Source organism: Bombus pyrosoma, linkage group LG16 (genome assembly GCF_014825855.1).
Source record: "Bombus pyrosoma isolate SC7728 linkage group LG16, ASM1482585v1, whole genome shotgun sequence".
In the NCBI taxonomy this organism is placed as follows: Eukaryota; Metazoa; Arthropoda; class Insecta; order Hymenoptera; family Apidae; genus Bombus; species Bombus pyrosoma.
Window position 1 is genome coordinate 6,306,270 of NC_057785.1, and position 269,407 is coordinate 6,575,676.

The window sequence follows — 269,407 nt, forward strand, 5'->3', positions numbered from 1 at the left end:
TGGAGCTGAGTGACTTCAGCATTGCTTAACTAGTCGACCTTTAGGTTAGGCTGCAATTAGAATTACGCAATGATGATCCAGGAAATTATACAAAATTACGAGCGAGTTATTGCAAAATCGTTCGGATACTCAGATGAAAGCAACTAAATTTTAAAAAATGGTTCGCAATTATCCTCGTTTGATAGATGAGATCGAAATTCAAATAATATTTTCACAAACATCGAAGTGATTCCTTTGCGAATCAACGAAAACGTAACAAAGTTTGAAATGGACTAAAGAAGGTATGAAAAACTCTTTTCCATTAGCAAGAAAAAGGAAAAGGGCGTTTTTGGCGGTGAGTTGAGCGAACAGTGGTGCCTGAAACAACAGCCAGAAGATTCATTAGTCCAAGCTGAACAAAGAATGTCGAGTGACTCAAACGGTAAACATTCGTATGAAGTTTCTCGGAGTTTGTTGTGGCCGTGATCGCGCCACGATTTCGCGTCCGGTGGATTATTGCGATCCTTCCTTTTGTTGGCTCGTTATCAGGAAGTTTTGCCAAAGACCAACCCGTGATATCTCCGTCGGAGCTATCTCTCGATAGGAACAATCGAAATGAGTCAGATAGCCTCTGTCTACGTCGGAGTGTTACAAGTTCAAGTTGAAATTAGGATATCTAACCTCAAAAGTGAGCTAACCTATCAAGGTCATTGATCTTGGAACGAACTTATGTACTGGCACACAGTGGTGGAAACATTCACGTTTCGTAATATTTTCCTTAGTTATTTTTTAAATAAACAACAACATTCGCGAATAATGCAGGAAATTAAACGGGGAAGCCCTGTAGGTTAAATTTACGCCCGCCTAACCTAAAATATCGATCTCTATAGAAAAATCTAATTTCTATCTGTATAATGTCATATTAAATCAAATTGCAGTAGAATGGTATTTTTGTCCAATCCATTAATATTTTTCTCCGTTAAATTAATTCTCTACAAGTTCCTCGAGTTTATTTCTAATTTATTTACTCGTTGGTCGATGAACTTCTTATCAGCAAAAATAGTGCGGTTTTATAATATCTTAATTGTGACAGCTGCTTTTACAGTATCTTTACTTGGAACCACTGTATTTTGGTAATTCGGTTTATTTTCATGCTGGATCAGATGAAAATGTAACTATGCAAGTTGATGATAGGACGCGAACATAGGAGGTACAACGTCTATTTCAACAATTCAAATTTCCCTTATACATAAAGGGTAACGTCTGCGTCAAACGTGATCTACGATAGGTCGAATCATTAAATATCGCGTCTATGTTGACGTAAATTGCATCGTAACGGCCGAGTTAGCCGAGAATCTTTTTATAGTTCCACGAAGAGACGATTCTGTCGATGGTTACGTATAAACGATCTTTTTATAGAATATGATATTTCGTCAAAAAATATGCATATGCAGAAAGACCTGGATCGTTAGTTCTCACTGACAGAAATTTTAAACAAGACGAGAGAAAGGATAACAAATTTATTTCCTATAGTTTCCTCGTTTATCGACTGCAAAACTATACGTTGACGTTTATGTGGTTAAATGTTAATCTTGTCAAATTGAGAATCGAAGGCTGCACAGAATTCCTTCCTTTCTATCGACAATCATTTTATAACTAAAGCTACTAGTTGAAATCAGAGCGATGCTCCAATGTTGTCGTTACGTTGTGCTAAAACAAAAATGACCTTACAACAGAGACATTGGAAGCGCGAACAATTTTATTTAAACAAAGGTGAAGACCATCGCGAACAATAGCGTACATCGGGAAGTGCAACTCAAAGTCCACAAATTCGCCTTTTTCTCGGGTGAAGTGAAAATCGATCGATTCACCAAACGACCAAAACCTGTTACAGCGTTTTTCCAATAAATGACAAATAACTGCCATACCAACAGAGCTGCACCATAAACGCGTATCTCGCCGATCGAGGAGCGATCTGTTGGCGATTTAGAGTCACACGATGCGTCAGATCGTGGTTCAGCCATGTATACATGATAGTTAACGAGGACGATAACAGGGTCGCCTGCTCGTGTATACGTGCTCGTGAATCTGCATAGTAGCGCGGTTAAAGAACCAGGTTATTACCAGCGATTCAACCCTGACATTTCGTACGATGACGCTAATGCCTTACACGTATATACAGAGAATACACCGGTCGGGGTTAGGTTCACGCTCATCGTCAGGCTATCAACAGAGAGAAAGAGAACTTGGTTCCGATGGCTGCTTCAAGCAAGAAAGAGGTCAAGGGACCAAAATAAACGGAAAAACCGAAGAAGCTTGCGGGTTGCTCGTCGACGATTGACCAATTACACGCGAAACTGTTGGTTTTCGAACTGTTCGTCAATCGATAATGGTGACGCGTGACGGTGTAAGCGTCGGTGAAGCGAAAGTATCGTAATAATCCGACGGAAGAAAAAGTCCGCGGATTTTCATGCATTTTTATATGTTTATATCTATTATATATTATTATATATATTTATTATACATTTTTTATGCTTATACACGTAAGTAAAATGGCTCGTAAATTGAGATTTGTTTTATTTGTTAAACATTGTAATAAATACTGCATTTTGAATATCTTATAAGTATTGGTATATCATACGCATTGCGTGCATTTTTGCATCTTCAAATGTCCTACACACGCTCAAGAATCCGCAGTCTAGTAATAATTGAGAGTTTACTTGTCCGAGTATTCCGTTCCGAATTTTCCATTTGAAACCGATTTAAAAGGAGAAGCAAAAAATATTCGCTGTGCCGAGCAAACCAACGATACGTCAGGTTCCGCGCAAAGAGATTACAAAGAGGTTCGACGCAACAGATTACATATTCGATGATCCCGAAACGCGAGTCAGAGAGTGCGAAACACTGTTGGTTCAGGTGATTAAACCGAACGCGTATGGCCAATGGAATTTTTCACTCTCCGTCTGCTTCTTTTTTCTCTCCTTGCTTGTCACGTTTTCCCGTGTTTCTCGGAACCAATTGCGCAAACTGTTTTCCACACGAAATTTTGTACACCAGATAAAAAGGACCTGCATAGTATTCCCTATTTCCCTAGATTATTCGTCTTGAGAATAGAATAATTTTTGACGGATTTGAAACGAGGTTAAATTGCGTCTCAGCGCTGTTATACTTATCTTTATTTACTTTAATAATTAGTCAGAATAATTCAATTCGATTAAATAATGGTTAAATGGTTAAAATAATCGATAACGATCGACGACAGCTGTCAATAATTACCAACAGTTGGCAGTGACAATTGGCGAAAGTTCATAGTAATCAATAGCAATAGTTGGTAACGATCTATCGTGCAGTTAGATACGAAAAAATATTGCAAGTACGCGGTGATGTTTGACGATAGTTGACGGAAATAATTGATAACAGAGAATAGTAGTTAAAAATGGTGATCGACGATAACACGTAAATGTGCTCGACAACAGCTAATAATAATCTATCACGAAGTGAAATGTAAAAATATCTCTCGCGAAAACTATATTATTTTAGGTTAGGTGAAATGAAATTCCAGCAACGGTGAAAGCGTTCAACATGGAATATAAAATTCGGCTCGTAAAATCAGCTGGCTATAAAGAATTATGAATTGGAAGTAAAATAAGCGGTTTTTTGAAATACTAAAAGTCAGTCGAATGGTTAAGATTTACGAGAAGAATGGAATTCGTAATTGGCGACGAGGCGTGGCGATGGGCAGATTTTACGGGGACGATCCTTTAACGATACCGACAACGACGAGGGAAATGTAAGTCGACTGGCAAAGGCTAAAGCCAGTGTAAAGGGGTGGTTATCGAGCGGTGTCTCCTCACAAAGCTCTCCTCGTACGCATACAGATCGGTCTAAATCAATACGTACGACTGTCGACGTGCCTGCAAGGTACACGTCTGTATATTTAGATACGCTGCGCGCCGCTCGAAAATCCATCGGAATATTCGATTTCGTCGACTGATATTAACCAACAGAGTTATTGCGATTCTGCGTTTTCCAACTTTTGTTTATCTATTTATTTAATTTTAGTAACGAGCGTGTTTGCAGCGCGAAGTATTTTAGAGTATTTTAGAGTATTCGATGTTTTGCATACAAATTATTATTATTATTATTATTATTATTATTTATTTTAGTCCGTGCCTTTCGGCTTTCGACGAACTTTCGATTTACAACATACGAATTATTATTTATCGATGTCGAAAGCGGACGAACGATGGGCGATCGTAGGGGAACAAAGAGATGTGCGTAGAAAGCTAGTTGGAAGAAAGTGCTCAGGAAAATTGTCGCGGCAAGCAATCACGAAGAAAAATAGTCGCAAGGAAATAAAAATTGGGAAATTCGTGGAAAAATTCGCAGCAGGTAATCGGAATCAGAAAACGTTTAGGAAAATTGTCAGAAAACATTTAAGGTAGCAAGGTATTCAGAATTGGAGAAGCTCGAGGAAAATACTCGGAAAATATTCAGAATAAAGTACACAAAGAAGTCGACAGAAAACACTTAGAGGAAGAGGCCTCTCAGAAGGTGTTCAGAGTGAGAAAATATTTAGAGAAATTCTCGGGAAATGTTCGGAAGGAGATATTTAGAGTAAAAAAATTTCCGCGGTTATCAAATTTCCAGAAAATATTCAGATTGAAAAATCACTTAGGAAAATATGAATAAATGTATCTATTACCGTAAAATAACGTATTCTAAAACCATGCAGATTTTTCGACGAAGATTGTTTGACGTTTCAACTTTGCTCAACATTTTCCTAAAATACAAATTTCGTAATCTGCGCTACATTCTCTTTAAGTTCATCGTTTTTCTTCTTCCTTTCACGAAAAAAGATTCCAGTTATAGAGCTTAAAATAAAGGCCGCGCAGTGCGTAGGAATCGTAAAGTAGAAGCGGCCTATAAGAGTCAGACACCGCCGAGTCTGCCATTGTCGATTATTTTCTACTTCACAATAGACTTCTGCTCTACAGTAGTAACGCACGTATAGTCAGACATTAGCGTCCTATACTACTGGAAAACTCCTCCATTGAAACGTTTTCTCTATTTTGCAACCGTTGTATCCTCTGAACGAACACGTGCCATTATTACTGCTCCGAGTAAAACCGTGTCATTTTTTCGCAATTCTTTCTGACTCACGGTTTTCGGTACCAATCACGTTCTTTGATAAAAATCGAGCATGTTGCCCAGGCATTTCACTCGGATTTTATTTGTTTACAGAGAAGCACTCGACCGCTAGCAAAACAACAATCGAAGAACGATGCATTTGTCGTTCGATAAAATACATTTTCCAAATTGCAGTAATTCTATGAAAATACGTTGCCTTGAAATTTCTCGTTTATCGATCTTCGTCAAACATTCTCAACAAAACTCGCACACAGACTCGATCAATTTTCCTATTCCTTCCTACCGTGTAAACGATAATTGAACAGAAGTTCGCGGATATCAAAATACAGCAACTTTGACAATGCTCGAAAATCTGTCTAAATTCGAATTTATCGATCTTCCTCGAACAACGTGATTCTCTAACGAAGTTCATTTTTCTACGAAAGATTAGCAAACCTGGTGACGAATTCACAAATATCACAGCTCGATAAATTCAACGATTCTTCTGCGCCAGCAATTCTGTCCGTTCTTTTGTTTATAAAAAAAACCTTGTCCAGGGAAGAATCGTGTTTTCGATCGTGGATCCCGATAATTGGCGCTGGGTGGTTCGAAAATAGGTCTCCCGACGGGGAGTAAACAGAGCGTAGATATATAGAGACGAGGATGTCGGCAGCGCGGCATAGAGACGGTTCGAACTTGTAAGGAACGAACGAGGTAAGCCCGGCCAGCTGTGGCCCAGCTTGGTTGCATCGGGTCGATCAATAAACGCGGCTGACGGTAGTGCAGTTGGCCGCGCGTTAGGCGTCGCGACGCCCCACGGGCCAGGTCTAAATTTCGGCCGCTGCACCGGTGCCACTGTGTCGCCAGCCTTCCCGTTTTTCCCTCACTGCTCCTCTTTCCCTTTCTGCCGCCAACCCGGACGCGCTTTCGTTCCTGGACGCGTCGCGACGCCACGCTCGACCGACTTTGCTTCGCATAGTCGATAACTATCGCTATATCAAATCCACAGAAAGCTGCATTTTTATTCACAGCAAGTGGCTTACTATCGTTTCGTTAGTCGAACCAAATTGATTCGAATCGGTTTTTAACTCTTCGTGAATTTATTCATTTCGTTACGTACACTGACTCGTGATAGAAATATTTTATGTACAGTGGCAAAGGAAAATGGATGGTTTATAGTAAAGAAGGAATATTTATAGTTGTATTATGATAGCTACGCTACAGAGTATTACACGTATGTACCATGTACCATGTACCATGTACCGTGTAGCATGTACCATGTACCATGTACCATGTAGCATGTACCATGTACCGTGTAGCATGTACCATGTACCATGTACCATGTACCGTGTAGCATGTACCATGTACCATGTACCATGTAGCATGTACCATGTACCGTGTAGCATGTACCATGTACCATGTACCATGTAGCATGTACCATGTACCATGTACCATGTACCGTACGCCGTGTAGCATGTACCATGTACCGTGTATCATGTACCATGTACCATGTACCATGTACCGTGTACCATGTACCATGTAACATGTACCATGACTATACTATATCGTACTATACATGTTTATTAATAAGCTAGAATAGGGCAGTGATATGCATGAAACGAAACGCAAGAAACGTATGTACGTATATCTATATATGTATATGGATATATAAGTTGGAAATTACGTGGCATTACAGAGGGTTATTTTCGTAGCGCGATGTAGAAAGAAACTTTCTCTGTCTTCGTATAAGCCGTCTGATGTTGGAAGATCGATTTCTCGTATTGTATCGTAGCTTTTTATCTTCCCTACCTTTTTAATCTTTATTTAATAAATAAAGTAGAAGCTTCCCCTGTTCTTTAGTGAATGCAGCCTTCCGTTACGTAAAGCTCTTGTTATTAGTATAAAATGCTCGTATCGTTTGAGCTCTACCTTCCATTTGCATTCAAATTCTAAGAAAAAAAAAAAAAAAAAGGAATAGCACTTCATACTTAAATAATACATACATACATACAATATAATAATACATACAAATTCGCACTAACATCTTGATGAGGGTAAAGAACTGTCCCGTCAGGTAAACAAAGTTTACCCTGCGTGTCCCTTATTTTTCCTTCGAGGTGGATGAAAACAGAGGAGTTTGAGGATAAGATATCGAATTGGAGAAATGCAAACGCGTGTTGCGGTTGCGACATCCCCGACCTAGGCCATAATTTCGCGAGGACAGGTCTGGATTGGTCGAAAATACTCTTCTAAGACCGAGTTCGCACAGGGCGGGGGACTTGTGGGCGTGTATCCAAAATTGCTTCCGATTTATAGACGTGGAACTTCTCCATAGTAGTTTATTAAATAATGTATTTTAGTGAGCATTCAAGTACTTTCACGAGCCACTGACGATACGAGAAGATGGCTAGCGAGATGACACAGGCGGGACAAGGCGAGCATGCAAGAGCAGTACCCACTCCCTCGCTCACTTGCTATGTGATTTCCTCTCAGTTACCGTGTGATTGTTGTTTGAACATCCGACGCTTCCGACCAATGTGCTGTGCGAAATAAGGAATCAGATCCGTATTCTATCGTCTAGGCATCTTCCGGTAAACGTTATTAAAAATAACAATTTTTTGTATGACATTTTCCTGGTAATATCTACAAAACTGTGAAAATTATTAGTGGGAAGAAAAACGTTAAAGATCGCCATAGGAAACAAGAATTATGATATTTAGACACATACATAATACCTACTTAAAAAAGAAAAAGCAATCTGGAGATAAAGAGATTGTCATACAATAGTCGAATAAGCTTTGTTGATTACAAACGACAATTTTAGTATTACACGTATGCCACATATAGCGCAGTACTGTTCGTATTGACTTTCGACGATCTGTTTACTCGGGTTGTGACATACAATGATACGATCACGACGAAGAAAATCGTGTTATTTTGATTTGACCGTAGTTTTGTAATTGAAATATATCTAATAAAAAATTAGCAAGTGTTCGGATACATTCGAGCCGTGTACTTTTCCGTATTTCATCGACTAAAATCGGCCAACGTAGTGAATATTTTAAATCGAGCGTCGACGCCACTGCGAGCGCGTTGCGTGTAACGCGCCATCGTTGGCCTGGCGCAGGCCGATTGGCGTAGAGGGAGAATGTGCCGGTGGTGGGGGTAGAAGCGCAAGCGGCGCGGCACAAGGGAAAGAGAACGTTCTACGGAAGAGAGGCGGGAACGGGGAAGCTCTATCGATCGTTAAGTCTGTAGGCCGTCTGCCTCTGGACAAGATCATAATATACCCCGGTCGAGGAAGACGGAGGGAGAAAGGGGAACGTGGTGACCACGAACTGGCATAGAAAGAAGGGGTGAACCGTGAACCCGTTCATTCTCGCTGTAGAGAGTTGAAGGACGATCGTGGCGCCTGTTTAGCGACTCGTTGCCCTCCTCTCTTGCTCCTCTTCGATCGCGTGCTTTCGATTAATAGGAAGAACATTCCCCAACTTTTCGTCCTAATGCAATTCTTCATGGAAAGGTCAGCAGTTCTCGAGCTTCGATTTCTGTAATTCATTATTCCTGCTTATGAAAATTACGGGGTTGTTATATTTTGTATATTGGTATACAGTCGTTCAATTTTAAATTCGAGCGTTATTAGACTAAAGTTATTAGACTAAGATTCTTGGTTCAATTTTTGCTCGGTGTTTCGGGTAATTAGATCGAACGATACGTCATAAACACGATATTATATGCTAGGGAATTTTCTATTTTATTTTTGAGTTTGTAATACTCGTGACTGTTGAGGTAAATTTTGTACAATGATCACGGTGTTTCGCAGGCGAAAGATAAATTCATTTTCTTCGGTATTTTCTTGAAAACGTGAAAATTCTTACGGAATGTTGAAGGAAAATTCCGGTGAATTTTTGTCCTTTCGTATTTCCATACCTGGCGCTGACAACGACCAAACGAAAGATGAGATATTAGGGAAAGGTCACGAACCGCGATCGATCGTGTATTTTTAAATGCTTTCGTATCTTTCGAAAAGCCGATGTAAATACACTTACGTCAGGCGGCCGATGCACGAACCGTTCTGAATTGTTCAATAAGCTGTGAACCGTATATACCCCTTTATTTCTGGCTTGTTTAGGAATAATCACTTAACATAGCGGCGAGAAATGACGTCAGCTCTCAAGATCAAGCGTCTCGTTCTGCACTTCGAAAGTGACTTACTTCTGCATTTATTCTACTAGCGAAAAATACCTTAGTATAATATAGCATTCATTAGAAAAATGTAATTTTTCATAACTCACGAGAAAATTCTGTTTATTTTAAATCGCTCGTTGAAAGAAGCTTTAAATTATTTATTTAAAAAAAAACTGGCCATCTTTGGGATTTTTACTTCATTATTCATATCATTATCACTTTATTCATTAGAAAAATACAATTTTTCGTAACTCGCGAGAAAATTCTGTTTATTTTAAATCGCTCGTTGAAAGAAGCTTTAAATTATTTATTTTAAAAAAACCTGGCCATCTTTGGGATTTTTACTTCATTATTCATATCATTATCACTTTATTAATTAGAAAAATACAATTTTTGGTAACTCACGAGAAAATTCTGTTTATTTTAAATCGCTCGTTGAAAGAAGCTTTAAATTATTTATTTTAAAAAAACCTGGCCATCTTTGGGATTTTTATTTCATTATTTATATCATTATCATTTTATTCATTAGAAAAATACAATTTTTCGTAACTCGCGAGAAAATTCTGTTTATTTTAAATAGCTCGTTGAAAGAAGCTTTAAATTATTTATTTAAAAAAAACCTGGCCATCTTTGGGATTTTTTCCTCAAGAAAGTAGGAATCATCTCATATCGACATTTTTATGGCATATCAAGAGAAAATTTACGAACTATTTTACTGAGAAATAATTCCTATTAAATTTTCTATAAAATTTCCTATCCAACATAGCGTATAATATGTTTCAAGATATACAGCCCTGTGCGCGACGTACAAGAAAAATCAATTTTCCCAATCGAAATACTCTAAGGAAATCACCTTTTGACTCTCAGGTCGGATACAATTTACGAAGGAAAAGTATATTTCACGATTGTTTGCATTTCCATTCAGCTTTCCATTCCATCAAGATTTTATTAGAAATTGAATTACGGTCGTTTAACGGGACGACAGTCGGTTGGATATTCGAGATTTTACGAGAACGTTCGCTCTTTACGCGTGTTATCGACCAGCCCAGATAAGAGCAACCGCTCTTTGATAAGGTGTCAATGTCACGGCTCTGCGAATTTATCGGAGCGTTCACTCTACGAATCCGCTCACGTTGCTTCGTGATCGGAAACACGCGTTGAAATTTGTTTAATTAACGAACCGACACCCACGTGTTACCGCCAATATCTTTTTAATTTTCGCATGTTTTCCATGCAAACGATATAATTCCTTTTATCTTACATTTAACTTGCCATTATTAATTTTGTCCTGTACCATTTAAACATAAAGTATATTTAGTTAAGCATAAGTGAATTAATGAATTATTGTTTCCTATCGTAGGAGTATCATAGTCGTTCGTCGTTCTATCAAATTGTACCACTCGACAACGAGAAAGGTCGATTCATAAAATTCAGTTTACTCCCCTTTTTTATTATATACGTATTTTGTCAAGTGGCTTGAGTCACTTCAAAAGAACCGTATGGGAACAACAACAGGAAACACTCGATGTATATCACATATTGATAAGATTTATTGTCGAATCACAACAATATGAAGATAAGATCGAGACAGAGCGTAACAAGTTTCTTTTGTAAGAAAAGCGGCAGGTCGATGGCTCCATACACGTGGAATCTTAGTCCTGTTTACTTCTTTATCGAGCTTCTCAACAGTCAGTTTCTAATGTTTGCCTGACGATTTCCAGGAAACGCGATGCTTCAAATAAAGAAATTATACGCGGAAAAATGTATACGAACGTTTCTGTCGTTGGACAGAAGGTCGTTGTTCTTCGAATGATCGGGAGATTGTCTTTAAAGCTGAGCAATAAGATTCTAAAAATAATATTCGGCTATACCGTGCAAGCTTTCGCTGGTAAAACTTTCTAAACAAGTTTGAAAGGGTGGCTTAAAGTGATTCTGGTAGCCAAGTACGGGTGTCAGAGTCCTCGAAGGGGCTTCGTACGTCCAAACCTAATTATTCCTTGCTTCTTCACTCTTGCGTAACTGCTCGGCAGTGTGCGCCATCCAACCACCAGACTACTGGATCGTTGTTCCTATATTCTTCGTTCAAAATTCTGCGAAACACTCGTTACCGTGTCCAAAACCTTCGCTTCGCGAATTTTACATATCTTTCCTCGGGGGAAGATTCTTTTTGCAGCCACAAAGTATCCTACTATATTCACGCACTTTATCCCCGGCGGTGTTATCCAAGTGATCCGCGTCGTCGAATATTTCCCAACTCAGGAAATTTATTTTATTCTAATCGCTGTGAAAAATGTGGTAAAACGTGGGCCACCGATGGCCACCGTGATAGTCAATCGTGTTAAACGATCTTTTCCACCTGACAGCAAACAAGCCACGAAAAGTTGTCCAGGTCATCGCGATGATGGGGCTCATTGACCGACGTGTTTCATGTGGTGGGAAGGGTGCCCGGGGCTTGGCCGAAACCCGGCGACCCAGCACACGGTAGCTTCGTGGTAGCCGTGACATTGACCCTGGCATTGATCTCGCGACACCATACACAGGCTCGTGCTAACAGAGAAAGAGACACAAAGGCAGAGACAGAGAGAGAAAGAGAGAGAAAGAGAGAGAGAGAAAGAGAGGGAGAGAGAAAGAGAGAAAGCGAGGCGGTGCCGCGTGCGGTGCGTACGCAGTTGCGGTCCCGTTTCAAGCGAAGGCCCGCCGATCGGGTGACGAGGGAAGAGAGCATAGCCTCGTCTCGGCAGCCAGAGAGGGGAGTCACGGGGTAGGAGGCACTCTGGCGACCTTGGAGCGACCCCAACCAAGGTCGCAGACGCAGACGCCCCTTCCTTCTCGCGTTCCACGATTTCCCTCCGCTGCCCTCCGTGCAAGACCGCGCCCTCCTGCCTCCCGACGCGCCCTCTGCACTCCGTACGCCGATCCTCCAGGTCCCTGGCATCAGTTTGGCTCTTCCGTATCGCCCACTACACTCCCCCACCATCGGCTAGTCCGAGTTTTCCTCGACACTTTTCTCTAGTTCAGATGAGACGAGGCAGGGACGAGCAGGTTGGTACGACGAGGTGCGATAGGGTTTTGAGAGAGGAAGAGAGAGAGAGAGAGAGAGATAGAGTGGTTGGATTAGGTGATAGATAGCGTGCAGTATGTATACAGTGATTTATGAAGGTTCTTGGGTATTTATGGGAAATTTTAGCATTGTAACGAGCCGATTAGTCCGATTGTTAGGACGACGTTGGGCAAATTTGAAAGTGAACAGGAATGCGTATAGATATTTATTAATATCGACGAAACAGGTGGAGATCGATACAAGTTTTATTATGGAATTTCAATAAGAAATTTGGTTTGAATCGCCGAGTATGGTGTCGTCATTACCTTAGACAAATTTTTCTGTCGCAAATTAGCAAGACCATTACGAAGATAAACGCACCTGGCAAATTACCAAATTTTTGTTATTCGACAAACGACGAAAGACTGAGTTCGAGAATGATGTTAGTGGTAGGTTAGGTGAGAAGTTGACCTCATTTCGTAATTTTGGTAGCACAAGCCTCGACCTATCTCGTACAACCAATTACCCGTAACTTTTCTAAGATCCCTAGATCAGATACCAACCTGTGATGCCATGAACGCAGTATATCTCTTTAAAACTCAATAAAACCAAAGTGCCATAATAAGCTTTCCAAAGTACACACATACAGAGCCTCAAGTTGACGAGATCCGGATCATCAATCGAACGATTGTTCATAGCCTCGACGAGGCTCGTATCGAGGTTATACACGAGAGGCAGCAGGATACATATTCGCGAAAATAACGCATCGTCGAGCGGTGACGCGTATTTTTAGGGCGGGCCGTGAAAGCGCCGTGTCTTTCATGCGAATGATTCGTGTTATTTGTGTACCGGTTGCACGAAACGTCTTCGAGCACTGTTTGCGAAAACGTTTCAGCGCGATAGCGTGGTTCTAGCCGCTTCTTTATCGTCCAGTCGCTTCGTTTCTCATCCTCTTTTCAGTCTCACCGTCACGCCCCGCGTCCTTTCCCCGATGGCTTTTTGCGTCGTGGCACAGCTCGTCCGCCGTCGTTGCATAGCTCAGACACTGCGCCTTACAAGCGATATTTTATGCGATCGTGTCCCTCCCCCCTTGCTTTTATGCACTGCTTTGCTTACTTATTAGCGTGTTTCATATTCAAGGAAGAGCTGTTTCTATCCACGTATCCGAGTTGAGGATATTTTCATGTTTATTGTCTCTTACAATTAGCCTGATCGGTTTGAACCATTAGGAAACTAGAGGAATCTCGCAATTTACAAGACAGATCTCCACTGTCAGGATAGGAATTTGGAAAAAGCTTCGCTTCCAGAGGCAATGCCAGTGCCAATAGCAGAGCTAACTTAAAAATTCTTTTTTAAAATCCGCAGGATAGGCATTTTGAAGAGGCCTCGCTTTCAGATGCGAGACTTGGTTGCGAAGTATCATCCAAACCTGCAGAAGCACAGTGTAATTAAGCCTGATATCCTAAATAGACAGAAATCCTAAATAGACTTCGACCAAACCACTATCCCGATCCTTTGAAATCTTTCTGACGTACCTTTAAACCGGATGCAGTGCATGAAACCCCTGTCTTCTCGGTTTACAGGCACCGTTGCTCCGTTAGTCTCGTTGAACTCGGTTCAGAACCGTGGGCCAGCCTTGTATACGTCCTTCTTCGCTTTGTCGGCACGCTTTTATTCTCGCGGTTGGGTTTATTCGAGACGGGGTCGTTGGATCGGCCGAAGGACGAAGCGAGAGCCGCGTCTGTCGAGGATCCAGACCGTTTCTGATGATTTATGTAAACAAGGTTGAGAACCTCGCGGGAGGTCCGACGCGTGGGTCGCCACGACGACGTGGTACGAATCGTCGTCACCGGCTAACAACCCCGGTTTCGGGACCTCCAACACCATCGATACTCTCCCCTCGTCGCTACGCCTACACCTGCCAGTCTCGTTCTTACGGTAGTTGGCCTGAAATTTTATTGCTTTTTCGTTGATCCTGTCTGTTGGAACGATTTTGTTCGAGCTTGCCAAGTAAAGACTCGATCTCACTTCTTTTTCGGCGGATTTACAATTCGCTGATACTTTAAAGTAGTTTATGTTAGGGATTCGAGGGATTTCAAGGTGAATTGTATTTGCGGATGGTTTTAGGCAGCAGCAGGGGTGTAATAATTCTCTGTGCATTGTAAATCGATAGCGAAAGAATTTCTGAACGAACACGAACTGTACATGTTTCGACTATTAGATCTTCCGTCCTTTCCGGATGCTTAGCGATGTTTAGACCCAAACTTTGATGTAGTGCAATGCGTTTGATTACGTTTGATTCCATCTATGTGTATGACATATTAAGAAAATACAAAGAGGAAAATGTAAAAAGTAAATAGAGAAATTTAATAAGCTCGAGGTCTAATATTCCCAATAGAAATTCCTAATAGACCCTGGAAAATCTATCAAGCTATGAAAGATGCAGACGAGTTGGTCTCGAATTCACCAAACACCAAACTACTCGTTCAAGCACATGCACAATCGAGAGGATTCTCATCGATCAACCAGTAAATCCTGGTAGCAATGATTCGATCGTGAAACTTGGCAACAGCAGAGAGGATTATTTGCATCGGCACTTAACCCGGGCTGCAAACAGCGAAACGACGCGATAGGATTGTTCCAGAAACTCGGGGAAGCTCGTAACGAGAAGCTGATGGAACGTGTAGGAAGAGCAGCGAAACCATTTAACAGCAGGGTGGATGGAAAAATTGCGTCGTTCTCTGAAATGGATGAGACGATGCACGCAGACCAGCCTGTTGGATATATGTCGGCTAATTACCACGGATCACATGCACACACGGTTCGAAGAAACGCGAACGGAACACGGACCTATCGAGTTTCACACTGTGTCACGCCGCGCCCATTGCCACACGGAGGATAAACACATAGGCGAGCGCATGACAGAGCGGCTGGATCTTTAAATTGGCCCCATCAAAAACGTTAATTGGGTGAAGTGCACTCGGCTGGTTGCCTGTACAGAGTGTTTTTAATGTTTGGAAATTGAATTGGGTGAAAAGTAGTTGGGACGAAAGCCAGCCGAGCGTTACTCGTACGATTGTTGGAATGGGAAGCGGATATTTAGGTTAGGTTCGCAGTTTGATCGAGTTTGAGCTGCCTTAAATTTACCTTAGGCTTAACATAATTTTCTATCGCTAATTATTTTGCATAGATATTGAACGACACATCATCTGTAATTATACCAAACATCGATCTGCCTTATCTTCTTCCATTTCGTTAAATGTTCCAATCTGATCTGACGAAACCACCAACCATCATAAACCGGCCGAAAATCAACCATCTGAAAGCAACCGAATGGAACACGATGCATAGGTCGCGCGTGTGATAGTCGAGTACAATGCTCTGTGGCATAACCGGTACGTTTTTCAAAATCCTAGCCACGTCAATATATCAGCAGCATCTAGCAGGTTCCCATGGTTCCCCGGTTGGTGTACATACATCAAACGACGAAGAACGATGGAAGGCTGGAGGTCTGCGCTCTCCATGTGTACGCACGAGGATTTCCCCTTTCGGTACAGGGCCACGTGGCGTCGAGGCTGGTATTTGGGGATGGTTCGAGTCGCTCGACAGGGTAGGCACACCCGTTTCTATGACAACAGACGCGCAAAAACCCCATTGATACCAGAGATGTACTGTACGGGCAGGAACGAACCGACGTTTCCTTCTACCGTTTACGCACATACGACCCGCAGAAAAATGCTCTCGAACGGAACGATCAACATCCTCTGAACACGCCATTCGACGCACAGACAGAGTATCTAGTGTCTGGGACTTGTATCATTTAGCAAAAGAATCATGGTGCTTGAAAGGTGACGTCAAGACTAGGCGCGATGAGAAATAACCCGATGTACAGTAATTTATTTAAAAATAAAAATCGATCTTTTTAATTGAATCAAAAAATAAGTATTTCATATACGCACAGAATCTTTAGGTTAACTTCATTTTCATCCTAATGCCTCTCTAGCTTTTATACGCGCCATAGTTCGATATAAATGAACCAAAAATGATTAGTAGTATAACATACTCGTAACATAATGTACGTGCTCGTTTAAGAGTAAATAATTCACATTAATCTTCAAAATTACATCAAAAATGCTTCATACACATTTTTAGGTTAGGTCTCGCCCGAGCCGCGATACCTTTCTGCCATACATATTTGTCACAGTATGTAGCGATAGACCGAAACCGATCTTACACAGGAATCTGCATGAAAATAAAAATTGAGAGAAAAATAATTTTCTCTTAACTTTTCAGTTGCCCTGCAATATTTCTCTGTCATTTGCACGCATCACGGTACGCGATAAAAACCTCCTTGTTACTATTCAAAACGAACCATCCACAGGTGATCGTCTTCTAACGAGACGTCAATCTAGATTACGTTTAAATCGTTGAAAATCCTACCGTCGCTTCAGAATAACTTAAATTGATCGATATCTCACCATCTCTCACTTCAACGTGCCATCGTTCAGTGCAGCGATCATTTTCGACGCCCGATAGCTTAATGGTGTTAGCGTGTCTGGCTTATGGACGCGCGAGCGCAATCGAGTGTAGCGATGACTGGATGGTGGTGTGGCATCGATAGCATAGTCGGCGTCCTTGCTCTCCTAGATTGACTCGAAGCGGATCGTTTGCAACGCTCGTAAAGGAACGCGGTCTATTTCCCGAGGTGGTTGCGACGCTTCTCCTCAGCGAGCTCTGTTCCTCCTCCTAATTCCAGTTGACGACGCAGAAGAAGCGAATCGTGCTTCGACCGTAATGGATTCAACCTTCTGGAAAAGGACTCGTACTGATGTACTGGCTGTTGGATGGATATTTTCGGATTCATTATAGACGTTTATAGACGTTTTCAAGAAGAACTAGAGAACTTTTAGGTTATGTATTTGTCGTAAATTTGGCATTAAAGACGCGTGTTCCGATCGACCATAAGTATTTTAGTGGAAGTCTGAGTAAAATTTAAATTAGTCTTCTTATATAAATTTGGCATTGAAATTGTCGATCAGTTTAGGGATAGCCTAGAGAGAATTTAGGTTCGTTTTCTGTCATAAATTTGGCATTGGTATTATTAATAATTTTCAAAGAATTCCGGGACGAATTCGGGAATTAGGGACATTTAAAAATCAAAATATTCATTTATAAATTGGCACGTAGAAATAGAGGAACGTTGAATGAGAATATGCGAACGGTGGAAGGAGAAGGATAACGACCGTTACAGGTGGCCGAATTAACGAGGCTCCAATACACTTTTAACAGATTTCGCTTTGTTGCATATTTATGATGGGTATTTATGATGGTAACGGCATTAGCATATTTATGAGGACGGTAGAAAACACGCTCATCTCCCAAGAATGAATTTGTCAACTCACGCAAAGTAACATTGGGCCCTGAAATTCATTTCCTCTTACAATTAGTACAACTCTGCAGATTTTGAAATTTAGCGAATTGTTACGAAATGTCGATACCGATGATTCTGATTATTTACTGTGACACTGGATGAAAGCGAAGCCACAGGACTGCCAATGTTCCAGAAGATAAGAATACCAAGTTCTGGTGACAATTTCTATCGACTATCAGTCGCTTCCAGATCAGTTCCACGGAGTTTAACCCTCAGCCCGTAAACTCGGTCGTTGAAACGAACCTGACCTCCTGTTCCTCGTCCCTTCCACTCTTCCCCTCCCTTTCATTCATCCTCTGCCCTTGCTCCCTGAAAGAAAGAAATATCATCTTTGATATTTCTCGCTGCTGCTCTTCCCGTTAATGGCTGTTTTTTTGCATTCTGCCCGCTCCTTTACCTCAGTTGCACTTTTTCCTGAAATTCTAGCATCGCGTTTCATCCGCCTCTGGAAACCTTCTTCCTCGATCGTTCCTTTTTTCCCCCTGGTGTTTGCTGTTCTCCAGTTCGATCCACCTTTTTACCTCGGTGTTTTATAGTCGGGTCGTTATTGCTGCCGAGCAATTTCCTGCGGCCTTCCCCGAGATCCTCGTCCTCTTCCACGGCAATGTAGAACGACAAAGACGACTGCGTGTTGCCTTGCTTGCTGACTTTCCCTTTTATTTCTTCTCTTCGTCGACTTGTTCCCTTCGTTTCCACGTTATACGTGTTCCCAGTAATTAGGTCTCATCTAACTGAGACTTTGCCTCTTTCTTGCCTCGCGTTTCGACTGATTGTCGTGTTCGTCCATTCGTTCAGCGTGTGTTTGAGGTTAAGCCTTTCGTTTCCCAGGATTTGCTCAGCTATTGGAATTTCTCGAACGCTGTTATTTCCGGGAACGTGCAACTATACGTTCAAAGATTTATAAAAGATACAAAAGCTTTTAGAATCTGCATTGCTAGAATCTTTATGATCGGCAGAGTCGTCTAAGGTACACGAGGTTGCCTACAACGCACAGTGCTGCATGCAGCGGGCAAAGATCGAAATAATTGTTGTCCGATTTTGATCTTATTATTCGATGATATCGTCAACCTGTAAGTAACTGATACGGATGTAAACGATGAGTCCTCGCCAAAAACCGATTAGTAATTAGCGAAATAGTGTTTGTTACGTAGGGACCAAGAGACGTGTAATTTTAAATTTCAAGTAATTTTGCTTGTTTCTCACGCGAAGAAAGTATCGCGTTACATTGTTGTATAATTTCCTTTTCACATGGAAAGTCTGTCCATTTTTGCGAAAATGAAAACGAGGATAAAGGATTTCTGCTCGACACTTACGAGGAATGAGAAGATCGGTCTCGACGTCGCAACTATTTACTTAAACGTTGCCGTGTGGCGTTAGTCAAAGAAATAAACACTCAAGATATTTCAAGCGAGCCAAAGTGTAAAGAAAATACTAGCGAAGATTTGATAAACAGACTTTTGCTCGCGTCGAATCCTCTGATATCAAGTTTCAGGAAAGCTGCACATTATACGTGTTGTTTTTCATCTTTGTCCCGAATTCTCGTCCAAATGCCGCACCGTGGAACGCGCGAACGCGTAGCCTGCGATCCCGATCTGCGAACTTGGCCAGCAAATTATCATTTTCGTCGCGAACCCTCGCTTAAACGCTACACTGTGTACGATGGGTCAAGTGGTTTCTTTAGATCGATAGAATTTTTCAGAATTTCACGAAAAGTTCCTTGAAACCATAGAGTGGCTTATGATTCGCAGCAAAGATTTCCTAGAACACCTAGCGTTTCCTAGAATCAATCAAAGTCGTTAATATCGGCAAAACAGTAGAAAAGTTGTAAACACGGGGGCGATCGTTCGAACAGCTGCGTATACTTGACTTTCGTTTCGCTGGTATTTTTAGTACGACCGATTTCCGCGAATGGCGTGCATCACCTGGCGCGTATTTTCGCGCGCGGTGACATTGCGTCGTTTTTAGCACGAGGACGTTATACCCTGACGGAAAGCACGGCGACCACGGCAACGACTGTTTCCAATGTTGTCGATTACAGCGAAACGTTCAAAGGTCACATTCGATCTACCGTCAAATTGCCTCTAAGTGAAATTAACTTTTCTCCGCTGACTCTTACGAGTAATTTCATGCTTACAGAACTTTCTCATTAAACAGTGACCCAGTTTGCCCATTAATTTCCCTATTACGGTATGCCGAATTGAAATTCATTTAAAGGCGCACGATGAACCGAACCTAACCTATAAGGTTCGCGACAGGCAATTTCTGAATCGTCGAACCGATTCTTAACAAGTTGCTGGTAACCGTAAAGGGTCAATGGTGGCTAGCCTGGCGAAACATCGTCACGTAAAAATCACTAGCCAGCCGGGCAAGTACCCGCATCGTCGGTTGCCCAAGTTAACCTCTAATCAAGCGTTTCACGTTGGCATAACCTCTCGATCATCGAGCGAAATTGTTACGTTGTCGCGAGAGAAAAACCGTTCCGCGTGTATACACGAGCTTTCGGCTGGAAATTATCGGACAGACTGCACACTGCGCGTCAGCGGATGGCCGATCTATTCAGGATGTTTTCCTCTTCTTTTTTTTTTTTTGCTCGTCAGAGCCAGGCCCCGATTACATCGGACGTTCGGGTCTTTGTTTTGTTCACCGTTGGCCAGTCTGTTATTACAAAATAGCTGGATTTTCTAGGGGATTGAATTCCTATTGTTAATCTTCGCGAAAGCACGGTGCTTGATCGTGGCGTAAACTACGTATAATGTTCGGGTTATCCTGGGTAATGGAATAATTGGATGCGTACGTTTTTTTCGTTTTTTCCAAGGCATTGCAAAACGATAGAGGAATTGGAAGTTTCACGGAGGCGTGGTGCGATTTTCAAACATCCTGCGCGAGATCGCTGACACGTGTGAAAGAGTACCGAGAATTCGTGCCGCGGTTGCCAGCTTTGGAAAAGAAAAATCCTTCGTACAAGCATTGTAAGTTTTCGGAACTTTCTATCGGTATACGTCCGAAAGAAAAATTGGTAGCATGTGGTCGAAGCGAACGCTGTTTGCTCTGGTTTGTCGCAATCGGGTCACGTTGCGTTGATTTAACGAGAAGCCAGGCTGCCTTTAAGGCGTGCCAATAGAGCGAATTTATAAAACACGCCCACGACTGCGCTCGCGGCCTCTGTTTACGCCGGTGCAATGTCTCAGCAAGGTCACGCATCATGGTACGCTCGTAAATGCTTTTAGCGTGCCCACCTACGGCCGTTTGTCGTGGCACAGATAAATATCGTTGCACGAACGAGCTGCCTGTTCAGTCCACACCGGCCCAGACTACGTGTCAGTCGATACTTTTAACCCTTTCATTGTTACAATGTTACAAGGGACCCATAGTCATCCAACCGCCCCTTGTATAGGAGAAGCTGACTATAGTCGCTTCGATTTTCTTAAATCTGGCTATATTTTAACCTCCCTACATCAAATCCATTATTTTCATGAATTTTATTCTATGTGTATATTCTTATTCTGTATCAGATGATTTTCAAACTTTGCCTACTTGGACGTATATTTGTTCCTATCTCATTCGTTGTACCTTAACTTAATTGCAGCAAAGTACAGACTTCGCTGTAGCAAAACAGTCAGTCGCACTGTTACTCGTAAATGTCTGGTTCGTTCCAATCAATTTTTCCCATGTCCCATATATTTTACACAGAACAATGAGACTCGCCTTCCTATTTCTAGAACGAAATTCCCTAGAAAGGCAATGTCTCTAATTCCATGGCACCAAAGTGTAAGTCGTCCCAATAACTTCACCCTGTGCAAGACAAAGTGGCACGTTGTCACGAACGCGTCCAGAACCCTTCCTCCGTTCGGTTTAAACGACGCGACGTATAAATGTCGGGTCTATGGTACACGCTGTACACAACGAGGCACATAGCGTACAGGTAATGGCCGAGCCTCGGTGCTTTGCCTCGCATCGTAAAGTGGGAGCAAGAGCAGCAGGGTTCAAGAACACCCGCTACCACTCCTTGATCAATACCAGCGGGATATTCTACGTCCTACCGCGAGTTCGGAACGCAGTGCGGCGTTACACGCACGCAGACCGACGCTCGGCGTCGCTGCGAACGCGCGCCGCCTAGGCCACCGCATTCTGTCCTGTCCTGTCCTGTACTGGCCACGGCCATGAAATACGACCATGCAACAAGCCACCTTACTCGCCAATTAATTCGTAAGAGCCGGCGGCCAAATGCCGCGCGCACGCTTTCTTTTAATATCCCCCGGAGGCTTGTTACGGTCCTGGCCGATCTCTCGGGGAGGTCGGTAGATCGCAATCGAACTTTTTCTCGGTTTTTGTTTGGGTTCGTTGATTGGTCGAGTTCGGACAAGGAATTTCAGACGTGCATTTCGAACGAATGTATGTCGTGGCCATAGCGGTATTTGTATGTCTGCTGAGATATTGGTAAGGAAATTAGGGAATTTTTACGTTGCGATGCCGATAGCACTAGTTAGTACTAGATAGTATTAGTGGGGAATTTGGAAAAGTTGGGCATAAACAATCATGGTTATACGTTGGTAGCGCGTTTGCAGGTATTCTGTACAATTAGCAAGAAATTTGGAAGCACTTTACGATGTTAGTAGGAAATTTGCATTTATTTCGTAAGAGAGTTTCCAAGAAGGACAGACGCGTCTACGTGTGTCTATAGCACAAGGAAATAACGAAGCAAATTAAAGAAAGAAATATATGGACAATTAGATTAGTAGATGTAGTAGCTTTTTGAAAAAAAAAAAGAATTCAACGGCCATAACCTAAAAAATGATCGTGATCGGAGGTTCGTTTTTCCAAGTGTAAAAGGTAGAGAAGAGAATGACTAGGCCGTCAGACTACGACGGAACTCTTTGCAATGCAAATGATACATTTAAATCCTTTTTAATCCGTGAAATAAAAAGAGCGGTCCGCTCAGATCGTAGCTCGTTGATTGCGCCATGTTCCCGCCAATGGGGAGGCTCGCCGAGACTCCGCCAGTTCGCGTGCAGTTTGGCAAAAGAGAAACCGGAATAACGTATCGCCGTGGCGTAGAATTCTAAGCAGCCTGCCGCTGTTCCACGCATATACACACACGTACACATGCACACAGCGAAACAGGTTTTCGCGAATTTCGACCGCTCGCTCTGCCTGTAGGTCTTGCGTCCCCGGATAATACGTCGTCTTTCGATTTCGTAGATTTTTCACACTCCTCTGACTTCTACAGATTTTCTACATTTTCTACTCTTTTTCTTACGATAGTTTCATTACTCGTACGGAATCTTATTTAACTGTCAAATTGTATTGTTTAATTTCTAATTGGAATGAGATCTGTGAATCTAACTTTATAATTTTCTTGTTATTTTGTAGATGTCTCTTGGCGCTCTTCTAATGATTGGGTCTCTTTGGTAAGTCCTCTATTTTAGACATTTTTAAAACAGAAGAAAAATTATATCTCTTTTCAAAGTTTTGTCTACCGTCCGGTAGAAATGGTCTCCGGTTATTCTCGCGCAGAAGTTTTTATCTCTGGAGAAATAACGCTTGTTTGCCGGTAGATAAAAATTTTTTGAACAACCCGTCGGATTCTCGAACTTTAGCGCCCGAAGGGTTAATCTTATCTTCGTCCTTATCTAATTTACTTTTCAAACTACTGTGTTATCCCTCTAACTATGTGTATATACATTTATTGGGAAATACGGAAATGAAAGGAACGATGGTCGAATCGATCCACTATATCGAGTTCCGTTTTCATTATTCTTTTTTGCACGCCAACTTGGTTGTTCAAATTAATTTCGCAGCTCCAAACGGGGAATTAAAAAGCTCCGACGGCGATTGGAAATATTTGGTCTGCCTTTTACCAGCCGCCATACTTGCTTTTTATTAAATAAATAAAATCAAGTACTTGTCCATTGAAAAATCAGCACAGAAGTTTGACAATATGAATTTATCATTGTAGCGACAAGGTTAAGTCATTTCAAATCCTGAATTTTTCATCCGATGCAAATAAAAAAAGAGAAAAAAGCCGATAGGAAACAACCGATCTAAACCTAACCTAAATATCAGGCAGACTATCCTTCAAAATACTTAACAGACCAAACCAAACCAAACTTAACCTAAACCAAAGATCAAGAGAGGTACGAGAATACCTAACCTAAATCCAAATACATGACGCGTGCGTGCAATTCTTAACCTAAATCTAAATCAAACACCAACAACATGGACACTAGAAACCTCCCTCAAACACCAAGAAATTTTTCAAGGATGCGAAGCTGTAAGCCAATAGTCGCCATTATAGAAATCTAAGTTAAACATCGATACGTACGGTAAGCCAAACACAAAGGAGAGAGCCTTAACGATACTTGAGCCAAATCGAATACAACCGAGATACCAAGACAAACACCTTCAAACCCTCGATCTCTTTCAAACACATAGAGTTAAAACTCAGTACGAGCCACAGTCACAGCTGATCGTTCGCTAAATGCAATACGACCAGCAAACGATCATCGGTCCACCTAACTTGAACCGTGCGTTTTTGCGAACAACTCGCGTTCCTAAACTCATACCGCTGACGCCGGGTGGGTAAACGGGGACGAAGAAAGAGGAGAGACGGAGAAACGGGAGAAGAAGGTGTGTGCACACACGAACGTGTATGTCAGAGCACCAAAGGTGGATGCACATTCCCCGAGTGTATTATAATTGCACTCGAGGCTGCGACTCGAATGCCATTAAACCAGTCACGATCGCTTGGCCTTGGACTGCAGTTGCACATATTGTCCCCTTCCCCTTCGCTCTTCTTTCACTCTCCCACCTTGCTTTCCTCTCTCCCCTTCTCTATCTGCACATACACCGTAGCTGAAAAATATGCGAACAGTGCCAATATTTTCGTCGTAATAGCGGGCTGCCAGTTATCATGGTCCGATCGGCAACCTGGTGATTTCGCGTGGAAAATAAATCGAAAAAAATGATAGGAACGATATGGAAGAAAAATTAAAACGCTCGAATCTGTCGTCTCCTCGGGATCGATCCTCGTCTTCGGTTTCTTCTACTTTCTCGTGCTTTATTTGTACCATGTAATACTTTTTGTTATTAATTCGTTATTTATGTACAATTCAATTTGTTAGCAATTTTTATCAGCGATATCCATCATCCGTGTGTTCGAGATAGGATCGACGGTAAAAATTTGCTATTGTTGGAATAATTTGCAAATGCCCAAATACTTGTGGACTGTAGGCTATTTATGGGAAGCGGTATACAGTGTTTTTCGTTTGTTTTGTCACGTTCTCACTTTCTGTGTCCGTTCCTGTCATCCTATATCCTTCAACGTTTCTCTGCCGACGTTTCAGCCGCGATTATAAATAAATCGTGTTCCGTGGTGCACACGTCCATCGAAAATCAAGGAAAGAACGAAAACCCGGCTCGACCGGTCCCTCGCGAAAAATGCGACGCTGCGGTTGACCGTGTTGCGTAAAATGGTTCACCTTGCTCTCACATTCTTACTCAACGCGAACACCGAGTCCTAAGATCGACCTTTCGTATCGTTGACACGCTCAATTCTCGCTAGTTTAAAGACAGTTCGCTTGATTCGCACACGGGTCCATTCTTTTTTTTCCCTTTTTGTAGACGAGTCGCGGAGATTTTAGCTCTTCCAGGTGATTCTATGTTTAAAAACGAGTCGAGAGGCTGGTACGATGCTTCTTCTTTCGTAGAAAGTCTCGTTGCCGAGGAACTGAGATTGAACAATTCGTGAAACTTCCGTTTAATTAAACTTCAATTTCGTAAAAATGAAAGAAACGACCCGTTTGCCTATAGCAGAAGCGAGCACGAGCGAGGACAATTATGGGAGACACGATAAAAATCCGTGAATTGGGGAACGCGTGGCACGTGAAAGCAGGTTTAATGCGTTGACGAGAGTCGCCTAAAAAATTTCACTTTCTTTTATCAACAGTGTAATTTCTCTCCTGGCATTACCGTTGCTCTCCTCGAAGAATGGGAAAATTATGTAAATGCGCGAGTCCTCGCCAAGCAGTCTGCCGGTTTATTCGCCTATTTGTATCTCGAGTGTGCCCTGGCACGTGGCGTGCACCCGCCTTTTTCTTTGAAAATTAAAAAGATGATCGCCCTCTGTTACCTAAGTCCGTAACTAATTCGTAGCTTTTTCTTCGTCTCGTAATAATACGAGAGAAATGCCACGCGACAGAAATACACATTAAATACACTGAATCGATGAAATTATCTTTCTCCTTGTCTGTTAATTTTGTTATTCGTCGGAGGAGGAGGAAATTTAATGTTTCATGGAAAGTGTTCGAAAAGCATGGCTCGCCACGTGCCGTTGGTTTTTCTCGTTTCCACGCTGGATTCTTCGTAATCGAGGCAGTTAACCTTTTAAGTAGAACGTTCAGAGTTCTGATTCGCTGCGCTGGATGTGTGGTCTAACGACTCGTCACAGAAACGCGTGCTCTTCTGTCCGTAAACGCCAGAAAAATTATCCTCGCGTCAGAAGGAAGCTATTCTCAACTAAATCTTTCAATCTCGCGAAAGCACACCCGCACCAAAAACGATCCTAAAAATATAGCAAAACCTGAATCGTAAACATTTTTCTTCCCATCCCACCAATTTCGAAATTTAATTCTTCGCTTCTTTTCCTCACCTCCACGTTGGACATTAGCCGACCAGGGCCTGAAACTGAGAATTCCGGCCCCATTTCCTGCAACTGGGCTACCCGCAATATGGTTCAGTCGTTTCCACTTTAACGCGAGAGGAAATTCGCTCGAACGTTGGAATCAAAATTCGCGGATTCTTCTCACGCAGATACGCCACGTGGGCTAGAAATGGGGAGATTGAAAAGGGGGAGCAAGGTGTGCCGGATATGTTGTGGAGAGAGGTGGCCAGGGGCCCCACAGATGCCTCGAAAATATTGTGGTTCTAGCCTGATCTTGGTGTTTCGAGTCGCCCTATTACGTGACCTTGGACACACGCCGCCCTGCCATGCACCTGTTTCGCGAAAAAACGAAAGCTGACCTTGGCAGAGTTAATCCTGACCGCGGTTGTTCCTCCTCCAATTACCCTTAATGAATTCTGCGCCTCTTCCAGGAAGCGGTTACGAGGGCCTTGTTGCATAAGACGGACACGATCCTCCGGCTGACTTTTTAATAATCGAACGAATCGTTCGTTCGTCTTCTAATCCTTCGTCTAATGGTCTGCTTACTGCGTAATAATAGTTACCGTGCTACCTTCAAGTCGCTTTACGTACCGTGATACGCGCGATTATCAGAAAATCGGATACCTAGGTTTCAATGAAATTCGAATACAAATTTTGTTGAATACCGATCCATCCATCTAAAAGAGTATCGAAATTTGAAGGAAGAAAATCTTCTTGAATCGTACGAAATCGTAGGATCTGAGACGATCAGTGTTTTGGATTAGTTTCATATTTGTACACATATTTGTTGTACGCGTTTTGTCCATCTTCGGAGATTTCCCTCGTTGAATTTCCAATAATCGCGTGAACATGCTTATTCTACCGATAGGTCGAAGAATATAACGTTGGTCCATATTTGTCTGAATATTTCGCTTGCAGGCGACCATTGGCCACGCGACACGGTTGATCTTATCGAATGTAACTGTACAGAGCCGCGGAGAGCTAGTGAAAGAAACAGGAAATTAATTCACAATGGGTGAAGCCCTTCAGCGCAGGCCGGTGTGCAGTGTGATGAACGACGCTCGAGATTCTGAAGTAGTTTCTTTCATACTAAAGACTTCCGTTGTATGCGCGGAATGCGAGTATAGTAACCCAGTGACATGTAAGGAATCCTAACGAACTGATGCCCTTACTTCCTACACGAGGATGACTCAGTCACCCCGCGCGAAAACGCTCTGCATTCCGAGAAACGAAGGCGAAAATTCTAATTGAAAACGATGTATCATATTTCTTCCATCGAACAGAAGCGTCTTGCATTTGCTTCGCGTTCTTATCGCATTATTCGCGAACAGATAATCACCTCATTGATACATCAACACCAATAGCATAAGAAGCTCGTTAATTCAGTAACTTTCGACTTATTTATATCGGTCCAGAGCAATTTATATTTCGCATTGTAATATAACGCACCCCTTAAATAAAAAGACAGCGAATACCAGGTACTTTGGTATCGTTGATTTTCTATTGATTAATATATTTCGTTAATGTTCGTGTATCATTAAAACATACGGAGGAAGTTAATTTGCTTGTTGGTTCACAACGCCTACGAAAGTCAGTGTGTCTTTCATTTGAACAACATTTCTGAGATATCGCGGTAAACGGATCCAACAACCGCATCGATAATTATTATTTAGAATGTTGGAGGCAAGTTAGACAATTAACAGGGCGAGCGAGTAAACAGCAAAAATGTGTTAAGTCGGTTTCGATCGGTTTACGTAGGTCCAGCAGCCGCTCGACTTTCTCGAGTCTCGAGCTAGGTAGTCAGAATTGCAGTTTCCGGTGCAGGAGGCGACGTTGTATTCGCATTGAGCGTCGCTGCGTCTCAAGGCCGGACCGTCCGAGAACTAAGGACGACGTTAAGTCCCCCCTCCGCCCCCGAACATCCTCTCTGCCCCCCCCCCCAAAACTCTCGTCCTCGCTCGTATGCATCTCCGTGCTCGCCTCTGTGATCCCTCCTCCCTCTCCTCTTCTTCTCTGTCTCCCTCTCCTTCTCCTTATCTAACCTTCCCTTTCTAACCTCTTTGCTTATGTTCATCGCTCTTTTCTTCTTACGCGAGTCTTCTCCACGTTTCAGTTTCTCTCTTATCCTTGTTTTCGTTCTCGTTCTCGTTCGCTTTTGCGAGGCTGGTACAGCCGCGGTTTCAAACGAAACTGCTCTACTGCGCTCGCAAACTCTCTCGCCTTTCCTCTCGGACGCATTATAAAACTGGACGGTGCGTTCACTGCCGCGGGAAACGATTTACCTGCTTCTATTTAGCCGTTGGACGTGGTGAATGGGAGAGGAGAGGCGAAAGGATCGTGGAAACTGTTTTTCTATTGTCACGAGGATTTTGGTTATTCCGATGCTGACGAGAGTGGGCGACGAGCGACTTGCGCACGATGGAAAGAAACGTACAATTATTCCAAATTATTTCGATGTATTGGCATTTTCATATCATATCGAGGCCCGCTTCGTATCGACCGGTTACTTATTACATAATTACATTGCTATTCGATCCTCCTCGGGGGAATCACGATACAAAGACTTCGCACCCTGCGGTGGTTCCAGTCCTCGATCACGCGAGTCACGCGATTTTCCCGTAATTAACTCACACCTGTGCCAAACTCCTACCGTAAACATACCGCGCTAACCACCAGGACCAAAAACACGCTGCCAATCCCTTGGAAGAGTTAGGATAATTGAAGACTTGCTTTCTAACCTTCTCTCATCGGATAACAGAAGCTGGTCGATATTTGTTCGAACGTCTAATGGATGGGATAAATCTTAGCGTGCGTTTCATTTCTTTAATTGCGTCAATAAAATCATGAAATTTCATAAAAATTCTCGGCCTACTCGTCAGGAATTCGATATACATCTCTCACTGAAACCACTAAAATCTTGCGATAATCCAGCTGCATCGAAACCGAATTGTCACTGTGCATGGACGATCCAGTTACACGAACTGTCCCCCTCGAACGGGTCTGGATAAATGTAGTTGCAGCGTAGCGTAGAAAGAACAGGCTAAGAAAACTGTGTCGACCTGCGTGACGGGAAACATGGACCCGCGTCGTGACACTGTGCTCGCGCGAGCACACGTCACGCTCTAAGGTTATTGTTCACGCGGAGAAAAAGAGAGTATGCGTTGCATAAAACCACTCTCCGTCTTCTTCTCGCTTCAACCAACACATAGACACACGCACGCGGACATAACCGAGACACACACACACACACACACACATACTTGATTTCACCTATCTTCTCGCCTTATGTTACCCCTATTCTCGTCTACGCTCTCAACCAAGGTTACCCACCGCCTCTTCCTCCGCCTCCTCGTACTGTTCTGACTCTTACACGGGACGAGAGTGTACAGTCCGCTCGAGAAACGGGCCGTGGAATGCACGATGGGCAACGAAACGTGGCTGAGAGACTGGAAATCGGTGCACTTGCCTCGCCTTCGCGAAATCGTCACGTCGAACAAGCGAATTTACGAGCGAGGGGGAATCAACCGGGATCACAGACATGTTCCAGGCTACATACACAGGCTACTGGGGAATAATTCAACAGGCAGTGGCGCCACTGACCGATCACCACGCGGTTCAGTGGTTACAGTTAGGATTTTCCGATATAGGGAATTTAGCAGAATCCACAACGCGAATTTCTGTACGTTTCGGCTGTTAATTGCGAGGAGAATATTCTGTATAGGCTGTTGCGACGTGTATGTAGAACAGATATTGGTCTAATTAGTTGGAGACGATCGACATTGTGTAATAATCACGTACCAATAGACGAATGTATATTTTAGAAGAAATATATCTCAAGTATGGTTAAACCGTATTTGAGTAGACGAAAGTATATATTTAGGATTTCACAATAAGTAGAATTGACCTACCACTGTCCGATGTCTGGTCTGCTTCTACTGTAGAATTACGTAACCGTAGTCGGACTAATTGACGAACAGATAAGAGTACATACAACTAAAAGGGTTAATAGAAGACTAGATAAAAGTTGATTAAGCGACTTTTGGACTGTGCTGTTCGATATCCTCGGGAACAGTTTTCCAAGATTATCTAGCGGCAATGCAAAAATTCAATCAAACCAATGTATCTTCCAAGTGTAGGAAAACGACGTTATTTCGAAGAAGATATTTTCCCATTGTTTAACAAAAATGGGAATATCAGAAGACTTGGACCGTCGAATAACCTAATATATTTATTTATTTCGTCCCGAAAATGAAGCCTAAAACGTGTACGTTTGGTAGGACGATGTTTTTTCTGAACAGAACAGTCCCGTGCCACTTGGTCCCCGAACGGACGACACGAAACAATCTTAAATCGTTTTATCGGTGCGAATAATTGGCACCGGACAGACGTAGATAACGAATCTTGGTCGTTGGGCTCGTTTGAAGGGCAAGGAGGTAAAAAAAAATTTGTCAGAAGTGGGATTCGAACCCACGCCCACAGAAGTGTGGACTGCGACCTGAACGCAGCGCCTTAGACCGCTCGGCCATCCTGACGTGTCCCTTCTGCTGAAGCATAAAGAGGAGAAATCGACCATACCCTGAGTACTATGCCTGAGAAACTGGTCTGCCCGTACTAAATTTACCCGGCAGCTAGGCGAAAATAGCTCCGTAAGAAGCGGCCGTGGAAGCTTTCAAGCAATGCACCGGCGAACGAGTTCCTTTTTTCTTTCGTCCTTTTTGCTTGGCCATTATTCCGTCTCCGAGCGAACGCGCTCGTGTTGGGTACCGTGTTCTGCGACGAAGATGCGTTCGTTGTCGTCCGACAGCAAAATCTCTATCATCTTCGTTCGATGTTCAGTAAATCGAAGAGCTTAAATGGTAAACAATGTAAGGACTACGAAGATGGTACGCCATAGGGGGATGGTAAATTACCGTAGTGCGTCATAAAAGTAAGTGCTCAAGTCGGTGTAGAGCCTATTAGAATAAACACGCCTAAACCTAACCTAACCACACAGTGAACCATTCTAACCTGCGAACCAGTGACGCATAGCCACGTAATTAATTACCCAATTACAGAATCGAGTTTTCTCGATAAATCTGTTCTGGAAAATTCTCATTTCCCCCAGTTCTTCGCACGAGGAAAATGAAGTCACGTATAACCGTCCGAGCAACGATTTTGAAATCTGTCCGCTTGAAATTTCCCAGTACGACGATTCTCATCGAAATCATCATCGCGCAAAATCCCGAAATAAATAACGGGGCACGAAGTTTCGGCCAAGTGCGCTGGCACACATACACCATAAGCGGCTGATTCGCTGGCTTCTCCCCTATGCGAGTGCGTAACCTTGAGAGTCGTTCAGTCGACGGCCATCTTGCTGCGATGCACTTTTGTTTTTTGCCTGTCCAAGACTCACCAGTCTCTCTCCCTCCCCTCGTCCCTTCGTCTCTTCCTTCTTCGCCTAGCAAACCGTGTATTCTCTCTCTTCATCTGCCTGTACAGCCGCTGGCTCGCCATTCTTTCTGCATCACGCTTCTCTCCCTCCCTCCCCCCTCTCTTCTCCCTTCGCCTCCCCTTTTCCAGCAGCGTGCTCGAACATCGGCGCTGGTGTTCTCCATCCGTTCGTCCTATATGCCTCCTACCACAGATTGCCTACCAGAGAGAATGCAGGCAACCTTCCACGCAGCTTCTCTCCTCTTCCACTCGTTCGTGTCTCCTGCTCGTCAGAGGAGCTCGTCAGAGGAGCTCGTCAGACACGAAACTGGCCAAGAAATTTCACTTCGACAACGAAATCCCCTATATCTGCATACTTGACGCCACACGTGGTTCGTTTTTATGGAGGCTGTTATTTAGGTAGACGAGGCAGTCGGAGAATGGTTTTTATTATGTCAGAGAGGCCAAGTGCTCCACTGGCCCAATTTCTGATGCTCGCGTGAACGATGCTGGATAGTGGGAATGAACCAACGGGTGCCACCTGGAGTGGCCACTTGAATATTGGACCTGGATGGAGATTTCCGAACAGGGGCGGGGTTATTTTGGGGAACCAGCTTGTTTGGAGCTGGGGCTCCGTGTGGGTTCGGGGACCGATGAGATAATACGCGTGGCGAAGTTTCTCTCAGGCTTTGAACTCTTGAATATTGGCAATTTTCTTTTTCCATTTGGCATACGCAAGTTCTTTTCATTTCAAAATATACTCGTCGATGATCGTCGTATACGAGGAAATTTTCCTGACATTATCTTCAGGTTAAAGAATAAAGAAAGACTTGCAACACACCCAAATCGGCTGGTTGCTGAAACGAATAAAACAATAATAGAAAGAAGACCGAAGAAGAAGCATCCTGCAGACCTCGTAAAAGAACAATAAACAACCTGGAAGATGGAGTCCCGCTGGGGGTAACCATGCACATGCTATATTTTATCAAATATTAAACTATAATATTTTACCAAATGTCCTAATGGACAAATTGTAAAATGTATACAAACAATAAATAAAAAAAAAAGATTATCTTCAGGTAGAAATCATTAGAAAAATTAGTGTAAAATTTATTTGACACAATTAACTCTCTTTCGTTACAATTATACATCGTTGGTTGCTCTGTCAGAAAAATTAGAAACGTTGCTATATATATCTACCTCTATATTTCTCCTTTAATGTCTGATAATTAAAATGCCAAAATACGAATCAAAGGATACGTTTAATTAGCGATCTGGAATCAATTTCTGAATTAGCGAGATAACTCTGTTCTCTGGGTTTGTTTGCAAACTTTGCAGAGTAAATGGGAATTAACGGAATGGCAGGTGTGAAAAAAGGATCCGTTTAGCTGCGGAGAACGCGCACGGTGATATCCAGTAGCTTCGCTCGAGCCATTGAGTCACTCGCTATAAATTAATAAAGGCTCCGGTTGTTTTGACGGTGAAACGGAATGGCTATTGACCAGCAAAGCAATGAACTCGGCTGCCGGCGGTGTGTCGCACAATTTCTGAAACCTTATCGCCGTTTCTCCTTCGCGCGTGTTTCTTTTTTTTTTTTCATCGTCTCTATAGGCATCGTCGACACTTTTCTAGCTAACTAAGCATCGAACTCGATGCAAAATACGAGACACGCGAATGATGGACTCTTTGTGCTCTCCGCGTGAATAGTTGACGGCACATTGTTTCGCTGAAACTTTGTTGAATGCCATCATAAGTTGTAGTTTTGTTACGCACAAAGTTTTACTCCTCTTACGAGCACGACAATACGACTCGTTGTCAGGTCATTTTCTGATATTCGCTTATCGTTTTTCAATTTTTCAGCCGCGCTTTCTATCTATATTTTAGGCCGACGTTTCGTGCACATGGCAGTCTATTTCTTCATTGTTTATCCGGAAAGCCAATATCGAAATATCCGAGTGAAAGTTCGAAATCAAAGATGTTTAGATTACCCCTTTATTAGGAAGGCAATCGTCGTGGAAGTCATTATATTTTGATATAGTAACGGTTAATCTAGGAATTCTTTTAAAAATCGATAATAAACGTCTACCAATCAATTGCCCAATCTCGTCTCTATATCTACCGATACATCGCAGAATTAAAAAAGAAACATTCATTCAGCTATCGTAAACAATTCTACGAAACGTGCATTCCTGCATATATTTAATTCCTCAGAATCGTAAACGTTTAAAGCAACATGAAATAAGCTCCTAATTAATGAGTCACAAACTGATCGCACGTCTATTGACCCACCTTGCAGCGAGCAACTTCGAAGACCTCATTCCCCTTTCACTTAACCCATCTCGCTATTTCCAGTCTCACATAGTCGTTCGTTCATATACCATATCCATAGTCGTATACGCCGTTCTTATTTCAATATCCGACAATGTCTGACGAAGGGTCGCGAAAAGCGTCGCGTCGCGCGGAAACGCGTAAAAGAAAGATCGGTGGCCTGCGAGCGGCGCGGCGCGGCGACGCGTTGCGTGCCTCGAGGCACCAAAATTCGGTGCGCGACCAGTGATAGGGCAGTGGCTCGCCGGTGGCGCCACTGTCGAGGACGGCGGCCGAGTCAGGAAGCAGTCGGCCGGCGCATAAGCGGCGTCGGGCGCCGCAGTCGCGCGCTTGCACTCTCAGAGGTGAGCGGAGTTTGTAACGTGCGTAATAGCTCGAAAACGTCTTCTGGTCTGTTTTGTTTGGCCGTGTTCGCGTATACGGCCACCCGGTGTATATAATATTCCCCGTAACCCGTGTTCTGTGTCTCTGAACCTGCGAGCAAAAAAGAAAAGAAGAAGTAATAATATAATTCAGCTAGAGAAGTGGATAGACAGAAACACGCGTATAGAGAGAAAAAGAGCCGTGCACACGCGAGACACGAACCAACGTCGCTCCCCTTTCACCGATACATAGAAAACCACGACCACACGGTGAATGTCGTCGACGGAGAGTGAAACGACGGCGAGAATAACATAGCGAAAAAAAGAAATAAAGAAAATATCGACGAGCTGGTGCGTCAAAGGGGAACACTCCCTTAATAGGCAGACGAAAACGACGCGCGGACGTGTGGTGGTTTTCGTGGAGACGAGGCGAGGCCCACGATCCCGGTGCTCCTACATCCTCATCGTCTTCTAGGATTTCGTGCATCGTTTTCTCTTGCGTGGTGTATTTGACAGACTGATCCGGAAAATCAGTGACGTGTGACACACGTGTATTTGTAATAACGCAGTGCAAGTGTTTCTCGATTTGGCGCCTGTGCTCGAGGGGACCGTGTCGCTCGCTGGCCACCGTCGGTTCATCGTGTACACCTCGTTATGTGAGTAGTTATCATCCACGAAGCTATATATCTTTTTGAGGATTATTTTATCAGTGAATTATTTTATTACCGAATTACGAACAATAGATAGGATTTGATTCGTCAATGGTCACTAAGTCGATCGTGTATATTTCGTTACGCCAGTAATTATCGTACGTATACGCGTTTACATACGATTTTATTTACCTTCTTTTTTTCGACGTGTTTGACGCCTCACTGCTTCGATATTTTAAACTAACTGCCTATACATTGTCCTGTATGAGTAATCGACGTACGTGAAACACGATTTTATTTCAATATTTCCTTCTTCCTTTCTTCCGTTTTACCGACAAACTTCCATGTAAATTGTTTCCATGCGCCATCCACCGATCCCTCTTCGTCGTGAATTAGAATTATTCGAAGAGACAAAGACACCTATTTTGCCGATGAAATTCGATGCTTCAGTAGATTAGTACACTTATCGCGTACACATCATTCCGATTAATCGTATCGTACATTGCCTCTTTATAGAGTAACTTTTGGTTAGCAGTTACCATAGGCGGAACAACATTTTATTTATATTTCTCTTTCTCCGTTATTTCCTCCATGAAATATAATAGGCTACTATCTGCGCAGATAATCGTCATTATGCAAAAACACGATTCTCCTCGTTTTGTCGTTATTTTCTCCGTTATTTAATTGTTTCCGAAGTAAGACGCCTGAGATGGTTCAATAATGATGTCGTGTATAGATGGCTGTTTATGGGACGCTGCACGGTTTTGTTTACGTCTGTCGCGGGGCAAAGTGAGGTAGGTTCGTGAACGAATGTGCGCGCGAGGTCAGATCGGGGACCGGGAGTGGGTCGGCAGTGTGTTGGTGCGCGCTCGCGCGCACCCTAACCGCGCTCTCTCCCTCGTCACGTTCAATTTATGCGCCGGGATAAACTTTGCTTTACTCCTTCCCAACCGGGATACCGTTCTTTCATTAATTCCATTTGATATTTATCTTTTGCATCTGAGGCACGGATGAATCGAAGATTAATCCATCATTTTACTTTCTATTAGATCCTTGATCAATTTTTCATTCACTACGAGTACACTCGTGTTTGCATACTTATTTATGCAATTTTTAAGATACGCAATTGGATACGTTGTTATTCGTATTTGTTTACTCGGTTGAACAGTTTCTACGTTATGTTCATATCTATTTTCTTGGACGTTTGGTATGTTAGTTGCTAAGAGGTTATTCATCGTAATAGATCGAAACAAAATTTTCCCTTTATTTTTCCATAGCTTCGGCATACTAACGTGGCTATTATCGTAGATTGTCTTTTGATTTTTTTTTTTTGGTACTTACATTCGACGTATTCCATAGAATTTAATCGCCTGAGATTTGTTTCTCTTTATAAATGGCACGACCATTGCGCAGCTTAAAATTAAGCGCCAATTAATCGCGAAACACGATACACGTATGCAATGTCGAGCAACAAAGTAGCAAACGCGTTACTCGCGATTAAAATCTCTAAATCGAAATTGTATAGAGATCGCCGCGAAAGAAATAAAACTGTACGCTTCAAAAATAAAGGTCAGCCGACTCGGTAGCTCGATGTAGCTGTTCGCAAACGTTTCAAGATCTAACGACTTTCCACGAACTTACTATATATACGCGTATTATATAAAAATTGTTATTGCACGTTCGTCATCTGTGGCAATGAATGAAACGAAAGTGGCTGGTTCGCGAGAGTAGAGTCGGATTCCGATTCACTTTCGATTCCTCCCGTAAATAGCGAGAGACGCGTGTACTCGCGACAAATATCGGCCGAGCGTATCGCAAGCCCACCTCTCTCGGAAATAGAATACGTTCTAAAAATATACGGCCCTATCTGCGACGAATAGTGCACAGGCGTCACTATGCCGATGTAAACTATGACTGCGTCTATGTGCATAAAGCGAATTCTTTCGCGCGCGCACTGTGTCACCGCGAGACGGTGACACGCCGTATTACGCTGGTGTCATCCTGGCGCGCAATTTTGCCGTGGTCAGTGGCCAGTTGACTCGAGTAAACAAGCGTGTTAAGTGTGCAGAAAATTCTCTGCTTTCGATTGTACACTGTGCGCGCGATGTATTAATTTGTTATTAACGGAAATTTCAACAGATGCATTGAAAACGAACGCTTCAGGTTTGGTGGAAATTTGGTTTTTGCGGTTTCCAACAATTTCGTTCGAAATTGCAAATTTGTATTTGAAAGCGATTTCGTGGGTGGAAAAGTTTCGAGCTTTCCGGACTACGAAATGTTCGCTCGTCGAGTTTCCAAAATTCCAGATTTTTCAGTCTTCTATAGGCGCGAGGTTTCGAATTTTAGAAACGCGGAATTTGAAAGTTCCGGGTTTCCAAAGCGTCAAATTCTCGAGTTTCGAAAATTTCAAATTTCCGAATTTGCACGCGAGGGCAGTTTCGAGTTTCCGAATTTGCAAACATTCGAACGTTCAAATCATCGTAATCTCAGATTTTTGAGTATCTGAAATTCGCCAATTTTCTACAGACATGAGCTCGACTTCCACTCCTACAATTTCACAATGATTTATCAAAGGGGAATAATCAAAGAACTGGTAATTTGTAATTGCAAATTCTTTCGCTGAAGAAACGTGTTTCTCGTACGACTTATACAACAGGCTGCTTTAAGACCGACAACTTGTAACTGGTGACTTGCAAAATTTCGCCAATAATATTATTTCCATCGACTCGTTCAATACTCCAACTAATCAACGTTCTGTACGTCTTTCGATTTTTCTAGAACAACATAACGTTGATATTTAATTGGACGAAGGGTTTAATTTACAGAATTCAACTTCCATACAATTTAATTATGCAACAGCTTTCGTCCATCTTCAAACGTAGATCTCCTCTTTCCCTTGTAATTCCATTTCCTCGTGTTTTTACTATTTCACACAGTTTCTTATAAATTGTTCATTTAATCGAGAGAGTAACGATTTGGTTGGAAACGAGGAAGACGGATAACCGTGATTGGTCGTAGAGAGAACACGACACGGGCTTTCTGCGTGGAAGTGTCCCTCGCAACGTTCTTATTACAAATTCAAATTTAACGACTGGTCGCCGTCGCTTGGAAATTTAAATCTAAAGATATCGTTACTGATTGAAACGAATCCGAGAGCAAGCTCTCTGGATTGAGAACGGTGGTTGACGCTTGTCGAACGGATGTTAGAATAGAGATTCGTCGATAGATGTTTTTAAGATCGAACCATCGATTTTTTAGACGATCGATATTTTTTTTAGCAAAATGTCCTCCTTAAAAAAATATAATTTCTGTAACGTATCGTTTGGAAATATAATTTTTATATATATAAAATATAAATAAAATATGAATTTTATATTAAAGAAAAATATAACTTTGAATTTATTTTTTTTTCTTTTTTAAATACAATTTAGGAAAATTTTTCTTCTAGAGGATATAATTTTGAAATGAAAAATTAATCGCGCGAATTATATATTAGTCGAGGCAAGTTAATCGATCTTTCGTAAAGTAAAGGAAGTTGGTATAGAGAGAAGTAAGATATAATTTTGAATTTATTTTTTTTTTAATACAATTTAGGAAAATTTTTCTTCTAGAGAATATAATTTGGAAGGAGAAATTAATCGTGCGAATTATATATTAATCGAAGCAAGTTAATCGATCTTTCGTAAAGAAAAGGAAGTTTGTATAGAGAGAAGTAAGATATAATTTTGAATTTATTTTTTTTTTAATACAATTTAGGAAAATTTTTCTTCTAGAGGATATAATTTGGAAGGAGAAACTAATCGCCCGAATTATATATTAATCGAGGCAAGTTAATCGATTTTTCGTAAAGTAAAGGAAGTTGGTATAGAGAGAAGTAAGATATAATTTTGAATTTATTTTTTTTTAATACAATTTAGGAAAATTTTTCTTCTAGAGAATATAATTTGGAAGGAGAAATTAATCGTGCGAATTATATATTAATCGAAGCAAGTTAATCGATCTTTCGTAAAGAAAAGGAAGTTTGTATAGAGAGAAGTAAGATATAATTTTGAATTTATTTTTTTTTTTAATACAATTTAGGAAAATTTTTCTTCTAGAGGATATAATTTGGAAGGAGAAATTAATCGCGCGAATTATATATTAATCGAAGCAAGTTAATCGATTTTTCGTAAAGTAAAGGAAGTTTGTATAGAGAGAAGTAAGGTATAATTTTGAATTTATTTTTTTTTTAATACAATTTAGGAAAATTTTTCTTCTAGAGGATATAATTTTGAAATGAAAAATTAATCGCGCGAATTATATATTAGTCGAGGCAAGTTAATCGATCTTTCGTAAAGTAAAGGAAGTTGGTATAGAGAGAAGTAAGATATAATTTTGAATTTATTTTTTTTTTAATACAATTTAGGAAAATTTTTCTTCTAGAGGATATAATTTGGAAGGAGAAATTAATCGCGCGAATTATATATTAATCGAAGCAAGTTAATCGATCTTTCGTAAAGTAAAGGAAGTTTGTATAGAGAGAAGTAAGGTATAATTTTGAATTTATTTTTTTTTTAATACAATTTAGGAAAATTTTTCNTTCTAGAGGATATAATTTGGAAGGAGAAATTAATCGCGCGAATTATATATTAATCGAGGCAAGTTAATCGATCTTTCGTAAAGTAAAGGAAGTTTGTATAGAGAGAAGTAAGATATAATTTTGAATTTATTTTTTTTTTAATACAATTTAGGAAAATTTTTCTTCTAGAGGATATAATTTGGAAGGAGAAATTAATCGCCCGAATTATATATTAATCGAGGCAAGTTAATCGATCTTTCGTAAAGAAAAGGAAGTTTGTATAGAGAGAAGTAAGATATAATTTTGAATTTATTTTTTTTTTAATACAATTTAGGAAAATTTTTCTTCTAGAGGATATAATTTTGAAATGAAAAATTAATCGCGCGAATTACATATTAGTCGAGGCAAGTTAATCGATCTTTCGTAAAGAAAAGGAAGTTTGTATAGAGAGAAGTAAGATATAATTTTGAATTTATTTTTTTTTTAATACAATTTAGAAAAATTTTTCTTCTAGAGGATATAATTTTGAAATGAAAAATTAATCGCGCGAATTACATATTAGTCGAAGCAAGTTAATCGATCTTTCGTAAAGTAAAGGAAGTTTGTATAGAGAGAAGTAAGATATAATTTTGAATTTATTTTTTTTTTAATACAATTTAGGAAAATTTTTCTTCTAGAGAATATAATTTGGAAGGAGAAATTAATCGCGCGAATTATATATTAATCGAGGCAAGTTAATCGATCTTTCGTAAAGCAAAGGAAGTTCTGTTCAAATCTATCGAATATTTAAGTTTTTGTTGAAATATATGTTAGACGTAATATGTTAGATGGAATATATGTAAATATAGTAGATTTGTATAGTAAATTTCGATCGCGGATCACTTTACAAAATGGAACTTTTGCGAGTCAGTTTTTCAGCGTTAACGAAATTCGTTTTCACATGAAAATGGCATGAAAACTTTCTGTGAAAATAAATTTTCGCAATATAGTAAATTTCGATCGAATATCTGGCAACCGCCGACAGGCTACGGTCGAGCGAAATTGCTTTGAGGTTCCGTCGCAATATTCGGCAAAACATCGAATCTAACCTAAAAAAAAAAAAAATCCAACCTTTCGCAATGAAATTAGTGGAGCCATAGTTTCGCAAGCTTCCAATAACCATTCTCCTCGCTCAAATGATTGTCAAAATCCAGCGCGGAATTTGCAATCTTTTCGAGCCTGATCTTTATCGATAAAGCGGTACACAGTACAATAATACAGTTTCTGAACTGATACGTCCATTTTTAAAAAGCAATCGAAATCGTCGATATAAATGTTAATCCTATACGTAGGTGAATTTCGTCATGTTGCGTAGTATAGCTGAAGAATTATTCAGGTTTTGCGAAAGGAGATTCGTGGACGTGTTGCAATCGAAAATGGAACGGAGGATTGCGATCTTTCGCAGAAAATTTACCATTTGTTCGAGAATCGTATGAACGTTCTTTTCTCAGACAGTTACCAATGCCGAAGGGACGTGGATGTTTTTAGAAAAAGTAGCACGTTGTAGAATAACGAGAACGTGTTTTAGAAAACCGTTCCAGTTGTCTTAAATCGCTTATCGTCGAATACGAAATTATCTCCTGTTCGTTACCTAATATTCCGAAGCGCAGTGAACGGAGAACGTTAAAATTTAAATTGCAATTTATAAATTATACGATACAGGAAATTTCCAATTTACAACCTCGAGCTTTGTAAACTTAAGAAGAAAAAAAAAAGTCTCGAGTCTTAAAAATTTAGGAATAAGAATAGGAAAAAGCCCAAATACCGAGAACGTAGTATTTAAAAGCATCGGATTCTCCAAATTGGCTGATTAGAAATTTCCAATTCCTTTCTTCTCGCCAATTTCAGAAACCAAGTGCTGCGCAAACCTTCGTCATAATACTGGTTTAGTGTTTCAAACGATGTCGTTTCAAACGTTCTCGCGTATCGTCGAAATTCGTCCAACTTTTTCGAACGTGGCCCGGAGACCCGCTTAATCAGCCAACACAACGTCCTACGCGAAAGAGAGAAATAGAGGGAAGAACGGTTGCTTGCACTGCACTCGCTGAGTCGTCCGAGGCGTCTCTTTTAATCTCGAATTTTTTCCAACGATATATTTCTTTCGAACAGCTCAAAGCGTTCTTCGAGTCGTGGTTTTATCCGATGTTACATCGATAGCGGGTGCGATAAGGCGGCGTAGCCACAGGCAGCTCACGGTTCTCCTCCGGTGCGCACGGTGCACATCCAGTGTCGTCACACCAACAAGAATAACGCTTCCTCCACGCGGAGATACGTGTACTTTCATTACTCACAAGTATTACGGTACTTGTTTATTTTTCCACTAGAATTCCAATCGACGATTCATTTCAGTTTAACGCAACTCAACTTGCGCGCTGTGTGACACAAGCGACGAAGCCTATCGACGAACAAGTCCGATCGAAAAGTTCGAATTGCACGACACTGAGCGTGTGTTCTATGATAAGACATTTGGTAATTTCCCAATGATATTTCAAATTGATTTGCTTCTCCGTGAGTGTCCCGATGTTTAAAACAAAACTTATCGTTGTACGGTAGCGTTACGATCCTAGGCTCCCTTTCTTTCTGTTAAAAAAGAGATAGACATTTTATAAATTGAAAATTTAATCGATAAAACGAGCTAATTTTCTTTCTTTGCTTACTAAATCTTGTTGAATGGCCGGCCAAAGAATTTCGAATAGAAAACGGACATTAGGGAATAACCAATAAGGATAAAGAAATTGGTGGAAAGAGTAATAAAAGTGTAGGTTCCTGTGGAACAGATTTAGGGAATAAAAGACGGCGATAAACACGGGTCGCCGTGTTCTGCCTTCTGTAGTTCTCTGACGAGTTTTCTGTTTCTTTAGGTGTACACTGTACACGAATGAGCTTGTGCACACACGCGCACCACGCGGCGCGCCGCGCAGTTACGTAAGGACGGACGCCGACTTGAAAAACAGCCTTTAGCGTTCCGATTTCTACACCGTGACCGCGTTGCAGTTCTGATACTTTTCTCGCGATTCCTTTTCTTTTCTCCCCGCTTTGAAATTTAAAATGGTCCCTTTGTCACGGCCAGACGATGTCGTCGATCGCCTCGTTCACGCGTTCTCTCGTACCTTTGCATCCAAGGAGTTTCTTCACCAGTTGCACATCCAATTTGAGAACTTTGCAAAGTGTTTGTTCTTCTTATTTTATTTCATTTTATATCGATACTTTTGTTTACTTCATTTTTCGTCTCGCTGTTTTTGGAGGAAAATTCCTGAAAGCTTTTTCGATCTTTTTGACGAAAGTTACAGCCCTCGGTTATTCTGGATCTTTAGGAAGCCGAATTAGATTTTCATACTTTGGTGTATTTCGTACCTTTATACTTTTACTCAAGTGGAACGCTCGTTTTAGGTTCTCCGCTTTTTCAATCTTCTGATTTTTGTCACATTCTTTTTATCCTCTCTCGAATAATTCGAATAATTCTACTGTGAAATTTCATGCTCCTTTTTATCGACACAGGTTCAGCGTGAATGAGAGAATTCTAATGGATATTCACATTTAAGTACTTTATGACCGTGTTTCCAGCCGCTCGTACATGCTACAATGTTTATGCCGTTCGTAATCGAGGCTCGTCCGAGGTCAAAATGTTTGATCAACTAAAAAATTTTGTTTTCCTTTCGGCGACTACCTCGCAGGCCTTTGTCCGTTCTCCGAGTGAAATTTGCATCACACGCTACACGCTCCTGTTATTACATTTAATCGGCCAATAATAAAATCTATTCGCACCTGATTTTAACCTTTGATCTTTTTATCCTAGACGACTATATGCAATTAGCAGACATTGATAAAAGCAATATTTGAAATTAATCAGTATAGATAAAAGAGCAATATGATTGAAAACGAGAATTGAGAATCGAATCGACTATACGGTCTGTGCATGAACGTCCCATTCTACTTCGGACAACTCTATTTCGATAACTTTTGCACGACACTGTCTTTCCGCAATAAATAGCTGGAAAGTCGACAGATATAAGCGTATAAATTAATAATTAATTAATAAACGAACAATTAATAGATATTGATAAAGACGTAGTTAATATTAACAGTAACGTTAATGACATTTAATACTAATCGGCATAAATAAATAATTAACGATAGGCGAAAATTGATGATGAAAAGATATACGAGTTAGGTGACGTTAAGTGTGACTAATCAATGTTGCGGTTTCAAAACGATCGAGATATATTGTGCGTGTTTCTCGCCGCATTGCAAAAGTTTCTATAAATTTGATGAAATGTCAGCTATTCGTTACAGATAAACATGGAACTTGAGCGATGCAGGTATAGTTTCTCAGTTTCAGTTTATGCAGAGCTATTCCTAGTATCGGTTTAAATTTAGCAGAGCATTTGATCCCAGTTGTGGCAAGTGGTAAAGAATTAACAGTAGAGAAACGTTCCACGACCGAGACTGCAAAAATATAACAAAAATATCAACCGAACTGCACCAGGTGTCCAAATACTTATGGACGATAGCGTACGTAACAACTGACAGAGATTTATGGCAGCGAATAAAGGAATTTTTCTTTTTTTTTTTTTTTTTTTGGTTGTTTTCGCGAAAAATTGCAGGCTGGATGTACTATGTAGAAAAGGCGGTAATTTAAAGTTCAGGGAACGATGTTTGTCCAACTCGTAACTAGGCCAAGTCTAAATCGACGTAGTCTCACGAAACGCGAAATTTCAAATGCAAATGAGATCGGAATAATCACTCGCGACGTGACTCCTTTTCACAGACTAGATAATACCAGGTCAGTTTATGTATCTGAAACGGCAAAAGTTAAATTCTTTAATCGTTTGCTTGATCTCTTAAAAATACGCGATTTTTTCTAATTTTTTTCTGAATTTGTAAAATTTTATGATTATAGATAGATAAAAGTGACGTGTATATAAATAACAATAAGTATTTAATGTAAATCCAACTGGACAATGTAGGATAAATTTGGAATAAATTTAAGATAAAAAATTTTCATCGTTTCCCCCCGCCCTCTGCTGCGATTGAACCAATTTAGGTCAACTTAACAAACGCAGTGCAATTCGCACAAAATCTTCGATACATTTAGAATCGATCATTTCCCAAGAATCTGAAATATCTCCGACTCTTTGTTTTTCAAAGCTTAGTTCCCTGATAAATCAACTCGAAACATAATAATCTTCAACAATTCGAAAACAACCGCTCTTATTCATCCACTTTCGCTCGAATTATCAGGCTTATTCTCGGACGTGTGAGTGCGCAAAGAAAATATTTAATCGCCAATGTTTGCTTTCAATATAAAAGACCGAAAGGGAAAAGAACGTACAATCGGGAATCAGATATTTGACGAAAAGAATCGTAGCGCGCGAAGGGCGCATGCGCCTCGCATATCTGTCACAGTCACAGAGTGCATCGCTAGTGATGGGATCAAGTTTAAAACGTACCTATAAATTCGAATCATATTCAACGCTCAAAGTTCATTTCATAGAGTTCGAATGCTACATCAGTCTACATACCGATCATGTACCATTCTTCATAGACAATTCTACTACAGCGCTAATTCTGTGAAACTTTGTATCAACGGAGTTTAAGATTTTTCTTCGTTAACCACAATGGAAGCTTAATACTATGGCGACCGATGATGCTACACTAGCGCCATGTGGGCATTAACTAGTGACCGGACCAAATTCCATATAGTAGCCGTGAAAAAGGGTTTTGAGCGAATAGAAAATCCTTAGTAAGGTGTCCGTAATGTGTCAAAACAACTCGACCGATATCTCTTCTTCTTGGGGCTACTTCTTTATTTGCCAAAGTACTCGTAGAGGATTCGTGTTTGCTAGTCAGATTCGAGCCTAGTTAAAAGTGTGCCGCTCTTCCTCTTTTGAAATGGTTAGAGAAGGTTCGAATTGAGTGAGCGAATGCGACGTACTTGAGGCCATCACTATACGTCAGCAATCTCTAGTTAAATAATAGAGGCGACGACCCATCTCCAGAAATATGCGAGCGTAACAATGATATACGCGAGTTTATTCCAGGGAAACCAGGGATATGTTGTCGGAAGACAAAGATGACCTGGTGACCCTGTGTTATCTAACCGGACAGAGCAAGCAGGACTTCTTTATTCTCTTTTTCAAGCTACCTCGCTAGCTTAAGAATCGATACCGCTTCGATTTCGAGCTCGTTCATGCGATTCATTCTGCCTGACCGACCGAAGTCGCCCGATTCCCTATGTTACCGACCCCTTTTCGGCTTATTGGCTGAATCCATGCATAGGTTATCCCCCTTCCGGGACGGGGAAACCCTTCTCGGGCGAAATGCATTTTTAACCAGGCCACCGAGGCATTTGCGAGCCAGATCTTCGCCGTAGGGATTACGTCTCGCTCGGCGACGATCCTTTTAAAACGCGACGCACGTCTTACTGGAGCATGAAACGCGCTTGAAACTTCCTCCGCCTTTTGTGGTTCTAGGGAATTTTTCTGTGAAGAGATATTTTTCCCCTTTCTGGTAAATGGCAGAATTTGTATCTTTGACGAAGGATGTAAAATAGAGGTAGTTTAATATAAAAGTTCCGTGACAAATTGCATGATAGACATACATCTGTGAAGGGATATCATAAATTCTCTGTTGTTGCCACATATCATACCAAACTTTAGAAGTCTGAACTTGTCATTCTGAGCCAAACCTATCTGCAATTTGACCAGACTATAGTTCAAAGCATGAAAAATCCTGGATTTAATTTCTAACCAAGAATTAAATCCAGATCCTCCATTTATTCCCAATTAAACTTCTCAACTTCAATATCGAAAGCTATCGCGAAAATTCTAACCGGCATCATCTCGAAACAAGGTGCTATCAACGAGAGCAACATTTTCGTTTGTCAACGAAGCAAATGGCCGATAAAATCGGCGGCGGATCAAAGAGGTCTGGCAACCTGACGTCGAGTGTCGCGTCTGTTAATCAGGGGACGGACGTTTACCGAGAAACGTCCGGTCAAAACACTCGCGAAATTGGGACGCGTGCCTATTTTTCGAGCGTGACGCAATCAGTATGCGCCGCGGTGCATCTCGAGCTGAGTCTAATGTTTTCAACTCGAGTAATAATCACATGAAGTCGAGCCGGGTCAAGCCACCGAACATTTAATTTTATCGTGTCGCCACACGGTTCTTCTTCTCCGATAAAACGACGCGTCTCGAAAACAATCCGAGACGGTGGCCACACGAATGGAAAACGATGAACCCGCGACATTTAAACGTGTTTCGCTGTGAAATATCGTTGACCTGGCCGTGAAAGATACGGTCATGCGCGAAAGTTTCCGGATATATTTTTCACTTTATATCCCTAAAGCTACATTTTCAAGAGTTTTAACTAATATTATAAGTAGATTGCGAATTAATTTAATTTTTAAGAATTTTTGGAGATTTGATCTTTGGTATGTTTACCAAAATTGCGTTAGAATACACATATAACGGATTTTTTTTATAATAAATAAATAATATTTATAGAAAACAAGACCTATCGTATATAGAAAATGAAATCTATCGTATAATAAATAAATTAGATTCGTAGAAAGTGAAACCCACGATTCTCAGTGATTTGGTAATGTTTAGGTTAGGTTCTACTTGCAATTTTACATCTAATTGATTTTTGACATTTTATGCATTTATGGAAAGATGAAAGCTATAATAATGTATAAAATACATATGATATCTAAAAATATCTACAGCATCATATAAAAGTGTCAAATAAATAAGGAGGAAGAGTAAAAGGTGTTTCTGGTGGCATGGAATAGGAATGACGTATTAGTATAAAGTTTCTATGGTTTGGTTCTGGGTTTTGAGGTTAGAAGTTTCGAACAAAAGTGAATGGAGGATATTGTGAGTTTTGAAATGTAAATATGTAATGTGTAAAGTGATCGATCGGGAACTTTCTCGATGATCTTGAACATTAAGGTTAGGAAATTTCATCAATCATAAATAGGAGGTTTTAATAAGTAATATAAAATTGGAAGGTTATATATTTTTATATAGTAACATTGCGTAAAGATATTATATTTACATTTACTTTAGTCTAGTAAAATTACATATCATAACAACAATCATTTCTTTAGTTTCCTTTCGAAACAGTCGTATTCATCACGTAATGATTTGAAATAAAATTTCATTCTAGCCACTAACTTTAGAGGTTATTATTCTCAGTTATTCTGGAATGTTAATCCCCAGTAGTAATGCAAATCGTATTTATGACTTTAATTTGTGAGTAAATATAATAATCGTGGTTTCTCGTAAACTTCTTGGCGATACACTTCTCGCAAGGTCTTCGAACATCGTAATGCAATTACCAGATAATATTCGCGATAAGTTGCAATTCGTACGTTCTGCTGGAAAACGCATTTCGTTGACCTCGCCGATGTCGTAACAGGCTGTCTGATAAAATTATACGATCGTGTTTGCCTTGCCTTCAGATAAAGTCTTTCTCCGTTCGACGACAAAAATAACTCGAAATTGCAACTTCATCCATTTCAATGTCCATATACGAACAAAAATAATACAAAATTCGCAACAAAATTAAGCCAATCCAATTTCATTTTATTACCTGTTAATTAAATCCAGAAATCCAATTTAGAATAAAACATTAATATAGTCAATTTTTCACTTGATTATAAATTCCTTTTAAATTCAGTTATATCGGGATTTATTAAAAATTGAAATTTTGTTAAATTGCTTAAATCCTGCCATTCGAAATAATTTCTCGGAATATATTATTAAGGGGAATTTTTTTCATGATTAATTGATCTGACGACTTAATCCGAGCTAAACCGAAGAAACGCTGAGTAAATTCGAGATATCAGCTTTATACAGCGCTTTAGACGACGCAATAAAAGAAAGTTGGCTGGCTTACGGTTGGGCGTACGGAATAATTAGGTTTACATATTGTCGATGGATCTCGGGAGGATCATTGTTGTTATCCAACATTCGCTTTCGTGGCTTTCCACGCGCGGAAACCAGCTCGAGGTAAATGCAGTGTGACGATCAAATTGCTCCTTATCGGCTCGATTCCACGGTATTGTGGAAAATTACACGTAGATGGCAATTCTTCTGATGAGATTTAATTCAGAATATCCCTACCAATTTGTAATGATTTTCTTCCTTAAGCTTGAAAACGCGAAATTTTGTTCTATTCGTCCGATTTTCAAAATTTTATTTTAGTATCTTATTTTTCAGCTTGAAGAATTTTTATTTCTTTTTGTTTTTACAGAGCTTTTTCAAATCCTGATTTCAGAATTTTTCTTCTTTCCTTTATAACCTCTCAGAATTAGTTTGGTTATGTTCAGTTAGGTTAGAATTTTAGGTTAGATCGAAATTTCTGGTTAGTTCTATTACATGATAACTTATTTTATTAGAACTTGATTACCTGCGTCGATTGTAGAGGTTTGAGGATATTATCTGAACCCGTAATCTTATCTTTAAAGAACAGATCACGAGAGATTCAGATCTGCGAACGGATATGTCGAAGTTTGTTAAGAATTTTGATAAGGATTGGGCTTGAGGAAGATTAACATAGAGGATTAAGTTTCTATGAATTTTAATTGGTTTTGTAATAGGAAATTGATTTAACTAATACTATTGTTAATAGTTTTGTACGAAATTTGTAAATATTCGTAGTTCTTAGCGCCAACGACAAAATAGAAGTTGGTTAAATTCGCGACGGTGCGTTTCAAAAACGCAATCGACTGTCTCGGCTGTTCAATTTCTTCGTTTCGCGACGCCTGTTGGATTTAAACGAGCTCAGTGTCTCTCAGCTGACTTTACTTTCAATAAAATGGCAACATGTTCTCCTTAAGGAGTATAGAAATAGAAATAGAGGGCCTGATCCAAGTGAAATGTTGTGTTTCTAATAACTTAACCTGAGAGCCATTGTTACATTGACTCTGGCGGCAATAAAGGTCAATAACTATTTGCCTGGCAAGATACTTACGCAATTGATAGCTAGGTGCAAGGTATTTCTGGCTGACATGTTCATTGGTGGTCGCTAGATCGAACCAAGTGAATTCTTTCTTCTTTCCCGGCGAAACTTCTTCTGTGTCCTATTCATCAATTTGTAGATCGAAAAGGAGGAAACATTGTAATAGGAATTTGTCGGATATTTTAGGTTAGGAAATGTTAAACGTAGATTTAAGATTATTTATTATTAAATTTACTTGTTTATTGCAAATTTAATTATAAATTAAATTGAACCAGAGGAGCTCATTGATTGTGTTGGCTTCGAATAGGTTAGAATTCATTGTTTATAGGTTATGCGTTGAATTATTATTATAAATCTATAAAAATTCTATGAAAAATTAAAAACATTAAAACATTTTTCTATTACTATTTCCACGTTGATTTTAAACCAATCCAATTTCTACCTAGTTTATAATTTCCTCTGTAAACAGATCGCTTTGTAGACAACTGGCAAATGGTATTCACGCGTATTCAGCAGATATTTAGTTGTTCGCAGCTTGTTTTGCGTCAGCGATCTGCATACAGAGTTAGACACAGTCTATTCTATTTTTTATTTTCGTTTATAAATATCTTTCGCATATAAACGTTTTTCTTTGCTGATTTTAACGTTATGACATCATTTCAATAATCTGATTTCCTCTTCTCCTTCGCGGACCACATACGATGATCCATCGAGCCACGTTGATTCTCGATCGAACCTAGCGTCAACAGACGATACGTAAATCGTTTTTTGCTTTCCTGCCGTAATGAATACACGAGAATTACCATGAGGATACTTTGTAGCGTGCTCGATCGCGCATTATTATCGAACGAGTCTTAAAAATGATCCGAGATGTGTTATGCAGCTGGCTGAAAGGGGTACATTATTCATTTGATCTCTCCAGCAGCCTTGACGCGGCTCGTAGTCAGCTGATGTGGCGATCAACTGATATTCACTGGTGGCACTAGAGCAGAATTTATATTCTTCCACCGAGATTCACCGATACGAATTAAATGAGAAAAAGCCACTAGGCGTACTACAATCTTGATCAACGTTAGGAAACTAACCTCTATTAGTGGAAATTGGAACTCGTTCTACTATAGTTTGCGCCTGTTATTGCAATAAGATTTCTTCCCGTACCGTAAGAGAGAAACTTTTGAATATTCTACGTTTTATAGTTTAGTAACTAACCTCAACAAATGGTTGTTAAAAAAGCTTTACAAGTACAGTTTTTACAAAAGAAATTGGACACAATTGATTGGAGGAAATAAAAATAATAAAAAGAAATTCCGAAAGAAAATTTCAAAAATTAGATGGAAAAGTAAAAGTAAAGTAAAATTGAGAAATTGAATATTATGTGATGTAATTGTGCGCATATAAAATTATGTCAAATGTTGGTTCGATGGCAGTCCAACAACATGATGAAGCCATTCACTGTGACTGAACCGTGAAGCATCGATTCCCCTAAATATCTTCGATCCTTTCGATGTAAAAAGTAATGGACTTTCGTAAATTGCCAAGGCTTGTAAAAGTTGTTCGAGAATGGATAAAAAGGAGGTCAATAGTCCCATCGATAAATCTCATTAACTCTTGAGAGTCATCAAATCGTTCGTTTATCTCTTTTTTCGGTTCAACAATGATGGCAGTCATTGATCTCTGTCGTGGTGACAAGATTCAGCGAATATTCAGGATTAAATTTATTACGAGCGATTCTTCATTGAGAATGACAACGTAGCGTTCAAAACTAACATGAAATATTGGAACATGGATTCAGAGATCTATGGTCTCTAAATCTGAGATTTCACAAATTTTGATGTCAAGGATTCCTAGAGAATTCAAATTCTGAGAAATTAAAGATTTTTCATTTATCTGAAACAATTCCCAAATCATAACCCCAATAATTTAAAACTCAATGAACAACCACTTATTTATCATATTTATAATTACAATTTATGATAAACGTCTCCAAAATTTATCCTAATCTTTTCAAATCCAACTAAATCATCGCAATCCATAATGCCAATTCAAAACTAATAAATAATTCCAACTAAATAATTACTCAGACACCAAAATGTACAGTGAATCTATTAAAAATGTGACCTAACCTCTTTCCAGCCATTTCTCCAGCCATTACAGATCATAATCCTAATATAAGACCCAACAATCCTAACCGAAACCTATCAAAGACATGTGGTCAGACATGTAACCACGATAAGCAAGCGTTAAGGTGCAAAGGCGAAAAAATATTGGTTCATAAATCGATGCTAAAGAATTCGACCTTGCTCGATGTCCAGCCAAATTCTCGTCGCCGAAGAACCTATATACCCGGATCGATTCAACCGAACAAAGCTCTGGCCTCTCTCTGAACCCGTCCCTGGTGATCGATCCTCGGGAGCATAGCCAGAGAACCGGATCCGATGGCGCGCCACTCGCATAAAGAAGCGCGAAAACGACGATAGTACGCGCGGCGACTTTGACGCCGGCCAGAGCCACATCGTTGCCGGGCGTAACAACTGCGAAGCTGCAGCCAGTGCAATCGTCGGCAGACGGACTAACTTCGCATGACGTCACCTCAACCAGCGTATCATTTTTAGCCCACATATACAGCCGCGCTGCTCGAGGTCCTCTCCTCGCCCTCGCCGCCGTCGTCGTTCCACCGCGTTCAGGTTGGTTGTGTGGGGATATGCGTGTACGGATGGCCTGGTGAATGCACACACGGCCGACGGACTCTGTGGACAGTGCGAGTGACCGAGTGCGCGGTATAGGCCAAACTCATGCAGCGATGGGTTCGAGTTGAATAGGATTACAGTTAACAATTTGGAATTTTTTCGAAACATTTTGTATAGGATGAATGATTAATATTAGAATTATTAGAGCGAGAAGGAAGACCAATTTGAAACTTTTTAGAGAAATTTTGGGTGGGCCAAACTCAACTGGCGATGGGTCCCGGTTAGCATCGCAGTTGTTAAAACAATCGGAGTTATGTTAAACAATTTGGAATTAGATTATTGTGAGATAGAATATTAGTTTCTGTCGAGGGAATTGAATAATTTAAAAGTTCCTAGAAAAATTTTCTATAGGGTATATTTAGTATATATTTTATAGGTTAGAATTAGTTCCCCACACATGTTGCAAATTTTACACAACATCTTTCTAACTTTTTAGCCATAATAATGAACACATCGTAAACCAGTTTGGGTAAAATGTAATTACTCGGTAATTAGTAATTTTATAATCTGAAAGATTACGTATTGAGTTAAACTTGTTTAGATTTGAAATATTCGCGAGTTGTTCGAGTATCTCGGTAGATGCAAGTGTAGGCACGAGCTCATGTTTTTGTGGGAGATGGTAGGTTCCTCGATTGCATTGTGGGCGCTTTCCCTTGGCACTAGTGACCGAGCTGAAAACATTGCCCGCTCATACCGAGAGTTCTTGAGGACGATAGACTCGTGTGGTCTTTGCGTCAGTGGTTCTCATCTCGACTTCTTTAACTTTCCACAATTTTTCTTCAAAGTCCTGACAACTTACTTTTTAACTATTTTATATGCCTCTCACCTGTAATAAAATAAATATTGAATGAGTCTACTATTTCATACATAAAAAAATATTTAAATTGAGTAATAAAAAATTGAAATGTAGACGAGTTATGAAAGAAAGTGTCATAACCTCGACGTCGTTCATAAGACGAAAGGGAACGATGCGTAGAGGCACGTACGATGAAAGAACTCCTCGAAAGAACTCGTAAATGATGAGCAAGGTGGGCAATGAATGGGGGAATGAGCACGCTTTCAGCAACTGGGGTTGGAGTGCTTTTCGTGAGGACAATTTCAAGGAAAGTCATGGAAGTTTCCATAATTTTAGAAAATACCACCCTTTAATATTTCACTTTTTTCTTTTGCTAAATGTTAACGAACATTTAACACATTCTCATCTTTAGATATTTTTCTATAATACCCCAATATTTAACAATATTGTTTAGCGATTATTTGACAATATATAATTTATTTGTAAAATTTTGTGATCTTTTACAGATTGTAGAAATCTAGTTTTAGAATTTTGTATCTTTATTTTGAAACTTTGCTCGCTCGAGTTTACTTCTTTTATCAAACCCTCTACTATCAAACTTGTTACCCTTGTACAAGGAAATTTATTAACAATTTAATAGGTCATAAACTGTGATGTTAATGTCAACTTGTAAAACTTCCTGTATAATATTAATTCAATTGATCAAGATGGCGCTGTCGTCTTCGTGCATCATGTTGTCAGTTAAACGTGAAAGCTTGAGGGATATTTATGGGATATTTATTGGTTAAGTGGAGCGACTTGATGATAGGGAATTTTTGATCACGCCGAAAGTAACATGACGGGAGATTGGCCGTTTCTGGCAACGGTGGCCGGAATGTGCATCGCTAGCATGTAGTAAGGACGAACCGAGGACAATAGCTGAGGATGCATTTTTGTACCCTGGACGCTTGATGAATCCCTAATAGCTATGGGAGTGGTTTCGTTCACCGAGATATCGTTATAAACGCGCGCCATATTACCGTTTCCTTTAAACTAGTTTTGAAAACACCTGTAACGTCTGACAACCATTGTTTAACGCGATTTATTAATATTTTGTTTAAAAGAAATTCTTAAAGAATCCTCTATCTTTAATACGATTTCTAATATAGCACTTAATTAATAATAATATATATGTAATGCAATTAAAAAAAGGAACGTAAACTAAGTCTACTCTCACGCTAACGTCCCGGTTCCGGAATGGCTTTCCCTACTTGAGACGGAACACGTTAAACTCAGTCGACTATACCGTCTGTATATAGACGTCCTATTCTACTTCAAGCGACTGTCCCAACGACTCTCGTACGATATTATCTTTACATGACAAGCAGCTAAGAAATGAATAAACGTAAGCGTCTAAATAATCATATACAGCTAGTAGGTACAGATAAAACGTATAGTTAATATTAATTAGTATAAATGAAAAAGCAATAATTGAAAGTGAATTACGCTAAGTATCCAATTACTTATGGTGTACATTGTCGATCATAGAAATTCCCTCGAACGCAGTGGCTAGGATAAATCAATATTGGAAACAGTACGGACTAGATGTTCGTCGGCACAAGCAGCCGAGTCACGAGTGTAAAGGTTAGGTTTGCTTATCTCACGCGAAAGTTGCATTAATAATCCACCACGCTGGTTTTACATTGCTTAAATGGAACAGTAGACTTCGCTTTTAAGCTCTCGTATGAGGAATCTAGCGATTTAACGATCAGCCCTAACGATAGACCATCAGAACTCCAGTTTCTGCCTGATATTTTTCGTCTCGGGTTTCCAAACGTGCTCTTTCTCCTCTCGTTTCGAACGCTCACAGTTCAACGGCTAATGACTGCACCTTTTTGTTGAAAACTGATCACGCGATTCGTTCTGTTTGCAAGTTGTTCAAACGTCATTCGCTAGAGACTATTGTTAAGTGTTCTAGGGATATTTCTGACTAGGTTAGGTTTTAATCACTAAGCGTTTCGCAGGCTTTGGGATTAGGTTAGATTAGATTTTGGATCGCTTCTTCATTGCTCTTTTCCAGATGCATTTAACCATCTATCAATTCGAACAGAGTTTATCGTTTATTATCTAAACGAAAATTAGAACGCAAAAATTCCCCAAATATATCGGTCTAGTAACGAACTTTCATAAACTTTTCATCAAAGAGTCGATGAACTTAAACAGTGTACCTGAATCAGCCTGGAAAGTACTTGGTTACAAACAACTCTTGGCTCGGTTCCGTTTATTGGACCGTATCGCGATTACTGATCACGAAACCGGGGAGCGTAGTTTCGCCTGGCGGTTCACGTTCGTTGAACGATCGTTGACGGGACACGCGCCACGAAATTCGAGCGGGTCGCTCGTAAATTGCGCCAGCAGTTTCGTCTCAACACCGGTTGCGCGTACTCTCCTCAGTGTACACGCGTGTGCACTTGTTCACGCAACGCAACGTGGCCTCCGGTTATCCCTCGCTTCTTTTCTCTCCCATCCACGCTAATGGGCGTTTCAGTCTGCCTGCAATTGCATTATACGCGCGCGTTATGCAACCACCGAGGGCTCTGGATCACACGCCCTCCCTCATCCCCATGTTGCTCGCCTTTTCAAGGGTGAGTTCCTGGGGCATGCACGTTCAAGCTGATAGAGTCTCGTTCGTCCGCCTCTATATCCGGAACGAACACGAACGGCTTTTTGTAATTTCGACCGGTTTACGTTAACCACTAAAAATTCCAGAAACCGTACAAACTCGTCCTTTTTTTACCCTTTTGTTATGTGACGCAAGTTTGTCGAATATAAGCTGTGTCTTAGACCTGTGAAACCATTTAGGAAGTTACTACAATTTTTAAAAGAATGTGTCCAGTGCATTGGTGTTAACTGTTTGTCAGATTCACGAAGTTGCTGAAAAATATCTGAAAAGTTTCCTTGCAATACGTGACTGTGAAGCCTATGAAATATTCTAACCAATTCTGCTGATCACCGATTAGAATTCCCTGGACAAACAATTCCACAAATTTTAGGGAATTTTCTCGTATTTCCCTAGGTCTCTAACTTCCTAGGAAGACAAAGTTTATCTTCCTGTCAGTACCAACGAAACTCTTAAAAATTCTTCTTATTTAAATCAAAATATTAAATTTTCCGGTCCACGTGACTATTCCAATTTTTCCCCAGGTCTCGTGAAAATCAGAAAATTTCAATTTGTTTCTTACGTTCGTCAATCGATAGAAGTAGGATTGGTCTTAATAGCTGAAAAATACCATTCGATATTATGGATTCGAAAAACGCAAAGAAGTCACGTTCGTATGATAAAGTGGCGATGAGTCTACGCCGGTGTCCTCAACACTTGGTTCGGCCCAAATGGCGCTGTCGATGCAGTTTTTTCGGTGTATTCTGGATAAGTAGTCTCGTGGTCTCGAACGTGACGCGGCCATCAGCGTTTGTGGCGAGTATCCTTCGAATTCCTTTGTTCTTGCTTGCCCCCAGGGATCATCGGGTTCGCTGCTCGGTTTGAAACGTTATTGGATTACGTTCTTTCTGCGGTTTCTTTCTACTCGTACTCTTACAAATACCACTACGCACTGCCATCAATTTTTTAATCATTCTTACACACCTTCTCCGAGGAACTGGCTGGAAATTATGCTTGCGCAAAAATCTGCGTCCGTTGAATACGTCGTTTGAAAATTTTCGGCTTTGCTATCAGTTCCATCTTAGAAACTTCGTTTCGATTGGTAAATTAGGAATCTTGCGTGCGAGATAAATTGTAATTCGCGACGTCGAAGAAACACTCGAGGCAAAGTTAATTCTTTCAAAGCGAGAAACTTTGCCTCATCGAACAACGTCACGCGTAATAAGGTTAATTTACTTTCTTCAAATTCCCGTGAATTATTCCGTCGACTGCCATAAGAAAGATCTCTCTTGCAAAATATCAACTCGATCGATAGGTTATGAAGCAATTTGGCTTCGCGAATTCTCCATTAAAATTTATACTCGTATTCGTATAATGTAAATCCTCGATAATGAATTATACGGATCGATGATATAAAAATCGCAGAATTCTTTTGACGTCCTACGAGCTGAAGAAAAAATTTGTCGATACGATAAAAATCGTATTTCCAGACGTTCTATATATAGTCTGCATATCGAGTAACCTCGGATCACAGTTCGTATATGTGTATCGGATCTCTATGTCTGAATGTTAATCAGTAGAATTTTCATGACTAACGAGATCGTTCGATGGCTGGTTCGACTTGCAACTCTGGAGTTCGCAGTCGCGTAAATATTTATCGGGAGACGAGGGGTCACTCGGCGGAAGTGGTAACATCGGTATTGGTATAGGTCAGTTTATTTTCGAGCGGAATACATTATCGATCGGCCGTTAATCGTATGTATGTATATGCGATGTAGGTACACAAGCGGACCGGCTCTTTGTGTCGCTTATCTTATTCGTCTTCCTCTCTTTTTTTTCTCTCTTTTTTTTCCTCTCGACGAATAAAAAATGGTCTGCTTGCACGAGAGAAAACGTGAATCATCAATATATACATTCTACTCCCTCGACGTAAAATACACTCTTGTATCCAGTATCTTATTTAGAAAATTAAAGCTTCGCTAATTTTACTCACTTTTTACTTTTTACTTTTAAAAAGAAAACGTAGAATTTTATTTAGACGATTGAAATTCAAATGATTTGTTATGTATTCGATCTTTGCGTATCCTCGATTTTGCTAAATGCTTAAAATTTCGTCGTTTTTCGGGTCTAGTGAATCTTCGAAAAACTATAAACTTTACGAATACTGTGAGAAATTAAAAAGGGGAAACGTGTCAGTGTTCCGTCTCAAAGGACGTTGCAACGTTTTAGTAAGAAAGGACGTCCGCTTTATTTTCACCTTTCTTTCGCCAATTCAAGCCGAACACAAACGTTTGGTCGAGCATGAAACATCGTTTTACGAGGACAATGAGAGCGTGCATGATTGCGAGGACGTAAAATAGCCGGCACTGCAATGACACGGCGGCGAAGGATCCTCTTGGACAGACAGCGAGAGAGAAAAAAGGAAAAAGAAAATAGTAATTTGCAGCCGGCGAACGAGAGAGCGTAATAACACTCAGCCTTGACCATGCTCGAGTCGCACGAAAGTGAACCTGTTTGCTTGCTCTAGAAAATCGCTGATAAACTTTCATGCTTCTTCCACTGGATCTTGCGCAGCGAATTCTCGCACCATCTTTGTGTACAATACAAATAGACGTGAATTTATAACACGCTTGGCAAATAAAGAACGAAGTTTAGATTAGGTTAGGTCTAGACTTTTAGAACCGTAGTCTTCGCGCTTGACAAGATTCAGCAGATTTCTTTCAAAATAACTTCAACGAGATACGCTGTATTTGGATATTTGACAGGGAAATTAACCGCGCTAAATATATTGGATCTGCGAAATAGCGAAACTTTACGAATAGGTTAGAAATACTTTGTGTAGGAGAAACCGAACGACGAAGCAGATTGCGATCGATGCGATTTACTGGAGACGATAGATATTATTTTTCCTGCAGAACCTCCGAACGTCTTCGAACATTCCATGCAACAAGGTTGCGATAATATCCGGCGAACAGGTAAAAAGAAATCGATTGGCTCGGTGAGGATGTCAGAAACGGACGTCTACTCGCGCGGGAACCTCGACAGAGCTGTGAGGTTATGTAACATCACGGACAGACGAGGCTCGGGGAGAGGTCTGTCAAGTCTGAGAATCATTGACACGTCGCCGTGGGAATAGAGAAGAAACTGTGTGACAGCACTGTCTCCTTTCCTCGGTTGACAGCAGGCAATATATCTAGGGAATTTCCCCCTGTGGGACTTGAATTAAACAAGAAACCACTCCTCTTCGAGGAACCACTTAGTAAGTATCGGTAGAATTCTATGAATATCGTATTTGAAGCAGTTTTCGGGTATTTCAAAGCTTGCGCTTACTTCGTGATTAATTTCCACTTAAAGGAAAGATAAAAGGGGAAGAGTGCTATAGTGGATTTATCAGTAGGCTAGGGATTTTCACGAGAATTCTAACGAGCACAATTTCTATACAAATTTCGGCGGAGAAATCCCACCAAATCTCTGGATCTGCGTGTTCCATAATATGCAAAGATTCGACGTGCCAAATTCTTGTCCTTGTGGGGTCCATCGCAGTTGCGGTCTTACTCAATCGATAACAAAAATCGATCGGTAAAAACCGATGAACAGCGCCGTAAAATTCTTGAAATATAACAAAATTACGTTGCTGTCGTCGTTTTCGTCGGGTGATTTAGACCCGTTTCAGTTAAAAATTACAAACGGTAGAATCTGGAATTGGATGAACGACCACGAAGGAGCTGCACGATGACGGGAAGAATCTGAGAAGCGGCGGAGGATTACAGAACGAATTAATTAACCGGTGATCAGCAGGTATTGTTCATTCGTGTGAACGAAGGAAACGACCCAGGCGAAAGAGAGAAGGCTGCACGATACAGCAGGCCCGAACGAGAGAGAAAGAAGGAGGAAGAGGGCCGTAGGTATCGTAATACAATACTATTAGTTGAACTTGAGCTACTTATGAATGACCTTGTCTGGATCAGCCATACATTTTCACCCATACCACGCTGCTAGCGTGTCCTTTGACTATCGCGTGTGTGAATGCACGTCCTGTGGTGGCTATGTTCATTGTTTTTTCTCTTTTCACGCGTCGGATAGTCCCGTGTATCACAACTCCCAGCTTGGGTATCACAACAGGAGACGGGGCCTGTTTTGTCTGCTATTGAAACGTTGTGCCGTCACTGTTGCAAAATAGAGGTGTTACGTTTCCCCACGTCCAAGCGGATTCTAGATGCTTCGTTGACCAAATGGCACTCGGTTGTATGTCCTTCTACACGTTCTACGGCGTAACATGAGTGGACTTTTGTGACATAGATCGTTAAGATAATTCCTTTCGTCGAATTTTTTTTCACACATGTAGAATCATTTCGACGACTACTTTACTTTTCTACGATCATTCCTGTGTCCGACTATTTATAATCACCTGTCTACATGGAGTAATCACGCATAAGTGAATATTAGAAATATAACATTAACGCTGTTGCGATCATTCATCCTATGTAATCATCGTTCCCAAATAGCCAGGTAGAGACGGTTGAAGGTAGTAATTTATTTTTATTAGAATCATTCCTACCTTTGACCAGTTATAGTCACGCATAAACGAATACCACGAGTATTTTCTACTATTACAATCACACTTACGACGTTCAATCTGCCTAGTCATCATTTTCATAAGTAATAGTCACGGTTGGCGTTAAAAACCCGGTTGGTTATAAAATGACAAATTCACGGGGAGCTGGTTACTGTTCTTTTCCGTGCAAGAAAATTACGTTGCAGTGGCGCAAGTGCTGCCAACCACGGCCAAGTAACATTATCGAAGCCATTGCTATTCTTCTTGGCGCTGCTAGCGGTCGAAGGACAATGGGGGAAAGAGATCAGGCATAGGGAAGGAAAGAATGCAGGAAGGAGAGTAATAGGAAAGGGGAGTGGGGCGAATAATGTGCCCGAGCCTCGACATCTGTCCGGAAGTGCGTAGACGCCTTCCATTTTCGTTTTCATTTGCATACGTTGTCCGCTGTGTGGCCGCGTCTCGTGCCACGATGCAATCGTGTGTCGAGTACCGTGACAAACGGGATCGTTAAGGACGCGTCTTAATTCCACGCGTAGCCATATCTTCAAGTTCAATACGCTCGACAATTTTTTAACGCGTGACTCAAATTTTAGATTCGTATTTGTGGAGAATTGTGGATATTGATAAGCGAAATAATGTTATAGGGACATTAAATTTACACTTGGAATTAATATTAGAATAATTATATATTTATTTTATGGACGATTTCTAAGATATTCACCGATACACGCTTGCACGCGTCTCAGCACTTTCTTCCATACCCGACTGTTAACTGACTGAACTGTTTACATTCATCTGTTTTCGAGACGCCACGCACACACATACTTCCACACACTGATACTCACATACAACTATCTCTACTACGCATCTAACCTAGTCCGGCACATAAAATTATACATATCTCAATAGTATTATTATCTACGGATTAAAAACAATTATAAAGATGTATAAAATGTATGTGTTACAGTACATTGTAATTGCAATTAATACGTTTGTTTATTAGTATCTGATATATTTTCGGGATATCTTTACGTAGTAAAAAGTTTGTTACGAAAAAGGGGTCTCATTTCTAGGAAGACAATGGCGAAAACAATTCTCCGTTTTCTTTCAAACTAGATTCGTATTTCACGCGAATACTGTCTATTTGAATCTTTGATAAACGGTCCGTAATTTATCCGGCCATTGTGTGTGAATTACCATCGTCGATATTCGGCTGTCTCCTCTCTATAGCGACATTCGTCGACGCTGGCTTTTGTAGTCGCGCGATCTCCGCCACGATCTTTCGCAATAATTTTAAAAGGCCGCTTATCCAGCTTCAGTCGTCCGCCGTATATTCACGGAGATTCGATCTAAAATGCGCGGTTACACGGAGGAACCACTTCGAAAGCTGAGTGGGTGCCAGAGATACGCGAATTTCTCTCGAAACAGACATTCCTAAAACTTTTCCTTAGAGCTGTTCGAGTAACACGCCCTAGATCTTACAGTCATTTAAAAATTCAAAGGTGGCGCCATTTTGCAATGGTGCTCTGCGTGGTCACATGCTTCCAAGAAGATACACTTCCTAAATGAGTATGAAATTGTTGTATATCGTGGAATATCACTAGCTTTAGTACAGAGAGATAAAGCTTTTGAAGAAACAGAATGATTGTTGATCATATAAATTGCAACTATGACGTTTCTTTGTATTGTAGAATATCCCTAGATATAGGAAATTTGGAATTTTTGTTGGTAATAGTTAGGAAGTGGAAGATGTGACTTCTATAAGCTGTCTCTAAATTTCGGGAAAATGTCTTTTGGTTTATTATTCGTTATAGTCGTTATGAATTATACTCCTACCTGGTGACTAGTTTGTTGTTTGATAAAGTTGTCTTGGGTGGTTGAAGCTCATAGTTCTAAAGCAGTGCGAAGGTACAGGTCCAGTCCCACCTGACTTAAAAATATGCTTCTCACAGTGACTATAATCACTGCATCCCAAAATAGCTCATATAGTCACTGTTCAAGTACTCCTATTTAGCCCCTAATTTCACAAAAAATGATCCAAGTCTAAATAAATAGTCTTGTCTCTGCATACACACGAGCCTTCTATCTATTTGCCTCGGTGATCATAATCACAGTATCCAAAAATAGCTCATATAGTCACGATTTGAGGTAGAATATACGAGTTGTAAGTTCCCTAGGGAGATCGAAGAGGGACAGGGTCGCCACTGTGCCAGTTTAATTTCGCATTGACGTAGGTCCAGGGAGCTGCATTGTCTGTAGCACATTGTGTTCGCATGCGTAACACCACAGGGCCGTGGCCGTCGAGTTGCGAACCAGGCTTGATGCGTGAGCCTCGTTCTTTGTCCCATTCTCACGTGAAATGACCACACATAGATACAATATTGCGAGTGTGTGTGTATGTGTGTACGCGCGCGCGCACGAGCGCCTCGGCCGACGATCAGAGAGGGTGAAATTAAAAATACCGTGAAACCCTCCGTTGCAGGCCGTCTCTATGTTTTCCTCTGACGCGTTCAGGGCCGTCGAGCACGAAAACGGAGCCCTGTTTCCCTTTTGCCCGCTCGATCGAGGCCACACCGCTGATTTATAGGGTATTTACCCTTCTATTTATGGTCTGGCTTGACGGTTGGTTCTAATGCTGCCCTCGAAGGGGCTACGATTACTGTTGGTATTATTATTACGAGATCCTGCTTGACCGGGCCCTCTTACATGACTCAAGTAAAATTTTATGCGTTGTATGTTGTAGGTTATTTTTGTGTTGATAAATTTATAGGTGCAATGACAAGACGTTCGCTAATACAATTGGCGAAACCATACGAGGAAATTTTGTAGATTCCAGGCATTACAGTTTTATCATACCATTTGTATTCGATGTAAAATAAAATCGTAATATAGTATGTGAAATATTCGATTTTTCATATTCATATTTTACTGAATCTTAAAAAGAATGCGTTTGATTAGGTTATTGTAACATAACCTTAAACATAGCCTTAATTCTGAAAAAGATCAGGGTCGAAGTTACTAGGTTAGGTCTGTCTTTTAGTTTGCACGATATTTCTCGTAATTCAGGAACGAGAGAAATGTTTCATTATTGGGATGGGTAATCGTGGACATATTAAATTCATCAGCTTCGTGGCGGGTTTGCCAGGATCGTTCGGGGGTCTCAGACTATGCCTGTGCGTTCCACTTCGCCTGCGTATTCCGTGAAAATTAATTTTCTGACTCCTAAGAGAAATGCACGTGCATTAAAAGCAACGTGCCCTGCAATCCACTGGCAGAACACGCGCCATTCCATTCTGAAAGATATTACGTTCTCTCGTAGAAAATTTCCTGGCTTTTCTTACGTTTAATAATAATAGTCAAAATTATTAATTGCGAAATTTTTGATCATGTTGAAGCACCTTCTTTAGGTTAGATTATTAACCATTAATTACGTTGTAGCGTTTAGATAGTATTACTTAAATTTTGAAAGATTTGGACGGATGATTTGTATTGTCTGTTCGAAGCTTTGAAAATCCTAAATGAACTCTAACCTCAAAAATTTAGTTCTCTTTAGAGAATATCAGTACTATATCGAGTAGACAATATTACAGTAATTGTACAGAGGTTAATGGATAGTTTCTGCTATGTGTTCAAGATTCCTGGACCTAATGGAGCACTAATTTCAAAATTAAATTCTCGGTCCGCATTGTCAGACATACATATTACGATGATTAGGCGATAATAATTTCACAAACGTTAGACAAACAGAGGTTAAGCAATAATAAAGGTTAATAACAGTATCCAATCGTACAGAGGTTAAAGGGTAGTTTCTACGATCCATTAAAAATTTATGCTCCTAAAGGAACACGGACGCTAAAATTTAATTCTCTTTACACAATGTCAATCATGTAACAATCCTGTTTCTCTGGTTGCAGACGATAGTGTCTATAAACGTATATTCGTTCGTAGCATATCTTTTGCGTTCCTAACCTAACTTTCTCGTATCAACCCATTTGAAAAGAAGAATATTCTTAAAACGATGTTATTTATTTATTTACTTTTGCTTACAGATGGTGGTGGTAGTTGAGCACCAGTGGGAGGAGGGCGGCAGCGGGGCCCAGGGCGATGTGGCTAGCAAGTGGGATAGCTCGAGGAGGTGATAACGACTTCTGACCTTCCGTGAGAGCGTGTACCGCGACGTAGAGGGCGCCGCCGTCGATCGTCAAGCGAAAAGGCTCACCATTCGGAAGAAAACGAGAAGGAAGAGGCGGAAGAAGAAGAAGTGGAAGAAACTGAATACGAAAACGGCGACGAAAGAAACGAAAAGGGTGGAGAGTGGAAGAGAAAGAGGGAGTAAAAAAGGCGAGCTCTAAAGGGGAGGCAAACATCAACAGGGATTGAGAAATACAGATACGTGCTTTGGAGAGAGAAGCACACGATTAAAACGCCATAAAATTTGAAGAAAAAAAAAAACAACAAAAGATCGAATTGAAGGGAAGGAAAGAGGGTTGGAAAGAAGCGGGGAAACATTGAGAAATAAATTCCTTCCTCGTGGCCAGGTTGAGCACACACAAGACATTCTCCTTCTGCAGCGGGATATCGCTCCTGTACATTAAAAAAAAAAGAACAAAAAAAATATAACTTCTACCTTGAGAACATATACCTCGTGCGTACAAGTACCTTCAAACATAACCTCTTTTTCGCAGCGTAATAGTGCCTAGGCCCCTCCGGAAGAACGCGACTACAAATAATAATAATAATACAAATAATAATAAATAATAATATTAATAATTAATAGCAACGTTATACATATATTATATATATAAATCTATACAGAGAAAATAAAAGATCTAACGAGAGACGAAAGAAGTTTTAACGTTTTAATCATAATCGTCAGTTTCGTTCGACTTGCAAGTCACAAACATACACAAACACACATAAAAACATAGGCAAACCCAGTGACTATCTGTATGTATACGGACGTGAACGTATGCAAGAGAGAGAAGAGCGGTCTCTTGAGATCAAGATCGAGATCGAGCAAGTTACGAACCACTTGGTCCAAGGTTGGACAGAATTTGAAGAGGAAGAATCGTGGTGGTGCGTCGATATATAGATCTTATCAGGAATATTCTCGTTGATAACGGTACCTCTCCCCCTTCGAGCCCCTTAATCGATTAATACGAACCAGGACAGCGAAGTACCTGCAGCAAACACAGATATATTTATAAGAATAATTTATATGATATATATATATATATATTATATAAATAAATGAGTATATATAATACAGACACACAAACAGACACCGATAGTAATAAAATAGTAAAAAGCAGCCTGTTGAAAGGCGACAAGTAACAGCTAAGGGCAAAGAGAATAATAACGATATCGATAAGAGTATATAATAATTAAAAAGTAATAAACGATAGTTGATAAGAGGAAAAAGGAGAAGAAGATCGTACAACAGAGTGTGAGTGCTTAAATAATTCTAGAACGCGCTACGGTTAGAGTACTTCTACTTTTCACGGTTAATCTACTCAGCAATTGCGGAGCCTGTTCTACATATACGATCAAGGTGAGTCTGATGTTCTTTGAATTGATAGTTGTAGAGTAGAATTTGAGGATCTTCTCAAATAATTCGTGCCAATATTTTTCAAGAAGGATTTTAAAAAATCAATAAGATATCCCTAATTCAGATCTAGTTCAACTATCGCGTCGAACATTTTTCACGTACCAGACGAATCTACTTCCTCGTCCTCAAACCATGGTAAACACACTTAGGGACATACAAACTACCGAAAACAAATACGCAAATACAGATCTAGGAGCGTGATAAAAATCAGGCATATTGCTATATCAAACATCATCAAACACTTATCATCCGTCATGTATATCAAACATTTTGCATCAAGTCCCAATTCAACAAAAAGTAATAAAGAACCTCTTCGGGAAATCGGATACGGGCAAAACGAATCCTCTTGTTCGTTCTCAAAGCATGAGAGACGCGCTCAAACGTATTCAAACACACTCATATTAACACAGACCATGAAAAAGAGAGAAGATACACAGGTTTACAATCGATCGGTACGTGTTGCGAAAATCGTTCTCACGCAGGAGTAGATATCGCATCGGCGGTGCTTTCACGAAAACGCAAGCCTTGTGTTTCGTTAACGAACGTCCAATATCCACGATCCGGAAAGCGGCAGAACTTTTACCGGAGTCTCTATCTTGCAACGAGAATCTTCATTCTCGCGCGATAATTAGCGGCCACGGGTGGACGAAAAGCCGACGATCCACGCCGATGGGAGTCACACGCTCGCAAGTGAAAGGTGCCCGATACCTTCTCGCAGTTTCTTTATCTAGCAGCGTCGATCTCTTCGTTCCCCTCGCTTCGCTCGGCGTAAATTATCCTATGGAATTCTTTTTACGATCGTTGCTCGACATTCGGTCGAATCTACCCAGGCCTCTCACTTTCACTTACGAACGCACAAGTTCCGTGACTATTATTCGACAGGCCCTCGTATGAAATTCACGTGCGAGGCCCTCCTGGCCTCGTTTTCCACTCTGATCGCTCAGGGCAATGATTGACGTGGATCTGGACGAGTGTCGAAGTTTATAGTTAGATTTCATGTTGAGTTAACCTAAATTTACGTTCGAAGAAAGATTGAAGTATGACGATATGACAATATGATGTTGAGCTAACCTAAATTTACGTTCAAAGGAAGATTAAAGTATGACAATATTATTAATAGTAGGCGAGCAGGCTGTCATAGTAATAGAGATAGGTACGTTGACCAAACTGTGATAAAAATATGATTGAAGAGCTATTGAAATACGAAGTTAGGCTTGGCAGGTTTGGTTAGGTTGGGTGGGGTTTGAATTCAGTTTGAATAGATTTGAAATAAGTTCAAGTTAAGCCATTAGATTTTCAGATTCGAGATAAGATTGGCAAGGTTGGGAGATTTGAATCAAGTTTGGATCCATCTTATTAGGGTTTGATCAAGTTTGAGCCAAGTGTTGAAACTCTGTGGAATGATGTTTAAATATCTTCTGTCGGTAATATTATCGCAACGTTTTGTCAACTATTTTTCTGCGCTATTTTTTAAGCACAAAATTAGTACACCATGATATTTATTCATTAATATATTTTTTGATACAATTGTGGAATATCAGTCTTCGATTTTGGTACAAGAATTGTGTAACTGTACAACAGAGATGAATTCAGGACTAAACTTCAATAATATCATTCCTAACTAATTTGAACTTGTAACCGACTCTTGAATGCTAACAACTGCTTCAGTCCCAACATTGTGGAACATTTGCCTCATTATTGAATTACAAGTTTTAGGAAATGAAATTGGTTTCCCTGCTCCCCTGAAAAAATCACTTTCCTGTAGTTGTGCCATTATTCCATCCTACGTAAAATATACAATAAGAGTATGAATCTTGAAATTCCTTGAACCTCGGAAAAAGCCAACCACTGTCACGTTTCTTGTATATTCTTCGAGGGTATATTCTAGTAAATCGCCAGGTTCAGGTGTTTTCGCTGGGGCAATCGTGTCGAGGTCATATAAAAACACGAAATTCATAGCGATTTAGGTATCGATGCACGGCATGTGCAAGCGCAACACGCGCTGCGGTAGGTGATTCGTTGGGTTTTTCATGGTGAAGCAACTAACGGGTATCTTGGCGACTCGTTTGGCTCACAGGTAGCAGGAGAGTCATTGTCCGGCGTTTACGTGACGAATTTCCCGTGCTTGCTCGTCTTCGCGAGTATCGTTCACGGCCACGCTATTCGCATTTTAACAGCTTTCTAAGAAGCCTTCGACAGCCTAGTCCCTACTGCCTTCCTATCTTTGCTATGTGTTCGCTTTAAACTTCTTCAAACTTCTTCCACTTCTCCTCCCACGCGTTCTTCGCGCACACGTGACTATTTTCACGATGTCGAGGAACGTGGAACAGCATGGACGTTGATTTATTGTGCTTAGTTGGCAGATCCTTTGGACATTTCGAAATTGAGAAGCAGGTTCTGTTTGTGTGTTTCGTACAGTTTGAGCCTTTGTTTGATTGCTTATAGTCATCGCTGGATTATAAGTAGACTGTGGATCTGTACGCAAACTTATATTTTTATGATTAGGATTAAGAGAAAGCCATCTGGCTAGAAAATAGTTTCAGTAATACGAAAGCAGTTTGGAATATGTTCAAATTAACTAACCTAACCTCAAATCCAACTGTTTGAACGTATAAAAATGCGTATAGTATGCATAGTATAGTATTTCTTATAGATTCTATCTTTCTCTCTTGTGTCTATAAAAATATGCAAATAAACATGCACGATCTGGTGATCAAACGATAGCAAACTAGAGTTAAAGATCCAATTCGAGAAGCAACGCGATCGAAAATCGCGACAAGAATCGACGGTAGAGGAACAATAGGAAAGAAAAAAGTGTTTGGTTTACAGTTATCGGTTGCTCGTTGAAATTCTCGACGCCGTCCGCTCACACGTGCTTCGATTACCTCTTCTACGTCCCACGAAGCCCGTTCGTGATTTCGCGCCAACTCCTCCGGTCAATTGTTCGCAATACTATCGAGGCAGCCATTATAATTCAATAAAATATCGATTTGAAGCCTCGGCTACTTAGGAATATTATTTCTTTTTTTCTTTTTTCTTTTAGTTTGTATTCGTAACTATGTTTATATAAGCTACTTTTATTCTAAAAATAAATTTATTTTACATTAAAGGAGGAACAGTTAGAACAGATTGGGGTTAGGTTGGGGTTAGGTTGGGGTAGGTAGTATTGAAAATAATAATATGAGTATAATGTAATAGTATTAGTAGTAGGACGAGTGCAGAAAAATGATATTTTTTGTTCATTTAAACAAAAGAATTTCTTTCTGAACTTTGAAAAATTAGAGCTGGGATATTCTAAACGAATGTCACCTTGTAACTTTGTTTTATGATGTTTTAATGGCTGTTCGTGTATACGTATATTAAAGTAAATAATTAATTTTTTGAATAAAGGAATTTCTAGATTTTTTGAAGATTTGGAAATCTGGTAAAAATGGCGTATTAAAGTATTAGAACTTTAATCATGATCAACGTTAGTATTATTGTATAACGTTCTCTTATTAATTTTTATCAACGGCATTAAATAAAAAGAAGTTCTTGCTGCTATGCATTATGATATTTTCTGCTTAATTTTCTACGATGCACGCAAACTTGAGATTAACCCTTGCCTTATGATATTTAGTCACGTGCCACATATTATGGCATCGATTTACATAGTAAGAACAGGTTTCTCGTGCAACAATTACTCTAAATACATACGTAAACTCTAAATACGTATTCAAATTTCAATATCGCACGTCCGATACGATGTTACAATATCGAATCGCCAACATTCATAACTAAAGAGATCTAAAAAAGATGAATGGTTAAATCTAACCTTGAACTTAATCTAACCTAAAATTCGCATAAGTTGCACAAAATGTTATAGATATATATCAACGTATAAATATTGCTAGTTACCAAATTTTATATTTAAAATCTAATTGTGTGAACAATCTTTGAATCTAACCTATGGAGTATGGAACAATTGCGATAAAATGTCAAATGTTTAATGACTTTAGACGTCTGGATCGCAGACCTCTAAAAAAACCCTAAAACAGTAAATTATAACCTAACCTCAAACTCCAATCACATTCTACGTCCCATCAAACTCCTCAAATAAATCCCTAAATCTCACCAATAGAACCAGAGACACAAGACAAACATAACCTCTAAAACTATCCTTTTAACACGTCTGTAATGCGCTTCGGGTTGCATGTATGAGTACTGTAGCACTCAATTAGAGCAGAGTAGATCGAGTATGGTAGAACTCCACTTATCTGAACTTGTCGGGGCACAAGCATTTTCGTTCGCATAATAGAAGTTGACGTTGAGATAAGTGAATTGAGCCAGCAGAAAGTTCAGTAAATCGGCCATTAATTAAAATCTCGTTCTGACAAATGGAGTTCTACTGTAGAAGAATGGAGAAGCTGAGGTCACGGGGTTCCCTGCAAGAATTCGTGCGGCGAAGAGGAGGGGGGTTGGCAACGAAGGGTGGGACGAGCGGCATGCGGTCGGCAGGCACGGTGAACCAGATATTCGAATGGCATCGACGGGTCTCTGTTTCTCGGTGCAGAAGGAGCAGGGGTAGCAGCGGGACGCCCGAAGAGAGGAAAGGGACAGTCCGGGGAGGCGACTGGGTACTGGGTATACGAGGTAGTGGGTATAGAGTGGAGATATTCAGGTCACAAAACAAGTGTCGCAACCGACCACGTTGGCACGCTCCTGCGATTATATACACTTTGCGTCTCCGCGCGCCGGATTTCGACTCCTGCTGGCTTCCCGCGTGGAAACTGACGGGCGTGCCTGTGAACCGGACTATCGATTACTCGCGTGCCTCTAGCCGTATAGCGTCTGACTATGTCTCGATACCACGAGGACGGACCGTGTGGAATCCTGTTCGGGTCAATCAGGGTCACCGGGTATTTCTTGTTGCGTTTGAGGTGTTGCTTCTGCTTTAGAGTCCTAAAGTATCAAATATATCTGACACCTGACTCTATCTCTATTAGCGGAGAAAAGAAGTAGAGCGGGGGTTGAATTGGTTTTGGGCTACGTTTGAGGAAGCTTAGGTTGGCTTGTCATAGTTTGCTGTGAGAATATTTTAGGCGAGTTAGATAGAATTATTTCGGTTTGCTTCGCTTGCGACAGTTTGGATTGGCTTTCAGTTAAGTCTCAATTGTTTTGTCTTAACGTGTTATTGCTCTTTTTGAGTTAGGTTTGAACCAGGTTTGAGTAAGATTCGGTGGAATTCTCTTCTACGTAAGACGTTGAAATTCGCTGCGTGTAAACATCGAAAAGACATTGTAACAGAGTTTTTTGAAGCAAAGAATTTGGGATATAGTTATCTGTGGATGAGATACGCAGACGAAAGACTGGGCGACGAGGGACAGGAAGGTAACCAGGCCGTAAAAGGATCGCGAATCGGTCTCCATCTGAAATCGCCGGCAAGTCCATGTTTGGTCTTGGTTATCTCGTTTTAACAACGCAAACCTTTGAATCGCTTCATTCGTCCTTTCTCTCTTCGTCCCTCCGACTCTGCTACAATCCTCCCCTTTCTTCATCTTTGCACAACTCGCCCGTGACCAATTCCTGGAACAATGATTCATCCTTCGGTATCGTGATTTTCCTTTTGATATTTTATCCATATCTTTTCAGATACTTGACTTTAATATTGTTATTAATGTGTTGCCACTCATACACATACTGACTATTTAGTTGTTGACCAAACACTTTGAAATTCTGTCTTTTTAAAAAAGAAACTTTAAAGGAGAAAATCTTCTACATTTTTATTTATTTATCCACGTACGATAATCTCTTGCTAATTTTCACTCGTACTCGGTCGGTAATTAGTCAACTTCGCATATACTAAACAAATTTTCAAGTTCAATTTTACCGGAAACGAATAACTTTCCACGTAAAATCTCTTTGCCGATCATGCCAGCATTACTGGAACGTAGATTGCCGAAAAGATATTAATATCATCGATTTTTCTTCGTCGCACTTCTCCTTACATTTCGTCCAATTGCGTTTGGTTGCTTGGTTTGCGCGCTACTTTTAAAATAATCCCATAACAAGAATGCGTCATCCAACAGCGTCACACGATGTCGCAACAACACTGGACCAGACCGTCGCGAGGAGATCGAAAGGTGCGTGTGCACGTGCGTCGCGGCGCGAGAGCACGAAGAACACCGGATATGGGCTAGACTAGAGCCAGACGGGCCGGAATGGAAATCAATACAGTCTCAACACTCGTCGGCTTCTCCCAGCCACCCCCTCGTTTCCCAACCTACCTCATTCTCTCACTATCTCTCTTTTTCCGCGGCCTTTTTTCTTTTTTATCTTTCCCTTTTTTTTTCATCATCCCTGGTTCTGACTCGTTGTCTTTCTTCCTGGTGGCATCAGAGGCTGCCAGAGCAGTTTACAGGCCTAACACGGATTACACACCGCCGTCGCACAATGAATCCTGAGATCTCAATTCTCCTCTGGTCATTGTTCTTTCTTTTATCCCATTCTCTATCTTTGGATCCTTATTTCTGTCTCAATTTTCAATATCTCTGCTCCGAAGATAGCAAATTTTTCATATTCCTGTTGCAAACATTGTCAACTTTCCGTATCCTTGTTCTATCGCAAATTTTTAAGAAAAGATTTTTTAAATTAGAAACTGGAAAAGTTCCATACGCCCACTGAAAAATTTTCCAAGCTTTTAACATTTCTAAAATTACAAATTGAAAACATTCTATGTGATTTTTGGACGTCCGTTTGTGCTTGGGCTTCTACATCCCCGGCGAGGAAAGAGTCTCTATGGATCTCTGTGCGTAGGTCTGCTAGTAAAGTAATGTGCCACTGGGTCATTTTACGGTTCGCTGTCACAAAGTAAAAATCTTTGAACGATCACAAAAACCAACGAAAATCACCAAGACCTAACCTCAATGTTTAAAATTAAAATGTAAGATTACGAATCTACAGGAAATTCATTTCGGAGAAGGTCTGCATAAAATAGGCTGCGTGTATAGTTTCGAGAATTGCCGTGTGGCGGCGTGGTTGAGTTAAGAAGGAGACTGGAGAATTTAGTAGACGTCACAGAGGACGGATTACAGGTTTTCATGCACGCCTTCGTAATTGACGGCCTCTTAATTGCAATCCAGGATCGCGTCCCTAATTGCGTCGCGGTGAAAGCAACATATATCCTCCATCTTCTCATCCTCCTCTCTCTTTTACAAGCTTCACTGGCGAATTCTGGTTTCGTGGTCCCGGGACCGGTTCCTTCTCACGAGAGTCGCCTCGCTTATTGCTGAGTAAGTTCTCGTAATTAAAGATGACCGTTCCCAACGGACCAAGAAGCGATCTACATGAGACTGGGCTGGTTATTTCACGAGCAATATCGATATTTGTTAAACGCAGTTTATCAGCTACGGCCGGTCTCTCAATTATACGTATTGATGATCGCGTATGGTTTCATCTGGTCAATGTTAAACTGGCTGCTTGTGATTCTTGGCAGATTGGGTTAAACGGTCACGTTGGTCGCTACGTTCTCCGAACGTGGTCGTAACGTTGGTCCTTGGAGATATCTGTTTCGCTCGTTTTTTTCCTTCAATTCGGTTTTGTAGATAGCGACTGTGGATCGAGTTTCCTAATGTTTACGTTACCTAATCTGTTCTCTAGTCGTATACCAGCAGCTGAAGACCGATGTTGCCTAAATTTATATGGGTCTTCCAAAACTCACATTGGACGAGTACAACGACGTACTGTAAACGTTAGCAAACCACGAAAAAGCGATGTCTACTTTCACCTTTGCAACTCCATTTCCAAATCTCTGAAGCACGCATGCACAAGATCAAATGAAAACTAAAGGAACAAAATATCTAATGACCAGGCTGAAGCTATTAGGTTGGCAACTAAGTGATTGCGGGTTTTATCATTTGGTGGTAATGACAAAACCCGCAATCACTTTGTTGCCAACCCAATACAATTTTCTCGAGATTAAACCAGTCAGAAGGAGGAACAATGTATCCTAAACGTCGAAAGATGCCCGAAGACGCTATATTGTTCGCAGAGCTGTAGCGTTCTCTTGAAAAGGGAGAAGGGAAAAAGGTGGAGGGAAGAAAAAGACGTCTGCTGAACGGCAGCTAGTTCCCCATTTACGATCCACGATAGAAGCGTCTCCCTGGAGCACAATGAGACGCGTTTATAAGTGGAGTGAATTCATGCGGACAACGAAGGAACGACACTGAACGATCCATGGCGTGCCGGTGTGTTCTAGCGGCGATATAGACGCGAGGCTATTGATTTCGGAGCATAAATAGACCGCGGTCTCTATTATTCAAAATGCGCTGTACGCCTGCCGCCGACCGACAGCGCCATCCTCTGCTGCAAAATAATAGCGATGCTTCCCTCTTTACTTCTTCTGTGACTTCTTGTCTGACTCGCGCGTCTGTATCTACTTGTTTCGGCTGTTGGCCGTCTGATTGCGAGAACTGTGCAGTTTCTTGGTGTTTGTCTTTATTCCAGTCAAATTGTTTGAATCGTCGGGATGTTTTTATCACATTTTTTGTTAATTAGTATTTATTACATTTTTTACTTTATTCAAATTTTGATATTTAATCTCGCAAACTTTTTAGTTGCTCCTGGTTGTTTCGTCTGTCTCGGCTGATTTTAGGTTTCGTCTTAAAACGATGGATCTCTCAAGAACTGTTCCTTGAAATTAAATTGTTTCTTTTTTTTTTTTTTTAATTTATTCTGCTATTTTTGACTATTTAATTTTCTTCGCGCTTTGTCTGTCCATTGCTTCTGTCTCTACTGATCTGTGGTACTTTGCTGGGAACGACGGATCCTCCGGAGATTCTTCTTTCGGAACTAACTTTTCGAAAATATTAAACCCAGAAATTCGCATCTCAGTTATCATCAATTATAATCGAACAAGATATTCGACGATTTTTTTAATCCCAATGACCCGTGTTCCTCGCTCAGTCAATATTCCTTCATATTCCTTGATATTGCTCGATATTGATATTGAGATATGTATAATTTTGTGAGCTAAATTACATTGGCCGCGTAGTAGTGACACACGTACGAGAATATGATTGTGTGGAAGCATATGCGCCCGCGGCGTCTCGAAAAACAGATGAATGTAACTGTTCCGTTGGCAATGTGATATGGAAGATGGGAGACCCGTGCAAATGTAAATCGACCAAGATCCTGGACATCCTCTATTAAATAAATCTAAAACTATTTTAATATGAATTTTAAATATAATCTTAGTGTCCCTTTACTTTTATTTCGACGATTAAAATCCACAATTCTCAACAATTAAATCTCTCTGAGATCCTCTAAAAATCGAGCGACACACATCGATCCTCGAAGAAGAATCGGGGCTTCGGTTGCCCGTGAAAAGATCTCGCGTGTACGATCGGTCGTAGTGTGGGCTCAAGATTAATTTAACTCCGTTTTACCTTGGCTTTTACACGACCCTTGCCACTCCCACCTTTCGCCGACTTGTATCTTGTCCCGTCCTCTCGGCTTTATTGCAACGTTACAACGATCCTTGAAACACAATCGCCTCTTCTTCCTCTCGCAGCACTTCGAATTTCCGCGGCTCCCCGTCGCGTTCGTTTCCTAATCGTTAATTCCGAACCGAAGAGGCGTAGGATTTCAGCCAGTTGAACACGCGATTCTTATTCCTGTTCGCGATCCTGGACCCCTTAAGGACTATGAACTTCTCCCCTGATCGGTTTCTTGCAGGGAAGCGAATAATAGACCTGCCTGTAGCGACCCTTCAGGATCCTTCCTTTCCTTTTAAAGGATATTTCTTCAGGATTTATTATCTTTGCAGGAGCGAAGGAATATTTCATGAAATAGGAGGAGTGGAATATCAATATTGATTTATCGACGTTTTTTTTTTTTTTCTTTTATCTCGTTTGTTTTAACTCGCCGTAGTTGGATGAAAGTAAAGATTATGATGGTTTTGCGTAATAGGATGATGGTTGGAATTTATCCTTCTTTTCGAGTAATTCAATTACGTTCGAACACTCGCGTCTCTTTCTTTTCGAAATGTGGAATATATCGATCGGGGAAAATGTGAGAAAGTATGGGTATCGATTTTTCGCCCTGTCGCTTTTCGATAACTGTGTATAACATTTCAGCAGATTTCTTTTTATTCTTGTTTTTAAGGCAGAGAGGGATATAGGTGACAGGAAACGGCTGGTGAAATACGGATATTGATCGTTTGCAACAATTTTGTATTTTTGTACCACGGATATTTTCGCAGATTTGTTTTTCTTTTTTAAGGGAAAAAGAGAGCTGCGGGCATGTGAATATTCTTCATCCTCGTTTCTCAATAATTCAACGATTTATTCATTGTTTTTTATTTTTTTTTTTTTTGCAATTAATTGACAAGATATTTATCCTGGCCCCCTTGATTTCCCTTTTCATTTTCCTTCTCGCCAGTGGAAACGTCGGAAATTGGAAATAGTTGTAGAACATTTTTAAACAAACTACAGTTATTTATATCAGATTTTTGCACAAAGAATTTTCTATAAAAATAATTAAATTTTTCGGCTCTCAATAGCGGAACTAAGTAACCTAACTCGTCAATTTTCAAATAAAGCAAAAGTTTCTCAATGCGAACACCAAAACCAACGATTATCTTCGCAACCCATTCCGATAATATATTAATAGTTAGGAAATTGTTGAAAATTGCACATTGAGGGAAAGAGATTCGAAGTAAACGGAATTCTGAACGGTTGGTCAGGTTCACACGCCCTAATGGGTCAGCAGGAACACACAGAACGTGTTCGAGGAAACGATGGAAAGGCGGGGGAACATAATTGCTAGCGTGTTCGTAATTCTTGGCTCTAATCGGTAATATCGGTACAGCCCAAGCTACTTAACGTGATTTAAGTTACATAGTCCGTTCTATCTGGCCTCGACTATCTCAAGGCATTTCCACTAAATTTGTCAAACATTATTACGAATTATTTAATACAAAATTACAAATGTCACGTGCATTTGTTATAAAAATTAGATGTTAATAATTTCCCATATTTCTATCGCAGACGAATACAAAGTTTCCATATATTTGGCAGGAGAAATTTTCGCTAATTTGCACGTCGAGAAACGCCGATATTTCTATTGGCAACTAAGTGATTGCGGATTTTCTCATTAGGTGGTATCGACAGAATCCGCAATCACTTAGTTGCCAACCCAATATAAAATCGAAACGCTATTCCTTCCCCGATTCGTTAATTAATTAATTGCATTATTTCGCAAATTTGTCGCGCATTCGCCAGGAATATAAAAGCCAACGTGTATTTTAAACGAAATTAAATTAGCAATATTGAGGGTTTGTCACCATGCAGTTTTGTTAATTATCGAAATTGGACAATTTTTCCATAAGTTAAATTTGCAATATTCGAGTACCAAAAATCTCCGTTTAATTCAATGACCGATCGAATGAGAAATCCTTTCCCGATTCCAACGTTCGCTCTCACCGTAGAATAATTGCCATTAGAGTTGGCCAACGCGTTAGACGCGGGACGCCTCTCATGGAATATTATGCTAATATCGCGTACGCGGTAACGCGCACCGTACTCCGTTGCAATTACGCTATTGAGCACCGTGAAGCTGTTACGATGCGCTGTACGCCATAATAACCACCGCGAGTAGCGATGGAATCAAGTTCAATACGAACTTATAAATCCGAATCAAATCCAATTCCCAAGTTTTATTTCATACAGTTCGAATGCTAATCGTAACGCGTAATCGTTCATTTATTGTACATTACTTGTCAATTTATCTTCATGAACAACGCAACCACAATGATAATTGTAAATAGCAAACTCATACTTACTGTCATATGTCATGTATTTGAGGTTATGAGAATCCTACTGTGACACCATCGCGCGATAATTCTCTGAAACTTTATGTTACACTTATAGGGCCATAGACTTTTTCTTGGTTGGTCACAATGCCATGTATGGGAACGCTACACTAGCGCCACGTGAGCGTTAATCACTGACAGGACCAAGTTCGGTATGCGCTTACATATTCGAATGCAGTTCAAGACCCAATATTCGCTTCATAAAGTTCGAATAGTATTCGTCTACTCATAAATTACTTTCTGTATTGTTCACAGTACTCGTAGAGGGTGACGTTTAGATTCCAGTCTATCGGAAAGTACTACTTTTATTTTTAGAATACTTGCGGACGATTAGAGTCTTATTGGTCAATGTTGAAACTTACGTGCGACGTACTTGAGCCCATCGCTAATCGCGAGTTACTCTCTAGCGAACAAGTTCACCGCAGACTCCATGCTGAACAGGTTTCTGCAATCGTTTCGGTGGTAGATTCTTTTTTCATTCCAAATCACCGCTTCGATTATGGCAATTCGATGTTCCGCCGATATATTCCTCGGGCTTTCTTACGTTCCTGCTTCTTTTTATATTTACTTTTATTGGTCGTTTGGTTACAGTCGATAGAGCCAAGTTGTTCGAGTGGCTTCGACTCAAACGATGATTACGATTATGATGGGGTTTCACGAGGATCGTTTTTGAATTTGTAAGGGTTAAGTAGTTCTATTAGAGAATTATACGGTTCTACTTGTTTGTATACGTACTATCAATACTGAGATAGAGAGACGTTCCGTTAATTTACGGTGCAATTACTTGCTTTCCATGATCCACTGTGTCTGACGAGCAATGCCACAATCTACTCGCTTCATTTATGAGAATAACGAACCTTCTCTTCCATATTTCCATTAAATCTTCTATCACGCGAATACAATTTTTTTTTATTAATAGCTATCGCGTAACTATTTTATTTTTGACAAATTATTATTCTAAATTTAATTCATCTTTTCCTCTTCAAATAATTTTCAAAATATTCTAACATTTTATTAGAGCAACAGAGTTTCGTTAAATTAGTTCGTCGATTTATTGAAACCTTTTTTAAAAATAAATTTATTAATTCGTCTGGATTTGTTGATACTTTTCAAAACAATTTCAAGATATCACAGTGATATTTTATTAGGACAAGTGATATCGAATTTGGGGCCGATTGCTCGGTTTACTGCGCGATATCGGCGCAAGTGGTTACTGTGTAACCGTATTAACACGTTTGATAATGCTGGTAATTCATTTTGCGGTATAATTATTGCATCAACGTTAGTCGGCGTGGGCGCGATACGATCGGCCAGGGTTATCGATTACTCGAAGGTCTCTGCGCGGATTTCGTACTAGTTACCACTACGCTAACGCTGCCATGTTATTAATGTTACCGATCTTTCGCTAATCCTCCTTCCTTCCGATAAAACATTCACACGAATGCATTAATATTTATAGACATTGTAAAGTATGCACCTGCAATATCGTAAATGCAGTCGAATTATTCTTGTAACGAAATTTCATTTCATAGAAATGCAGATAGGAAATCTATCTTTAATTCTTCATTTTTAATTCACTGTACGAATTTAGTACTTTAACAATGATTATTAAACGATATTCAGATTTGCAAATCGATATTACGATGAAAAAAAGTATCGACCAAGGAGTAGCCTGTTTCTGAAAATACAAAAATTTTCCATTCGACATTTCATTATTTAAAATTCAAAAATTTACTCTCAATTTTCCCATCCTTCCGCAACAAACACACACACACATATATTAAGCGTAAAATCATCGCCATTTCAATTTGTGAAATTTTATTATTATTGTTAATTATTATTATTATTATTATTATTCAAGATAAAAAGAGAAACTTATTCTTCTCTCGTTCTTTCAAAAAACTATTCTCCCTTGTCAGCTTTCGTTTGCTTAATTTACCATTGCAAAATTATTAATATTTCTATTCGAAAAAGTAAAAAAACATTCTCGTGTAGATGAAACGTAAAATAAAAATAAAATTCTTGTCTTTTACCCATTTTATCTCGGCTCGATCGATCAAATCAATCTTTTGGATCGTTGCTCCTTTATCGGTGCAACCTGCTGGCATAGAGTATGCAATACGCTGTAGGGAAGAACCGGTCGTTGTTTCTCTTTCGTCTCGCGAAAGCGCGAGTGGATCGAGGCTGCGAGACCGTGTTATCGATCGGGCCGGGTAACAAGCCCACCTTGGAGAGCGTTTTTCAACCACTTCCGCTCCAGCAGCGTCGCGAGCTTCCTCGGGGGGATGAAACCCTCGTCCCGAAAATCCCCTATCGGCTAATTGCAAGGGTTCTCTACAATTGTAATTTCTGCACGCGCCATGAACAAAAATGGAGAAATTGTGTCGTTTCACCGTCGATAACGGACGATTTTATCCTCTACACTCTTTTTATTCTGCAATACAATTTTAATTGTTACATTTTTGTCTTCCTCTGCCTTTTTTTTTTTTTACTCTAGAATTCAATTTTATCGAACACGATAACTTGTTTCTCGTTTTTCTTGCTTCTGTCGATTTCCTGTTAGAATTAAAACCGAGATCTTTCGAGAACTTTTTCAACTTTCTTTATTGTTAGATTTATACTTAAAATGGAAAATTCTGTTCTTTAAACAAAGACAAAAGAAGAAATACGAGTGAGAAAAGAAAGGAATTATATATTTATTTTAATGTTTATTAAGGAGAAATCAAATCCAATGGTATCTTCGACCGGTAAGAAATTAATAGGTTAGAAAGTGGGTCTCCGGTTTCAACGATCCACGTGTTCGCTCCTCGAGGAATTGCGATCCAGAGGAAAAGGTGCATCGCGTGCCACGGCGATCGATGCTCGCCCTCCAAGTTCGTGACCACGTTCTCCAGAATGTTCGTCGTAATCCTGCTCCTCAAAGGTCACGGTGCATTTCGAATCTCACGTTTCAGTTCCACTATATTCTTTCTGCTCCTCCCTCTCCTACGGCCTTTGCTTCATTTTATCTCGACGATTTCGATGAATCACAGGCTTCTTCGTGCGGATAATTCGTTGAAAAATCGAATTTACAGGAACATCAATCTCCTTCGTACTTTTATCATCGATGATACTTGTTCTTGATATTTATTCTTTAAATTATGCTGGGATTTTACATTGCAAATTTTATTCTTTAAAGTCATCCCACCGGAATTTCCGCTTTTTAGTAATAAGTTTGACGAGAAAATACATTTTTCTGCCGAACATAGTTGTAACCTATCTTTCTTTCCTTTCTAACCTAAAATTTCTAATTGTTACTTAAAGAGATAGGATCTTTCTTCTCTTAAGAAATACTTCAGTCTTATCCTTGCAAAGTATGTGGTCTGAATCTCTCGCTTCGAGCAAATAAGTCTAACGAGAAGATGAACTTTATAGCATGTGACAAGGCAAGATCACGTGACAGATCCTAACCATATTCTAATCGACAAAGACGACAGTGGCGACGCGTCGATAAGCATCGAACATGCGTTGGAGGACGTCGAATGCGGGCCAAGGCAGTCGTCCGCGATTCGCCAGGCGTAAATCTCAAACACACTCGTTTCTTGCACGGACACTTACACGAACCGGTAATTACATGGTTCCTTACCTCTCGTTACGTCAGCCACGGCTTCAACTGACATTTTCCTCGTGGCCCGGTTGTTCGCTTTGATAAGTTTCACTTCGTCAAGTTTCTGTCCTCTCCCGTGCAGTTTCATTCAAACAATTCCCGACTTTTATTATATTTCTGTGCGAAGAAATGTAACAAAAATTTCGCCTCTGTTTATCGTTAATTATTATTTAACTGTTGTGAAAATATTTCATTTTTCCAGATTGTTTATTTTTATTCATTGTAAACTGGACTTAAAATTGGCCTTTGAAATGAAGGTAGATCTTCTAGTTTCTTTAATTGGATATCAAGAATCAATATATTTGGCAAATTACATTTCTGTAAAGCTTCGAGGAATTTCATAACCTCTCTGTTCGATTATATTCGTTAAATAACCTACCAATAAACGCCAACGGCAAATTAGAATTAAATTGAAATTAAATCCTTGCGGAACACCAATCTACACATGTTGATTCTGTTCGTAGACAAAATACATTTTAAATTTGAAATTTTTTTAGTCAAATATTGAACCATTCGAAAATATTCTCTAGCCGAAAGTCAATATTCTTCGCCGTAAACAAAAAGCGTAACTTTTATAAAACACTAATCTTCTCACGTCGATTCAGCCCACGAACAAATTTAACTAGGGATTTTCGAGTGGATCTTGAAAATCCTTCGTTAAGCTCGAAACGAATAGTCGAATTCGATTCAACCTACCATTACAGGTGATTCATTTTTTCGTCCACTTCGTTTTACACTTAAATTAATCTCTACACTCAACGATAAAATACTGGCAATTTCGAAATGCCGGAATCCTTTGTTCCGTTATCCGAGAACAAATTTTAATCGATTAAAATCGTTCGTTTTGGAAGCTTCAATCAACGATAAATTTTGAGAGAGAGAGGGAAGCGAAATTAAGGGGGAAATTTGTTGAAGAAGGAGAAAATGACTTTACGAGTCGAGGGGAATAAAATGGAAATGAAAGTGAAAGCGTCGCACCGTGGAAACGAGCCACTCGAAATAACAGACGCAGAGTGTGAGAGAGAGGCTAAAGATCAGTCTCGAGACAGTTCGTTGATTTATGAAGGGAGCCCGGCGAATGATTTATCGATCGACGTAATTGCGGGCGGACAATGTGAAAATAACGCGTTCCCCTGATTGCCTGTAAAATATGGCGCCATCTTGCTTTGTATTCCGGGGGAACCACAGGCTCAAGCTTCCGAAATAAATTCCCTAGGGAGTTACAAAAAAATACTAGAAATAAATTGAGTAGATTTTAATGATACTTAGTCTTTGAAATTTGTCGCGAATGACAAATTGAAGTTAGAATGCAAGTAAAGAAAGATATTAAAGTACATTCCTTTTGTAAGCTTTTAAAATCGTAACTTCTCCATAATTTGATGTTAATTCGCTATGGTGAAACTTTAAGCGAAGCTGGTTAATTACTGCAGCCTTTGAAAGTTTTGTATAAATTGATTGGTTATTCATTTTTTTATGTCCTCATAATAGATCGAACATTTCAATAGAAACTAATTAACTGCCAACTTTCCCTCCCCCGAAAAGATCGTATATTTCTATAGATATTAATTGCCATTCGATGGATTTAATTAAGATAAGTTTTCAGAGTATAAATTGTACGTACTTTTTATCTAAAAAAATCTACCTATTTAAGCACCAATTCTCGAACACTTTATCGACAGAGCGTGCGTTATAATTTTCGTTTTAAATATAAATTACTGGAAATGTTAATAGGAAACGTACTCCATCAAAATGACCATTAAAAAAGCTAGCAAATGAGATAAAGTCCTTAGAATTCTAGTGTTAACCATCTCTAACGAGAATAGTCTGACCACCAAAAGGATTAAAAACGATCTCCGCCAGATGACTGTTGAGAAACGCCTCGGTGCCAAATTGAATACAGGTGGAGGAACGTCGATCTTTTAGTAACACGTGTGCACGGAGGATATCGCGTGTCGTAATCTTGGTTAACGACTGTCGTGACCAGGAATACCGTGCCAACGTCGAGGGATCATTGCACGTCTCGGGCTGGAGCCTGTGACTTGATCGTTGTGCCAGAAACGATGAAACGTTACGTCCAGTTGATAAAGCCGAAAATAAGCAGACCTAACGTGATCTTCGAGGTCGATGGTTTCATTAGCAGATCCGGTCGATGCGTGCACCAATTTCGACATGGATTGCGCAATCACAATGTGAGGCCTCAACAGGTTGAAATCGGCTGATCCTATTCTGTGAGGTTTCAAAGGAACTTTCAAACTTCAAGCTTCCACTATAATTATTAGATGACATATTTATGGCTTTCCAGTTTTAAATTCGTCAAAACTTTCAATTCTGACAAGCTTCTTTCCTAACCTAAGAAATCCTAACCTAGCCTAATTTAGTCGAACCTAACCTATAAAATTTGAACGTGGTTTAGCACGAACATAGGAAAGCAGGTGGTGTCACAGTTCCTCGACATAGTATAGAATGTGATCGAACACCTGATATCGTTTTCACGGTGTTACGTCAGTATGCAGTTGGCGCAGTGGTCGATCCCGAAGAGGGCGAAGTCCCGACACTGTCCAATGCACTCGCCGCGCGTGTATTTCGGCGTTCAGAGTCCGGCGTGACCTGAACGTCGACTTTCAAAGCTTCCCCTATAAATAGGCATGGTCAGAGTTGGCAAAGATAGTGCAAGGCCGAGCTTGCTGGGAATAATAGGTAGGAGAAATGCACTCGCTCGATATTTTACATCGGGCGTATGGTTTACCTTTGGTTCAATCGATGCTAATGCCTTTGGTCCGCGTTTAATACTGCCTGATTAATTCTTCCAATTTGATGCATTAATTTTTATCTACAAAGATAAAGTATTTATATTTTTTGTTGGATAATTTATAATTGAGTAATCTATGATTCGTGTAATACACGGTTAAATATTATACTCTTTAATTGAATTTTGCATGTTTTAATTCTGTATGAAATTGTTATTCTATGATTAGGTAATCTATGATTTATATCATCAATAATTGAGTAGTCTGTGCATTGTGTAATCTATGATGAAATGTTGTACGTTCATAAATTATAAAAGTTGATTAATGAGCTGAGAATTCTATCTATGATTTGCATAGTCTATGCTTGAATACTCCATGACTATTATAATATTATGCAAAGTATATAATAAAGAAAACTGATCTAAACTTCTAGACAGTATTCGTTAATTACTATTTGTCTGGATAAATAAATTAAATTATTTCCTCGTTGAACGCCCAATTCACTTCAAACGAGATAAATATCATGGTAAACAGAGCACGAAATACAGGACTGACTGAAGCCATCAGGCTGCCTCGAAGAATCCATAAAACTCGCTACGAGATTCATCACTGACTGGTAGCTCAAAATACAACCATCTGCAGAACGAATTGACCAATTCTGCTCGGCAAACAATGCATAATTTAGATCTGTCAGAGGCAACGTCACATGGTGATGGAACAACGTGGCTCATGCCAAATTTCTCTTCGACTTCTTCCCCACTGAGCGAGACTAAATATTTTCGTTGCATTTCACGTGCGACGTACAGAATCATCATGAATTTCGAGAATGGTGATTTTGCCAACAAGAGATTATACAATTATTTGTGGGCGGGATATAAACAAATACGTGAGTCATAGTGTGGAAAAATTGTACAAAATTTGATTTTGAAAATCGGAGAGTAAGGAATTATGAATAGATCTTTTTAATCGAGGATTGATCAAATTACAGATGATTCAAACATAGAATATCGAGTCATAAGATATTCAGAACATAGATTTCCGTAGTACAGATTAATCAGATCACAGTACATCTAACCGCAGATTATTCAAATGACAGATGAAATTCCAATCACGAGCTATTTAAATATAGAATATTCACGAGTAGATCTCCATAATTTAATCAAGTTATAGAATGTTTTACCAAATTCAGATCAATGGAGATCATAAAAGAACTTTTCTGTCATCAAAATCCAAATTAAAATTAGAAATTAGATTATGTATCCAAATTACATTCAATGTTTCACATTTTTCATAACCTAATTCAGTGCATAACCTAAAGGATACATAACCTAATTCAAGAAACACGAATGTAGCATTGCTCCCCCAAATTCCAAGATACCAAATACCATGGTCAAGAGTGAAAAGATAGGGCCGCAAAAAGCCAGACAAGCGAGAGCCTATTACTCGCTTGTTGTTCCACAACGTGTCTGAATGTTCGCATTATGCTCGCGCGGAGTCAAGGCAGACACTCTGTATCTCATCGGGATATCGTGGCAGCCTCCCTCCTCCAACTCTCCTCTTTCGTTCCCGCGTGTCTGAAACTGTCCACGGGGACAATGGCGAGGTTATATCCGAGCAGAGAGTGCATTGTTGGACGACATCGGTGAGAACCAAGGAGAAAAGCTACGTCACAGACAGCCTGGGGATGGGACGGGGAGGATGTCGAGGACGCCGGTCGTCAGGACGCACTGATAACGCAACTGTGCTAGAAATCAGAGATCGTTTTTCAGCCCGAAAATAAAATTGAATTGCGCGCGCAATTCAATTGAATTCTCGCTGTTCGTTTCATATTTTTTTGTCCTTTCTTTCTTTTAGGGACCGACAGGAGGTTTTGATATTTTTTGAGGTTAATACTTTTATTGGTTATTACTTTCCGATGGATAGTGTAGTGCAATAGAAAATAATCATTTGAAATTATTAAATTAAATTAAATAATCTGTGTTCCTTTTTAAGTGAGTTGAATTTTTAATGGTTCCACGTCACTTGCTCACTTCGACGATGAATTTTTCCACCGAAACCAACGAAAGGTATTATTTCAATAAAGAAACAGCTCTTTTTATACATTAAGCCCTTTTTACACTCAACCTTATCATTCCATAAATCCTACAACTTAACAAGAATTACCATCTACCGCTTTTGTTATAAAAGTTCAAAAAGGCAACCACTAAAAGTCATTCCAACAAGAGAACCGCCCTTTCCACGCATTAAGACCCATTCACACTTGACTTTCCGCCACAAATGACATTCGACTCGAACAAACGAAAACGTTCGATCATTCCAACGCTGCGGCCCGTGTCGTCGGCAAAAAAGAGGGCGCTGGCGACGCTATTCGGCCGGAATACAGGTTCGGGATTCCCAGAACGACGCCGGCAATCCGAGAAGCTGCGTGACGTCTTATCCTGTTCGTTTTTCACGAACGAACGCCCACATCCTTTATCAGGATCTACATTCACGGCTGAGATCAGCGATCCTGGCTGGGTTCAAGGCCGATTACGAAGGCTCCTCCTCACTTTCGCCAGGGAGGCCAGATTCTCCCGGTGTCTCTCGCTGATTTTTCTTATCTCTCCCGGTTGGTTCTCGTTTCTCTCACGGCCAACAACATTCCTACGGGATCAAAACCGTGGCGCGCCTCTGTTTGCGTCGCGAGAGAGCCGAAAGGACCAGCCTGCTTCTCTTCTTCACCATCCTTTTTGCCAGTCAGCCTGGTCCTTTCTCATCCCTGACTTTATGCTGATTCTTCGTGGACCCTTGCCTTTTTTACACGCCTCTTTCGCTATTAATTGTTGGGTCTTTATTGTCGACTGACGAGATGCTTTGTAAGGGCGATTTGGGGAATTTCGATTAGAGGAACAATAGTTTGCTATTGTTTAGTTTTGAGCCGAGATATGCAGATGACGAGGTTAGGTTAGTAGTAGAATTTTGGGAATTTAGTTGTGAATAGAAGCTTGTTAGTGGCCATTTTGAAGGTACAGGTTTTTCTCATTTTTTGCCTCCTTTTGAAGGAAATAAATAATCAATAACCACTCCATATATTGTTTTCAATGATTAGAATAACTAACGTGTTTTGTCAAGAATGAAAGTATCAAAATATTGAACAAGAAAAGAAGCTAAAAAGTTATATCAAATACTAAAAACAAGTTTAAAAAATAGTTCATTTTACTCTCAAAAATAAATTAGTCGAAATATTTTTTTTCTTAATAAATTAAGGAAAAGAGAAAGAGTCGTGTAGAAAGTGACAGGAAGGAAAAAATAAGCGAAAGAAAAGGAGAGAGAATGATTGGAGAACACAAGACCGCCCAAACATGGCATAAACAAGCACGCGTAATGCGTGCGTTTGATGTGCTCTGCGACGTTTGTCACCGGCACAATAAACCTGCCGGTCTGTCGTAGTATACCGTAGTGGCGCGAGTAAACTCGCAACATTATACGCGCCCACGCGAACTACTCACCCATTCCTTTCTTTTTTCCACGATTCTCGCTGGTTTATTCTGGGCTTGTTTCGTAACGCTGCACTGTTCAACGTTTTCCTATTACTCTGCCCCTCCTAGTTCTTTTCCATTGTAATTTTGTATACCGTTGCCTAGATACTTCCCCTTTGAGGTTAGGTTTCTTGAGAAGATCATTCTTAGGGAATTGCGATCTTAAGATTTAATAAAATTAGATACAAATAGTTCAGATATCGAACTGTTATTTCGTACAGGACATTCTGCAAATGTCACATAACCTAAAAGGTATCACATATCTAAAATCATAACTGATAGCTAGTATTTCGTATTAAGATTTATAATACTAAATATTTCCTAAACATCAAACTTCAACATAACCTAAAACACTTAGACGTAATCTAACCCAAGTTAGATCAAACGAAGTTTGAGTGTTTCATCTTGGAACATCGAAACCCCATTTGCATGATCAGCTTTGTTCCCAGCTTAATTACCAAAACAGCGAAGAGGAACGAGATATTTATCGAGAATCCCTGGAAACTCTTTGGTTCGCAGCGTCACAATCCTCTTTCCTTATTCTTAATTGCCAGAACGAAACAACTATAGAAGCTACATGGCGGGTATAATGTAGTGGTTCTCGATACTTTTTCTTCTCGTTTGTAGCAGGAGATTCACCAGTTCTTCTGGACTTTCCCTTTGTCCTGCCTTGGTTCGTTGGCTCACTTCCTGAATCGTTATTCCTGCCTCTCTTTATCGACGGTCCACTTTCAAACAGGCTTGAAGGGGAACACAATTAGGCGCGATGAAATCAGACCTTTGACGTGGCTGTGGCCTTTAATCGATCATTTAGCGTTCTTAATGTCAGTTCTATCGAGCCTGACCGAGCTTGACACTCGTAGATTCGCGATATGGTTGTTTTCTTCAGACGAAAGTGTTGCCAATTAAGTAGTCATGAATACCACAGTTATTCGTAGCAGTGACTAGATAAAGATGGATCTTGAAGAACTTTAGGTGTTTGAGAATTGACAAACAGCGATAGACAATTTTGAAATAATTCAAAATTTTAAAAAATTTCATATTTTGAATCTATTATATATAAGACCGTGTAAGGCCATTTTTCTAGGGAATTTCAATTACTGAAAAAGTTACTAGAACCTAACCTTTTAATAATTTCTTTGAATTATCGATCACCCAGAGAAAATAAAAGCTCGCAAATGATTTCAAGATGAACTGGTCGTGATTTCTCCGCAAGTCTGAGCAAAAATACCGAGGCGAGCAACGTGCTCGACAGTGTATACAAACGGTCGCTTGTGTCCGGCCATGTGCGGCCGCATAAAAAAGGAGAGAATGAACGAAAGATTGAGGGAGGGGCTCGAGAAGGGAAAGAAGCAGAAAAGAGGAAGAGGTAGCGGCTCCTCCGCCGCAGGAGGTCCTGGTGAACGTATTCGTGGCTCTTGACCTCGCTGCACAGCCACTTCGACACAATTTCGTTCGGATTAAACAACCACATTCGAGCCTTTGTTCCACACTAATGCACTAATTTTCGCCGATCGACTTGCTTGCAGGTATCCTTCCACGAGTTCGTTCATTCAATTGTTTTAATTTTTCACGTAAATGCTCTAATTTTTCGTTTAGGTGAAGTATTCTAAGGAATTTCTTCTCTTAAAGATAGAATCATTTGTATTAGAAAAAATTTGTCTAGTAATATTTTTTCCTAAAGTAGAATTATAATAATTCTTCTAATATGATCATTCTTGAGAGAATGTACGGTGATTCTGATAAAATACCTTAAGGAGTTTCTGCATCATTTAGAGTAGAATTTTTCATACGCGTATGAGGTTTCTCAAAATATTGTCTGTTAATGAAGAATTATTTAATTTGTGATACTTTTGTTGCCCAATTTTATCGATAAAACTAATAATTTACAATTATCGAATATTCCATTATATTACAAATTTGGATTATTAAATATTTCTCCGCTAAAAATCGTTATGAGTAATAAAATTTGTGTACAATATTCACGCTATAATTGATACCAATTAATGCTCAAAGTTTATGGTCAGATTCAAGTTTCTCAGGGATTTCTTCCATTTTTCACCAGACAATCTAGAGGTCTGAACTCGCGGCCATGACAGGCCGGCCAATATTAAGAATGCAAGTTTCCCATCTGTTTTTAAGGTTTTATATGGAACTGCAAACTCTATGGACGATACTCTGGCTGAGTTATTGGGCTCGTTAGAGCAAAGCCGCATTAAAGAAGCAAATTTGCGAGCGGTCGGTCACAATTTATCGATTTCACGGGAGCTTACGGTGAAACGAGTCTTGGCCTCTGCTGTCTGGGAACCGGTCAAAAATAATCAATTCCAGAGGAACAGTTACACAGACTTTTTGCCTTTCATTTTTACGATGATCGATTCGTTAAACAGCCATTCACAGAGAATCTATTTTAGTCTGTAGTCGGTATTGCGTGTTAGACGATTGTAATCAAACCGAAAGTTCCCTAGAATACCTCCTGAAGGCACGACAATTACGTATCGAATAACCCTGCTTCCCGAAGAACATTCTCCAGAATAGTTCACTGAAGCAGTGGAATTGTTACGTGTATTACCGAGTTTAATTACTAGAAAATGTTCTCACGCGGTAAAATTTACTAGATTATCTCACGCGAATATCAGATTGCATATCAGATAAATCTATAGTAAGAAAAAGATACAATAGCAGAGACTTTCAAAGACAGTGATTTCATGGATGAAATATTTCTAGGTTAGTTTTGGGAAAATCGTATTTCAGAACATATATTTTAATTAATAGAGAAGTCCTTAATAAAGATATAATAGCACAATTTATTTTAATAACTGAATTTTCAATAATCGGATTTTCAATAATTGAAATTGTTAGTTATTGAATTTTCAATGCCTGAAATTTTTAACAAAGCAGTTCTTTTAATAACCAAATTTTTACGCCAGAATTTTCGTTTATCCTCTACAAATGTATATTTTTAATGAACAAATTTTTAACGATCGAAATAATTATTGGCATTCAGTCCAACTCTAGCTTCAATGTCTCGTTTTAAATATAGCCATTGAATTTTTTCTACACATACTGCATATGGTTTCGAAAGCAGACCTGCGGCTTGTTTGAGCAGCTGCGCATAGGAATTGCATTTGTTCATGCTGTTCTTTAAGCAGCGCTACCAGCACCGCGATATGTTGACCTTAACGAGTAATTTCAGACACGTTTATCGACGTTTATATCGATCTTCGACGATAGCTTTTACTTTGTATATTTTTACGAACAATAATTTATATAATTATTAAAATTTGAGAATATTCAAATATTCAAAATTTCTCATTTTTTTTCAATGATATTAATTAATCTCCGAAACAGAAGTCATCCAATTTGCGAAATTATGTTCCCACCTATTCTAATTGTAAAAAAATCGTTTACATAACCCAAAATGTTTCGATCCTGGGAAGGTTAAGAAAAGAGAAGGAAAATTAAATGGTGTCGATAAATTTAACAAACTGCTTTTCTTTTCTTTCGTAATGCATTTACAGAATGGTTTGTGTCAATGATTGAAAAGAACGTCGAGGAAGAGCCACTCTAAATGTTTTTGGAACACGCGCTATTTTCGGTCGCGTAACCAATTCCGCGAGTGCAGAGATCCGATGCCTTTGCGCCTCGTAAATTAATTCTCATTATTTAACTGAGGAAGCCAGTTTGCAACCGGCATATCATGAATTTCGCGGAAGTATTTCGCTTTTCGTTTGATAAACAAACTTTCGTTACGAAGATACAGGTGTTTTCAAAGTTACGCTCCGTTTCGCGTATAGGTTATCTAGATTATGCATACAGATTTTGTGTGATAGTAAAATGATAAAGAAATTATAAAAGGAAGAAATTATATTATGTTATGAGAAGTTTTAAAAATGGATTTGAAGTTGGAAACGAGGTTAGGTTTTTGTTTAATATAGTAAGTGCATTATTGCACTGATAAATCAGTCTTGATATTTGTATACCGTACGTAAAAAATCCATAGTTTGTTTCAAAAGTTAGGTTTCTGATACAAATTTCGAAACTAAATATCATCATAATATCCAGTAACAAGAATATTTGCGAATTATATTTAATAATAATATTTATTGAGGTTAATATTTTATTATATTGATATGTTTAAATTATCCGGCATGAATTTTCGGTAATTTCGCGGGAGATACGAACTAAGGAAGTAGCTCTTCACGTTTACGTCGGAAGCTGGATGATACACACGTTATTTCAAGACGCGGAGACCCAGTTGCAGTTCTCGATTCGCTATAACGAAGCTGGCGGCCGCCCCGCGTTCCTTCAGCCGAGAAATTCGATACGGATTGGCGAGCGAATCAATTCTTGAACTTGTTCTATCGAATCGATCATTGCGATTTATTGCACGAATTTACAGAGGTCTTTCGAATCCATGATCGCGGTTCAAGGCCTTCTTTCAAGTTCAAGAGTCTTCGAGTCGCGTTTCGTATCGATCGAAAGACATCGAACGATACGCGTTATCAATTCGACGTGATAAGGAGACGCGAAAGAAAAGTTCGTTCTTTATCATCGAATCGCTGTTCCAAAATATTTTGATCAGTTTTTATTGAGAAATAGAAAGTTGGTGAACGATAGGTTACTAACGGGGAAGATTGAAATTCATTTTTAGGTTAGAAGTTAAAAAAAGATGCTCAATATGTTATTGTGAACAAAATGCATTAGAATGTAAAATCCAGCCGCGCATAAAACTTCGTCAAAGAGATTTTTAAAGGTTAGAATGAGTCAAAATATGATTTTAATTGTTATCAGTGAACCGTTGAGATCAAACAGCGAGAGCAGGGATTCTCTTAAAATGCTAACGAGTGTCCTTGACCGTGATCTACGAGTGGACCAATGATGTCGCGACCCCGAGTTATTTTAATATCAAGGGCCCTATTATTAGCGCGTGACCCGATAGAGTCGCTCGTACAAGAATGGAACTTTTCGCGGGTCGACAAATCTTTAACATTGAATTCGAATTTCCCGCCAAATCCCGTCGCGCGATCTCCATTGGAACTTAAATTCTTTCTTCTTATTATTATGTTATATTTACTTTATTAAAGTATACGATATAAAGGATAGAGATATAACGGTTAATGATGAAACTAAACGATGATACTCTTAGTAATCAAAACACGTATTACTAAATTAAAATTCTCAAAATATCTCAGCTTGCACCACAATGATGTTCAGTCAGCCATGTATATCAAAAGACAAGTAGCTGTATTCTTTGAGAACACCCTATATAACGTTTGAGAAGCAACGAATCGCGAATTTCCCGGCATATACACGCGATCCTGTCGTGCGTATACCAGTAACAGAAAATGACAACTAAATCCCGCATGTTCGTTCTTATCTCAAGCTCATGAACGCAGCAATTCCAATCAAATTCCCCTTCCCTCCTTTGGTCCCCCGTCATGTCACGCGTTCGTGTGACTTGGCATTCAGCCTTGTTCTATGAACTAGGTCGATATGTGTGTGGTGCATTGACAGAGAGAGTGGCCGTTTATCTCCGTTCTTCCTTCCGCTTTCCGTCGACTGTTTGCTTCCTCTTTCGACTGCAGCGCCTCTATCGGCGTTTTTGCCGGATCCACGCTTCTTTCGACGCTTTCTTCTTCCATCTGTGCATTCTTCATGACTATACTTTCTTCTTGACAAAATTCCTTTAGTTTCTTTTAGGTATTCATGAGCCAAATAATATTTTATTTGCAACAAATAATATTCTATTTAACTAACGAAAAAGATTAAATTGTGTATTTATTATTAATTCTTCGAATTATCGTCATTACTGTATTGAGAGCAAAACATATTATGTTGTTATTATCATATTAAGAGCAAAAGTAGATTAAGCCACATTTTGTCTGCATATTTAGTAATCGAACTTTGAATACGACTTTCCTCGTCTCTTTATTTTATGTTCTCTTGTTTTCGTTCTCCTTTCTTTGCGTTTGATGCTGTGTCATGTGCTGTACTTTGGTTTTGTGTTCCATTGACTTGCTCCACAGCTTTTCTCACCTTTTTTCCTTCTTCTACTAATTCTACTACCCTGGTAACTTGTCTTTGATCTCCTTTCTTTGCCAACGTCCTTTGTCCGCTACCGGTTTTTCTTTCAACCAGATTTTTGTCTTAATGATCTGCGTTTTTTTGGTCGACCTTCCTTGCTCCTGCTACTTCCGTTTGCTTTGTCCGTAGAGAATCTTCCTCTTTGCGTTTTCTAAATATATTACGTGACGAAAAGTTCTCAAATTCTAAAATATACATATTTTATTCTTTTCAAAATTTTAATGCCCATGCCTTTTTACAAAAGATGTTGAAGATCCGTTTATTCCATAATTCTTATAAACGAACATAATCTAAGATGAATTTCTCCAAACATATTCCTTCCAAATTTCTAATACCATATCGTAATTTTCTCCTTTGGTCTCCATAGTCATCCGAGATTTCATAACCCCTGTCGTAAAAATATGAATACTCTTTTATTAAATTCTGTAAAAAAATTTACAACTTAAGGGGTTGATCGCCATAGTCATCGAAGACTTCATAAGCATTCATGGGGATTTTTCGTTCACACGTTCCCACTCGCATTTTCGTTGCGGCGGACGCGTTCGACGATGGCGTCGTTGTCGGCGTCGCCTCTGCCCTACTTGCAACGCGCATGCACCCCCGTGCAGCCGCGGAATAAACCGAGGAATCGATCCCTCGGCCCCTTCCTCTCGCCTCGAGTGAGCGGCAACACTCCCATGGCTGGTTCTCGTCGATTTTCTACACGGGAAATTCGCTCCCAGTCATTCTCTCCCACGCGAAAATCCATGGAAATTATTCCTAACCTAACCATCATGCTAATAATGGTCGCTCTTTATTGATCTAAACCCTTATAACGCTGTATAAATTCTTGTTTATGAATCTTTTATATGTACGTGTTTCCAGTTTCTCTTTTCCATTAATCTTTTCTTGTTTCAAGAGTTTTTCGATTGTCAAAGTAGATAATAAAATTGAAATATGATCGAGAGGTTAGAAATTGAAGTAATATGGCGGATAAGGAGAATCTGCTGTCTGAAGTTGGTCATTCTAGGAGATGTTTGGTATTTGAAAGAATTTTCTGGTTTTTTGACTTTAATAACCAGGTGTGGTCGATTATGACGTGATATACTAGTCACGTGCGTATTGTTACCAAGAATTATTATTAGAAAATTACAAGATTTGAAGAAAATTGTCTAGGGATATAAATGTTATAAAAAATATAAAGAACGTAAAAGGATATAATACTCATAATAAAGCAATATTTATTTAAAATACATATAAATATGCACTTCAAACTTCATAAAACCACTAGATAGAGGAAGAAATATTAATGTCAAAAGTATTGGCAAACTCCTCGAATTCCCTTTCATAACCTCGCCTAAAAAAAAAAAAAAAAAAAAAATGCAGTCACAAAATCGACCAAAAAGAATTACAAATGAAATAAGTTAATTAAGATTCTTTTTTTGCAATTTCTATTTCCAATGGCCCTTTCTTGGAATCGTTATATGAAAAAAGTGGTCGCGAGGGATGAAAATAGGGAAGTTAGGGATTGCACGCAGTTTGCCGGGAACATTCGCCAGGTTCCATTCACGGAGCATCGATCGAAGCTCTCTGGCGTTGAAGAGAAACCGTGTTACAGGCTGACTTTGCTCAAGAGATTCGCCCAGAGACAAAGTAAAGATTCCGAGTCAGCAGAGCATGTTGCGAGTCTTCTAGCCAATGTACCGCAGGAACGTGGCTCAGCAGTTTCTGCTTAAAGTCTTTCCCTCCCTTTCTGCAACTCCCTTGCCACGATCTTCACTCATCTTACTTTGTTCCTGCAACTTTTTTAGAACGACTATCATTCACTAGCTGTAGAACTATATTTTATTTATCGTTTAATTTCTTTTCCAGAAGCGCCAGTAATAAACTGTATGTGCAATTTATTGAACGTTATGAGTGGAATATTCAGTCAAAATTTGATTAAAATTGCTTTGGGCGTTTTGCAAAAACTGCATCACCAAATTTGGATCTTTGTTAAGCACGATCCTAAACTGTGGTTTCCTTGAAAAATATTTTCTAAGGGTTTCTTTATTGCAGTTTTTCAATTTAAATATTTCCAGTCCAAGTGATTCTCAAATTATGTAACCAAGACCAAGTTTTTCTGGCAATTCAATAAACCGATAATGACGTTTATATGAAATGCCAAATTGAGGAACCTAGTCAATTCTGACAATCTTCTTCGGTATAAAACACTTTTGCCATAGAAAGTCATTATTTATCTAGAATAAAAATCAAATCCCGTGCATAATAACGTTAATTCACGAACAATTAGCTTAAAGAGACTGTAGTTATTACTATAATTAATAAAGATGAAAAATCGGATAATCTACAAGTTTAAGAAGAGAATTTTCTATAATTCCTGCTCTCCCACGTTCACCTCGTTCCCGATTTCAATTCGAACGTTAATTAAGGAAGAAGAGCGTTGGACTTGATTCCGAATGGAAAACAGGCCTCTCTAAAAACATATTTTCCATTCAATTGAAATTTTTCGCCGCATTCCCAGCTAGTTCGCCGTTCTCGCGCCGATATTTTCTCTGGTTAACATGTGCATTCGTTTTTAATGATTATTCTAATTGGCCGATGCGAGGGAACGAATTCTTCTTTGGTTCGTTAAAGTTGATGGATGTTTGAGAATGTCGTTCCATTGCATCTCATCTCCTGACATAACAACTTATGGGTTTCAAAGAATACGTTACCAAATATTGCAATTTTTCTTCTCTTCTAATACCAGAGACATTCATTTTCATTAGCATTTTGAAACAAATTAGACAATCAGCACAATTTGAGAATTTTTAGTGCAGGCAATGTCCACCAATTAAGCTGTCACTTGTGAATTTTTCAGCTACTAAGTTCCCAAATAGTAATTTTGCTAATAATAACCCAGTTATTGCTAATTTTCTAAATATCGATCTATTAATTAGTAATTATCAATTATCTGTCTGATAACCACTTACTTTTTAAAGATATCAATCCACCAATAGTCTGTCGACTATGAAGCACACGTTAATATAGAAAAAATATTTTCGGGACAATTTTGGGTGCGTTGTATTGATAGTATAAAGGGTTAGAGTAATAACAAGAGGTTAACCACAGTGTTTTCTTCTTGCGATGGACCATGAACTTTCAGATGGAGGCTGTCGCGACCTACTTGCGGGTCAGCAGACAGCGAACACGTTTAGCCTGGATTGTGCAAACATCAGACCGCTCATTTGGATCAATGTCGATCCTTATCGACCGTTCGAAAGTGCATCTTGGAAAAGCATGCCTTGCTTCTTGATATCAGCAACAGATAGGAAAATAGCAGTTAGACTCTACTTATATCTATCTCGGATTAGAACAAGGACATTAATTGTTCCCAGGATAATTTAATATTAATAAGAAGAATTATGGTAAAGAAAGTTTTTAAAAATACTGGAAACTATCGCATACTGTCATAATTAATAATCCCTTATAAATAAAGCAATATCAATTTTACATTTTACAAGACCTTTCCCTTTCTCTAATTTTTGTTCATTTTTTCCAATTGAAAATGCACGTTGTAACTATGACGCATACAATACGCTACAGAGTTCCAATAACTTACAATAATCTTATACAATTTTTGTATATTTTAATAAAAAATCATTCTAAGTGCAGAACACTTTTATTGTCCAAATAAAATTCGGTTATTTTTAAATGTCATCATCATTTAAAGATTCATTTAAAAACATATCAAAAGCAAGTCTAAAATTTTAGGTTAGGTTGGCAGAATTCCTATAAATTATTCCATATTTAATCAAACGGAAGTAAATTGCTCCAACCTGACACCTAATTAACTGAACGAGGTTTAAATCACGCAGCTGATGACTCAAAACTAAACAGAAGCTCCATTCAAACGTCTAGCCGGTGTAACGATTACGTAATGGCTGTCGTAACGTGGACGAAAAGGCCTGATATCGGTGGCTCGACGCGATAATCGCGGCCTCGATGTTGGCATCGGGGTCAACGATAGTCAGGATCATCGGTTTCTTTGCTGGATGCAGTGGAAAAATTAACTGACCTGGCTGCGAGCATGATCATCGATGAATCTTCCATTCAGGTCAGATCGACCACTGTTCTCCGCTGTGTTTCGTATTGGCTGTTCCAATTAAATGGACTCGTCATTTTTTTCACATTAGGATTCGCTTTCACGTTTCCATGTAACGATTGTTACTATAAAGTTACTAGATCTATAGGGAAAAGGTCTAGGAACATTAGAAGGTTCCCACGATAAAAATCGTATTGTTTGGGATTCTTATATGTAAAATTTAATCACAGTCGACGATTCATTGCGATTTCATAATCTGTTACTATATCTATAAAGTTGAATATCGAGGCAAGGACTTGGCCTGAAATTAAAATTTCATCAAAGCTGCACGAACCATTGAGTCGGACGATTTTCTTAAGTACCATCCATTTTCCTCAACTTCCACTTCCATCCGACCCATCGAGGTGTTAATGAGTGCTACCAACGTATAAAGCCTACAAACCGAGAAGTTGGTTCAGCAGAATCGCGAGTTCTAACTTTATGCAAGATGCACGTGACCAAAGGAACACGTTCTACTAGGCGGTAAAATCTTTTCTCGGCCCTCTGCGGCCAGAATCCGAAGTCTGGAGTGGCCTCGAAGAGGATCTAACCCAGACCTAACCCAGACCAAGTCGGAGAAACTTGAGACGACGTGCTGCCGTAGTGGTGGCAATGCTTGCAGCGGTGTTGGTGCCGCTGCAGGATCGATCTGATGGCCTAGTTACCAGGAGAGAGTGAGACACGGGCCAACGAGAGGAGGAAGCCTAGGCAGACGCGTATACTGGGTGGGGCGAAACTCGCAGGGTGATTATAAAGAGGGTTAATTCAAATCTCTGATTCTGATACGAATGCGTGGTTAATTTTCAATTTCCGATATTGCTTTTTAATAACCGAATTGAGCGGATTTTTACAAAATTCCTAATTGAGGATTTCAGTTTTATTTGAAATTTTAATAGGTGGATCTAGAATTATAAAAACTTTTTAATAGATTTTGTATGAGGATTTGATGTGCCTAAGAAGCCTTCTCCCTAAGAAGATTTTGAAGTTGGTGGAAAATCCCTAAAAAGGTTGCGAAGTCCGTATGAAGTTTCTGGGGATATTTTCAAGTGCACGTAATATCCCCAGGAATATTTAGTAACCTGCAGGCAGTTCCTACGAAAATTTCAATAAATTTTCTAACTGAAATTTTCTAACCTCATATTTTTCATATATCAAACAACCTTGTTACATTCCTTCTCCTTACATTCCCCAATAACAGCTATACTTTTTACCATCTAAACATCCACATAATATAAATATTTCGTCAAAGAGTTTCATCTCACGGGAAGATTCCCCGGGTCATTTTAGTCTCAGCACAATTTCCGCCTCACCCTATAGAGATCCAACTATGGCGTCTTTTCGAGATACGCCACACGCCGCTGGGAGGCGCGGTGGTTGGGAGAGAGAGTCTCGACGCAAAGAGGGTTGCAGGGTGGTGTTGATCGGATGTTGTAGCCGGGATACGAACCCTGGAGCGAGGACAGGCATTGACCTAGATGTCCTCTCTCCGCTTTCTCCATCCTCGTTCGCTGACTATATCCCTGCAGTCCTGTGTGCCTCTTCCTAACCTCTCGTTCAACTGCAGATTCTGGCCCTGGGCTGGCTCTCTTCCATCAACCTTTCTTCTTCTCTCTTTTCATGACGTTGAAACGTGCAAGCAATCGCTGCAGGATATTCCTCGTATACAGGCAAGGTTTTCATACTTTTGATGATACGGTAAGATTCCTGATCTTCGTATTGATCCATGGATGGTTCTGTGATTGGTTGGAGTTTTGACTATGATCTTTGGTCATTGAAATGAAATATTAGGTGGAGTGATTTTAATGCAAATGAGCGTTAACGTCCATTCTACGAACGTGACGTAGGTTCAGACGCTTGCGTTCAGACGTCCTTAACTCTACAGCCTCTGCCCATCGAATTAGAATCACACGCAGAACCTTCGTGACAACCTCCTCTGACATATGAACAAATACACATGAAAAAATACAAAAGAGAAGAAAAATAATGTATAAAGATTAAAAATTGGTCATTTTGACTCTTGTAATCCCAATATTAAATCTTACAATTTTAGACTAATTAAATTAAAAACTCGATATTCCAAAATTGACAAAAATCAGTATAGGAGGTACAGTCCATAAAAAGTGGTACAAGGGATGAGAATAAATGTGTGCAGACAGGGTGGGTCGAGAGGAAAAGGAAAGAAAATGATGCTAGAAATGCAAACAGGACATCTAGGTCAATGCCTAGCCAAGCTCTAGGATGCGGATCCCGGCTGCGACCTCTGAGCAATAAATCCCTCCTCCCTGCAACCCCCCTCATCCAGACGAGCCATGAACCTTCGACGAGCTACTGGAGGATGCAGGAGGAGGATCGCGTCCGTGCCTGTTACTCACCACAGAAGCGAAATCTACCTTTGAACCCTCCGCATCCCAGAAAAAATTGAAGACGAGTGGTTCTATTTCTAAATAAAAATAGCATTTACGATAAAAATAGTTAAATGGTGAAATAGTTTCGTTGAGACAGAATATGAAATTCCTGCGTGTGACCCCAGATGGATCGTCAGAGACTGCAGCGTTAAGGATGTCTGATCACGAATGTCTCGACCTACTTAGCAATGTTACTTCTTCTTTATCAATTTTGGAATAATCTCTTCAATTTTATAGAATCCCCAGTTGATGCACGATAAACGTAATAATTTTTGACTAAAATAAAAGCTTTTATGCAAGCCAAGATTTTTAATTCCGTCCAAATGAATCGTATAATTAGACCTCACGTAGCTCTGTTCTAAATTAAAACAAGCTTCACGATTCCATGCAAACTCGGCGCTGGTTAATTCAAATTAATCCAGACACACGTTGTTAGCTCTATTCGCCGAGCACACGCGTGAATTACTTAAAATTTTGTGAAAAAATTCGACCACTCGCCCTGCTCCTATTCATCCCCATTTCATTATTATACTTGTGACAGCGTCATTTTTCTATCTTAAATCCTATTCTGCTCGTTATGCTTGCATCCCATTCTGATTATTATTTTAATAAATTCAAATAATAAAAATTACACTTTTTTCTCTGAATCAAATGGATTCTGTAAACTTCTTCGTATAAAAAATACAATCGAGTTCGTTAAACACTATATTTTACTGTAGTAAAAATTTTTGCCAAATCTTTGAAACATATTTAAAGAATATATTTGATATATTACGAAACATTGATTTTGTCTTACAATTTTCTTATTTGTTTTCTCAATTTCAAATATGTCTCGGAATTTCTTGTCATTTTCTCTTCAACTTCACTGTGAAAAAGTGTTTTCGTGAGCCACTATAGCTTCAATCACCTTCATAACTGATTATATCATCGATTTACTGTCCTTCATAGGAAAGCCACCATTCATGTCAACATTTCTGAACCGGAGCTAGGATTTTGCTCGATTTAACAGCATTAACACGACAAAAACCGCGAGGGGCTACCTGTTGATATACTATTTCGCGTGGCGCAACGCTGTTCCCGGTTGCCGTCGTGCAGGCGCGATTTAACCGCGCATTCAATTTGCGATTCGACGCGCACGTCCAAGCCTCCGACATGAATTCAATATCCGTAATAATATCCGGACGTGCTTCGATACCGACGACGCCGATGTGTTTCTCACCAGCTTTTACGTTGAAAACGAAATAGCACCGCTAGAAAAAGGGACCGGGCTCTCTTCAGCCGCAATTATTGGAAATTGAATACCGCACCGGGCTGGCTTGGTTTATAGCGAAAAAGGAATTCTACGATCAGGATGAGGTTGGAATATCGCTTGAACGAATATCATTTAGAAAATGCTATTGTGTATGAAGGATCGCCAATTGTTCTGCTGGAACTCATTGTTCTCATCATCAGTGCCAACCGAACTGAAAGAATATTTCCGTGAGAAAATGAATATTTCCAAAAATCAAATGGAAAGATCAAAACGCAGGTTCTAAAGAAGGGATAGAGAAATGTGAGAGTGTCGCGAAAGGAAGGTAGGAATTGGCGAGCGACCATAGTGGGGTGGGTCAGGGTTAGTGTCGAAGGTTAGGCTGTCCCCCTACCCAGAATCCCCATGAGTTCAGCGCCAGGGACAGGAGTAAAGGGGCGTACACTGTGATTGGATCGATATTTTACTAGCTGCACAACTACTCGCACGATTTTCGTACCCTTTCGTCGCACTTTCTGAACTTCCTAGCTCTCTTGCCGAGCCTGCCCCGCCAGACCTGCTCACAGAGATCCATCCAATTTGCATACTACATGCGGAGTCTTCTCACACTTTGCAAACCGGATTTAAGACCTTTTTTTATTTTGTCTGCGAGCAGTTGATCCGATGCAGTTGTTGAATCATTTTTTTAAATGTTATTGATTGTGCGGCGTCTGGAATTTGTATTTTTAATTTATTTTTAGGCTAACTTATACTTGCCAACAATTTGTCATTAATTCTCAACTAAAGTAGAGTTTTCCATCGAATGACTGATGTTACTCCCGTTAATTAGCGAGGACCTCGCCGTCGAAGCTGATTTAGTAATTGAACCGCGTCCAAATATTAGGATCACTCCGAGTGTCATCGCCGATGCGCCATGTCCGACTTTAATAATCGATTAGTCGTGCCGCAACGACGTGCAGAGCAAGCTTGGTCGTTCTGCTGGTGACACACGGCCTACCAGGCTGCTATTGTCAGAAGTCGGCCGTGCGTGTTCCAGATGACAACGGTGATTAATAAATCGTTGTTTTCGGGTACACGGTCTCGACTGCACTGACACGAGCGATGTACTGGCCGATAGATCAGGCCTAGGATACAGGAACCATGATCTGTCGTTCATACAAATCCTCAACAAACTCCAAATGCGTCAGAATCCAAAACGGAATACCAACAAACGACATTTTCCATAAAAATAATTACAACTAGAAAATAACCTGCGCTTCCTTCCATCTCCAAAAAGACATTTTGCATTTCCAAAAGATACTTTGTAATTCTTGCGGAGCTCCTGGTCCAAAATTGAGAAATCTCAACTGCAGAAGTAAAAACTCAGATCTGAAAAATGTCATAACATATTCCAAATGTACGAATGGAATACCAGTAAACGTAACAGGCCCGTTATGGAGCCGCGAGACCGAGAAGGTGGTAGGGAAACGACAGGTAAACAAAAGAGGTTAGAGGGGAGCCGAGAGGGCAGACCTGGTCGCAATCGGAATTCTCAGTTGTCTTTTTGGGGCCAGCCAAGCCGGAGTTGCGTAGAAAGTCGCAGACCCAATCGTTCTGTCTTGTCTCGCCATTGGTCATCGTTTCAAGGCCTATGGATCGCCATGGTGGGGACGGTTTGGGCAACTGCGTCGCACCATACGACTCGTCTCCCCGAAACGCTCGTTCCACGTCGATTCGCTAACGTTCCTGCCCGCTGGTTTTCGCATTTGAGGATTCCCGCCGCGTTTTAGTTTCGTTTCGACGCTGTTTCGGACAGCCTAGATGGCGCAGCGATCGCTAAATGCGTTTGTCGCGGTACATTCGATTTATCGAAGCTGGAAAATCTACTTTTGTTAATTGTTGCTGTGGTTTTACAGAGTTTTCGTTGCTGTTAAATCTCAGTGAAGTGTGATTCAGATTGGATAGTTGCTTTTTAAAAATCGCTATGGTGGTTGCATAGTTTCATCGCTGTTACCGTTTCCAGTGAAGTGCACGATGAATGAAATTAATTTCTCAGAAATAAAAATAAAATTCTCTTCTCTGCTACTCGTAGAAATAATTGTTTTAATTTCAAGATAAAAAGCTTCTGCAATTGTGATTTCGATGCAATTTTGAAAATATTGGTTTCAGGTAGTTTGAAGTTATTTTTACAGTGAAGATTCGTGATTTGTGATAGTTTCAAGTGATCTAAACGCGTTATAGTGATATTGTCGAATACCAAACAAGAATCTTCTCCTTTTCCTTTGAAAGAAAAAAAACCTGTGTCGCAGTGAATTTTCAAGTTGAAAACTTCTTGAAAAGAAATAAGCGAGAGGTAATAGTCTTTCACTTCGAATTATATAGAATATTTCGCCTGGCACAATGTGATTACGGCAATTTATTGCAGTTTTAACGGTTTTTACGGGCGAATTGTAAAAAGCGATTTGCCCACGTGACCAGCAGCGACTTTCACTCGTCGTTACTTGATAAAAAGGCGTCCTACTACCGACACAGAGCATCCTATCAATTTACAATTGCATTGTTTCAAGCGACGTGTCTCCGGGACGCAACTTCTGCGTTGTCGTAATCCTCCTCTTTCTCAATTGCTCAATTTCCACGTGACTCTGCCGCGTTGAACAACCGTCTGCCCTGTCAGATGCATCCCGACCCTCTTATTCTCTCACTTGAGACATTTAAACCACTTGCCATATCGTCGTCCTTGTATTTTAAAAGTTTCAAACTGTATCTTAAAAAAATGATTTAAAAAGTAAAGCTACATTTGTCATTAATATTTTTAATTTTCCTGCTATTTTATTTTATGTACGGATAAATAATTTCTCTCGATGTTTCATCGATTTATTACGAAATTTAGCTGAGCGATAATTTATTTCGTTAATGGGTCCTGTCATTTTTACTAATTTTAACTAGAAATCTTTGTTATAAATTTTCGTTAAACTAAGAATTCTATTCAGAATTGCCTGACAATTTTCTCCATAATTTTTCCAATTTCTTCTTTTTACGTTCCGTTTCGTCTTCCTAGTCGCAAATATCCTCTGTGATCGCATAATTCGGTGAACCGTCGCGATTGTCACGAGCTTGCAAGAACTTTATTGGCACTGGTGGTCGCTTTTCAGGCGACGGAAAGTTTAGATCAGAGGACCAAGAATATCCAGCTCCCGTTTCATTGCTGCTCGTCCGATCGTTCAAGCGTATCATTACCCACGATTTCTCCACGCAGGAGGAAATTGCGTGGCGTCGATCGAGAGCCGTTCTGAAGTTCCTCTTAGACGTAATGACGTGTCGTGTGCACTGTCTTGTACAGTATATATACACATTTCTTCTGGAACCTGTAATTTCCAAACAATTATGCTTTTTTCCAGCCGTTTCACCCTTTTTTACGGATTAATGACGGCTGGCGAATGATTTGAAAATAGAAATTTTATTAAGACAAATTCTATGTTAGAGCAATGTTGCGTGAAATAGAACTTTTCTATTAATTGCTCGCTAATTCCCTATTAACGTTCCATTGATTTTCACTGATTTTTCCATCAGCCCACCATTGATACAGAACAAGCTGTGGCTTTTACCAAGTCAGTTTATGTTTATCGATACATTGAGCATCCTGAGGGGCGTGAAATTACACGTATCGCGTCCTTCTCAGACAATCTATTGAGATCCGTTAACGATAAACCGAATGATCATGTTAATGGATAATGTGGTAGCCATAACGATTGAAATGCAAATTCTGGGTACACTGAACCTTGACACTTCTAATCTTATTTCCAGCGCGGGAATTATTACGACACACTGTTAATTATCTTGTGAGATCCCGTGGCTATGAAAAGTATGAAGGAAACCAGTTTGATAATTTTGTAGCGACCGTAGCTTGCACAGTTAGAGACTCTTCTATTGTACATTTAGAAAAGTACAGCTCCTGGCGTCTGCTTCGTTTCTACGATTCAGACAGAAAAACAATAAAAATTGAATTAATCCAACGAGACGTAATCCGACAAGACTTTGACTGACCAAGTCGTTATCTTCTGTTGCAGATACCTCAAGACAGCAACGGGCGACGATCCGACTCGACTAGCATGCACCTGGGCCCGCGGTTCGAGGCGCACTTCAAGATGCGGTAGAGGAAGTCCCTCGACGAGAGTCCAAAAAGCAATCGGTGCAACTAATTCGAGTCTCGTCCTTTGTAACCAGAGCATAATCGCGTGCATAATAGCAGTTAGATTAAGAGGCTTGGACCCAAGACACGCTCACAAACCTACCAAACGTAGGACAAACTTGGGTCTTTCTCTTGCAATCCCCGTACGAATCCAAACTCACAGAGCACCCATCGGCATCCAGGGGACAGAACCCAATTAAACGAGCCTGGGAGCCTCTGACGACGAAAACCACTGCCTTTCAAGCCGCCAGGTCATCGTGAACCCCTTAAACAAGCGAGCCAAACCGCTTCAAACCTCTTCAAACACCGTCAAAACTCGACAAACCACCTCGAATTGCATCAAAACCATCAGAAAATTGGGAAAAAGGGTTCACGAAAGAGATTAGAATCTCCCTAGGGGACTTTAAGAGGCAAGTGAACAGAGGTGAGCAGAGGACCCGTCACGGTGGCCAGCTTAGTGAGCGGCAACGTAGCGGTGCGTTACGATGAGGCGTCGGGAGTGGTTGGCACGGGGGGTGTCGTGTTGGCAGCCACTTCCAGGTTAGCCACTGCGGATCCAGCGACGTCCAGCATGGACACCAGCGACTCCAGCATGGACACGACTAACGGAGGCTCGAATACCGGGGTAGCAGGCGTCGGAACGATCACCTCTGTGGTGGCTGGAGCCGCGTCCCTGACGCTGGTCAAGGCCGAGACGCCTGAACTCCTGGCTGGAACGTCCACGACGTCCTCATCGGTCGCGGGCCCGGTTACTGCGGCCGGTGGCCTGTTCGCTGGGATCGCGGCGGGTAACAAAAGCGCCAGACCTGACGACTGGCTAGCCGCGAACAGCCCAGGTTCGCCGACCGCCACGCTGCAGGGCCAACACGTGGTCTACACGAATCCTCAGCAACAGTTGACCGAGTCGCAGCAACAGCAACCGCCTCTCGCTCATTCCAGCCCCTTGGCACATCAACAGCAGCAGCAGCCCGGTAGCAACAACGGATACGCCAGCCCTATGAGCACCAGCAGCTACGATCCTTACAGTCCCAACAGTAAAATAGGTAAGTGGAGTTCTTGTTATTTAGGAATTCCGATTTCTTTATTAAGAGATGGAACATCTTTTGGAGAGTACTGCAGTTAGTTTCATCAGAGAATAAATGATATATATTGATAAAATGTAGTACCGAGTTGCGCAAGTTTCGAAGCTCTCAATCTTCGATATCGTTGGGTTGTTTATCACTGTTAGAGAGGCTAGCTTCATCGAGGGTCCTCAAGCCAATGAGACCAACGAAGCTATCATCATTATCATTATCATTATCTCGACAGCTTCAATACTAATAATATGTAGTGCAGTTCTGCTGTGTTGCCACAAAATTATTCTATGCAGAAGTTATGAGAAGTTCTCAAACTGCAGAAGCAATCAATCTCATCTCTTCTGAGCAATCCTCAACCTTCGAACTTGCTAAAAGAAAGATGACACGTGTAAATCCTGGCGAAGACGCATGACCGAGGAACGCGGGACAGATGAGGAATTCAGTGCACGCGTTCGCGTTTCTTTCTGTTGATGGCGCGCGCGTTCTGCGAAAGAGAAAAAGAGAGTGAAACGTCGACCAGCTACCGGATGTGACGTCACCGGCCACGTTCTCCTCTCACGCAGACTTCCCCCGTCTCCTCTGCCCTCTCTTCGTCCACTGCAGTCGTTGTGTCTCTCGTGTCCACTTCCGTCAATCCAAGTGATTGCTTGCACTACTGCCATAGTGCACCGCTCTCTCGCGTGCCAGCTTCGATGCACGCGAAGCTTCCAGGCGATCGCGATACAGACTACGATGGGCGCCGATGATAAGCACGTTCAATTGCCTCTTGGGGGTGGACGTTTGTTGTCGAGGTCTTGGAAATTTTCTGAGTCAAGTTGAACGAAGCTTCGATGAAGATTAGGTTAGGAAAACAGATACGTAGTTGAGATTAGTAGAGTAAATATGTGCGATTAAATACTTAAATGTATATTAAATATAGCATTCATCAGTATGTTTCTCTATTTCACATCGACACATAAGACTCGTCAATGAAATATAATTTTTGAAATATGATTTTCTCTCATGAACGACTAAAGCTTCTAGCAAGAAGATCTTAAAGGAGAATTATTTGTGAGGTTAGGTCAACATTTTAGTGGACATTTATCCGGTGGATCTAAGGAAATGAATTTCTAAGAAAATATAACCGATTAAAGTTTTTGATTAGGAGGAAGCACAAAATTGAGAAGCTTTAATTTCAATATTCTTTCACGTTGGTGAAAATATTTAGATAATAGATTCGGCAGCAAGATGTCGCATTCAGAAAAATTCCCTAAGGTAGAAAGTAAATAAAGAATTTTAAAGAATTCCTGTAAGGTCTTCAGTAGCAACTAAACAAAGGATAAATGAGAGACGCAGTTGTCAGGAGAAAATTTAGCCGTGGTTTCTGAATTCAGGAAATTCATGCGCCAAATGAGAACTTAACAGGCTGACTTAACCTCCTCGCTTCTTCTCCTCGTTGAACGAACGAAACTCCTGGTCTGATAAATAGTCCGATGGACTATAAAAGGAGTATTATCTAACGTTAATGAAGGTTTTTGATATCAGATAAACCGGTTAGGTGAGCTTCTTCTACGGTTGTAAAGTGTAGTTCTAAAAATGTTCATTAAACTTTTATTCAGCCAATTTTATACTATATAATAATTTTATAACAATAAAGTTATTTTTAAAAAACGTTAGAAAAGAGATCTCCAAATATTTCTGAAAGAGAAGCCACAGTTGATCAAATAGCTAATGAGAGCTGTGTCTCGAGGCGATTTAAAAATAGGGTTGATTGTTATATTTCTGTGCCCAGCGACATGTGCTAATTGGCTGCTTTTACCATGTGCAGGGTGCAACTTTTTCTCCCTTTTTCCTCTGCTGGGGTTACGTATTCCAGCGCCGCGTCGCTAGTTTTATTAGGCCAAATTATCGATTGTCGTCGTTAATAACTTTTCTTCGCCGTTAGCCGCGAGAAACGGTTGAATTTTTCTGCAACGACTATCTCATCGCAATGATTCATCCTTTTACTTTCGGTCTTTGTTAATTAGTCGCGCGCCAGCTCATTTCATTGATAAATTATGCCTCTGGTAATTAGTCGTTATCAGTAAAACTTGACTTTTCACTTAGAATTTCCGTTTCTTTCCTTCCTCCTCCTTACTCGTTTTTCATTAATCTCGTTTAATTAACTTCTTTTTGCAGTTGGAAGGTTGGATTTAATCGTTCGTGGTTTTTAAAGAGAGATTGAGGTTAGGAATCTCAGATGAGATACGCCGGTGAATTAACTCTTTACACCCTGAACATTTTTTGAAGCGCCACTCCCATTAACATACTATCAAGTTATTTTACTTTATTTATAAACAGTTGCAGAGTTTTTTTTTAGAGAAGAGTTGGTCTAGGGACTTTCGCTTCTCTCTAGGATACTCTAAATGCATGAATTAAGTAGTAGAACAGCTGGCATGTCCCATACTAATTTACCACAAACAGTATGTTCTATTTAGTCGCATTTATGTGGGCTGTAACATTAATTACGAAATAGAGCCCATTATCGGAGGGGTTCTAAGCGGTTTTTGGTGTGATATGGGTATTTCGTTCGCGACTGTTGCCGATTGGACCCGCATCACTATGACAAACGGCGAAAGATAAGCGATGCTCGCAAATATTTGAAACGATTTCCATAATGCACACCTTTCGACGAGGGGCATTTATCTTTAGATCTTCTCAACGTCGCGAGAAATAAACACGATGAATTTGAGGAATTTTAAACCTTCCCTTTCAAAAGTAATGAATTTGAAAGAATGAAAAAATTCACTAAAGTCCTAAAACAATGCTACAAAATAATCTAAGCAATATATTCAGAAAATTAGATCACACCTCACAAAGGCAAAGTCAAAAACAAGACGGGCAATATGGAAGAAAGAAAAGTGACAAATTCGTGGAAAGCGAGGATCTGCCCAGGTGAGGTTAACTGCGCGTATCCATCCAGCGTTTCCATTTTTTCCACGGCCCCGGAATGTGTCTGAGAACCCACGACGGATTTTCCAGCGGCTAATAGCGGGTGGTACTGTGTGAATTGCAGCAGGATGCAGATACGGCCTTGAGTGGCGATACATGAACGCGTGCGTGCGCAGTGCACACGGTTCGCGTGAGCAACACGCACGGAGGGCTGTGCTACTGATGGGATCAAGTTCAATATGAACCAATAAATGCGAATCAGTCCGCTGTCCAAGATTCATTTCACAGGATCCGAATAGTAATCGTAAGATATAATACTTCAGTTGTTGTAATTAACAATTTGCCTTCAACAACAACATCAACGCTGGAAATCGTAAATAGCAAACTCAATATTTGGCTCATATGTAATCCGTCTGTGACTTTGACAATTCTACTTTGGAATTATCACATGTTAATTTTGTGAGACTGTATCGAACTAACGGGACCTTGAACTTTTTTTTGGATGGTCACAATGGAAGCTTAATACTTTGACGACTGACACTAGCGCCACACGTGCGTTAAATAGTGATGGGATTAAGTTCAATATGTACTGATAATCACGAAACAAATCCAGCACTCAAGATTAATTTTAGAGTGTCGAGATGCCACTCATCCACTCATGGAGTACTTATTGTATTTCTCAGATCACTGGCAAGGGATCCAAATTTGTCATATTTGCATTTAAGTCTACTTGGGAGTACCGCTTCTATTTTTAAAACACTTATGTAGGATTCCAATCTTGTCAGTTAGTGTTCCAACCTACTTGCGAAATACTTGAGTCCATCAGTAGCTTCACTCACTCGCATGCCAATGGAAACTGGTAGTTGTGTGCGGTTGGCGGCCATGTATGTTGCAGGCGAGGTTAATACTACCAGATAGAGTAACGTGTATACTGCGCGTTATTTAGAGCTTATACGTTCTGCGAGACGTCAGAGTCGGGGATCGGCTGGGAAATTGATGCTTGCCCGGCTGCCTTTCGCTCTTTTTTAGGAGACATCCGTTCTGATGCTTGTTTTGGGAGTTGTTCGTTGGTGGGGAAATATGTTAAGGAGTAGTAATATGGCCTGGAGCTGTTGATCTCTTGAGAAAGGTGTATCTTGATTTAAGATTATAGTTCTTCGATATATCGTTGCCTACACATACAGGCGTGACTAGGTTAGGTTAACTTAAGTTGTTCTCATAGTGACCTACGAGTAATTAACGACTAGATCTACTTTCATGAAAGTTTCTTTAATATTAAGGATCAGTTGATTAAATAGAATTGTGTATGAAAGAAATTCGATTATAAGCAAATATAGGAGCCGCCTAAATACATAAATATACTACACTGGAAAGAAAATCACAAAAAAGATTGCAAAAAGCGTAAGAAAAAAATATTCAAGAAATGCAAAATGTAATGCACATTTTTAGAAGGATAACATACAGCATATCTATGTTATTATCCAGAGTCCCAAAGTTTACGAGCTTTCGTCTGGTTTTCAACTAGCAGCCTTCACGCGTCGATACCTGAGAGGCGTGATCACTGATGATCGCGTGATATCGACTCATGCGGCAGATTAGTGCAACAGTTACGTAAATGCACTCGCGCCACAGAGTCCCTCTCTGTCTCTATCCATATATAACGTATTACAAAAAGCGAACAATATTCATAATGCTAGATATCAGGACAATAAAAAACATTCATGTTCATTGAAAAAAATATGTGTCATTTGAGACTTATTTTTCAAGTTATAATATTTTATTTATATATTTATCTACGAATTAATATCGAAATTAGGAAACCGATAAACCATAACTTTTTATCCCATAAAAAATACAAAATGTGAAATTCTTGTGATTTTCAAATATCGTCCACATTTTTGTAACACCCTGTACGTGTGCCTCCGTAAGTGTGAAGCGGCGCTGATGGGACGAGGTTAATGACAATATGTTGAGTTGCCACGGTTCCTCCCACGCATCGACTGCACTGGCCCATATAATTATTATTCTGACTCGTGCAGCAGACACGCACACACGCGTCCAACCATTTAATTTTCCATCGCTGAACGAGCCGTTTTTGCGCGGGAAGGTCTGCTCCTGGTATCCGGTTATTTCGTGCTGTTTATCTCTCGCGTATTCGTCTCTTTCTTTTATAATGCTTCCTCCTTACTTAGGTTAAGTCTCCGACTTTTTGCTTGAACAAGTGGACCACTGATGCGTTTCTCGTTTTACCAGATCTTCCGTGGATGATGGACTTTTAAGTTGGAAATAATTCCTTGGATATATACTTACCTTTCTTTTAGGTTGTGTTAGAATCTTTTTAGGTTATGTCTGTGTTATTTTAGTTTTAGAGATTTGAACCGTTCTTCGTGTTGGTTCTTGGAATTTGAAGATTTTCTATGGATTTTATGTTTCTGATTATGGTTATAAATGTAACTCTAATTACGAACATAAATGTAATTTTAATTGAAATTTGACAGTATCTGTATAACTACATTTTACCAAATGTCGAATGTGATGAATCGTGAAGAGGAAGAAAACAAAACATAGAGGACATCGAGTTTTTTGTTTTGATGTGAGATTATCTTCATAAAATGTTATTCTTATAAATGTCAGCTTTTCTAGCCCTTTTTATTGAAGAATCTTAATGTCAGTGAACATTAGAGATCAATTATTGAATGAAACAGTTTCATGGAAAGGCTATTTTTATTTTAAAAGAAGAAGAAAATATCTGTTAGTGGTTGAATGAAAATTGCAGTTGCAATCTTGAAAGCAATTGCACAATGTCCTTCGATGATCCTTCCGGTGACCTTCCGTTGGTGTTTCCGGTCTGTATCCGCCTCTGGTTTAGAGAACCGGAAGTCACGCTGGAGAGCCGCTCGCAAAAGCTCTGGTGGGGCGTTGCAAGCTGGGGACCACGCAGATGAAAGTACATTTCCAACCTCCGGTTTTGCACTTGCATTTGACATCTATTCACAGACAGATCATGCTTCCAAGAACTTATCTTATTTCCTCTTGGGGAACATGATTTGATTCAGTATAAAACATATTGAATTAATAGTAGAGGTCGTATGAAATATTCAATTCAATTTAAATTATTCCTGGAACCTTTCGAAAAAAGATCAATCAATTTGAAGTGAAAACTTTGAACGAAAACTTGGATCACATCCAAGTCATTTGCGACAATGTTTCTCAATCGAAGTCTCCAACAAAGGCCAAATATTCAATTAAAATTGCTGGGGCCGTCCAAAAAAATTCAATCTATGTCAAGTTAACAAAACTTTTAACCGTCATATTTTCATCCTCGATAAAAAAAAATGTCCCAATCAATAGTAGAGGTTACATTTTCCAACAAGGATCAAATATTCAATTGAAATTGCTCGTAGAAAAAATCCTATCATCAAAAAAAAATTCAGTCAATCCCAAATTAAAATTTTGATTCATTATATCGGCAAGTGAGTCGTGGAAAAATTCCTGAATGGAAAAATTCTAGAATCCGTAGTAGAGGTTAAGTGGTAAAGTGTGGCGTCACGACGCAATTTTAATGCTCGATAGGAGCACATAGGAGAACATACGTATCGTTGACATATCCGCACACCGGCGAGCAGACATCTCGTCGATATGCAACGTGACCGAGGAGAGAACATCGGGACATTCTATATTTACCAACGGTTCACTTATCAGCCGCTTATCAACGAGACAGCCAGAGGAGGCGACTCGCCTCTCTGTACTGTAGCAAACATTGGGCTCTCCGCTTTCTCCCTTCACCTCCTGCACCTTTCCGTCGTGTATTTTTATCTTTCTTTTCTGTGGCTCGCTTTCTTACATAACCTCAAATCTCTGTTGCAGACTGTGTCCTTCTGGTTCATTTCGTTTTCCCTTCGTTTCTCCGTTATTTCTTTTTGCTTCTCCTTTTTCCCTATGAGAAAAGATCAAGAATGATCTTGCTGTCATCACGTTTGTACAGCGTTTAAAGGTCATCTGACATTTGTTGGAAATGTCGTTCTAGAATAGACACTCTATATTATTTAAAATAACTAGGCACATTTAATGGATCGACTACTGATGGGAAGGTTTTATTGTTACTGAATTTGGATTATTGGTTATTTCTGAGATTTTGTAAAAATAATTTACTTGGTTTAGATAATGTTAAGTTGAAAATTTGAAATTTGGAAATATCGCAATTTCACATAACCTATAACTTGGGACATGTCAATTTACTATCATTGTTAGTTAATAAATTGTTATACAAAGGAAAGATCACTTGGCTTGTACTCAAGCAACCATGGTCAACTAAAGAAATCCAAAAGAAGGGGTAAGAATCGAATCTGACTGATAACATAGCCTTCCAACCATTATCTCGTGGCTGACAGAAAAAGGAGGGTCCAGAGGATTGAAAAAATGCGAAGTTATCGCTGAGAAACGACGAACAGATGTGTACGTGTGGCGTTGATGTAGGTCGTCGGTGCGTAATCAGTCAGTCGCTTCGCTTATCAGAAACGCTATCGGCGTATCATCTGTGCGGGCCATGCCTGACCCACATCAGCTCGTGACCAATCGAAATCGCGAAGCTTGCTTAGAATTTTTTCGATGATTCACATCGTAAGCATGCTTCTGTCCAATTTTTTCTTATCTACTTCGACCGATGAAACAGTAGTCAGTTGGGATCGTCAGTTAAAAACTTCGTCCAATCGTTCTGTGACTATTGTTTCGATCGATCGTAATATAGGTTAGGAATCAGTTCATTTTAATTCATCATTTAATTTATCATATTTTATTCTTTAATCAGATTATAGATTTTACTTTAAAAATAAATAAACTTAAACGTAATTTTTTCCTAGCAAATTCTAATGGCACGTTTCAGTAAATTCTGCTGTCAAAGTGAAATTAATCAAAGTACAGCTGAAAGATCATCTTTTGTAACTCATAGAGTTTACTTTTTACTTTCAATTTCGAAAAAGCGAGGTTTCGAGTTAACCTCTATTATTAAGAATGGCAAAATAATTTTAAATTGGAATTTTACTAAAAATCTTTTTACTACTTATTATAGTAAATTAATCTCCAATTTTTTAATTGTGGTTTCTATCTCACAGAAATTTCTCGAAATATTTTTTCTCGAATCTCGATATTTTCTTCGTAGATCCTGATTGTTAGTTGATCGATATCTAGACAATTAAATGGGCTTCACTCCGCCCATCATCGGTAAGCTTTACCGGAGAGGGATCGGCCCATTTCCTAGCCCGTTTACGCGGAAACACGCGAGGCCCACTGCTTCCGGAAACAGCTAGTTCAGAGGTCGCGATAGACCGAGTTCCTGTTGCAATCTGGTATCGTTCTCGAAGAAACAGAACCGATTTGAACATATTTCAAAATTATAGGATAACCTCAAACTTACTAAAAATCATTAACATTCAAAATCCAAAAAATTCCATAGCTTATTGAACTGCTCAATTATCAATACCCAATTATGGAAACTTAGAACTCATTATCAATAACGATAACCTTATCTCCTAATAAGATAACATAATAGGAACTAATTATTTTCTAATAGCGAAATATGTGCATACGTATCTCTTAAAACGTCTATAGCGCTAATACGAACAATTTCCATCAGTAAAAACAGGTGTTCATTGGTTGAGACCAGCCGAAGTCGATGACCAACGCGAGGTTCGCGAATTTAGGTCGCACGATATCGGGCTGGTTCGAGGTGCGGGCGCCAGGACGTACTGTACCTTACCTTATCGCGATCCGCGTTATCACGGTCAGATAAGGGCACCTCGTGCTCACAACTCGACCGCTAGGTAACCGATTACGCGTTATGCAGCTTGCAATTTTCGTGAGATCGTAATTTCGAACTTACCGAATCGACCACTTCGATCGTTTGCATTAAACAAAATCTTCCTTCACCTGGAAAATTAATTTTTAAAAGGTGAAAGAAAAATTTGTAGAAATGTTTCAAAGTTGATTGAAAATGTTGTGGACTTGTTTGTAATTATTCTCATTTCCGAATGTATAAGAAGGGGAAGAAAAATTAAAAAAGATTCTTAAAGAATCGATTGTCCTTCGTTGAGAATATTTCCATGTAAATATCGAAGAAATTTCTCTGCTATTTACCGTCGATGACGGTCGTAAGTGAAACGATTGCTTCGATCGGAGGTTATCATATTTTTGTCTCTCGTTTAGAATGTCACTTTCGATGCATATAACCTCTTTTACTTTGCCGCGCTGCTCTAAGGAATTTCTTTCTTAAAAGCTACCGCTTAAAAGGTTGCATTAAAACACATGATTTCATTATCTTGTTAAGAATATTTACTTTATCTTTCCTGGCTTAAAAATCTTACATATACAGTATATGTATGATATTTTCATTCGTAGGGTTTTTAATCTTTTTCTATTTCGCTCAGAAGAGCTAGCATAGAAAAATCTATACTAGAGTACATAAGTTTATCATTTAAGAAAAATATTAATTTATCTTATCAGAGTTAAACATCTTATCTGCACGCAACATTTGTCATGTATTATTTTAGAATATTATTCATTTTTTATCTGAGTATAAATGATTAATTAAATAAAAAGAAAAGAATTAAAACATCTCAGCGAAATTTCATAAAGTAGCTCTTAAAAAGTAGGTCCCGTGACGCCATCTGCCAGCCCAGGAATTACCCGTATTACCCAATTTGATCGGCAGATGGCGGCACAGTTTCGCTTGGCGGTTGTTGAAAAATCGAACTGGCGGCGTAATTTCGTAAAAAGTGTGAAAAAACGGTGAACAATTGTCGACAGCTTGTTGCGAGGGTCCATTAATCGTCACAACGATACTCTACAACGAAAAGGTAGAATGCTCACTTTATCAACATTTGTATGCAACATTTAGTAAAGATCATTGACCTCGATATATCCACACCGTTGACACGAATTTTCTAACCTATGCATTACCTCCAAGTGACATGTTACAACACACATTTCAGTACCATTTCAATATTGACATATTAAACAACGAATAATACCAAATAATTAAAGACACTTTATGGTCTAAATAATGTTAATTATCGTTTTTATCTAAACTGTTCCTTTTAAATCAAGATTATAAAATTTGAATTTTTAATGTTTGACAATTTTAATAATATGGCGACGTTGGCTTATCTTCTTAAGGTGGAAAATATTTTAATATTTGTTAAACTATGTACGTACAGCTCGTTCTTTAGCGGTGTTCAATTCGGTTTCAATTTCTAACGTTAAAAAGATGTTGGAATGTTAGTTGGTTAGAAACGGGAAGAGGCGTCCTCGGTTCACGAGGACACGAGAACGCTAGGAAGGAATGGCGTTTACTTGGCGCACTCGCTCGACCAGTTTTTACTGTCCGCGTTAGTTCCCCTTCGCAGATTCAGCGACAGTTTGGCTATATCGTGGTCGACGTATAGAAAATTGATTTTTAAACTGGTGAAATTGACTTGTATCTGAGGAATTAGTAAAGTTATTGTATATCAGTTTCTCTTTCTTCTTCCTCTGTCTTTTTTTAGATATGATGAAGAGAAATATCTTTCTTAATTTTTTTCTTTTGAAAATTATGATATTTTGATGAAATACAATATAGAAAGATTTAAAATGCTTGGGTACATTTTTAGAATTCTTTTTAGGTTTAATATTAGGTAACAATTAATAGACATAGAATATTACTAATCATTTGTAGTAATTTGATTATAATCATACATAATATGAATAAAAAAATAATAAATAGTAATTAAACAACCGACTTTCACACAAATTTATATTTTTATATGATTATATTTTAAATTTTGATATGAATGTATAAAAATCAGCAATCTTTACATATATAATAATCTGTATGCAATGCATTATTGGGTTGATATACAATGAAGGATTAAATGTAGTAAATGGATTACAGAATTGCTAATTGCAACGAGACAAAATTTTAGCATTATTAATAGCAATTATACGTTATCAATTGTATTAGATAATTGATATTTATTATTTGGCTATTTTAGTGTGATATTTAATATACCAAAGTGGGATTTAGTATTAATGATATGTTATAATGTTAGTCAGGTTTGTGGGCTAGAACAACATTAAACAACAACTTGATGTCACCTGTTATTTTGATATCAACTATGATATGCTATATTTTTAATATTCTTATCTGATATTCTAATATTACTTATAATATGAAGACAATCTTTTAAGAGCATCTCAAACCTCAATAGAGATCTGTGCAAATAATTCTTAACAATTTCAACATTCTACAACATTCTTATCTTTCTGGTGCTCATCTTAATATCAAATATGCATACTGTTATTTAATATTCTAATATTTAGATAGTGTGGTATGCTATTATGAAGATATGGGTTACTAGAGTTACGCATCAGTGTCTGAATAACAATGACACAATACCATAGGCAGCAGTACAACAAATATCTGCACATTGTTGCCTTTATTGTAGCAGATAATCGCTATTTAAATTGTGAACATAAAATCTGTAGCATAAAAACCTTTACATAATTAAACGTCCACAGAATATCAGAAACATAATAAGAAATATTCCATTAACTGAAAATGCCTTTGTATAATTATGAAAGATTGTTATTTTATGACAACGACATATGAAACCCAGTGGAAATACATCATTAATTAAGTAATATTAATGCGTTTAAATCATTTTTTATATTCATTCTGGTATCAAATACTCTGTTCAATTAATGTTACAGAATATTAATTTATTACTTCACTTTGCATCTGATATTCAATATCAATGTTTCATTATTTTTACATCTTAAATAATTGTTTCTAAATTCAAGACTAGATTGGGGCTCACATTTAGCCATTTTAGCTCTAATAATATTTAGTATCATTAGTGAAACTAGCCAGTGAACTAAAATTTTGGTGGACTCGTGAAGGATATTTCAAGCAAATCAAAGACAAGCATCATTTGCCAAAGGAAAGTAACAAGACGTAAAGTTATGAAACAGTTTCACTTTTTCATAATGGAAATCGACGAAAGGAAATGGCAGTGCGCAGCAGGAACCGATCGACGCATTGTCTGAGAGTCTATAAAAGGCGTACTTTTCCTCTCGGCCGGCGTAAAACTTGTGAAGTGTGTTAACGCTAACCTTTACTCGCTGCAGAATATTTTCCATCGTAGAAGCACAATCGTCCATTGCATCTATAGAAACGGCAGAATTTATAATCAACTTTAGCCGCGTAAACAGTTTTCCGACGTTACGAAAATGGAAACTCTGTTCGAGGAAAACCAGCTACATTTATAAAAAAAACATAATCTTTTAGATCGACGGCCATTGTATTATTTAAAATTTATTGACTGAAAAATTCTTTCATTAGAATGCATTAAGAGATACATAAAAATTGTACAATTTAAGCTTATTATTTTTAAAATGCCAGATTTAGAATGGTATTGTTCTACATAAAGTAACAAATGTTTAAGCACTGTATCCCAAATATCTGAAATTATTTCAGAATGAAAAGTGGGCAATACAAATTTGTATACAAATTCTTCTCAACTGTTAGGTTAGCAACTAAGTGATTGCGGATATTGTCAATACCACCTAATGGCAAAATCCGCAATCACTTAGTTGCCAACCCAATAGAACTTTAAATAATCGCTTCATCAGAATTGCGTGTTTCAAGATTAAAAAATAATCCAAAACCATGAAACCTTGTCAGGTAATATCTTCAAACAAATCTTTTACACAGTATACTGAGGCTGAAGATTTCAAAGTAAAGTGGAACAGGCAACTATGATATATAGACTGGTCACTGAACTACTTACAATAGATGAAGAGAAGCATCGTATAACGTGGCATTGGGTTCCATTGTAAATTAACGATACATAAGTAAATGCTAACATTTATTAAACGAAGAATAATGAAATGAGGAAGTGGTGCTGTGCACATGGATTGGTGACAAATAAATCAGTATGTTAATGAAGGAATTCCATTCTTCCGCAATCATGATGATTAATAAACGTTGTAGGCAGGTAGGTTGCATAATATCATGTGTGTAAAAATAGACTCAGCTGATGATAAATATATATTGAATGAAGAATGAATTTATGGCACTATATATATTTTTAACATGATTTTATAGCGTTTCGTCCTATACTTCTTTAGTCTTTTACAGATTAATTTATAATCTTGTTATTCTTGTGCTTAAGTTGCACATCTATATGTAATTATCTATGAAAATGGGGACAAAGTAGGAAATCTCTGTTGGTAAACGTTCTTTCATCCTAGTTCTTTGCAGTCTTCTACAATCTTACACAACACACTGAAACAGAACGTTGAATGGAAAGTTATGAAGAGGATTAGAAAATGAAATTCTTAGGGAGGAAGAAATAGAAATGTATATGTGCAGGAGACGGTGAAAAGTTTGAACGTCCAAGTGTCAGGAAGATTTCCACTTTCATAGGCTGAAAAATTCATGAGAAATCCGCAACACGTGCCAACACCTAGAAATTTCTTGAAAAATTCCAACAGTCGACGATCTGCATACGATATGAATCTTTAAAAAACGGATACCAAGAAGACCAAACACCGAAAATATTCCCTAAAAATCTGCTCTATATTCAAGAATTCCAGGACCTACAAAATTTGTTTAATTCAATAAACACCATCGTCGTATCAAGTCCACTTAGGAATTCAGAAAAGCACGCCTGCTATTGGCTCGGTGGGAGTTAACCAAGCGGAGAAACCTTGTCAGAAACTGAGGGGCCCACAGTTTCGACAATGAGCTACAAGCCGTGTTACGAAACGACACACTGTGGCTGAACAGCGATCGTTACGAAAGCGACAGGAGGTGGAAATTCGAAAAGCAGGTTACGAAATTGGTCCGCAGTCGCGTGGCGATTCTGCTTCCATTATTTACACACTATTCTACACCTTGGAGATCGTGTTCTCCGCTCATGATCGTTCACCACATGGGAGCCACCCGACGCGACGATCGCCGTAGTCCTTGAGCACTTCCGTCTCTTTTTTTTCTTGTCTACGTACTGCGATCGTTTCATCGTCGTCTGACATTCACCGTCGCGAATTCGCTTGCCTGCAAAATCCGCCTGTGGATCAGAAATCAGCCGACTCCTTCACGTCCTTCCCTGCCACTAGATAGCGCTGGGCTTGTGCTGAATTGGAGAAACACGAACACTGACACGATGGAAGATATGCTCTCTTTATAGAACGTTTCATTTCGTCAGATCTCAGTGGAACACTAACTTGGATACACTTGGATCTTCTTCGTCGAATTCTTCGAAATAATCTCATCTTTTTTTTTTTACTGATACTATTTTACAGATTGTAATTTAATTATCAGACGAAGAATCGAAGAAGCGTTTTCTTTTTCCCTTTTTTTTTTTTTGGCCACTGGATAGTGGCGGACTTGCGCTGATCCTGATGGACCATGGAAGATGACAGGACAGAGAATATGCCGTGTTGATAGGACCATTCATTTTGTCAAATCATCGTGTATGAAGACAGATGAGCCTTCCATGATGTTTCTGAGAATTTATCTTTATTTTTATTCGCCAGCCTGAATTGAATATTTCAATCAAATTATCAGAAGTCAGCTGCCTTCTCGTCATCGAAATTGCATTTTACAAAGAGTCAGATAAAGGGATTTTCTATACCAGGTATAGAGTATCTTCCAGCTCAAATAGAAGTTTCACGTTGATACTGATATTTGCTAAGAATCTACATTTTAATGTAGTAGAATTTCCTACGGATCTTATATCCAGATCCCATTAAACTTATTGACGAAATAGGATCAAGGTCACTCTGACTAACGTCGTGGTTAACGAATAAAGTTTGCAAGTAGAATTTGTGGAAATGTTGGAAGGAAGAAACGTGCAGGATGGAGGAGAATACAGCGCTGCTATCATCAAGAAGAATTTTTATTTTTCCAAGTGTGAAATAATTGTGGTTTACCGTGTGAAACAGTTGGCTTTCTAACCAAAGATATTATCTTCGTAGCGACGCGGTACAAACTTTGTTTTTGGGAAGTTACAAGTACACAACTGCTACGAACCACGCACGAAGAAGATTTATATTTCCTCGTCATTGTATTTTTGTCTCCGTTTCAAAGAGTTTTCGCAAGCAAGGAAAGAAGGAAAAAGACGAAGCGGCGAACGTGTAATTAGACATAATTACGTAAGCTCGGGCAAAAGTACACGCAGAAGAAGAAGTATCAAGGAAATATCTGCCTCTGGTTAGGTGCTTTTAATAAAAAGTCAAACAGTCTTCTTGAAAATGCCTGTTGGCATCGCGATGACAGCGATTCTCCAGCCAGTTAAAATTAACTCGAATGACACTCGCTACGAAGACAGACGAGTCGTGAAAGGAAAACGCTTTTAAAGTAGTCTCCAGACCCATTCTCACGAAACAGTTTGCTGTCGTTGGCGACGAACACGCTGGCGTAACAGAAGCAAACAACAGAAGGAGAGGAGCTTGGTCGCGGTACAGGAGCAGCTAATTGCGTTTTTCTTTCGCGCACGATGAACACCAGCTCCCTCCGAGTTTACAATTACGTGTAAGCACGAGTGGCGAACGAGGAATCAACGTGAACACTGTGACGATAGTTTCGCCTTGATATTCTCTGCCACTTTTCGTAGTTCTGTTTCGATTGATTTATCCAGCAAGATCAACGATTACTACGATATTCGTTTAGATCTTAATAAATGGACGATCTGCAACGGGAAATTGTAATTTTCACGAAACAAAAGCTGAGTTAGTTAATTATTATTATTATTAGAGCGAATTATAATTACACAATAAAACTCTGTTCGTAGGAATTGCCAGTGAAAATACCGTTTTGCAGAATTACGATATTTCTTAAACTTTCCAAGTTTCATCTTTGTTTCTAACGATGTGAAAAATGTTGAGAGAATTATTGAGGTTAGGTTTCGCAATTTGGTTAGGTTAGGTTGGGTTCGGTCTAACCCAATATCGATGGAATTTTGATGTTTTGATGCGAATAGTTCGAAGGAATATCCGGGACGAAAAGTTTGTCTCAAATTTTCCCATTTTCTTCTTGGAATTTTTTATCCACTTTGCCGATATTCTCGTCTTTTTTCACAGAAGTATATATTCTTTTCTAGACTCGGGCCTTGACGAATATTCAAGCGAGCCTAATAATAGGATACGACCTTGAGACGAGCTACAACATTTACGATACAACGAATTGCAATTTTCATTTATAATTTAAAGAAAAAAAAAAAAAAAGAGAGAGAAAGAACTAATTTAACAGATGACTCTACGATATTTCAGTCTCCCTCTATTCATTTGTTCAGAATCTGACAGCTGTGTTGTTTCTCTTTGTTTCTCCGTCTCCTTTTCTTACCGTGCGCAGTAGATATCCTTGAAGTGGAACATTGTCCCCGGCAATTGCTTCTTCTTTATGTGATACTCGACACGTTTCCTGACATTGACCGTTGGCCAACAGGATTCGCCGAAAGATTCGCGAACTCTATTATAGAGGTGTCGTTCTGACGTTTATGTAATGTCTGGTGAGTCAGTAGGAGACGACGGTACACAGGCTTCTATTACTGGTGGATTATTCAAGATCTGTCGATGACTATTTTATTAACTCAGACAAGCATATATCAGGAATATGATCGGTTATTCATTTCTTATAAATCAGACATTTCATTCTATGTAATAATAGATATCTCGAAGTTTCTGCACATGGAAAATTCTATGATTTCCAAAGTTTATTAGACTACATATTAGGTTGGCAACTAAGTGATTGCGGATCTTGTCATTAGATTGTAACGACAAAACCCGCAACCCCTTAGTTGCCAACCCAATATGCTCTAACGTACAGTAGCACTGTAGGTCCCGCTCTTAACAAACGTGACTTCGCGTAATGTATAAATTAAGTTATTCACGATCAGGTTGGTGAATTATACGTAAAAGCAACGTTACTAGAAATCGTAAATTGTTTCGTCAAGGTGAACAAAATACATTGGAGACTATTTTTAGAAACTTACTATGTACATAAATCACGGATTGATTTATAGTTATTTCGATGAGTGCTTCTTCTTCTACGGTTATTTATGTAAATTCGTATTTCCGTTTAATCGAAGAAACATGATCTATACGAAAATTTGTTTCTACTAAATATTCTAACAAATAGCACGCTATTGTCATCATCAATCATTATCATCGGCGTTCTCGACAAGTGAATCTTCGATTATTATTATTTACTATTATTGTTATTATTCCACTCCATAGTTTACCTACTGCATCGTCCTACCATGTTGCTATCACTTTGATACATTCGTTTCACACTGACCAAGCGATTTATTTAATTTCCCAATAACGTCGTTCGCATAATTTTACAACTAGGCAACTTAATAATCTAATTTACTTAATAATCGCGTGAAGTCGCTTTTATCGAACACAGGCCCCATAAATATTCGTAGGCTCTCGATTTGCAGAGTCTCAGCAGCTCTCGAAACTGTTGAAACGCCAGGTTCTACTATCGTTTAACGAAGGAAAGAAACTATAGCAACCCGGAAACCCAAGAAAGGTGTTATCACTGCGCTGGCAACTGTAGACTCAGTCAAGTTTTATATCAGTCGTAGAAACACGTTTTGGGTTAGAATTGGCCTTAGGATCGCCTGAAACTGCCGATTCGATCTCGTTCCTCCTGGCGTAATGGTCTCGTCGTGGACGAGAAATCGCGGCTTTTCACACGACCAACGTCGGAATGCGCCGCTTTGCTTTGCCAAGAAAATGGCAGAGTGGATTCTCTCTCGCGGTACGGTATCACGATGCTACGACACTTATCGTGCGAATCTTTGGAATTCGCTGAATCCAAGCCTGGCTGTTTGCTCGCCGACGTTTTCTCACGCGTCTTGCTCACAATGGCAAAATGGTGCGCGGATACGTTTGTTTCTGCCCCGGTGTCTGGATAAAAGTAATCGAGGTTTCGTCTACGCGAGAAACACCAACACACGGCTCTGATTTTCTGCAACGCTGAGAAAAATACAGATACGCAATCAAATTTTCATACACGTATAACTTGACATGTGCGTGTCGTATAACGCGATACAACTGCGGCCACTTAACGCTTTACCGACCGCTAGCGGTTCAACAGCATACGCACGTCCGACCGGCGGCTCAGGCGCAGATTCTCCCTGGCGCCGGCTCTGTTTCGGCTTAGACCCTCCAATACCATTCTTTTCCTTCATCGCGAACGGTAAGCTTCTCAAATTGGTATAAAACTGTGAGAGCTTACAAAGCAACGCAACCGAACGAGGTACCTTGGTACCTTACTAAATAAGTACCTCACTAAATAACAAATTACTGCTCAAATAATGAGAAAGATTGTCGGTGATAAAAAGCCGATTAATAGACTGTCGGTCGGTAAGAGCCGGCGACGAAAAGCCGATTAACAGGCTGTCGGTCGGTAAGCAATGGCGACGAAAAGCCGATTAACAGGCTATCGGTCGGTAAAGTGTCAACACTACTGAGCCAATGACGCGCGCCACAGAGAGGCTTCGTTTACGAAAAGAAAAGAATTGTACAAAATAATGGAGAGTACGGGTTGGCAACTAAGTGGTTGCGGATTCTTCAATACCACCCAATGACAAAATCCGCAATCACTTAGTTGCCGACCGAATACGTCGGTTTATAGGCGAAAATAAAAGGACGTTAGCGTAGCGAGGTAAAAAAATCGTGACTGGAGAGAAACGGCGCGGTTTCCCTGCTGCAACACGATTGCAACGCACGGTTGCAAGTGTGTAGGTGCTCGTGTGCTGCGCCAAAGCGAGGAATGTAGGTGAGTCTGTGAGTGCAGCGAGCGCGTTACGCGAGAGCCACGTAACACAGCGACGAGTGTGGGAAAGTGAGGAAGCTGGCCTCGAACTCAGACCTCAACCTTCTCTTCTAGCTACAACCTCGTTCCTCCTTTTGCGCCGATCTAACTGGCCTGTCGGGGCTCTCTCCTTTCCAGTTACCGAACAGAACTGTCTACCCTATCGTAGTTACGTGGCACATGCATCGTACATACGGTTGCCACACACGTTTGCCCATACGGAGAGTGCAACAGTAGTTTTCTCCAGTCGACGACACTCCAGTTTTCTCCAACCTCCTGGCCAGATTTCCTCGAATTCAGCTTCTAGAGGTTAGGGTGCATCGTGAATATGATACTGTTGGGCAAATTGGTATATGAATAATGACGTTTATGGATTTTCAGAAGCGTTTGTAAATGTTTCAGCCTCTTTCGAACGATAATGGCTCGTTTTTCAAAATACCTGACATATCTGCAATGTTTCCAACAACAAAACTAATGGTGCACTGTGTAGATCTAATGACAGATACGAATATGCAAAGGCGTAGAAACAAGTGCAATATTACAAATGTTATATGCGATACCGAAAGTAATTTAAAAAATGAAACCCTTTCTCGCTCGGCATGAAACTGTTGTTCTGTATCTGTGAAAATATCGCAGTGAAAAATTTGCAGTTTAGTCGAGGATCCGCCGTCTGATTACGACAATCAGCGTTCTCCATATGTTCAAAAATATGTTTCAATAGTGACTTTTCAATAGTAAAACCGAATAAAAAATCAGAAATTGACAGTACAAATTTTTATTGAATTTCGAATATCGAGGTTGCTTAAAATTGCTCTTTCGCAAAACGTGAAAAATGTGATTTATTATGTTCTTTTTTCCTGTGGTGCTCTCCTCTAACAAGCTTAATCATGATAATGTAAAGTATATGCTCGTTACATATGTAATATGTATCTTGCGAGAATTCTTTGTCCGTGTTGATTCAGCTTCGTAAATTATATCGATAAGGGCTGAGCACAGCCATCTACGGCAATTTCGCTCGTAATGAAGAATTTCTGGAATCGTCTTGATTTAAGATTTAACGTTATCTCGGTATCCAGTAACGCGGCTTTCTTACATTTCATAACAGATGACCGCGTGCAACTCGCAAGTCGCGACGAACCTGGGATAAGTTACGTCTCGTGTCATCTGCGTCCACCGTTTAGTCAAATAAAAACACACACCAAGCACGAGCTACATTTTTTAATCCATACGTTTATCGTTGTTATTCTCATCCCTTTTATCTCGGACACTCTCGTACAGCTAAATTAATATCGTTGGTAAAACTTCGCAAATTACAAGATACAAATAACTTACAAAATGCTAATAAACAATAAGATAATACTAATAACGTGCAAGTTAATCAATCGCTTCTTTGATAGTCTAAATGAATTATTACATCTTTCATGAGATCAAGTATTTTAGGTTATGTGATTTATGAATTGGGTTGGCAACTAAACGGTCGCGGGCTTTGTCAATGCCACCTAACGACAAAATTCGCAATCGCTTAGTTGCCAACCCAATACAAGGAAACTTCCTGTTTAACGAGTAAATTTCGTTAGATTTCGTTGCCAGTAGCCAGTCATAAAGCAAAGAGCGAGGAACGGATTTTGTTTCGGCGCAAGACGATAAACTGTCGTGTTTTCAGCTGGAAAGAGAACAGCGCGCTCCGACGGCCAGTGTGTCACGTGCAAAACTCGTTTCCCGGCCATTGCGTGGAAAATAATTTCCGTGAAAATACGCGACCCAAGGTGCCGGGTCAGGGTCGTGAATGTCGATTTGGTGCGCGCAGTTTCCGCTGATAATTGGGTTACTGTACCCCACCTACCCCATAAACCGTCATTCTGCGTTATAAAACCCGCTAAATATCGTAAATTCTCGAACCGATACCTGTTAACGGAAACAACCAGCTGTCGAGGCTTTTCCAAGAACAGCAATAGACCTCGCAAGTCTAAACTGCTGCATGGTCCTTGTAACAATTTTTTGACGAATAATATTGGCCCATCGAGATACAATTCTTTTCTTCTTTTTTATTTCTTTTTTTTAATTTTTGCGCAATGTAGGTTTTCTGTGGATGTTAATTACCTGTACTTCTGTTCTTCTAAAAATTCAGAATTCTCTTTCTTTTTTTTTTTTTTTAATAACATTAAATTCCTAATTTTTTAATGTTTCCATTGAAGTCGTTATATAAGAGAAATATTTTTAGTTGTTTCCCATGGATATTGGTTACTCTTACTCTATGGATCTCCATTAAATTTTTGTGTATAAGAAAACACTTACATATAAAAATATTGGATACGTTTACTTTTTTAAGTTGGTACAATCTTTATTAGATTCTCATTGGCCGAGCAAATATTTTACAAACGTTAAATGTATATCTCTGCCGCTTAGGACAAATAGCATGGTATTAGGTTATCCGGAATGTTTCTTTCCTTTTACGAGGAAATAATAGACGCACAATGTTTTTTGTTTTATATTAATTTATCGAATTATTCACGAACATAATAATAGAAATAGAATCGAAATGAATGATAGCTAATTCAATAAAATAATATAAAACACAAATTGTTGTTCATTTATTATCATCTTATAAAACGAAAGAAACTTTCCGGATAACCTAATACTTTAGAATCACGACTGCCACTATGACATTCGTACAAATTGCTTTTTATGATCTCCAAATGAGGACAGAAAATTCCATCTACAGAAATATTATATAAAATAACTGGTATTTAATGATAATCATTCAGTTGTAGATGGAACAATATCGTGAGAAGGTTGTTGACCCATGTCTCGAAATTACCATGGAACCGTGTTTCTTGGATCGTCTGGGCGTCGCGCCGCCACTTTCCCGGGCAACTGGGACAACTAGGTCATAGCCAGATATCGACATATTTCCCTGTCCCGCGCCTTTCAGCTTCCCGCCACGCCTGTGGTTATCCTCGACCCTCCTATCCTGGTCCACTGTTCACTTGGGAATTCGATTCGTAGATATCCTTCCTTCGTCCATGGCTGTCGAAGGCTGCAGAATTTATCGACCACGACCCCTCGCTTTGACATAGCAAACGCTCTGTCAACCATCTAGCGCGAAATTTCGAATTTTCATCGAAGAATTTCCTCCGATGATTGCCTTATGTCCGCCGTGACGTGATGTGTAATTGGATTTTGAAGTTATCGAGGCGTTCAGCGTGCTGCTGATTTCTTGGAAAACGAACAGATGTACAGTCATTCGTCAAAATCATCTCTACTATTTATTTGTTGAAACGAATGGCGGAAAATTTCGCTGAAAATTTGTCGTTAAATTTCCTAATAAAATCCTTGAAACTTAGGTTTCTGAATGGGAAACTTGCCCTTCCTCTTCCTAACACCCGAACTACCACACCAGTGAAATTGACTGGTTTTACAATTTTATTTTCAAACTCCTGCTTCGTGTTATATTTTCTTCCACGATGATGCAATGACTTTCGCAACGATAACTAAAAATGAATTTTATTTTCTTTTTTATGTATTCAAACAAGGCTACTTATACCAACACCAGTCAAAATGTCTGGTGCTTGTCAAAGTGTAAAAGAGTCCTGCAATCTGTTTATCGAAGCCCAATTAACCAGTCTCCTCGTCTTCTACAACTTGCCACACGTTTTTCAAATTTTTACCGCTAGATGCTAACACTAGAAATACCGCAGCAGTGAAAATGACTGGTTCTACAATTTTGTAAATGTGTCAATCCTCTCTTAGGGATCCCACAAGGATCAATAATACCAAAAATGTACTGCATAACATGGAATTGCTTCCACAAAAAAGTAATAAATCGATAAATATAAAAATATTCTATTATTAGGTATTTTTTAAAGACCAGTCATTTTCACTGGTTCTGGTAGAAATAGCTATCGTTAGTTCTAGTGTTAATAAGAAACCTATGCTCGTACAATATTTTTGACTGCTTTTCGACACTTGCTCAGCTTTACAATTCTTATGGTATCTGAACCATTTTCTATTATTTAAAAAACCACCGTATATTTCCCCGTGAAAATCCATATTTAACAAAATTTGAAGAAATTTTGCAATATTTAATTATCGCAAGCCATCGTCATTTGAATCCACAGTGGAAATGTTAATAGCAAGTGTGAGCAGCTAATGACAAGGACAATATTCAGGGGTTCGTTGTTTTTTTCTCATCGCTTCACATTCTCTTGGCATTTTAAAGCTGCTTTCGTCAGAGATGTTCTCTCCTGACGTAATTCGTGTCTTTTTTCTTTTTGCACGGCGTATACACGAATGTTGTCGATTAATTTACGTAGTGTAAAATGTGCAACCTTTAGAGGAAACGTGTGTCTGGGACCAGCGACACGCGTCACGAGTGGCCTTTACACGTGAACGGTCAGGACAGTGGCTCGATTGATATCAGCCCTTGTATTTTCATGCTGTGATCACTCGCTCATGGCCAGCTCTCTGTTTTCAACCGTTAACCCGATGCTCTCGTTCGTCATTGTGCAATTTATTATAGTTTAATTATTGTTAATTATTGTCGACATTCGGCGAACAGGCATGTCGTCATTTTTCATTGAAATTTTATAGTCTTCCGGTATAGGTAGGGAATTAAAATTAGTAATTAACGGAAGGAATTTAGCGAGCCAATTATCTTAAAAGTAGCAGCTGCGGATAGATTAAACCATTGAGTGGCGGTACCGATTGATGTCTTAGAGCTGCAGCTTACAGCTCGGAGTTGTACTTTGTGTTCTGTTTTAAAGTAGCGTGTAAGAAACAGAATTATATTTTATAAGTAAGAAGATCTCATTTACAAGTAGGAAGATTGCAGGTATTAATTAATATTGCGATATTGTTAGAAAATCAGAAAGAGAAATTAACATAAGTATGTGACTTGAATTTGAAGTAAAATGAATACAAAAATGTCTTATACATTATGTAACTATAATATAGAAATATATATTATAAAAATGTTAGAATACAAAGATACAAATATAAAATTATGAGACGTTCGTTGAAAATGTGCTGCATAGAGTAAAAGAATCCCTTTGTACAAACCTGTCACGGTTTTCACACCCTCATTATATACCTGTATTCCAGCCACTTTCTGAACCTGAAATATTTTATGACCCTTTATGATTTTACGGCCTGGTATTCCATAGCATTATGACCTAACCATTGTGCGATAATTGTTACGTACATTTCAAAATACAGGTACACAGGGCCACGTGCGAGTCACAGGCCTGCAAACAAATTTGATCTACTAATTTTCTGATTTTATTCTCCGATTCAGACTCAACTGTCTACTCGAAGCAGAACCATTTAATAAATTCTATAATTCTACGCCTTGCCATGTAATTCTGTCTTTCTTGCTCTTCCTACTATTTTCCTGACAATTCTTCGATTTGAAATTCCGACTGATTTCGGATGGAACACCATATACATGTATATTATATTATCAAGTAACAAAATTATGCATTCAAGGCTGAAGGTGCGTGCATCCTACGTTAAAATTGGGGGCAACCTCGATGACCATCGATAAAACGGCAAAGACGCCGTGGATGCTGGGTAAAGTTAGAAAGTTCCAGGGTTCAGGAAGTTTGCCTGAAGCTTGGTTAGGTCGCGCGCAAGTAGCCCGACAGACGCGTCGTCCTTTCGCTGTCGTCACAGCCGGGGTATTAACGTGTTGCTTTCGTCACCGGTGCCCTATTTTCCCCATTTCCCTCCGTGGAAACTGCTTCACTGTTGTAAAGTATGCAACCTTGACCTGATCCGCGCGATCTCCACGCGTCACGGCTGGCCTTTACGCGTGACATGTTAGGTCAGTGATGCTTCTAATGCCTTAGCTTCTCTCGCTCTTTCTTCTTACCCCATTCTCTCTATCTCTCTCTATCTCTCTGCCCCTTTCTATCTATCTATCTATCCATCTCTGCTCTGTTTTTGCGTAGCTTCAACGGCAAACCATTAATCCGTTCGCAATCTCTTTGAGGCGGATTGAACGGGATCGTAGAGATTGAGGTTAGGATCTCTGCCGCGGAATTTAATCTTTTCGTTTTTTCTTTTTGCTTTCCGAGGGATTTGGAGTTTTATTGGTATACCTGGTTGGTAGGAATTAAATTGGAATTGGAATGATGGGAAAGTAAATTGATGTATAACCTGTACAGGGTGTTTCATTTAAATTGACTTATTTTTCTACGCTGTTGATAATACTCACAGATATTCGAGGTGTAAAGGAATAAATGTAGAATCCTTAATGTGCAACTTAACATTTCTTTTTCTTTGCAATATTAATATCACATGTTTGATTACTACTTTTTAACAGAATGATGCAGACAAATGACACAAATTCAACGATACTTATAAGAAAAGTTTATCGAACAATTCTGTTTAATAAATTTTCTATTCTATTATTTCCAAAAGTTTCTAAGATTCGTCGGAATAATTTTAGAAAAGATTCTCACTCTTTTTAAACTGCAGGATGAAAGTAAAATAAACGGAATATGCAATCATAAACACGTCTGCACCTTTAGATCAGTAGGTGGCACTGCTGAATGGCTTAATTTACTATATAGTAGCCCATAGTATAACGCACTTGTAACCAGAAGCGTTAAGTAATTAAAGTATTATTAGAGTGGCAGTAAAACTATCGGAAATTGTTGTAGCTTAACAAGGTTAATTTATAGTTTGTGTTCCTTAACTCTGTTAATTGGCTTTATTTGGACTTGAAGTCATACTTGTAGGGCTAACGACCGTGACCCAACCCGATATGATCACTTGTGGCCACCTATTCTGACCACCTTGCGTTTATTGCGCAGGTCAGCGCCTCTTTTCTTTTGCTTGTGTCCCCTGGTGTCCGATATTACATCTTGAATGAGCAATATTTTTAGTAAAAATTTGTTTTAGATTTTCAAATGTAGAGAATTTATCCTTTTCAAGAGGACGAAGTAAAAAGATATGTCTCGAGGAAGAAGTGGAACAGAATTAAATTGATGTTATCGTAAATTAAATAGAGCAAAGATATTTTTTTTCTTTTTTTATCATTTATTAAATATGATCATTTATTAAAAAGGGGAAAATAATACTAGTGATTAATTTGTCAAACTCGCTGCATTTAAGGGAAATACATAATTCGCAATTTCCACTTAACCATGGAATTCCACAGAGACGAGAACGAAGCAATTTCGTGTTGAAGGGAATCCAAATCCATGGAAATTACTTGGGTAATCTTTCTCAACCAGTCAAACTAATAAAACGAGCCTCATAAGGAAACAATTAGCGAGAAACGCCGAAATTGCCATCGAGTGGTTTTGTTAGAAAACAGATTGCGGTTTTTCCTCTCGATGAAGAAGAAACGAAAGGAAAGAGAAGAGAAAAACGTTTGTTACCAGGAAGCAAGTGCAACAAGCAACAACTATTACTCCTTTATTACTATACTCGTGTAGATAAACCTTAATGGCGACTCAGCATTGATATTGCCAGTTCGTTCGAGACTATGAGAACTCCGTGGTGTCGCTGGTTGTTATTATTTTGTTGACCTTTGTGTACAGGCTATTTCAAAAATCTGGAGTCATCAGAGACAGAAAGTTTTTAATCAGGTCAAGATAAAGTATCAATAGTAGACTGCGAATGTTTGTGGAAGTTCACATTTTTATAAACACCATGCAGAAATTTATGCCACTAGACAAAATATAAATTTAACGTAGTTTATCTATTTTTGCATTCTTAAGTTCGACATAAAACAATAAAGATCTGCTGTCTACTTTGTATACAAAAGAATACATTTTTCAGGACGTACATTTCATTCTTTTATATTTACACTTGAAATCTAATAGCAGATATCGTTGAATCACGTTTCATAGCGCTGTTGCGCTTCTTTTGTCGAGTATCGTTTCAGTGTTTTTGAGGCTCGACTAACATTTTTGAAGCAACCTGTACAAAAACGGCATTCGGTTGCACGATAATTATTTACCTATCGGTCGTGATATAACAATCGCGAAAGAACAACTGGCTAGAAATAATCGCGGTTAAAACTGCTATTAAGTACGATAAAAATGGGATGGAAAAATCGAGTGACGTTACGCGTGTGCACGGGTGGAACCTTGAATTTTGTTGCGTCGGTTATCACGCGAGATCGTTGTCCTTGCGTGTTCACTAAAAATCCATGAAAACAATTCGCTTCACACCGGCTTCTTTGGCCACTTGATTTGCGACGGCGTGTTTTTGGTGCCACTGGAACGAGGTCCTAATTGGTAGAAGTCTCTTTGCGACGAAAATTTGAGGTTATAATTGACACGCTAAAAGCATCGATAAATCGAGAATCTTCTAAAATGGATTTATATATACTATATTTTTATCCGAAGCTTTTAGTAGCTACTATATTGAAAAATTTCTTGCGAGTGTGAAGTATTGGAAAAGCTAGGAAACTTTTGGAAATACAGAATATTGGAAAATTCTGGAAAAACTTTTTAAATGTATGTTCAATGTTATCTAATTCTTATTTGGAGTGGAAAGTTCCAGAATAAAAATCGAAATCAATGGTATGGAGAGGTTATACTATAATTTGACGAGAGACGAGTACGAAGTTAGTATTTTTGGAGGCCTACGTAACTAGAAAATTGCACAGGCTGAACTGTGCAGCGGGATGGGATAAATTCGTCATTCTATGCGCCTGTGGCATCGTCATCTTGAGCGCCCACATTCGACCTTCGCGGCAATGCCGCAGAATTTATTCTGTCGTCCATTGGCGTCGATGTAGCTACGATTTTTTTTAATTACCGCCGCTTAATGAACCACCCTGTACAATTAGCAAAGCAGAATCCGAAATTGCTTTACGTATAATTTTGGCTGAAAGCGTATTGCGATTGTGAATAATAATTCGAGCGGTTTAAATGGAAATTACCATGATGAACAGTTTATTACGTGAATTGTTATTACATGTATAGGGTGTTTCCTAAATAAAGGTGTCCTTTAAAATAGCTACGTTACTTTGGTTAGCGAACAAAAATGGCAGAGACGTAAAAAGCGATTTTTTCAATAATTGATAATTAACGAATTCTTATATGGCAAAAATAGATAAAAATCGTTTTCTATGAAATACTATACATTGCTATTTTATAACTATACGTACGTGCACGTCATACGTTTCTTGGTATTTAACAATAGACAATACAGGCGATCTTTATGAATTATTCTTTTCTAAGATCGTATCTTTGCTTCATAATTGAAAAGTAAAATTTCTGTTGTGTTTCGTGCGATGCGATTCCTATAAGAAAAAAACGTTCACCTTGGGCTGTGCTCTCGAAAGGATGCGCAAAAGCGACTTAGTGCGCGACCACTGCACTTGGTCTGATTAACACCTCGGTGTAACTATGTACTGGGTGTGCTAAAGTTATTACTATCAGAAATTTCAAAATATTTCTATGAATTTAGAAACATTTTTACTTAAAACGAACGTGGACCTAACCTATCTCCGATAATGGAAAACTCGAATAATACGGAAGGGTCCATACATCTTAATAAATCGTGCGATGAAATTGTAAAAGAAACATTTCTATAACGTGATATCGTACGTATGTATTTAAGTTTAATTAACTATTTAATTGCTTGAAAGTTTGATCAACTGCCTTAACAATACCTGACTGTTCACACTTTCGTGTTCTTTATGTTGAACTTTCGAGAGGAATGAAATTGGATAATACGAACACTTCGGTTAAACGGGACTGGTATAACCTAGACTCTACTGTACTCGCTCGGTAAAAGACGATTTTCTACCGATTTTCTACTCTGTACCTTTGATTGTACCCTGCAAAATATGAATTTGCATGAAAATTCGCAGTTCACTTATCACACACCACGTATAAGCGGCTTAACGAGCAACGTCATCGCGTCGATCGGCGATCAGGGTCGTGTATTAGCATGCTCGGGTGTGCCTTCCGCGCCCACTCCCGGCCTTGAAGCGTTCTCCGTGAGAAACAGAGGGACGAGGAGCAGCGACGAGATGTCAAGGAAGGAATGCTAAACGCGGAATGCAGGTCGCTCCGCGCGAATCCTCGCCGAGAGTCACGTGCTTGGTATCTCGTTGCTGGTTCGATCGCGGAAAGCCCCGGGAAACGTCGAATCTCGTCGCTGATCCAGCCTCCAACCATCTGCCTTTCGTATTCCACATGCAATCGTAGCTATTCCAGTCACAGATTAACGTGATCGGCTCATGATATTTTCATAGGATCTACTATATCGTCAGATCTGAAATTCTAATGGATTAGGAGCGTCGATTATTTTAGTGTCCCTAGAATTACTAGTTACTCTAGTAACCATTGTAATTGGAATATTCGTAGTTTGGTGATTTTAAAGTTACTAGATAACTGTAACGATTGCTTTAGATCGAAGAGTTTCTAGGTTACGCACGGCGATTTTATAATTCGTTAGGTTATGTGATAATATTCAGACGAAACAAACTTTGATCGTCGATTATATTTAATGTGTCTCGTGACTCCTTACAAATTAACACGAATACGAAGATTCGGACAGAATGGATCAACGAAGAGTAAGTCGATAATGAAATTTAATTTCCACAGTAAAAATCTATACATTTCTAATTGCTCGTAGCTCGGTAATCACATGCTCAAACGTACTACTACTACAAATAATCAAAACGATTCTAAGTTCTTGTAGTTTACGTAGAACCCACAGGTCCTAGATCGTCGTAAGAGGATCTGTCCTGTTTGTACAGTAGGCAATGTGTGTCAATAGGTATGCGCGGGTGCAAAGGGTTGAAAGTAAACGCGACGAAGTAGCTACATTCACAGGAACATCGTTTTCTAAGGCTTTCCTGGTATTTATGAAGGAAACTGGTCGATGTTAAACCGGCTTTCCACCGACGTATCTCGCTACTAGTCGTACCGTTAACTCACTCCATCTTCCCTTTCTTCCATTTCACCGCGGTTTTTCCCTTTCGAGGGCCACCATCATCTTCGCCTGAGTCGCCTGAAGATTTTTATCGCTGTCACGCCACGAGATACGTGTTTAGATCACATGCCATCTGGTAGCACGACACATCTCTCCTTTTCTTTATTATTGGTAACTTCTTGATGCGTAGGGATACTATTAGGTTGGCAACACATCTCTCCTTTTCTTTATTATTAGTAACTTTTTGATGCGTAAGGATACTATTAGGTTGGCAACTAAGTGATTACAGCTTTTGTCATTAGGTGGTAATATTTTGCATCAATTTAAGAAGGTTTTATTTTTAAAGGGAATTTAAAGCGGCGTTAACGTGGTTCTTCGCTTTTTGGAAGATGCAGGATGGAATTTTTCAGTAAAAATTAGGTTATCCCATGTGAAATCGCAGTCATAAATTAAAATGCAATATTCACATATTTCACGACGAGTGTTTCCTATTCGTAATATTTCGAGCATATTTTTCGTGATTGAAGTTGCTATTATTAAAGATAAGGGGAAAAATTCATATGCTAACTGATATTATGCCATCAGAATCATTTTTTAACATGGAAATCTTTGCAAACAAGTTTTCACAAGTTTTCAATTAAACAAAAATAGTTGATATCGCAAAAGTAATTTGAAATTTTTATAGAAACCATAGGATATTCCAAAATATTGTTAGATAAAATATCGCAATGAATTTTTTATACGATATTCTGAACGTTCTAAAAATTATTCAAATCTGGGCGTTGTCACAATTTCGTTGAAACGTGCAAGGGTACAAATACAACAGAATTTCCAGAAGAAAGGATTCTTTGACGATGAACAGTTGGACTTTGTATAGTTCCTCGACACGATTCAATTTTTTTTTTTTTTTTTTTTCGTAGAACCACTTGCACTTTTGATCCTGAAGAAGGGTAGAAGCTAATCTAATCTCTGGTGGAATGTCACGGCTGTCCATCCTTCCTCAGGTATACGGCTGCCTCGGGTTATCTGTAGCTTTACAAGCACGAATTCTGAAAAAAGAAAAAATAATAAAACACGCTGCTGCGCTCTTTTCTACTAAACTCTTTTAAAGAAATTTTCTTTTTTTCAACGTAGAAACGTTGCAAAAGTTTTCATTTAAATTCACTTTATGAAGGAAGAGTCGCTTAATAAAATTTTTCTTTCCTGTTGACATTACAAATTGAGGAAATATTTTTTTAACTTTCGGTAGATCGTATTATTAAAAATTCCATGTTTTGATAAATTGACAGAAAAATTGAAGATGAAAATAATTCTCGTATAATGTAAAAATACATAAAATATAGTACACATTGAACAATTTTCTATCCATGTTACAACTTTTCAATTATTTTCATAGAAACATGTATTTCCATAAATATAATAATAATAATATTGCAAAAATACAAACCAGCCTTGTTACAATATTTGATAGGCGAAAGGAATCTCTCAGTTTTAATTATGTTTCCAAAAATGTGCATGGAAATTTACACAAATATCCACAGTTCATTTCTTCTCAAATTTCTATTATAATGCAAAATAATGTGGCGAGACAAATGAAAAAAAATGCTTTCGCCTAATTTTCTTTCTTTATTATTTAATTTCTATTTTACAATTTGTGCAGCTGCACATGTCGGTAAAAATTCTCATCGAGACGAATTTCGGTTTTCTCTCGAACGGACCTCCTCCTCTCTGCTTGCCAGTCACGTCGAGAAAGAGGTTCTTTTCTGACCAAGCGGCGCACGCAAAAGGGGGATGTCTGACAAAGCAGAAATCCGCGTGAGACGCTTCGCGAGCGTGAGAGAAATTACCAATTAACCTTCCGTGACGGCCAATTAAAGCCGTATTTCTTATGTACACCGTTGAGCATCCATGAATAAGAGGGAAAAGAGGCGCGGTTCGCTTACCTCTTGGAAATTCATGAATGAAGGATTCGTTGCTTCGATTAATTGGCAAGCTTTGCGACTGGAAAATGTGAAAATTGCCACGAGCCTTATCCTTAATGGATATCATAGAGGAGGAAAGTATAATCGATTAGATTTTCCGTATTCGACTGGTGGAAAATCCATTTTCGAAATTCCATACTCTCTGAAGCAAGTCTAATCTCAGGTGGAATAAACGTAGGATCGTTCGTTACGCGTTAGCTGACATTTAATAATTAAGAATTGCAGCTTGAAGTTTTTACGGAATAACGAAACTCGCGTATTATGAGATTGTTCGTTGTTTGTGTATGTAGTAATGGGAAAAGAGGAGAATTTTTGAAATTACACACTCTGTCAACCAGATCCAATTTTAGTGCGGGAAACCAATTTATTTGTCAGATGATCTTGCGTAGCAGAAACAAGATTGCCAATATAAAATAGACCAAAGGTTGGAAGGTTTGTAACTGTTCAGTGAGATATACCCTATACTCATATATGGCTTGTCAATTTTCTAACGTCATTAATCATTTCTAATATCGTAAATTATCGTTCAAGACTGGATGTTAGCAAATTGAAAAATATTTTAGGTTGGCAACTAAGCGATTGCGGATTTCGTCATTAGGTGGTATTGACAAAATCCGCAACCATTTTGTTGCCAACGTAATAAAAATAGAAAGACGATCCGTCCAGTTGTAACATGATATCCAAGAGATTTGCTGAGATCGAACGAGCGATTGGCTCGGTGTGAATTTCACGTGTGAATTGAGCCGGGCGATTCGTAAAACAGGAACGAAACTTCTCACGGACATGGCTCGCGAAAAATGTAAATAGCCGCAGCTTTGCGTCCTTTGTGACGAGTCTCTGTCGGCGTCCGGCCGAGTTCGTCTCGAAATTACCATAACAAAATGTTCTGATTGCTTGCAACGACGAGTCGGAGACACGACCAGGCCTCTGGCTCCGCTTCCACAAAACATCTCCTCTTTGCTGTGCGCGTTTTGCGCGAAAGAAAAGCCAGCTGCACGCGAACAGGTACACTAAATTCGACGAATCGAATCGTCGACGGCAGAAAAAGAAATAATCGATCAACCGACCTGACCGCTTTTTGCCCAAGTTACTCGATCTTTGTGTTCACTGTTTCGTTTGACAATAGCGATTACTTTTTTCCTTTACTTTTCTATGTCTTTGTGAAGGTAGTTAAAAATCAATTTTTTTTTTTCTTTTCTTTTCTTTTCAGAGGTGATTTTTAAACGAACGTCGATTTCCTAGAAATAATGAAGCGAGACTCTCCTTGTTACTTTCTAACGCTCCTTTTATGGGTGCAAAGTAAAGTCTGGCGAATGATGACATTTTTAAATAATGAAATTATTTTTTAAATAATTAACAGTAGAATTTTACGTCTTATTCCTCTGCTCTTGTGCCTAGGAAAAATTTGGTTGCAAAATGGCCTTTTCGAGATATATGTAGATTATACATTTCCGATGTATAATTTCTACAATTTTACACTGAATAAGTTGCAAGTCGGAAATGAACTTCCTCCCATCCGGAGCTTCCTTTTCAAAAAAATGAAATTTGAAAATTCTTTCGATATTTCCGCACTAAATTTTCCTGTACATGTTCATATAGTTTAATTTGTTTAAATAAAATTCTAACGTCCTTGTTTATGCGTCAGAGGTATCATGTATAAGCTTTGATATATACAGGGTGGTTGGTAACTGGTAGTACAAGCGGAAAGGGGGTGATTCTACGCGAAAAAAGAAGTCGAAAATATAGAATAAGAATTTTTCGTTTGAGGCTTTGATTTCGAGAAAATCGACTTCGGATTTTCGTTCGGTACGCGTGCACTTTATCACGTCTCGTTATAACGGATCTCACTGTAGATCGTTGTCTCGATGGATATTATCGCAGTTTAAGTTTGTTTTTGCCGTAACGGAAGATTAGGAATACATAATGAAATAATATGAAGTAATCGTAAAGTTTATTATTACGAAAATTGCTGAAAATGTTGCCCCTTCTGCCGAACACATAGTTCTGCTCTTCTAATTAAATTTCTACGAGCACTTTCTAACGTATTCGATTGTTTTAACGTATGTAAGGCTACAATAATCTTTTCTTTCAATTGCTCGCAACTTGCGATTTCTTCAGAATAGACAATTTGTAGAAAGTTAAGATTTGACGTCAGTGTTTACATATGACGCCACCCAGCGCATCGTATTGGACAGGTAAGTCGAACAAAGGTTTCAGCAGTGTTAGATAAGGTGGAATTGTCGGTAGGTAGAGAACAGAGAACTCGAAGCCTCGGTAACTATGGCAATTAGGTGGACACAGCGGTGGGAAAGGAACAACAGGTGGCTGAACGCGTCACCCTCAAAGTGACCCTGGAAATAAATTCCAGTCCTCGATATAAATCCCAGGAAATTGACGCTGCTTTTCTCATGGCAGCACAATTAACATCAGCATTTATTAAAAACCTCCCACTTGAATATTAATTAATTACACGTGAACGTAGTGCAATTGAATTTTTGACTCGTGAAATATTCCTCTATATTTAAAAAGATATTTTCGGTGTTCTATACGAATATTTAATAAGCCTAATTTTTCTTATAATTATGATTAGAATATTTAATAATTAAGAATCCCCGATATTTGACAATTTTTACTATAGTTATATTCGGGTATATAATTATTAGAAAATTTCTCTTGTAAGAGGTATAAAAAAAATTATGCAAATATACAAGAGGATTGACAATATTGCTGCAAAATAATTTATGGTTAATTTTATTTTCTCTCTGTTTCAGGTGAGTACTATTTACCATTCTGGACAATTCGAATTACCGAACTCCAACAGTTTAACATCACGAACATGGTGAGTTTTAAATTCGAACGCATATTATATTATGGTCCCTAGGTGGAAAATTCTGATTTCGTAATTTTTCTCGCGAATTAATTGCTATAGCTCGTTGAATGAATCAACGAACAAACGAATTAAGACGAATGGAAATAGTAGGTGAGCATTTAACGCGAGAAAAAATGACAAATAAAACACGTTAAAGCGAGGGTGGCGATAAAAAAAGAGGGAAATAGAGAGAAAAGAGACTCTGATGCGTGGCGGAGACCTCGCGATGCTCAACGAAGCTTCAAGAGACTCCGTAATCATGTCCGGTTTCCTCTACATTGCCGGGTAACATCAGAGACACCGACAATTTGCGATTAGAAGCACAGATTATCGAGAATAATAATGGTAATAGCAAGACAGAACCATTTTACGCGCAGCGGACGTGCATTAATTAAAAAATATTAATTTGCCTTTGGCTGTTGGAGATAAAAATACATGGATCCCGTAAATTCTATAAACTCTTCTCAAATTTGTCTCATTTTTATAAAAGAGACAGGGAAAGGAAGATTTAGAAAGAAGTTTATTAAAATTGTGACGTTTTCAAAAAATCGCCTACAGAGAGTTAGGATGCAAAATAGAAGATACCGAGTCTAAAAAAATTCTGTATAGAAATTTACACAAAGATTTCTGTACATTTCTCTCTATTTTTTTAACGGACCACTTTGCTAATGACCAAAGATAATAGAGATAGGTAAGGGAAGAATTGTTAAAATTTTAAAAATGTATGTATAGAAAGTTCCTACTTAAAATAAAACAGACTACGTTTAAAAAACGTTCTCCGCGAAAAACTACGAGCACTGGAAAAAGAAATTTTGCGAAAGCAGCTTCCACATCGAAGTTATCCGCGTTGAAAAATTGTCGGGCGCTGCCCTAAGCAACAAACCCTACTAACTTCAATCTCTTGTAACTTTCAAACGATTCACTTTCCGACAGAAATTCATCCCACTGAATCTTCTTATTTTTATCTAAAAATCAAGTCTGTAGCAATTTAAATTCAACTTTTACCAAAACACAAAATACACCAAGCTAACATTTTGTTAAATCAACAATATACAATTCAAATCATGTGCATCTAAAAAAGAAAAAAAAAAAGAAAATAAAACTGCACAAAAGAAAATATTTCTATGCCTCAGAACCATCTGGATATAGCCTACAAAGCTCAGGATTGAAATCGTACAATCGGAGGAAGAAAATACAGTCCGAACAAAGAAATTGAAGCTGCCGAAGAGTCGCACGCAAGAAAAGGTGCGGTCGGTTTCGCCGCTTGTTCAAGGCCGTTCGGTGCATATGCAACCGATAGATGCATGTTTTCTTTTGTCACCATGAGCCCCTCTTTCTCGAACTGCCAGCTCTTCCATGGAATTACTCACTCGACCGGTATTTTTACCAGTCATCGCGGCTCGCGACTCGTTTCTCGCGTGTTGTGATCGGGACCGCCTCTTCTCGAAACGGAAACCGATTGTTTTACGAAGATTCAGCAACTAGCGTGCGAGGTCTCTCGCTATATACGTGTAACGTATCCTATATTCGTTGTATCATTATTGTGGTCTCTATTATGGGTCACGTTCTACATAGGCTCATCTATTTAATTTGGCATCTATTTTAAAATCTATTTCCAAAAATTTAAGAAGCATGGAATTATGAAAAATTTGTATCTTCTTTGTTAGGAAAAGAAAAATATATCGCATGTTACGAAAGATGATAAAATCGTCAAATTCGAAACCTCAACATGGAGGAGCAGAGCGCGTAATTGCGAGTGGAGGATGTGGTAGCCCAGCGGTCAGGGACTCCGGAACAGATGTCGTTCCTCTTCCTGGATTTCCTTTTCGTGGAATACCTCAATTTACTCAACAGATTGCCTGATGTTCGTTGCTCATTTGCTCTTTGTTCACTGTCTTTTGAATAAAGAATTTCAACGTGGATGTTCCGCTATACTATACTATATATAGTTCGTGGTTGAACCAAGCAACGAGCAAAGTTTCCTTATTCGTTCGATAAGTATGATCAATATGAAGAGAGTCAGTGTCTATGGCCAAGTTAAAATGGGGATATAGTCTATTCTCTTTCTATTAAACATGGACGCATAGAAATTCTTCTTCCTGTCAATTAACTCGCGTTTCAGTTTGGTTCTATTAACGCTTAGCAATTAGAAGGACGATAATGGTCGTCATTTTGCAATTGTTCGGATATGCTTCGTGACTTTTCAAAATACAGAATTGTCGTTTCGCCTCAACTAACCGTAGCCAATAAATTACTTCCGAAACTTGTCCATAGTCTGATCTAATAACGATCTAATAACCTCTATTCATAGTTCAATTTAATCTATCCAGGTTGGTAAGTGTCACACGCTGACCATTGTTTTTGTATCTACAGAGCTAGAACGGTTGTGTCAACAGAATTACTCAAACAACTACGCCTTTGTTACGTAATTGAAACCCAAAGTTATGAAAGGTATGCAAACCTTGTGAAACATAAAATCAGTCCAAACCACGACAGCTATCATCTACAAGTATCAACAGCCGTCATGTAACACCTAATATAATACGTGCTCCTAAATCTTTTCAAAAAGAGTGTCCTCAGCAAGTCCCCAGCTGTTTGCATTGACCAAGGAGACAAAAGCTATGGCTGCTGCTGCAGGCTCCCTGAGCCACCTAAAGACAGACCAAGGTCGATACGGGGTTAGGATGACGAAGTGCAAGAGAAAGAGAGAGAAAGGAGAAGGAAGCGGAACGGCAGCTGTCCCGTTTCCAGAATTATGAAAGGGCGCGTGCGCGGAAGCTCGCTTGGGGGTCACCCGAGCGATTCGTGGAAGGTTCACAGGTAGACCGGGTCGGTCAGAGAGAAATGCAGCCCTAACCTCAATTCGAAGGCCCATTGCGAGGCACACCTGACCCGGATCAACCTAGAAACCGAGCTGGGGACGGTCTGCTACGGTTCAGGTTCAAGTTCAAGGTTCTGACACAGAGCACACGCTGGCTAGGTAGGTTGTTTTCTCTCGTCGTGCATCCTTGAAGGATATTTGATGAAAGGTTGCAAGTTGAAGCTGTTGGATGAGGAGTTTCGAGTTGAAGGAAGGATCTGAGGAAAGCGTGATGGGTTTACCCTGGATTTTTGTATGGAAATTTATGTTCCTAATGGGATTTAGTAGAAGCTTGTTTTATTTAACTGGATCTTCATAGTAGAATTTCAATGGAGTTATTTTACTCTCCACAAACATGTACACAGACACAGAAAATATTATGATGTTAATGCGCAATTGCCAGAGGAATTAGTTTTTCTAGGTTAGGATCTTTCTATCTAACTAGATCTGAATATTTTAAAGCACGACACAAAATTAAATGAGAAGAATATTGTATTTTTATTCGTTTTATTCAAATTTATACCTTCTTTTTATCTGATCTTATACATTCTCAGATTTATTCATCTTTTACATCCATTTTTTCCTAAATACGTTCGATATTAGCTGTATCCTTGTGTTCAATTTTGTGTTCAATTTCATACATCCTTAAATACATTCCATTCTATACATAGTATCATCATATACATAGAATTATAATTCATTTAATACCAACAACAAAATAACTTCTTATCTATGACGAGTACAGAGTAAATGCTTCGCAAGTAGATTAAATAACAGAACGTAAGGTGGAACAATACCAACGTATAGTAGATGATGACATAACCGAAGCTGAATCGAAAGTGGCGTGCAGAAAGAGACAGAGCCCGTAACAAAGTAGAGCGGTGCATCAGCCGAGCAGAACGAAAGGCCTTGGCGATCATGATCGTTAGTCACCGATAATGCTACTAACGAGAAGACCTCCAAGTGTATATTCATGCGTGCGCCGCGACGAAAAAAACGTCTCTGGTGCTCTTGACACCGGGTCACCTCTCCGTCATATTGCACAATCGTCTCTGTACGTTGCGTTTTATCCTGTTGTTCTGCCTTTCAGAGCGTGAGCATTCTTTAACTCTACCCCCGCTGATTATCTCGAACGATGATTTAATCGTATCTCCAATTTGCATTTGTAAATCCGATCGCAGATCAAGCTGCGTTTCTTAATGTCTACGTTTCTTTTACCTTGCTTCCTATGTAATGGCACATTTTCTTTTATCCGATCTGAATTTTCCTTGTTTCTTCGTTCTGATCGAAGTGGTTTAATAGCAGGCATTATTATCTTTCTATGAAAAACTGATCTTAAATTCAAGGCAACTCTGCCGATGTTCTTGAAGACTAATGAGATGGTTCGACTAATGGTGCATTAAGAGATATCTTCGTTATCTTCCATATCTGCAGTATGCTTTTTCCTTTCAACATGTTGTATTACGCGATTTAACAGATAAAAGTGGATACAAATGATGCAATGCTATTTTCAAATCTTCTGTTATCGTTCTAGGACCTTGACCTAGATCAATGTTAGTTTTAGGCTATCAGTGAGGAATTGATAGTTCATTGCACCCACATAAGAGTTCCAAAAGTATGGAAATAAATAAATATAGGTATGTATATATGGGGGAAAAAATAAAACAAGTTCGTTCAGAATATTCATTTTTATTTTACTTTATTTTAGCCTACTTTCAAATATAAAAACGCGTGATACGAAGGTATAGAATTTTTGAAATAAAAGTCTAAACGATGTGAAATTTGACAATTTGTCAGATTCGATAGGTCACAAAATAATAATTGAACTTTTTAGTTCAACAAGTTCTATTCTATCGGCACTATTGGCAAGTAGATTCTAATCACGTATACTACGTTGCACGAGACTAATAAAAAATGACTTTGCGGAGTTGTGGTGCGACGAAAGGTAAAATTGATGACGTCGAATCAGCACTGTGACGACTCGCGGATCGTAAACAGTGGCACGAGGTCACCGTGATTAAGGCTCGCTCGTGAACGACGCTAAACGATCCAACGAGGCCGGACAAGCGTTGCGGTAGTCGTTTCCTCGTGGCACGCCACATGAGCAGAGATCTTTGACCAGCGATCCACGTATCACCGACCTCTGGTCTCGTTTCTGGGCCAGGCGCCTCGTGCTTCCTCGTCTGATCCGAGAATTTCAGTTCTCATTCTAAATAACAACGTTTATTCACGAATTAAAAATATTTTTTTTTTTCAGAGGTCTTACGTAAGAACCTCCAGGTTTGTTTAATTAAAAAACAAATTTAGAGATTTTTGAGTGATGTATAAGTAGAATGGAAATTTCATTTTATGAAGCTTCCAAATTTCTAATTAAATGTCATTCGATTTTATTTTTAAATTAATTTCATCTTAAGGGGATCTTCGATGAGAACTTGTAGATTTATAATTATCAGGACGGTATATATTTTTTAGTTCAAGCTATTAGTATTCTCTGTTGCTTATAGGTGACGAGAAACTGTTGCGTAACACACACTTAATTTATGCGTCGTGCACTTTGAGGTGTTGCACTCAGACTCGATGGCAGATTTTTATTCGAATGTTACTCATAACGTTTCTTGACCAGCCATGTGGTTTATTTCTTATCTTCGAATTTGCTGATCTCAGCTTTTCACGGTAGCAGCAGGATATACATTTACTATCCTTTTCTAAATGCTACTGTGTTTAACGTTACTGGCTTTACATTCAAGACTTACATTCAATTCGTTCAAGAAAAATATTTACGTTCACATCAGCTTGATCTTGATTTTGATCCATGACTCATTTTGATATACAATCTGTCGTTTTGCAATAAAACCGTCTAAACATCGAAATGTACTGTGTTCCATTGATTTAAAGGTTGCAGAGATCTTCGAAAAATGAAAATGTTGGGAGATGGCAATTTTGGAAAATTAGAATTAGAATATTGAGATTATAGAAGATTAAAATTTTGACCAATTTAATTAAGGTCATCAGTATTCGGCAATATTTTTAGTTTGTTTGTGTACTTTAGATTTATGGCTCTCTTTTCTGTAGATCGTAGATACGTACAGCGATTAGATAAAAGATATAAAGGTTTTTATTAACAGTAGATATAAATTTAGTCGAAATTTTAAGTATTACCTTAGTGTCGATAACTTTTATGTACTTAGGTCGTGTTTCGTTGTTTATAACCGTTATAAAGATTTGCTTAAAAGTACCTTTGCAGCAACAGTATTTATGTTTGTTTCTATGTAATATTTTAATCCGATTTTCCAAGACTTCTCCTGAAACTAAATTGAGCGAAAGATAGAGCAGAACGTACAAAAAGAATGGAAGTAAAAATTATCTTTATTAAAAAACTTACAGAAATTTCCATAGCTTGTACATTATAGTGATATTATTATTCTTTGGTATAACGTTACTGAGGTTAGACATAACCTCGATATCATCATCGAAGAAACGTATAATAATAATTTACTTAGTAAATTCCTGGTCCTGAAAAGGGATTTGTTTTGCAACTGTTATTCCTATTTGCTTCCGATACACATATGTTCACGTACTTCTTTTATCAGGCTATTTAACTATTAACCTAGCTGTTGCCTAGTTATTTAATTATACTTATTTAACTCTCAACGAAACTTATATTCCATACAGTATCTTAACTACGATGTAACAATGCCATGCACCAAAGGAATTTTCCCAAGAATTCCCTAGAACGGAATTCCCTAGAGCGAAAATAACCAACGTCCATTCGATCGAATTACTTTCAACGGTAACAGCCTGCCCGTGAATTCAGCGCGGTTTACCATCAGGAAGAAAGCTTTGATTTGGTCTCGGACAATTTACTAAGAGCAGAGCAATTTTAAGAGGTCCAGAAAATGGCGGTAGCGTAAATAAAACTGGCGGCCAGTTGCTTGCAGGTTGGAACGCAGTGAAATCGTTGAACATTGAACATTTCACAGTGGCGGAGCCATATCGACCTTGGATCGCCTGTTATTAAAGCGCTATCGCGGTGCAACGTTAATGCGTTCGACTTCTCTGAATGAATTCCTAGCATCTCGCATGATTCTTTTTACGGCTGCCGCCATTAGTCACGCATCGCGTACTACCTATAATAGGTATTCGCTTCTCGACTTCTTCCGTTCTTCTAATAGTGGACTACAAATATCCTGTATATTCGTCTCGCCGATTTAGCCGACTGGCTGCGTTTCGTGTGATAGATTGCATTTTAATAGCTCTGTCAGTATATCAATTTTTCAGAATAATATAACGTCTTCGCGTTGCCAATTGTCGCGTCTACGTATACTGGGTCATGAAAGTATTTGACAAATTTTTCCATCTATACTGTATGTGTATTAATTCTTTTAAGGATAGCATAAATAGTCATTGCGTTAACGATTATTATGCCAACGTATATAGATACATTGGTTCAGGAAAGTATTCGAATATTTAGCATGGAAAATTTGAATTTCATATCGTGTGTGTTGGAGAGTATTTTGTTAAATATTTTGAAATTTTATTACTAACCGTATAATATGTAATAAATAACCTAAGTCTTTGTACGTAGCATGGTCGTTTAATTATGTATAATATTGCATATTGTACACGATAGAATTAATAATACTCTTTATTGCGTGGAGTATAGAATACTAAATGGAATTAAGCATTCTAACCTAAAATGTTATCATCATCTGTATGTAATAAAGCAATATTAATTAACAATTAATATTAATTCTTTACTGATAACATTGTTGCATTTCCATGTCGACAATATAGAAGGGACAATGATCAAAAGTCCTATATTTAATCATACATGATTTTCAAGAAATCTAAATAGTAAAAAATAGTAAAAAATTGTAAATCTCCTGTGTATCAGCAAAACCATTGCATTGGAATGAAAATATGTAACCATTCATCTCTGTCGAAATCTCGGTTTCTTCACAAAAGCAATATTTCTTTTGAACTCAAGACCGTTAAATTCCGACCTTTTTTTGAAACTACAATTTTTGGGAGTAGAAATCCTGACCAGCATAATAGCTTACACAGCTGACGCAGGATGCTTCCAGGAGCCTGTCGGTTTCGTTTAGAAATTCAGCCACACTTTTAGGCTCAACCTATGCCGAGGGTTGTCCTCGTTTCTCTCTGGCCATGACCCACCCCTATGGCCCTGGTTGGATGAAGCGTCACCCACACACGCCCAGCTTTCGAATCCTTCGTCCACCCTGTGGAAACTGCTACAGTGGCTCGCAAACTCCTTGCAAGCTTCCTATATCAATTGTTATATAATATGTCCATTAAGAATTGCTTTAAAAATTTTTAATGAATATATAGTGTGGCTGGAAATTTGTCCTAATGTATAATTGAAAGAATAATTATCAGGCTGCATTTATGCATTCATGAAAATTCATATTTTTATGAATGCAAGTAAAAAAAGATGGGAGCTAAATATAGGTTTGTTTTAAATATTATAACTAGTATGTTGCCGAGGATTTTATTTTTATTATTATGTTTCACATGTTTCAGTATTACGCGTATTTCGTTCACTCTTGCATATTGAATTTCCTATAAATGCATAAATATCTGCAATCTAGTAATTATCCTATACATTCGTGATTGGTACCGCGGATGGATACAAAATCAATTTCCACAAAATATAAAATGTACGATACATGAATTATTGGAATAATATAAAAACTGTAATATTATTAATTTAATATAACAGGAACTGTACATACATATAGAGATCGAATTACAAACATTCAGCTGAAAAAATTCAATCTTCAAAAAGAGATAACTCCACTGATAGCCATCCGTACAAAACTATACTATACGATACAATACTCAGAGCTCTTAAGATTTACAGAATTGTTAGAAAAAGTAGGAAATTGGGAGGACAAGGATTGAATCGGACAAGATAGGCTGGTAATTTCCATTGAAGCACGGCCTGAAAATTTGTGAATTAATGAAAAACCGGGCTGTAGCTTCATTGAAAAACGGGTCACGGACCACAGGTTGCGCATCACTGATCCGCGACATTCACCGTGTTTCCCGGCGAGATCCTACGTATACCTGTGTGCCTGCGTTTGTACGCGTGTGTTTTAGGTGTGTAGGTGTACGAGCGCATGCGTCCGTGTGTATTTATTCAGGGTGTAACAGGTGGATGACGTCACGAATAGGGTGGTAACCCCCTACATCAAGTTAGTAAAAGGGTGCCTCCCTCCATCGAACTCTCATTCTGCAACTTGGGACTTGGTTCCTATATACATAGAGTATATACATACTAGACGGGCATAAGGCAAGTTTAGTATACACGCGTCCCTCACGCTCTTATGGCAGTTTTCTCGTGACTTTCGGTTTTCTCAATTTGCTATTTAGGTCCCCTCCCCCCAACCTACTTTATAAAACTAATTTATAGTTGCCCTTCTTCACGGAGAAGAAAGAATATTAAATAAATGACGTGTAGATTCGTTCTAGTTTGTTTTTGGTGGCAACAATGGAAAATACGATGCTGCGTTGCATCGAAGAGTAAATCAGAATCTTCCTAGAAATCGATTCTTTGCTTAACCCTGGAGTTAAGCTGGTTTTCTCAAATAATCAATTTCATCGAGTGCCCATTACTGCCGACGTCTACTTTGAGCTCATCAAAAGCAAATCATCAAGTCTCATCCGGCTGAACTTGAAAAGCTGCTTTACAAGCAACGACAAAATATTAATATTAAATTTTACTGTAGTTTACTTTCGATCTATCTATTGAAAAAATATCTTAAGTTGGAGGAAAATTATGGAAGAGTTATTAAGTTAAGGCATATAAATAATTATTGCAGAAGTTATAAGGCAAAGTTTTTATTCAAATTCAATTTAAATACAGTTAATTCGATCGATTAGTATTCAAAACATGGTGGTTTTCCCATCTTTTATTAGAATCGTCAACGGTGTGTTCAATTGGGTTCCAAGAACGCGCATCAAACTCATGAAGAGGATCTCTTGTCTCGTTGGAGATTATCGATATTCATTCAACGAGATATCTTCTCGATTATTCTGTTTTCCTGGATTGTCGTGTAGAAGAGGTACAGTATGCATTTTACAGGCTCTTTTTCTATCGTTTCGTGTTGCAAAACACGGCCAAGTTCGCGATAAACATGAAAATGACAAAAGACAGAGGTGAAAGGTCAAGTCGATGACTAAAAGAATCTGCAAGAAAAGGAAAAATTCAGAGTTCAGCATTATTCCTAAGATTTAAGGAAACTTTTCTATTTTTGTGCAAAACAGGCTAGGAAATAATTTTAGAAGTTAAAAATATTCTGAATCTTTTTATAGAAAAATTCTGAAATAGCGGAATAGTGGCATATAACTGTAAATTGCAATTTCTCACGCTGAGAAGTATCATTTTTAACGAAATCCAAGATTTGTTAATTGAAACGCATTGGAGAAATACAAGGTTCCGCGCATTGAAGTTCCAACTACGGAAGAATCCATTTTCTTGAATGCAGAGGCCGAGATTTGCATCAAGGGGACTTTGTGGGCGTATGCTTTTCAGAAAATCTTCGGTTATAACGGCTTGTATTCTGCTTAACAGAGCGAGCTGTCAGCTGAGTCCTGAAAAACGTTTACTCATAAAAAGTGAATAATAAATATTCGAGAAAATTCCGAATTAATTACGTCTCCACGAAACTGAGCAACGGACTGCAGTTGAGTTAGTATGCTGTTCTCGAGGGGACATTAAAAACTCGTTAAGACGTTAGATTTATTTGATACGTTCTCAAGAAAACTACAGTACCTTTTGTCTTTTCTCTCGACCACTTCAACTTCAAAAAAGTAAAAAAGACGCTGGAAATGTATAGTAATCTATACAGAAAACTCGCGCATAAATGTAATAGCCTCAAAATTATATCATAAAGAATCGCATTACACAGATTCTGTATGACGTAAATCTCAAAAGAATAAAATAGAAGCATGTAGAAAAGATAGCAGTCTCAAAATTGTAAAAGAAACTGAAATTTTTTATTTGGTTACTATATTATATCACATTTTAGAATCGTATCTTACAAGATATATTGATAAAAAATAATCGCTGTAAATATTAGGTAGTTCTAGTAATTATGATATAACTGAAAAATGCATAATTCTACGTAAAAGAAAGCAAGTCGAAAATGTACAATAGATTTCTCTCATTTAAAACTGCATTTTCAAAGAAACAGTAGTTGAAAATATTTAGCGCACACCTATTCTAAATGTTCGATCTCAATTTTCCCACAAATGATGCGTCAAACAAAAAATGTTATACTATCTTTTCAATTTCCTATTCCACCTAGAATTACCTCCTCCTGCTTTATACAACACCCCGTATACTGACCTCAAAACTGCATATACGTATCACAAGATATTGTGATACTATGTCGTAAAGGATTCCCTAAAAAAAGTAACACTGACGCAGAATCGACCGTACACACGTTGGTAGGGAGAAAAAATGAAAACGGTGTAGGTGGAAAACATCGAGGCTGTAGCGCAGAAAACACCGCGTTTGCGCGACACAGGTATGGGGCACCCTACGGTGCAGGGTACGCGCGACAGTGAAAGTAGCGAGAAGTCGTGCGCTGATTGGTCGATAGTCGGCCGAGGTACGTCGGAGCCTGGCGGGCACCCTCGTGCCTGCACGGCCAGCCCGTACGACTTCAGTCAGTGTCGGACCGTAGACGCAGTAACATCGTTGAGTGTTGTGTAGGCGCGTGCGTAACACGCAGCCCGTATTCACACGTATTCGTCTTATACACGAAGAAGGGGAATAGAGAAGAATAATAAAGAGGAACACGTAACATTCTTGTGCACTGTGTGTATGCCTGTTATTAGTGTGCATTCGTTGGTCGTATTACTTATACATACTTAAGAGAGCTACCGGTACGTATTGAAATTCGTGTGTACGCGTGTGTGTATGCCCTGAGTGTGACGTAACGTATCACCACCGTCGTGTTTTGTTGTGCGTCGCGCGGCTCCCGCACGTTTGTCGACTATGCACACGTGTGCAAGGATGGCGATAGTTGCGCGGCATGGAGGGCTCGATTGAAGTCCGGAAGGCGTTGCAATTCTTTTGATCTGTTCCGCAGTGATCGCTTACGCATCGGTGGAAATACACATATGCGATATTATATATATAAAGCGTGTAATTCGTGCACTGGTGGTGTACGTGCCGAAGAGAAAACGAGAAAGTAGAAAGAGAAAAGGACACCGCGTGAAACTCGGTCGTCCGATAAGAGCGAGCGAGACGATCATCGACTCGAAGACGAGACGGAGGAAAACGAGAAGAAAGAGGGAGAAAGAGTGGCCGCCGCATATCAGCGTGACAGAAAAGTGGAGCGAACAAGAAAGAGACTCGCTCGAACGAGCGTATACACGTTCCTCTGGTGACCTCGATACACACGTATATACTCATCTGGCTGTCGGTTCCTCGTCGATCGTGCGCGCAGCCTCAGACAACGAGAATTTCGCCAGTGAAAATCATGCATTTCTACCACGGCTATTCGGCTGGTTGACGTTCCAGAAGCAAACGCGGCGTGCCTGCAACATACAAGAGAGAGAGAGATAGACGTCGGCTCGCCCGCTGGCTGGCTGGCTGTGCGTCCTCTCTTTCTCTCTCTCTCTCTCCCTCCCTCCGTCCCCACTTTCCCCCCTCCACCGCCCGCGCCTGCTGCGTTCCCTTTTGCGCGATCGTGACCCCGTTTCTTCGATGACCGACACTCCGTGGCTGCTTGGCCGCCATTAGAGGAGTCGAGAGCAGGGGAGAGAGAAAGAGAAACGAGAGCAACCGAGGCGAAACGAAGACGATCGTACGTCTCCCGTCACGAGCTCCCCCGTCTACGTTCTTCACAGCACACACCGTACGTCGTGTATGTGTATACGTGCAGAGCGTTCTGTTGCGAAGAGGAAGAGGGGCACGAGGAAAAGCAGCGCGGCCAAGCGAGACAGACGATGCGTGAGAGCTCGGGGACCATGGACTCTTGACAGTGAATCGATTCGCTCGCGCTGCCCTGACCTCGTATTCCTTGCCGCAATTTCGGTCGCTGAACGAATTATCGAGGTCAACGACTAGCGTAGTAGCCTCGTACCTCGTGTAAACAAGAGTGTACCCGCGCGCCTTCGTTCGAAAGAAAAATCGGATTGACGAATAGGAAGAGACTGGTGGACACGTGTGTACAAGTGTAGGTGCGCGTGAGAAGGTGCATCACAGTGGCCGAGATTTTTTCTCCAGCGGAAGTGACGGGGAAAATTGAGACGGTGGAGCCGAAGGAACAGCAAACGGCGGTCCAGAAGGCGGAGCAGGCTGGCGAGATGCTGCAGACGGTGCCCCGTGTGCCTGTCGCCGGTGTTAAGCGACGATGGGGCAACAGGCACACCGGAAGTCTGCAGGAGTCGAGCCCGGAAGTTTCAAGCAGCGGCGTACTCTCGCCACCGCCGAATTTTCAACCATCCACGCCGGAAAGTGCAGCTGTCAAGAACGAAGAGCTTCAGTTGTGGGATCTCGACCTTCATCGGGGGCTCCAGACGAACGGAGATCATTATCGGACCACCATCACCGCCACAACGACTACTACAGTGCTGCCAACGGTCACCGATCCTGCGTCGCCGTTCACCACCCCCGTCGAAGGTTTGTGCTCGACACTTTTCGTATCTGTCGCGTTGCGTAAGCGTACGAGTGCTACTTGTACCGTTTACCGCGTGTCAGAATTGTTCCAGGTGGCGCTACGAAAGTTTCTTTTTTTAAGAGGGAGAGTAATATGTGTGTACATGGTTTTTGTTTTGAATTTTAACCTGTTACTTGAGAAAGTCTATCAGATAGTTCATTTCTTAGATATAATTTCTTTTATTCATGATGTAACTCTGTATGTTTGATAATAATTTTATTTTATTTTAATAATCGTTATTCTTGGAGTAAAATAGAGATATGAAGATTGGTAGAATGTATATTTGATACAGTAAATTTCATGTAGATGTTGTATGTACAAAACCTTTAATTCGATGACTCGCTAGATGATTCATTTCTTAGATACGATAGTTTATTTATGATTGCTCCATACATATTTTAAGTAGTAGTTTGCATTAATATATATTTTTACTCTAAAATAGAGATACATTATAGCTCTATACAAGTTTCTAGGCCTCTCTAGTGATTTTTCGTGACTTCTAATGATTTTATACTTGTAAATATTATTTTAGTTTCGGGAGTTCGCAAAAGTTACAGATATGTATGGTCATATTTCAGTTGCACGTTATCAAAAGAAAAATTTAAAAAGCAAGAGAGCGTGTTTTCTGCGGAGAGTCCGGGAACGGTTTTTCTATATAACGAACTTTTAATTGACTAAAAAAAAAAAAAAAGAAAGAAGTAGGTATGGGGAGTTACTTTGTTTGCCGGATCCACAGAAAAATTAATTTACTCGACTTGTAGCTGACAAATTGCTAATTAGTTGAAATTATTCCCGTATACAAAGTCGACCAGAAAAGAAAGAGAAGAGAGAAGAAGTTGGAAAATCTTCGTCAAAAGCCTTGACTTTTTCAAACTTTCGAATTTCTGAATAACCACTATAATGTTATAAATGTTTCGATTTCTTCAAATTTCGTAGTGATGCGAGAAATATCAATCGAATCCTTGCAATTCTTTTCGTAGCCAGAATGTTTAAAAAACGGAGTTCGTTAATGTAAATTGATCGAAAAATATTGTAAACAAGACTTGCACTAATGCACTAATGCCATGTTGGTCCTTAATGGGTTGGGAGATGTTGCAATTAATAGGTTAAGGTACAATTTTACGTAAATACAAAGGAATATTAAAAAGGACATAAAAAATTGTCCGAAAGACGTAGAATAGAGCCAAGACAAAAGAGTTTCGAAAGATCGAAAGTCGAGTGGGTTGGAGGTTTCGTGAGCCATTAAACGGCTTTAGAGGTGATCGACCTACACACGTCAGTCGATTTCGTTAGAAAGCGACTGTACCTTTTTTTTCGAAATACCAAGCATACCTAGTTTCACCTAATTTGTTTCTCTACGAAATCAGGTCGAGGCCGATTGTGCCGGACCAAAAACGAGTATCGACGACCTCATAGGACCCGGTAATGGCGTTCGTCATCGATTGCGCCATCTTGCACCATACCCGGAGCCAATTGCGCAATTTCATCATTTTTCACGCGTCTCTCTTTTCTTTCGTTCCTGTCGTTGATAGATTTTTATTTTCCGCTATTGTCGCTGAGTTTTTAATCTGCGACTCGGTCGTTTTATCGTTTTTTCCTGTTTTGCCACGTTATCAACGCTCTCGGACTTGTTGCAACCGGTGACCTCGATGGCAATCTCCTGGGACTCTCTGTATCCGCTCTTTTCCCAACGATGCATTTTTTTTTAGTTTCCAGATGATTTTTCGATTGCTTTCGTAGTTTCGTTTGGTTTAATTGGATGAATTTGTCGAAAGCGTAGTTTAACAGATTTGAACGAGATCAGAAGATTTTTTAATAATTAAATAAATGAAATATTTGGTACCTTCGTAATTTTTGTATTGCTTTTGTAGTTTCATTTGGTTTAATTCTAGGAACATCCCGGATGGATGGTTTAATGGATTTGGATGAGGTTTATTGTAATTGTTTGTTATTTTTAAACTCTAAATATTTAATATTATTGTTAGTTAAAATTCTAAAATTACAAATGAATTTTCTTTGAATAGAACTCTATATTTTTTATTTAAATAAAATATAGAGTTCATATTCAATATTCAGCTTTATATTTTTTTACTTGTAAAAAGATTTCTTCGGACAGAACTCTGTACCTTTTACTTGCACGAAATTTCTTGGCATGGAACTCTCTATCTTTTAGTTGAAAATACATTTCCTCGAACGAAACTATATATATATTTTTTTTTTAGTTGAAAAAAAAATTCTCTCAATGATGCTCAACATCTTTTATTTATTACTTCATGGACATGTAGTGTATATAATATAATACTTATATTCTTATCTAAACAACTTTTATACTCACAAAAATCCATTTAATACTATTAATCATTGCTACAATAACAGTGTTAACAAACATAACACTGTCTCTCGATAATTGAGGAGTGTTGCACAGAGAATGGTCGATCCTTGAACGAGGGAATATGCCATGGTGAAGGTTCTTCTGTTCGCTTGGTGCACACGTGAAATCAGATTCACACGAAACGTGCAATTACCAAGTTATTCCCGGGTTGTTTAACTGTCGACCTTCGTGACCCCGTTATTTAATTACCGCAGATCACTGCATTCGGAAGCATGATATGCACGATGACTTGTGTATTATTCGAAACTTCACCTTCATTGCGTGATCTTAGTCGTAAAGTTTGTAATATCTCTGTTTTTATACTAATCAAACATCCTGTCATTAAAAGCTTCTGGTCAAATTAACTGCATTGTGGATAATTTTAAGGTTAACTGTGGGGAATTTTCTCTTTCAGGGTTACCACATATAGTAATATGTATCTCAAATCTGAATTTCCATTCTTTGGATATTTTTATGTCGAAATTCATTCATAAAAGAACTTATTAATATTAAAATTATCATATGGTATTTGAAACTGATTAATATATTGGAATTTTGGAATTTATTACTATCGAAGCTTAGAGCTATATAGGAGGCAATTATACTACAAGTTCATATTTTTAATGGCATTGAAAATATGAACAATTTTTTTCGGAGAAACTAGGCTAATATTTCTGAAGAAATAATAGAAATAGACGTAGAACACTATCTTGTGAAAAATAGCAACGAAATAACTCGCACCATAATAATTCTCAAACAACAATATGTCGAAGAGTACTAATTTAATCGTCGCGAGCAGTAAAAGTTTATAAATAAACGATGATCCTTCAACGATGAAAAATCTTTGTGACGAAAGTTCGATCACTTTCTTGAAAGAACGGGGGTGGAAACTTTGTCCTCCCTCTCTACGTTCCCCATCGTCGCTCACACGGCCGCGTTATTTTCATCCTTGCACTCTCTCCACGAGTTTATTGCATCGTGTGACGTCTGTCCAACACAGGTATGTACATACAGCGGCTTTAAATAACACGATGCGTCACGTATATGTCGGTGCGATGTACGCGGTGAACCATTGTGTTTTCGTTTGCAGTCGCGATACCGATGACCCGGAAACTAGGTCACGGTCTTTCAGTTTTTTCCCTCCCCGCCAATGATTCACGGCTTCGTAGACAGGTCGTATTTTCTTATCTCGTGATATTTTCTCTTTTTTTTTTTTTTTTTTTTTTTTTATTTTACATCGTGCCACGCAGGAAAGTTTTATCAAACACTTTACATGCACGCTAGATTTATATAGTGTTCTATTTCTGAAGGGTCTAGGGAATTTTTGCTTTCAGGTGGTTGGTACACATTCGATATAGTTGAGTTTGTTAGCGCGTTTAAAGAGGTTTTCGATAGTAGGATGATGTTTGTTTATTTTGTAATATACTTGGAATACAGTAGGGAATATATTTTCTTTTAACAGATGAAAGTTTAAAAGAATTAATTTCGATATTTAAATCATAGAAAATTGATCTTTGGTAAATAGCCAGATAATTTTTATTGTATAGCGTAAGAAAGAAAATGCAGAGAAAAAGTTATTAACATGCTGACAAATACTTTAGTAATTCTACAAAATATCCTAAAAATGAAAGATTCATCCACTTTTTATACTCTTGTATGTATATAACCTAACTTTTCTAATTTTCAAATATCTCAATTGTCGGAAGAAATTTACCAAAAACTTTAACACTAAAATTTACTAATTTGACAAATATTAATATATCATAATGCTTCAGTAGATCTATAAAATCTCCATCAAAAATGATAAAATGGATACCAAAATGGAGGCCACTCTGGTCAATTATTAACCTATATTCCATGATCTTGAGCGTATCGATCAGCAGAAGTGTCGTCCCCTGTTTCCCAGCTTAATCGACGATAATCGACACCCCAACCTAACCCCAAATTAGACATTCTGTGAATGCAATCGAGTGCACGTGGTGGATCGTTCCTCGACGCTGTAATCGAGATACCAATAGATAGAGGCTGAAGTACACGTGGTGGTTCGTTCCTCTCGAAATGGGTCATCGAATTCCAGTCGGACGGATGAATACCGATCGCTACGCGGCGCACAGGCTCACGAACGTGCTAGATAGACGAGGATTCGTAAATATTCCGTTGTGACGGACACACCACACGGTTTCGGCGATTGGGCACCGTTAGACGCGTATACGTGTAGAAACTGGCCGGACACGACCGAAAAGAAACTACACGAAACTCGTTCCTGGTCGCCTCGTAAAATCTCACCATTCCTTCAACAGGAAACTCGTTAAAGGAGGACGCAGGAATTTTTATTTCTTTACGTGTCTGATTTATCATCTTTTAAGCCATGGATTGTTCTACGTGATCGTTGGAAATTGGAAATTTTATTGTGAATTTTGGTTTCATTTTTTGCAGGTTAAGGGAGTTAGGTTATGTAGATGGAAAAGTGAATTTTGAAATTTTTCCACCCTTGGGAAATTTGCCAGCCGGAATATTTGGAAATCGCACAGGTTTCACTGGTTATTTATTTTAACTTCGTCGAGGAATCGGGCATTTTATTGGAAATTTTGTTTTCATTTTTTAAAAGCCAAGGGAGTTAGGTTATGGATGGTTAGGTTAGGTGGATTTTAAAGTTTTCAAAGTTTGGGTATTTTGGGAGTTGGAATAGTTGGAAATTTGGTTTTCTATTTTAATTAGAAGATTAACCATCATAATAGTTCAGACAAACGCTTTTCAGAAAAATATTAGTCGTTTAAATATATCGGACGAAATTTCCTTTTTTCTCGTAGATCTACAGTTAGGGGAATTTAAATTCAAAAAGGGGCGGGAAAAAGGGCAAAGAGGATGAGGAATCTGTTTCGTAATTGGCAAGCATTACACGTAATTCTTTGCAAGTAATTACGAATGTTCGCGAGAATCGCAAGTGCGACACGGAATGTGAAAGGACGATGCGGTCGCGAAATTTTTGCACGTTTCCACGAGGATTTCTGTCGGGGTCTCATTAATTTCTGAAGGTTTGCTCGTCTAGTTCGCACGTCTGCGACGCTCGAGGGGAATGAACCGTGACAATATCTCAGAAATATCGTTGAAACACTTCTTGATAAACCTTGTTCGACTAACCTTAGACTTTTTATAAGATCTCAACGTGCATGGTTCGATAATTTCACAATAAAAAAATTTATCGCTAGTATAATAAAAATTATTAGAGCAAGTAATCTCATATTAATTATACTCAAATTTAAATAAAAAATACATATTTAAATTTAACTCCTGTGTCTTTCAAACTGGATTGAATTATTATTATTTCCTGTACATAAATTAATTAATGAATTCTTTTCAATTAAGTTTTGTGATCCTTTAATTCGAGGATTATTAATATATATATAAACAAATATTTTTAATTATAAATGTCGTGTCTTTTAAATTGAATTTCGAGTTGAAATCGTCGTATATTTCATGTTCTTTTCATTAACTCTCCACTACTATTACGGAGTCACAGGTCACGATGATAAATACCGTTTATGATCCTTATCACATGAAACCCAGACTACGAATTAAATCAACTAACTTAAAACCATTATATCTCGACTATGAACCAACTTTATCACTCGAGGGTTACTTGTTGCCCTGTATTCATATACTTCGATATAAAATGAGAATTAAATTTGCAACAGTTTCCTTTTTCACATAAATTTCGACTTAATTGAAAGTTCAATTTTGTTATGTGTTGATTATTAATATTTTCTTTTTGCATGTAAATTTTCATTTAAATAAAAATTACTTCTCCATGCAGGATAATATATTTTACTCTTTTTCACGCGATTCATGCAACAATAGGATATTTCCTTTCCTCGTTTTTACAGAAACATCGTTCCTCGATCATTTTTTTTTCAGATGAAATCGCGTAATAACCGGTATAGTAGTATCAATGGAGCATTTCAATGATGTTAATTACACGCAAATTGCACCCCACGAGGATGCGTAATTACACAGACTCGTAATGCGACGTCGCGTTCCCGCTAAATTCGTTTCTCTTCTTCCACCGTGTAATTACTAGACGTCGTAAAGGAAATATTTAGATTTAATTTGCATCTTTCGTGTCGTTTCTGCCCGTTTGTTGCAAATCGTTCGAAAGTGACTTCCAAACTGAACGATTTCATCCATAAGCATGGAGGAGGAGAACACGTACACGTTTGCTTAATTTTATTAATTTATTGAATCGAGATCAGTTAACTCGTCTACCTTGCGTTCAATATTTTCCACTTCACCATTTATACATACAGGGATACTGATTTATTCGTATAGGAATATTGTCTTGGAACCTAAAAGAATCGACAAACTATAATCTTCAAATGATAATTGCGAATCATAAATAATTCCTTCCATTAAATCTGACACCTGGAAAAAGTACCAACACTACTGAACCTCAAAACCATAATTCCCTAAAAAGAACTGTGTACAAAGTCCCTATATTCATCGTTACCAATATCAAATTTAATTTGCGTCTTCCGTCTCGCTTCTGCCCGTTTGTTGCAAATCGTTCGATAATGACTTCCAAACTGAACGATTTCACCCATAAGAATGGAGGGGAGAACACGTACGCATTTACTTAATTTTATTAATGACAATTGCAAATCATAAATAATTCCTTCCATTAGATCTGACACCTGGAGAAAGTACCAACACTGCTGAACCTCAAAACCATAATTCCCTAAAAAGAACTATGTACAAAGTCCCTATATTCATCGTTACCAATATCAAATTTAATTTGCGTCTTCCGTCTCGTTTCTGCCCGTTTGTTGCAAATCGTTCGATAATGGCTTCCAAACTGAATGATTTCATCCATAAGAATGGAGGGGAGAACACGTACGCATTTACTTAATTTTATTAATGACAATTGCGAATCATAAATAATTCCTTCCATTAGATCTGACACCTAGAAAAAGTACCAACACCGCTGAACCTCAAAACCATAATTCCCTAAAAAGAACTATGTACAAAGTCCTTATATTCATCGTTACCAATATCAAAGCAAGTGAATATGAAATCTATTTAGCAGGGATCAGCGTAATCTTTAACCCTGCCGAAGATCGTTTCAAGTCAAAAGTATTTCCCCATCGTGTCACTTGGCCCGTTTCTTCCACGTGTACCTTCCATTTCCTGTTTCGTGGTGTCTTGAAGAGGTTAGGGCCGGGGAAAGGGCCAAATTGGTGGAAGGCGGCAGCAAGAGGGAAAGAGAAAGAGGCAGGAAGAGGTCAGTAGGTCACTCTCACTCGAGAAAGAGGAGGCTCAATCGTGTGGAAGCAACGTCTAGCGGACGATAATCCGATGTATCAGGTTGTTCCTTATAAGGTGAGCCAGTTTGTTCTAAATCGAGATCTACCAAGCTTTACGGTTAGATACGGTTAGATGTCCACGTGTAGATCTCGCTCGACTGATCGTTCAGGTCGAGTATGGCGTAATAGGTTAACTTGTGATTTGAATTTCTATAGCTTTTCGTTATCCAAACTAGGATTTAACTTTAACCGTTAGACAGAATATATAACATAGAGGGTTCGAAGTATTCTTAATATTCACTGAACGAAACAAATTTCTATCAACATTCCATTTCTATATTTGTATTCCTAAAGTTATGAAATTGAACGCGACTGTTACGATTCGTTTGTGGGAAACTAAATCGGTTCGTGTTTATTGTCTAGTCGCGAGTTTGATACAGAGATTCTGTCTGGCGAATTTTTTAGGTCCAGCAGAGTTTGAGGTTTCGAGTTTTGGCAACTTAGGAAATCTGTTAAGCGTCTTTAGATCAACTTGTCATCATTCTTCGACTTTTAAAATGATTTTCTCGTTAGGAATATCGATGCTTGTTATCGTTCAATTATACAGTCTAGCCAAGACTATGGTGATCAATTTGGTTTATGTTAGAAGCAATTGACACACCTGTAAGAGGAAAAGAACTACTTTAAAGTGCTTAAAATCTTCATTTAGCCAACCAGAGACAGTGAATTCTTGGTCGTCAGAGTTTTAATCCTAACTTGATCTTTAAAACATAAAGTAATCGCAAACAGAACCGAGCCAAAAGCTACTTTCACGTGCTCAAAATCTTCAGCCAACTCACTAAAGATGCCTCGCTAAAGTAAGAGGAGTCTGGCTAAAACGAAGCTTAAAATGCTTCCAATCTTCATTAAACCAACCAGAGACGCTAAAATCTTCATCGTCTGAAGTCGGATCCAGCATTTCCGCTCGCTGCACTCGCTTTAAAGCTGCAGCTCACACGACGGAAACGTTCTCCCGATAGTCGGGCGGTTGAATCCGTGGCAACTTTTCCTCGATGCGGGAAAACTACTTAGGATTAAGCGTCGAGCAACAAAACGACCGACCAGACAGGAGAAGTGGGTCGTCAGTGGTCATCAAGTGGTGTATCGTATGCGAGCGTGCTTGGCTTTGTGTTGGTGAGTTGTGCGTGGAATGGTAACGAGCCACGTACACGGGAAACGATATCAGAAACTCGTGGAGCACTGGTTCTCAACTTTGAACGAGCGCTTCTCTACATATTATAAAAAATATCAGGCAACAATTCCGGGCTTACAAATGACACTTGTATGTTTATTCATCTGTTCCGAGGAACAGTTTGCGTGGTAGCCTCTATTGTGTTGGATGGAACTTTGAATATCTCCAAAAGTATCGTCTGGGGAATTAGACCGTTTCTTAAACGAGTCACTTATTGTCTTCAATTGACGAAATTGAATATTAATAAGGGTATGTTGGGGCTGAATGTTGGCTACTTTTAGATGACTTGAATTATTATGTTACACAAACCAGCCATTTATTGTCAGATGTTGACAAATTTTAAATAAAGGGTACCATGACAAGAATGCTATTTCTGTGGCGTACTATTAATTTTCAAGTCTGTACGAACAATCTCGTTATTTTCGCTATAAAATAAATTAATTGATGCTCTTGACAATGATGTAGCCTGCCCTTGCCTGAAGCAACAAAGAAGAGATGTATGTAGTGGTTTAAAATCGACGGCTCCTAGGTGACTATAAAGGAGGATTATAGTCGTTAGAGGTTAGATTGATAGTTGGAAAGGGGATTTGATTAATCTGATACATCAAGTGGAACAGTAGACGAGTTGAGGTTAGGAGGAGAAAAATGACGTTAAAGATACTTGCAACAAAATGACGGTGAAAATAAGTTGGAATTGGCTGGCCATCAAGCAGATAGTAATTAGAGTAGCTAGGGTTAAAATATACCGGTCTATATTCAGAACGTTCTCGCTGCATCTCTCGAATACCATTCTGCGTCAATTGGATCTGTATATTGTTTCCTTCGGCAGACGTTGTTTCAAACAGCAGACATGTGTTTTCTATGTATCTTTTTGCAATTGAAATTATTCTGTATGTCCAATTCAAACCATCACATTTATACCAATTCAATTTATTTTCTACTTATTAATAATAAAATAGTCACCCGTTATAATTTTTTGGTCGCTGCCATATTTGAGATAACTATATCGTTCGATTTCCTTTCGCAAGTTGATGCCTTAAAGTTTGGACTGAACCAAAATTAAAATCCCTAATTTTCTAGTTATTATTGTTCGAATGTTGAAAAATCTACTTATATACTTGTTTACCTGTAACATATACACAGAAAAATTGATGTAAGTTTAATCATCTTTTACAGACTGATGTCTTAAAATTTTGTCTAAACCAATATAGATTTTATTTGTTAATTATTCTACTAAGATATAAATGATCTTCGTTTCTAACTTGTCGAGTGATTGCTTCCTGTGCTCGTGCGTAGACATTAGTGTCTATTTCCACTGCGATTAAAAACGCTCGATGTTAGTCATTGGTTCAAAAATATCGATAGGTGATTAGAGATCAAACGTTACGTTGGTTTTTGTTTCATCGTAATGATCTCCGATTGGTGGGAACGCGCCGGGGAAAAAATTTCAGTTTCACCTGGAAATGAGTCACATTGGCACCAAATCAACTTACCAGATCCAGTTACTAATAGACATTTCGCAAGTGTAAGACGCGAGAGTGATTAATCGCACGTTCCTTGTCACATTTATTACTTTCACGGCTAACGACGTAGTACTACATGTCATGTAGTTTATTCAACTCGAGAATCGATGTCGTGTTACTGTTCTGCTTGATTTGGGACATGATGACACTTGATGGTCACATTTTGTCACTAGTACGAATGGTGACAAATCGAACGGATCCAGAACCATATTTAATCCAGATTACGGCCAGAAGCGCGAAATGTGAAAGTTTAAAAATGAAAAGAACATGGTAGAAAATGAAAATCAGATCCGCAGTGAACGGACGATGAATAACGTTATATAAGTTTGTAACTAGAAATTTCTAGGGATCCCTAGCCTTGTGTTCTAACTATTCTATCCGTATATCCATACGATATATCGACAATCAAGGGATTTTTTAGCTTGAAAATGATTTATTTCCAATTTAGCCTTGGTATCCTTGAGTCATAATTGAACAGTTTGCATTAGTATAATTAATCTTAGAGTTTCATAATCTAGTTTCATTTAGTGTTCCATACTTTACATAATGCAAGGGATATTTTTATTATAGTATAATGAATATTGGCTTTTGAAATTTCAAAAATTGTTAGGTTAAGCAACACAATATCAAACCTAACCTAAAGTCTCTTCTGAATGCATTGCATGATCAGCATATACAACTACGCTTCAACAAGACTAGAAAAGTTTCTGATTGGATCTGAAACGAGTTTGAAAAAAGAGAGAATAAATGTCCTAGGAGATTTGAGGTTGGGAAACCCTGACGTGGTGGACGGTATGCGCGTTTTCTCTACGCTGGCACGAAGATGGTATTCCCTCCGGTAAAAGTACCGTATCCGGTACGTCCGCGTGGCGACTTTCGCGTAACAGAGTGCCCACGATCAAACCTGTAAATCAGAATGGATCGTAAAGCCTGGCTAACAGTCTTGATTCAATAATTCTTCGATAGTGTATTGTAAAAGAACTAGCGTAACTCCATTATCCGCCATTTTGTCCTTGGCGAACGTGATAACAAAAATCAAGACGCGTGACTGACATGAAAACCTTCCAACCGTAAATTTTTCAAACTGACACTGATGGTTCGTAACATAGGACCATCTGGGCATAGTGTTACCGGTTTGTTGAGAATTTTTACATTTAATTTACATTTTCAGTCATGTCCAAGTCTTTTTATTCACGATGATCGTGCTACGTATCCAGAAGAGATTGTAGGTTAGATTTTAATGTGACAGTCTTTCTTCTTTAAAGCCTCTTTAGTGGTAATTTCTTAGTGATCTTTGTTACTGCGACTTTTTAGGGACTTCTCGATACCGACATAACCCTCGGTATGGAAAATTTCATTAATTTTTATTTCTATAAATTCTCAATTCACAGAAGAAATAGAATCTGATATCTGCATTTTTGGAAATGGAGGTTTAGAGTTTCTGACTCACTATTAGGAACATTTTTACAAAATTTATGAATTTTCATCGTTCAGTACCCTCTCCAAAGATAATCTGGATGATATTTCTTGAAACGTTGTTATGTCATTCAGCCTTCCTCGAGTTTCTTGCCTGAGCCAGTGGAGACCAGTAGTCACAGTGGCTACTCCGGTTCAAGGATAAATCCTATCCGGTGCTAGCGGCCAATGTCACGCTCAGCTGGACCGATGGTTGCAATGGAAACGTTGGAAATCATCTCGTTCCATTAACTTCCATGGTAGTCGACGAGCGCTGCTGGGAAAACGATCGTTTTTGTCGATATCGGCCGCTTTCTGACTCTACTGATTCTCCTGGTGAGAGTCAAATGGACATTTTTATCGAGGGACGATTAGTTGTTATGATTTCTTACAGTAGCTGCGAGTTGGTCCGATTCATTTTTACATTAAACTACGTGTTACTTTCGTGGAGGCAATGGATTGGAATGAAACAAATTGAAGGTGAAAAATTGCAACGGGAACACAGGATAATACTTTCCTAGCGCGTTTCCTTTTCAAGAAAATCGATTTTGAAAATCGTGGCGCTTGGCGCTCAGCGACGTAGCCCAGAAACTTTAAAGTCGACTTGGCCCATAACGGCGCCGTACAAAGAAAGCTCATTCCACGCTTTTGATTCAATTTTGCGCAAAGAATTACGTCGCATAGAAACGCTATAGAATGACTTTTTATCTAACCTACAAAATTTCATTTTGTATATATCTTTGTGAACAAAAGGGGGCGTTGTTTTTGGTCGAAAACTTAATTAAGCGAGTGGGATGACCTCAGGATACCATTGAATTTGAGCGGTATGGAGAAATTAGTGTGAAAATAAACGAAATTTCGAAAGCGGAAACCAGAGTTGGTGGAACGAGTATTTTCGACGGAATCTGGGAAGACGAAGCAGATTAAGGTCCTGTGGCTGAAGTTTCAACATGCTGAGCGGCCCACCGGGAATACGAAATGAGTTTTCGAGGCCTTCGAAGTCGTCCACGGTTGCGTAGGATCATTCCAACGAAAATAAATTCGTCGTCGGTGATTCATGGATTTCCTGTGCGCGCTTTCTGCCCTCCCCTGTTGTCTCTCTGGTCTTCCATCTCGACTTTTTCCAACCTACACAGGCAAAACAATAGACTTTGCACAATACATCCTAACCTGAACCTCCTAAATTTATCTCCAATTTTAGACCAAATTAAGATTGGTGGCATTTTTGGTAAATTTGAGGAAAATCGTTTATCGTTTGTTAATTTTGTGATTTTATCAACTGGCTATGTGATTAACGTTTAATCCTTCAGAAACAAACGCACGGCATCAATAAATCCATTTAACGAATACAAAAATGGCAAATCGTGAAGAATTTCAAAAAATAATGCTTACTTTTACCATTTCGTGATTTTCCAAAAATTATTCCAATTCCCAAAATGCATGGTCGTAGATCTATAAAATTTCTACGAAGAATTAGGAATGTATTCGCATAAATACATAGACATCCATCGTTATTCTTTATTTCACAATGTTTAAGTTGCTAAATGGCTTTTTCTGAATGGCCCTGTATATAACTAACAGAGAAAGATATGATTATGATTGTAATAGAGAGAGCAATGGAATATTTTTTCCGTGCAACTGCACCCATGTTTATCTTGGGATTACGAGGATGGTCGTCGCGTGTTGGTCTTGTCTTTTCCTTTTGTTCCCAGATCTTATCAGATCGTATACCGTGACCGGATATGACATCTATTAGTTACATGCGCGTGTATATGTCATGCAGAATGGAAACAGAGATGGGTGCCGCCATTTAAAGGGACTCGAGGGTAGGGCAAGGCCGCATGCACTCCTGCTTCTGCTGATTTTGCAACGTGTCAGGTTAGGAGTGGCTCAAACCACCATTTCTAGCCCTTTCGAGACGATATTTTTTTTAAATAACTTATACATTTATTGATTTATTTGGCACGTTTAGAATTTTAAGAAGATGGAAAGTGAAACATATCTATAGTCTACGCCATATTTTAGTTTAAACAAATCTAACCTAACCTAACCTAAACTAAACTAACCTAATACTAACACCACATTCATAACAAAAGTGAAAAAAGACGTGTAGGAACCGCAGTAAAGAGAGAAATTATATAAAAATGAATGCTCACGAAAGATACATATAAATTCGAATCTATCATATTCTCAGTAACATAACCCAAAGGCTAATTTAACCTGATATTAATTCTACATGCACAACAAACACAAAAATAAAGGTAACATGTGAAAATCGGAATAAAAGAATATCCTTTCATCTCGACAGAAATATGAACGCTGACAAAAGAATTAATTCGAATGTGGAGTATTCTGAGAAAACGTAATCTAATAAGAGTAGCATAACACGCAAATTTCATAATTCGTCTGATATTATTAGCCATAAAATTCGCTAGGACGCTGAAGTCGCGTCCCCCTGGTGCGCGCGATGAATTTTAACGTGGAAAAGAAACGCAGTACCCGTGAAATGTGACGGGAATGAAAGAGAAGCCGAGGAGAGAGAGACGCGTTTTGTGTTCGCGTGCTACGACCGGATTTCGCAGAGACCTGAATGATAGTCAGCGGCGTTAGAGCGATGTGCCGCTAGTCGTCCATCTTGTCCTAGCGTCGTAGTCACTTCGTACTCGATCTTCCTATACATCTCTCATATTTCTGTGTTCCACAGAATGAAGCAACCTAACCTTATCTAACCTAATATCGGTTCTACATAACAAACGTAAGAATACGGAGAACGACTAAAAATCGTAATGAAAGAGAAATATTACGTAAAAGTCTGTTCATAAACGCTCGCCACAAACTCACAACTGGGAAAAGAAGTTAATTTACGAAACAGTTAACCTAATTAGCTTCTTCGCCTTGCGAACATTTTTTTGTAAAAAAATTTACAATTCTAATCGATGAAAATTAGCGATGATTAATCGCCAACCTGAGACTTAATGGTTCTAAAGTTACAAGGCCTGCGTATGTTGTTCTCTATTCTTTTGTATTATTCTGCAATTTCAAATTGAAACTTTGAAAAATGAAACTTTGTCGAATCACGTAAAAGACAGTTTCGGAATTTTACTTTTTACCTGTCTCCACACTATCCTAGCATAAGCCCTACAAATTCCAATAAAGAGAAGATAACTCTAACAAACAAAAAATTCTCTTCGAAAATCCTCCCGTTTACCAAATAAAGGAATCCCTGTTCTCCTTACTCGTCTCCGTGGTATGTGAGCCCTGAAAATTCCTAAAGCCAAACAACAATGCCGTCAGCGCAATTCGTTCGTCTAACCTGGCCAAAGCCCGTCGTAGAGGCTCGGTGTGAATCGGAAACGGCCAAAAACCGCAATGAATCGGCGTGTTCTGGGCTGTCAGTGAACGAGAAGGAACTCAATCCCAGCACGGTCTCGTCGTTCTCCTTTCCTCGTGGATGGCTGGGAGGAAGCGAGGCTCAGCTGCAACAAGCAGTGCTCACTGGCCCGTTTTAGCTTTCCTCTGTTGGCAAGAGCGACAGCGCGGATCGGTTGAGACGCGAGCAGGCGAAAGGAGAGACGAGAGGGAAAGAGGAAGGAGGAGTTGACGAAGAAGAGAACGAGGAAGAGGGGCAGAGGAGAGGGAAGAGAGGAAGCTGGCTGGTTGAGAGAAGGAGAGAGGCGAACACTCGTTGTCTGTTAGGCAAGCTAGCAGGATCGAGAAGGACGCGTGCAGAGGAACGTGCGCGCGTGTAAAAGAGGTACCTGCGCGGTTACACAGCCAGGCATCCAGCCAGAGTCAAGGCCGCTCACTGCTCCGCCGTGAGAGAGCTACTAACCAGCACGGAAACCTTGCTGCGTAGAGTATAGAAGGCAAGCCACGTCGTATAGCGGCTATGTCGAACCGAGTACACTTGCTCTGTGTCCCCTAGATTCTGGAGAAACCGACTACGATCGGGTTTCCTTGGTCATCTACTGTGTTTGCCTATGTCTAACGTTTTAGATGGTATTTGGACATTGGCTTTTTACGTATTTTTCGGCAGATCTATCTGTATGCCATCTGTGTGTGCCCCCCGTCCCCCCGTCCCCCAAAGAGGAAGCCGACTCCATTTGGATTTTATCTGTCCTTTACTCTGTCTGTTTGTGTTTGCTATATAGAAGAGATTGAATTTTTAGGTATTCTGGGACAGATTTGGTTTCTATTTAGGTAATATTGAGCTGACGTCCTCTGGATTCTGAAGAAACCCACTATGATTCAGCTTTCTTGGGCATTTACTGAATTTGTTTCTGTTTAACGTATAGGAAAGTCTTTGACAATTAACTTTTGAAGTTAATTAAGTTAAATTTTAAGCTTATTTCTGGGTAAATTTATCCTTTGTGATGAGTAACTTCTGCTTGACGTCCCCTAGATTCTGCAGTAAGTTACGGACGGGTTTCCTGTTGTTTATTAGGTTTACCTATATCTGGATTGAGGTTAGGTGTGATTTTTGGACACTGGATTTTTAGCTAGTTGCGGACAGATCAGTTGTTAATTTATGTTCTCTGGGTAGAATTGTTCTTCATTTATGTTTTCTTTTCTCTTTTTTGGACAGATTTGTTCTGGGCGGATAATGGGCAAATTGGTGATGATTATAATTGGGGTTCCTTGATCTCAATGTTTGCAGGTTTTACAGTTTTTAAGATAATGAAAAGCTTGTTGCTAATCTTTCTGGAAATTTCTTCTTTTGAGATTGATTCGAAATTTGATCATTGCAAAGATAGCTTTCTGTAGTCAAGGTCCTCAAAGATTGTGTAATAGATAGGTCGATGGCAATTTCTATGGTACATTTGCGCTCTAACGTGAACGTTCAATGTTAACTGTATTCAGTCTGGTAGATACTGTAGCTTATGAGATCTACTTCATCGTAAACTGTGCAGTTTCCACTACATGTTATACTTTATAAGCATCCTACAGTAGAAAGTGATTTAATCATGATTAAGTTTCTCCATAGTTGCAAACTTTTAAACTTCTTACTTATTTAAAAATTATTTTTGGAAAATATTTGAGATTAATCCTAGTTATCTATATTTATCGTTTCAAACTTCTCGACCACTCAACAACTTCTCTAGAGAAATATTTAACAAAATATTCGCCGTAATAAATAAAAATTAGAATTTTAATAATAAACGTAATATCGAATAGACTTTAATACCAGTTATTGCTGAGATTCTAGGGAATTTCATATAGCAAACACTTCCCAATTTTCGTCCGGCAAACGAAGAATTTCGAAAAGCAATTTCGCGTTACAAGTTTGAAATAAACTTCTAGATGAGTTCACTGTGCCACTGCATGTATGATCAAGTCGCTGTGGCACGTAGGAGCTTCAGGGTCTTCGAAACTCTGTTTAGGAATTCTAGGAAGGAATCTAGAACGTTTGGTATTACCAAATAAACGAACTCCGAGTTTCATCAAATTTTGTTCATCATTCAAATTCTAAACGAGTTTCAAACTACTTCATACAAATCTTCGAATTTATCGAAATTCCAAGGGGAAACGTAAGAAATATAGGAGGTATAGGGAATTTTAAATAGGGATCGACGTTTTGTTTTATATTCAGGAAACGACCAAAAAGTCATTGCCATACGAACTCTCAAACTGTTTAGTCACACCGAGAAATTCCAGACTCTTCCTCGCTCTCTAAATTCCCCATCTTGCACTCTATAAATATACAGGCTTGGTGGAAAGAAGTCAGTGTCAAGGTCAGCAGCAAGAAAGCTGTCTCTCTATAAAAATTCTCGCATATTTTTTCGTATACTTTAAATATTTCAAGTTCTAATGTTTTATTAACTGATCTTTCGAAGTGATTCTAACCTAAAAAGTAAATCAGTTTTTAATGAATATTCTAAGGTTTAAGGTTAAGAAATCTTGTTATTAGGAGATTAATTAAAAAAAATAGTAGATTTTCGTTAGATCCAAAGAAGTTTTATAACTCCATTATTTTTTACTAGATCTGTAACAGTGATATAAAGATATAGTTCATAAGAATAACTTACTACGAGTAAAATAACTTCTACTTTGGTAGCTCGTTACGAAGATCTATATCTAACAAATTTAGCAACCACATCTTCTCGAGTGATTCTTAAATATATTAATTACTCCATTCTTAATTAATTCGTAGACGAATATCGAATGAAATTTAGTCTGCAAGGTATTGTTCGAAAATCTAGGGATATTTTCATTTTCCACTGAATCCTGGTACAAGTGTCGATTAAATTGAACCAACGTTGAATTATATTTTGACAACACCGTGGAGGAAGAAACTATCAAGAATACCAGCAACAGCGAACCAGTGTTAAGTAGCGAGGAAACCTGTTTGGGGCACTGAAACGAGAAGCCTGCTCGCTCTACATAGAATCGTTATGTGCTACTTGCTAATATGTACACAAACCAGACGTTGGTATCAGTTTTGTGCCAGTGTCAGGTCATACCGGTAATTTATTAGCCTGCAGTTTCTCCGGTGCGTCCAGATCTCTGGATCTAGTTCCTAGAGGATTGCCTCGAACTTCTCTCGCCAAGTTTCACCGATTTATTACCAGCGAATCATTTTTCAGACGTTCTGGAAACCGTAAGAACTGTACCAACTTCATGATAAACTAGACATTTTCAGATGAACATTTTTGATTTGATTAATGACAGTTCCCCCATTCAGACATACTAATTAAAATGTTGCAACGGTATATTCCTAGTGTAAAACGAAAGGGAACTAACGTTATCCATTTGTAGCGAATATTTATAGTAAAATTGCTATAGATATTATAAGTTAGGAGTTTTTAATATTATCCAATATCTGGAAAGTCTAGTTGACGCGTAGGTACGATCTAGTAACTTTGTTTCGAAAGATACGAAACCTTCCAGCACTCTAGTTAAATTTCCAGAATGTATGAATCGAAATGTCGTATCTTACAGGAAATTGCTAAAAAATTCAAATCTAAAGTATCCTTAATACCTCCTGATTTAGTAACCTTTTCGAAAGATACGAAACTTTGAAGCACAGCCCGTTTAGATATTAAGAATTAACGAACCAGAATATTGTATCGCGCGGAAAAGTGTCAGAAAATGTTCCCCAAAGGCAGAAACTCGTGTGAAAGGCAGGAAATTTATGAGAAGAGAAAGAAAGTCTGGAAGAAAGCAAAAAGATGAAAAGAAGAGGAGAAATGAAGATATCGGCAGCGAAAAGATTGCGAGTTGAGATGAGAGGACGATGAAGAAGGGGTAATAACCGAGTGACCACCTAGCCCGGTCAGTGTCTCAGTGTTCCAGGCGGATGTTTTCACGCCGATCAGTACTTCCGGATGATCTGAGGAACCCGTCTCCAAGCTTCTCGTCGCAGAATCAGTAAGAAGGAGAGAGAACACGTTCGCTTTTCGCAACAGGAGAAAATCGAAGCGACATCTCCTTTCTCGGTCTCTCGATCGATGAACAACTCAGTTACTTTAAAAAGAGATTCAGGAAGAAAAAATGCAGCTTCAATCGTTCGATATAATATTCAATATTTCATTTTCAATATATCATTGAGTCTGGTATTTAGTCTGAGATTAGAATGTCATGTTACTTTATAATAATTATATTACGTAATTAGTGATTTCGTGTTTTAAATTCTTAATAGAATCTCTGTAAATTCTTCAGCCTGTTTCATGTGTTTTAAAACGCACAGACTTAGAAGCGTTAGACAAGAAATAGATAAAAATTTGTGACCACTGTGGATAACCACAAAAAGGAATAAAATGTGGTCTAGTGACTCAAACTATTCTGACTGCTTCTATGAAATGTCCTCTTCGATTCGGCCGCGCTGTTAGACACAATAATTCATTAGAAACGGTATTTTAAGCAGAATTAAATTACTTCCACTAAAATTATCCATAGCATGAATAAAAAATTAAATACTCTGGTCTCCGAATGTTGCATACTTCCAACTTACGCTACAACTCATGGTATTGATCAGAATCCAACTTTGGTCATGGTACCAAATTATTCAACAATAATTGTATATTTTACTTCTCGAAGAATAATTATCATGGTACTATTATACTTGTTCTATTAGTGGCACTGTAAATCGAGTTCCCGTTGAGGCAAAAGCCACGCGGCGCTCGATTCCGCCTCGCTAGAGGAAGGCGCGTGCGTGCAGAGCGCACCGCGTACTTTCACCGACCGTGACTTCTACCGCGCGGCGTTCCATTCGACAAGTTTCACGGATAAAGGAGGTAATAGAGGCGATGTCGCCACGTAGGTTACTGGAACCCGCTTGCTCGCGGCCGAACGAGTCACGGGCGTTACACGCGTGCACCAGCCGCGGCGTAGCGCGCCAAGTAATCACCGGAAACCTCGCGAGGAACTCGTCGTCGATGGATCAAATCACTTCACAGTCGCAAAAGTTTCCATCGAGTTTGTTCAAATCGAGAAACATCTTCGATTTTTGGCTTGTTCGAGTCTTAGTCTAGGCCCATTGCAAATCTTTGATCGGTAAATGAGATTTTTTAAAGGTTAGGATCATGTGAGGTTAGGATAAAATAATATTTTGAGAATACAATAATATTTCGTGTTTCGTAGTATTTTTTACGAACACACTGTTACGTTCCCTAGTTTCCGGAGGGGATAATATTTTTCCAAGAATCTGCTTTTATTTGAGAAACTTCATTCTTCTAAGATTCTTCTAGATTCTAATGATTTCTGATTAGCGAATGAAGATTAATCAGAATGTTGCCAAGCAATTAGAAATTGAATATCTAAGACGTTCATGGGAACTACTTGGAGACTCACCTATTTATGGAACGCAGAGGAGATCGGGTTACTGATGGAATTTAGGACAACAGGGGCATCGTATTACCCCTAGTAGCCAATATTTTTGGGTATTAGCGACCAATATGTAACATGTGACCAAATAAACTCTTACTCAACTGATATATAAAAGAACCAGTAATTTTACAACAACCCACATTGGAACTGAAATCCTAATGAGAAAGCGGAATTTTTTAATGAGAACCAGCATTTTCATAACGATCTTTGGTCGTTCAAATTATTCTTCGATCATAACTCTAGATTCTAGCAAGGAACAGTTTCTGATTTAGTTTGCAATATCTGTTTGCAGGTAGGGACGAGCTGTCGCAGCCTGGCTCTTTGAACGGTTATGGAAGCAGTGGTGGCGGAGGTGGAGGAGGCGGAGGGGGCGGTGGAGGTGGCGGCAGCGACGGCTGTGACGCCAGGAAGAAGAAAGGACCGACCCCGAGGCAGCAGGAGGAACTGTGCCTGGTCTGTGGTGACCGTGCCTCCGGTTATCACTACAACGCACTGACCTGCGAGGGCTGTAAAGGCTTCTTCCGGCGCAGCATCACCAAGAACGCGGTATACCAGTGTAAATACGGGAACAATTGCGAGATCGATATGTACATGCGGCGCAAATGTCAGGAATGCAGACTGAAGAAGTGTCTGACAGTGGGTATGAGGCCTGAGTGTGTCGTGCCTGAATACCAATGTGCTGTCAAGCGCAAGGAAAAGAAAGCACAGAAGGTAAGCTGTTGACAGTTCATCGTCAAACGATATTAAGCCATTAAGGATGAAAGGGTACACGTTTCTACACATTTTCAAAATAGGCCACTACATATTCAACATTCTAATAGAGAGATATCTGTGTAGTTCAGGATCAATCAGGAATGGAACGTTTTGTTCCAGGAGAAGGACAAGCCGAACAGTACAACGATGAACGGTTCCCCAGGCAGTGGGATACGCAACGATCAGATGGGAGTGAAGATTGAACCAGCAGAAGCAGAGTCGTTGTCCACGTCTGGTAGCAGCGGCATTCTAACGCCGGTCAGCCCCTATGGCTACGTGAAGCCGATCAGCCCGGAGCAAGAGGAGCTGATACACAGGCTCGTGTATTTCCAGAACGAGTACGAACAACCCAGTGAAGAGGATCTCAAGAGGATCACTGTAAGTAGACACGGTGAAAATGCTGCAAATCACATCTGAGTAGATGAAAAAATAACTTGTTAAGTGTAAACTGTTATAGTTGCTGATGGAGAATTAAGGATAAGAAATTAAATGAAAGCTATCATTCGGTAGTCTCTAATATAGTCTTTAAATATGTGAAAAGAAAGATTCTCAAAGAAAGTCGTAAAAAAGAAAAGGACGATGAACTTAACGCTATAATTATACCTGTTTTGTTCCAGAATCAGCCCTCAGAAGGAGAAGACATCAGTGACTATAAATTCAGGCACATCACCGAGATCACGATCCTGACGGTACAGTTGATCGTTGAGTTCTCGAAGAGGCTACCTGGCTTCGACGAGTTGATGCGAGAGGATCAGATGGCCCTGCTGAAGGCCTGTTCCAGCGAGGTGATGATGCTTCGAATGGCGAGGAAGTACGACGTGCAGACGGACAGCATAATATTCGCCAACAACCAGCCTTATACCAGGGACAGTTACAACGTGGCAGGCATGGGCGAGACGATTGAGGATTTGTTACACTTCTGCCGGCAGATGTACGCCATGAAAGTGAATAATGCCGAATACGCGTTGTTGACTGCCATTGTCATATTCTCAGGTACGTATACAATCAATTCCTGACCACCCGAATCTTGGATCTGGACAAATTTCTCGTTACTTCGATCAAACATTGTCAAACATCATCAATTCACGAAGAATTCAGTCAATTATTTATACAATACACAGGATCATTAGGGACATCTTCGGACTAATACTCACGCAAACACAACTAACCTAACATCAGCCTCATCAACGTTCACGAATATGGGCCCAACCTACAAAGAAAAGAATCCCCCTATTTTCTTACAGAGAGACCGAACCTGCTGGAAGGCTGGAAAGTCGAGAAGATCCAAGAGATCTACTTGGAGGCGTTGAAGGCTTACGTCGACAACAGACGCAGGCCGAAGTCCGGCACGATCTTCGCGAAGCTTCTGTCGGTGTTGACCGAACTGCGGACCCTCGGCAACCAGAACAGCGAGATGTGCTTCAGTTTGAAGTTCAAGAACAAAAAGCTGCCAGTTTTCCTCGCTGAGATCTGGGACGTGACACCCTAGTTCCCCCGTAGCCGATCCCCGTCGGCTAACACCGTTGTTGTTTCATCGCGAGTCCGCGCAGCGTCCGGAGTGATGAAGCTGACAGAGCACAGCATCATCGACAGACGTGGAACGTGGACGTGGAGAACCTCCTGTACTAGTGCACCACCATGCCACTGCCTGAGTAATAGACCGCCGGCGTCTTTGAGTAGCACCGGATCGTTCAGAATTCGCTTCTCACCTTCTCTACGCTCTGCACCGGCCTCGTGAGGGCTGCAGGAGAGCTAATTTCGGCAGTGCTAGTTGGAGCTAGATGCGGAGGATGATACATAATACAAAAAGTCAGGAAGAAGAAGGCAGTGGCGAGGCACCCAGGCTGTGATATGTAGAGACAGTACAGAGACTGTAATAAGGAGCTACCTACAGTTATGTTATTACTATATCCTCTACCTGGCTACCCCCGGAATCGATATGTAAATGTATAATGTGTAATTGTAATAAGGTAAAGAAGCGGGCGCGTTGTAAGAGCAACCAAGCGAGTACGAGTGTAACCAGAGGAGCTAAGAGACAAGAATGTGAGAGAGAGTGTGTGTTTAATTGTATGCGTGTGCAATTTTCGGCTGAGAATGTGACTGATCACTACGAGATAATCACGATGATAAACGATTGATGATAGAATACAATCGCACTCCTTGTATTTTCGTGCGAGCAAATAAGGGTAGAGAGAGACGAGGTAGGCCCCGGCCGGCTGTTGAGCAGCGACCTGGCCCGGCCGACACACGAATCGAGTGCGATGTAACGAAGAAACAAAAATAATGATGATGATGATGATAATGAAAAATAATAACAAACCATACGATTATACATAATGATACCATAGAGTCTATATCACAACACATAGCATAATAATATATTGCTAGCATGTACATTGTTTATACGTGGAAAGAGAAGTTCGAGGAGAGAGTAGTGGTTGAAAAGTTGATCGTTGAGTGATGATGGTGGAAACAATTTTTTCCGCGACGAATAGGTATATATTCAGAAGACGAGGCTTGGCATTTGCGCGCGTCCGGGTTTTCTTTTTCGTGAACTGGCAAGGGAAAGGGGAAGGAAAGGAAGGAAGAGAGAATTAAAAAATGCGTAGTAGCAATGTAGGATGTTAAGTAAAGTAAAAGTAAGCGAGGCTAGTTGGTAGTAGGTCGTAGTAAGTCAGTGAAGCTAGGCTAGGTGACCGAGTTCAAGTGCAAAGCCTTGTGCCTTCAGCAGCGGACATCGGCTCACCGACAAAACGAAAATATGAAATTTAACCGTCCGTTTTAATTTTTTAATAAAAAAAAGATGAAAAAATCAACAAAATCAAGCAAAATATTAAGTAAATCTTGTGCAAACGTGGGAGAGAAAGTTAGAGTGAGAGAGTCAAGAGCGAAAGAGAGGGAGTGACTGAGATGGGATAATTAAATTGCGTTTAGACGGAGAGAAAGATCAGCATGTAAGGGTGAGGGAGTAAATGAACAAAAACATTGAATAGAAAAGGGTGAGAGCTGATTTCGCGAGAAACTGACAGAAATTGGGAAAAAAAGGATCTTTCTAAAGGAGAAACATGGAACAGGGTCGCGCCAGATCAGCTGGAGACGGAATTTGGTTTAAGGGGGTGACGATACGCTTCGACACGTTGGGTCTACAACAGCCTAGCCAGACCCTGGGACATACAATGCTAGCATAAAAACACACTTTGATTGCTGAAGGAGGCTGGATGAAGTAGCACTGGGAATAATCCCTATCAGAGGACATTCAGCTGGCTCATACTCGAACCGAGAGTGACAGACACACGTACACACCACGTACACGCGCGCACGCACTTGGTTTCACAGGAGAATCGGTAAATTTGAAAAGACACAGCGCATGCACACAGACACCAATGTGAGCCACACTGTACACTAAGATTCTCAATGTTGTAACACTGTAACTCTATGCTATTAACTGATCGTACGCAGTTGTAATTTCGTAGTAAGTTAAATGAGCAAACCAAAAAGAAAAAAAAAGCGAAAAAAAAGATAAATAACGTGCGTGCAAAATTTTGTCGAGTCTAGAAGAAAAGAAGAACAGGCGATCGAACTTGACAGGCGATTTACGTTTGGCGACGAACATCTGGATAAAAGGATGGCGAGAAAAATGAGACTGGATACATATAGAAGGACACGAGGAAGACTTACTAGTACATCGTCTAGAGCAAAAATAGAAACATCTTAGAGACACAGTGTTTTACTATTATACAATTATATGTTGAACGATGCGAAAAATACAAGTGGCACGTTACTATATCGAGGTAATATCGTTTTTCTCCGATCTGGTCGATTTGGGGCTCGAGGAGGGTTTCATGTTCGATACTCGGGACTAGTTACGTGACCTAATAATCACCACCAATCGTCACGTCCATTAGGTTACAACATCCTTGTTGCCTCAGATCGAACTGACACGGACAGGGACAATCGACACGTCCCATCGAATCTACGATGAAAGATCTACAAATTAATGCCGTAAGGCATACACTGCCACACCGCAGAACAGCGTGGAAAGAACCTAGTGCTGGCTAAATGCGAGACAGAGCTACTGGAAGCTGAGAAGAAAGATATCCAAACCATCGTCACCATCGCCCACCAATGTGATTGTTGTTTCTACATTGAAGTAATTCACATTGTTCTTCAAAATCAATGAGATGACACCTTTAGGAACTCGGTCAATGACTCAGACCATTGCTGCGAGCGAAATTTGGATATTTGATTGGATCTGAAAATGACCAATTGGTTACCAAATTTGGGAACAAAAGGATCACGGTCTATCGGTATAATTGGATGAGGAAATCTTGAAGAACAAGTGGCTCCAGCAATGAGTAGAGGCTGAGGGGCCTTGTATAGAAACACCAGACACATTTGCACACACCTATACACCGCATTTGTTGTATCACGAAAAAACACCAAGTGGTTTTAGACATCGCCGTTTCTGCTATAAAGTGAGAATGTGATGGGAACAGAAGGATTTTCTTGAAGTACGATGACATTGCCTATTGTATACATCTGTAAAGTAGCTAACAGTCATTGACTCGTGGTAACAAGCGTGTTTGAGAATCCACGAGTCGATGATGAATTAACACGTTCGTTCGGACTCTAGAGTCCTTACAGAGTTAACATTTAAGCGTACTGCGACAGCTTGTAAAATCTACTCCCTTCTGATTATCAGTGGAGACTCTGCAAAGATGTTTCACTGAGTTAAATCGCCATTGCTGAAGATTTGTAAAGTCGTTCTCTCATACATAAGTGTCGTATGTATGTAGACTGATGTTTAGTTGAGAATTGGGATCAACTTCGATTAGAATGATCAAGCTTTGACCAGACTATGTTACTTGTTTCTTGCTATGAGCTTTTGTTGGCTCAGGTTCTGCCATTGTTGGAGTTATATTACGCGTTGTCCGTTGCCATTTATCGAACCTTGCTCGTTATAGTTTGTTTTTAACCTGTTAATCGAGGATTTTTTTGGATATAATGTCTTTATCTAATCTTCTATTTTGATTTTTTTTTTTTTTTGCTATGTATGGTCCTCAATTATATATCTCTAAATTTTTTTTTTAAATATAATTCGGTATCTTTGTAAAAATAGTATGTTTATTCAGAATAGTGGTTTGGGTTACGTTTATACCTTTAATCTTCCAGCTTTAAAAGACTTGGTGAACAGGTTAATGGAACATACTTAGCTACCAACCGTATCTCAAGAATTTTTCAGACTCTTCTTTCATGGAACTTGATTGCTTTCAACAGAGAAAGCAAAGAAAGTATCCTAACAGATAATACCGTTAAAATTTCAGAGCTTGACCATTCACAATCGGAGACAATAATTGCTCTTTGGACTCCTGGTTCAATACCAAAGCGAAAATCGTGCAATAAACGAAATGTGTGGTGATCAGTTTGCTAGATGGGAGAACGGCATGGCGGAAATTAGATTCTCAGAATGGAGATCCCTGTACCTTGGAGCGCAGAAAAATCGTCACGGACCGTCGACGGCAGGTCGTCATCGACACTCTTTCGTTTGTAGCGTCTAGAGTCACCCTCGAATCCCCGAGGGTCTTCCCCGTTGCGCGAAGAATCTTCGCCATGATTCCCGACACGGCGCCTGTGAAGTTCGCGCGGCGACCGTCAGATGGCGGCGTTGAGATATGCATCTCGCCTTAGGCGACGTTTTCTCTCAGCCGGACGTGTTTGACGTAAAAAGATCGGGCGGGAATCAAGGTGAACCGCATCCTTCGGCGAATCAGAAACCGGTCACACGTTACTCCGTGTGTAAGTGCGAGCTGAGAAGTGAAAAGAGAGAAAGATAGAATAAAAGAGTCAGAATGCAAGGGAGTATGAGTGGAGGGGCGACGAGCGAAGAAGAGAGGACACACACAGGTACGCACACATACAGAGCAACAAAACCGTGCACATACACGCGTACACACATACACGCGTACACACATACACACACACACACACACACACACACAAACAGAACACTTTGAACGAAAGAAAAACTAGATGCAATTCTACGATCACTGCCAAGGGCGTTAACCGTCGACGTCGATTTCTCATTGTCTGAATGTGTCGTAGTTGTCGTTTTTCTCGAACGCTGCTGCAAAATGATTCAACAAAGTAGTCATGACAGAGTGGAGAAAAATTGGAGGATTAAGAACAAAGGGGAGACACACTACTACTACCGCGCGCGTCATTTGGCGACATCTAGAGATATTATAAGCGATTAACGAAAACGAGATAATGAAAAATGCAAAAAATATATATGTATATATTACGTTACATACATCTATATATTATATAGCGCGTTCGCTCGAGTTTTCTGACGATGTACGAGCGAACGATTTGTTCATGATACTGCCAAGCGTAGACTCGAGTTTCTGTGTTTTTTAAGGGACAAACTATAATACTCCTTTTAAATGTGTCGAGCCACACTTATACTCCACACCAGCACGTATGCGCGCGCACACGGCACACATACAGAGACACACATACACCCTACACTAGAAAGATTACACACGCTGATTATGTACCATATGTATGCGCATCGTGCCGCAATCTCTCTTGTCTGTCTGTTTATCCAACCGAGCACCCTGATCTGTCCGTTTCTCCTCCTAGGTGTCCCTTTTGCCTGTCCCTATACATATGTAGATGGTTGTAGAATATTCCTGATTTTGGATCGTAATCACGGTGACTGATGGAAGGAATGAGTTGAGAAATTATGTCAAGGTTTTATTCGATTATTCATTGGAAATCACTGTAATTTGAATAATGGATTTTTCAAATTAGGAAAATAATTGGTAATAATTGCTATCGTATAGCAATTAGTAATTAGTAAAGTGATTGTGCACTGGGTTTTTAAAAAATACGCAATTTTGCTAAGTAGCAGAAGTAGGTAGGTTTATTGTATGGTAATATTGGCATTGACTTTTAATTTTTCACAGATTTTTTTTTTAAATAACGTTAGTGTATATTAATAAGGAGAATGTTCCTTAAGAAAGTCTTAAAATCTGTGCAATGGAAAAATGTGCAATCTGAAAATCTGCAGAATCTAAAAATTGTTAAATTTAGATTATATCGTGAAAGTCTAGAAATTTATAAATCTATGAAGTCTGTCAGATCTGAAAAATCGAAAAATATATAAATAACAGTTTCATAGACCACATTTGTTGCAAGTAAAAAACAAAGGAACAGTGGAGGATAATTGCAATCTCCATTATCTTTCTAACCATAAACTTCGTTTATCAGGGAAATTGAAGTTCTAGTAAGAAAGCGCCCGGTGTGTCATTCTAACCTCCACCATGAACACCACGTGTTCAGTTGGAGGCAATCAGTCACCATGAATTCGTAACTTGATACTTGTACGTGAGATGTGAAACGACTCTGTACAGTCCATGTTCGTAATTAGCCGACAGACGGTTGAGATACGGTATTTTCTTATTGGAGGCAACGTTCGGCCCTGCGAGAGAAAGCGAGAGTATGAGTGTAAGAGAGCGAGAACGAGAGTGTAAGAGTGCCACAGTGAGGAAGGTTCTTGTTATTAATCGCGAAACGGAGAGAGAGAGAGAGAGTCGTTCTAATTTATTGGAAGCTGTAGAAAAACGATGAGAAATGAAGAAACGGAGGAAGCTTATAAGCTGAAGATTATTATAAATAAAGTTAAATGATTATACTTTGTTATGGTAGTTTGATGCATTATTTTTCTGGGTTTTAGAATAACGTCGACGGCAACGATATTCTCCGCCATCTTTTTTTTCTGTTCTCATCCGTGGAATAATACGATTTATATTGTACATAATTGTTATTTGTAAAACGAGAGAATGTGAAAGAGGCAGAGAGAAATGTAAGGAGCCCTGAGAATTTTTATCGAAATTTATTGCCTTCGTTTTTCACCCCTTCTGGAATTTTTGACTAACCCCTTTTGGACCAATTTCACGAAAAATGAAAATTTCATTAAAAGGTTCTGGTATTATTTTGAAAATCATAGCGTAGAGATTCTTTGTGAAATTGATCCTCGTATCATTTACTAACAAATCGAAATCTGGGATTTTTCGTATTATACGAAACATGCTTTCCTGCAATTTAAGAAATTTGCTCAATCAAAAAAAAAAAAAAAATAATAATAATAATAACTAGCGAAGGCTAATTTCTAAGAAAGATCTGACATTTATGTGAAGAGAATTTATTTATGACGTAAAATTTGTACTTGAAATTCGAGAAGGAAAACAATTGTGGCGGTAAAACGGCAATAAGTCAGTGTTGTATAAGAATTTCATATAAGATCACTATAACAAAGTATATGCACTATCATTTCTAACAAGCGACTATAACTGCAATCATAAACAACTAACAAAATTTTCGGGGCTGCCACTACTAACACCAAAACGTACAAAAATTTTCATCACGCGTATCGACTATCAACCATTGCTGTCAACAAACCACTCAACAAATTGATTTATTATAATTTATTATAAAGAAACAACAAAAGAAAAATGGAATAACATCGCTGCTAGGCATATACGAAGAACAGCGTAGTGATGGTAAAACGTGTCGAAAATGGTTGAGAACAGGATTAGAAAAATGACGCGATATGGTGGAAAAACAACAGTGTATAGTACTGATGATCGTACAAACTGCTGACAAATTTTTTAAAACGAGTACCGTCATTGTTTGTCACTGTAGGACCTGCCCTCGTCGGATGTGCACCCGGTCGACTTACTACTACTACTACTACTACTACTACTACTACTACTACTACCACTACTACTACTACTACTACTACTACTACTACTACTACTACTACTACTGCTACTACTACAACTACTACTACTGCTACTGCTACTACTACTACTACTACTACTACTACCACTACTACTACTGCTACTACTACTACTACTACTACTACTATTACTACTACTACTACTACTACTACTACTACTATTACTATTACTACTATTTATTACTATTATTGCTCCTGTTACCGCTGTTATTATTATTATTATTATTATTATTATTATTATTATTATTAACACTTAACACTAACATTTGTATTTGTATCACAGAAAATGCACGCGGATACACACATACACAAAGGAAGAACGCGTACACATACAAAGAAGACAAACACGTACGATCGATCGATCGCGAAAAGGTATAGTTGTCGTTGGATGATATGGTTGTCTCGATTTGAAATTTTACCTTCGAGTTTTGCGGATGAAAATACATATATCTCCGCGATGGAACTATTAAAACGCGGTTGATGAAATTGAAATAAAATTAAGTACGGTATAATTTATAGTTGGTCTCTAATCGACAATAGTTAGCACTCGGAGTTGTTTCAAGTTTAATATTAGGCCGCAGCTAGCCATTTTTGATTGGAGTAACGTATCTGGAATAAGTATGGTTGAGAAAATGTACAACTATAGTTAATCATTAATTATAGTTACTGGGCTCTAAATTGACTATGGAATATAGTTGAGCGCATATAATTGGATTTAAGTGACAAATTTTTGAAATAAGTGGTTTATTGAGAAGATACGTAACTATAGTTAACTATTAACTATTGTTAGACAGCTGTATCTCGGGTGTGAATTATAGTTAAACATACATAATTGAATTTAGTGCGAAATTTTCTATCTGGAATAAGAAATTTAGGAAAATGTGCAACTATATTTAACTATTAACTATAGTTACTTGGCCCCAAGAGGAGTGTCAACTATAGTTGACCTAGTTGGGCGCGTGTAATTCGATTTAAGAGAAAATTTTCTGAAATATGCGATTTATTGAAAAGACACGTAACTATAGTTAATTGTTAACCATAATTACGGTGCTCTAAATCGGGTGCAAAGTATAGTTGATCGCATATAATTCGATTTAACAGGAAATTCTCTGCGTAGTCGAGTCATAATTTCATTATATAGATCGAATCGCATTATATAGATGCAAGTATAGTCGTTTCCTCGTAGTTCGAACATTTCCATCAACTATACTAATCGTTATTGTTCGTATGTATGTGATATTTTTGCCGTCGAGGGACGTTTGCGATCGGTTAACGTTTGATTTCGAACCGCGTAATCGATATTCGACGATGATTAACTATAGTTAAGAACTATACTAACGACTATATACCATCGATCATCGTCAGCCTTGAAAAAATATAAAATATTTCATCGTCGAGAACCGAAACGGATTTCACGACTTTTGAAGCAAGTATATGCTGCCACTACCAACTATATTAGAAATTTTACGACAACTATACTAGCTTTTACAAAATCGAGCTACGAACACATGCGTTTTTTCTTAGCTTGTAAATTCGTCTCTTGACTCGAATCTACGTTTTACTAGTCGTAAGAGAAAAAAATTTTTAGTCCTCTCAACTATATAACTGTATCAACTCGAACTCGATCGATCGTGCTTCACATGATGTTCAAAGCTGCGTGCGCTTGTTCGATAAAAACATACGAAGAGCAAATCTCAAGCGCGTCTCGTATCTTCTACTAGCAACTATGTAACGATAATTACTATACATACTAATCGTAACGTAACGAAATTATTGTTAAACCGAGGATTTGGGGTGAGATGGTAAAAATTAAGTCGAGAGCAAGGATGGACACGTAGGATTTTGGCTATCCAATTTTTTATCATTTTTTCTATCTTTTTTTTTTCACTTCTTATTTTCCTTTTTTAAGTAGGTGTAAGCGCGTGCATCGAAAAGAAACGCGAGAAAAAGGAAGCCGTGGCCTGTTAGACACTCGACTGTGTCGGCCATATTGGATTGCGAGACTTTAACGAATTGGTGCTTTGGAATGTATTAGACTGAAAAAAATTATTGTTGTACGTTTTAGTAGAAAACGATAAAAAAACAAATCGCATACTAACGAAGAAATCGAGAAGAATAAACTTGACAGGAGTTCTTTTGCTCCGTATTCGATTAATAATTAGTGAAATATTATTTCTATTTGGAGCGTTTTATATATATACAATATATTATATATTCGCTAGGTTGCACACAGACAAACACAAACATGCTTACACACACACATACACAAACACACATTTACATGGTATTTTGCGTACAGTGATGGGAATCAAATCGCCTTTGTGATCGGACAGTTATTTGTAAGGAAGCTAATTTAAGAAGTTATCGATAACATGATGTCACTGACAAAAGCGCCATTTTAAAATGGCGGACATCTTCATATCGGTAAAAGAGGGATAAAAGTAAAAATTAAATTAAAATTAATGATCGAATTTGCAGGGGCACTCTGCGTAAACATTTGTGATTCTAGTAGGTTAGATTTGTTAAATTCGATTGTATTTCGAAATTCTTTTTAGAGGCGTATTCGCGTTGAAGGAAAACATTTCTCGTGGCGTTGTTTCTCATTTTCGACGCTCGAAGCGTTCCCGCGACACGTTCGAACGATTTGCGTGGGAACTTTCGAATTTTCTTAGAGTCGACGGTTTCTTAATCTCGAAATTTTCATGTTTTCGGCTGTAGGAATTTTTTTAATAGGACACTCGAGCCAAGAAAAGATTATGTACATAAAAAGAAAGAAAGATTTCGGTAGACGAGTGTCCTTGAAAATTGTTTGAGGTTAGGACCGCCGATTCGTGCAAAATTTTTCCGCGTCGTTGCAATTTTTTGGTGTTATTCGTGGAACGTGATAGCAGTTACAAAATTATTAATTAACCTTCAACGGTCCACTGGTAAAATTTTAGTAGGCGAATTTTCGATTAGTCGAATTTTTATCGAGTTACGAATTTGTTCGTTTGTGATTAAAGAAAAGAGAGTTGTAAAAGAGGGAAAAATCATTTTCGAGGCGGATATGTTCGCGTTGCGATTCCCAACACTAACCTCACACGTGTGTATACAACATATAAACGCGCGCGCGCGCGCGCGAAATTAACAAAAATGGCAAGCGATACTTTGTATGTACAACAATTAGTAGTTCTGTTCGAACGGAACTGAGCGTGGACGAGTGTATGCATGCGTGTATGCGTGTGTAGAGAGTGGTTGAGATTGGATGATAGGAGAGAAAGGGACTCGGCGTGCACTCCGCCCAGAATGAGCGGGAGGAAAAAGAAAAACAACGTGGAAGATGAAATATAATGGAGAAACTACTTCGTCGCGCAGGTGCAGGGAGATTTTTTGTGAATTGGCAATGCGGCGGTGCGGTTCGTCTTAATGCGCCCGTGTGCGTTTAATAGAAGTTACATGACGTAGATATTTGATAGGCATGCGCGAACAACGTCCCAGTCTGTCTGATTTCGCAAATTTTAAAACTTGGGAGAATTAGAAATCAGAGACTTAAAGATTTGAAAGAAATACGTCAAGACTAAATTCCTTAGATACATTATAGGTAACTAATGGAATTACAGAATAATTTGTATGGTATTTTATGCGAGATAGAAAATGTTTGAAATTGTGGGGAAATTTGTAACTTTCATATACTTGCAAAACCGAGAACCACAAATTTAAAAAATTGTAGAGGTAACAAATTCCAAAATTGCAAATTCATAAAATTGTGAAGATGCAAAATTATGAAGTTACAACATTTCAAAAATTGACAAGTAATTCTGTAATTTCGTAACACTGCTTTTAAAAATCCCGGGATTGATAACTGATACTTACCTATAAAAGTAGTTGCAACTATATGGACTGTGGCGCCAGGAAACCTCTTCGAATATCCGAAAAATGTAACGCCCAAGATTTCCAAAATACAAGAAAAAGAAATAAGGTTAAAAGATAAAAATTCTTCGATAGAAGAATAATTTTCCAGGAACAATTCGGATATTCTTAACGAAGCTGGATTCCCCCATGTTCGCGCCTGTCTAGTAATTTACGCGTTCTCCGCAATGGACATGGTGGAGCCACATGTACATCAACAATATTATATTCTAACGATTACTAATTAAATAATGTACAATAATTTTAACGATTGCTAAATGATGATGAATAACGATGATAATGACGTCGATGAAGTCTTTAAGCATATAATACAGTGTTGCACGATGAAAATGATGGAAAAAACATATGAAAGATAGTAAATGAAAAGAATGAGAGTGAATGAGAGTGAGAGGCGACGAGGAAACGCGAATCCTGAATGTATAGTTACAAAAACCGAGCGACAGATGTTAAAGACGAAACCGGACGGGAGGAGCTACGAGATAATGTATCTGTCTTTTAAAAATCGATGTGTATTTTTTGCGAGAAAACGAGGCGAGAAATATATTGGAGAAAGAACCGAAGACCGTTGTTGCCAGTTTGTGTTCCACGGGGCTGACTCCTTTTTCGAGTTAGTTGGTATCCCTGACGTTTAAATTTCTTAATAATTCGAAAAATTGTCGGAAAAAACTAAAAAGATTTATGGAAATTTATTTTAGTTTTGTAAAACTCTTAGCTTCTTTTTTTATTTAAGGTTTAGAAGTATCGTGCAATTTTAACTTTATTTTTGGGTATTCTCCGAAACTACTATAGGATTACAAAATTATTGAAATTACCTTTTTGCGAAGAAATTATTTGATTTTGCTACTTGATTTCTAGGAAACCAAAAGAAAATTTATTACTGTTTTATTTGAGATAAGTTATTTTAAAGGAATGAAATAAATGCCACGAGATCAACTCAAATAAACTTTCATCTTTTAAGCAATAGTTAATATCGAAAGTGCCCCCTAAGCAATGATTCGAGAAAGAATGGCTGAGAACCACTGGCAACGCGCGGTTGCCAAGTTGCGCCGCGCGAACAACGCTGTTATCAAGTAAGTGCGATAATTCTGTCGGTTTGTTTTAAAAATAAATAACAATCATATAACAGAGAAATATGAAATTATTAAATCGTGAAATTAGGAAAAGAAATTACTCAAGGCTCATTGCAATTTACAAAATACCAACAGGTTTAAGTAAAAGAAGTAAAAAGAAATATCATTCGGATATAAACCTTTGTCAATAACAACTCTGTCATAGTGGTATTCTATCACAATTCAATCGTCAGAATTTTTGCACTTGCCCAAGATTTAAGAATAGAAAGAATCCAGAATTTTATGAAGAAAACTTTGAAGATCTCAGAAGATCTCCGTTTTATTCTGAACTCGAAGTGTCCCAAAACGAACGACTAAATGGAAAACAGCTTTTATTCAAAGAGGTATGTAGTTAGCTACATACAAAATACATACAAAAATTACGAGTCAATGTTTTTGGGATGTTCTCGAATTCTATATAGTAGGAATTAAAAACGTGCAATTACGTCACGTTATACGTGTAAGAACAAACTTTTCTTGCGATGTTTAATGAAAAGCACGCAAGTTCGATCTTCGAGTGGTACAAAGTTCGAGTGCACCGATTTTTTGAGAAAATGAAAAATTTTGTTTAAGGTTTGCTTGTTTCACAAATTTCATTTATTATATGCAATACTGTGAGAGTCATAACGAATGAGAAGAATGTCCCTCTTTATTTCTGATTTTGAGGGAAATCTGCCATCTTTTCTGAAACGTTAATTTTTTCAACTTGGATTTCAAAAATACACAATTTGGCAACAATCTCCAAATCCAATAAAACACAGATCTTAAATTTCTTTAAGAAATAAATCTCGAAAGATTTTAAAGAAACTTTAATAAATGGAGTTCGAGTTTTAAAAAGATGGAACTTTAAAAGGAAGCCTTTCGTCAGTTTTGACCAAGAACACAGTAACTTTACAAAATCGCCCCGTAAGAGCGATTTCAAAACGAACGTGCCCCACATCCAGTACAACAATAGAGAAGAGAGATAAGCAAAGAGGGCGCTGCATGATTTCCACATTGAATTCTAACCTAAAAAACTGCACCAACAACAAAGTCTATTGAATCGTTAAAGTATATTTATTTTTCCTGGAAAAAGAAAGATCCAAGAAACGTTCAAAGTTTATTTTAATAACAGAGAAGAAGTGCTAGAGAAAAGAAGACGAAGCTATTTATTTTTCTTACACAGTATTGCAAAGCCTTTTCATGGGGGAAAGAGAAGCGATGGGGGGAGCGTTACATATGGCGGACGACGAGGGGCAACAATTTTGTAATCGATGATTTCTCAGACAATTGGCGATACGAAGTGGCGAATGGCGATAGAAATGCGTTTATTATGTAAGAATAAGAAGGCAAGAATAAACATAAACGTAGAATGCGTGGTGTGCGAGTGAGAAGGAGAGAGACAGAGAAAATCACAGAAGCCATAGAGTTCAAAGAGAGTGCATTGTGTACATATAAAAGAAGCAGGGACGAAGAATCGCGAGACGAGCCGTGAAATACAGAGGGTAACCGAACGACACCTTTGTAAATTAGCTTTGTACATTGTATCCCCACCTCCCTTGTTTCTTTGTTTCATTGTTGCTGCATAAACCATGGAGGATGTCTGCTCACGTTGAATCTCTTATACAGGGTGATGCAAAAATCTTTATACATAGGAAACATTTTTCAGACAGTGAAAATTATAAAGAAGAGAATGTTCGATATACAAATCAATACAAATAGAAAAATTATAATAGTAATATCGTGCGTGTGGAGACCTTTGCGTCACATTGTATACTTCGTATTTAACTCACATTCGTCCCTCAGTTTCCTAAAATAATATTTTTAATTAATTTATTGATGTCAACTTGAGTTGAGATAAATAGTTACAAATTGGAAAATTCTATTACTGCAAAAATGCAATTTTTGTAAATTTAGACCGTGTTAATTTGACAGAAATAATAGAAATGCCCCGATAGTGAAAAGATAAGGAATTATAAGCTGTAAAATTCCTTGATCAGAAATGAAAAGAACAAAGTTTTCGTAAATTGACACAAGGGACGAATGCATGTTAACAATTTCCATTTAAGCAAAAAACTCGCAGGCAGAGGTATAAGTAAAAATGAATATTCTTTTTAACAGAGAAGAAAACAAAAAAGAAATAGTTCATCTAATTTTAAAGTCTTTTAATAAAATCATTTCTCCAATAGTTTCTTTAGAGGTTAGATTCTTTTGAGACGCCATGTTTGCTGGCCATCTTAATTTTCTCATATTACTCACATCTGTAGCGTTTAAAGATATATTAAATATGGGCAGAAAAAAGATATGAGAAGTAGACGAAGAACTAAAATTGCTGGCAATTTCAAGGATTTTATCAATCGTAAATATATTTTATTACTTGTACATTTCCGTGAAATGACAAATCGAAATATGAATACGAAACAGGACGACGGATTTACTTTGGTACTTATTTCGCGAAAGATAAAAAAATAAAAGTATCGTCTATTGTCGACGATTTCCATCTCGTGACTCTGTTATGTATATAAATATACATATTGCATATATACATACATACGTACATACATGTATATAAACATATATATTTTTCTGGGGTAAAGAGGGGGAAAGAGAAAAAAAGAAAATGGAGAAAAAAGAATAATAACTGCAGAGACGTATCCGACCTCGTGGACGCAATAAAAAAATTTCACTATAAATCGATTATGCATGGGCATCAGGGTGTAGATTAATAGGAGAAAGCGAGAGAGAAAAATGTAAAGAGATGACTATTTTTTTGAGAGAAACATTATAATAGAGGAAAACGAGAGCTTCGACGGGAAGCAAATTGGGAATTTCAATTTTCTCCTTTAATTTCTAGTGTTTATTTAACAAGTTATTCTGCCTGTGAGTTGAAATTAAATTCGAGAAAGCTTGAAAGAAAAACAATTTTTCATGAATTATATATGTTCCCTGATTGAACAATGAATTGTTTTGCACTAATTATACGTATATTCATAATTGCAAGATATAGAACTATATATGATTCGTGAAGTTAATAACGGCGCGAAATTTGAGTGCTAATTTCATTGAAATTTTAGATTTCAATGGAGATATTGAAATAATCTCAACAAATATTAAAAGAGGCACGAAATTTTCGTTAAAACGTGTGGGATAAATTACAGCGCCGAAGTTAAATTTCTTTCAACAGAAAATGTATTTTCGCTCCAATATATCCGAACGAAAAAGTCTTTCTTGAATTAAATAGTAATGATGGTTTGAAAATGAATGTAAAGGAGAGAAAACGTGTACATATCTCCTCCAGGTATAATCGTTATACGAAAAAGAAAGAAAATAAAGAAATCACCCGTTGCATGTACATAGACCGGAAGACCGCAGGTAGCCATATTGTTATTCGCGATTAATTGGATGACTTGATCGAGTCGACTGATGTTCTTTCTCTTCTTTACTTTCTCTCACTGAACACACACTGGGCGTCCAAATAATTCTGAAAATATTACAAAATTGAAAAATATTCTTTCGCATTTTGTATATTAATTTATTTCTCTTCCGAATAATTCTTAATTTTAAATATATTATATATACATATATTCGAATGAAATTCGAAAATGATATATATATATAGATATAATATATTTCCTCGTGTAAAATATAGAATTTAGAAATTGTATTTTCATTGTTATTAATTCATTGTTTTAATCGGTATCGATTCAATATTACAAATACCGATATTTTCTTTTTCTTGTTCTATCTAACAAACAACAGTGTGCTAGGAATAATTTCTCTCCTTTTCCTTTTTATTAATTAAATTATATTATATGTACAGATGTCTAATTTGGATTAAAGAACTCTTGTAAATTGAGAGAAGTAGTAAATGATAGAAAAACGACATCTACGGTGAGCGTCGCGAGTCTGACCGGAAGTGAGAGAAAGAGAAAGAGAGAGAGCCCTCTGTCTGTTGTATATTATTTTTATTTCCACCTTTTTTACATGAAACAAAGCGAGATCGGTATTGACCGTGCTATGTATGGATGATATGTTCCAATATAGAATAAATCTTTCAACAAATACTCGGTTATTATTAAATTCCTCTCATTTTGTGAATTTTAGTAACAGAGACAATATGTATAGGAATCTTAGTCAATTATTAAATTTCTTTGTTTGATTAAAAGGCGGAATTTACTAGTTTTCAGTATTATATCTGACCTGCAGTAATTAGAACGAGAAATTTGAAGAGAAGTGGTGGGGATGATCGCGAATGATGGAGAAACTTCGCACGCTATCAATTTCATCGAAGTCTTCACCATAGATGGGTGACTTTGGAAGAAGTTTCTGGATATTTTCCAGATATTAAGTGGTGAGTAAATTATTTACATATTTTATTCATCATATTATTATCTAATTTTTCTTCTATTTCATTACAGATATGTAGCTCTATGTTATTTTGGCCATGGTAGAAATGATTAATTTTTATTATCATATTAGTAGCTCGTTTTCACCATTATTTTGAAGATGACACAGTTAGATATTATCGCTCAATTTATATTTGTAATATATATATAATAATACTCCACATACAAATTTAATTTAACTTGCTTTTGTAGAGTATATTATTAATAATTACTTTTTCATATTTTCTTTTACAGAAATGCACAGAGCAGTTCCATTGGAAGCAACATCGAATTTTCATCGATCCTAAGACGCGTAAACTAAAAAATTGCAAATATGCGAAATTTCAATGAATTATTTAAGTTACATTGATTGTTAATTCATTAGTTATTTAAGAGTACTTTGTACACTGCGGTACAATTAAGCATATTCTATGTTACTGAAGCTTCAAATATAGAAAGCTGTACATTCATTGTGTAAATTGTATGTATATTGATAAAATGATTTCAGTAAATCAGCAATAAATTGAAAAATCTGTTTTATTCATTTAGAAAGCTACTCTAAATCACGCTTATATTCCCCTGATACAAAATTGCAATTTTCTGTGCCATCTTTTCACAAGTTATGCTCTCCTGGTACAAAATTCTGGTTTTGTTCTAAAACTTTTGTTCAAACTGACATGACAGTGGAGAACAAATTCCATTAGTGGGACATAATGATATTTTGTAGCCATTTTTTTTATTTGCAATTGTATTTGTGTTTGTTTATTTATAACTTATAATGTATCAGAATATCAGGATACACAGGAAATAGGTTTTAGGGTAATGGATAGTTTTACTTGTAATGTGAAGGAGGGGGCATGGTGTGGAAACAGAATATGGAATATACAGGAGGATATGGAATATGGCTCAATAAATATTGCACATAGGATGTGGGAAAGAACACGTGGAAAATGTGCTATAGGATGGAAAATATGGGAAAGTGATATTACATGTTGTATATAGGATATACAGTGTGTGAGTAATGCAGCATGAATGAAATATTCTAAAAGATAGGAAGAGAAAATCATTGGATTTATTACCTACCTGTGTTCCTGCTGATGAAACAGAATTCCAGCAAGATTGCAGGGAAGAAGGAAGTAGAAGGTACTGTAATATATTTCAGTTACCTTTGGTTCTACCAAACAATGAACTTCATGGCAGAATGCAAGTAAGAATGCTGTTATATTTAGAATTTTTACATTTTATTCCCACACTACCCAAATGCGAATTTTCATAGATTTCTGTACAACTAAATTATTAAAATACTTCAAATTATAACAATATTGATTCAGCAATAACTGTGGAAAATATTAATTAATAGACTGCAGATGTCTATGTATTTATAAGAAATTTAAATACGCAGAAACGTTTAGAATGCACATAACATGAATAAAGAAACATAACGATTATTAATCAGCAGCAGTACAAAGCTCTGCCAGAAGCAATGATTGTTCCTCCAAACTCTGTCTCTAAAATTTCAACAATTTCGACTGAAGGTAAAGAAGAGGGAATTAAACGTATGATATCTATTTCGCCTTGCTTTGTTCTTTAATTTGATCGAAAAGTTTATTAGACTCGTCCACGACGAGATGAATCACACATAAAGGATTACATACACGATTAAAACGTATCTTCTATATACACAGCTTTTACTTATGAAAATTTTAGCCTGACACACGGTGGTCAGATTCTTTTCACCCTCGATGACTTCTGTTTAACTGGCACATTCTTTCATACACACGCATGCACACACTGTACTGTCAAGTATAACCCTCTTGCTGTGCTAGAAGACTCACACACAGTGAACCACGACGAAATAAAACTCTATAGTCTTTTGTGGTCCTATCGTGGTTACCAATCAATACGATGATTATAGTCTCTTCAGAGCACTAGGCACCACAATTCCCAATTATAGACTCCCTTTGACCATTTTTCTTCTTTCGAAAACTCTGACATTACCTGTAATTGTTGTACAAAATAATATAAATGTAAATAGATGTAGTAAACGTATTAAAGATAAATGTTAGTAACACAAAATATTTTAATTCAGTAATATGTTGAATTAAAGAAGTAATTCTATAATAAGCTTGTTCATTAAAATAAATTTTTTTAGTGTACTATATCTTGATTGCTTTGTGCAAATTGTCTTGTGCATTAAAATAGATTTTAATAACGTACAGCGTTTCTTGATATTTAAATTTCAAAATCACAAGGATTCCAAGATAGGAAAGAACTCACCAAACGTTGCATTTTTGAGTCGGATTCATCGGTGAGCCTGGAGGACAATTATAGGCCCTGGCAAAGTCTTCGCTATTGGACAAAGGTCCTAAAACTCTTATAGGACCCGGTGAATGAACGCTGCTTCGTATCTTCGTCAATGCATCCTCTGGTCTCATGGATCCACACCATATTTGCGCATAGTTCAAGAAGAACAGCTGATCGTGAGTGAGATTCACACCAGGAAGCATCGGTTCTTCACCGTGTATCGACACCCACTTCTTATACGCCTGAAACGCAATAAAAAAATATAGCATTCATTAAACAATTTTAAACTGTATTAAGAAAATACTGATTCTATGAAGAAAACACTAATTTGAAGGATTAATTTGATTGATTTTTGTTAAGAAAATTCTAATTTTATTCAGAGAATACTGATTTTAACAAAGACGAACATACGACTCTATATTTCATATTGCAAAAATAAATATTCTTCAGTTTGCAGTAGAAATTGTAGAAAGATTGGAAAGTTCAATATTTCTATTTCTTTATTTTTTTTTTTATTGATCTTGTTGTTATTACTTTACTTACTTTACTTTATTTTTACTTTATTCTCAAGAATAATGGACATTTTATTTGCTATTTCAAAGATGAGTAATATGAGAAAAAAAAAAGAAGAAATATGAAACGGAGTAAAAAGAATATATGATGGAAACTGTAACAAATATATGCAATAAAGTAAGGTACCCTGAATGACTGTTTAAGTCCTCCATTATCAGCGATATTCTCTCCCTGAGTCATCCTCCCATTGATATACAGATCAACTTCCTGCAGCTTGTATCTAGAGTACTGATCCACAATGCACTGGGCTCTTTCTCTGAAAGCTTTCACAGTGGCGTTGTTCCACCACTGCATCATGTTTCCATCCTTGTCAAACTGACGCCCTTTGTCATCAAAACCATGAGTAATTTCATGGCCGATTACCACTCCTATTCCACCATAGTTCAATGATTTTGGAAAGTGCTGAGAGTAGAATAGTGGCTGAAGAATACCAGCTGGAAAGACTGGAACGAGAAACATTGTTGCTAGTTTAATTAGAACACTCGAAATTTATTTGTCAGATTTAAATCATATGGTCTAAAGAATACTACGTTCTAGAAATAAATTCTGAACGATTATGGGAACAGTTACTTTGATCAAGATTTAATACTACAATATTGATTTTATGCTATGTTAATACAACTTTAGCATTTGTAAAGTATATTTTAATTAGATCCTAAATGATTTCAAGCAATATTATATAAATAAATTGTGAAATATTTAATTTCCTGACTTTGGGGTTCATACTGTTGATACTTGACATTGTTATTTAAGAACTTTCTTTGAATTAACATCGATAGATATAAGAAAATGAATATGAAGAATATTTCATCTTCTGTGAATAAAGGATAAACTTACCAATGTCGTTTTTATTGGGATTATAGAAGGCATTCACGACGGCTGGCTCTGTAGACCATTTGTCTTTATCAACTGGCTTCCGTAGTTTCTCTAGATTATGATAAGCGTCATATTTCAGCACAGCCAGTACGTTCTCAAGGAAATGATTCTCGGTAATGTTCAACTGTAATGTGAAAGATAAGAAACAGATCGTACGTATTAGATGAAATATCATCAGTTTCATTGGAAATCCCATTTCTTTTTCAATGCATATTTACGAAGAGATTAAGTACCATCACGTATTCCTTCGAAAGTTCCACAGGATCCTTCAGGAACTCAGGATATCCAATCCTCTCGTTCATAGAATCAGCTTTGCTTTTAGCTACAGCTCTAGTTTCATTATCCATCCAATGATTCTCAGCCAAGAGTTCATTGAACGCTTCTCGTATAGTACGAATCATCTCGAGTGCTGTCTCCTGAAACCCAAATCATACCATACATCTATCTAAAATCAACTAAAAAATAACATTATTTAAATTGACAAATTACCGAATAGTATCAAATTAATACCATCTATATTAATTGCAAAAATTACTCAAATATTGCATTAGCAGCTCACACACAATGATCTTTCGTATCTTATGAATTTCTATATACATATATATGTCGGGTTGGCGTTATAATTAGGGTTGAGGTTAAGGGCGTGAAACGAATCTTCGTTGTGATCAGACATTGTCGTTAGGCAATAGAGAAGATATTGACTAGAGCAAATATGATTGTTACAGATATCGACAAGTAACCGTGGTAGTTAGATACTCGAGACGCTAATGACAATGATCCTAGGTTCGATAACGAATCCGCGGTCAACGGGATAATAGATGTACGCTCTCACAAAATCTAAGTGCGACTCTTGGTTAACAAAACGTGAAATATTCACTGATCGTAAAGACGTTATTCCTTCTCGTCAATGAGATCGTACGAAAAAAAGTGACTTTCCGTCGCGATGATGCCACAAAGGAAAACTATGACGGGGTGTGTCTAAGGGCACGAGATCATCGGATTCGTGGAGCGATGCCTTCGTTCAGAAGATGAGGGAAATTGGCGTTGCTGTTAATTTGTCAATTTCCATATCGGTGGTTAGAAAAGGATGCTAGCCGCCCTTGAGGAAAAGTTGCTAGCGGGAAGCGTCGTCCCCTATCTTCCCGTAGTTGGGACAAAGACCGTTTGTCCATTTGAAGGACTTTAGTTAACTAAAACTTAAGATTTATAACGGGTCCTCAGGCTAGCTGAACATGCACTGCGGAGACGCATCGACATCTGGCAATCATCTTACCCAGAGAATAGGGTCTGCGTGTGGCGAGCCACGGGACAGAGACCGTTGGAATGTCTACTGTCAAGTATCGCTACAACTATTTCTTTTAAGGAGAGCTATACTATTACTCCATACCTTTGTTAGACAAACGTTCATCCCTTTGACCGCGGCTACGTTGGCGACTGATCGTCGCCTCGAGCTCAAGCTCACTGTCACGAATCTCGAATAAATACAGTCGGATTGAATGACAATTGCTTAATTACGGCTATGGTAGAATCTAGATTACAATATTACGGGATTTTCCCAAAGTTCCAATGGAAGGCTCCGGTGTTCTTTCATCTCCAACATATACATACAATTGTATTGAAACATTTTCGAAATTAGTGTTATACTATTTAAATGAATTGTCATGAAACTCTGTATTTCTATATGGAATGATTACCTTGCTCTCATGATTGAAATTGTCACGAATAAAAAGCGCACCCACAGCCATGCCAAGCTTTTTGTTCGTCCATTCGACACATTGGGACCATCTGTCCCTCTCGCTCAGTATGCCTAACAGAATCTTCCGAAATTCGACCCTTTTCTGCTGGTACTCGTCGATCATGTGAGGCATTATCGACATCACCAATCTCCATAATATGTAATTATGCAGCGTTCTGTGAAAATAGTTAAAAATAAGATGCAACGTTTCATCAATGTCGCGATTAATTAATTTTCATCTTGGGTGACTAAATATGTATTTGAAAAATTTAAAAAAAAGAAGATTCGAAATATCAGATATTCTTATTGAATTTTCTCCGGATACAAGATAAAACATATTAATTTCATAGTAGAAATAGAAATTGAAGGAAACGCAGAATTTACTTAGAAACAGAAATTGCGTAAAAATTAGAGACGTGAATGTGTTGCAAGCTTTGAACATTGACGAAATACCTGCGGTCCGTTCTTTGCACGATACGGCCCATTTGCATAAAATATGGCATGGCGTATGCCACGATCGGCTCCTCTTCCGTTATGGGCGAGTTGATGAATTCTTGAAGATATTCGCGCCACTTCAGCTGCGGAATTTCACGCTGCAGCTCGCGCAGCGTCAACTTCCGGTAAATGGCGGATGTATCGTGCCTATCAGCCTCCGGTATCGACGCCTAAAATTTTCATTAAAAATAGCTCGAACCGTCAAACAAAGCAATACGACGTTCCTATAACACATATCGAATTTCTGACAAAATATAAAATTCTTCAAATAGAATTGTAAATAAATATCGAATAAAAAATATCCAATGGCAGAAGAGTCCCACCAATTTAATATATCAAATCAGTCAACAAACGCGTATTTTTAGCTACAGCGAAACTAAAAAAAAATCTTTTGTACTATTTTGTAAAATTTTGTACAGCTTGCTATTTTATTATTTCGATTCTGTCTGTGTCAAATGATTGTTACGAATTATACGAAGCTTTCTGTAAAGAGGTGCATCCACCATATGGAGCGATCTGATATTAATTATCTGTTGTGTCTTAAATGTAACACAGGCGTACATTTGCCAACTGTTTCTCCAAATTGATCACGCGATTGAATTCTTCAGCAGCGGTTTGCGGATTAGCACCAAGCAACACGGCAACGTTCGTCATATAGCGATGATACGCCTTAAGTTGAGCCTCGCTGCTCTTCTTCAAGTAGTAGTCCCTACTTGGCAACGCCACTTGCATCTGATCCAGCTGAGGAACAATTTATAGTCGTTCGATCATTCTTCACTTGCGCAATATTGCACGAACAAAAGTAACTTCTGTTTAAATTTAAAGCACGGCATGAAGTAGTTTGTATCTTCTTAATAAACAATTTTACATGTTATTTAAGCTACTGTAAAACTCCATTTATATATAGTTAATTGTAAAAAAAAATGCACGTTCACAAATAAGTGGACACTTTTGATCGATAAAAGTCCATTATGATTGGAAACTAAAGTTGTATCCTAAATGGAGTTCTACTGCACGAATTTTATTATACAGTGCTCTAGAATGTACAACGTAAATCCAATTGTTATACTGTGCAGTCGTCGACCAAGGGACCTTACTTTGCCGGCGCACCTGGAGGATATTGGCAGAGGAGTTTTTGTCATCTGGACCGACCCACTGTTCTAGTAATACTCCCTCGTTGTATTCCCCTCGTAATCGACCTAATAAAACTTCGACGGGGTATGGTGGTGGCTTCCAGGATGGTCCAACCACCGCTGGCCAGCCGCCAAGGAATTTCAGCGTCCTCTTCAATGGCGCGTCACCGATTTTTCTTATACGAGCTGCGAAAATAAAGGACTAGAAACACCTTCCTAGCGTGGCAACAGTTTTCTTTTCTTACTTCGAGACCAAATTTTATGAGAAAGGGAAGAAGAGATTTTCTTAGAGAGAAATAAGAAGAAAAGAAATTTGTTTAATAAGAAAAGTGTATCCAGCGAAGAAGAGAAGGAAAAAGATTGTTCAATGAGGTCAGAAAGGATAGATGTTTCTGTACGAATGAATAGGGGAGAGAAAATTTTTTTTACGAGAACGAAAAGGATAGAATCCTTGCAGGAAGAAAGGGAATTTTATTGGAAGAAATAGTAGGAAACGAATTTTTTAAGAAAGCAGACAATTCAAGGATTGCTTTAAATTAGAATTCATGGAACTTGTTGGAAACACGCGATCGAAAAGCATTTTCGTTGTACCCACGGATGTCCATGCATGACTTGTAGAACATCTTCGCCTTCAGAGTAGCATTGTTATCCTCGGCATTCGGTGATTCCTCTAGGATGCGTTTCAGAATCACTTGAAGCTGATTGGCCAGCACTTCGAACGTGCTGATCGAGCTTCGATCTTCTGGAATCACGTGACGACGATTCCACGTGCCACACGCGTACTGGAAGAAATTCACACATGGTGCTGCTGTGCGATCCATCGCTGATAATAAACTGGCGGCTGAAACGAATTTAATGCGATGATTGTATCAATGAAAAGTTAGAAATGCGACTTTTGCTTACTCTACACTATTTTGACATCCTAACCTTCCCCTGTTTCTGATGAACAGTGATTATAAGTGATTATGCCATGATCGTGTGCGTTCAAAGTGACTACAAACACCTAAAAAATCACCATATTTATTTAAATTCGTAGAAATCGTCTGAGAGTAATTTTAGCGCGACTATAAGCAATTACAAGGTGACTACAATTATTCAATACGACTATCTACAATTTACACGTGAAATTAGGTACATACGAGTGAGTGTGAAGCGATCGAGTGTCATCGTAACGTGACTATAATGGACTATAACGTAATTACTTGCGTTGAACAAATTGCTTGCTAACACACACGTGTATAAAATGACTGTATATAATGCTATTATGGTGGTTATAACGTGACTATTTATGACTATAACGTTATATGTGCGATTATCTCTGACTACTAGTTGATGGAAGAATTTTTATACTCCACGTGCAGAATTTTTCGCGAAAAAAATTTTTATCTAAGGGACATGGAATTTTGTTTTGAAGAGAGAGAATTCATCGAAATTTTCGTAGTCACGCGTTTACGCGCGGTCATATTGACGAACACGCTGATATTAAATTCCGAAGCTGATATCTTTGCGCAAGAACGTCAAATTGTTCTGTCACGGGCAGGAAATTGAATTCCAGCGGTGGCAACGAGAGAGACGCGTCAAAGGTAACAAGATGAAAGCGTTAAAAACAAAAAAGGGGAAAAACGAAGAATATAAAAGTAAACGCGAGAGAACTCGAGATTAAACGTGTAGGTGAGCAATCATTTTGCCATAAAATCGTTCTGCGCAATCTCATTTTCTGTCAACAGGTTGGTGCCGCGACTTTCTAACCTATATCTGCTATACGCGCGATCTTTTTCACGGTATTTGACGCATTAGCGTCTATTTCGCGAGAATTAGGAACCGTTCACTGTAGGTGAACATATGTTTTTTTTATAATACATCACTGTAACAGAAAATTATTTTAATAGAAGATTTTTCTTCCGAAAAAATTTTCTTCGTTAATAACCGATCACGCATATGTACGTATACGTCGTTTCATATATTTGTAACGCGTATGTTGCGCCATTATACGTATATACTAACCTTCTTATTTTTTATAAATACACAAAGGTGCCACATTTTGTTAAGTTTGTAAGATAAATAACCTATACATACACGTTCTAGAGACAAATGTACTTGTTCCTAGATGTTAATAGTTCGTAATATTGCTCGTCGACGTGTAAAGGTGTAATACGAATCGTTTAATCGAAACGAGTAATTTTACGGTCGATGAATATACGACCAATCGAGCGAGGAAGATTTAACGAGGCCAACCGTGATCTCAGGATTGATTGCACTTCCGATAAACTATCTCTAACGAGTAATAACACCGCTCTAGGGCAATTTGATATCGAGTACCAAGGATTAATTAACCTTATACTATTAAAGTAATTATTATAAAAAATAAACGGTATTTTTTTAGGTTAGAAAAATTACAATGTTGTTTTCGATGTTAGTAAGTAAACGGAAGATCGTTATGCACTAGAAATATTTCAAAATAATCGCATTTTTGGAGATGCTTTAATACAAAGTTCCGCTCTATTGCAAATTTACTTGCAAAAGATTTGCATTTGCACAAGCAACCTCGGCCCAGTGATAATTAACATGCACGCGAATAAGAACCTACAGTCGGGAAATGTTTTCCTAATTACGTTCAACAAACACGCAAGCTCAGACTCTTTAAACACTCGTGGTTGGCGAAGAGGCTGCTGTTTTTTAAGCAATTTTAAATTCAGGTCGAGCAATTTTTTTTCTCCCTCTTCCTTCTCTTTTTTTTTTTCACTCTGTTCACAGGGACCAACCACTACGAACCACTTCGTTACCAACCCGTGGCGCAGAGACACGGTAATTGTGAAATATTAAAAAAGAATTGGATTATATCTCGTACGAAAGCTATCTTCTGCTTCTCGAAATTTTAATCATCGTGAGAGACCGTTCGCTTGTCTTCTCCTATTTTTTTAATCTAATTCCGAATCGTTTGCGAGAGGAAACTTTGTTCGTTAAAACGGGTCTCCATTTTATTATACCGGATAATTAATAATCCCCATAATTCTTCAATTAATTTTTAATAAATGAGAAGACGAATCGATTTCTCAGATTTGTCATGGTCTTCGCTAAATAAAAAAAAACCACGATAAATTAGAAAAAAAGAATCTATTTAAATTATCGTATTACCTGTAAAAAAGAATACTACAACCGTTCCTCTTCCATTCTTTTCGAAAGCCTACGTCTTATAAAAAAAAAAAAAGAAAAAAGAAAACAATTACCATGGTACGCAACTGAATTCAGGGTGCATATAATTCGTCGATTAATTTTATACGAACAAACGGATCAAATAAATCGAGTGATTTCTGGCGTGATCAGGGTGATTCATTCGGCTGATAAATAAACGAAAATTCGCTCTGCCTTCCTGTGTTGCTGCGAATAAATAAGTAATCAGGAATGTGGCCGCTTGTTCTGGGATTGGCCGCGTTTCCACTGCAATTAAACCGCACGATGCCGTATCTTCAGCGGATCGGATAGCGGATTTCCCGACAAATGAAAATGCAATCGTAGGCCAACCTCTCGGTCAGCAGGCAATTCCACTGGGAATGCTTAATCCGATTTGTAGCCGTGTGTGAGAGGAGCACGCGTTTGTCGCGGGACAAACACAATTCCTACCGACCACCAATCAGTTCTCACTGATCTGATTTCATTTACCTCCGCTCGGATATTGGCTGGTGATATTTCGCCCTGTCTATGATCGAATACCCGATTCCCCCTCGCTCTTTTTTTTCGTAGAAATTGGTTCGATATCCAGTTGATCGTCATCCCGATTCTACGTTAATTGCGTTGGATATGAATGTTTGGAAAAAATCCGTCAGCTCTATGAATAACTAATATTTGGATGCTGGCTTAATATCTGGCTTAATCTGGCCTTTAATATCTGGTTTTTTCCAATTATCTCTTCTTTTGTTCTTTAATTATCCGGAGAATTTTTCTGTGGCTGGTATTCATGGGATTTTCTGTCGTGTTTGCAACGTAAAGAAGAATTTTTGGAAAATAGTTTTATTCAAATTTCGACATTACCTGCCCGGACGCGTTCCTCTGTCATGCAAATGTTTGGAAAAAATCTGGAAACTCTATGAATAATCAATACTTGGATACTGGCTTAATCTGGCCTTTAATATCTCTGGTTTTTCCAATTATCTCTTCTTTTGTTTTTTAATTATCCGGAGAATTTTCCCGCGGCTTAGCGTTCATGGGATTTTCTGTCGTATTTGCAACGTAAAGACGAATTTGTGGGAAACAGTTTTATTCAAATTTTGTCATTACCTGTTCTCACGCATTCCTCTGTCATGCAAATGTTTGGACCTGTAACAAAGAGAATATACGTCCAACTAACCACTATCATCACAAGCGTTCAAAATTTAATCTCGTTCTAAGGGATATACAATAAAAATTGTTTACTGTTATCAACATGTAAATAATTCAGTGAGAATCGTGTGCACAGTGTCGAGAGGAAAGGAAGCAATTTTCCATGTCATTAATGCGGACCCACAAAGTAACATTGCAGCGACAAGAAAAAACAATTTTCTTAGCTTCCATAAATTTTCATAAAATTTGTCGATGCTACTAAAAAATCACTATAATATTTCATTTTATCACAAATGCGGGAAATGATTAAATAATCCTTAATGTTTGCAATGGTCTGTAATAAATCACTCACTAGAGGAAAGTATTATTATGTATATAAAAAAAAATATTTTTTCGAACCGTTTTTTAATCCAAGGTTCATAGATGTCATTAAAGTGATTAATTCTATCAGTGGCTATGAGGTAACACAGGCCTTTTCGAGTAGAACCTGATAACCTCGACTCGATTCGATTCGGTTGATTGATGTTCCCTTCTGACACGGGCTGTTGAACATTGAAAACCATTTGCTGTTTCTCCTTTCTGCGTAATTTTCTTTCCTCTCCGTGTGTAATCGTGGTTATAAATTGCAGATATCAAAGCAACATTTATCAAGAAATTCCTCGAGATATCTCTACAATAGTATTTATCGATAAATCACTATATGGAAATATCTTTGTAAGGCACTAAACAATTGTCGTGGAAATTATGCAAAGCAAATGAAAATTGAATTTTTCCAATGACACCACATATATTTTAAGTCCGTTTTTTCTCTCATATTACTGTCTCTATTGGTTATATTATTGTTTGCATTATACTGGGGAATTTCATTAATGCTTTACCATCATGACAGTTTACAATCTATTGGGTTGGCAACTAAGTAATACTTAGTTTTCAACCCAATATTTGTACGAATTACTATAACAAAAATTTGGTCAAGAATTTTTATCGTTATTTATTTATTAAAGCTGAGAGAACTAAAATTAATTGCAATCGACTAGAGAATTCTAGTAATAAAACGCCTGGTGTGGTTCTATTGTTGAAAAATAAACTTTTGTTATTAAGATGTAAGATTTACTTTCTTTGTATAATAAAGGAGAGAAATAGTTTCCTCGAGTAATTTCACGCGAGGACGCGCTCTTTTCCGCAATCTTCCTTTAAAAGTGTCTCATCAACTTGTAATTAAACTCTGCTGAAAGAAGTTCTTGCGGGAGTCAAGATTGCAAAGAGATTTGTGCGAAAACGGTACAAACTTTTCAATGAAAGCTCCTAAGACTTTGTTCTTTGTGTTCCGACGCATTGTATTTCTGTTTTACGTTGTTTTCAAAAAAAGATTTATACTTTTCTAGAATATATTACACTTCGATATACGACGTCATATCTATATCCCGCCATTTAAACCTATGTCTATATATTAACATCTAACCTATTTCGAACCATTTTTAAATATACACATTAAGCTATTTTCATGCATAACTCCATGTTCAATTTTTATACTAAAATAAGATATACCAAATATAATATCTCTGCTACGCTAAACTAAAAAATACCTAGTGTAAACTCTCGTCAATTTCGCTTCAATCCTCTGTAATACTAACCCAACCATTTTAACACCAATGTAACTAATTTTAATTCCGGATCAATCTACCAAGAACAGCTTAAAACCAATATATTGCAACATCTAGCCACTACACTAGCGCACTCTATGCCACTATCTACCCTAACTCGTTCTCCGTCGCGCTCGATCAAACGCTAACTCACTCTAATTCTACGTGCAATCTTCGGATCAACTCAATAGACTCGTATTGCTATTCTTCGACACCTAGATCCCACGTCAACGCGCTTCACACCTAAATCCACGCGGAGTACAGCGTATGACAGTGGAGCTGGCCGTTGTCAGCCGCTTAATTAATCACTACCATCGGAACTAATCGTGTCATTTAGGGCTAATTCAACTTACGGGGCTCTTGCACGCATTCGCGGCTCGTGTTCAACGCCAATAGCAGTAGAATGAAAAGACAAGTGGCAAGAAGAGTGACAGCGAGCACACCGAGCAATTGCTGCCTGTTGGCTGGCCCTCTTCGTCTGATCGACGTCGCGCGCGTTATTCCGAGAGGCTTCCGATTGTTTCCTGAATGCTGCAGAACCGTCGTCGTAGTGTTTCCACGGGGACCATAAGTCACCTGTGATGGAAAAGATGTTAGACGCCTCTATTTATGATTTATGAGTCGTAGGGAATTTTACTTTTCCTTCTTTTGTGTGGGTGTGACACGAAGATTGATGAGACTGTGATTATGGTATAGGGATGGTATAAAAATAAAACTAACCTAAAGAGGGATATAAGGCTGTTCGGGGGAATCTTTTAGCAAAGATATTTTTATGAGATTTTGGAAGCTCGGGGAATCTTTTAGAAATACTTGGATTTCTTCTTGTGACAATTTGGAAACTTGGCAACTTTTTAAGGATTTGGAAATTTGAAAAATATTTTAGGGTTGTCCGAGTGTTTTTCTTTATCAAACATGGAAGCTTTGTAATTTCTTGAAAATATTTAGATCTGTCTTTTTAGGAATTTCAAAGCATTCGAAATCTTTTTGGAAAGGATACTTATTTATATTCTGCAAAGAGAAGATTTTCGTTTAATTCACGCAATGAGATTCTATTGAACATTAAAGAACCCTTATAATAAACTGCTATTGAAAATCGCGCCTTAAGATTCTCTTTCTCACGTTTCGAACTCTCTCATAAAGGAATCGTCGTCCCAAAGAACCTCGTCAATTTCGCTTTACAAAACATCCTCGCCACCACCCACTTCGTCACCAATTATTATTCCATTCATGATTCTAATAAATAATAAGAATTCTTATAAGGATTGTACTAGATCATATATTTTAATGCAACAAATACATTGATACTGCCATTAACAAATATAAAAGAATAAATAGCTAAGATTATTGGTAGAATGGATTTTTATAGAGGAATAAAAGCGAGGGTAGCATAGTTGAGTGATACATATCTAACCTTCAGAGAAGGTTAGGATACCTGCGAATTTGCTAATTTATGGTTTCACTGAGGATGGTATACCTGAATGATACACGTGCGGAATCAGGGAAGGTTAGGATACTCTGTGTATTCATTAATTTATGGCTGCATTGGCGCCACACTTGTACCAAAATATCCTCTCTCAAGACAATTAACAAACACTTGTATTCTCAAAAAATAAACAACATCAATGGAATAAACGAACAACACAAAGCTACAAAACATTAATCCCACAGATTAGCATTCTAAAGCCACAAAATATTAACCCAACAAATAAGCAGACGAAAGGACAAATAATAAATCATTTCTACCAAATTACTACTCCCAACCCCTAAGTAATGAAAATTGCTTACCTGAAGGTGACTGGTGGTAGACGTCTCCTGGCCGGAACCTCCGGTTATCTCATTCTGCTCGACGATCACGCTCGCCTTCAGGTATCCGTTGTTGCTTTCAGCCTTCATCCTCCCTCCACCAGTGCTACCGAAACCCTGGATCAACTGCAGTAGCTGGACACTGAACCGAATTTCAAGCGAATATCTGTGTCAACGACCGGTGTAACGTTGGCATCGCGGCTGCTCTCGATCTGCCGCAGCCAATCGACCATTGATCGTTGCTCAACGACCACCCTTTCGAACCTTCTTTATTGTTTCAACTTGTTTATCTTTGTATTCAACACTCAAAACAGAGAAGGCTAACGATCGATCACTTTATCAGAAGACTCTTGTTTACACTTTTATGATATTACTTTACGATTGTGGAATTTCCCCTATTCCTTATCGGCCGATGGAGAGGAAGATCTTGAACGACGATGTCTTTTTTTGTTTATCGGTTTTGATCGATGAAGATGTTGATGGTCAATTGCCAGTCCATCGTCAGGATGACGAAGAGAAGCCGAGGATTAATTGGTTGGCTCAGGTCGGACAGCTTTTCTGTTCCGAAAGGATCTGTGACCGCTGTGCTACTGACGAGTACCACCGACACCTAGCACTCTCGCACCACCTCCGTTGTACCTGCCCCCTCCACTCGCCCTCTTCCTCACCCTCAACCCTCGATTTTGTTTACAACGAGAGTCAGGCGACAGGGGTGGGGATTCTGGGCACACCGTCGCCTTTTCTGAGGAGTTTATAGGATTTCTTGTTAGTTTTTGATGGTTCGTGACTTTTATGATTTTCGTGCTAGGTTATGTATGGTCCCTATGGTATTTGTAAATGATAGTTTTCATCATTGTCTAATTGCCCTCTTGTCTCTAACTTTGCCTGCTTGGTTTCTCTTTTGTGAGAAATCTATAGAATTTGTAATTCTTGATTTTATTGATTTTTCTGGTAGTTTTGCGATTAATCAGATTCCTGAATGACTGTCTTTTGTTAACGTCACTTATTATTCTTTGTTATTCTTATTATTTTGGGTTCTCCTACTTGTTGATTCGTGATTGCTAACTCGTGTGATAATTTCTAACTCATAGTTTCTATTAATACGATTTATTTATTTAAAAAATGATTTTCAGTCCACGTTATATGTAACAATATATCGAAACACTAATAAAAAAATTTTTAAGAAAACAGTAAAGATATATATATATGCATATATATTACATATAATAATAAAACCAACTAAATGATAAATCTAACTACACCCCATTCTACCGTATCAATGAAATGGTAGCCGTTTTTCATTCGATATTCAAATAATCGTCCATGGAACGTGGTATCAATGTTTCTCAAGTATCTGCAACCGTTTTACCTGGGGTGACACGGATCGCTGATCAGAGGGGTGCGTACATCGACATCGTCGTTCGCTTGCTCCACAAATTCACCCTCCTCCACGTTCCACCCCCCTTCCCTGCCCATCGTTCGGGACATTTTCGCGTTGCCAATTTTTTTTTGGTTCCTTACGGAAAATGACGTTCACCTCTCGACAAAATAGTCTGTAAATAAATAACAAATTTGTTACTATAAATATAATTTCTAATGGCCCATTTAAACTATACTGACAATCTTCTTTTTTTTTTTTTAATAATCAAAATTATTTTTTTTTTTTTTGTACTATTAATCGTATAAGAGTTAGTTTGGACAATTTTCTCAACGAGGATATCGAGGAGGCTGCTAATATATGAATAATTAATTTGATGTTAGTTGCAAAATGAAGATGCTGTCCATGCAGCTTTAGCATCGATCGATATCTCGGTTTTTCTATTAATAAATCTAGTTTATATCAATTCATGTGATACGAAGTATGGTTATTTTAGAGTAGCCTAAGTATCTCCCAAGTATTTTAGTATTTTCTGCTTTTCTTTCTTCTCTCCGTCCTCTTTCTACTGTCGATTTATACTGGAAAAAGTTTACTTTCATATTTTATTTTCAAGCGAAATATAAGTTCAAGTTATTCATAAAAAAGAAAAAAAAACTGTTTAGAGCATCAAAAATGTACGACGAATCTCGAAAAATCTGATATAGATAAATAATACAATTTTTAGTCCGAGAAAACCTGCGGAATGGCGGGTTTGTTCAACTATTAAACCCTCTGGAATCTATGGCCCTTTTCGCCATACTTATCTCACTGAAACAATCTAATAGCGACACACTTCTTTGTTATTCGAAAATTATATACATATATTTATTAAAACTTTTGTTAATAAGTTTTCGTTTAAAACACTGTTTGACAATTTTTATACATTTACAGGATAATTTTCTATTTATAGTCCTGTGTACAGTGTATTAAAAATGGTTTGATTAAATTTTTGAATTGTCTGGGTTTATCGAAAACAAAATGGGAGAGATGTCGTGTGCCAGATGGTGTTAAAAGCTACTTGCTAATTCAAGATGCATTCAACAAGCGGTTGATCAGGTTAACCGCGTTATTGATGAATATTTGCGATGCACTTTGCCCCCGCAAAATCGAGGCGCGGTTGCGCCTCCAGTTAAGTGGTTGAACAAGCTGGGAAATTTTACGCCACAAATATTTTATTTGCAAAATAATAAATATGCAATTAACATCCTCTTTCGCGTAGTTTCATTTTCGGGATAAAATTAACTGAATAATTACAGAGGGTGGATTTATTACATTTAAGATCAAATTTGTCAGATTTAAAATATCTTTTTTTGCAAAAAATTCCGTGATCTGTTTTAACGATTCTGAGCCATACTGATCATAGTTTGATCCATTCAATCTCATTTTTGTAAAGAAAGAAAATAGATAGTAAAAGGATAATATAGAAAATAACGAAGAGAATTTTTTGGATGATAATTATTTATTATTAAATTTATAAAAAGAGGCACGTGAAATCGAATTTTCTGAAAAACACTAGGAGACAGAAAATTTGGAATAAAATGTTCATTCATATTTTATATCATTCTCAATTAATATCATATTAAAATTAATACAATATATTGAATTGCGATGATCATAAATCGACGAGAATTGTCTCTACTTTCATGTTAAACGAATTATTAATAAACTGTAATAACGTACATACGTACGTACGTATATTATACCAAAGAAGGTTGTTTTTTCACGTGAATTTAACCTCTCGACCATACTCCGTGTGTATGTCAAGTGATTAGTCGTCGAAAACGTTCCGAAGTGCCTCCACTGTGAAATTCAAGCAGCTAAACGGGAGGGTGGCATGCTGAGTGCCACTCTCGTGAGCATTTCCAATTGTTTACACGATATCATGATGCAACAAGCGGCATCGCGAATTCAACGCGTTGTCCAAGCATCAATCAACACTTCGATGTCCATTAAACACGAGAACGAACAAATTAATTTACACCTTTCGAAATATCCGCTTGAAACTGCGTAGAAAACAAACAAACTACCGCTGTTCAACAACAATAGCAAATTTTTTCCAACTTCCAGATTTATCTCGTTTCACGAACATGTCGAATCGGTATTTTACAACAATTTTAATAATTTTACAATTTTGATCGTAATTGACGATAGTCCTCGTATATTTCGTAATTTCTATCAAATAAATTTCGACGATAGAAAATAATCTTTGTACTTTTCTTTTCTTAGTGACGGTGCAACTATTTTTAGGTCTTCGCTAATTTTTTTTTTTTTCTAAAAAATAAACAGGCTATTTTTCCGGGCGGAAGGCCGGGAAAAAAACGCGAACACGGACGACGGTCAATGTTGGACTACCGATAGAATTTCGGCGCGACTGCGCGAATCGACGGCGCACCTTTTCTATCTTTTCTTCGCGGACACGTTGCACGTTTTTGAACGTTTTCAAAATATATATACATCTTTGCAAGATCTTAAAATAGCTGGCGAACTTGCTGCAGGGAATCGAGAATGTCTGGAAATTTGTTTCGTTCGATGAATTTGTAGTTTTCTGAAGCATTGTTAATGGAATCATTTAGAGGAAATGTGCGAATTGGGGCGTGGAATTTTATGATGTTTGATTTCAACGACGTGGCTTTGATTTACTCGTTCACGGAACTGAAAGGGTAAATTCAACGAACTACTTTAAAAGTTATTATTTTCAAAGTTGAAAAATTATTGATAATATAATTTATACAAAGGACGAAAATATCAATGTAAAATAAAGATTGGGAATTGAAATTTGTAATATTTAGGACAGCTTGAGTTGTAAAATTAAGAAATAGATGGATATAAAATAACGTGTTAAAAATAATTGATTGTTTCATTCGGACGAAGGGGCTGACGATTATAATTGAAATAAATTGAGAATTGCGTGTACGATAAATTAGAAAAAGAAGCTTGAAGAGTTGTTGAAAGATTCTTCTTGAGATGCCTTACCAGCAAAACTGTTTCTATTTGTCTCTCCATTTATGTGGTCATTCTCTGTTGCTGTTACGGCTGCGGCTGTGACTGCGTTTCACGAAGCTGTTGCTGGTACAAGTCGATATCAAGCATGCGCCGTCATTGTGAATTCACGTCATTATCGCAATCTTAAGAAATCATATATACGAGCCTATAATTTCCAAACTATTTACAATCTAACAACTTCATACTAAATTTCAGTAAAAAAATGTCATTTATCATGAAAAGAATTAAATGTTTATTTCAATCAATATCCTGAATAAACATTTTCTTCGATTTAATATCCAGAATATCTGTAATACATAATTAATTCAACCATTTTATTGTCCCTTTATTTTTCTTCCCCTGTTTTCTCAACGTTAAAATGAATAATTAAGATATAAGTCCCCCGCAAATATGTAATTTACTATTTTCGTATCGATAAAACGACTGAAATCTAATACATTGTGAGATATAATTAACAAAAATAGAATTCCAATTAATAAAATGGAAAATTCCAAATTTGTATATTCCATTCTTGTAAATTCCAGTCCATTAAAGCTACGAGGCGCTGTAATAAGTTTCAAGGTGCTAGGATAAGTTTCCTTGCTGCAGCGTGGCTCAAAATAAGGTTAGGTTCGGCGTGAAAAAGACACAGGTATAATAATGTATGCAAGATTTCATCTTGCATGCAGAGAGACGCAAGCGGTGTTGAGACGTTTTTTAAACGGTGGAACGAATTTGCAACCTGTTTTTGAATTATTGAACAGGGGTGACGCAACGTCGGGACGCGCCATGAATTCATTATGGCATACGCAAAAGGCGGTCGACTTGTCTGATGGTTAAAATGCGAGAGAGGGACTCGTTCATGGCACACGACCGATGTGGGTGGGTGACACAATAACGATAATTATCACCTTAGTAATTAGCATTGTTACCATTCGTGGCCCGTGCACCGGATCTTCGGGTCAAAAATGTGGTACGTATTATTTTCCCGCTTGAATCCATTCTATTTGTCCCTTTGAGTGTGTTTATTGCACGATAACACATTAAAAATTAATAATATTTGAATAATATTTATTATTACATGAATTATATTTTTATTGATGTATTCTACAATACTATGTAATTCTATATGTATACAGCGAGGGGGTTAGGTTTTAACTAAAATTATTGGCACACAATTGTATTTGTTATATTAATTAATTACTATCATCACGCTTAACAATACTTTTTTCCTCGACTTTACTTTTGCTAGATTAATAAAAATTTGATAACCATATTACAAATTTTGATCCTTTTAATTGTAGTTTTTATCTTGTCCCTCTTATTCTTTTTCTGAACAATTCTGATGTTTGTGATGCGTTACTAAAAGAAGGAAATACTCTTGTGCATGCAGTGTTTCTGAAACGTCCTGTTGAAACATTGTGCCAATATCCTTCAAAAGTAAAAAATTTCTTCTCAACTTACACAGATATAAAACAAATCTTCGAACGAACTGAAGTCTTTAAAAATTCTCAAAACATCTTTAATTTTGTTGTCATTAGAAATAGTAGGAGTTTTACGTCTTAGCTTCAATATATTCCGTGAAATTTATCTACTCAATGCTTTTGCGCATATTATTACTGATAAGTTTGTTATCTCTATCGATGTATATATGTCCAAGTTTTCCTTGAGAAAATGGGTTAATATTAAAGTCTAATAATATAACGTAGTACCAGTTATCCAATTTCTCTTGATATTAAACCACTAAAACAATGGCTAATTGAGGTAAGTTTACAATAAACAAAAATAAATATACAATATTCATTAAGAATCATTCATTAATAAAATATAATTTCCAGTGACAATTTACTTATCGCAAATTTTATACTATATTATGTTCATGAAAATCATCAATATCATATTTTTATATTCTTTACGCTATAACTTTAATTTTTCAACAAAACTAAAATTTAATTTATATACTTTCCTTTTAAAGTCTCGAATCTTTTTCACAGTAATTTAAACGCCATTATCCGTAAATTATGTAATTTTTTACTATAGAAAAATAACATGTTTGTACATTTCTGCCATTCTCCTGCTATCATATAAATAAAAGATAAAAAAAGAGAAAATTTACAAAGATATATCACACACGCTGTAAATGAAAAACAAAAATAGTTTTAAGATAAGATTAAACACCCTATAATCAACGCAAGTATTTGAACATTCGCGCGCCCTTCGTGTTATAGCACCACGATGCTGTATCTAGTAACTTTCCTTACTCTGAAAGTGTCTGTAAACTTCACTTCCAAAAATTTCCACAAAATTTCCAAATAATCTTCCACTTCTCTATAAATTCTATAAACCAAAATCATTTACAAAATCTCGTGCAAACTTCTTAATCAAAATATCAAACATTCTGGTGTGTAATTTAGTGGATCGATTTCTGCAACGTGATACATGGCGCCATCTCGTCAACGAGAACTTTGTTGCATCGTTGCATGTTCCATGGCAGTAGGCGACCCTGTGTTTTGTCAGGTAGATAGGTTGCTCGTTCCTTCTTCGAACGTGAATTTCAATTCGAAAATCCGTCAAATAAGAGGAAGTACGATGTATACAATATATAGCGGGCACCAAAACTCGTGTCGATCTTTTCGTTTAAAAAACGTCTCGGTCCAAGTGGGAAAAATCGCGCGCATGTTTTAGGTTAAACCGTACGGAGTCGGTCGAGTACATAACAATGCGCTGCGTGAGAAATTCATACGGTGAAAGTCTGTTGGACGTCGTGCAATCGGAATTCCGACGAAGCGAACGTTGTCGCGGGCTCTTCGCCGCTTTCTGACCGCCTTCCTCTTTGATCGTGCGTGCATCTCATCGTGTGCGTTTCGTTTGCGGTGCAACAACAGCCTGGTAGGGGGCAAGAGAGGGAGAGAGACAGCGAGAAACAGAGAGGGAGAAAAATGCCGAGGATGCTCGAGTGGCAATGATTCCGCTCAAATTTCGCCGCTGTCCAATTTCATATAGGATTTCCCCGCATTGCACATGCAACGAGTGACGGTAAACAGATTCACGTTCCGACGAACATACGCGCTCGCGGAATGGAAATCTAACTGCTCTCCAAACTGTTTTCCTCCATCGAAAGGTAATCGATGTTTTTACCCCCTCAGGACCATATCCACTTATCTCATTTTTCTCTTTTCTTATCTTTGAGAATCTAACACGTTTCTACTTTAATCGACGCGCTTAATCTCTTTTTTTTTAATTTGTTGTAGTTCGCATTTTCTTTAAACGCATTTTTCCTTCTTATTTTTATTTTGAAATTAATTACATGAGCTCTTTTGTGTACATTTACTAATATTATTAATGAAATGTTATAAATTATTCTTTTTAAAAAGGTTTGTATACCGATAATAAATTTGGTAATGAAGTAATTAATATTCTACAAGTACCAGCTGATTGTCCTATTCAATATAAGATTGCAATAGAAATTTATAACATATCAATTAGTAAATAATTTTGCAAGAGGGCCCTAGTGGTTTTATTTCTGACCTATCATAGCCTTGAATTATTTTTAAAAATAGTTTAGAAAGGCAGAGAATATACATCTTGCATGATTGAGATTCTTTCCTATCCTGCATGAAAGCTCACCATCGTAAAAGTACTACTCTGGTACGTCTGGTGTGATCTACTATTTATGCCAGGCTTTTTTGTACGCACAAAGCAATGCATGGCATGGCATGTGCCAGCAACTCTTCTCCTTGCGACTAAACATTATCTCATTTCCTGTTTAAGGAGAGGCAAAAATGAATGATAAATAATATATTTGTATCATTCTATATACCTACGTAAGCCTCTGTTACTAATTGTCTTCTGTGTATGCATTGTGTGGAAATAAAAATAAACCAACTTAACATTATTGAGTAATTGTTTTTTTCATACCACTGAATTGATCCTTGTATTAATATTGTAATTTATGAATAAATAAATCATTTCCTTGTACTATGTCTCTTTCCTTTATTTTTTATGTGCCAATTATGGTAATTATATCCAATTTTATGTTCAAGTTTATTTATTCTTTGTGTATTGACATAAACAAACACTATAATTCATTTATCTTCCTTTCAGGGTACTAGAATAATTGAACATGGCAGATGATGAGGGTACAGAATGGCTGCAAGAACTGTTGCACGATGTTCAACTTTCACAGTTTTTCACCAGAATAAGAGATGACCTACAAGTCACTCGACTACACCACTTTGATCATGTACAACCGGAAGATCTTGAACAGATAGGATTAGGAAAGCCAGGTATTAGAAGATTACTAGAAGCAGTGAAGAAAAAGAGGACTACACAATGGAAGAAAAGCTTGATGACCAAGATCAGGCCTGGGAGTAGCACAAAAAGCAATAAAAGATCTTCTCAACCAGTTGAAGGTTCCTCAGTGCTAACATGTCTCATTCAAGATAAAGATGTGACACTGTCTGATAAACTAGGTGATGGTAGTTTTGGTGTAGTGAGACGTGGACAATGGACTTCTCCTTCTGGTAGGATATTACCAGTTGCTGTAAAAGTTCTGAAGGCGGATGCCCTGACTCAGCCAAATGTTATTGAAGATTTTGTGGCAGAAGTTCAAGCAATGCACACATTGGATCATCACAATCTCATTAGGTACATATCTTTGAAAATAGACTGTGGATTCTTATGTAGATTAATGTTTTTATAAACATAATTAAAAAAATAGAACCTAGACAAAGATTTGTTTATAATGAGTGCTATACTTGAAATATTTTATATATTAAATTTGAGGTGTAGGACGTGTTGAGTGTTATTAAAGTAGTCCGGTGTTTAACTTGAACAATGTTTATTTCAATGTCGAGTGCGCATCGTTTTAGATCGTAACGTGATGCACATCGAGCTCAGACGATGTCGATACAGAATTGATACAAACTCGATACAGACTCGCTACGAACTAACCGTGTGACTACCAGCGACTAACTTGCGACGTGAACTCCTATGAAATGCCATCAACGACTATGAACGACTATCCCGAGCTTTTCCTCGTTTCCCTTTTTACAGAGTACCGAGGTCCTCGAAAGAGAGTTTCCTTCCGAGGTGGGGATGGAAAACCCCGTAGGCAATAAAACAATAAATTTTATCTTCGAAGGTTTTTTAGTAAGTCCCAGGATTTATTCTTTTACGACGTCCTGTCCTCGGACGCCGTTTCGCGGGCCATGTGGCCAACGCACGTGCTTCAACCCTGGAACTTTCTTTGCAGCCATGGGCCGCTACAAATGTTTAATAAATGCATAAAAATTCACAGTCTACCAATAAAGTAAATTAATTTGACAATATTAATTAAATAAATACATTTTTTTCCAGGTTATATGGAGTAGTGTTATCACAACCGATGATGATGGTGACAGAACTAGCCCCTCTGGGAGCCCTGCTCGATTATCTGCGAAAACAGTGCAGTCAAATTTCAGTATTAACGTTGTGTAACTACGCTTTGCAAGTGGTCACGGGTATGGCATACTTAGAAGCGAAACGTTTTCTGCACCGCGACTTAGCTTGTAGGAACGTTCTTCTAAGTTCAGTGGACAAAGTGAAGATCGGTGATTTTGGCCTAATGCGAGCACTGCCGCAACAAGAAGACTGTTATGTGATGACTGAACATAAAAAAGTGCCGTTTCCTTGGTGTGCTCCAGAATCTTTAAAAGCGCGTAAATTCAGTCACGCGTCAGATGTGTGGATGTTTGGTGTGACATTGTGGGAAATGTTAACGTTTGGTGAAGAGCCGTGGATAGGTTTAAAAGGATCAGAAATTCTTCGAAAAATAGACAAGGATGGTGAACGATTACACGAACCAGAAGCAACACCACCAGATATGTACCAATTAATGCTTCGTTGCTGGGCTCGGGAGCCATCAGAGCGACCAACCTTCGCTTCTCTAAAATCTTCTCTCACAGGAATGGTCCCAACTGTGATGAAAGCGATCAGTCACTTCACGATGGCTGGCAAAATGACCATAGAGCAGGGTGATCAGATAGTCATTTTAGACGGACGGCCGGAGAATTATTGGTGGAAGGGTCAGAACCAGCGAAGTTTTCAAATTGGGCTTTTCCCTCGTTGTTTTGTCGATCCTATGAGACGAAAACAGCGTGAGGACATCAGCAAGCCGTTGGAGAATTCTTTTATCCATACTGGTCATGGTGCACCGTTTGGTAAAAGTTGGGGTAGTCCTATTTACATCGACGACGTGTATCTTCGAAATCCTATGGAGCCACCTGACGTCGTTGGAGTAACTGTTCCTCCAGATAGTCTCGTGAAGGATAAATACTGCGGTACACCAAGATCGCGAAAACAGTTTAATTATACAAAATTACAGAATGATATCGGAGCTAGTCCTGTGAAAACGTTGAACGCCTCTGTTCCTAGTAGCAGTCAGGAGGGCAGTTTGATAGATCTGTCTCCAGAGGAGATGGTGAACACGAGTGAGGCGCAATCGGACACTGCCTGTCGACGAGTCGTCAATATCCTTGACGAGCCTATTGACGATTTGGAACGGCAACAACAGACGAGTTGGCAGGACGAGGATCCTCGAACTTATGCCAACTTCCCTGGCAACGTCGACCCGGCTTATTCAGATCCGTTCGATACTTCCTCGGTATTTATGAAGCTGCCTCATTCGAGATATTACAGTCACGTTCCCTCCGACGTGAGTAGTAGGTATTTCAAGACACAAACGTATGGAAACGTACAAAATCAGGACGTTGGCGGTAGCAGCCAGGACAGTACAAATTATTTCACACCAGAATCCGGCTCAGATGTGAACCATTATTCCCTTAATCTGAGCAAGGAGAGTAGAAATGATAGTATCAATCTGAACGTGAACGTGGACACGGAGGAAAATAATGCATATAGTCAGAATCACTATAGTGAGATCGATAAGCCTAGTCCACCTATGGCAAATTGGTCTAACTGGCCCGAGGATATACAAAGTGAAGCGCAGACATACGTGAATGTCTCTAGTCGGAACTTGCAGACCTCCGATGCGCCTCCTCCTCCACCTGTGGCTCCCAACGAGAGTCCTCCGAAACCAAAATCGAATCACGACTTGGCCCAAAGTTTGAATGAGCTAACAATTAATTCTTGCAACGTTTCTCCTAAAAAGTTGGACCCTACTTTCCTAGCTGAGCTGGAGAAGCATTTAGGTGAGAAGGAAGCGAGCAAGAACATGATCACCAGCCAACAGAATCCAGATTCGTCTGATCCGTATGCGTCTGTTAATAAATTACAAGATAGTACAATTCCAGCATTAAGGCCTCCACCTCAGACTATCAAACGTAAGTCTCCTCAGATGGACTATAGAAGCACCAATCTACCTAGCAAGGTTCAGAATTCGTGGCCATCGAAAAGTACGAACATACAGCAGCCTCCCAGGTCGCAGCCTGAACAACGCTTAGAAACGGCAACAGAACAGATGGTGGGTCAAATCTGGCAGCAGTCTCAAGCTCAGCAGCATAGTGCCTATAGTACTGCTCAGGGTAATCTGAATCTGTTGCAAATAGCTCCTAGCAATGTGTCCAAGCCAACGTTTAACCACGCACAGAACTCGCTACCGACGGCAAACCAGGCTAGCCACTTTCCAAATCCCACATTACCAACTGGCAGTCATGGGATAACGCAGATTCAAAATGATCTTCACCAAGCACACTCCAGTAACGTTTCAAAGCCTCCAAATGTGGTGTTTTCGGAACAAGTGTACGCAGAGTTGAAACAGACTGTACCAAACCTAGACCAACTGTCTCAAAACGAGTTTAACACGCTATACAACAAGACAGTGCAGCAGAATATTCTAAGGAACTATTATGCAGCTAGTACGTCGGGTGCAGGTGATTCAGCCAGCAATCTAAGTCATAGTCACTACTTGGAGGGAGCTGCAGCCAGCTCCCAGGCTCGTTCTGGTCAGTCTACGAGGAATATTTTTGGTCAAGGTCATCCCTGTGACTTTAGTCCTCATCTGAAGCAGCCTCCGGTATACAATCCTCCGCCTCCAGCAACGTGGAGTCCCATGAAATCGGTTCAAAACGATCTTGGACAAGGCCAGACTGCAATGAAGTCCAATTTAGCTAGCAATTTGGCTAACAGTCCCAATCTACTCCAGCTCACGCACACTAACCAGCCTCAAGAGGGCGCCATGACGCTGCAAGCATCCTCGACGAGATGTCTGCCTCCTCAGATGACAGAGACGGTCGTTAATACTCAATTAGCCCCCTCCACATCCGCGTACCCCTCTGGTGTCAGCCCCCCATTGACCGCGGCCTCTCAACAGCTGGTCATGTCCCTCAACGATGAATTTCGAGCGAACAAAGTAATGAAGGTGCAGAGAGAGGCAGCTGATGCATCACAACAGGAAATACTCACCGCGCTACAGGCAACTGGCTGGGACACCAATCAAGCGGCCAAACAGATCCTGAAAGACAGGCAGGCGAAGATCGAATCCCTTTTTAGGTAAGTTTGAAATTAATTTGAATTATTGGTTAGATGGTTTTGCGAATTTGAGGAAATGAATGGGAAGAGAACTTCGAGAGATGCGAATCTGAAGGATTTTTTCGAATCTGTACAATCTTTATTATTTTCTGGCTAGGGTTAGGTTTGCATTAAATTTTAACCCCTTGCCATACTGTTACAAGTCTGAGTCGTGATGAGAATTTTGAGCCAAACCTGAATATCACGAGGCTCATGGTCTAATTTCATATTAAACGTGAATATCACGAGTCTCACTCGGGTCAAGTATGAATGTATCGAATGGTGTCTTTTTTTTAAACACGGGCGCGGCTATCTACGCACTCAGTCGCACGATCTCATGTTTCAAGTTCCGATGCTCTGTGTCCGTCGCTTCGGCTCTTTCCCTGACCATTCGAGCGCAACGTTTGGGTTTTCGATTCTTCCGAGTTAAATAGTATGGCAAAGAGTTAATTAAACGTGGGACAATTTTAAGTTAAATTTGGGTTAAGTTAGTACAATTTTTATTATCTTTTGGATTCTGAAATTGGTATTAGTAAAATTGCAATATTTTATCTGTCGTTTTCCTTCCTTTAACTCCTCGTTTCATGGTTTTCTCATGGATTTATATATCGTGTTATTCTAAAGCAAGACATTGAAACATTATACGTAGTTTGTGGTCAGCAGTCTTAGTGTCTTGTAGGTCGAAGACAGACTCAGCGTGTTTTCTTTTTTAATTGATCTTGGATATAAGAGTAGCTTCTATTCCTTGAATGTCATCCATAATCCACTTTATGCATATGATTCCTTATTATATTTAATTCGTATAAATTAAAAATTATATATATTTCATTAATCGAGTTATTTACATAATTTCCGGTATTCTGTATATTCAAACAGATCGTAACGTTTCGAAAAGAAAGGTTAGAATTTCTGCACGTCTATCTTTTCTCTGAGAAAGTACTGTTTAATATTCCTTTCACTTTTTAACCAATTATCACGTTGATGTCAACATCTTTCGAGTATATATTCCGACTACATATAAAAGATACTTTCGATTTTTATTCAATCGTAGAATTCGTGAAATTTTATCGAACAAGATATAAAAAAAATGCTTTGATTGCTATCTATTTGTAAATCTCCGGAAATTTCTCCAAATAGATATCCAAAAGTTCGAAATCGATTTGTGCGTTTTAGAAACTACAAATTTATGTATTGTGAAAGCACTACATTTGTGAATTTAGTGCAGCCATAATTGAAAAACCGGCTGCAATTTTTAAGGACATTAAGGACCCACTCGATGACACAAAATAAATATAGGTTATGTCAATTTCATAAAGAAGATTACCATGGGCAAGGAAAGACTTTATCATTGTCCTGTAAAACCTTCGCATTTCTTCTCATAGCCATAATGCGGGGTTCAATTATATAAATTAATCAAAAAGCCCTTTTTCGATAAAATTTCTACGTTAATGGATTAACGATCGTTCACTAACCTATTGCGACAAAATATCATGGGTTTTCAAATTGTGCAACGAAGCTGAACGTTCCGAAAATGACGTAATCAATTATTGTAATTTCAGATTGGGCTTGGCAGATCGACAACAGTGCGAGGGTGCTCTGAAGCAGACTGAATACGATGTAGATTTAGCGGCTTCCCTTTTGTTAGATCAGGTCAAATGAAGCCAGATATTAAAAGCGAGCGCGCTCTTATTGAAGATATTGTAAAGTAACTATAGCAGTAAATATAGGTATATGTATTTATAAACGATAGCCATACAATGCGTAAAACGAGGCTACGGGCTCCGAGTATAATTAATTGTCTGCTGAAAAAGACATCTTCTTAAGACTATGATACTGCGTCTCATAAACGTAAAGCCACCCTAAAATTCCAAATTCTATAAATTTCACATTTTATAATATTAAACCGTTTACTGTCTTTATTACTCCTTTTTATTATTAATTCGTGCACTTTGTATTATCTAATAGAAAAAAAAGGAACAATTTTCTACCGGAATCTTATTTTTAAAATTATTTTTACGAATTTGTAGAAATATTATATGAAACAGAAATAATATGAACATCCTCGGGCTGGTTTTATAATTATGAGATAGATAGGATATTTAAAATTTTTCGAGGCTCTATGAAAGATTATAAAATAATTTCCCCGAAGGGAATGAGTATTGATATTTTTCTACTTCTTTTCTCTTTTATTTTTACTCCCCTCTAATTTTATAATTCGGTAAAAATGAAGGAGCACAAGTTGCATTCCAGAAATTAGAAAAGAAATAAAGAAAAATTGCGTGAGCTACCGTAGCGAATCGTGTCTCCGAAAGTAGAAAATAAAATTGTTACTGTTGGGCCAGCCTGTAACTGCAACATCGGCGCAGAATGCTTTACGACAAGAAAGATGGCTGGGGATGAAAGTAAGTTTCTTTCCTTCTCCTTCTTCTTCTTCTTCTTTCTTCTTCTTTTTTTTTTTTTTGAGAATGTTCGAGTCACATAGTTTTTAGGATATGTGCTTCTTATCAAACAGAAGGTATATGAATGATTTATATATTGTTTATTTTATTCTGTAAAAGTATCGTACAGCAGTGATTTTTTAAATGAGTAATTTTCGTAAAGGAGGAAAATTTAATTAATTTCTGAAGTATTATATAAATCGATACTCTTTATATTAGAATACTCAAGATTTTTTTTATGTAAAAGTATTCCTGGTTTGTATAAAAAAAGGTTCAGTGAATTTATGGACATGTTATTCATTTATGGTGTAATTTTCATACCGTGAAAGTATTCTTCCATATTTTGAATAAATCAAGTATTCTAATAAGTCCTGTATTTTTAAGAGGATTTAAGCTTAGTGAAGCTAGTAAAAAAGATTTGTATCTTTATTTATAAAGAGAGTCTTCCTAAGATTGTGAATGTTTATGCATTTATGGAAAATTAAAAAACTCACACGCTGTATCTAATATGCAAAAATATAGAGAATATGAAAAGTAAGATGTTCGTTACAGTAGTTAAAGTAATAACTGAAACAAAGAGAAAATAATTTTCTAAAGCTGCAATCTAAAATTAAGATATTTTAAAACCAATCTCCACCTCTCTCAAAGCACTAGAATTATAGAATGTTTCTTAAATTTTTATACTAATTGATGATTACAAATTGAACTAAATTGAATTTAGACAAGATCTATGAAAGTAAGGAAAATTATTTGCATGAACAATTGGAATTTAAATATTTACCTAAGCAATTTGTATAAACATTCTTCAAAGAACAAACAAAAACACATCTTTCTATATTTGCACCATAAATGAATAAAGTGGTCATAAGAATTAAACGGTTACTATATTCGACCATTTCAGTTGGAATCTGAAGCTCTTCTCATCAACAAATGCTTGTGTGCAAATGGATTTACGTGACCGCAAGTAAATCTCACAGAAAAGCCATGTGTGTTCCATATAAGCTCTGTCAATTCCGTGAAAAAAAATGAGAACTCTTCCATGTTTGCTGTTTCATGAATATTTATGACAGTATCACTGTGAAAGTGCTTGCAAGCGCCTGACCTTTTATGATCGAATTCCACAAGAAAATCGCAGATAAATTGCAATTGATGGTGTCACCGATGACTAGACGAAAAATTCATTTGTCGCAAGAACAATTAAATCATTCTGTTAGAAAAGAAGAATTTTAGCTTGGCAATTCTTGCACTCTCTTGCACAATAATTTCGTTTAAAATAATTTAACAAATTACGCTTTAGTTTCTGTCGTTCAAACAAGGCATAATTCCCTTCTTGTACCATAATTTATTAACCGGTGGTGAATAAACAAAGGACACGTCATTTCTTTAAAGATTATATTTTTTGACGATCTAAGTTTCGTTTGGTCCGCCAACTAAACAACTACAAGTTTTTGTAGATTTGCATTGCAAGAAAATTGTATAAATAGAAGTCAATTCTAAGATAAATTTAAACATGGACACTTATCTGTACATTTCAATTTATGAAATTAATGAATGTGCCCTCCTGAGAATGACCCAGTCGTGATCTTTGTACGTGAAACACGATATGCGGATTGAAACGAGGCAAACTCTAAAATTAAGTAAAATGTAGTTGACGCTCTCACGGCGCTAGTGTCGCTCCACCAATCGTCATCGTGTTAATATTATTTTATATGTTTGAATAAATGAAGATTCTACTGTATAACAAGTTTTAAGGGTTTAGCAAGGACCAACTATCATTGCAAAGAGCTTCGGGTCCAACTGACCAAAACCAGAAGCACATAGAGAATTGTCGAGGGGCACAATTCTGTGCAAGCAACGTTCTGTCAATTCGAATTGCATGATCGACACACAAAGCCAGCTTAGCTGCCAGTTGGAGCAAAAACTGTCTCTGATCTGGCATAGTTCTAGCCTTAAACGTACACATGGTTGTCGAGTAAAAGCAATGCAATCGTGGCTGACGAAAGCGTTCGAGTTCGATAGAAATACAGTGACTCACGAAAGTGTTTGCATACCTATCGTAGAAAACTTTGATATATATATATTATATATGCTATATAGGGGGTGCAGCGGTTAGGTTGGGTTTAGATTGGGGTTAGGTAATCATAGTAGAATCGAGCAAGGGGTCATTCTACGTGAAAAGAAATAAGGAAAAATCTCGGGATAACATTTCTTCATTTTTCTTTTTCGAGAAAATCGAGTTTGAAAAATTTGGTAAGTAAGTTTCAATTCCGGTCTGAACAAGGATAAATAATCGACATTTATCGGGCTTTAAATTGCATTTGAAAATAAGGCAAAAATGAAGAATATGATTGTTTTCATAGGAAGCTGCAGTTCCGAGAAAAATAAATTAGAAACTGTGTCACGCGTGCTCGCGTGCTCGCGTACACGCCAGACCAATTCGTTTTCAAGTAAACGTATTCAAACATTATTTTCTTGGAAATGAGGCATTGAACGGAAAAGTTTTGACGTATTCCCGCGTGTATAATAATCTCGTATTGATTATTTACTCATACCTGTGCTGTATGTGGCCAAGTTAAAGTACACCCGACAAATTTTCAAACTTGATTTTTTCGGAAACGAAGCACCGCATGAAAAAATTGTATTCTATATTTTCGACTTATTTTTTCATGTAGAATCAGCCCCTGCTCGATTGTACTATGTTTACCGTCTCGCCCTGCATAATTTTGAAATTTTATTAGCCTTATAATGAGAAATCGTGATTATGTTGGTCAAGTTCGTAATGATTTTCGAACCAATTTCCTGTCTCATTACAATGCTAATGAAATTTATACATATTATTACATAATATATATAGCAAGATTTCTACGAGTGTTCGAATGTCTTGACGAGCTACTGTAAATGTACATGTGTATAAAAACGATTTGATACTGCATACAGGGGGGAAAGAGATTGCCAAGTAGCGAGAAATGTTGAATTTTTGTAACTGTGATATGCATTACTAAAGGCTCTAGCGTTCAGAGATAGAAAGAAAATGAGAGAGAACGAGAAAGATTTGTTGTCCTTATTTAGAATTAGCGATATACCGACTAGGTTATACTCGTCTAATACGAGAAGTGTACATAGCCGTTTCTAGCGACTGAGTTAATATTATACGATTCCTTTTTCCCTTTTTCTTCTTTTTCTGACCAATGCGAGGTCAATTAGTTCAAAAGACGTTCGAGTGTAATTGGGACGTGTGCTTGATCGTTTCTCCTAACTTTCACTACCGTTGTATTCTTCTGTGCAGAAAGGAGTTACATATTTGGTAGCTTCCTTTGATATTGGTCTTTACATTAAATTTTCAATAAATTGAAACGTTATCGATTACCGGTCAAATAAGTTTTTAAGAATAGCAGATTTCTTTTGTTTAAAATTACAATTTGATTGAACTTGATGCTAGATTTAATCGCGCTGTATTCTTCGATTTACTTTAGATCCAATAGCATTTCTTTGTCATCAATAAATTATTACACACTATTAGGTTTAATAGAAATTCGAAAGAGTTGTTGTTCGTTATATTTTAATGTTAAAGGATTTCATCGATGTATGAACATTTTATCAAAAACTTTTAACCACCGAAAATGTTAAAATAGGGTCTATCCCTAATTTAAAGTGTATAATTTAAAAAACTGTTATACATTTATGAAAATTCCTTTCTGTACAGAAACAAGTTGTAAAATGAAAACGGGAAACACTGTGATTGTCATACGACGAAAGCCACCCAATCCCTATTTTCCAAATTTAACCTAAAAAGTCATTATTTTTCTAAGTCAGCCCGTTTTTAACAAAATAGAAAAATAATAAACGAGGAAACTATAAAAATAGGACACTGACAGAGTTTCCCATTTCCATTCCACGAACACATCTCACATGATCGACTGACATTTCGATATAGTTCGATTATGGTGTGCACAGAGCGCGCAGGAAAATACAAAAGCGCGCGATTCCATTGCGATACCGAAAGTTCAGTCAAGATGAGATAACTCGCGTTTGAAAAATCATGCGAGATAGGCTCTCTAATTAATTTCTTAAAATCCAATGTCCGACTCCTAACCTACTTTAATCCAATGTTTCCTAAAATGTACGCGGACGCTTATGTGTGTCATGGCTGCCGTTAAGGATCGAAAAAAATGTTCGATACATCGCCAATAAAACGTAAATGACCTGAGATCCAGGATTTCTTTCATTTACATGGTCAATATATCATGATTAATTAATGTTAATGGATCACATAATTGAAGTTAGGGAAATATATACTACCTAACCCTAAACCTTATGATGGGTTTTTGGGGTTTATAGGATTTCTATGGGTTCATAGGATCTAAGTGATTCGTGGATGAGGAGATTTCTAACTAACGAGCCTTTGATCTAGAAAGTTATTGTTATATATTTTACCACTCTGACTATTATTGAACATTGTTTGGAAAGTCTGTAGAAAAGTTTAAAAAAGTTTCAAAATTTAGAAATTTAAAATTTTATCGACTAATCGATAAATACGTTTTCTTTCAAAAATTCTTCGCTGCCTACTGACTTAATCAGCCATGTTTCGAAAGACCTCTCCTCTTCTCCTAACATGAATTTTTTTAGCAGACAGCGAAAAGCAAAGACCAGATCAAATTTCATAGATCGAATTTCATGCAGTTAGCGAATTAGATTGGCTCGCCTAAAACCCTGGCGCCACCTTGATGAAGCATTTGTCCCTCTTATGACCAAGTACTACGAAAAGATGATCAAGCAAAGAGTTAATTATCAAATATAAACTCCAACTAGAATTTATTCAAATTCATCTTAAACTTGAAAGAACACAGTGAAACTTTCCAAACAATCCACCACTATAGTTGTTCAATATCAATGTTACTATAATGACTATCTAATATTTCTCACCGTTTTTAAGCTTGCCTAGATTTCTCCATAAACATCATCGGGCTACGCAGACATTTTAATCGCCACATACACAATAATGGAGGAATCTTCCAAACGAATCTAACCTATTAAAATACAGAATTACGTCAGAATTTTTAGGAATTTTGAGGACATAAATATACAGAAATTCTGCTCTTCCCAATTAATCGTGAGAAATTAATGTTTTAATAAAAAATCCGAGTGCTATCGATGTATAGACTTACGTTGAAACAGGAAGATGGCTGATCGAAAAAGCAACAAAGACGGAAATTGTCGGTGTTCGGTTGAACGCATCAAGGAAAGTAGAGGATGATTCCGGCTTTCTACCAGTTTCAGTTTTCGATAGACCGGAACCTGGTGAATGTTCGCGAGTTTGGGCGGAAAACAAGTGTATTTTGTTATGGACGCCATCATGGTACAGCTCTTCAGGGACGAATCTATTAAGGGCGGATAAAGATGATTTATTTTTATTTTTCTAAATTTTTAATTTTCACTTAAAATTGTCCAGTTTTGTATCTTTTTTATTATTCGTCGATAGCAATAACATAATAAAATACAAAGGCTTTATACAGTCAAGAGTACTTATTCAAAATAACGTCCATAGTAATTTTTGAAATCCTAATTGAATTTTTAAAAAGAACTTAGATATTTGCACCAATGTCCCCGAAGAGACAAAATGTATCAGCTGACCGACAAAAAAAAATCGAAGAAATCTATTTCCCTTGATTATTTATTTGTGATTATCGAAAGAACCTTCAGTTCGACTTTGTAATTCTAATTAATTTTTATCTAGTACTCACTAATGTTCATTTGTGATCATAGCGTTATTACGTTTTACAGCTGCCTTGTGATTGATTGAACCTTCGATTGTATTAAATGCATCGATTAATTATATTTTGTATACTGATTTTATCGTCACTTTCTTTATTTTCCTTGACTGTTTTCTCTTATTAACATGTGTTATAGACTATACAGGCATCGTTTGCAAAAATATTCGCACTTGTAAATGCTTTAAATGCACGCAGCAAAACTCTTAAATGCCTACAAGAACAGAAGTGCTCAAAATAAATTTTCAAAAATATTGAGAGAGAGAGAGAGAGAGAGAGAGAGAATGAAGTGCGATATTTTACGAAGATTACTTTGAAGACGATGAATAATACATGAGGCGATATTTGTGTATCGTATCACGGTGGCTTAAAAACTTACAAATTATAGGTTACATTAAAAATTGTACGTGTCTTTAAATCTCTTTAAATCTCTTTACATCATAATCATGAACAAACAATATACATGCTCGCAAACAATGCCTACAACTCTATCGACACCGCTATATTAATTTCCCGCTAAACCTAACCTAAATCGTGAGAACGAAGTACAACGAACTCAATAAAACTAGCTCAGATTATCTATAATTAGTCAAGCTTGATGAAATATTGTATTTTATTACGATAGTCTTACATGTTCAATTTTATGATCGTGTAATTACATAATTTCCCCTCAATCATGTTAATTCTACGCGAACGCCATGTTTTTCGTAGAATCATGCCGGTAGCACGATTTAATTGACCCGCCTGAGGTATCAGGCAACAGGTATCTGTTCACGTGTACTTTGTACGTGTAATTAAACCGCGTTGACGATCATTTCTTGAAAAGGCTGATGAAAGTTTATTGCGTAATCATGTGGCACGCATGGGAAGTTTAAATTGCCGCTCGAAGAAATAACGAGCCACTGCAAGAACGTCGTCTCGATGGTTCTTTCGTTCGGATACATTTCAGAAGCGACATTCAGTGAATGTAGCTTGTTTAAGTTTTGATTGATTTACGGATGTGCCTTTTTGAAAACTTTAATGGAAACATTTATAGATATTCGAATAATTATTATATTAATTAATCACGAATTAATTATTCCATCAGTTTTTTTCGTTATACAGCGATTATCATCAACTTCCATTTTAGGAATTGCATGAAATTTTCATAATTGTTCCATCTGCTCCTTGAGATAGATTATTCAAATTCTATGCAATTCATTCACAAAACAAAAGAAAAAAAAGAATAGTAGAGAAGAGCTTATTATATTAGAAGAAATCTTACGAAATATAAAACTTGCTTTAGGAAGGAAGACTATTGGAAAATGTGTCGTATAAAATGTAAAGCTTACGTGGTCCAAAGACACGACTATCACCATCTCGAGTAGACGAAAAACGCAATCGTATGTACGATTACAGGTGTAACGAGGCGATGCAACAGGTTCAGAAGAAGGTGGGGTAGCGCAGGCGTGAAAGTCTTTGGTTTCACTTGTATTCGAAGAGAGCTAGCTGCCGGTAGTAGAAGAGGAGTAGGAGGAGTCGAACGGATCCAGAAGCGAAATCGTGCTCGTGCCGCGCACAATGCGTCTCCTCGACCGACCGGAAACGGATAATCTCGATATCGTTACGAACACGACGCGAACGAACAGAAGTTAAATCCTCGAGACCGCCAAGTGTGTAGTTTTATGGTGTTTTCGTGTGACTGACAGGTTATTTCCTTCCTATTTCAAAAGTGTATAACTTATTTTAGCTTTAACTATTTTGATCAATTATTAACTAATTAGGTGATTATATTGTCTATTGCGATTATTTTTCTTTAGATTATGATTTTAGAAGAAAAATTCTTTTTATTACCGATAATTTATATATAATCAATGTATAATAACATAAATGATATTTGGATCTAGAAGGATCGAGTATTCCACTGTTTTCATTTCAATTGACGGAATCTAATTCTTGATCTTTAGAATGAACGAGTTCTTCTATTAAATTCAAATTTCATGTAGCTGATTTTTCATTCAACCCTGGATTTTTCCAATCTGTAGATTCTGTTCTTTTTCTCGGTCTACAGTTTCACGTTGTAACGACTATCTGAATAAAGAGAATGTTCAAAATTCCCCTAGAAAATTCCATTGAATAGCGAAAACGAAACACAGACTTGAAGCAAGGAGCGGAAGCGACTTCTTGAAAAATTCCTATTTAAAATTCTTTCTCATTTAATAATAAGAACAAAGTACAGACTGAAGATACAGGCCGAAAGGAAGAAGCCAGAATTTCTCCAAATATACCACCGAAAATTCTGCTCAAATACAAAGACAAAATACTGAAGAAACTGAAAGGAAGGAAGAAAAAGATAAGAATGCCGGTAGAGTCGTCAATATATTGGGATTCGATCGGTTCTCAGCGTTCTACTTCCGTTGGTAGCTCCGGGGATGCATACAGCTCTGGAAGTGCCAGCAGACACTATGTCGACCCGTGGGATTTGGAGAATTATGTGTACCTACGTCGACATAGTGTCGCCAGTCTGGCGCAACAGATGCCGCTACATCATCGTCGACCCACCTATCGGTTATCCCAAGAGGCAGCGCCTGCTCAATCTGAATACTGGTGAGTGATGGTAAACAAATTTCAAGAACAACCTGATAACGTTCTCATTAACCGCATTAGGCCGATGGAATTTATGGTCACTCTTCCAATCATGTTAAAGAAAGATTTTGCCGATCATGTGAAAGAGGGTTTCTTCCGATCATGTTAAAGAGGGTTTCTTCCCGATCGTGTTAAAGAGGTTTTTTCCGATCAAGTGTGGCACTTTCGTCTTATGATTGTTGTGTAGTATTTGTCTTGTAGAGAGGAGCATTTAAGTTAGTTGGTTGATAATAGGATCATTTGGTTTATAATTAAAGTATTGGAATTATATTTAGAGGATCGTGCAACAGGGTATACACTCCAATCGGAAAATTGGACAATCATGGCTGTTTCCCCTAATCTGCTGCTTCCCTCTTTACTTCCAACAGCCCACGCAAAGTGCTTAAGCGTCATTCATCTAAACACTTACCATACTCAACGCAGTGTAACTTGGGCAACCTGACGAGAACCGATGCTTTCTGCGTGACTACAACGTTGGCCAATCTGATAATGAAAATTACCCATAACTGACCCATAAGAGACCGTGAATCTTCGCATCAGAGGAAAAACAGACTAGAAATTGAAAAATCGAATAAATGTGGAACTACATACGTAGAATTTAAATCCTTCTAAAAGAGACATAATCCTTCTGATAAAATTGAAGATTCTCCTTAGTATTAATTCTTATGCATGGAATGATTTATAACCTCTTCGAATTAATCTTCCATTCTCAAAATTACGTTTTTCTAACAAGAACAATTCTCGAAACACAGAACAGATACGATGATTGGTATTGCTCGCTTTCCAATTACGACACATCTATCTACGTTCCCTCTGTGTTCTAATTTACTATGCAATTCGAGAATGTTTGTATCGTTACACCATGTGGAACTGGGAATGTTAATTAATTCTGAGTGCTTGAAACCGATGAATGCCGTTAATCGAGCAGCAACACTAGTAGTTTCAGTGTAATAAACAACTGACACTTGAAATTTGATCAGAATAAACACGTGTCGATCAAACGAACGTGTAATTTTAGTTACTAGAACTGATTAGAGAACTTAAAAGATCGACAGATTAAAAAATAAAGAAAAAATCACTACGGTATATGATAAATTGCTGAGAGTGGTGTAAACCATTGAATTCCTTCAACAGAACGCACGCAAATAAATCATGCTCGCTGTTTAGTATAACACTCCTGATAATCCATCTTTCCACGGAATTGCGTAAAGGACCATATAATACTTCGTTTGCGAGCCTGATATTTTTCTTCTTTCTTTTCTCTCCTTGTCGTTCACAGTCTGTTTAACCCAATATATTTTTCATAAACTGGAATCTGCTCGAGACGGATGATATCAGTGGGTACAAAGTAGGGCGCTGTGTTCTTGAGCATTGCTCTCGTATGGTAGTACTTATTAAACTTTGCACACATTCGCTCGATAGGGGGTAACATGATTTTCGAAAGCAATTGTTCTTTATAGCCACGCGAACACTATTATACTTTCGACGTTTGAAAGGGATACGAATAACGAAGGAAACGAAACATAACCTTAAAATTGAATGGCTAATCATACGATTAGCTAATCCAAAGGAAAGTGAGGATATTTAGGATTAAGCGAATAATTGTACGATTGAAATTTTCATTATCTGTATATTTTGTTTTTTTTTTAATAATTACATTAAAATCGTAAAATTGTGCTTAAAAATTATTGCCAAATTCTCGCGATATTGGAAAATTTAACAATTCACCGTAAGCAAACTTAAAATAAGATTCTGGAAAATGCTTGACGCAATCATTATGTAATCAAGTACGAATATCTGGACAGAAAAATTCGAAGATAGAAAGCAAAGGGTAGTCCTCGTCTAGTAAAATAAACATTATAACACGATACAGAGACTTTTGTATTAGAAGCAACACGATTAGACGGGAATACTTTTGTGTTTATTAAACGACTGGCAATATTTTCAATACGTGCGAAAAGTTACCACAGCGAGATCAAAGAACTTCGAAAAATTTGCTCAAAGCGGAGCTACCTTATTTCTAAAGAGACAAAAAGAAAAGAGAAAAGATACACGCGTAAAAAATTGCGCAATCAGACGTTCGAACGATCACGAGACGCAATTACAATGGCATTTAATTGCCGGAAAGGGACACTTCCTTTAATCGTAATAGCCGTCCATTAGCGATGGAACGTGGTACATTGAACCCCGTAACGCTGTTTAAATCGATCATTCGGATCGGGTTTAGTGAAAGGCGAAATCCCTCAAGTGGTTTCGCGTTGCCTGTAATTCAGCGAAAAAACGGCGTAGAGAACATTTCGAACAGAGATTGCTACTGGCAAGAATTATGACCTGCCTTAAAAAGGCAATTTCTCAGTTTGTTCTGTCGATTTATGGCTCAACTGTCTCATAACTACTGTGTAACTAGATATAGAGAATAATTACACAGGGCGTTTCACTTTTTGATCTATAAATCTGTTTTAATTACCTTTCGAATCTTTTTTCAATTTAGTCGACAGGTTTATCCATGTTACAGAACGAAAATTCAATGCCAGTCTACTGGTTGTTTTTATTCATTTTTATTCTCAGACATCTTCGTTATTCGTATACGCTAGGTATTTCATCGTTATCGGTAGTTTTGAAGAGATTCGCTCGTTACGTTACTGCTACCAACTAATTTTTTCACTGTATTAGCTGAAAGAACGACCTAAGTGTAAAATAAGGTAACTTGAAAATAAGCGAACGACACGACCTGTGTATCAAACGATACCTTAAAAAAACTACTTTTATGGAATATTCCTCTTCCTGATACATCGATCACGTATTATGAGCTGCATATATTTTTATTCTATCGCCCGAAATAATAGTCTAACGAAAGGATTCGTTGCGAATTTGAAATTGGAGAAATGAAACTGCCTGTATATTGGAAGATAACCTAAAAATTCTTCATATATTAAACATAATTGATGTATTGTAATTGTCGATGTATATTAATCATAGATGTTTAATTACACGAATCGACTTTAGCACGTTGTCTTTCAGACATATATCATCATCATCCGATGGAATTATAGGGTCGTACGAGACTCTGAAAATGAAAGTGGCGTAGAGCAAAAAAGTTAAGAGAGCGCCTTGCGTAAAATGTCGTAGTTTAGTCGTTCGTTCTTCACGGTAAAATTTTAGTCGATTAGTAACAGCAAAAATTCCGGAAAATTACTCCACAGTTCTTGTTTTTTACAATAACCCATTGCCTGATCATTATTATCTGCATTTACTGTATAATCCATGAACCTTTGTATGAACCATGAGCGTTTGTCTCGGCAATAAGATTAACACTGACAAAAAAAACGCCAGAACTGTCAGAAATCTTTAATGACGGTATATTTTTAGTCTTGAGATAAAAAAAAGAACAAAATAAAAATTTAACGTGCGAATGGCAAAAGTAGCTGACGAACGTTGCAGGTACTCGTCGTCGGTGAGAGAACCTGGCTACGACGCGCCTGCTTTCGTGGAAGAATTGTATTGTGGACCAGCCAGACTCACGAACAATAGTTGCTACTATCATCAGCCAATCTACGAGGACGAAGTACCGGATTACGTCGCCCCTTTTCCGGTCTACGCGCCTCTCTCCGGTAAGATTAATTGCTTTTTCCCTGATAGTCCTCGCCACCCATCAAATCGAGGCCCCTACAATGAATTAGACACGGAAACAACAGAAAATGTTTTCAGAAGGAAAGCTAGAACTCACTTCATCTAGATATACATATGTATGTAGTTCTTTGATATATAGGTTTCTTTGATAGCTTTCTTTGATAACATTATGATAACTTTCTTTGATAGTACTTTGATAGACTAACAATAAGTAGTTGAACTACTACTATACACTCGTTAGTGGTATACTGTGGTCTATACCGATACTATAGTCGAATAGTCTTTGATCCATAAAGATGGTTCACTATGCACAAAAGCTTATAATTTTCTCGTGAATTTTTGTACCCAGTCTTGTATTTATAATTTCGTCATCGACTTCAACGCGTCGATTTCTAGTAACTATTTCATTTAGTTGGTTTGTATTAAATAATTTTTAGTCCAGTTTGCTTGCTATATCTTCAGATTGTCAGAGCTTTAGTGTGTGATAGAGCTACTTATCTTTGAATAAGTTCTACACCTAATTTAATTTCTATACTTTCATTTAGCGATTACTTATCTATCAAATGGTTCATTTTATTCGGTGATTTACTTTGATACGTATTTTATGAGGCACAGTGATCTGGTAACCAGTTCAGTTCTCTGATAGATAATTCTCTTTGATAGGTTGGCTTTGTACCAATCAGATCGTTGTATCAGAGAACTGTCTAGTGATTATCTATCTGATACAGCTCTATTGTAGAACATCAAAGATCTGGTTATATGATTATACAATTAGAAAATTGATACGTCTCAAAGATAGACTCGATGTTAAGTCACCTTTGACAATCTATGATCTGTGAACGTTTAGATTCTTTTGTACTTTACACGGGGGCACGTTATATTCTGCAATTAACACTCTTACATAACATTCTAATATTCTAAACAATGAGAATATCCAATATCAGAACTGAATCAGAATGAAACCACTAGAGAACCATGCGCAACATACATTCTACTCTGATCTGGACCTTGAAAACGGAAGTTCTAGGTCTGTAAGCAAGTCTATAATTATACTGACCCGATATTCCTGATCAGAAAACCGTGATACTTACTGATTTTCACTTGCTTTCACACAGTTCATATTCAGTCTATTGCATTTTCCGGCTATAGCGTTCCTTTTTCCTCATAAAGAATTTATGCAAGGAAGTATGTCTCACAGGAAGAAACTCATCTGAATACACATTCATTAAAACTCTCTCAATTTTTTGCTGTTAACTTTAGAATCGACTAAATAGATGAACGACGTAGCAAGTGAACCATACGATCCATATCATTATTTCCTGCAGATTTCTCCTGACCCGATTTCCGACTTTATCCGAGAAATATCTCCACGCCATTTATTATATCTCTGTTATATTTCTCCAATTAAAGCAGAAAAATTGTTAACGATTTTACGAGGTAAACTTTTAATCAGTTTTAATGCAGAGCTCGGACGTTTTTAAGATCGAATTTCCGCGTCCTGAAATTCTACGCTGATCTGGCACATTGTAATTCAAATTTTGATTTCCAATTCTTTCTCCAATACATACTCTCTGGAAAAATAAAAACTAATAAATACGGAGAATATGGATTTATACCAGAATCATTGTATTAAAAATCCATCATATATATATATATATATATTATATAATATTTAATATAATAAATATAACTTCTTAATAAGATGAAGAATTTTTAACAACACCATGTGTAATATATACGCGTATCCTGTTACACGTATGTTTATGTGTATTCTAAATTTTTCCCTGCAAGAATAGAGTACGTAATTAAGCAAGATACGTAATCAAAACTGTACCTGACTATTACTAAGTGAAACTATAATTCGCCTGGTCGAAAACCACAAGTCGTGGTGAAGCGCATTTTCTCTGTCCGATAATTGATATTCCTGCACGCAGTGAGCTGATTACGATTCAAAGAGATTATGCAATTGGCGCGTTGTATCGGCTCTGCACGTACCAATGCGTTTGATCGAGGAACAGATTTCCGTTTCGGGTCCGGTTCAGGAATCCCATTAATGGTCGTGTTACGGTGAACTGGACCTTGCCGATGGCAACAAACCAACCGTTTCTTCCTCCTTAACCGGTGCGTGTCCATTTCTTCTTTCTTTTTTAATCCTAATACTTGTAATCTATTTTAAAATACTTGTTTACAGTATTTTAAGAAACGACATTTTTAGGTTATGACAGTTATGTCAATTATCGTAGAGTTTATTATTCAATGTTAGGAAACCAGCTATTCTTTCATTCATAACGTTCTATTTAATATCGTAATAAATCTTTTTCTGCTGTGGCCTTTTGATGCCCGTAAGTGGTTGTGGCAGTTCGAATGTTTGTACCTGTTGGGTGTGTCTTGAAAGCGACTGCTAGAAATAGAATTGATTATGAGTGATTGCGCGTAGTAAGAGGCAATAGTAAATTTTCTAATCGAAAGTTGTATCACGTGAAATCTTTGCTTCGTTCGAGGTGTTTCGTGTATGATATAACTGAAAAGTTTCGACGTACGCATCGAAAATACAGAATTTATGAACTGTAAATTCATCACGTACAATACGAGAAGAAGTATTCGAAATTGTACATGCGTGTTAAATTACATACGCGTACACATATTTGGCAGATGTGTAATTTCTATGCAAATATAAACGATCGACCCAATCGTCTGTATTGATTATAATCTCGATCATACACAACGCGTGCGTGAAAATATACTCGTTATATGTGTTCGACGTTGCGTATTCTCGCTTATTGACCAGCAAATTTTATCTCAAACATTTTGCGAGTGATAAAGATAATTGGAACGAAGCGATTATGTAGAGAACAATTATTTCCGATAATACAAAAGCGCTATAGCAAACACGCTTCGATATGCGTCGTATTTTCATAGCCGCACGCGTCACAATTTCTATCGTGCCCTAGAAAGTCCCAATCGCAAGGATAAATCGTGACAGGCGGCGCTAATGTCGCATCCTCGCATGATTTCGACACGCAATTATTTTTCTGCGGCTTTCGATTGCCTCTCTGCTTTCACATGCGACTAAATAGATCCTGTGTATGTATAGAGGACTGACAATGAGAATCATAATAGTGTAAATTTTTCTATTTTTCTGGGTTTATTATCATAAGAAATTGATTGTATATCTTTCAGGCCAGGCAGACGTATGGGGGCAGATGCTGCGCAAACATTTTCTTAACTCCATCTAAATCTTCATTTGGCTATTCCAATTTCGCTTTCTAAACAATTCTTCTACCTCCTAAATCAGTATCAGTTGTCAACGCCATTCCCATACAGTACCATCATCAACACAATGTCCCATTGAAACACACATAGACAAGAAATTCTCCTTTTACCTCAAATTGTCTTTATTAGCCGACTCAGAAAAAGGAAACAGAAATTGTAAGAGAAGGTTGTTCTGACTGTCGTGCGAGTGCGGCAGAAAGTGTCTAAGCGAAATTGCACGTGTCATCGCGAACGATTTCCACGTCCTCGTTCCGAATCTCGCGAGCCTCGATACGAGAAAACGCAGAGGAAGGCGTCGCGTCGGTGGGCGTCGAATCCGCACGTTCCTCCGCACCCGGTCTAACGTCAAGTCTATTAAACGAGAACACGTCCATGTAATCGATTTCAAAACATTTTTATGGCTTTTTTCAAATGGTCTTTAATGTCGTTTCAGAAGCGAGACACGGTGAATTCATGGAAGACCACAGGCGATTTGGACACAAATGCAAGCCTACGTCTATGGGAGAGATTCATAGGTATTCGAATTATTATCAATTTTGTACATTTATGGAAAATTTGAGGAATTTACAAAATATACATAATACGTAAAACTATGTAAAATATCCAGATTAGAATAATCGATGTAATATCTAATAGCTGAAATTTTTAGTCGAATTTCCATTTCTTTAATTGTCTTTATAAAGACACGAAGTCTAGCTGTTATAAATGATTTTTATGTTAATAAACGATCGTTCGGTGAGTTTTATTTTTGTTCGCTTTTAGAGATCCATATGTGATTTTCTTTATTTTTGTAGATCTATGAGCGTGGACGCTAACCTTCCGCCAATGGATTCTATAGAATTAGGTAAGCAATTTCAATGATCACAGTTCTTCGTGATTTAGAGATCTGTATCAAGTGTATCAATGAGAAACCGATGCCGTTGAAGAAAAGAAAAATACAAAGTTTTATCTATGAATTACGAAACAAATCCCGATCAAAATTTATAACTGGTTTTATTAAAATGTTTCATTTATAATCTGGAATACTGCAATTTTACGTATCTAGACAATAGTTTGATATTTTTCAATGATTTATTTAAACGATACTTATTTCATTTCTTATTAATTTGTTTTCACAGATATGCCAGATTATCGTTCTCAGCAAGAATACACATCGATGGAACAAGAGAAATACATGGTAGAAATTGTTCCACCACCTCATTTGGACCTAAACACATATGGACATCTAAAAATCGATTACACGAACAGCTGGAATTCTTTGAATCGAAAAATCCGAAAATAATTGCCAATAAGATTTTTCTTTTCAAAGAAAGCATTAAATTATTCTTCAGATATACTAATATATCGATACTTAGAAATGTCGCCAATTATTTATGTAATATAATACAAGTATGTACTATTTAAGAAACTTAAAATCGAACCAAAAATTATTCATAGTTTAATTTACTCGAGTATACGAAAATCAGAAACTAACTTTTTATTTACTATAAATGCAGTAAATTAATGTATTTTATATCAATCGTAGTATAGTTGTGTCTCGTATGTGAAATAATAAATGCTAAATACCTATTTTAAGGAATGTCTATTATAGTGTCTCTGTCTTCGTGAAATAATTTCCTCTTCTTGGTAGCACAGTTTCTATTTCCAGTTTCATTGTCGTTGCGCGCCTCCAATGGCACGCTATTGATTGTTTCTATGTCCAATTCCGGCCATCTATAGTTGATATCATCGGGAATGTAAAGTGGCACGAATTTAATGTTATGAATATAATACTTAATAAAGAAAATTGAAAAAATTTGAATATTACAAAAATGTAGCAAGAAGATGAAAATAAAATTTCTTTCTAAGTTGATTGCAATCGAAAATTTAAGATCAATAGAAAAATTAATATTATAAATGTATACATAAATTATGAATTATGAAATGTAATAGAATAGATTAAAACAATTCCAAAGTTGTAAGAATAAAATATATATATAGTTAAAACTAAAAGCTCATAGCAATACCTAAAGAAAGACACCTTCTTTCCATTCTTTCCCAAATTTTTTGGACGTTCTCTCTTTTTAGATTCTCTCTGATTCAAAGAAAAAAAAGAAAAAGAAAAGGAAGAAACATTTGGTTCGTAAATAAAGTTGCAAATTTCGTGGATCATTCTTCAAGTAGAAAATATTAAATTACAGATGTGGAGGCCTGTTTTCCGTTCTGCAGTAACATTTTATATCTCTGTAGTTCATCAAAGTGTTGCTGCTTTAACAATGCGACGTTCTCGTTGTGTTTCTCTTCCTGCATCACTAATTGGGCTTTTAAAACTTCCAGTTCGTCTTGCAATTTGCATACTACGTTGACAACGATATAACTATCATTTTATTGTCTACTTTGTTATATAAATAAAGTAAAACAAATAACGATATCGCTGTTTACTTTACTAAATAAATGAAATAATCATTTTACTTTGGTTGTTGTTTCCACCACGATCTTCTGCATTAATCAGACGCAAATGATCACACTGTTCTTTCAGCTCTTCATTTGTTTTACGAAGATCGTCCCTTTCAGTCTGCAATTTTTCAACGATAGACTTATATCTATTTTCTAAAAGTAGATAAGTTGCGGAAAGTTTCTCCAAATTCATCTGTAACCTCTCGGAACGTGCTTTTTCTATCGACATAGCTTCCTCTTGCATTTCACAATAAGCTTTCAACGCAAGGTACGCCTGTTGATTTTTAGATAATTAGAAAACCGATAAACTGAAAGATTGAACGAAGAGAAATGGATTTTTGTCACACGTCTCTGATTCTCGTGAATTCCTCGAGAATTCCTTGTAATTCACAACTAATATACTCTTGTTCCTCCATCTTGAAATACTTCGAATCTTAGAAGCAGCCGAGAAACTCGAATCAAAACAATTACCTTAATAGTGGAATAATTTTCGTTTGAAAAATTAGAAAATAGGTTATTCGGACATTAATATTCTTTTTTAATATTTCTTTTGAATTGTGTGTACATTTTAAATTTGCAAGTGAATAAATTGAGTTAAATAGTGAAATTATTAAATTTAAATTTAGAATGGGCACGAACCACGTGGTTCGAGTCTGAGATTACACAATGGAATAATCAAAGAATATTATAATACATCGAAACGATATTAACCATATTACAATTTGTTCTAACCACTAAAAATTGTTTGAATATCATCTTACTGGTTTTCTCACTGCGTTTCATTGGATACCTTTACAATCTTCTGTTTTTCTCAATCCAAATAATTCTTTAATCTAAAAAGTATCTCGTAAAAGTTTAATAAACATTGATAACTAACAGCGAATACAAAAATAAAAAGATAACGTCGAAAAGCTGGAAGGAAAACAAAATTAATAAACAATACACCGATAGATAATCGTAATGTGATAATAACTCTCGCTTAAAACATTTTATCCAATAATTATTTATTGATATATAACATGAGATAAAATAATAATTATTAAAAGCTTCCTATGTGAATTATTCAGCAATGTATAGCGTTAATAATAAAGTTCTCTCAATTACCAAATGAACGTGTTAAAGGCCAGGGGATAACGATCGTTTTCCAATGAAGTTGTCCGCGAGCGTGTTAACGTTTTGTCTTTTTTTCTCGTTTGACTTCGTACATCGTCGACAAAATGACAGGAATTCCCTCGGGGCTGAAAATATGCGATGCAATCTAAATCCACGATCACCGCCAGCCACGAGAACGAGGAAAATGAATCGATGGAAGAGTCTGTTTTCGAGCAGATATGCGACACAATATTCGTTCTGATACCAGAAGGTGTGTGCACAATTTTTTTTTAAAAAAAAAGAAAAAAGAAAAGAAAAAGAAGAAAAAAAGATTGAGGGATTTTTCTTGAAATACGGCGCTCCATGGCGTTTCAACGAGTCGTTTATTTTATGAATTTATCAGAATAAATGGAGTTCTCTAAAATGATAGCTATTTTCCATGACAGAATTTTCAATGTTTCGTTTACGAACTATATTGATTCTATATCGGTGACTGATGACTGTAAACTGGCCATAGATGCGTATTTATGATGGGGTTCTATGACAGTGCCGCGACTGAAGCAGCTGTTCCTAAGTTGGAGCCAGCTAGGCACCGAAGACAGAGTACAATTAGACGCGAAAGTGGCCAACTGGTGCTGTCCTAACAGGCGACAGCTATACAAACCTTTGCAAGAGGCGTTGGTTCGCTGGGAAACTGTGCAGGACACTCAAGGTTACTTATTATCAGTACAAAACTCAACACTTCGATTCTCTCATCATTTTTCACAAATATGGTTCATGGTGCTATTACATCTGTTAATTCAAATGCTCGTTTATCACGAATAAAATATCTCGCTCCTTATTAGTATTGTCACTTCTGACTTTTTCCTTGCTTTCGCTTAATTCTTTGCAAATATTTGAAAAACATTGATACTAAATAGTTGATGTATTAAATATTTACTGCAACATCCACCATTAGCAAAATATTCAAAATCCCTTTCTTTCCAATGCATAAATACTACTTTATGTAAATATAACCTCTACGTCACGATCGTCGAATTGGAAAGAAAAAAAAAGGAAAAAAAAGATAGAAAACCTCAACCGCCTCCAACTCTCGATGAATTATCGATTCGGGCCACGATTGATTAACACATGATTATTCATGAATTATAACAGGTGCTCCCGGTTGCGAGCCAGGTATGGTCTCGTTTTCCTGTGATCCTCAACTGGAGGAGGAGTTGGTCAGCGTTATTTACAGCCTGGAACTTTTGTTCAGCAAAAATCGACGAGGCAGAGAGATCGATATGGACTACGAAATTGGTCGATGCACAGAATTAAGAAGAGAGATGTCCTTGAATCTAAACTGCGATGGAAATCTATGCTCGATTCTCAGTGCAAAAGACAGGACACCTCACTCTGTGCATAGTTGCAGCTACATAGCCGATTTTAAACGACCTGACGAAGAACTGAGCGGTTATCTGACCAATTAAGGATCGATCGTTATGTTTCAGCTCATTTTCATCTCTGACGTTCTGTCTGAATTTATCGAAAATTCTCTAAATGTAGAAACACTGATCCTTTCTTTTGCGGGCAACTTGTGTTCGGTTATTCTGGATGAATTCCTTTAATAGGAGAGACGAAGTAATATAAAGTATAACATAAGTGCCAACAAATATAAGAAAGTGTAGTTAACTAGAGTAGTTTGAAAAAAAGGTTAGGTTTCTTTGCGATAAAGAATTATTTTTCGAGGCATAGCCAATGAAATTTTAAGATGAACTAGTTAATAAGAAATCATTCGAACGACAACAATTTTATCGAAAATACCAGAAATAATATTTTATCAGACGAGTACTGCAGTCCCATTGATTAAAAATACAATATATAAAATAAACTGCTAATTTATCTGGCTTACTGTAATAAAAACGATAGACACTTGTCAAGGTAAAAATTAATTAAAAATAACTCGATTCGGATGAATCTGCTATCTAAGATTGACCAAAAGTATGTAAAAAATTGGAAGAAAAAAAGGGAAAGTTATTCTAGAAAATTGTCAAAATAAGTCGACAATTAATTAGCGACATAAAATGTTTTATTAACCATCGTTATACGGTCAAGGTGTACGAGCATACATTTAGATAACATGATTCAATACGATAATGAAAGATGTCATAAAATCGTATGTTAATTCTCGCCACAAAATCACCTTGCCCATCATCAACACCATTCTTCTCGTATCAATCCTTTTTTTCGTTACCATTTTTTTCTTTTTATCATTTTCTGTTTTCTTTTCTAATACATTTATTACACAGTAGTAATGAGTTTATTCAGGACGAGCACTGTTTCTTACGAGAGAAAGGTAAACGTTATGTAATACGTGTACACATGAATTAACCGCGAGAGCAAGGAACATCCTTCATAATCTCTCACTTCGTTAACCTTCAAACTATAGTTTTGTGCAGCTTGGCAAACCAACGGGAACGCAGCCCTCAATCGTTCACGACACTCATCTTTAATTATTATTTACAGAAACGTCATTTAAAATCAGACTGATTTCGAGTTGGATCCAATGCGGTCCTCAACTTCGGTTCCTTCGTTAATACGCCAAAAATTTGCTTCAATGAATAATGTCTAGGAGAACCTAAGTTATTCCAGATCACATCAGGCTGTTAAGTACTATAATAGATCGCTAGATGGCGGCTACAACGCTTTAGAAGAATCTCAAGTGGGATCTGGAATAATTAAAGTCTCTTTTTTATATTTTTTTTTCCTTTTTCCATTTTTACTTTTTTGTTTTTTTTTTTAGAAAAATTCACGAGTTTAGGACCACAAAGGAGGAAAGTTTCCTGTTTGAAACACGATTAGCTATTCTCCTTGCGGAGGAGAGGGTCGCTCGAGGTCGAATTCAGTTTGAATCACAGCTGTCTGACAACTATCATCCAATAGTTTGATTGGACGAGTTTCTATTGCTACTAGTTTATTTATTATTATTATTATTATTTTTTATTTTTTTTATTTTGGACGATATCCAGCTTCTAGGGCCTTGACGAAACAACTCTCGAAGAAACACTCCAGGCAGTGACTGTTCTCTAGCATTCTGTGGTTTCTTGAAACTTCAAAGAAGTCTGAATTTCATTTAAACGAGATTGCTGTCGAGTTGAACGTGGTGTCGCCGGGTTTTCTTCATAGAAGAAATCATCTGAGGGGAGTTTGTATAATAGTAACGATATTGCACAATCTCGCACTTATACTTGGACACGCGAGTCTGAATTTATAAAAAATCCAATTTTGGCGACACCAATCTCTCTCCTCGAGCTGTTTCGCTATTATGGCCGTGATACTTGTACTTGAACTCTGGCTCGTTCTTCAAGATTGCATAGCACATCTGCAAGCAGACTGTTTATTTGTCTTGTCTCAACCTAACTTAGGTTTCTTGTGTTCCTTTCTTAAATTAGAAAACAGTCCGCCCTAAGCACCTTGAGGAGTTTCAAACTGACAATTACATTTCTTTTCGGGGCTTTCTTGCACAATTAAATTGGTATTGTTAAGCTAATGAATTCCAATTACACGTCATATTAATTACAAAAGATAGAATGCAACAATTCGTTCAATTCGCTAAATACTGTAACACTTGCAATCCAATTACTATAAACTGTAAAAAAGATTGAGTTTAACCAGGAATTTGTTCCACAGTGTTATAGCATCTATAGTCCATTACTAATGATAAACAAACGAAACCAGTAAGTAAAATTTTGTTCACTTCATTAGATATAATAATATTGACAGTGCAATTGTTAGTTACAGTAATGACCAATTATGCAAGAGGGCCAATTGTCTGACCAGTTGCCCAGGTACAAGTATCCTCAACGAGTGAGACTCAACCAATCCAGTGTCAACGAGATCCCTGGGTTCGGTCAGGACAGCTTGCACTTGCTTCATCCTTCGATCCTTCCACGAAAAGCGAATACTTTGAAACTGCGCTACAACGCGCATCAGCTATATAGAGACCGATTCTCCAGATTGAGAGAAAGAATTTTGTGTTCAAGCCTTGCTTCTGTCCCTTTACGAGACACTGAATCATCTTTACTCGTCAACTTTTAGGTTTAGATTTCTATCTATGCGTAAGACAGGCCAAGAACTATTGACAAGAGTTTTGGTAATTTTCGTTGAGACGATTAGAGAGAGGAGCCAAGGCTTTCTTCCATTTTCTCTCTTCAAGACGCGTGTGTCATCCTCGTTTTCACTTTATCTAAACGGTACGCTTAGTTTAATCGATATTCAGTTGATAGTACCATACCATGTGTGCCGCTAAATAAATACGTTTATTGACGAACGTCCATCGACAAACATTTGCTACAGTCTCTTGTTTGACAGCGTTTTATTGCTTAGAGGAAAACGTGTTGCAAGTAGACTGTGGACATTTAGGCAATTTTGTGTTCTTCTTGTTTTCGGTGTTGTATAAGTGAAATGATGGAATTTAAATAGAAATTTCGGTACTTTACCTTGGATATTCTAGATATTTTTGTATACATGCATTCCGTTCAATTTTGCACATTTAAATTTCATATAAATGCAGAAAAATCCGCAGTCTAATCGTGACACTCATGTTTTCAAAAAGATAAGACACCACGAAGAACAGCGACATCTATCAAATGGACGTTCTACGACTATCAGCTATCTTCGGAGCCGTTCTGAAAGGCAACGCATAAATTATACCACGTTTGTAATTATAATCAACCATTTATAGTTGATAAAATCCAACAGAAATTAATCGTAATGTGAACTTAAAAGGTATGGTCCCGAAGTGAGGTTCTGGCCATTTGAAAGTCGCACCATCGTGAATCGGTTTATAGAAGCAGGATAGCGACGTCCATGGGATTTTCGGGGAAAATAAGATCAGTTTTCGGTTATTACACTAAAAGTTATACTCCTGTTACGCTACACAGGCGCATAAATGATTGAACGACTTAAATAAAAACTAACGAGTTAAACATACGAGTAAAAACACATTTGCCCATACTAGAGGCTAAAAATTATACACACGATCCAACTGAGTACCATACACGCGCCATTATACACGAGATATTCTATAGATGAGACTCTCACCGCGAACCAATAACGTTTCTCATACTTTCTTCCCTTTTAATTTTTTTCTTCGCTCGTCTTCCTTTTCCACCAGCAAGATACCAAGTTCGTATCGAATATTTTTGTTCTTTTTTTTTTTTGGTTTTCTTTTTTGCTAAATGATATTAGTTTTTCTTCTTGATACGAACTCTTCTTGCACAGGAAATTGTTTCAATGTTTTTGTACGCTGAGGAGCGGCTTAGCTAACATAAAAATTGATAAGAGAGGATAACCACACTTTCGCCTAATCTTCTTTGCTATTATTCTTTTTTTCTTTTGTTTTTCTACGAGATTTATATTACTACCTTTCCTTTCTTTGTATTTCGATTAGCTTCTGTTTGTTAGTTGCTTTATGCGATTTTAGTGTTTTATGGGTTCCACCGAGCAATAGATAAATAGGGGTTTTAGAAACGAATTTCTCTATTCTTATTTATTCTCATTGTTTTTTCCATTTCTCACTGGTTTCCTCTCTTTCTTCTTATTAAATAATTGCTTTTAATCGTTATTTCAATGCAACATAGATTTTTCTGTTATATGCCTATTCGCGTTTTAGGAAGAAAGTATATGAGTACACCTTGGCCTGAGATCAAATGACTAGCATTTCCGGTTGTTGTTCGCGCCACTGTTTTGGATACGCAAGCGGTCTTGGCGGCGCGGCCGCTTGCCTTTTACGCTCAACACTTCCCTCAGCTTGTTACTTCTCTCCAGGCGACCTCTCTTCAGTGCTTGGGTAGTCCTCTTCTCGTAAACCTGCACGTAATTTTGATTCACACTCAAAACTTTCATTGAAATTGATCTTCATAATATGCTGCAATACGGAAAATTAATTTCTTTATATTTGGAAGGATCGAGCTTTTCAGTTTTAAGTGAAGGTTAAATGTAATCCGATCTTTGAACTTTAAAATGAAATGTTTGGCTACTTCTATCGATAGGTCGTTATCTCTGTTATACTTCAGCAATGGACACTTTGGTTAAGCAGGCATATTAACTGGTAATCAGCGTTGGGTCTTGAAATGTGTATTTTGGCGGCGAGCAGTGATAATGAAATAATTATCTTCTTCTTTGTCTTACGTTTGTAAAATGTTCAGGTCTCCAGTAGAAGTTTCAAATTATACTCCAGTTCGTAATGCACTGTTATCAGGTACATATCATTATTCTTAGGGAAAAGCGGAAAATTCGATAATGAAGAAATAGTAGAATATAGTTTATCGTCACAACCAGTTGACAATAATTTGTAATTTGTATCGGTGTAATGAATCAATATTAGTTAATTTATTAGTGTAATAAGGAGATAAGTATCCTAGAAAATTGGCATTTATCTCGCTACAAACACCATATTCTCGCTTATAAAAAAAAAAAAGAAAAGTTAACAGCGAATTACCTTTTGCGCCGACCGAAGCTGAACTATCCTCTTCTCAGTGCGTGTACGAGGTCTTTCGTCGTGGATGTTTGGTCTATGGGTTGCTTGTTGCTCATCTTCGCTTCTACCGGGGGCACGTTCCGGCGATGCTGGTGTTGCCGTGACCGATGCACTGGAAGCAATGTTTGGCAGAGCGTCCTCCTCGACGCCTCGCTCTTCCGGTGCGTCTGGCGTTGGCGGTGGAGTTTCAGGAGCGATCGAAGGCGCTGTGGCTCGGTAAACGGACATACTGGGATGCTCTATCAGCAGGTCCTCTAGCGGTGATGTTTCTACGTTCACGGGACCAGCCCGTGTAAAACATGCGGGTGGTGTTACATACCACGACTCCTCCAGCGCCGTCGTTCCGTCAACTGCAGGTTTTAAAGCTCGCTTATAGCATTACTTCTCCAGGGTACGCTCTGTAGATAACTTACACTGTCGGTCATAAGTATTAGGATATCTATTTCGTACAATTATTGCGAAACTCTAAGAAATGTTACTCTGTGTAGTATTTTATATTGTATGACATGTACGATACGAACAGATTAATAGATTTATAATAAAATAATCGAGAGATAAAAGCAATGGGAAACATCGAATTTACGTTACTACCACGAAGTGTCCAAATACTTATAATTGCTAGTGTTTTTATTCTGAGGGCAGACCTGAAACTGCCTTGAAGAAGTGAACTGCAATATCGATAAAAGAAACGCAACGCACTATTGAAAACTCGATCGAAAAAAAGAAAACTATGAATGTAATACTGAAACTTTCTCTAATTATAATCTTCGATAATATTATTTTCAGGTCTGCAAACACGTCTTTCGAAATTCTATTACATTGTTCTACAATGAATGTCTGTTCTACGATAAAACATCTGACAATGTTATGATAAAACAAATAGTTTTGATAAAACTGTCATTTATTTTGAGATGAAGATCTGTAAGTAAGTAGCATACAAATTCGTATAGCTTCCTCAAATGTTTAGGTTTGCTTGTCTCACAAGTTCGTATATGTGGTATATAAGAGTTGTTTGATGTAAAGATGTACCAGTATGGAAAGTTGAGCAGAAAGCGACATTTATTGTGTAACAACGTAATATTTTTAATCGTCGTTGTTTTTTTATAGACTAAAATGTAGCTTAGGTTAGTCAGGTTGCTTGAATTCCATTTGTTTAATCATTCTCATAATAATCATATGTTTCGTTAAAAGCTACATATGATATATATTATATATGCATCGAAGTAGAATAATTTCAAATTTCTGATCAAATTTCAAAAAACCTAAGATTTTATTTATCTCGATATTATTTGAATTCAAGCAATCTGACTTGAACGGATACCTAATGGAAAATGGATACCTAAAATGGAGTCGAAGAAAGTGGTGGAACTTGCTGGATTGTCTGCAATAAGGAGAGAAATTGCGAATGAATTGTTAAAAGCTAAAAATAAAAGTACACAACATCGTCAGTAGTCTTGTAACACCCTGCATGCATTAAATGAAGCTTTTTTGCCCGTATATCATCTCTTGTTTCAACCCTTTATAAGAATGTAATTCGTACTACTTCCCTCTATACGTTTTTCATACACCTACTTTCATAAATTCTACAAAATTAACATCAAAACGTCTAATGAATGAACCTATAATTATAAAAGATATAAAATACAGTATCTATCGAAAAAGAGAAAAATCAAATTTAGTAATTTTCCACACCGATAGTATTCAAACGTTTCTACGCCTAGAAGAATTATAAAACACTCTCTTTCTCTTTCCCTCCCTCTCCCTCTCTCTCTCTTTCCCTCTCCCTCGCTCTTTCCCTCTCCCTCGCTCTTTCCCTCTCCCTCTCTCTCTATCCCTCTCCCTCTCTCTTTCCCTCGCCCTCTCTCTGTCTCTTTCAGCAATGCAAAACTCGCACAGGCAAGCGAAATAAAAAAAAGAAAGAGAGGAAAAAAAAGTTAAACTCCGAAACTTTGACATGCAATTCTATTTGAAGTAACAATACGAAACAATACAAAACAAAATAAATAACAAGGATAAAACACATTCTGCCTATTTCCCAAGCTCGACAATAACTACAGACAGGCCTACCAAGCTTAAAACTAGCAACCACCCTAAACAGCCTGGAAGACAAGTCAAACAAACTTCATTAGGAAAACAATCGGGCAAGAAAGGCCTCGTTATTTTCCAGCACTGGAGTATTCGCATTATTCATCGCTGTATAGTCCAAGGCACCTCATTTTACACCCGAAGGGGACAGAAAGCTTCCCTTGGCGTGTGAGAGGCAGTTGGACTGTAAGATGTGATTTCTATGTGTGTTTCATCTATATACATATATATATATGTATATACAGATACAAAATATATATATATATATTCGAATTTCTCGAGATCCCCTTTGGAAAGGAACGTTTATCTCGCTCGTTGAACGTACCAGCACGGTCAATGAGGATCCAGTCATCGCCCTCAATCTCCACCTGACTGAGCCTCGCTATTACTGGATGGGTCTCCGGGGTTTCGTTATTGGACTCTTGCCGTGAATCCTGCGCGCCGGAGATATTACCTCCGAGTAGGTAGTTTGCCAAACTGCTCAGCATCCTGACCTTCTTCTTGCTCTTCAGCGCCTATAATAACAAAGGATAACGTCTCATTTTAGAAAAATATTCGCAAAGCTTTTAATGGCACCGGTAGCGTAATACTGATATTTGATAACCCAAGGTCGATTGTGTTTTGTATGGGCGATAAAGATTTTGGAACGTTTGGTCGGTGATATTCTTAACTAGAGACTTTCTAGAGGAAAGAATGCGATTGGTGGTTGTTTGTTGGGCAATTTGAGACTGGTGAAATTTGATCATCAGCGAGTTAGGTTCACTAAGATTCGATCTGTTTTACTTGCACGATCTTTGGCTGCTGAAATTCTTGGTGAGAGATATTTTAGGCGAAGAGAATGGGATGTGTTGACGATTGTTAAATAATTTTGGGATAAAAGAGCTTGATTCCGCACAGTTGCGTTTACTTTATCTGGATGACGAAGATTCTGAGATCTTCGGTTGCTGAAATTCCTAGTTAGAGACTTCCCAAGTAAAAGAATGTGACATGTCGGTGGCTGGTAAATATGATTAAGAGATTAATCCTTTGCACTCGAGGGGCTATTTTCCGCGACCACGGCGTTCCGTGTGGCAACTCGAGAGGGGCATGAGAGGTGATAGTCCCTGTTTATCCTAAAGATTTCAACCTCTCCAATTGATGAGAGCTCAGTATTGGTTCGTAAATAGATTTCTTAGCTCTTTTGTATTGTTTGTTATGAACTGTGAAGTGTTACACTCTAAAATGAAGATGAAATATTTATGCTGAAATTCTTCCGAAACTATGGTTCTGGCAACGTCTCCGACGTTAGTTTAGATTCGACGATGGTGGCAGAAGTATTATAGTTTCGTAAATTTAGAAACTCTAAACAAAATGGATTTGGAAATTTGTTTAATTAATTCATATATTCTGTAAAAGAGCAAAAGAACGAAAGGCCACTTAACCACCTGCGATTTATAAAAAGTTTAGTTTTAGTTGAGAGGAGATATTCGACAACCGCGAGATCCAGCTTCGACGTCGACTGCTAATTGTGATGAAATTTGATTAAATGTAAAGCTCCATGTAATTTTAGCAGGAACAAAACAGGATTGTAAGGTGTGTTCTTACCACAAACAAAGCAAGAGTAAGACACGAAACAACTTATTATTGCGATATTTGTCCCGACAAACCAAGGATGCATCTTGGTAGACATTTTATAAATTATCGTAGAAAAGAAAAATAGAGAAAAAATATTAAAAAATGACATGTTCGAAGATGTAAATATACATAGATTATTAAAATATAATGTTTCTTTAAGTTAATTTTTCTATAAAATCATTTTATATTACCTACAGGGCACTCGTTACATACGCGCGAAATCACCTCGAGTTGCTGCTACGCCTGACCGAAAAGGCCGTCGAGTGCAAAGGGTTAAAATGGCTAAATTTGGTAAAGTTCTATGTATGTCGGTCGGATTATTTTCAACTGTACGGAACGCAGCTGCAAGTAATCGTCGGAAAATCTCGATTTTATCGGACAATGGAGCGCGTGTAGCAGAAAGTGCGTAGTAGAACGCTATCGGGCCCATGGTCACCATGTTATAATTATCGCGACTCGTATACGACAGCACGAGCATCATCAACGTTGAATTATGTAAGAAAAGAGGCGATGGTGGAACAGAACCTTGCTGTATGCACGGCAAATTCCAATATTCGTCGAATCCTGGTTATCTACGACCGACGTTTCTCGTATGATACCTTTAGGATCGCCAAGTGTGTATCCGCGAGGCCTTGTAATTGCCTTTATGACGATTGCGCAATGGAAAAACGTGAGCCGCGCGTGAGAACGCTTCGCTTCCCCGCAAATGGGACACCGATGCCTGCGTTTCGTTATTTATCGAGTCGCCGCGTCACGCTGTTGCACGCGGTTTGTACGTTTCGCCAGACCACCCTTCTCCCTCCCCTCTCCCCGCTTCCCACCTCGTTTCAAATTGTCGTTCCTTGTTCGCTTTTCTACTCACCAGAGTAAAAAGGAGATTCCTCGAAAACGATTCTCGCGGTCGGAGTTGGATTTCGAACGAACCTGTATTTAGTAGAAATATACCGTCGTACCTATACATAGGTCGTCTACGAAGGTTCTTTTTCTTTTTTATTTAATTTTTATTTGTCCAGCTAGACATTCGGTAAATTTTTCTAGCTTAAATTTTCCTAGCTTGCGAAGGTTTTCCTACATTTTAGAAGAGGATCAATTTATGATTGACGATTTTCACTCGTCGGAATAAAAAAAAGAAAAAAAGATTCTTCGAGAACGCTTCCTACGACCGATGATGAATTTTTGAACGAGTTCAATCGAATTTCTGACCTGTTTAATGGAAATATACTGTGACGGAGGATTTTATACATTTTAGGAAAAGGCTAGTTTTGGTCAACAATTTATTTATTAATATCTCTTTGAAACACTTAGCGAACCGAATTGGGAGATCTGCCCTCTGTGAAGAACATCGCTGCGTGACTGAACGGAGAGATGTTCCTTTTTGACTTTAGCAACGCGTTTTCCTTTTTTTTATGTTGTTATTATCAGTTATCGTTTAGCTGGAATTGTTGCCAATTAATTGCGCCATTTTCACTGCTTCTATAAAGTACAGTATATAATAAAATACAGCAATTTAGTGGTGTTAAAATTAATTAAGAAGTTACACTATCAGTCACGACTAAATAAAGTTATAATCGAACGATACCACAGTGTAAAAAAATATTAAAATGCATTCGGAATTTTTAATCTCACTATAGTCAACCTAACCTCACCACCATTAAAGTCACCTTTAATGTTCAAATTTTACCTATATTTCTTTATATTTTTAATTTGATGTTTTCTATTATCAATATGTGAAATCGTTAAATAAAATCATCAACGCAAAATATAATTAACCACTTAAATAATTTTTGCTCTTCTTTGATTTTTAAGTAGCGAATATTAGTCCCCGATACTTGGAAAAATGCGCGGTAGGAAACGTATAGCTCGCTGTGGCCCGCGCGGTTGGCCAAGTGTAAATATGGGAAAAGAACTAATTCATTGGAAATTTCGAGATCATATTTTTGTGCGAAACTTGAATATCACAGTAGCTCTTGCGATATAACTGGATATTCCTGTAGATATTTCTATCATTTAGGAAGTATACAGCTTTGAGATAGTTATGCAGAATGTGGCATATAATGAGTGGTAACCATTTATTTCTATAAATAGTGGTGCCATCGAAAAAGGTTAATAGAATTCCTAACCTTTATGGACAAATGATTACGCTACTGTGGCGATTGTTAGTTATAGCAATAGTGTATCACTGCAATAGCAATAAAGAATGAAGTATGGAGCTTGTGAATGATAAATTATTTTGAAAAATACGAAGAATAGGGAAAAATGTTTTAGATAAATGTTATAGATTATGAAGCAATACAAAAAGCGTGCTAGAAATTATTTAACCTTGCAATGACTCTATAGTGTTGCGAAAGTCACAAATGAAGTCGTAAGTTAAAACACTTATGAATACGAACTTGTATTTTCTACTATATATTCTTGTAGCTGATACGAAATTGTTTAGAAAACACTGCGAGATATGAATTTTCAAACTTCACGTGTCATTTATTTCGAATAATCATGAGTTTCATGCTCAAAATTAGTATAGTGACAAGCGTAATAACAGGTATAGCAGAACCAAATACATAATATAGTAATAAAGTTAACAGGTAAAATAATTATGTCTATTGCACAAAGTATTATAATAATACTTACAGATATCACTTTCCTACGTTTCACAAACACTGAAACTTTATAAACACCACTAAAAATAAAAAAAGAAACTTGTAAACACACGTCTTGAAAAGTTATTATATCGAAGATAAAACGCAAATGATAGAAAGTGCAGGATACAATGAAATAGATCTAACGAAGACGCGCCCTTAGGATTATCTCGTTACATGAACTCGGAATAAAATTAACAAGAAATTCGATTATGGTACGCGCATGATGGATAATAACACACGATGTTTCTAATAGTAAAACGATTTTCAGTTTGCGCTCGTTCACTCAAGCAACCGATACTGACGCATACCTACTACTTTAACATTCCAAAAGTCCACCGATACCATAGGAACAGATAATCCCAATCTGACGAATCAAACACAATATAAATAAAAACTAGCTCGATGACCTTTGAACGAAACTTGAAAGTCTTTGAAACTTTTCCTTTGTTCGCGACACGACCTTGCGATCTTTTGGTAAGGAAATTAAGAACGTAAAAAAGAGAAGAAATATAGAAAACAGCGCGGAAGGAAGTAATTAAGATATTATAAAACGCGTCTCGATTGCGCGTCTGTTTAATGATAAGGCAAGAAATTCGATAAGATTGTGCGCGAAAGTCGCGAAGGAACGTTCGCGTCCACTCACTACACGCGAATGATTCATGGACCAGTGAAAACGCGACCATCGGGTAAGCGTGCTTGGTCATTATCGTAGATAAACATCTGTTTTGCTAATTTCATTGCTGAACAGATAACGGATTGTGATGCAACGTGATCGACCGCCGCTCTGTAATCGCTGAACTGCAGACTTTTATGCAAATTCCTATTTTTATGAGCATCAAGTAAATGTTTGAAACTACATCGTTGTAAGTTTCAATTCAACACACAGATTCCTATAAAAAGTTGCGAATTTTTTTTTATAGCAACTACCTGGTAGTTGGAGCGTTAAATGCGTGTGTAAAATCCACTAAAATAAAGTTCGATGCCGAAGTTAATTAAATGCGGTTGCGCGTTCTTGTTCAACCTTGAAATCACTCCCGATCCAATTGCATCGAAATTCGCCAGGAAAAGTTGAACAGAAACGGAATACCTTCTACCAATTAAAATCCAGCCCTCATTACCGACGCATTCAAACCACCAAACCACACGATCTCGAATAACGAAATGGCAGATAACAAAATCGACATAAAATATCCTCCATCCAGTCCACCCTCTCTCAAACGGACCAAACCTCGATCGTTTCGATCCAATCTGACTTTCAGCCATTTTTTTCACGAAGAGTAATACACACCTGGTGTGAGGTGAGGATCGTATCGATTTCGAGCGTGACTCACGTGAACCGCGAGCTCACGCCAGGGAAACGCGAATTACATGGTCGAAGCACGAATTTTTTTCAAGCTGCTGGTGTAAATATAAACTCGTGTCTCGACTTTCCTCGCGTCTGCATCATCGGTTATGCCACGTTCCAACACAACGTGAGTACAGCAACACGTTTCCGAGAGTTGATGCGTGCGCTGTGTTATGCCACGTTCCTTAAATCTGGCAACCACATGTCATACCGTGTCGAATCGCTCGTTTAGTTTACACTGCCTAAAAATGCTGAGCTATCGTTACGGACCCTGTGCATAGCTGCAACGTCTCCTGGTCGACACAAAGATCAGAGACACCCTCGCCAACTACTTAAGAATGTTATTACAAAGTATGTTATGGTGTTATATATTTATAGAAAATATAGAAAATGTTCTATATTTATAGAAAACATGGAATACCCTTGGTTTTCGAGAAAATCGATCTTGAAGATTTGACAAGTACCCTTGAACTTAGGCAATTATCGACTGATGATTTGACGATGCTCTTGAAGTTTCATAGCGATTATTTGAAAATCCGTGAAGACAAAGCACGCGCTGTTTACCGATGTCGCGTTATGTCTTCATTATTGTAAGTGTCTCACCGCATAATTATGTTAATGGATGAGTTCGGTTTTTTGCGCTTCTGTCTACGCGGCAGATATCCTTGAATCGCGTAACTTCGAATTGCAACAATCTTACGCCCATCTTTTATTATTTTTCTTTTTTCCTTTGTTGTTACCGTGTATCGTGAGACTGGCGTAATTGTTGTTAAAAGATAAACCGATTAGGCGTTATGATATGACAGTGTCGAGTTATTATGAATAGATATGACGCGATGGAATTCGAAAATCGAATGGAAGCGTGATCATTCATTAGCTATATGGACGTTCATATTGTCAATCGCTGTCGTTGTTTGCGAAATTAATCATCGTATAGTTGTACAATATATATTTGTAGTCTAGCATAATCATATAGTGCATGTTTTCTATAGTTGAACCTTGTATTGTAGTTCTTACAGTGAATATCATCATATAGTCGAGTATCTTTCAAATGGACCTAATGTAGTTGCAGACCTTTGTAATGAATTTGGTATAATTAAGAATTGTTATAACAAATCTAGTATAGTAGATACTATTGCTACTACTATATAATGTCCGTAACATTGTTGAACAATGTTAAATATTAGTGTAGTCAACTATTAGTCGACACGTGTATAGTTCAACCACTATAGATATATTTCTAACATCAATATGATATAAATATATTATAAACATACTTCAATTAGGAAAGTTGCAATAGAAAAAGTAATAAGGAAATGATAAAGACAAAGTAATAAGGTAATAAGGAAAATAGCTAAGTTAATACAATGAATTATAGTTGCTGCGAATTAAGACGACATGGAATATGTCGAGTAATATTTCACTATAAGTAATGTCTTGTTCGGAGAATTCTACAATTAATCTAGCAACGCAATGGCCACATTTCTATTATTCTATCGTTAGTTACTTTTTTCAATCGCTTTCCGTTCTTTGTTCCCTGGCAATCTTTTCTCTTTTCTTGTTCGTCTAAAATGCGTGTTATCTTATTTTCCTTGAATATCGCACGAATAACAAACGAGCTTCAGAACTCTGCTCGTGTTCCTCGTGAATCATAATCGGACTAATCGTACTGGTTACGGTAGAGGCTTATCGTTACGTCAGAAAAGTCGCTGATTTCATCGCTACAATTGTAACTCCCCGATATTGCGACAAAACACACTGTTTCGACCCATGATCGTATCTACAAAATACAGGGATTATTGTTTCACGGAATCCTTTATTGCTATGCTAACCAAATATTATTGCAGAGTATTAATTATAATTCTATATCCAATTCCTAGATGTGGCATCAACGAATTAATGAATCGATGTATATGGTCAATATAGGGAATTTTCACAGTGTTTAAACCCACTATAATTACTATTCCGCGCTTTTTACAATACTTCTAACGAGATTATATTATACACGCTGTTATAAAATAATGATAGTTTTTGAGGTATTTGGTTCCAGAGTATTTCACATTTTTTGCAAATAAAGTAAGAAGTAAGACGAAGGAAAACATTTGAAGAGATACAAATGTGAAGAAGAGAAGACAAAACAGGATATATGGCACGAAGAAAATGATAGAATTATAACTTTCTTCGGTTTCGAAATGATAGTATGACGAGTCTTATCTTTCTAAAAAAAAAAACCATTTTTTAATTAATTGGTATCTACAAATTAACACGATAAGAAAGAAAACTACCTGAAGTAGCAATTAATAGTCCAACTATATGACAACACGAAGATAAACAAGTTAATCGACGTCAATACAATAATTCCTTCTCATTGAACAACGAACTATTTTTCTCAATTAACTTTCCATCGACAAAGCCTCTTTCTTGAACCTAATCTTATTGCCGACAAGAGACCTCTTTCTTAAAGACTCGGATTTAATCCCAGCAAGCATTCCTATCTATAATCACGACATAACCTCAAAGCGCTCGCAGAATCCCCTTTTCAGCAGAAAATCAAACGAAATTAAACTGGCTGGCAGAAATTAATTTTCAATCGATTTGAAGAAGAATTGCTTTACAATCAGTTTGGAATCGCGAACCGACGCATATCTGACAGGCTGGAATTACTCAGACGTCGAGTTAAGTAGGCGGAAGCGAATGCCACAAATATGCGAGAGCACGTAATGTCAATCTATCCAACGCGTTGCCTAACTGTTTCCGCTAATAATTCAACAGGCTCGAATCCACTAGTGCACCATTTGTTTACATCGACGATAAGATCTTTAAGCGGCACGTAAAGTCTCGTTTAGATTAGCATGTTACCTGACTTTGAACAATTCAAACTCAAGCTACTTCAAAAAACCTATTTTAAAAGCGTTACTGTTAGGTGTTCAGATTAGTCAAGTTACTTGAATTTAAGTTACTCGAACAGCTACTTTTTAACTTCATCTACTGCTTACAATTAGTGTGAACGTGGCTTAAGTTAATCTCGAAAATCCTCACACCAGTAAGGAAGTTCGTAATGAGTCTGGTGAATTGTGTCAATAAATCCCCATCATTGTGACGAGATAAATATCGATGAAATTTCTTCTTCTTGAATTTCCTTTTTATTTCATACGTTTTTATTATATGAAAACGTTAACAGATAGCTAAAGAAGAATATTAATGACAATATCATCGAGTTGTGTTATACTGCTTCAATAGAATAGATGTAAATGAGGATACAACGCGCTAGGAATTTAATTAAGGTGAATACCCTTGAATGCCTTAGAATGTTCGATCTTTTTTAACCGTAGGGCATCGATTAAAAGAAAGGATAGAGAAGAAGGTATTAAGTAAAAAATATTGCTTATTATACCGATCATATGGAATTAATGTAAATGAGGATGCCAACGTATCAGGAATTTGATTTCAATTTATTTTTCATTAATTCAATCATTATTTTGCAATTATACAATGCTGAAAATAAAATACTATTAAACTTATATTTTTCCTTCATAACGTATTAAGTTTATCAACGAAGTAGATAAGTGAAAATGCAATGTTTAAAGAATTGTTTATCAATACATACGTATTTTTTTTTCAATTATATTATCGTTCCCTATTGTTTACAAATTTTCAAAACCCACAATCAGAATTAAAGTATAAATAATACAAGTGTATTTTGACAATAATTCAAATAAATCGAATGACAATAATCCACATTCATTGACACTGACACAAACTGAATTTTCTGACAATATACAACATATTGGAGATTCATAAGAGAAATTACATTTTTTGCGGATTAAAGCACATTGAAAATCGAATAACGAAATCACATTTTCTGAAAATTAAAGCGGATAAATTCATAATAAAATATCTTGGATATATACGCTTGGATACTATATACGCTTTATTAAGCCCTTAAATCGGTAATAAAATAAGTACTAATTGTATTAAGCGAATACGATTTTAGAACCGTACAAAGATGACCTATGAATTCTAACCTAACAAATACTACACGTCAGAGTCCTTCTTCGAAGCAAAAGCTGCACTCTTTAATTGGAAGAGAACTGATCTAATTACCAATTCAGTACTAATGGAAGGCACATACAACAAGATAACATCAAAATAAAAATTCTAATAAAATACCGTAAACTGCTGAGCCAAGCATGAACAAAGAAATTTATTGCATTAATGCTCTGTAATTCTCGTTTAAGGATCGTGAAAAGAAATTTACTTAAATTTTATGATCATCTGAGTGGAAATTTCTGGAAACAAAAAATACATAAATACATAAATAGGAAGTATTTTCAAATCAAAGATATCTATATCTCTCTCTGATAATTTCTAACAGGCGCAGGAACAGAACCTATAATCTCGTTTAAAATGTTGAGTTAGCTCTAACATTAAGGTTCCTTAATCGTGTTTTTTTCCAAACCATTCTAACGATCAAATAAAAATCAAGGCCGCCAGTCCTAACGAGTTATATAGAGGCGATTCCGATAAAACCAACATGATCCATAGAAACACTGGTTGTGTTAATAAACGTTTCACGTTATCGCGTAAATTCTTAGACAGCGAATATAGCCTATTAATCACCGACTCAACTCTAACGGTACCCAAACAATCGTCATAATTTACGATTCTGGCTTGTCGTTGAATCTCCTCTCTCCTTCTTTTTCCCTCTCAACGAGCACAGAGAGTGTCCCTATAACGGAGGACCGTTGTGTCGCTGTCTTTCGCATCGAATCCATCTCGCTTTCCAAGAAAACCTTCAATGAACTCGGCCGTTCATTGGCTAGACGCGAGAAAGCAATTCTCATGACCGACCAAATAGATTCCTAACACCAGAAATACTGAAATTGGTGGATTTCGGAGATTTTTATATTCTACAATTATTAGAAATATACAGGCGATTTTGTAAAAATTAATATACTGTTGATAGAAAACACCAGAATCCACCTTTTCCACTTTACAAACGTTGAGGACGGTCACGTTTCCTACGCTAATTCTCTGGTGATCAGGGAATGGATTACAAGTTAGAATTACTAGTCTTGCAGAGAAGCACTCGTAATATTTAGAATGCTACGTACGATCAGATTAAATCCATGCTGGATTACGGATATATTATTAGGAAAAGAAAGAAACGAAACTGTCTTGTACTTGTACTTGTCATAATCAACAAATAAGAATGTAGAAAATATTAGTATACTTGAGCAAAAGACTTTTATACTCTTCGCCTCACTCACCAGAATATTAGAACAATACTTTCGTGAGTCACAAAATTTAGTGTTTCTAGCACTTTCGTACTGTAAAGTGTATTTCACAAAACATTTCCGTTTCTATTCCGGAAAATTATGTAACTCGATAGTTTACATAACAAGCGAGCACAACAAGCTCGTTGGCATGTAGCAACGAAATTGCCGATTAAAACGGGGTCAATGTGTTCTAACGCGCAACACAGAAGCTGGAACGACGCGAAGAAAAGTTTAAGACGGGGGGAAGGCGTCGATGATGCAACTCTCGAGAAGTTTTGCGAGCTTTCTAATAATACTACGCGAAGACGATCGATGGAAGGCCGAAATAGAGGAGCCGAGGGATCATTTCGGACGAAAGATGGTGTGTATGGGTCTATTCAGGTAGAGTCGAGATACCATCGCAAATGTTTGGAGTTGTTCCGACAGAATTTCAAAGAAACCTTCACCATGAACTCCATTCCACCGGATTGAAATAGACTAGGTGAAGTTTAACTGTGGTCTCGACTTTAGACAATATCAAGGATTCTATTACGTAAATGTACACAGTTTATACGAGGCTTCTAATTTTGGGACCCGTTTAGTAATTTAGTCATTGCTTGCGTCTCCTACAATTTGTTAAAAGATGAATCCTCTACACAGTTAGTTCTAAAATTCTTCCGAAACGTCAAGTTTTAATTTTTCGTCGTCGTAGAAATAAAATAAATGTAACGTAGAGTTAAAGCTTTTATTGATATCGCTGACTCGTTTGTGATCCAGGAAAATTTGAATGAAGCTAATAAAAAACCAGTTAGTTTTAATTTATACTTCATGCATAATTACGTAGAAGCAATTTGATAATTTTTATTTATCCGAGAAGATAAGAATATGAATTAAAATTGAGAGACTTAACCTAACACTGAATTGTAATCATCAATGATTCAATATTATATCAGTTGAAGTTTAAATTGTTTTGCAAGCTATCAAAATTTGTTCAAAAACACTGGATGAGTAGAATAAAAGAAAATACTAGTTTTGAACGAAGGAAACCTAACCGAAGCCCAAATCGTAACCTCAACCTACCCTAGCCAGTATCTAATTTACAAATCTAACACAAACTCAAACTTAATCTCACTTATCTACAATCTTGACACTTTGATTTATTATTTTGTGGACATACATAATTTTCGACCCGCAAGTTTCTTAAATCTAGGTTTTACGTTTTTTCGAGTCTTCAATATTATCCATAATGTAGAAATCTATTAAAAATATTTAATATCTCCAAACGAAACAACCTTACTCAATAATACCAATTAATTAATACCTATTACGATTACCCGTGAATCCAATAATACCAATGAAGTATTAAAATACATAAAAGAGAAAGGAAATCAAATTCCGTACGCGTCAACTCAACTTCTCATTAAATTCTCGTTATGCCATAACTTGCAACCCCAATCACCAAAGTGAACCGCGATTTCACCTTGAATAGTTGATCACAGGCTCGATCGAAAATTCGATACCGAAACGTCGATCTAACGTTCCCATTAAGTTTGCGATATTCATACCAAGGCAGCCGTAGTGTCGCCAGTACGACGATCGTGGAACAAAGACAACCTTGCCAACGGAGAAAGACAGAGAGACAGCCTGAACGCATCGTAGAGCAAAAGAGTTGACATTACTATACTCTCTCCATATACCCTCTCTCTCTCCCACGCTCTATCTACCGATCCCTCCCGCCAGAGCTTCCTGGCTATCCAAGTAAACAAACTCGTTCGACGAATCCAAATCTCGCGCGCACTACCGAAGAGAGGAAGATACCGTTCTAGAGTCGTTCCTCCGTGTCGATGACGCGACCCGTGGGATAAAACGATGCATCTATATCGATATATGTATGCCAGAATAGACTCGTTTGGCTCGGATCATATGTTTGCGAACGCAGTTGCATAATCCAACGTTTAAGAATGGGTCATTTAAAAAGATACATATATATACATGTTAAAAGAAAGAAAAGAAAGAAAAGAAACAAATGGAAAGCATCAGTGACAACCACTGGCCCCCCGTTGCCCTTGCACTTCCAACAATCTTGCGTCGATCAACCGGTCGGTTACCAAGCGTATTACTGCCACTGCATTGTTTCGATCGAATATTCTCCTGGCTACTATACGTACATAATGTATCCGCGTCTCTGTCGGCCCCACTCGCCGCATTATTCCTCCTCCGTTTTCGTGCTCTATCACCGCGACGCGCACAAAACCACGGTTCTACATCTTCGCACTTCGATCCTGACCGCGTTGCAAGGCCGCTCTCTGTCTTCTTCTAATCACTTTCACGAACACGCGCCTCTATACGCTATACTCGGTCGATAACGTCGGTACCGTTCGACGTCACACCGACTTAAGAATTACGTAGGCGAGTGCCGAAAAACCGAGGTTTCCGCGTGTGTATACACTCACAGCCATAATACGCCCGTAGAAGACATATGTATATGGACGTACACCAAGAGAGACGCGCGTCGAGCTGCCTCTCTGTGACAACGACCTTGATCTCGAATTCGCGCTCTATCGTGTTCTCTCTTTCTCACACCCCCATTCTCTCGTTTCCTCACTCTCGCTTCGGCAAAGAGGAACAAGGAACAAGTGGGCGCATAGAGAGCAGTTTTCCTTCGATGCAGTAATAACGTAGTTAAGCAGATACCCACACAGTTAAGCGCGGTACGTCTCAAGATACTCGGCCTCCGACATATTCACGCACACGCATTCGAACTTCTGGTCAGGATCGTCCCTTCTCCCACGAAAGAACATCCCTCTTCGTTTCGTTAACTTCGTGTTCTTCGCCTCATCTTTTTTACTATCTACCTATCTCTCCCTTTCTCGAGCTTCGTTACACCCTCCCTCCCCTCGTCGCACTCACTCCCACACACACAGCGGTAACACACAGCATAGACGTGTAGCGATGAAAAACCCGAATAAACGAACAAGCCCGTGTCAAGGGGTGGTTTCGTACGACTCCATCCTCTTTTTTCTTTTATCTCGACCATAACAAATAACTGATCGTTGTCTTGCGTATTATCGGCGTTTCGCGCGATGCCCCGGGGTTTGGTTGACCCCCGCGATACGACACTGGCCAGAGAAACAAGCGACACACGTCTATGTGTTTAGAGAAAGAAAGAGGAAGGAAGAAGAAGTGTATGAAGAGAAAAGGATCCACTCGCCTGAACAGTGTTGCGTTTGAGGAGCCGTGGTAGGAACTGCCCGTAGTAATAGTCGTCAGCTGATTTCGACTGGCTGGCTGGCTGAACAGTCAAGCCGTTGTTGAGGGGCGAGAGCCGAGGTACAACATGGTGGTGGGGACAGCCGTATAGGGGGGGAAGCTTTTAAAGCAATATCAGGCTCGTACCATCGTACGACGCCCCTGTCGCATCGATCTTCTCTTTTCCCGGTTATTTCGCAAATCTTAACTGAATTTGAAAAATTAAAAATCTGACGACTCGATAGGAAGTCAACCTAGTTTTATCTGTAATATTAAGGTCTTGCTGTTTACGGGGATTCTTTACTAACTATGTCTTCTTTTTATAGACAGACTTTTATTCATCAGAGATATAGTTTAAAGACAACACTGTGTTTTGAAAAAAATATAGGATGAGATTCGAAATTGCGTGGGATGTAAAAACCACGAAATTGAAAGAACCGTAAATGCAGGAAGTGGAAAATCAATGAAGAGCTCCGTGACTTGGTTGCTGGTAGTGCAAGGCACTCGTATAAAATATCTAGCACGGTGATAATGTAATTCTTAACTGTCGTTATTTATATTACGCGAGATATAATCGTTGACCCACCTTCAATAAGCAACCGATTTTTACGATAATAAATATCAAGTGCCGATCATAGAATTCAATCACATATATGTTAAAGAGATTCTGTCAAGAATACGTTTCCATAGATTGAAAGAATCGAGAAACAACGCAAAACGTATTTCGGGTGATTTTTATTTTTATGCTGACCTTCATCTTGGCTACTGAGAATTCGCACCCGGACACGTGCGAGCAGCTTTAGCAACGTTAACTGACGTAACGTGAATCTTTCGTAATTTAGCGTACGCGACACGTAAGTATTTTTTAAAGGAAGAACCCTCACGAACCGAGAATTCGACGGGGGCCTGAGGATTCATTGATTCGTCAGTGAAAACAATTCGGTAGTGAGGGAACGCTCAGCTGGGCGAACAGCTGCTGGCCGCTGTTAACGCTTGAACACTTGGGAAGCTTCATTTTTACCTAGCCTATTCAAAAAATTTCCCTTTTTCCGTAAAAATTCCATGTCAAAATTCTTTCAGGACCGAAAAACCAAGGCCAAGTCTCTACCTGAGAATATACCTGCGAAATGTCCCTTACCAATACTTTTCCTCGAAACAAAGTAGCTTCATTTAGCTCGTAGCGACATCGTGTTGCCTGTAGTGGCAATCATATGTAGCAGTGCTTCTCAAAATAGAATAAAATTAACCAACTCGATGTAAAAAAATCGATAGTCGAAACGTCAAATCCTGCTAAATAGACTTTTGATCTTTATTCTTTTGAATTGTAATAATCCTACGAGAAACTTTCTTATTTGTACATTTAGGTTATGTTTCATCTATGCTTAATATAGACATAACCTTGCCTAAATTGTGAATGTAGCATCCAATGAAATGTTGAATGTAACCATCGAATACATAAGCCTTTGCTCTTTATTGTTTTAAGTCGTAATAACTCTATAATAAGAAATTTTGTTTCTCTTTTTTCCTTTTTTCTTATACAATGTCTAGTTTATACTCTAGTATATACCTTAATATAGACATAACTTTATCGAAACTTTAAATATAACGATGCTGTAATGTTTCCTTAAAAATCGAATAACTCCGTGTAACGTTTGTTTGCTGGATTAGAGGTATTCGTAAATCAAACGTAATCTTATCGTTATTTACAAATGAGTTTGAAGAGGTTGTATGCGAACGCTGCTATTTCATACTGATAGCTACGTAGAACAATGTATGATGAAATTGGCGAAAAATTAAAGGAGAATGGATTTCGAAGATGGAATACAAATGAATTTTGTGGAGTGAATGGGACAAGATTGGAATACCACTTTAAACAGTGTGAACGAGACGCCTGCGCCAGTCTCCTCTGTCAATACTGTTTGGGGGATGCCTCCATTTCGCTGTTGGATTGATACGAGTCAATGCACGCCAGTAACAAACCGGGCATGAGAAACATTTTATTTCCTACGACCCAGTATTGCCTACTCCTCTGACATTGATTTCCGGAAATCCTTATGTGCTCAAAAAATAAGCCAATCCCGAAATCTATCGATCAGACGACTTATTCCTTTAGCCTTCCGAATCTTATATTTTTGGCTTCTCAAAGAAACCTTTATCACCAAATTAATTTTAAGTATGGATAAATCGTTAATTTGTAATTCCCTGCAAAATAATATTTAGAAGCGAAGACACACTGAAAATGCGTGGAAACAAATTAATGGATTTTTTATGTTCTGTTACAAGATATGTATACATGCATAGAGGGAGATAATTCAGTAGTAGGAAAACAAAATTACGATAAAAGTGTAAAAGGGGAACTTATTCGGATATTTCGTTCTTTTTAATGGAAGAATTGTTAATACGATATCGAACGTTGCGTATGTGAGATTTGATAGCGTTCAATTAATTGAGGAAATGTCAACAATTGAAGAAAATTATTTTCTATCCGTAACGAAATTTCAAAAATTTTGTAATACGAATAATTTGTACAACGTAAAATAGAGAGACGTGTTCAGGATAATCTTATTAAATATCCGTCTGAGTCCCAAGAGTCGTTGTAAAAACAGGGTCGGAAAATCCCGAATAACACGATAGCGCTTGTCTCAATCGATTACGAAGAGAACCAAGTGGCGCAATAGAGCTCGTCATATTTGTTACTTATCAATAACAGACAAAATACAGACAACAAGGAGACAAATGCACTGGCTAACAAGTCGAAAATCCAAACTAAGCATAGAAAATAAGCTTAAAATATATAAAACAATTATAAAACCAATCTGGACATACGGAATACCACTATGGGGGACAGCAGCAAAGAGCCATATAAACAAAATAGAGACATTACAATACAAAATTCTGAGAACAATAGTAAACGCCCCATGGTACGTTAGAAACGAGGATATACGGAAGGACCTCGGAATACCAACGGTCAAGGAGGAGATTACCAGATAT

At 38.2% G+C, this 269,407-nt stretch overlaps 7 protein-coding genes, 3 long non-coding RNA genes and 1 other non-coding gene across 36 annotated transcripts; 5 read left to right on the top strand and 6 right to left on the bottom strand.

The window, feature by feature from the left end:
- Positions 1–30,873: 30,873 nt before the first annotated feature.
- Trnal-cag lies at positions 30,874–30,959 on the bottom strand. Its single transcript has one exon. It is a non-coding gene; the product is annotated as a tRNA-Leu (tRNA).
- Positions 30,960–34,125: 3,166 nt separating this feature from the next.
- On the top strand, positions 34,126–184,369 carry LOC122576599 (ecdysone receptor). Of its 4 annotated transcripts, none has more exons than XM_043747162.1 (7): positions 34,126–35,182; positions 64,528–66,029; positions 105,741–106,905; positions 176,013–176,431; positions 176,600–176,851; positions 177,091–177,466; positions 177,718–184,369. In XM_043747162.1, the coding sequence occupies exons 3-7, from the start codon at positions 106,434–106,436 to the stop codon at positions 177,960–177,962; spliced, it is 1,764 nt and encodes a 587-aa protein (XP_043603097.1). In that variant the 5' UTR covers positions 34,126–35,182; positions 64,528–66,029; positions 105,741–106,433; the 3' UTR covers positions 177,963–184,369. The 4 variants fall into 4 exon arrangements, with proteins under 4 accessions (XP_043603097.1, XP_043603095.1, XP_043603096.1 ...); XM_043747160.1 differs by having other exon boundaries at positions 34,446–35,182; positions 176,594–176,851; XM_043747161.1 differs by lacking the exon at positions 34,126–35,182 and adding an exon at positions 59,037–59,182 and having other exon boundaries at positions 176,594–176,851.
- LOC122576600 lies at positions 116,495–144,818 on the top strand. 2 transcript variants are annotated; one of them, XR_006319808.1, is made up of 4 exons: positions 136,050–136,250; positions 141,366–141,433; positions 142,597–142,974; positions 143,131–144,818. It is a non-coding gene; the product is annotated as an uncharacterized LOC122576600 (long non-coding RNA). The 2 variants fall into 2 exon arrangements; XR_006319809.1 differs by lacking the exons at positions 136,050–136,250; positions 141,366–141,433 and adding an exon at positions 116,495–116,699.
- LOC122576601 lies at positions 146,003–148,975 on the bottom strand. Its single transcript, XR_006319810.1, has 3 exons — positions 147,706–148,975; positions 147,483–147,631; positions 146,003–147,389 (listed from the first exon to the last, which is right to left on the bottom strand). It is a non-coding gene; the product is annotated as an uncharacterized LOC122576601 (long non-coding RNA).
- LOC122576602 lies at positions 151,199–152,853 on the bottom strand. Its single transcript, XR_006319811.1, has 3 exons — positions 152,695–152,853; positions 151,714–151,937; positions 151,199–151,532 (listed from the first exon to the last, which is right to left on the bottom strand). It is a non-coding gene; the product is annotated as an uncharacterized LOC122576602 (long non-coding RNA).
- Positions 184,370–196,237: 11,868 nt separating the features above from the next.
- On the bottom strand, positions 196,238–214,059 carry LOC122576252 (neprilysin-1-like). 4 transcript variants are annotated; one of them, XM_043746262.1, is made up of 15 exons: positions 213,928–214,059; positions 210,907–211,090; positions 209,520–210,279; positions 208,088–208,310; positions 206,050–206,088; positions 202,370–202,615; positions 201,752–201,960; positions 201,203–201,382; positions 200,600–200,811; positions 200,106–200,322; positions 198,645–198,827; positions 198,373–198,535; positions 197,662–197,978; positions 196,936–197,204; positions 196,238–196,656 (listed from the first exon to the last, which is right to left on the bottom strand). In XM_043746262.1, exons 3-15 carry the CDS (start codon positions 209,625–209,627, stop codon positions 196,653–196,655), a joined length of 2,370 nt encoding a protein of 789 aa, XP_043602197.1. In that variant the 5' UTR covers positions 209,628–210,279; positions 210,907–211,090; positions 213,928–214,059; the 3' UTR covers positions 196,238–196,652. The 4 variants fall into 4 exon arrangements, with proteins under 4 accessions (XP_043602197.1, XP_043602199.1, XP_043602198.1 ...); XM_043746264.1 differs by lacking the exon at positions 213,928–214,059 and adding an exon at positions 212,647–213,287; XM_043746263.1 differs by lacking the exon at positions 213,928–214,059 and adding an exon at positions 212,643–213,287.
- Positions 214,060–214,529: 470 nt separating this feature from the next.
- Positions 214,530–224,188, top strand: LOC122576592. 3 transcript variants are annotated; one of them, XM_043747138.1, is made up of 4 exons: positions 214,530–214,909; positions 218,041–218,583; positions 219,295–222,426; positions 224,004–224,188. In XM_043747138.1, exons 2-4 carry the CDS (start codon positions 218,060–218,062, stop codon positions 224,101–224,103), a joined length of 3,756 nt encoding a protein of 1,251 aa, XP_043603073.1. In that variant the 5' UTR covers positions 214,530–214,909; positions 218,041–218,059; the 3' UTR covers positions 224,104–224,188. The 3 variants fall into 3 exon arrangements, with proteins under 3 accessions (XP_043603073.1, XP_043603074.1, XP_043603072.1); XM_043747139.1 differs by lacking the exon at positions 214,530–214,909 and adding an exon at positions 214,969–215,700; XM_043747137.1 differs by lacking the exon at positions 214,530–214,909 and adding an exon at positions 215,784–217,057.
- On the bottom strand, positions 222,370–243,451 carry LOC122576596 (protein Hook homolog 1-like). 5 transcript variants are annotated; one of them, XM_043747158.1, is made up of 6 exons: positions 242,962–243,451; positions 242,630–242,888; positions 242,357–242,514; positions 242,185–242,252; positions 241,745–241,891; positions 222,370–222,388 (listed from the first exon to the last, which is right to left on the bottom strand). In XM_043747158.1, exons 1-5 carry the CDS (start codon positions 243,028–243,030, stop codon positions 241,750–241,752), a joined length of 696 nt encoding a protein of 231 aa, XP_043603093.1. In that variant the 5' UTR covers positions 243,031–243,451; the 3' UTR covers positions 222,370–222,388; positions 241,745–241,749. The 5 variants fall into 5 exon arrangements, 4 of the variants coding, with proteins under 4 accessions (XP_043603093.1, XP_043603090.1, XP_043603092.1 ...); XM_043747155.1 differs by lacking the exon at positions 222,370–222,388 and adding an exon at positions 224,840–230,260; XM_043747157.1 differs by lacking the exon at positions 222,370–222,388 and adding an exon at positions 239,033–239,306.
- LOC122576595 lies at positions 232,184–241,757 on the top strand. 5 transcript variants are annotated; one of them, XM_043747154.1, is made up of 6 exons: positions 232,184–232,338; positions 232,869–233,236; positions 236,717–236,886; positions 240,612–240,693; positions 240,973–241,022; positions 241,297–241,757. In XM_043747154.1, the coding sequence occupies exons 2-6, from the start codon at positions 232,989–232,991 to the stop codon at positions 241,458–241,460; spliced, it is 714 nt and encodes a 237-aa protein (XP_043603089.1). In that variant the 5' UTR covers positions 232,184–232,338; positions 232,869–232,988; the 3' UTR covers positions 241,461–241,757. The 5 variants fall into 5 exon arrangements, with proteins under 5 accessions (XP_043603089.1, XP_043603084.1, XP_043603087.1 ...); XM_043747149.1 differs by having other exon boundaries at positions 232,185–232,338; positions 232,675–233,236; XM_043747152.1 differs by having other exon boundaries at positions 232,185–232,338; positions 232,753–233,236.
- Positions 243,452–243,601: 150 nt separating the features above from the next.
- Positions 243,602–266,300, bottom strand: LOC122576593 (tumor protein p53-inducible nuclear protein 2). Of its 9 annotated transcripts, none has more exons than XM_043747147.1 (6): positions 256,873–257,351; positions 256,554–256,602; positions 252,637–252,826; positions 251,566–251,607; positions 250,188–250,576; positions 245,757–249,556 (listed from the first exon to the last, which is right to left on the bottom strand). In XM_043747147.1, exons 3-6 carry the CDS (start codon positions 252,797–252,799, stop codon positions 249,401–249,403), a joined length of 750 nt encoding a protein of 249 aa, XP_043603082.1. In that variant the 5' UTR covers positions 252,800–252,826; positions 256,554–256,602; positions 256,873–257,351; the 3' UTR covers positions 245,757–249,400. The 9 variants fall into 9 exon arrangements, with proteins under 9 accessions (XP_043603076.1, XP_043603082.1, XP_043603083.1 ...); XM_043747146.1 differs by lacking the exons at positions 256,554–256,602; positions 256,873–257,351 and adding exons at positions 249,878–249,937; positions 264,733–265,242 and having other exon boundaries at positions 249,480–249,614; XM_043747141.1 differs by lacking the exons at positions 245,757–249,556; positions 256,554–256,602; positions 256,873–257,351 and adding exons at positions 243,602–243,852; positions 264,733–265,252.
- Positions 243,866–247,161, top strand: LOC122576597. Its single transcript, XM_043747159.1, has 3 exons — positions 243,866–243,977; positions 244,254–244,418; positions 244,862–247,161. Exons 1-3 carry the CDS (start codon positions 243,866–243,868, stop codon positions 245,173–245,175), a joined length of 591 nt encoding a protein of 196 aa, XP_043603094.1. The 3' UTR covers positions 245,176–247,161.
- Positions 266,301–269,407: the final 3,107 nt, after the last annotated feature.

What these genes read in the sequence shown, in the direction of transcription:
- LOC122576599 (XM_043747160.1), top strand. Translation starts at nt 106,434, where the DNA reads ATGGACACCAGCGACTCCAGCATGGACACGACTAACGGAGGCTCGAAT. An exon ending in AGGATCTCAAGAGGATCACT is followed by an intron (nt 176,852 to 177,090) that starts GTAAGTAGACAC and finishes GTTTTGTTCCAG; the next exon opens with AATCAGCCCTCAGAAGGAGA. An exon ending in TGCCATTGTCATATTCTCAG is followed by an intron (nt 177,467 to 177,717) that starts GTACGTATACAA and finishes ATTTTCTTACAG; the next exon opens with AGAGACCGAACCTGCTGGAA.
- LOC122576596 (XM_043747158.1), bottom strand. Translation starts at nt 243,030, where the DNA reads ATGGAGGAACAAGAGTATATTAGTTGTGAATTACAAGGAATTCTCGAG. An exon ending in TGGTGGAAACAACAACCAAA is followed by an intron (nt 242,515 to 242,629) that starts GTAAAATGATTA and finishes TTGTCAACGTAG; the next exon opens with TATGCAAATTGCAAGACGAA. An exon ending in GAAAACAGGCCTCCACATCT is followed by an intron (nt 242,253 to 242,356) that starts GTAATTTAATAT and finishes TCTTTGAATCAG; the next exon opens with AGAGAATCTAAAAAGAGAGA.
- LOC122576252 (XM_043746262.1), bottom strand. Translation starts at nt 209,627, where the DNA reads ATGAAGGCTGAAAGCAACAACGGATACCTGAAGGCGAGCGTGATCGTC. An exon ending in CTACCACCAGTCACCTTCAG is followed by an intron (nt 208,311 to 209,519) that starts GTAAGCAATTTT and finishes TTTCCATCACAG; the next exon opens with GTGACTTATGGTCCCCGTGG. An exon ending in CGAATGCGTGCAAGAGCCCC is followed by an intron (nt 206,089 to 208,087) that starts GTAAGTTGAATT and finishes TCTTTGTTACAG; the next exon opens with GTCCAAACATTTGCATGACA.
- LOC122576593 (XM_043747140.1), bottom strand. Translation starts at nt 264,843, where the DNA reads ATGTCAACTCTTTTGCTCTACGATGCGTTCAGGCTGTCTCTCTGTCTT. An exon ending in GCGACACTACGGCTGCCTTG is followed by an intron (nt 252,827 to 264,732) that starts GTATGAATATCG and finishes TTGTTATTATAG; the next exon opens with GCGCTGAAGAGCAAGAAGAA. An exon ending in TTTCTTCGACTCCATTTTAG is followed by an intron (nt 250,577 to 251,565) that starts GTATCCATTTTC and finishes TAAAACCTGCAG; the next exon opens with TTGACGGAACGACGGCGCTG.
- LOC122576597 (XM_043747159.1), top strand. Translation starts at nt 243,866, where the DNA reads ATGCAATCTAAATCCACGATCACCGCCAGCCACGAGAACGAGGAAAAT. An exon ending in ATTCGTTCTGATACCAGAAG is followed by an intron (nt 243,978 to 244,253) that starts GTGTGTGCACAA and finishes GTTCTATGACAG; the next exon opens with TGCCGCGACTGAAGCAGCTG. An exon ending in AACTGTGCAGGACACTCAAG is followed by an intron (nt 244,419 to 244,861) that starts GTTACTTATTAT and finishes GAATTATAACAG; the next exon opens with GTGCTCCCGGTTGCGAGCCA.
- LOC122576595 (XM_043747154.1), top strand. Translation starts at nt 232,989, where the DNA reads ATGCCGGTAGAGTCGTCAATATATTGGGATTCGATCGGTTCTCAGCGT. An exon ending in CCTGCTCAATCTGAATACTG is followed by an intron (nt 233,237 to 236,716) that starts GTGAGTGATGGT and finishes CGAACGTTGCAG; the next exon opens with GTACTCGTCGTCGGTGAGAG. An exon ending in TCTATGGGAGAGATTCATAG is followed by an intron (nt 240,694 to 240,972) that starts GTATTCGAATTA and finishes TTATTTTTGTAG; the next exon opens with ATCTATGAGCGTGGACGCTA.
- LOC122576592 (XM_043747138.1), top strand. Translation starts at nt 218,060, where the DNA reads ATGGCAGATGATGAGGGTACAGAATGGCTGCAAGAACTGTTGCACGAT. An exon ending in GATCATCACAATCTCATTAG is followed by an intron (nt 218,584 to 219,294) that starts GTACATATCTTT and finishes ATTTTTTTCCAG; the next exon opens with GTTATATGGAGTAGTGTTAT. An exon ending in AAGATCGAATCCCTTTTTAG is followed by an intron (nt 222,427 to 224,003) that starts GTAAGTTTGAAA and finishes TTGTAATTTCAG; the next exon opens with ATTGGGCTTGGCAGATCGAC.